Below are 288,358 nucleotides of genomic sequence, written 5' to 3'. Positions count from 1 at the left end.
TATACTCAGAGCATGTAGTCAAAATCTGCATGATTAGGGACTCCAGTTATGAGCAAAACAACGAACAACTTTACAAGTGACACGAACAAGACGTTATTAACTAGACTAAACACTTAGACTAATACAGTTTGCAGACATGCATACAGACAATACAGACATGCATACAGTTTACCAAGGGAAAGAGAGCTGAATCAGAATACAGGAAAGCAAGAAGTTGTAGCACTGTTTGAAATTCAGCACCCTTGAGGGGTAGAAATACTTAATGTTTTGAATACTGAGACTAAGTTTGATACTTGCATGTCTCACCCATTTGAATAAAACTGTCCTGATGCAATTTGTTAAGGCCCCAGTTGATCTTTGCTGATGTTGTGTTGATGTGAAAGAACCAATTGAACTCAGAGAATATTTGGTGAATGGAAAGACAAGGCTGCAGCCTGGCACAAGCTTGGGGGTCCTTGGAAGATTTCTAGCTCAGCATCTTCACGTCAGAATTTCTCAGAAAAAGACTGGGTGATCTTGTGATCAGTGATCTATTAAAGTGTGAAGATGTCACACCCTCTAGAGGTATGTGAGCCAATAAGAAGTTGTTCCTTTGGAGGGAAATTATACGATCCTTTGTGTTCTAGCAGGGCATTTGCATATGTAATTTGATTGGGTGTTTAAGAGAAGATCCTCCAAACTTCTTATAATATTAATGTGTCACAGAGTTAGTTAAATGTAATGTAATTGAACAAATATGGAACGGAAATTGGAGTTCATAGATACCAAACATGCTACACATGTGATTTTAGTTAACCATAGTATGCAATTCTGAAACAATAATCCAAAAGAGTTTGAATTAATATATAGGCCAAACCCTATAAAAGGAAAATCAGGAGATGGGAAAATTGGATACATGTTTATACATTTCTTAAGTGGTAATCAAATCAATCATCTTAAACCAGTCTAAATTGGGTAGTCTCTTTCGGTAATTAAGATGTTTTATAGTTGCTCCCATTGCCTTTTCAAGTTGATGTTTAGCTGGTTTAACTGGTTGGCCAGCTGGTCTCCTAGATTGACCAGCTGACAAGTATCCCTTTAAAAACAGCAAAGCAGACAAGCCTAACCAATTTGGCCAGACTGAAAGACCAACTAATCACCTTAGGCTGGTTTACACTGTCTGCAGTAGGGGTATTAAAACAGATCTTTCAGTATAATAAATGGGTATAAAGTATATTTTTTAAGAAGTAGACACTCTTCTAGCTTTTCTTTCCCACCATGTAGAAGGGCAGTGGAGAGGTCAAATGTCAGACTCCATTGGAAAATACAGGGGTCACGCTCCTTGCCTTAGAAGTGGGTCGATACGTGATCCGTGGGGTGAGAAAGCGAGAAGAGGCTTTTATGATGACAGACGCTGTGGCTCTGCATCACTGCAGGGTGTGAGAGAGAGACTCTGGGTCTAGAGAGGAAGAGGTCAGGTTCATTTGTAAGTTGTCAAACACGCACGCTCAGACAAAGATCAAGAGTGGCTTCAGGGTGTGGGCAGACCTCCTGAGCAAAGCTTCTGTTTGATGTTCACTGACGGGAAGAGGAAAACTGAATCAATGAGAGGAAGAGAGAGAGAAGAAACATATAGACTTTCAGGAAATGGAAATCCTAGCAAAATTAAATGAAAATGAGAGTGTGCTGTTTAAGGCTTCATAATTATTCGGAAACAACACTAAGTCAAGAGTTTGAACAATAACGACCTCTGGCTTAATTTTCAGTCAGGGCATGGCTGGACTGGCCATTGGGCATGCCGGGCATTTTCCCGGTGGGCCGACGTGCTTTTTGGGCCGATACATTTATTTTTTTTAAATTTATTTTAACGGCCCATAAAATTTGTACATCGGCGGCCCATTCGTTTTGTTTTGTTTTGTTTTGCTTAATTGGCGGCGCTAGGTTTGTGCCGGTGTAATGCATTGGTCCAAAAAAGTCAGTGTTAGTTTTTTTTTTTCTGACAGACCAGCCCATGAAACAGCGGCCCATTGGCTCTTTTCTTGATTGACACTGGGCTGGTCCAATCACAACTTTAAACGAGTGAGCGAGCGTGCAGCAGTGTCAGTGTGTATCTGTCAAAATAGTCAGCGAGATGGAGAAGAAACGCAAGGAATGTGCAGAGAAATAGCGTGAAAAAATAGAACCAGGCCCTTAAAGCAGACGCTTATGTGTCAAAATATATGTTTTCTGACCTTCATCAGCTCCTGTGGCAGATGATGATAGTGAGGAGGATCAGGAGAGAGATGAGAAAGTGTAGAGTCCGCGGTAAGCAGAACTACTTTCAAAACACTTCGGCTATGTCATGAGTGTAGGAACCCATAACCCAGTTACAGATTATTTCCACATCTGCATAGTTGACGATTACCGCAATTCACTAGAAATTTAATGAGAGGCGTTTGTAAACCATGTTTTCCGCCAAAATAAAAGCTTGATGCAGTTTGCGTCATGCCCCCGAACCCCCCTAGAAGGATCAAGGTCCACACACCACAGTTTTACCAAAAATCCTGTAAGAAACACTGGTATTGCTATGCCAATGCAGATTATAGCTTGTTTTAGGATTCACCACTGTAAAGTATAGTTCAACTGTATTAATAAATGTAAAATTTGTACTTATTTCATCTGTTAACTCTCACTCGTTCCTACTCACTTGATATGCATATAATTAAGGGCGTGCAAAGATGGGTGGTGTTTATGATCATATAGTGGGCCGGTCTGGGCCAAAATGCCCGGGCCGATTTTTTGTCCCAGTCCAGCCCTGAGTCAGGGGAGAGTGTAATTTTTATCCTGCAATTATTATGATTATTGTCAAACAATGTTTCATCTGTTCACACCTGTTTACAAAGCATATACTGTGACTTGCCACTAAGTTGTATTCTATCCCAGACAGCAACATAGGATACTAAAAGCTTTTGTTGAAAAAGACATTTCGAAAGAAAGAATAATTGAATAAATTAACAAAATGAAAATAGTTTTCCTCACCTCTAGAATTAATCCTGCATAGGTACCTAAAAAGGAAGAGTAAAATGTTGTCATTATTAAAATATGCAAACTATAATCTAAATACAATTTAGGAATACATGTACTTAATATGAAATAGTTAAGTTGAGGTCCATTTGTATAATGCATTTACCTTGTGTCTGCTACAGCAAGTATTACTAGTTATATAGCTGTAGAAATCATTCATAACTGATTACAACATTCAGTATTGTTCACATAACTCGATCCAAAGTTATTTTTTTGTCCCATAGACTGATTAAAACTAAAATGAAAACACTTTATTTTGGCGGTCCCCCAACAGACATTCTACTTGTAAGTACTTATTCTACCAATCCTAACCCCTTTTTGACCAACCTTGACCCTACCCCTAACGTTATGACTTAATGTCAACAGAATATCTAACTGGGACCATCAAAATAAAGTATAACTTTTTTTCTCCATAGACTGGTTAAAAACTAAAATGTGTAGACTAATCTGTTTATAAAACTGTTATTACAAATCTATTTCTTTCATATGTATTTCATACTGGAATTTGTGGTACACAGACTTCACTTGTCTGAAGCTGTTCTGATATGCAAAAATCGTCAATTCAATCAAGATGAACCAAACCACCTTATTTATTTGCACTTGTATGTCAATGTCAAGTCGCATTAATGTCTCGTGAGCCTTACAAATGTGGTATTATTATGCCACATTATGCTATTTTGTATTTCCTCTCACATCCCTTGAGGCATCAAGTTGACATCTTTTGTTTTTGTCAGAGCTAGTTGCTGTGAGCGGCAGACACCTGAGGTCTCCTAAACTCCTCCAGGAAGAATTTCTCTTATAACACTGTCCTTCATTCCAGGCTGATGGGATTTCTGTATTGATTTCTTTAAAAACAATCCAAACCTAGACTTTATATCTTCAACATGGGACAGTGCCCTATCTTCTTCACCTCTGGGCTCACCCTGATAACATTTTCACCTGACGCTCTACCGTTTTAAACCTCTTTTTTTGAGGGAAATTTAACTTCCACGTCATCAGGGTCCTTTATCAGCTAATTCATTGTCATTGGTTGAATCATGGTTTGGATCCCAATCATTGTGGTTCTTTGTTTTAGATCCAGTTTTTCTTCTTCAATTGCATTGTTCAGTTCTATTCCATAATAAAATAATGATCAAGAGTGTCTTACAATAAGTGGTTTACTCATTGTGTTGCTTTGGAATAAAACAAGTTTATTCCTAAAATTTCTTTCTGAAGTGTGTGATGATCTTCAACAGAGTCTCAACCATTCACAAGCTGACACACTCAGAAAAACTGCTTGGCAACTACTTGGGGAAAAAAGCATCAACAGTGAAACTGTGTGTGTGTGTGTGTGTGTGTGTGTGTGTGTGTGTGTGTGTGTGTGTGTGTGTGTGTGTGTGTGTGTGTAGTTTTATATTTAGAGATGATTCCCACGCATTAAACTCCACACATACACAAGTGAAGTGGGATATTTTAAGAATTATACATACCTTTTAACATATCTTATATAGAAATATGACATATTTTTGAGCATCAGACTGCTTCAAACTCATTAGGAATGGTGACCATTACCCATTTTAATGTCTCTGATTACGCATGAAGACAACGGATATCTCTGGACAACTGAAAAAACACATTTTAAATATAATATGTAAGTCTCTAATTCACGCTTTTCACGATGGTGACAGCTGTAATTGTTTTCACTTTTATAATTAACTGTGCAGCTCTTTAAAAGTGATTTTAATATAGAGTAAATTTGGGGTCTTGCTTAACAAAGAATAAAAACAAGTGTTTACATTTTTACAATGAAGACGCTCATCAAAAAGGTTGAGAAGGATTTTAGTTGTTGACATCTAAAGAATTGCTCTGTCATGAGCACATTAATCAGTTAAACTAGATAATATGACATAATCACCACCATGAAAATATCATTTCATTCACTTAATAATGATTAATGAGGCTCAGAGCTGTAAAACTCATATCCCTCTCTCACACACAACACTCTCTTCTATAAGTCTGTAATCATTTTTTCTGGTATATACCAACTGCATATGTCAGCAGTGTTAGTGTTGTTTGCCTATAATTCTCATTTGAATAATTCCATACAGTCCTAAAATACCTTTATTTCTTCTAGAGATATTTTCTGCATCACCATTGTTACAGTGTTGAAGTTATTGTTTGACTTCTTGAGCATCTACACTGACGACTATATTTATATTCTATTGAAAATGCCCTGAGGTTAACCTGTTAATCACAGAATGGGTGTAATCACAAGATACACAATGTATCAGAGTCGTTAGGAAAAAATGACAGGGTTCCACTTAATAAGTCTTTAAAATATGTTCTTGTGTAAACAGTGTAATCATACATATAAATATAGCTGCAAGCAGCAATTAATGGCCCAAGCACAAAAAAAAAGGAATGATTATATAATTTATCATGATTATATCATCTATTATATCAAATAGATATATGTATGCATGGCTTGGAACATCTGAGCAACTGCAGGGATAAATAATTAAAGACAGTTTTAGGTGAATATAGTAATAAGCACAAGTTTTATGTTTTAACTGGGTGTCACTTTTGACCAATAGGTTATGCTATTACCAAATTTATGTTGTGTGATCAGTGTGAGGTGACAATGACACGTCCAAAGTTTGGTGTCAATATGCCAAAGCGTTGCAGAGTAACAGCCTCAGATTCAACTTGGCACCATGCCATCAATTTCGTTGATGCGTTATTCGAGATACGGTTTGGTCTATCAAAATCTTTTAGTAACTTTTTGCCAGCATGATCTGAAAATGTTCTGAGCCCATTTTGATGAAAATTGGACAAACAGTATAGGAGGAGTTTGAAAAAAGTAGGTTTTCAAGTTAATTCAAAATGGCGAACAGCAATTTCGACAAAATATGGCATAATTAGTATCATTGTTCACTTAATAGCATTGTTCAATTCATAATTTGTATCAATGACATGATGTGTTCATGAAATATGCCATTTTACAACAAAATTCAAAATGGCTGATCCCTAAAATGACCAATATGGGAAAATTGGGCATCATGCGACTCGGTATGCTCTTTTTTACTGTTCAGAAGTTATGCAATGCATTTTATATATATTTATATATCCTGAACAGTAGTGCCAAAATGCTGCAAGTAGCCTCAGGTCATATTTCTGATGATGTGCCAAGATTCGTCTCAATACTCTAAAGCATTGTCAAGTCAAGTCAAGTCACCTTTATTTATATAGCGCTTTTTACAATACAGATTGCATCAAAGCAGCTTCACAGTGATAACATGAAAATAATACAACAAAGGTTGTTTCTAAAAGAAAATTGCGTCATCGTCCACCCTAAGTAAGGCAGATGAATAATATTGTTGAATATTAAATGTCCCCAACTAAGCAAGCCAAAAGCCAAGGCAACCGTGGCAAGGAACCAAAACTCCATCAGGAGACAGAATGGAGAAAAAAACCATGGGAGAACCCAGGCTCAGTCGGGGGTCAGTTCTCCTCTGGCCAACGAACGAACAGTGTATGATTATGATTCAGGCAGTATTACAGGTCAGAAGTCAGATTGGTTGTGTCGATGAGGCCTTCACAGAGCTGATGAGGCTGGCACTTCAGGGATGCGTCATGGATGGGTCCAGGTGCAGGTCCACCATCTGATCTGGATATGGCCGGGATCCAGCTGACTTCAGTAAACAGGGAGGGACTGGTTGACACTTCAGGACTGCATTGTCATCGTGTCCGGGCGCAGGTCCTTCATCGGATACGGCCTGGATCCGGCGGACTGCAGTAAACCTCGGATAAACAGAGAGACTAATATTAGCGTAGACGCCATCCTTCTTATGATGTAACAAGTACATCATACTTGTTACATCATAAGGGTTTTGTTTATTTTCTTCTAATAGGGTTGAAAAATAAGCAGATCTAGCAGCTTTTAAGGCCTCTCCGTATGCAATCGAGCTCTCTTTCCATGAAATGTGAAATACCCCTAGTTCTTCTAAGCTATCTAGGATGTTGAGATGATGAAACTGATCAGGAAGATTATTAATAAAGCAATCTTTAGTGGCAGAAGTGATAGGTCTAACATATTTGTAACACGGAGTCGGTCTAACATATTTGTAACACGGAGTCGGCTTTGCAGCTATAAATGAAGTATACATGAGGCTAGATAATGATCTGAGATGTCATCGCTCTGCTGCAGAATTTCAACGGCATCAACATTGATTCTGTGTGATAATATTAGATCTAGAGTATGATTACGACAACGAGTAGGTCCTGACACGTGTTGTCTAACTCCAATGGAGTTAAGAATGTCTTTAAATGCCAATCCTAACGCATCTTTTTCGTTATCTACATGTATATTAAAATCACCAACAATTAGGACTTTATCTGCAGCCAGTATTAACTGATAGAAAGTCAGCAAATTCTTTGATAAATTCTGTATGGTGCCCTGTATACAGTAGCCAACACAAATCTCAAACGTGATTTATCATTTACACTATATATTGCTACATTAAGCACCAACATTTCAAAAGAACACCTCCCCCTTTGCCTTTCAGACGAGGTTCATGTTTATAACAGTAATCTTGGTGGGTGGACTCATTTAAAGTCATGTAATCGTTTGGTTTTAGCCAGGTTTCTGTCAAACACAGCACATCTAGATTATAGTCTGTAATCATATCATTAACAATAAGTGCTTTTGAAGTAAGGGACCTAATATTCAGCAACCCAAGCTTTATCATTTGTATTATATCTGTTTTTTATTTGTTGAACATCAATTACATTTTTACCCTTAGATGGGTTTGGAAGTTTTTTGTATGTCCTGATTCGGGGAACAGACACAGTCTCTATTTTATGATATCTAGGTGAAAGAGGCTCTAGTGATGTGATTTATCTGACCTCAGTGACGTGAGACAGCTAGCAGACGGTCGGATTAGCCAGTCTCTCTGCTTCCTGACCTGAGCCCCAATTCATGTTTGAGCTCTAAGAGTATGTGCCATATTACTAGAGAGAAGAGCAGCACCATCCCAGGAGGGATGAATACCATCTCTTTTCAACAGGTCAGGTCTGCCCCAAAAACTTTTCCAATTGTCTATGAATTCTATATTATTTTTGTGAAGATATTTATTATTGTGAAGATATAGCCTAGCATTCATTTTCATGCGCTCTTCGTCAAATTCGTGTGCGAGTAATTCGAGAACAGTGTGGTTTATCAAAAAGCTTTTATTCACTTTTTGCCAGCACGGTCTGAAGATGACATGAGCCAATTATGTTGAAAATCAGAAGAACTGTCAAAAAACGTCATAGGGTGCAATCGAATTGTCTTGAGCCAAGGAATCCGAGGACAAAATAATTTTATTCTAGCCCTTATGGTTCAAATGTTATTAGCATACACATGAGTGCAAACTGGTTGCGCTAGAGGGATTCAGTTATAGACTCCAAAACTGCTGTGGCTAATATCCAAACTGTTGTCTATCTTTGTGCCAAATTTAATAATTGTCCTGCAAACGGTGCTGCCATAGACTCATGAGCGGAAGAAGAAGAATACTTTTTTAGATATGTACAAATTGATAATGTACAATAAGTAGCTGTAAAAGACACAACATAAAGTGGGTCCATGACCAGATACAATATGAGTTTTTTTTTTTGAATAAAAATCTGTGTGGCAGGATAAGTGATGTTGCCCTCCTATTGGCTCTGGTTAAGTGTGACTTTGACAGACCAACGAGGTGGAAGCGGCCACAATATTTAAGGACCCTTATTTTGACGGGTGTACGGGTCCTCGTGGGTCGGGGTTCTTCCCTTCCTGACATTTTCGTTTACATTATCGTTTCTTTAGAGGTATGTTGATACTCTCTCTGGCTATGTAAAGCTGTGAATAGCTCTAGTAATATGCTTTATTTATGGTTTAGTGAGAGCGGGTCTGGCGGTGCTGGCATTATGGCAAGTTTGTGGCGGAGTTCACTCTCAGGTATGTTGGTATTTGCACTAAATTTTGATTGCTTGCGTTTGAGGTATTTATGATGTCATGTTCAGCAGTAACAGCACGCTACAGGTGTGTGAACCCTGGCTGGTAGACAAAAAGTAACCATACAGCTTTGCGTTTGGTGGTTGTTCTACCTAAATCGTAAGTATGTCTCTCCCTCGTTTACATTTGGGGTTTGGTGCATTTAGTTGACTTGTGCCTTTTTGTTGAAGGTAAATGGGTAATGGAACATCATTATCTCTAAGCCCTAACTGAAGATGTTACGTGTGACACCGCTAAGTGACGCCGCTGCTGTTTTGCTTCAATACTTTGCTCGTATTCGTCTTGTTTGTTTTGCTTTTGGCAATATTGTCTTTTTGTTTGTTTTGCTTTTGGCAATATTTTCTTTGTTTTGGTTGCTTTTCTTCCCGGCAACACTTTATTAATGTGTGTCTCTTCCCTCTTTCTCCAGGAGCCAGTGAGGACTAGGTGTGGAGCAAGGGAGGCTAGCTGCTTCATTCGGTAGTGTGTGCTTCACCGTGTGCTGACAACTCTTCTTTATGGTGTGGGCGCGTGGTTTGATCTGTTGTGATCTGAGGTGGGTTTGGACGACCTCCTGAGTTGCAGGCGGCCTGCCTTGTTCCCACTACGCCTGGCCCTGGAGACTTATTTTTGTCATGTTGGGAAATTCCTGAGAGCGAGAATTTTATTGACTCTGTTGATTTTATAATAAAGTGTATTTTTGTATTGTTCCTCATGTCTCACGTCACCTGTCTTCAAATGGTAAAACTTACGTGTGTCCTTATCGGGAGTTATTTCCCTGGCTCTCCACCAGGGTGGCGTAGTTGGATTAATTTAATAGTGAATCACTTTTTCCTCCATTTGAGTATTGCCACATCTGCATAACCTTCTGTACGTCCCTTGATATAGTCACATGAAAGGTTGATGGTCATTGCATGAAAATCTACATCCAGAACTGGGAAATGTGTGATGTAATAAGTTCCAGAACACATAGATTTAGTTTGAGATTTCAGAGATACAAATATCTTGACATCTTCATGACCCAAAAATAGTCAAGTCAAGTCACATTTATTTATATAGTGCTTTTTACAATACAGATTGTTTCAAAGCAGTTTTACTATGATAGGAAAATAATGCAACAAAGTTTGTTTCCATGAGAAAATAGCTTCAATAAAACCTTGGGAGAAACCAGTCGGGGCTAGTTCTTATCTGGCCAATGAACCAATAACTGGCCAATGAGTGTATGATTATGAATCAGGCAGCATTGCAGGTCAGAAGTCAGATCGGATTGGAACATTCAGAATATTATCCAGTTCCATCTGGTTGAAGATCGGAGTCACGCCAGTATGGAGACGAGTTTGTTGAGGATAATAGCCTAAAACTATTATTAAAACGCTGACCTACTGTTTCATTTCATTTTTGCTAAATCTTCAGCTTAATTAGTCTGTAAGAATTGAACAAGTAAGGTTTATGGATTGCGTTGAGATTTAGAAATGCTAGCTCACCAATGTGTGAACATACTCTGACAGCTCTATCAATAATAATCCCAAATGCTCTGATGGAGAACTGAGATAAAGAACATAATCAAACCAGAATCCCACAGGAAGGTCTAATGCCTGTACTGCTCTACACAAACATGATTTTAAGCAGTTTAGAGCAGAAAATAAACATTCACTATAACATTCAACATTACTGTAACATTTATCAGTGGAACACAATCAGATAAGGACAGCTATTGTAGATGCTTCTCTAATAAATTCACTTCATTTGCAAAAAGAAAGAAATGGCTCACATAAAGCTAACAAAGAAAATGATATGGATATGCAACAACATGAGTGAGTAAATGATGACTTAGTTTTAGTGAAATTATTATTTAATGCTGCTCACAGCTATGAATAAAAGTATGTTTTTCATTATCACCTGCCAACAAGGGTTGAAAGGGGAAACACTGGGCAGTTTATTGCAGGCTTAAAAAGAATGAACACAAAAATAATTTAGTTTCTTGTGCCAAACTGGGACATAAACTGTTACTGGGAATGAGAACAGCCAAACTGGACAGCTTGTGTGCAGGAGAGATAGGAGCCATTCTGAGCCCTGATCCTCACTACCAAGGGCAGTTGGCTTTTTATGTGAGCTCAAGGCCAAAAACCTGCACAAACATCTTCTGCTATTCATACAATCCATGCTGGCAACAGCAAGAAAGCACATTGCTGCCATAAGTACAGCGGCCAGACTAAACACAGGCCAACCAATTATAGCCTAGTCTATGTTTTTTAATAACTAGTTTCCTTACTAAATATCTCCAGTCAGTAGTAAAATTACACTTAATGGAAAATAATTAGATTTGAATAAATAAATAAAAATCACCCAAAAAATGAAATTCTCTCGTCATTTTGTTTCAAATCTGACTTAATTTTTTGTTGTTGTTGCAAAATCTAACCCTGTCACTGTCATAAAATACACGTGAAGGGGAGTGACAAAAAGTTATTTTGACTTGATTCAAAGTTTCAAGCTTGTATTCAAAGTGCCAACCTGAAGTCAGACAACTGCTCTGTGTGACGAACATGTAAGTTTCTGCTGTAGCCACTTATTTTCAGTGAACAACTTAAATGTTGATCCTTATTCACTAAGCTGTCATATTGCGTGTAAATTAGAACCAAGTCACTTTTATTATATTGACAAGAGCAACCAGGGTTTTCTTTGAAAATTCACCTTTTATTGTATTGAAAGTACACTTGTAGTGTATTTCAAATAGTGAAAGTATATATTTAAAATAAAAATAAAAAAATAAAAACTGTACTTGCAGATAATATAATATGAATGAAATATAAGGCCACTTAGGTGTACATGTTCATGACTGTTTCTTAACACACTTAGGTACAGTTTTAAATAGTGCACTTTGTAATAATTTCAAATTAAAAGTTTTATTTTAAAGTGCATTTTAAATCATTATGTTTTAATTATCTTTTATTGTGCTTTAAATAAGTACATATATTTCGATGTGTTGACTAACATACTGAAGCTTATGTAAAACACTGAGTAAAATTTTAACTGTGGTGTGTTATTCAGTGTTACATTTAAAGTTAATATATTTTAAACATACTAAATTGCAACCTCATCATTACAAATGTGTAATTTCTTATGTATTTAAATACTTTGACAAACAAGTTTCAATAGAAATGACATTATATATTTTACTTTACCATAAATGCTTGATAGTGCATTTGGCAGTACATTTTAACCATATTTTCAACAAAAGAAGTATACTGTAAATTAAACTGTATATAACACACTTAAGTATATTCTTTTAAAGTATATTACTTCCGTAATAAGTACCTTTATTCAAAGTATAGTGAAGTGTACATCTTTTTCACAAGGACATTATTTGGACTGGAGAAAAAAAAAATGTATGGTGACCTTTAAAATATATTTTACATTTTTAAGCAACTCTAAATGGAAAATATGTTTCATATCTCCTCAGTACACACAGTCTCATGTTACTCAAGAAAACATATGTCTGGGTTGGTGTTTCCGAAGTGTGCAGTGACTACACTGAGCATTCGGCGCAAACTGTTGGCGCTCGTGATGGGATGACATTGGCCACCATTTGGCTGCGGGTGTATATCACGGCACAGATTGGGGGTTGTGTTGTACGCTGACGTTGGGGTTCTTTTGATCAACCGTGAGGGAAACAGGATGTGACAGGGTGAGGGGGAATGGGAGGCGAGGAATAGGGCCAACAGATCGTCCCTTCTGACAGCGGCTGGCCTTGCCGGAGCAGATGGAGGGAGAGAGAGAGGCACACAGGTGTGACATTGATCTGACGGGACTGGTCCTGCCGGTTTTGATCTGCGAAAGGAAGATGAGCATGTTTGAACTACTGATGAAAGCACCAAGCTGTCCGAGGCTGCTGGGTCACTATTAAAAAAAAAAAAAAAAAAAAGAAGTGAATTCTTGGTGCTGTTGTACATTAACGTATGCTCTTGTGTGCTGTGGCTGTTATCTCAGCCTCAGACAGTCCACTGTCCATTTGCTGATGCATATACAGTAGACACACGAAACACAACATCACTTTCTCGATCTGGCAAGCTCTATTCTGATCGGCTGACTGTATACGACCTCTGGTAGTAAAGGCACCCAGGGTAATGCCACTGTTTTTGTTGAGAATGCAATTCATATTTGTGTTATAATTTACTTCTTGAAGACACAAATAAGCTATACTGTATAGAGTCAAACCAATAATTATTCAAACACCAGACATAATTTTTGATATTTTTTACTAGTGGGTGTAAATAGTATATATTTATACACTATAGTTTGTTTATGTAAGTGAGAATAGCAAAATAAAGTTAACTGTGACATATCATAGCCAAAAATTCTTCATACAGTGGACTACCAGTAAAATTGATAAACATTTGGGACCAAAAATTATTCAGATACTTTGACCTGATCATGTTTTCTTAAGTGTTTTATGTAATTTAATTGCTAATGTGACCTTTTTACACCACAGACTGAACAAAATTAAGCCATGCTTGGTAATTGGTTGACCTAAATTGGTATTATCTAATTGTGTACTTACAAATGAATTAGGTTGAATAGCTGTCAGCTGTTAAATTTGAGACAGTCTAACAGAAAGATGGCCAAAATCAGTGAAATATCAACTGATTTGATAACTCTGAGTTCTTGGCATATTGTATTACCATTTTCCATTTTCTAAACTATAGTGAATAAACTATGATAATGTGAGAAATGTTGAAAGTGTCTGAATAAATTTTGACTGAATGTATGTAAGCATTTTCATTCAAGTGTTTGTATAGGGTATATTTTGATTCCTAGTTTGTAATCTGCACCAGTTGAATATCCTCTCTGAAACATAAAAAATGCCCATTGCACACACACACACACACACACATACACACAAATAATTTATGAAGATACAAGTATAAAAAATAATCCATTATTCATAATTTAAATTCATTATTCAGACCAAATGAGGTAAATGGTTTGCTTTGAGTGGGGAAACGCAGGTCGCAAACTGTGCTCAAGAATTGCTAAGATATGGCAATGAAAAAAATCTGAGATCTCAACATGGACAAAAATATCTTAACTATATATCTTAAATATCTATATTCTTACTGTATGTCATAAATTGTCTCATTGTCTATTTTATTTCTTTAAGATTTTGTTGATTTTATGTGAATACTTATGTACATGTGATTTTTTCGTTATTTATTTTAAATAAATTTGCAAAGATTTCAAACAAACTTCTTTCACATTGTCAGTGTCAATGGGGTATTGTTTGTAGAATTTTGAGGAAAATAATAAATTGAATCCACTTTGGAATAAGGCTGTAACATTACAAAATGTGGAAAAAGTGAAGCAATGCAGCTATGTGCTATGCAGAGAAGACCCAGATTTCCTGAAGTTTCTACATTACCACTGCATTATACACCAAAAGTCACTGTGCTCCAAAGTGATGGGATTTGATCACGTCATGACTCAAGTCGTTAAAATCATTAACAGCATCCGGTCCAAAGTGAAACAGCCCAGGTCATTCAAGGTACTTCTGGAGGAGCTGTCAGCTGAATATGGTGACCTATTGCTTCACACTGAAATTCGATGGCTGAGCAAAGGAAGGATTTTGCAACGTTTTTCATCACTTTTGTGTGAAATCAGTGTTCATGGAATCCAGAGGGGAGGACACCTCCATGCTTCAGAACACTGAGTGGCTACTGGACCTTGCTTTCCTAACTGACATCACTGGGAAACTGAATAATTTTAACTGTGAACTGCAAGGCAAAAGTAAGACAATCAGTGACATGATCAGTGCTGTAAATGCTTTCAAAGCCAAGATCAGCCTTTTCTCCGTGTACTTGCAGAGGAAGAAATTGCATCACTTTCCATCCATGCAGTCGATGTCAAGTCAGACATACTGGCTAAAACCAGCTGTCTCACATCACTGAGGTCAGAGACTCTTTCACCTAGATATCATCATATAGAGACTGAGTCTGTTCCCCGAATTAGGAAATACAAAGTAACTCCCAAACCCATTTAAGGGTAATAATTTAATTGATGTTCAACAAATAAAAAAAAGATATAATACTTATTGTACTACTATAAGCACTTATTGTTAATGATATGATCACAGATTATAACCTAGATGAGCTGTGTTTGACAGAAACCTGGCTAAAACCAAACGATTACATTACTTTAAATGAGTCCACCCCACAAGATTACGGTTATAAACATGAGCCTCATCTGAAAGGTAAAGGGGGAGGTGTTGCTGTAATTTATAGTAATATCTTCAGAATTAAGAAGTCTTGTTTCAAATATAATTCTTTTAAAGTGTTGGTGCTTAATGTAACACTATCTAGTGCAAATGATAAATCACGTTTGAGATTTGTGCTGGCTACTGTCTACAGGCCACCAGGGCACCATACAGACTTTATCAAAGAATTTGCTGACTTTCTATCAGAGTTAGTACTGGCTGCAGATAAAGTACTAATTGTTGGTGATTAAAGATCATGTAGATAATGAAAAAGATGCGTTAGGATTGGCATTTAAAGACATTCTTAACTCTATTGGAGTTAGACAACACGTGTCAGGACCTACTCATTGTCGTAATCATACTCTAGATCTTTATATTATATTTAATATTATCACATGGAATAAATGTTGATGCCATTGAAATTCTGTAGCAGAGCGATGACATCTCAGATCATTATCTAGTCTTGTGTATACTTCATTTAGCCAAGGCTGCAAAGCCGACTCCGTGTTACAAATATGTTAGACCTATCACTTCTGCCACTAAAGATTGCTTTATCAATAATCTTCCTGATCAGTTTCATCATCTCAGCATCCCAGATAGCTTAGAAGAACTCGATATTGCGATAGAAACTTTTAACTTTCTCTTTTCCAGCACCTTAGACACAGTTGCTCCTTTGCGCTTAAAGAAGATTAAAGAAAATAGTCCAACGCCGTGGTACAACAAGCACACTCGGGCCCTTAAGAGAGCAGCCAGAAAAATGGAGCGCAACTGGAAGAAAACAAAACTAGAGATATTTCGCATTTCATGGAAAGAGAGCTCGATTGCATACAGAGAGGCCTTAAAAGCTGCACAAATGCACAAAAAGCAACAAATTAAATCACTCGCGCTAAACGCCTCATTCGCGCCACAGGACTTCCAGACGCGCGTAAACATGTCTTTACATTGACTTCACATGGAAATCACTCGCGCTAGACGCTCTATTCGCGTTTGGTGTGAACGCAGCATAAGTATGCCGTCTACGCTAATATTAGTCTCTCTGTTTATCCTGAGGTTTACCGCAGTCCACCGGATCCAGGCTGTATCCAGATCTGATGAAGAATCTGCGCAGTCAAGAAGTGTCAACTAGGCTCTCCCCTGTGAAGACCTCCTTCCCTTCCCTTTACCTCTGTACAGATAAAACATTGTCGTTTTATCTGTACAGTCACCACGTGGCTACGCTGACGCGATAAATAATTATGTATTATAAATTTTTAAGGCCAGAGAAGTAGTTTGTTGAGGGTTGATTTGTAAAGAATGACTACACGCCTGCACACATATATATTCAAACGCGCATACCTATGAACTGAACACACGCGCATCACGTGTTCATGATGCGCATCGGTGTTTGCGCAGAGGTAACTGATAATCGTTTGCACCTTCTAACCGATTTCCGGGAGTGCGTTCTCGAACCACCAGGCACTGTTTTGTGTGGATGGGCGGCCAGAGAATGTTGAAGGTTTTCTGTTAGAACGGTGTTGTGTTAGCGGCCCCTAAGTTAATAACTAATGATCTTCACAACGGAAGTGAATCAATCAATCAAAACTAACTTTAGCTGGACAATAACTTTATCCTAGAGCTGCTGTAAAGCCAAAACAATCTCTGTTACTGTAATTTCCCATTATCACTGTAAACCTGCTTTGAAACAATTCATATTGTTAAAAGCGCCATATAAATGAAGGTGACTTGACTGGACTTGAAGCGCTGTGAATACTTTCCGGATGCACTGTACAAACATAAAAAATATCATTCAGAGCACTTCTGATCAATAAAATTCTAGTTTTGATTGTGAAATACAATGATTTATCTAGTGGAAACAATTCTGGGTTTTTTTTTTTTGTCACATTTTAAATACATGCTGGAAAGTTTGACATAAAGTTACCAAACAATATTCCACCGATTGTGGGTGTTAGGACAACAGAGATCAACAGGAAATAAATAACATGAAATGGAATAGTGGTCATAGTTAAAGGAACTGAAACAAAAGTGCACAAGAGAGATCGAGAGATTCCTTTCTCAGATCAGCTAAGCTGCCAAAAATCAATACGAGAGTTGAAAGCGATCGGTTCATGTTGGCAAACAGGCTGATGACCTGTCAGAGCCGGAAAAATTTACTTCTAAGACTCTCATTTGCAGGATTAACTATATACACATGCTCTTACAGTTTGTTTTAACTCAACAGAAATGAATGCAACACAATTGACAACTGCTGCCAACTGTATTATGTACTATGTATAATGGTTTAACTTTCAATAAATTAACTAACACTGATTAGGAATGTTGTGAACTATATCCAACATGTCAAATGCCACAGTTTATATGCGTCATTTAACCATGACAGTGATACACATCGCCAAACAGTAATTAGGCTTGGCGCTACACCAAATTATTATAAATGAAAGAAAATGGATTTCACACCTTTCAAACCTTGATTTCCATATCACCACATAATGTATTACTAACTTCAACTTGTGACTACTATGAATATATTTAGCTTTATCCACATACATAGAGTATGCTCACATAAAGTGACATACAGTATAATATATAGCAAATCTAAAAAGCTTGATTGTTTATACCATCACAATTTATAAACTATCCTATGCCCAGCTCAAAACTGCTAAATGTGGACATTTTAGGCATTAAATATGTATTAAAGATAATTTTACTTGAAAGTATATACTTCACAGACTTAAAGGTTTAGTTCATCCAAACATGAAAAAAAGTCTTCAGTTACTCACCATGTCATTCCAAACCGTAAGACTTTTGTTTATCTTCGAAACACAAATGAAGATATTTTAAATGAAATGAAATGCTTTTCCTTTTCCTCACTATCGCTTCATTAGGTCGCCACTGGTGGAGTGATGGTGTGGAACTGACTGTCATAGTTCCAGTGGAGGGACTGAAGACTAAAAAATTACTGTTTAATGATATTTTTTTTAATTCATTTTTATAATGAATTTGTGAAGTCAGAGTATGTTGTACATGTGTGCTGATAAGAAATCTGGGATGAGCTATATTTTGCTTAGAGGAATGTGTGCAATGCAACGTTTACTGAGCAGAGACGTTCCACTGATGATGATACTTCAGTTGACATGTTCTTTACAAGGAAATGAATGTTTCAACTGATGCAAATGTACCACTAATGTATACGCAGAGGGATAGTGGATTGTACCATGTGCAAGCATGAGGTATACATTCCATTTTTAAAGCTCAAGCAACAATGTTTTGCTACCTTACAAGGAAGTTGTAAATCTCTCTGTGGAGTATATACGTTCAATCCATACTGTACCTATGGCGGCAAATCAATGCCAATAATCACCGAGCACACAACTGATGCTAGCGCGCGCGGTGAATGACTTCCGCGAGAGGATAACAGATCTACACGCGATGAAACGGGAACTCGCGAGCTCATTCAAACCCTGCGCGCGCGCATGACATCATCTCAGCACGCAATACAAGCCCTCGCGCGCGCGCATGATCATTCCCCACGCGCTCGCGCTTTATCTGCTCTCGCCTGCTGCTTTTGCTGGCTCAAACACTTTTATTTTTGGCAGTCGAGGGGCGGGACTTACTGTTTTAATAACCTCAAATGTCATTGGTTACTTTTCCCCTTTTCCAGAAGTCAGTTGCGATTGGACGCCTGTCCAATGACTCGTAGCCTAATTCACTTGACTTGAGACATGAGACATCACTTCATTTGTTTTATTTATTGTGGTTTATTAATGTGTAATGTGATTTAATGCATTGTTAATATAGAATAGATTCTTACCAGATACTTTATTAACAGAAAGTCTTATTGCATTGTGTTGTTAAGAGATATTTAGGCTACAGACTAATGACGCATTTCTAACTTTTCGAGTTTTACCTGTATTTGCTGTATATCACCACTACATTATCACTATACACCCATTCACCACTATTTACGTTTACCCAACCAAAATTATATTGGTTCTGAGAACCTCAGAAATGTAAAACGTGTCCATTAAATAGCAAATATAACAAGGGCTTTGGATGAAAGATACATTACTTGTTTATATCAATATTCAAGAGTTGTTGTGTAAGCTTTTTGTTATCATCCTGTGTATTACTATTATGTCAATTCTGAGTGGTTTATTATATTTTCTATTAAATGTAAAATGGATTCTGGCTTCTCAAGTTAAAATACAGTAGGCTACACAGCATAAATGATTACACCCCTCTGAAACCCAACAAATTCAGATTTTTTTCTTTATCTAGGACATATTTTATTTTTTATTTAATTTTTTAAAGATATGTTATGTTCAGATGGGGTGTAATCATTTATACTGTGTACTGTACTTGCCTCGTACTTTCTCTTATTAGGTTATTAGCTTACAAAAAGTTAGATGGATAAGATCACTATATAATATTTTAATATCTAATTTGCTGTGATTAATAATTTGCTGGGTTTAATTTTGTTCCTCTATATTTTGTAGCAAATTCTGAAAAGGCATTTGTAAGCTAATTCATGCTGTGTACTGTATCTTAACTTGAGAAGCCAGAACCCCTTTTGCATTTAATAGAAAACATAATTAACCACTTATATTACCTAAAAATTTATAAAAACAATTGGTCAATTTGCAATGCTAATAACCATGGAAATGCGTCATTAATCTGTAGCCTAAATATCTCTTAACAACACAATGCAATAAGACTTTCTGTTAATAAAGTATCTGGTAAGAATCTATTCTATATTAACAATGCATTAAATCACATTACACATTAATAAACCACAATAAATAAAACAAATGAAGTGATGTCTCATGTCTCAAGTCAAGTGAATTAGGCTACGAATCATTGGACAGGCGTCCAATCGCAACTGACTTCTGGAAAAGGGGAAAAGTAACCAATGACATTTGAGGTTATTAAAACAGTAAGTCCCGCCCCTCGACTGCCAAAAATAAAAGTGTTCGAGCGAGCAAAAGCAGCAGGCGAGAGCAGATAAAGCGCAAGCGCGTGGGGAATGATCATGCGCGGCGCGAGGGCTTGTATTGCGTGCTGAGATGATGTCATGCGCGCGCGCAGAGTTTGAATGAGCTCGCGAGTTCCCGTTTCTTCGCGTGTAGATCTGTTATCCTCTCGCGGAAGTCATTCACCGCGCGCGCTAGCATCAGTTGTGTGCTCGGTGATTATTGGCATTGATTTGCCGCCATATGTACCACCCCAGAGAAACTGAAAGATGACGGGGTGAGAGGAAGGAGAAACATAGAGGCATGGGGTGATGGAGAGAAACACTGAAACGCAGAGACCTGCATGAATACAACATCTACTCAAGTTTCTCTCCTGACATATGAGAATAAAGATTTTTCTTGGCAAGATAACTGGTGTCCGGTCCCGTGAATCAAATAATAACGGGGAAAGGCTTAGGCCACGTCCACACGAAGCCGGTGCGTTCCCGATCCGATTTTTTTTTTTTCTCGTTCTAAAAAAAAATTCCGTAAACACGGCGTCGTCTCAGGAAATATCTGCGTACACACGAAACCACTGAAACCGACTGAAAACGGTGTAGTATATATGCCAGACCAGTATGGGGCGCTGTAATTCTGACACAGAGATACACTATACACGGAGAAGAAGACTTTGAGCATGCGCATAACCTTGCGCGCTGTATACGAACCAAGAAGAAGAGGACGAAGATTATCGCTTGTTGCTCACCACAGTTGCAGTGAAGCAATATATTTTGCTGTAATAAAGTTAGTAGGCTTAGTAGCTTCTGCAGCACGAACACAATCATGTAAGTCCGCCATTATTTTTGTTGCTGTTACTTGTGACACAGACGACACGTGATGTGATGACATCATCGTTTCACAAAATATACGGATTGGCTGTACACACGAAACCGCAAGGGTGTCGTTTTCAGATTTATCCACTTTGGGACCCGGTTTAAAAAAATAGCGGTTTCAGTCTCCCAAAACGCCGGATCCGTGTGGACGAAACGCCAATACGATAAAAAATGTATACGTATACAGCGAAATGCGTCTCCGTGTGGACGGGCCCTTAATTCCAAGTCTACAATTTAGGCTACGTCTACATTGAATCCGGATTCATTTGAAAATGCCGTTTTCGTTTATAAACACTCTCCGTCCACACTAGCATTTTCAGGCGTTTTCGGACGTTTCAGTGTGGATGAGAAACTTTTGAAAAACGCCTGAAAACGCTAAAATTCACCTCACTGCGCATGTGTAAAACCCCACAAAAGATCACTGACATGATTCAGATGGAAAAATAAATAATGAAGTTATCGCGCATTTCTTCTGACAGGATCATTTTATTTAGTAAAATATCTCACCATCCACTGATGCGGTCCAGGTCGCACACAGTCACCTTATGTTTGGCCTAAAACGCAACTGCTCTCATGTATTGCTGGACTTTGCAGGACTGTGATATGAAGAGTGTGAAATGTAGAGTATTTTTAGCAACAGTGTGAAAGTGAACAGCACATAACAGGCACAATACTGGTATAAACATGAATATCTATTGGTACAATATGCGTCACATGACTAAATTTACGTCAAATACCACCGGTTTCACAGTCCACACTACAGCGTGAAAACGCCGTTTTCAAATGTATCCACTTTGCAGTGTGTTTTCAAAAAAGCTTTGTTTTCATTAATAAAAACGCCGTCTCGTGTGGACAGAAGGCCACAACGGAGAGAAAATATACGCTTTCAAATGTTTTCATATATATACTACTGGTCAAAAGTTTTAGATCTGTAAGATTTTTTATGTTTTTAAAAGAAGTCTCTTCTGCTCACCAAGGCTGCATTTATTTGATAAACAATATAAAAAACAGTAATATTGTGAAATATTATGACAATTTAAAATGACTGTTTTCTATTTTAATACATTTTAAAATGTAATTTATCCCTCAGATGAAAGCTGAATTTTCAACATCATTACTCCAGTGTCACATGATCCTTCAGAAATAATTCTACTAGCTGATTTTATGCTCAAAAAACATTCATTATTATTTTCAATGTTGAAAACAGTTGTGTACATTTTTTTTTATTTTTTTTTAAATTCTTTGATGAATAGAAAGTTAAAAAGAACAGCATTTATTTAAAATAGAATATTTGCTAACATTATAAATGTCTTTACTGTAACTTTTGATCAGTTTAACTCATCCTTGATGAATAAAAGTATTGATTTATTTTATTTCTTTCCCCCAAAAATAAAATTTAAATTCGTATTGACCCCAAACTTTTGAAGGGTGTTTAATGTTACAAAAGCTTTCCATTTCAGATGAATGCTGTTCTTTTGAACTTTCTATTCATCATAGCATCATGAAATAAAAATGTAAAAAAAAATGTTTTCAACATTGATAATAATCATAAATGTTTCTTGAGCATCAAATCATCATATTAGAATGATTTCTGAAGGATCATGTGACACTGAAGACTGGAGTAATGATGCTGAAAATTCAGCTTTGATCACAAGAATAAATTACACTTAACTATATATTCACATAGAAAACAGCTGTTTTAAATTGCAACAATATTTCACAATATGACTGTTTTTGTTTGTATTTTTAATCAAATAAATGCAGCCTTAGTGAGCAGAAGATACTTCTTTTAAACACATTAAAAATCTTACCAATTTAAAACTTTTGACCGGTAGTGTGCATATATATATAGATAGTGTGGACATGGCCTTATACAGTACAACACTTAAGTGTAATTATATATCCTGATTATCATGTTTTAATGTTTATGCTGTGAACTTGCCCTATTGTAAATATAATAATGTTAACACGTTTTGTACAAATCAACATGATTGCTTTAGAGCTGAGGATGCATTGCACCCACAATATTTCTTGAACGCAGGTATGACACATCTCACTGCATTAATGTCATACACCGAGAGCTTGGGAGAGATGCCCACGCATGGATGCTGTTATCAGAGAAGGGCAATTGAAATGACAAAGTCTGAAAGTATTGGATTAGGCTGTGTGTCATGATGCAGTCAGCGGTCTCGCAAAACCCCAATGATAAGCGGCGCCACATCAAGAATCTCTCATCTGAGTTGTGGGCTTTTCCAGTTTGACTTGACATATCTGCTGGGCTTCTGTTGCCGTTGTCAGAATAACACACAGAGACATTTAACAAAAAGCTAGAGGAGATACATGCACATTTACAGAATTTACAGGCACACATTTGACTGATTATGCTATTTATTTCACATCACATACAGTATGATATTTCATATTTCTCTACAGTCATAAAGAACAAAAGACATTCACTAATCTATTATGCAGTACACACTGTCTGATTCAAATTGGAATGTTTGAGGTTTGTATTAATAATTATCATTTTAATTAATGAACAATTTTATATGTGCAATTATCACCTTTTATCAACTACAAAATACTCAGGGAGAAAATTGCTAATTCGCTAACTGTGCCCTCTGACAGCGTCGCATAAGCGGCCTACGTTGTTTTAGAATCCAATTCACTATAAATGAATAGTCTGTTTTAAATATAGAAAGTGTTATTAAATACACCTTAAAATGTTGTTATGACCCTCCTATGACTCGTACCCGTCTAGGGCTTTTTAAGAGGGGAACACATGTAACCAGCCGAGACACACATCAACATATAACACTGAATTAGGTGAGAAAACAGGAGAGACCACTGAATAACGTGAATATAAGTTTAATAAAATAATGAATATATATTTATACCATAACAAATCCCAACCACAAAGGAAAAAGGGGAAAACGGATTGTGCCAAACAAACAAAAGTAATATAAGCAAAAAAGTTATCTAACACATTTAACTTCTAATACTAAGATAAAAAGAAAAGATCAAAGAAAAAGTCTTCAACGTCTGGGACGCCTTAACTAAACTACACTAACTAATAAACATAAATACAATGGGTGGCACAAATCCCTACCTAGTGTTTTTATACAGACAAATTTAACTATGTGTGTACAATGTATGTCACGTGACAATCTTACCTATCTCCTTCTCCTTTGTAGACCGCAACACTCACAAATGAGAAAGTTTTGGACGCAGCCAAAACAAGGAATGATGGACACACGTGATCAACGTAACAGAAATATATCACACAAACTGTTTCTCCAACCAAAAACGTCTCAAACAAAAACCAAGTTCTCTCTAGAACAAGCAAAGATCTCTCCCAAAGGTTCTCATTACAAAGGTTCTCTCAATACAAAGTGCTCTAGTCTCACACTGGCAGCAGCATGGTCTTTAAGTATCCGCTTCACCAGGTGTCACTCATCATGCTGATGCAGATCCCGCCTCCCAAGGCGCGGCCACTCATCTCGTTAGTCTGGACTGACAAGCAAGATAGCCAATCAGCAACAACCTAAGAAAGCGAAAGTAAGAGAAACAGACAGGACGGAAAAACATAATACACACAAAACTATAAACGTCCTTACGGACGTAACACCCCCACATTTAAGATTTTAACTCAACGTTTAAATAAAAATAACACCAAAAACTTCATTATACCCACATGTTTGAATTCAAACTCTAGAAAGAGTATCTGCGAAGATATTTTCAGATCCTTTCTTATGGTGAATCTCTAGCTGGAAGTTCTGTATGAACAAAGCCCAACGCATTAGTCGTTGGTTTGCATTGTACATGCGGGACAAAAATATGAGGAGTTGGTGATCCGTAAACACAACAATAGGCAAGTTAGAAGAACCCAGATAAACTTCAAAAAATTGTAACGCCAGTAATAAAGCTAAGGTTTCCTTCTCGATGGTAGAATAGTTTGCTTGGTACTTGTTGAACTTACGCGAAAAGAAACACACAGGATGGTCCACTCCAGTTTCCTGAATTAGAACTGCACCAGCGCCTACTGCGCTCGCATCAACCTCTAACTTGAATGCCCACTCAAATTGAGGAGCGGTCAAAACGGGACTGGTACACATCAATGCTTTCGCATTTTCAAAGGCTACTTGACACTCTTCTGACCACACAAATGTTTTCTTAGGGCTGAGGAGATCCGTAAGAGGGGTTACCACTGTAGCGAAATTCTTGCAAAAACTTCGGTAATACCCAATCATACCCAAGAAACGCCTCAACTCACGCCTTGTAGTGGGCACAGAAAAAATTGGCAATAGCCGCTACTTTCTCTTCCACCGGCTTTCCTACATGTTTTCCCAAATAAATCACAGTTGCTTGACCAAACACACATGGTTAACGATGCACGTTCCAAACGTTCAAACACTGTGCGTAACAAAGACAAATGTTCAGTCCAGTCATTGGAAAAGATCACTAAGTCGTCTAAATATGCTCTACAGTTCGGTACGCCAGCGAGAACAGTTTGTATCAACCGCTGGAACGTGGCAGGTGCGTTTCGTAACCCAAACGCCATAACCTGATACTGTAGAAAAGAATCCGGTGTTACGAAAGCAGATATGTCAGATGCACGTGGGGTTAACGGTACTTGCCAGTACCCTTTCAGTAAGTCAAGTTTACTAACGACCTTTGCTGAACCAACACTATCAATGCAATCCTCCATTCTCGGTAGTGGATAACAGTCAGGTACGGTGACAGCATTAACCTTTCGGTAGTCCGTACAGAAACGAAAGGAACCATCAGGTTTCTTTACCAGAAGACATGGGGAACTCCACAGACTGCAACTATGACGAGCTAAATCATTTCGGTCTTCATTGCGGATCTCTTAATTTCGTTAACACGATATGGATGTTGCTTTATCGGTTTAGCATCTTTAACTTAGATGTCATGTTCTAATACGCTAGTCTGAGATGGAACATCAGAAAATAGAGCTGGAAATGACATTATAAGCACTATCACATCACCTCTTTTCTCATTAGGTACAGAAGGCAAGTGAGAAGACAAATTAGACAGTATAGCAGTGTTGTCCAACCTACTACACTGATGCGGAGTATTTCTCACTATCAATCCATCCTCATCAACATTCGTATCACCTTCTACAACAGACAAAACTTGTGATGTTACTAATACCACTGTATTGTCAGTGTCCTGCTTCACAGGTTCACACTCGTTACGTTCATGATATGCTTTAAGCATGTTAATGTGGCAAACGCGCGTCTTGCGCCGTCTGTCAGGAGTGCAAATTACATAATCCGTATCACTAAGTTTCCTAACAATATTATACGGCCCCGAAAATTTAGCAGATAATGCAGACCCTGGTATCGGCAGTAATACCACCACTTTATCATTAGGCTGAAAAGACCGTGCAACAGCATGTCTATCAAATCGATCCTTCATCTCCGATTGCGCGTTTGTCAAAAACGTACGCGCAAGATCGCATGCACCATGCAATTTTTCCCGGAATCGACTAACGTAATCAAGAACGCTCATTCGTTTCTCTGTTTTATCCTGATCATTTATCTGATCTTTTAGAACTTTTAATGGTCCTCGAAGTGTGTGTCCAAAAACCATCTCGGCTGGGCTAAAACCGAGCGATTCTTGTACACTCTCCCGTACAGCAAACAATACTAAAGGAACTCCTTCATCCCAATCTTTACTTGTGTCCATACAAAATTTTCGAAGCATGGTTTTTAAAGTCTGATGAAACCTTTCAATTACACCTTGGCTCTCAGGGTGATAGGCACTAGAAACTCGATGTGCGATAGACAAAGACTTTAGTGTTTGGGTAAAAACTCGCGACAAAAAATTTGTACCTTGGTCTGTTTGGACAACTTTGGGAAGTCCAAAGGTAGAAAAGAACTTGATCAATGCCTTCAGAACAACAGGAGCCGTAATCTTCCGTAACGGAATAGCTTCGGGAAATCTGGTCGCTCTACACATAATAGTACAGAGATATTGATTACCTGCTTTCGTTTTCGGTAACGGTCCGACACAGTCAATCAGTACCTCCTCAAACGCTTCTCCTATAACCGGAATTGGAGAGAGTGGAGCGGGCAAGATAACCTGATTCGGCTTTCCTGCAATTTGACACGTATGACATGTACGACAAAACTTGGCAACATCACGTTTTAACCCAGGCCAAAAAAAATGCTGCAAAATACGATGGTAAGTTTTTGTTACCCCCAAATGTCCAGAGAGCAGATGTTCATGCGCTAGACAAAAAACATGAGAACGATATTTGAATGGAACTACCACTTGATATACCACGTTCCAATCTAGATCCACCTCAACTCTAGAACACCACTTTCGCATAAGCCAATCATTGTCTCTGAAATATGCAGTATTTCTTTTCTTAGCGGCTTCACCAAACAAAAGTACCACAGCTGACAAACATTTTTTCAAAGAAGAATCCTCGTTTTGTGCTATCACGATCTGAGAACGAGTAACCGGCAGATTTAACGAAATAAAACTTTCCAACACATTGTCTGAATTTTTCACCTTAGGAACGTTTTCAGAAGCTTTCTTCGTTTCCGAAACTTTCTCACGCACCGCTAACACATTTCCCACCAACGAGTCAGCCAAGTCAACATCACCCACTGTTTTAACTGACTGAGCCCGAGTCACTGCACAAGAAGAAAACACTTCAGGGTGCAGACTAACAACATCACTTATCAAACAAACCTGTGGAACATCAGTCACTTCTGGAACTGTCAAAACTTTGCCTCCAGCTAAATCATTTCCTAAGATGAGAGTTATTCATTTAACAGGAAGTGAGTTTCGAATTCCAACTCGTACAACACCTGAAAGCAGAGAACAGCGTAAGTGTACATTATGCAAAGGCACAGACACTACTTGCATTTCTATTCCACGAATCAACACATTTGAGCCACAATATGATTCGTCAGAGAACGGTAACACATCAGACAGCATAATGGACTGCATAGCCCCTGTATCTCGGAGAATGCAGATCTCTCTCCGATCCTCTTCGTTTGCAGATAAGGAAACAAACCCTGGCATAACGAAAGGTTTATAATCTGTGTCACAAACATCAGTACAACATGACAATTCAGACGGTAGTACAGTCTTCACTAATGCCACACTCGTCGGGGTCTTAGACTGCTGTTTACGTTTAAGCACCGGACAATCAACAATCAAATGCCCTGGTTTATGGCAGTAAAAACACTCCCTTAACTCTTTCGATTTCGGCATCCCAGCTTTCTCTCGAAAACCTTGAGTTTGAGATGGACTAGTAGTCACGCTCTTTTCCGTACGAGTCACGAAAAATACCCCCTTATGAGTGAGCATGAACTCATCTGCTAACACAGCAGCTTGCGCTAACGAACTAACCTTCTGCTCATTCAAATAGACAACTACTCTGTCAGATAAGCACGCCTTAAATTCCTCAAGCAGAACTAGTTCTCTTAAAGAATTGAAATCATCCGTCTTAGTTGCACTACACCATTTATCAAAGAGAAGAGCTTTCTTTCGAGAAAATTCCACAAATGTTTGTGAAGAATTGTTCTTATGGCCTCTGAACTTTTGTCGATATGCTTCTGGAACCAACTCGTAAGCACGTAAAATTGCTAATTTTACAGCATCATAATTCAAACTATCCTCTAAGGAAAGAGTAGAGAACACCTCTAACGCTTTACCCATTAAACGACATTGCAGCAACAACGACCTTTGGCCAACGAAAAGACATAGCAATGCGCTCAAAGGCACTAAAGTAGGAATCAACTTCAGCTTCACGAAAATGTGGCACTAATGTAATATTTTTATCCAACATCGAATGACTCGGTTGCTACGGATGAAGCAGGCGCTGGGGCAACAGCAGGAGTAGGCACTACAATGGGAGAACGGTCAACAGTGGCAGTGGAAACAACTCGAGGGAGATCTGGTTGCGCAGCGGAACCCCCCACAATTCGCATTGCGTCAAGCTCCAGCTGTCGCATTTTTACCTGCCTCTCCGCCTCGATCTCAAGCTTACGAATTTGTAACTTCAAATCCATCTCCGCCTGCCGAGCCTGCACCTTCTCCTGCGACTCAAGTTGCAAACAGGCCAAACGGACCTTAACCCTCTGGGGTCTGAGGTGTTTTTGGGGCCCTTGAGATGTTCTGACATGCCTGACATTTGTGCTTTTTTCAGTTGCTTATAAACATATTAATGGCAAAGGTGTAAATTCACTCTATATAGCACAAACAGGACTACCATAATATGTGAGCCACATGTATGTACATGTTTTCATTTCTGAGAGAATAATGTTTATGCATGGTTATTAAAAAAACTAAAAATGAAAGTTTCTGAAATAAGGCCACAAAACACATACTAAATATGTGTCAATAAGACTTTTGACTAATGGATGTCGTCACCTATTTTTTTCTTCAAAATGATGTGAAAATCATCCTGCCTAATCATTCACATAAAACGATACATTGATTTAAGTTTTGTGAAACACTTTTAGTTTGGAAAGCCAATATGCGGATGGGGCGTAAACGCTCCAACAGCATTATGCATATTTAGTAGTTCACACCTGATGAGACAATGCCCCTGCATACTTAATGAACCATTCATTCAGGTGTGTCACCTATAGCTAACATAAATATACAAGCTTCATAAAAATGATCATTCTAGAAGAAAATTTCAGATGGCATTTAGAGGCTTTTGCATCTGAACTCTTCATATACACACACACACACACACACACATATATATATATATATATATATATATATATATATATATATATGCATACACATACATATATATATACACCAAAATTGGTTCACAGTTGGAAGCATCGCAATTTTTTTTATTTTTCCACAAATTGTGCTTGCAAATTGTATAATATCCCAACGCATTCTCATCCTTGGGCGTCATATACTGACGCTTTTGACATTTCGTCTACATCGAACGCACATGGCACCCTTTAGCGTCAATATGACACGCACAGAGCTTTGTTCGGTTATGGGTAGGTTTAGGTCTGGTGTAGGGTTAGGGTTAGACCACTAGGAGGCGCCTTCTGGCCCATTTCTATCTGCGTCTCATATTGACGCTAAAGGGTGCCATGTGTGTTCGATGTCGACGAAATGTCAAAAGCGTCAATATATGACGCCCTAGGATGAGAACGGGCTGAATATCCAAGGTAAACATGTCTAGTAATTGTGCAGTTAATTCTCATTCTGTATTTTCAGTTTTGGAATATTTATCCTCTCCCCAAATTTGTCACTAATAAAACACAATACAAATTATTTAAAGAAAAAAATGATATTTACCTTTTAATAGTTTGTTTACATCTACCTTGTAAATATATATTTTTTTATTAAAAAGGTTACAATTACAACAACAATTCAAGTGTAATCTTTCTTTGTAAAAACTAAAGTATACAAAACGTATTATTTGATGACTTTATTTTTGACAAAACATACTATATTTAACATATGAGCAAAATTGGCAAACAAAAGCTTATTTGATGTGGCAGTCTATTGTACAGTAAAAACTTTATAATCTATTCAAAACTAGTCAATGTCTTTCAAAACTAAAGTATACATTTTATCATACGTATTTCAAAGTAAAGGATTCATTAGTTAGTTGATGACTTTATTTTTGACAAAACACATACAGTATATATTCCTCATCTCAGTATAGCAATAGAGTTTGCTAAAAGCTGTTCATTCAATACAGCAGTATTTGAAAATCGATAATATTTTGTAAAATTACATTTATATATGCATTTATAAACATAAAACAATATACAAAACATAAATAAACATAAATTTTATAAATTAGTATAAATCAAAGATCTATAAACAGTAATAGAATACTGGTATAAGTATAATCAGCAAGGTTAAAGGGCATTAGAGAAATAAAGAAATATAATAATATACATAAATATATATTCTTTATAGAAATTAGTATTTTACTGCACTGTATGCCTAATGCACGTAGTGCTAACAACAAGCACATCTATACATCTTCTCTCGATAGAATCTGGTTTCCAACTCCCCAGAAAGTTTTAGAACAGTCCAAATCACGAACAGAGGCGGGGGAGTTAGGAGAGTCCATTTCCAAAGGGTGGCCTTTTTTACAGCCGCCCCCAAATTCACAACATGAATTTGAACAATTAAAAGGGCCTTACTAAGTGGGGAGGAATTGGTATGTTAATCAGGCAGAGGGGGTAGGCTGATGATTTTGGTCACTGGTCTTAGGTAAGTTTTGTCCTTTACTTTGATCTCAGCTGATCTGACTCGGTTATCCTTTTCTGGATAGACCTGTGTTATCCTTCCTACAGGCCAAAGTGCGCGAGGTAGCTGCTGGTCCACAATCATGACGGTTTCACCTACCCGTAGATTGTCCTTCTCTGACATCCATTTCTGTCTGGTTTGAAGGCTAGGTAGGTAATTACGGATGAATTGCCTCCAATAGTGATCAGCTAGCAGCTGACTATGCCTCCATCTCCGTCTGCTAAGGAGTTCAGAATCCTGGTATGTCACTTGTGGAAGTGAGGCATCTCGCTGCCCCATCAAAAGGATGTTGGGTGTAACGGGATCTGGGTCAGCAATATCTGAGGATGTATAGCCAATTGGTTTGGCGTTCAGTAGACCCTCTATTTCAATGAGAACAGTCCGCAATACTTCTTCAGTGACTGTCTGTGCTCCGAGGACCACTTGCAGGGCTGTTTTCAAAGATCGAATCTCCCGTTCCCAGCATCCACCAAAATGTGGTGCACTGGGTGGATTGAATGTGAATCTAATCTGCTGGCCTGCAAGTTGAACCTGGAGCTCAGGTTGAAGAGCGGCAAAGGCATCACGGAGTTCTTTTTCCCCACCTTTGAAATTCGTTCCTTGATCTGAAAGGATTTCATAAGGTTTCCCTCGCCGAGCAATGAAGCGACGAAGGGCCATCAGGAATGAATCACTGTCCAGACTTGCGAGGAGATCAATATGCACTGCACGGATGGTCATACACTTGAAAATGATCCCCCAACGTTTCTCATTTCTGTGTCCCACCTTTATGAGATAAGGGCCGGAGCAATCTATCCCAGTTGAATAGAAAACTGGCTGGTGAATTTTCAACCTTGCTGATGGGAGGTCAGCCATTCTTGGGGGATGTGGTTTGGCCCGCCATTTTTGGCATTCAGTGCATTGGCGTTGATGATGTCTGACTGCTGCTCGTCCTTTTAATACCCAGTATTTCCTCCTGAGCTCCGCAAATACCCTCTCTGGTCCAGGGTGATGCAAACAATCATCATAATCTTTAATGATCAGCTTGGTGAGTGGGTGATGTGGGTCAAGGACAATAGGATGAATGGTATCTTCTAGTTCACTGATCTGTCGAAGACGACCGCCAACACGTACGAGATGTGTGTCAGAATCTAGATCAGGGGCTAGGCAGAGCAGTCGACTGCTACTTGGCAGAGGTTTCCCAGATTGTAAATGGGACACCTCTTCAGGAAATGAGTCTGCTTGAATCTGACGGAGTACATTGAGTTCAGCTTCTTTATAATCCTCTGCAGTCAAAATAGGGGGAGAGCTCTCATTGGATGGTTGTAGTCTGTGAATGTGTGAAATTGCTGAGGATCTGGCAGTGGCAGAGCAGAGGTTAACAGTCCACAGAAGCTAGACTTTTTTTTAGCTCACTGTCTTGGTTTGTGTGAGCTAATGGTGGCATCTCTGGCCAGCTTCCTGGTGGTTGTCTGAGGAATGCTGGACCTTGGTTCCATATGCTGTCTCTGTTGAGATCAGAGGGAGACTTTCCTCTTGTTATGGCATCTGCAGGGTTGTCACCTGACTGTACATAACGCCAGGTGTCAGATTCAGTTAAGTCCTGTATCTCTGTCACTCTGGTCCCCACAAAAACCTTAAAGCGGCAGGAATCTGATAAAAGCCAGGTCAGTACGGTAGTGGAGTCAGACCACAGAGTGACACTATTGAGTGTTAATGTTAGCTCTGTTTTCAGGACTTTAGCAAGCTGCGCTCCTGTGAGTGCTGCACACAGCTCAAGACGAGGGATGCTCTGTTGTTTCTTGGGAGCAACACGGGATCTAGCTGTTACAAAGGCCACCTCCACTATACCTTGAGGGTTCTCTGTTCTTAAGTAAGCCACAGATCCATAAGCTTTCTCTGAGGCATCGCAAAAGATGTGAAGCTGCCTATTACTAGTGGGGCAGTCTAGTTCCTTGCTGCAATAACATCTAGGCAAAGTGATATGCTGCAGGCCTTCCAACTCACTCTCCCAGTGTTTCCAAGAGTCTATTAGGTCCTCTGGTAGCCGTGGGTCATCCCACTCCCTCTTTTTGTCCCACAACCTCTGTACTAACACCTTAGCTCGAGTGGTGAATGGTACAATGTAGCCAAGTGGATCATACTGGTGAGCAAGAATCTGATAGATGCTTTGCATTGTGGGCACTTGACAGTCAGGTTTGCGTCATTTGTATGAGAGGGTGTCGGATTGACAATTCCAATGCAGGCCTTTTTCCCTCTGGGGATTATGATGCTGTAAAATTAGCAATTTTACGTGCTTACGAGTTGGTTCCAGAAGCATATCGACAAAACCTAGACACTTTTAAACATCAAAATGACATTTATTAATATGTATTCGTGTCAAAATGACATATAAACAGATTTTCCTATTCAATTTTGCATGGAAACGCTTCCAAGACGCTTGCGTGTCGCGTGAAAAATAGGCGTCGGTTCTATTTCTAGCATGCACGCGTTTTCCACGCGGCTCGTGCCGCGCCTGAGACGCGCATCTCACGCAGGCAGTGTGCAAACTCTAAACTGTTAACATGGGAGCCGAAATAAAAACGGACACGCCACGCAGCCGAGACACTTACATCTCGGATCCAGTGTGTCACCGGCCTTATCCAGCTGATGTGGGCGTTTCACAGGTTTGTATGGATCACCTCACATTTGCGTTTGTATAGCGCGGTCTCCGTGGGCGGAGTCAAATTAAAACTTAATTAGCTGAGATGAGAACGACTGACATCTCTCTCTTTACATACATATTACATAAACTGTGAATATATGTTTTTTTATAAAAATTACTTCATTTAAAAGAAGAGAATTCAAGCTTCATGCCTGTGTGTCTGTATGCCTATTTGACTGAGTATTCGCTGAGTTACAGTTCATTTTCGGACGCGTTTCAGAATTGACTTCACTGACGGAGAGTAGGCAGAACTCGCATCATGTTTATTTTTCTTTATTTGGCGAAAAGCACAACACTTTGTTTTTATTATGAGTATACACAAAAAAAAAAAACACTAAACAGGATCGATTGATGTATAACAAGCATATAAGATAAAAATTAATATTAGTATTTCGATTTTTTTTTGCACTCATAAGGAAAAAAAACAAGCCTATCGCGCCGGCGCGATAGCCGACCCCAGGGGGTTAAGTCTCGTTTCCCCTTTTGAGCAAACAGACATAGGGGAGAATGGTTCAAAGGGAGGCAACCCCGCCCTAGCCTCAGCCTCAACCTCCGCCGTAGGCGTTAGCTCCTCCTCACTCACATTCTCGCTCCTACCTGACGTACCCACCTCCACACTGTCCCCAACTATCTTCTCCGGCAACACGAGCACATTCAACGCCACCAAATGATTAAATACCACAGACTTAATCTCTTTCTTAAGTGACTGCCTATTTACTTAAATCTGAAAATGACTTGCTATTGCCAACAAATCATCCTTCCTACAACCATCTAATTCCTCTTGCGAAGGACTATCAAGGAACCTTTCTAATATGAACATCCTATAGCGACCTAGAACAACCGCACACACAACTTCTCAACACACGCAGTGATACCAGTGACGGTGTCATGAACTGGTTACTGTTAATTCAGTTATATCCCGGACGAGCCCCCATTATGTTACGACCCTCCTATGACTCGTACCCGTCTAGGGCTTTTTAAGAGGGGGACACATGTAACCAGCCCAGACACACATCAACATATAACACTGAATTAGGTGAGAAAACACGAGAGACCACTGAATAACGTGAATATAAGTTTCATAAAATAATGAATATATTGTAAAACTTGCTGCTCACTCTTTTATCTTTCTGGTTCAGAGTATTGAATGGCTACAGGATGTCCGGTTAGAACATAACGTCTCACACCAGGGGGTACTTGAAGATGATTTATTGTGCAAAAGTCATGTATGTGGTTCTGTAAACATAAAACAATATACAAAACATAAATAAACATAAATTTTATAAATTAGTATAAATCAAAGATCTATAAACAGTAATAGAATACTGGTATAAGTATAATCAGCAAGGTTAAAGGGCATTAGAGAAATAAAGAAATATAATAATATACATAAATATATATTCTTTATAGAAATTAGTATTTTACTGCACTGTATGCCTAATGCACGTAGTGCTAACAACAAGCACATCTATACATCTTCTCTCGATAGAATCTGGTTTCCAACTCCCCAGAAAGTTTTAGAACAGTCCAAATCACGAACAGAGGCGGGGGAGTTAGGAGAGTCCATTTCCAAAGGGTGGCCTTTTTTACAGCCGCCCCCAAATTCACAACATGAATTTGAACAATTAAAAGGGCCTTACTAAGTGGGGAGGAATTGGTATGTTAATCAGGCAGAGGGGGTAGGCTGATGATTTTGGTCACTGGTCTTAGGTAAGTTTTGTCCTTTACTTTGATCTCAGCTGATCTGACTCGGTTATCCTTTTCTGGATAGACCTGTGTTATCCTTCCTACAGGCCAAAGTGCGCGAGGTAGCTGCTGGTCCACAATCATGACGGTTTCACCTACCCGTAGATTGTCCTTCTCTGACATCCATTTCTGTCTGGTTTGAAGGCTAGGTAGGTAATTACGGATGAATTGCCTCCAATAGTGATCAGCTAGCAGCTGACTATGCCTCCATCTCCGTCTGCTAAGGAGTTCAGAATCCTGGTATGTCACTTGTGGAAGTGAGGCATCTCGCTGCCCCATCAAAAGGATGTTGGGTGTAACGGGATCTGGGTCAGCAATATCTGAGGATGTATAGCCAATTGGTTTGGCGTTCAGTAGACCCTCTATTTCAATGAGAACAGTCCGCAATACTTCTTCAGTGACTGTCTGTGCTCCGAGGACCACTTGCAGGGCTGTTTTCAAAGATCGAATCTCCCGTTCCCAGCATCCACCAAAATGTGGTGCACTGGGTGGATTGAATGTGAATCTAATCTGCTGGCCTGCAAGTTGAACCTGGAGCTCAGGTTGAAGAGCGGCAAAGGCATCACGGAGTTCTTTTTCCCCACCTTTGAAATTCGTTCCTTGATCTGAAAGGATTTCATAAGGTTTCCCTCGCCGAGCAATGAAGCGACGAAGGGCCATCAGGAATGAATCACTGTCCAGACTTGCGAGGAGATCAATATGCACTGCACGGATGGTCATACACTTGAAAATGATCCCCCAACGTTTCTCATTTCTGTGTCCCACCTTTATGAGATAAGGGCCGGAGCAATCTATCCCAGTTGAATAGAAAACTGGCTGGTGAATTTTCAACCTTGCTGATGGGAGGTCAGCCATTCTTGGGGGATGTGGTTTGGCCCGCCATTTTTGGCATTCAGTGCATTGGCGTTGATGATGTCTGACTGCTGCTCGTCCTTTTAATACCCAGTATTTCCTCCTGAGCTCCGCAAATACCCTCTCTGGTCCAGGGTGATGCAAACAATCATCATAATCTTTAATGATCAGCTTGGTGAGTGGGTGATGTGGGTCAAGGACAATAGGATGAATGGTATCTTCTAGTTCACTGATCTGTCGAAGACGACCGCCAACACGTACGAGATGTGTGTCAGAATCTAGATCAGGGGCTAGGCAGAGCAGTCGACTGCTACTTGGCAGAGGTTTCCCAGATTGTAAATGGGACACCTCTTCAGGAAATGAGTCTGCTTGAATCTGACGGAGTACATTGAGTTCAGCTTCTTTATAATCCTCTGCAGTCAAAATAGGGGGAGAGCTCTCATTGGATGGTTGTAGTCTGTGAATGTGTGAAATTGCTGAGGATCTGGCAGTGGCAGAGCAGAGGTTAACAGTCCACAGAAGCTAGACTTTTTTTTAGCTCACTGTCTTGGTTTGTGTGAGCTAATGGTGGCATCTCTGGCCAGCTTCCTGGTGGTTGTCTGAGGAATGCTGGACCTTGGTTCCATATGCTGTCTCTGTTGAGATCAGAGGGAGACTTTCCTCTTGTTATGGCATCTGCAGGGTTGTCACCTGACTGTACATAACGCCAGGTGTCAGATTCAGTTAAGTCCTGTATCTCTGTCACTCTGGTCCCCACAAAAACCTTAAAGCGGCAGGAATCTGATAAAAGCCAGGTCAGTACGGTAGTGGAGTCAGACCACAGAGTGACACTATTGAGTGTTAATGTTAGCTCTGTTTTCAGGACTTTAGCAAGCTGCGCTCCTGTGAGTGCTGCACACAGCTCAAGACGAGGGATGCTCTGTTGTTTCTTGGGAGCAACACGGGATCTAGCTGTTACAAAGGCCACCTCCACTATACCTTGAGGGTTCTCTGTTCTTAAGTAAGCCACAGATCCATAAGCTTTCTCTGAGGCATCGCAAAAGATGTGAAGCTGCCTATTACTAGTGGGGCAGTCTAGTTCCTTGCTGCAATAACATCTAGGCAAAGTGATATGCTGCAGGCCTTCCAACTCACTCTCCCAGTGTTTCCAAGAGTCTATTAGGTCCTCTGGTAGCCGTGGGTCATCCCACTCCCTCTTTTTGTCCCACAACCTCTGTACTAACACCTTAGCTCGAGTGGTGAATGGTACAATGTAGCCAAGTGGATCATACTGGTGAGCAAGAATCTGATAGATGCTTTGCATTGTGGGCACTTGACAGTCAGGTTTGCGTCATTTGTATGAGAGGGTGTCGGATTGACAATTCCAATGCAGGCCAAGTGTTGATTCCTGAGCCTCTTGGTGACCGTCACGGAGCCAGAGGATGCTGCTCTGAGATTGAATATCCTCTGGCAGATGGCTGATAACTGAAGGGTCATTGCTAGCCCACTGTCTTAGCTCAAAGCCACCTGATGCTAGCAGGCTGCAGAGTTTGTCAACCAGATTCTTGGCCATGTCACGGGAAGCAAAGCTCTGAAGACAATTGTCCACATAAAATGACTTCTCCACTGACACCCGTGTGTCCTCTCCAGGTTGGCTGTGATCTATTACATGCTTCTGTAAAGAAAACGAGGCACAACACGGACTGCAAGTAGTCCCGAAAGGCAGTACCTGCCATTCATAGACATCAGGGATTCTGTCTCTTTGCATATCTCTCCAGATGTATCTCAGCAGTGGTTTATCCTTTGGCAAGAGGCGTACCTAATGGAACATGCCACGGATGTCACTACTGATGGCAACAGAGTGCTCCCGGAAACGCAGAAGGACTGCCAGAAGTGACGGACCAAGTGTTGGACCAGGTAGTAGGAGTTCGTTCAGGTTGTGCCCTTGGTATGAGAATGAACAGTTGAAGACCACCCTATTCTTCTCATTATGTTGCACCATGTGGTGCGGGATATACCAGGCTTCCTTCGTGCTGTTCACCTGTTCCTGATTAAGTTTGATATCATACCCAGCTTGCACTAGCTTGGCTAGCTCCTCTTGGTATACTGCAGCCAGATCAGGGTCCCTTTCAAGTCGTTTCTCAATTGCCCTTAACTGGGGTAAAACGGCTTCCTTAGGTGCGCAGAGACGAGGCATGTTCTTGACACGTAGCAGGGGAGTAGCATATCGCTGAACACCAGCAACATCCACTCTCACAGTGTTTTCTTGCAGAAGCTGAATGGATTCTTTGTCTTGGCGTGACCTGGTGATCACCTTTTCACTCTGGTAAGGTAGAACATCCATTTGCCACGGTCTCTCCACGTTTGCGTAAAGGTCATTGACAGGCCGCAGCGAGGTAAAGAAGCATTGATCAGGGGAAAGAAGACTGCTTAATTCTTGAGTTGGACCCTGCAGTGTCCATCCCAGACGGGCCCCAGTCTGACTGGCTGTATAGGTGTGATAAGGTGGGGGCAATCAGAGCCAATGAGAAGCACAGGATGTACCTTGTTCAGCTGTTGTAGTGGTAACCTGGCAAGATGCGTGAACTTTCTTTGCAGTGCACTGACTGGGTGAGTATGTTCTGCCAGGTTGAGTACGTTAGCTGTTAGCTGTTAGCATTACCAATCTTGTAGACTTTACTGGGGTTAGCAGTTGGGGACACAGTAAAAGTTACTGCCGCCCCGTGGATGACCTGGGTATCTTGTCTCACTGTGCGAAGTATAGGATCCTCGGGTTCCCCCACAAGTCCCAATTTCTCTACTGCATCATGCAGAATGATGGTCCGCTCTGATCCATCGTCCAACACTGCATAAGCCTCCATCGCCCTGTTACCATTCCTGATCAGTACCTTTGCCACTTTGAGAAGCACTTTACTGCCAGATGTTGGGCGGTCAACATAGAAAACTGCACTAGAAGGAACTGTATTTTGCTGATATGGCTTGACTTGATCATTGACTTCATGCAGTACCAGAAGGTGCTTCTTGTTACAAGTTGGACAGGGAGTCTTTAGTGTGCAGTTGGCTGCTTGATGTCCACGACCACAACGCCAGCATCGTTTTTTAGTCTTTATCCAGTCTATCTTCATGTCTTTGGTGAGAAGCTTGAAGTTGTCACAGCCATTCAAATAATGCTTGTTATTGTCACAGTACGGACAAAAGGCCTTTACCTTCTCTGCTCTGACTGGAGCTGGTTTAAATGTGGCTGATGTTGTCAGCATGGACGGTGACTTTTCAGTCCCATGGAGAACAGTAGTTGGTCTGCGAGGCTGCTTAGGCTCTCTTCTCACCTCTCTGATGTGTGCTGAGGAGTCCTGCTTTGGGTGACAAGTATACTGGCTATTGTCTTCCTGTACTTGAAGCTCATATTCCAGCCAATCCGCAAAGTCCAGTAGTGTGGGAATAGCAACTTGCAGTGGGTGGGTATATCTTTTGAAACTAGATCTGAGGTCATGTGGCAGTTTACTTTGGAGGCGAGACACATGTGATCCACATTCCAGCTCTACATTTCCGTTGTGGCCCAGCTGTTGCAACATACTGACAAGAGAGCGCACCTGCAGTCCAAACATCCTGAAGGCTTTTATATCTCCACTGCGTATGTTAGATCCATCCATCAGCTCAGAGATTCGTTGGAGGGCTAATTGGTGAGGTTGACCATACATTTTATTCAGAGCTCTCATAGTGTTCGTGAAGGGAAACCTCGAATTGCTGTAAGAGTCCGCCACTAGGAGGGCCTCCTCCAGTTTCAGATGGTCGGTGAGGATTTGAAACTTAAAGTGTTCTGTGGCATCGTCAGGCAGGATGTTCTCCAAAGCAATTCTCAGCCTTGAAAACGCCCTAGGGTCAGGGGACGTAAGGAATGGGATTGTAGGTGCTGGACCTCTGTAGGTTTTCTCATTAGTAGATGAGGGGAAGAGATGCTCTGAACTGTATTCTGCATGGGCTGGCCTCCTCCAGTCCTGTGATGGGACCACATATTCAGGCAGCTGAGGTGGAAGTGAATATGGGGTAGAGTTGGCATACCTGATCTGCTGTGAGTCACTATACTGTGTTGTAAAGGGGATTCTCTTATGTGAGGAGGAAGAAATGTTCATGTTTCTCAGGTCCTCAATCAGCTCTGAGCTTTCTCCTGGCACAGCTGGGCATGGCTGTCTATTAACGACAGGTGGTGGTAACCTGGAACGTGGGGCAGCTACTGGGCGGTATGGCTGTGGAGTCTGAATGTTGAATGCTGGAGAGTGAGAGCGTGGTGATGGCATCGGTGAAGTGACTGACTCAGGTGGAACTCCATGCTCAGATTTCAGGCTTTGAAGCTCATTACAGAGTACCGTGTTCTGTTGACGCATCTCTTGTAATGCTGTGATGATCTCAGGGAGCTGGCTGGCTTGTTGTTGCAAGGCAGCGTTCTCCCGCTTAATCTCTTCAAACATAGCTGTAAGCTCTGGTAGCTGTTTCACTTGCCGTTGCAATGCAGCATTCTCTTCTCTCAGCTTGTCATAAGTGCTGTCCCATCGGTCGTTCAATCTCCATTCTGAACGATCTGATGCTTGGCTGACTGGTGAAGTGGATCTGGAGTAACCTGTAGGACTTGGCGGTTCGTCATCCTGTACAGCCTGGTAGATAGGCGACCGTGGTTGCTGTCAACGAAGCCCAGGTCCACTGAGCTCATAGTCTTCAAAGTAAGCTGGAGGGTTAACTTGTCTCCTTGGTCATACAGCAGGGGCTTCTCTTTCTGGGTGAGACATGACTGTAGCAGTCCACTATCCGGCTCGAAGGACCATGTAAAACTTGCTGCTCACTCTTTTATCTTTCTGGTTCAGAGTATTGAATGGCTACAGGATGTCCGGTTAGAACATAACGTCTCACACCAGGGGGTACTTGAAGATGATTTATTGTGCAAAAGTCATGTATGTGGTTCTGTAAACATAAAACAATATACAAAACATAAATAAACCTATTAGTATAAATCAAAGATCTATAAACAGTAATAGAATACTGGTATAAGTATAATCAGCAAGGTTAAAGGGCATTAGAGGAATAAAGAAATATAATAATATACATAAATATATATTCTTTATAGAAATTAGTATTTTACTGCACTGTATGCCTAATGCATGTAGTGCTAACAGCGAGTGCATCTAACTCGCCAGGTAAACATGCCCGTACATGTTCCCCGAGACCCAGTCTAAGTCCACACAACAGGCAGATGTATAAAACACTTTACAGATAAATAACGCGGGAGGATCACGTGCCATTCAAGCGACAATACAAAGTGCATACATAATAAACAATGCGAACACTCAGAATGCCGCGACCGCGATTCTCGAACTCCCTTACAAACGTATTATGCAATAAAATATACAAATGTACTTACAGTTAGTTGCACGCACACACACAATCCTCAAATCTCGAGATGACAACATTTCTGCCGAATTTAACTCTTATTTATAATAAACAAGCACATCTATACATCTTCTCTCGATAGAATCTGGTTTCCAACTCCCCGGAAAGTTTTAGAACAGTCCAAATCACGAACAGAGGCGGGGGAGTTAGGAGAGTCCATTTCCAAAGGGTGGCCTTTTTTACATATATATTTATACCATAACAAAAACCAAGTTCTCTCTAGAACAAGCAAAGATCTCTCACAAAGGTTCTCATTACAAAGGTTCTCTCAATACAAAGTGCTCTAGTCACACTGGCAGCAGCATGGTCTTTAAGTATCCGCTTCACCAGGTGAAGCCCACTTATGCCCACTTATAATCATATGTTGATGAATTACTGTTGTATTGTATAATTTGCCAATGGGATGAGAGTTCTGTCAATACGTTATATATATATTCAAATACATTGGCTGATATATATATATATATATATATATATATATATATATATATATATATTCAGTGATTAAGTGGTGATAATAAATGAGAAAAAGAAAAAAGAAAAAAAAAAAGAAAAAGAAAAAGAAAAAGAAAAAGAAAAAGAAAAAAGAGGGTCCACTTCAAAGTTGAGATTTATATAATTTATTGTGATACAGTATTACTCTCATTGCATCAACAGAACAGCATAAAGATTACCAGCAACATCTGCTGCTTTAAGAAAAACAACTATTGATTAGTGGTATTAGGAAAATGAACATATGGCCTGAAATTGCAATTAGTATGTTGTGCCTTATGGGTGAGAGTGTGCAGATGTTTTCTAACTAGTTTGATCAGAGCCGTATGCCACTGTGAGCCCCTGTGGGAAGAAAGCTAGGGTAACAGCACTATAGCCAACTTCACAATGCAAAGTATGAATTATATATGAATATATGCAAGAGAAATGTGTCTAATATTCTAGAAAACAATCCAAGAATCCCATATGGAACAATATATTTAGTACACTTATATTTAGTACACTTATATTTCGTACACTAAATATATTTAGTATATTTTAGTACAAATATATTTTAAATATATATATAAATGGCCAAATAAGTATATTGCTAATATAGATTTGTTTTTGTTTTGTTTTTTTATTAAAAAAAAAAGTATATGTAGTTGAGCAATATTTTTAGTCTAATTAAATTTATTTTACCTAACTTTTTTTTATCCAAATTTTAAGTTTAGAAATCTATTTTATTGCTCCTTGCTTCCTTAAATTTGAGCTTGTGAAGCTAGTTGATTGGTCTGTCAATGTAAGGGAGTCAATCCACTTTCAATCCACTGGAGGCAAGCTTATTGAGAACCCAAGTGCAGTTTGTTACAAACAAGATCAGACATGAAACAAAAACATGGCTTGGCATGAAAACTCAAAATGAAGCCATGAACCTGAACATAGACTTACACAACAGTGATCTACAGGAAACAATACTTGACAAAGACACACGCGGCAAACATGAGGGCTTAAATACACACACTAATGACAAGACAAGGGACACCTGTGAACAATGATCAGACCAATGACAAGACACATGGCAGGATCACATGACAAACAGGGAATCACATGACAAGACAGAAACATGACAATGACAAAACCAAAACGTGACAGTCAATGTCACTATAAACTGTAATTTTATGGAGGATGAAGACACTGAAAACAATCATTCTGTGATCCATGGAAACAATAACAGCACTCAGATTTGGAATGACATGACGTTGAGTAAATAATGAATTTTCATTTTTTTTTAGTGAGTTTTTAAAACTATTTTAAGTTTTTATTCAATGCAAATTTTATTCCCCACCACATCAGCATTCAAATCTTATTTGAAGTTCTACACATTCAAACTTGACACATCTCAATTGGCTATGAGACTTTTTTTTTGTCTCAAAGCCGTCTTTCATCAGTGGTTATGCAATTCTTTTCTGTAATATTACTCCACTCTCTCTTAGCTTTGGGTTTGTATTCCAACAAATAGTCACATAATGCAAGGATATTGAAATTATCCACATCTGGGAAAAATAAATAAATAATGACATTTGAGTTTTGTTCTATCCAACTCTTCTTGACAGCATCACAGAAAAAAAAAAAGGGTTTAGCCACAGAGATATATGCAGTCAGTGGAGTTTTGCCATGCATTATAGACAGAAGGTGAAAGAGATAATAGATGGAAAACAATAGAAAAATTCCTTCAAAATCCCTCTGTGGTTCTTGCGACATATTGTCATGCCCTCATCTTGTCTTTCAAGTGGCAAAGTGGGTTTGTTCTGCCCATGAAAGTTGACACAAAATAGCTCTACACAAATAGTTCTGCTTAAACCACATAATTGGTTTAAGCAGGGGGGGGGGGGGTTGAACCTAATAAGACAGACAAGGAAAAAAAGAAAAAGAAAAAGAAAAAAAGTACATTGGAGGGGAAAAAACAAGGTCCCAATTGGGCCATTGGGAAAAAGGTATGACAGCCAATTAACGATGACAGGATGAGACTGTGAGCGCGGCCCCTGTACAGGGCTACAGTCGAGTCAAGGGCCCGGAATCAGACAGAACTGGAAAGGCATCCCTCGCTCGATTTACCTCTTTTCCCCTCAGAAGCTTCATGAAACGGCAGGCGGAGTGAGGGTCTAATCCTGCAGTTGACAAGACCTCAGGGAATCGTCCCGTCTGCGGCAGATTCATTCCCGTGTCACTCTGTCTCCTCTGATCCTCGCAGCGGGAACGGCGTGTTGAGGGAGACAGCTCTTTCTCGACTTCTCTTTCATACGCTTTCATTTCTCACTCCATCTGCCAATCCAGCGGTGTTTCACCGAAGGAAGATGAAGACAATTCCCTTTTGTCCAATGTCACACTATCCTCCCCAGCTGATATCAAAAAAATGCTTGTAAATGTGCTGAAGTTTCTGAAGAAAGCTACTTTTATGACCCGACTCCAGTTTCTGTAAGTGACCTAACGGCAAATGATGAGCCCACACATTTCAAGAGCCAACATGATCTCATTAGTATTCCTAGGTGGGTGTTTTTTCAAGTATGGGCACTTTTGGCTCTGTGGACTGTAGAACATAAATTCACTTAAAACACTTTTCACAATCTCACTAGTTTATTTAATCAGACTAGCAACAATGACAGTGTATATACAGTGCATATAATTCTGTTGTTTTTGTCAGTTTTCTGAACATCACAAGCTGATGTATCTTCAAGTATATCTCAAATTACCATCCTTTTTTGTAAAAGTGGAAATAACAGTGGAGGAGATAAATGGCAGTTTTCTTTTTCCGCTATATTTAATTTCAAAGCAAGCAAGTCAAATAATGTTTTCATGATTGAGTGGTGACACAAAATTAAACATTCTGTTAGTTAGTTAGTTAGTGATGGATGGATGGATGGATGGATGGATGGATGGATGGATGGATGGATGGATTGGATGGATGGATGGATGGATGGATGGATGGATGGATGGATGGTGGAATTGGAAGGGAGGAAGAAGGGAAGGAAGGAAAGAAAGGAAAGAAAGGAAATGCATAAAACCATGCATAACTTGAATACAAGTCAATAAATATGGCAGCCAATATGGCAGCCATTGTAGTGCTATATTCCTCTTGCTTTGACTACTTTAAGGTTAGTCTGTCAGAAACTGTTTGTACAGCACAACAGAGGCTCAACTGGAATGTAGTAAATTTATGTTGTAATGTGCCATTATTAATTAAACAAAATGCTTTACTTTAATAATCTGTTACCTATTTAAGCATCAAGAACGGTAAAACATAAACGCTGTCGGCCAACATCGGTTAACAACATGTAGGCTACAATGTTATCATCTAAACGCATTGTTTCGAATCAATACATGAACATTTCAGAAGTTTTTATTTTTGACAAATAGCATATTAAACTAGAAACAACAAAATGATGAAGATGGTAGAGCTGAGATTCAAACTCAGAATGCTTGAAAGCACCACAACACACATGTTGAAGCGTTGACCACACAGCTATCGCCTGAACGCTGTCTTATGAGCATGAGCTTAACGTCTTATGCCTACGCAAAGCCTCATTGATGTGACATTTTTCTTTTGCAATGTTTATGTTGAAATGTTTTAATTATTTATTAAAGAAAATTATGCTAATCATAACAACCTACTGTAAGCCTATTTAATTGTTAATTAATCCTAAAACACAAATGCTGCTGACTAACATCAGTTAGCAAGTGCTGACAATGTTTTAATTTTACGATCATTTAGTTTAATTTATTTCACTGTTATGTTTCAGTTCATAAATCAGCGGGAACGGCGGCGGTAAAAGTATTATTCTGGTTGAGTACCTACTGTATATTCCTCCTGCTTTGACTACTTTAAGGTTAGTCTGTCAGAAACTGGGTAAATAAGATAGATTATCTGTAGTTATTTTATAATTCATGTGATTCTGTGTTACTCGGCCACTGTGAAATTCCCTTCTAAAGCCTATTGCTGAGTGAAGTGCTGAGTTACATAGCACCAGTGTTTCTTCATTATGATCCTTCAAGAGCTTTTTAAACACATTTGTTGAATGGATATTAATTGTACAGTGGTAATGAATGGAAAGTCGTTCCATTCCGAAATTATCTGAAGGGTTCAACATTCAAAATACTTCCGCAATTCTAACTAACATCACATTTTTTATTTACATTTATAATCTCTGTCATAATTGCTAATTATATTAAGAGAACATTGTATAGTTCAAACAAATGTAATTAATGACTGTGCAATGGTTCACACAAAAATGTAAATTCCGTCATTATACTGTATCAACCCTATACCGTGTTAAACACATAAGACTGTTCCTCTTTTGTTTTAAAAAAAAGTGAATTGCGGTCAATAACCCTGCCCACTCTTTTCCATATTATGAAATTCAATGAGGACTATTCCGGCTGTGAAGCTCAAAAAATGGCTAAACAAGCACTTTAAAAGTATCATAGAAGTAGTCCATGTGACCCATGGGTCATATTCCAAATCTTCTGAAGACATTCGATTGCTTTTGTGAGGAATAGACAGAAATTTAAGCTGTTAAGGTTTTATACAGATAATAGTGTCCAATGGAAATTAATAGCCAGTTGTCATACTTTTAAGTGCACCGTGCTCATGAAGGAGCAGTATCCTATATACAAGGATCAGATTGAATGCAATGATTGGACAAAAAATGTTTTGGTCCTTAGAGTTGCACAGAAGATATATATACATGTTTTAATATTTAGACCACTTCTATTATTGATTTCTATAAGGATGTGGAGAGTTTCAACCAGTATAACAAAACGTGTTTATGAAACAAAATGCTTTAACATGTCACAATGTGTTTTTATTGTACTGACTTGTTTACCCATCAGCCTTACAGAAATGACATTTTATTGCAACATTGGCTCATTGGGAAATCATGTGTCCAAAAATGTACCTATAAAGTTCACTGAAGTTTCTAGTTGAAATGAACAATAAAGGCAGTCAAAAAACAACTACTTTCATTCCTTTTTACACAAATTATGATTACAGGGGTATATTAGTGATTGATAAAGATTTAAAACAATTTACCAATACTGCATGATTTGTAAACTGATGCATTTTTACATTTTCATCACATAACCAGCTCCATTTTATGTCCTTTTTTGAAAAATAATTTTACACCTCTTCCCAACAAGAACAAACATAGAGTAGGAACAATAATAGTGGTGTTTGCCAAAGAAAACTAAGAAAAAAGAAAAACACTAAATATGATTTCATTGAAAGTTTAGTTATTAATATTTAATTCACAAAACTTTCCAATTTAAGACAGTAATTGAGTGTACATCACTCTAAATCAAATCAATCTATCTATCTATCTATCTATCTATCTATCTATCTATCTATCTATCTATCTATCTATCTATCTATCTATCTATCTATCTATCTATCTATCTATCTATCTATCTATCTATCTATCTATCTATCTAATCTATCTTGGTTACTAGTCCCGAAATATGAGTCATGGTTAAATATTTGTAGAAGCAAGTTAAAATGGAATATAATAAACAGAACAATAGTATGTGTTGGTGTAGACGCTAATACAGTTATCGCTGTTGGTGTGAAAAGGCCTTTAACCGTTTAGCGCCACTCACTGGACATTTTAACTCGGATACCTACAACAGCCACCACAATAAAACGTTGCCAGATTCACGTTCATTTGTTTTCGGATAAAACTGAATGTGCTTTTAGCCCCACTCACTGGACATCTCACTTTGAGTGTCCAAAAAAAAAAAAAAAAAAAAAAAAACCAAGAAGAGCCAACATTTGTAGCTCAAGTCAAAAGTGCCCATCCAGATATCTATGATATTCTGGTTTATAGATATGGTTTGGGTACTGTAAGTTTATGGCATTTTTTGCACCCAAAGTCTGATCGCTTAGAAAAGTATGTATAGTATGAAAAATAAGAAAGAAGAAAACACTAAAAATGATTTCATTGAAAGTTTATTTATCAATATTTAATTCACAAAACTTTCCAATTTAAGACAGTAATGGAGTTGTTTCAAGCCGACATAAAAAATCACCGCCAGAGAAAACAAACATTTGTTAAGTTTTCAACTTTTGACTCAAACTCTTACTGTTACTGAAAGCCCTTGTGAGAACTTCCTCATGTAGAACAAATATATCACTGTATATTACACATAGAATGTTGATTTAAAAATATATATATATATCAGTGTGTTCTCTACCTGTATGTAGTTTGTTTGTATGTGGTGTGTGTGATGAAAGAAAGGGAAACACATCAGTTCATTAAATCTTGTTGAACACCCCCATGCTTTTTGTTGAGTTTCTCAGCTATTGCCGTAGGGTAGACCTGAAAGCAATATCACACTATATCATTTCAGCAACAAATTAATTGCGCTTCATATTGAGTCTGGATGTCATTGTTTACTGAAACAGAAAAGGAAGAGCCAAAAGCTGATGTACCAGACAGATGTACTACATAAACTAATTTCACTGCACCTACTCTAGGTGAACACCTGCTCTGGGTGCTAGACTGTGTTCAGCAAAATCACCAACATGCTGACCACAAATAACTTGAAGTTCAGTCATGAAACTGTATGGTGCAAGCTGATAGGTTCTTTATCTTATATGTAATCTGTCAGCAAGATGTCTTGTGTATTTCATGACGTGAGCTGATACACTGAAAAAAAATGGTGTAGAAACTGCATGTACTTATTATAGTAATAACAGTAAATTAAACCAAACCCTAACCCTAACCAAAACTGTAACTGTACAGTAATTACATGTAGTAACATGTAACTAAGTCACCTTAAAATAAAGTGTTACCGAAAATTGTTTCTATACCAATTTTTTTCAGTGTATCAGCTTAATTTCTGAGAGAAAATTGGGTTACCCTTTATTTTAAGGTAATATTAATTTAAAGTAATATCAATTAATTATAGTGCTATAGTAATAACATACTATAGTTATTATACATACTATATATACTATAATAATTATACTATAGTATAACTATAGTAATAACAGTAAATTAAACCAAACCCTAAACCTAACTGTAACTCTACAGTAAGTACATGTAGTTAATTGATATTACCTTAAATTACCTTAAAATAAAGTGTAACCCAATTTTCTCTTAGAAATTAAAGTAAATTGCACAAATAATTACAAAGAAACTGCAAGTAACACATTAAATTAAACATGAAACTTTGAAGTGGAACGACTGAAATAGTATTTTCGGTAACACTTTATAATAACTGCATGCTAACATTTATAATAACACTTTATAATAACATGCATTAGTTAAGCATTAGTAAACAGTTAATTCATCATTTATAAAGCATTAGACATTCATAAGCAGTTGATAAATACAGCTATAAATGATTTATTCTTGATTTATAAGCATATCTATAATGTGTTTAATAATTGCATTTTCATACTTTATTAATGATCAATTTATAATTTCTAAATTAAGTATTGCATTATTTACAAACCAGTTATTTAGGAGTTTTCAGTGGTTCATAAGATCACTTAGAAAGTGTAAGTAAATTATTAATAAACTATTCATATGCACATTCATACATCTTAAATATTTCTATGTTCTGTGTCACTGTGTTGAGCCTTTGAATCTCCTTTGTAAAAGCTTTACAAGGCATAAATAGTCATTACTTTAGATGAGCTCACAAAATAGTTTACTGACCACTACAAATTGCTTTATAACTACCTGAATTAACCATGAATTACACTAGAAATACATTTTAATAAAGCATTTATTAACACACTAAGTTACTGAATAATAAGATGTATGAATGTACATTTAATAAGTTTATGAATCATTTACTTACACTTTCTATGTGATCTTATGAACCACTGACAACTCCTAAATAATTGGTTTGTAAATAATTCAATACTTCATCTAGAAATTATAAATTGATCATTAATAAAGTACAATTATTAAACACGTTATAGATATGCTTATAAATCAAGAATAAAGCATTTATAGCTGTATTTATCAACTGCTTATTAATGTCTATTAATGCTTTATAAATGATGAATTAACTGTTTACTAATGCTTAACTAATGATTAATAGTGTTCAGTTATTATACAGTGTTACCGTATTTTCTTGTGAAATGTATTCTAATAATCTTTGTTTTATGTTCAACTTCGCGAAATATTTTTTGCAGTGTAGGTCTTGACATGTAATCTATCAACCAATAAGCTTGCATGCTTCTTATGTCTCGGGTATACTTCATTTTCCGCATCCCACTCAGTGCCCTGCACAGTTCAGTTCAGTGTGCAAGCTTTTTTAAAGTATAATTCTTTGACCATGAGCGTGGGTAGGCGCATTCTTACGGATCTCCTAAAGGGACATGGTGATAAATGAGATGGGAGCTGAAAAAAATTCATGTTTTGAGTTCCCTCGAGAAACTTTTCTTTCACTGGCAAAATGTTTACATTCCCGCAAGAAACTTTGCAGTCGCTCACAAAACTTTTGAGTAAGTTTCTTCGGGGAGAGCAAAGATTTTGCAAGTGAATAGAAAGATTCTCAGGGAACGCCAAACTTTTGTGAAAGAACGCAAATGCATTGAAATATATTTTGTCCCTTTAGGGGCTCCGTACGTTTAAGTGGACCACTCAAATCACATGCATTGTTACCTATGCACAAGTCAGCACGGACACTGAAACAGGGCTGTACACAGATGGCATGCACTTCAGCAGACCCAACGCTATCTCACACTGAAAAAAATTTGGAGTAGGATTTACTTGAAAAAAGCTAGGCAACTTTTTCCACTCAGAAAATGCTAGTAAATTTACAAAGATTTGCCAAGTAAAAACCTAAACATATTTATCAGTAGCTTTAATTAGAAATCTTTACGTTATTTACTTGGAATATGGAATTAAGTAAACTTTACTTAACCTAGTTAAGTGAAAGTAACAAAGAAAATAAGTAATTTTAACTTGGCTAGTTAAAGGTTGATTAAGATCAATTTAGTTGAAATTTCCTTTGCATTACATTTGACTCAAACAATAATATTGAATTATACCAGTCATATATAGTATGTGCTTTACTTAGATTATCCAAGTAATTTATACTACATCATGTCAGATGTTAAGCTTCATGTGAATGCAAAGACCTCAATACTTGGTAGACAATACACAATGACGGTAACATTTGATGGATCATTTTTGTGTTTGAATGTGTAATTTTGAGCAGAAAATTTACTCGAAATGTCACAAAATGGCAAGTTACTAATCCTGACAACAAAAGCAATGATAAAACAGTGTAAATACAGTTGGAAACCAGTGAAAAATTAACCTCATTAATTATTCAAGGTCCAGTGCATGATGGGAACCCCAGTATCAGAAAAGTTGAGTAATTTTTACTTAATTTTATTGAGTTGATATTTACGCTTTCATTTCTACTCGCTTGAATTAAGTACTGATATGGAATTTACTTCGATTTTTTAATTCTTGCCTGAACTAACTTTTTCATGTAAATTACATTGTTTTTTTTCCAGTAGTATTTACTTCACCAAAAAATCATTTTTTACAGTGCACAACCAATTCTTACAGTCATTACAAGGTGGCTAATTCATACAAATTCGTACAACCTCACTCGTACGAATTCATACGGTTTGTCTAAACCCCTACCCTGGAAATCCAGAGTTCTCGCGAGAGCACAAATTGAATTTGCTCAGCGAGTTACTCTGGCGTCGAGTAATGATGCTCATTAAATATGCCCTTTTATCCGAGCTGCACCAATCACATCGGATTATCTGATATAGGTGGGCCAGAGGCGAGCTAAACAGATGACGACAGCGCTGTGACGTCAAAGTCATTAGTAAACATTGCAAGATGGCTATGTTAATGGCTTTGGCCACTACAATGAACGAGTTAGACTTGGTTTTTATCTAAAAGAGGAACAGAAGACGGCGCTCAAATCCCTCCTTTGCAAGAAGGACATTTTTTGCTGTTTTGCCGACCGGATATGGCAAGAGTCTAATCTACCAGTTAGCTCCGCTGGTAGCTAAGCGTGTGGGGCTTATTGCTGTGATTGGTTGTAGTGTTATCCAATTGCATGCAATGAGATTTTCAAATGCATGCTTGGTGCCGCCCCTCGAGCTGGCCGATTTTCATTAGTCGATGCCAGACCCTTAATCTTTCAGATTTGGGTCTGGATTTCCAGGCTACTAAACCCCAGTGATGGGTAGGTTTAGGGGCGAGGTCAGGGGTAGGTCATTCATACAAATTGGGTTTTTTCAAGCCAACATAAAAATTCAACGCTAGAGAAAACAAACATTTGTTCAGTTTTCAACTTTTGACTCAAACTCTTACTGTTACTGAAAGCCCTTTTGAGAACTTCCTCATGTACAACAAATATATCACTGTATATTACACATAGAATGTTGAATTAAAAATAATCCAGTGTGTTCTCTACCTGTGTGCAGTTTGTCTGTATGTGGTGTGTGTGATAAAAGAAAGGGAAACACATCAGTTCATTAAATCTTGTTGAACTCCCCCATGCTTTTTGTTGAGTTTCTCAGCTGTTGCCGTAGGGTAGACCTGAAAGCAATATCGCACTGTATCATTTCAGCAACAAATGAATTGTGCTCAGCTCTTCATAGTGAGTTCTACGATTTATCTAAACCCAAGTGATGGGTGGGTTTAGGGGCGGGGTTAAGGGTAGGTCATTCGTACGAATTCATACAAATTGGGCAACTCATAAAAAAATACATGTACGATTTAGAAAAAATCATACGAGTGAGGTCATATGAATTCAAATAAATTAGTCACCTCATAGAGTGTGTACAAATTGCTGTGAGATCCGGTTGGCAGACCATATAGATGACGAAAATGACATCACACAGAAAGTCTGCAAAATTACGTCAAACAACACTTCCTATACCATCCGATGTACTTGTAATGTCGTAAGAAGTTTGGCATCTACACTAATATTAGTCTGTCTCATCCTTATCCCGAGGTTACCGTAGTCAGCCGGATCCGGGCCGTATCCAGATCAGATGGTGGGACCGGAGACCGCGTGATCAGAGACCGTGTCTACTAGACAATCCCCTGTGACCTTGGCCTTGTTGACAAGACTGTCACCGACACAGTTCCTCAGCTGAGACCACAAGAACCAGACAGTTCCCCTGCAAAGTCCCTATGGCCAGCTTCGGCTCCACACTGGCGTGATGAATCATAATGACACCGTTTTCGTTCTGTGGCCAGAGGAGACTGAGCCTGTTTTTTTTTTCTCTCCATTCTTCACCTGATGGAGTTTGGGTTCCTTGCCACTGTCGCCTCTGGCTTGCTTATAGTTGAGGACACTTAATATTCAACACTATTATTGATCTGACTGTACTGATGCTGTTGTGTGAGAACTGAACTGAGCTGGACGATGGCAATTTTTTTGGCAGAAATACTTTATAGATTGAATTAACTAATTAAATAATTGATGATCTTTATAATGGATCTGAATCAACACTAAACTGACTTCAGCTGAACAACAGCCGAAATGCAACATTTCCCTGTTATCACTGCTTTGAAACAATCTGTATTGAGCACTTTATAAATCAAGGTGACTTGACTTGGAGTGGAACGTGGGAAGGAGGAAAGGGCTTTATACTTCAAAAAATTCTTCCATCGGTGATTTGCTGTAATACATTAGTTTTCTCTTCCTCCTCAGGACCGCCTGTCTACATCTGTTTATGTATGTCTATATGTACAGGCACAACAGCATATATTACATGCATGTTGCAGCATATCTATTGTGTCTTAGAAGTATTTGTACTTGCTCTGTCACAGCAGTGTAAGCAGATCTACACAGACACTTAGTTGTGATTCTCATATACTATATATATCATTGTTGTATCGATAGCATTTTAGATGTTTCTCCTAACATTTGTTATGAGAAATACAAATAGACACAAATGAGACAAGAGAAATATTTGAGAGACAGAGTCAAAACTGAGAATGTTGTAGAAGAAACAGAGAACATCTCTTTATTGTCTTGCTGCAATCTCTTTCAAGACTTCATTATAGGAATATTTTATTGCTCAGAGGTTGCTCTTTTTAAGCTCATTAGTTGAGATTCTCAAATATCTCTCATTTTAGTATCAACAGTGTCTCAGATGTTTGTCTTAAAATGTATTAGGAGAAATAAAAGTATGCGCAACTGAGACATGAGATAGTTCTGAGAAAAAGGAGTCCAAATGAGAATGGACTGTGAGAAACAGAGAATATCTTCTTCTTTTTCTTCTTCTTCTTCTTCTTCTTCTTCTTCTTATTCTTATTATTATTATATGCCATTTGGGATTTTTCACCTTTAATTTTAGAGGCGACAAACGTGAGCAATCCAGAGCTAAGGAGACAAATCTGAGCACAGTGTTGTTGAGATCTCTTCTAAAAAAGAGACCATTGTGAGAGAGTTAGAGTTTTGTGTGAGAAGGAGGAGACTCAAGCAAAAGTCTCCATTTGATGTTAAAGTAACCTCATTTTTGTCTAGGAGAAACATTTGAGATGTTAAAGAGATCTCATTTTTGATTTTTTCTTTCCTATGGGTTAGTCCACCGAGTCCTTTGATCTGTCAAACGCTTTAACTTGCTAAATATTTATCCCAACAGTTGTCATGACTAAACTACTCTAAGACACCAATATTGAGTATAACATCAAGAACAGCCACCTTAAACATTAGTTTCACGAGTTCGCCCGCCCGTTCTTAATAGTTAATGGGAAATAAATTTGGCTTACTGTCCTCGAAAAAGGCTTGAACCCAAGGCTCGGTTTGAGCTCTGAGCTCAACCCCCTTTAAGGGAACCTAAGGCTGTGTTCACACTGCAGGGCTTAATGCTCAATTCCGATTTTTGGAAAAAATTCGATTTTTTTGCAAGGCCGTTCACATTTCCAATTAAATGCGACCTTTTGTGATCTCCCTGTGTGAACGTGAAATGACCCAGAAGTGACCCGCATGCGCAGAAGAGTACTCAACGGTCAACGACGTCACTTGTTGTTTGCGGAAGTAGCTAAACTTCAACTAACTGTGATTCTCACACACACACACACGAGCGCACGCAGCGACCGTTACACAAGAGCCAGACAGCAGCCGCTGACCTATCTAATATCAGCACAAATAAGTTAACATAACGTTAGTCATATATAATGATGGTGGCCGTGGGCTTTTATTTATTTTTTTAATTAACGGGCTCGTCGAGGTCGACCCGTTCGGCAGATTTACCTCAGCTCGACGAATATGCAGTCCGTTTTCAAACCGACGACTACTTCAACGCAGAATTATGACGTTGTTCGCGTATCAATGATGTGCGGGTCGGATACATGCGACCTGGCCGTTCAGACTGAAGTCGCATTTCAAAAGATCGGATATGTATCGGATTTGGGACCACATACCCAAGTGGCCTGGGTCGCATTTGAAAAGATCGGATCTGTGTCGTTCAGACTGTCATGAAAAGATCAGATACAGGTCGCATAGGGGCAGAAAAATCGGAATTGGGTCGTTTCAGCCTGCAGTGTGAACGTAGCCTAAGGATTAACTAAAATCCTCTAAACTTTTTTAAATACTCAATATTTCAACTAACCACTTGCTAACCACTAATACTAAATACTAACCACTGGCTTGCATGATAATTCCTTTCCGAAATCATATTTTACAGTATAGTTGTAACAGTTATGTCTTCATTTAGTTTGTTTTGTCTTGTTCAGTTCATTTGCCCTCATTGTGTATCTTGATTAGTTTACTATTCGCACCGGTTTCTGTTTTCTTCGATTACGTTCTCTCTCTTTAGTTCCCTTATAAAGTCTCCCTGTTCTGTTCAGTCCACTGTCGGTGATTGTATGTGTTACCCTGTGAGTACTCTTTGTCTTCCTGGAATAAATATCACTTATTTGGATTATCTTCATCTTTGTGCGCTCTCTTGTTATCCGTCTTGTTAGCAGCGTGACAATAGTATATTTTATATCATTTTTAATACATATTGCATATATGCAATAAAATTGCATATTTTAATACGACATGCAAGTCCATTTATGTTTTGAGAAATCATTATCGCTCCATTTTTGATTGATTTCAAACTGACCCAGCTTTCTCCACACCTACGATTCTGACAAATGCTTAGTCAGAGACCTCTCTAGTGTGTGTTATACGTCATCAGTTATAAAGTGGACTCAAAAGTCAAAACCTGATTTTGTCAGAATACATGGTTTTATTTTAATTGACACTAGTGGAGAACAGGCTTTTTACGTAACAGTGTAGCATCTACAGTATCAGCAATGGACTAACTGTCAACACTAAGCACCCAAACCCTCACCCCGTCACAGAAACATCAACACATTCCTAAAAAGTGCAGCAGTCAATCATTGTCAATCAGAGCAATCATTCCCATTTTTCTAATGCACTTAATATTGGTTATTACTCTAGAGGCTGAACATGCTTGTATGGCAGCAGATGAGAATATTAACATCAGCAAGTGTTTATCAAAGAGCATACAATTTTTTGAGAAGCTCAACATGAGATTCATTACCTTCAGAGGGGAGCTTTTGGCATCAGTCCATTCTAATCAGCCTATTAATCAACATCCCCTGTAAACTGCAATCATCAATCATACACATCCAAAACACAAACTCTCTAATACCAGCACGTTCGCCTTGATTCAAAAGCTCTTTATTGTTTCACAGACTCTGATTAAATAAAGGAGAGATGGTTCTTTTGTTGCCTCAGATTTACAGTCTTTACATTACTTTGTCAGCAAGAGTTTAATAGAGAAAGAATTGCCGCCTTTCTTCTGTCTATTATTTTTCTTGTGATCTGATGTTTATTTAATTATTAATGGCCTTTTTTAGGTTCAAAACAGTGGATTATATTCACTGTTTTCATAATACAACATTCTGAGTACCTCAAGTGTCTTCTCAGTGAATATTATGTAATAAGATTAGTTTTAGGTCCTGAAATAAATTTACATTCTTATTTTTATTAAATTATTCTTAGGTTATATTTTTACATTTATTTATTCGATTTTAAAATTATTTTTTCATATTTTTTATATATTACACTAAGCATGTATCTACTATATTTTATACATTATTAAAATGTGCACTGTTTTAATATGTTTACTTAGTTTGTACTTATTCCTCAAGATGTTCCTCATTTGTAAGTTGATTTTAATTAAAGCATATGCTAAATGTATACAGGTCTCTGGAACTTAAATTACTGTCAGCTTGCAAGAGTTCAAGGCAAATATCTTTAAATGGTCATCTTTGTTTTCATCTGTGCACACACTGATGCTTTCTGCTGACTGTAGAGCTACTGGCTAGCGGCTTTTGATGGCACAGGAAATGAAGACGCTTCTGGCTTTTAATTATGTGTGGAGTAATGGGAGAGGGAAAACATCACGCCAGCCCAAATAACCATGAACAAAGACGATGACAAACATACACACAATTTCCATGTTGGAAACAAAAGGGGAGAGGAACAGAAAAACAAACAAATAAAGAATACTCTTAACCCAACCAAATAAGCCCTTCAATTCAAACAGATACTGCCTGAGGTTTGCTGAGTTTAAAAGACGGCATGAAATGGAAGTTGTGATTGTCTTTTCTTCCCTATTGTGACATATGCAAATGAAACAGCTTCTTGATCAAGAACATATGTGACTTGATTTTGTCGATCTGGAATTGATTGGCTCATCGGATCGTTGTTGTTTGTTGCTGCAATCTCATGTGAGTGACAGGTTTATGAAGGGGAGAGGTTATTGTCCTGCCCTTGCGTCGATGAACATGTCATCAGAGAAGATATGCCGTTTCATGAGAAAATAAGAATTGTCTATATTGATGTCATGGTGGCTTTAAGATCTCTTTTGATCTCTGGTTTCCCTGCTGAGTAAATCAGCCAGTTGTGGTTAGCTTTCCCATCCTGGCTAGTCTTAAAATGGATTGTTTTGGTGATTTTAGAGGTCTGAGCACATGTTGGACGAGCTGGGAGACCAGACGTCCAGATTAGACCAGAATCTGCCATTGGGAAAATATAAATAAATATATATTAAATTAACAGTCTAAACCTAAAATTACAGTCAAGTTCAGTTTTTGACCCACATAAATTCTATTTATTTTGTTGTTACATTTACTAACTTAATGTCTTGTGAAGAGTAAATGGATCCTGACATCACAAGAGTAGTCTCTTTACAAGTTCACATTTTTATTTAATCTTTGAAACTTGTAAAGGTAACAACAGGCTCATCGGAAAAATCAAGCAAAAAAAATCAACAACAAAAAATAAATAAAATAAAAATAGGCTCCCTATACATATTACTATGGAAGCATGTTTCCGCCACAGAATAAAAATTAAAAAGGTAATTGCGACTTTTTATCTCACAATTCTGATTTTTTTTTTTCTCACAATAGCGAGTTTACATCTCGCAATTCTGACATCTTGTCTCAGAATTGTATGATATAAAGTCGTAATGAAGTGTTATGAAGTCAGAATTGCATGTTATGAAGTCAGAATTGTGAGATATAAACTCGCAATTGCGAGAAACAAACTCGCAATTCTGACATTTTTCTCAGAATTGCATGTTTATATCTCGCAATTCTGACTTTATAACACGCAATTGGGAGATATAAAGTCAGAATTGCATGATATAAAGTTCCAATTGTGGGTAATAAAGTCAGAATTGCGGGATATGAACTCGCAAATCTGAGGAAAAAAGTCAGTCTTTTCCTTAGAATTGGACTTTATAACTCGCAATTGATCACAAAGATCTAAACTCGCAATTGCGTGTTATAACGTCTTATTACACGGCTCTGTGGAATACTTGATTCTGATTGGTCAATCGTGCCATCCAGTGGTAGGTTATTCCCAGATAACAACCGCTGAAAGTTTATATCTCGCAATTACGAGTTTATGACTGTATGCCGTATCTCTTAAATGTCCATCTAGTTTGAACTTTACTAGCTTTGCGTTTAAAGACCTAATAAAATATTTCTAATATTTCACTCAGATCAATGTCTAATTATTTACTTAATTAATTATTTACTTGCTGATGGAAGGAGGATCCTTGTCACCCTGTTGGGGTTTATTTTGAGAGAACAACCGGCTGGATGTACATTATCCCTTACATAATTGTGAGATATAAACTCGCAATTGCGTGTTATAAAGTCATAATTGCGAGATATAAACTTGCAAAAAAGTCAGAATTGCGAGTTTATTTCTTGCAATTGTGAGTTTATATCTCGCAATTACAAGTTTATATCTCGCAATTGTGAGTTTATATCTCGCAATTATGACTTTATGACACGCAATTGTGAGTTTATATCTCGCAATTCTGACTTTATAACATGCAATTGTGACTTTATATCTTGCAATTCTGAGAAATAAACCAGACATGTCACTTTCCAAACTGCTGCAATACAGGTGCTGGTCATATAATTAGAATATCATCAAAAAGTTGATTTATTTCAGTAATTCCGTTAAAAAAGTGAAACTTGTATATTATATAGACTCATTACATGCAAAGTGAGATATCTCAAGCCTTTATTTGTTATAATTTTGATGATTATGGCTTACAGCTTGTGAAAACCACAAAATCAAAATCTCAGAAAATTTGAATATTACATGAAATCACACAGTAATTACACAGTAATCCCATGGTCATTGAACCATGTTTTGGTTATTTTGGCAGTGTGGGCAGGTGCAAATCCTGCTGGAAAATGAAGGAAGCATGAAGTGCTCTGGAAATGTCCTGGTAGACGGCTGCGTTGACTCTGGATTTAATAAAGCACAGTGGACCAAAGTCCTCTTTTCTGATGAGAGCAAATTTTGCATCTCATTTGGAAACCAAGGTCCCAGAGTCTGGAGGAAGAATGGAGAGGCACACAATCCAAGATGCTTGAAGTCCAGTGTGAAGTTTCCACAGTCTGTGTTGGTTTGGGGAGCCATGTCATCGGCTGGTGTTGGTCCACTGTGCTGTCCACTCAACGCAGCCGTCTACCAGGACATTTCCAGAGCACTTCATGCTTCCTTCAGCAGACAAGCTTTATGGAGATGCTGACTTCATTTTCCAGCAGGATTTGCACCTGCCCACACTGCCAAAATAACCAAAACCTGGTTCAATGACCATGGTATCACTGTGTAATTACTGTGTGATTTCATGTAATATTCTAACTTTCTGAGATTTTGATTTTGTGGTTTTCACAAGCTGTAAGCCATAATCATCAAAATTATAACAAATAAAGGCTTGAAATATCTCACTTTGCATGTAATGAGTCTATATAATATACAAGTTTCACTTTTTGAATGGAATAACTGAAATAAATCAACTTTTTGATGATATTCGAATTATATGACCAGCACCTGTACTTCATACTACATTACAATGTGTCGTGAAACTTGAAAGAAACCATTTAGCAGAAATATCGCCATAGGCACATTTACCCAATCAGCCTGCATTGATTGCAAGGTAAACAGACTGGTAGGGGTTAGAGTGTGCTCAAGAAAGACTACAAATTAAAGGGTTAGGTTAGTTAATATGTAGTTGACATTATAAAAAAAAACAAAAAAACAAAACAAAAAAACAACATGCAATTGGGTTGTTGAGGTAAGCAGTCGCTTGTACTTTATGTACTGTGATTGACAGGACTAGATGAACAAACTCCTCTACAACTTTGTTTAGAAAGTTTCAGAGTTGAAAATACATGCTCCCAATGAGGCATGTCTCTGACTTGTGTTTCAGATGACCAGAGAATAACAATCTTCTGAAAAACTTTATATGTTCAACATATCCTTCATTTTGATACGCTGGATGAGTAAGAATACAATCTCCTAGAGTACCATTAACAATCTTGGACATCTTAATTTCAACACTTTCATGTTTATCTGTGATGTTACAAGTAACATCAGCTCATAACAAAATGCAGTATCGGAGTTCAACAAGCTGTCAGAGAAGTGCTACATGATATTTAATTTGGGCTCACATTATTGATGTTCAGTGTTTAATCTACTGTGAGAAAGTACATTTGTAAGTGGTCACAAATTCAATACAAGTCTGATGTGATATAGTATAGCTTCGCTCTAGGGATACATCAGTGTTCAGGGAAGTGGCCAAGAGTTCCCCTGAGATCCCACTAAAATGGCTCTCCCCACAGCACACTTGGGGATTTTGTGAAACATTGTAATACTTTGTGAACAGTAGCACCACTGTGGAAACCAGTCATCAGATAAAGTCAATATAAGTCGGTGTTAACTGTCAAACATGGTATAGATATGTGGCTTTATCCATCAGTTAGTGTGGTAAACGCACATTAAAACAGACATAGATCCCGTCTTTTGTAAAGTGTGTTGTTTAAGCTCAAATGGTAAAGCATGGGGCTAACAGTGCCAGGATTAGAGGTTTAATACCCAGGAAATGATTGATAAAATGTATGACTTGAATGCAAACGTCCACCCAATGTAATGGAATTGAAACTCATCTTCGTCTAGCATGTTTGCACATAACTTGGATTATAGTTGGGCCTGCTGTTTTGCATCTGCTCCAAAAGAAAAGGTGATGTGCAATGTGTAGAATCCTTCAACTATTCAATTATGCATTGTGTCATGTATATTTAGACACCGAGATGAAGACTGTACTCAACTACTGGATGCAAAAAATAGCTGTGGCTTGATTTGAATTGTAAACATACTCGTAACATACTTTGGGCCCTATTTTAATGATCTAAGCGCATGGTCTAAAGCTCACGGTTCAAGTGCACTCAGGGCGTTTCCGAATCCACTTTTGATAGTTTAACGACAGGAAAAATGGTCAGCTCTTCCGGCGCATGGTCTGAAAGAGTTGTCCCTATTCTCTTAATGAGTCTTTTTAAAAGCCAGTTGCGCTTGCGCCATGGCGGATTCGCTATTTACATGGCGGAATTCGAAAGCGAAAAAACTGAACTCTTCTCTAGCAAGGAAACGGATCTACTCGTAAGCGAGGTTGAAGCGCGCAAGCAGACCATTTAATGCGCTAACAAAAAACATATTGCACCATTGACTTTAGACCAGGTTTCAGTTGGTCAATGGCAGAGTCTATTTCAGTTGCTTCAAAATAGCAACGCGTCAACAATGCACCTGAACACAGGCCAGCATGCCCATGGGTGAACAAATGGGCACAAATGCATGTGTTATTTGAAACAACGTGGCGCAGGATGTGAAAATGAAAACTGCGTCGGGCTGAAACTAGCAAAAAACACTGGCGCTGTATTGCGCAGAGTGAATGATAGGGCCAGTAGTGTTGAAAAAATGAACTTTTCTAATAATATTTAGGGCTATTTTTATTTTTTTCCGCTTATTTATAGAAGATTTAAAGGAAGTTTCTTATTTTTGTTTTAGATGGTCAACTTTGTCTAAGTTGTTTGTCTTTGTTTGGAACATACAGTAAGAGTAGAGGTATAGATTTCACATGGATAGCATAGCTCAGATAATTTGTTCTTTGCATAATTTGATGTGAAATATTTGAGGACGTACTGAGATCTCTGACTCTTCTGAGGGAAAAACATCTGGGGAGACCTTAAGGGGGTCTTCAAATATCTTTTCAACACACATATCATTGCGGTCTTGGTAAAACAATTGAGATATCATCTCATGCGTGATGTTATTGCATTGTTCCTCTGTTTGTCGCCTGTCTTGAAATCAACTGTGAGCCAAATCTCCTGTGTGCTAGCTTCATATGAAATGAGTTCCTGCCTATGCATTTCAAATCAGTTACTTATGAAGTTCAATTCAAGGATGCTGTCACGCATGCTAAAACTACTGTTTCTATAAGCAGTGTGTTTTGTTGTGCATTGTTGGGAAAGTTCAGTAGATCTTCCATATTAAAAAAGAAGACAGCCAAAACACAGTTCATCTGTCAACATCCCTCCACCTTGAAGGAGAAACAATCTTAGGGTGTTAAATTTAGCATCTGCACCTTGTGCCCTGGATCTTTTCAAGATGCTCTGCTCTTAGCACAGTGAAAGCAAAAAAAAATAAAAAAATAAACTTGAGCTTAAAAGCATCTGTCACAATAAAGGTCATCGCATACAGGTGCTAACAAGATTAAAAATGTACAGCCAGCCGCTGTGGTTCTTTTCATCCTCTAAAGAAGGACCGTTTCAGACTTGCCTTTGACTCTTGCCGCCCCCTGACCTCACAAGCCCATCGGTGTGCATTGCGGAGTCTTCCTGTGGCCTTTCTATTACGCCTGCAGAGCTAGGACTTTCAGCATGGGCTGTAATTGGATCTTTTCCTCAGTGTATGTCTCTTTCTGTCTGTCGTCATACAGGGATAACTGACACAAGGTGAGTAAAACCACCATAATCAGCTTACCTTCAATGCTGGGAACAATTCATTATACACACTGATGACTTCATTCTCAAAGAACACAGCTAGTGCCTGCTGTTTGAATGTGAACAGATATGTGTGTGTGTGTGTGTCTCTCTGTCTGAGAAAAGTAGCTTTCAACTCTGTAATCTCTTTTATTCTGAACCACGGGGGAGGGTGGTGTAACAAAAAATATTACATATCGCAGTATGAGTAATTTTATATTAAGGTAAGGTAGGCCTACATACTGTATAATGAAATACATCAAATATATATCCTTGTGAAAAAAAGAATATACTAAAATATACTTGAAATACATTTTCTTTTATGCTAAGTATATAACAAATGCATTTACATATTTATGTAAATTAATATAAATACTCTACAATTGTACTTTTAGAGTTGATTGATTGATTGACACAAACCAAAAAAATATGTTTATACATAATTTAACAAATTATTGTTTACCTGGCATCATTCTAAAAAGAAAATGCTTTATATGATGTTACACGAGTTTAAAACAAAATACTAGAAACATCTAAGAGAAGAAAGTGTTTAGTTACTAAATTCTGATTGAATGAGACTCATTTAATGCCATAGCCAATACAAACACATCTGTCAAGGCACATCAATTGCAAACAACTCAAAGCAGAGTTTAAAAACACCCGCAAATAATAAGTTCTTCATTTTCTTCTGTTGATTGGAACACATCACATTCTATATGCATTACTCCATGTTTCTTCAACCCTCTGACAGGTAAATAATGTAAAACTGTCCAATCCACTGACAGCCCTGCAAATAGCAAAACATATTTCAAATTCTCTCAAGCACCGTATATACACTGTCATGCCACCTAGCTTTATATCATGGCATTGTTGAATTCTTCATTCTGAATGGTTGACAATGATTATTTTCCTGTAACTGCATGACTATATAGACTGCAATACAGTGCAGAATCACTTTGCTAATTTTCAGAATTTTAACAATAAGTTCAGATCTCTGAACAGTTAGTTTTTTGTTCACACCAGATTTGAATTTTGTATTCATGTAAGAAAAAAGAAAAAAAAAAAGAAAACGTTTTGGCACATGCATGTGTGCAAATGAGTAAGTTTGATTGTCTTCAGTTTGCACAAACTAATACACATGGTTGATTCTGTATACGTAATACTGTATACAAATGTGCATATTTTTTTCTGTGTGAAACATTGACTTTTTCCAGTAAACCTACTGTTGAAATCTGTATCAAAAAATCTCAATGTTATACACAAAATCAGCTAGACAAAATAGTCAACAAAAAATAAAACAACATTTAAACATTTAAATGTTTAACATTTAAAGCATTCAGACCATTTTTACCCGTATGGCTCACATAACAACAAATACATTCCTTTCTGTAGCATTGGTCAATTTACTAACACAATAATTATGTTTTAAAGCATGAATTAAATGTTTTGGGTGAGTTAAACTGCATTTTGCAGATAAACAGTCTCATAAAACAGTTGTGAGAATGTTAAGACCAAAGCAAAACTGATTTGAGGAAAAACTCTAATGTAAAAATGATTATCTAACCCTGATAGATTTTTTGGTTACACTTTAATTTAAGGTGTCCATGTTACAGTGTAATTATAGATTTAAGTACCGAGGTAATAATAATGAACTACATGTACTTAGGTTAGGATTAGTTAGTTGTATTTAATTATGCACAATTTATAGTAATTACAATAGTAACACAAGAATAATTACATCATCTTTCAAGAGCAGGAAAAGGAAGATCAATCTGAAAGTTTTTCAGTGTTATGCTCCAACTAACGACAGTGTAGAAGAGGACAAAGACCAGTAGACTGCAGAAGATCGGGACATTCCCAGACAGAGAAATTATTTTCCTTATGTGCAATTTCAACAACAAGATTGGATAGATAACGCGATACGAGCAAGTCATGGGGACTCATGGACTGGAAACGATGAGTGAGAATGGAGAGAGATTTGCAGATGTGTGCACTTAACAACCTGGTCATTGGAGGTATTGTCTTTCCCTAAAAATGGATCCACAAGAGCACTTGGGTATATCCAAACAGCATGATGGAGAATCACATAGATCACGTCTGTATTAGCAATAAGTTTAGCAAATCCTCACCAGATGTCAGAGTTAGAAGAGGAGCAGACGTGGCGTCCGACCATTAGTGGAGATGCTGTATGCCTTATATGAGAGGATCTGGGAAGAAGAGAAGGTTCTGACAGACTGGAAGGAGGGATACCTCGTAAAATTCCCCACGAAAGGTGACATCAGCAATTGCGCCAACTATGGAGGCATCACACTCCTGTCTGTACCAGGGAAGGTCAATTATCAATTGGATCCTCCTGGAGAGAATGAAGGACATTGTCGGACCCACAGCTTCGAGATCAACAAGCAGGTTTCTAGCAGAATAGATCATGCAGAGATCAGATCGCAATGCTCCGCATCATAGTCGAACAGTCGCTGGAGTGGGATTCCTCATTGTATATCAACTTTGTCAACTATGAGAAGATGCTTGACAGCTTGGATCAAGAGACCCTTTGGAAGCTCCTTCCATCTTTTGGCTCTCCTCCACTATGGCATCCCAGTCAAGAATGTTAACCTGATTAGAAAATATTATGATGGAATGGCTTGTAGAGTCATCCATGGAGGGCAGCTCACCAATAACTTCCAGGTAAAAACAGGAGTTAGACAAGGATGCTTGATGACACCCTTCCTGTTTCTTTTTGCCATTGACTGGATTATGAAGGAATCCACTAGAGAGCCAAGGAACGGAATCCAGAGGACCTCGTGGATCCAGCTCGAGGACCTGGACTTTGCTGACGACCATGTACTTCTCTTCCATGATAAATAGCAGATGCAAGAGAAGACTGATGTAGTGACAACTATTTCATCTCAGATTGGCCTCAGTGTTAACAGAGATAAGACCAAGATCCTCAAGATAAAACCCACAAGCAAGGATCCAGTCATGCTGAATGGAAGTCCCCTGGAAGAACTCCAGTCCTTTACCTGGGCAGCATCATTGACAGAACAGATGCAGATGTCAAGGCAAGGATTGGCAAAGCAAGAGCGGCCTTCATACACCTCAAGAACATCCTTGACAACAAAGATCAGCCTATTCAACACTAACGTGAAGTGACTTTAAAGCTGACATCATTAAAGCTGATTGGCTATGCCTAGAAACAGTTGGAAAGAATGGCCAAGGACAGAGGGCTATGGAGATCTGCGGTTTGCGGCCCATACCCTGGTGAGGGTGACTGGCATAAGTAAGTACAATAGTAACTACATGTAACAAGGATACTGTAAAATAAAGTGTTACAAGTGTTCTTTTTTTGTGTGTGTGTGTGTGTGTGTGTGTTATATATATATATGCAATTTGAATGAGAAACACTGTTCTACATCTTTTATCTTAGAAAAAAAATCAGATTCAAAGTTTGGCTAATCAAGTCAAGTCATCTTCATTTATATAGTGCTTTTAACAATGCAGATTGTTCCAAAGCGGCTTTACAGAGATACAAGGATAGTTTAAAGTAACAGAGATTGTTTTGGCTTAATATCAGTTCTTGAATAAAGTTTTTTCCCAGCTAAAGTTAATTTGATTGATTCACTTCGGTCGCAACGATCATTAGTTATTAACTTAAGGGGCCGCTAACACGACACCGTTTTAACAGGAAACTCTACACAGACATTAAACGCAAAACCTTTGAGAACGCTGATGGCGTGCACATGCGTATTACGAGTTCAGTCTATTGGTATGCGCGTTTGAATATATGTGCACAGGTTTGTAATTCCCAACAAACCAAGCCTTAAAAAACTACTTGTCTGGTCTTAACATTTTGATACAGAATTGTGTCACTTTGGGGTAGATACGCGAACCGAATTTTCCCGACAACGCTTTATCTGTAGAGTGTTAAATTGATCCTCCATAAGGAGAAACTAGTTGGCACTTTAGCACCCCGCTATGACATCGGGTCCAGGCGCAGGTCCTTCATCAGATCTGGATACAGCCTGGATCTGGCAGGCTGCGGGAAAACCTCGGGATAAACAAAAAAACACTAAAATTAGCGTAGATGCCATTCTTCTTACGATGTAACGAGTACATCAGGATTTATGGGAAGTGTTCCCGGTTCCGGCTGACCTGATCTATGCAGCCTAACATTGAATTATAGAAGTCTATAATGTGTTATGTGTATGCTAGGTCAAAGAGATGTGTTTTTAGTCTAGCTTTGAACTGACAGAGTGTGTGCTAGGAAATCACAAATGTAAAAATGATTTATATCAATACAACTGTCCTTCAGTAGTGGTGTCATGGTAAATATAATTTCATATCTTGTGTGATTTCCAATAGAGTCAAATAATTTTGTCAAATTGTTTAAAATAGAGTGCTAAAAGTGCCCATAGTTCAAGAAACACTATTAAAAAATATTTGACTAAATTATGCAAATACAGAGTCATGGTTGGTGTAGCAGTTAATTGTATTTCATTTCTCTGCCATTGACAGGTGTGGTGAAAAGTTAATTGTCAACTGTGGTATAAATGCAATAATTGACACCAGACCACTAAATCATTGAAATCTGTCATGGATAAAAATGGCAAAAGTAACAGCTCAGTAATAGGTGTACTTTAATTTTTGCAGTCTACCATTAATTATTCCTTAGTTTTATTAATCTCTGAAGTAATGAGTCTTTTCTATTAATTTGGCATGGGCCACAACTTTTTCAGAATGCCCTGGCAAACATCCAAACATCTCTTGGATTCTTAAAAACTCTTTCGTTTTACATGTGGAACTAAGTGTCTGCCATCTGGTGACCTAACTGCTACCAGTTCTCTCCCGTTGAGGCAGTGCGTGCGTGAACGCTTCGCCGGGCATTTGCTGAAAAAACACCAGCCAAAGAATAATTGAATATAGTACAGTCAATTTCTCTCTCCTTCTTGTTACACATTCAATGTGTTCCAGCTCCAGTTGTGCAAATATTGCAAACATATTATGGCCTTATACTATCTTGACAGTTCACCTCCTCCCCAAGCGCTCACTGCAGGGCATTTTATTATCTTAATGGATACAGACAGCAGTGGGCCGGAACCAATGCTGTAAACCAATTGCGATAGGAATCCGCAGGGATACGAATTCACGTCTCCTCGTCTGTGACGTGTGTGTGTAGTGAGTTTTTGGCTTTCGTTTGTTAAAATGAATGAGCTAAATACTGTTGTCTTGGGTGAAGACTGTTTTAAGGCATCAGGAAAACATAACAGTGAAACAGCATGGTTAGGTTTCAGGTAAAAGGGATGAGGCGAACCACGTGCAACACAGAACACAACACACGCGGACAGACGAGCACACGGCCCAAGCAAACTCAAAACCGTATGCTCACAGAATGAGACCAGAGCACACTGAGAATGAGCGAATGCTCGCCCAACGCACACAACGGAAGACAAACACACCGAGCATGAATGTCTGAACGCCCGGCCCAGAACCGAAACCACTGAAGTACTGAACTAGACTGAAGTGCCAGTGTCAAACACCACATTCTGCACACAAAACAACATGGTCAGAAGAGCGCACAGACCAAGCAAACACAGAACCGCACACAATGATAGGGCTGAGGGCTCTGTCACCAATCTAAGAATAACAAACCTAAGAGACAGAACCCTGACACAACAGGTAAAACTAAATAAGATACTTCACCAAAATAGTAAAAAAATCTTTGAGCATGGGGGAACTCATTTATTTGCAAGACATTTGCCAAAATCATATATAAACAACTTTTAAAAGATATTTTGAGGTTATAGATAGATGAGCAATGTTTACTCAGTTGACACATACTTCATGCAATGACATTTTTTGTATTTGAAAAAAGGTAGATACTATATGAGTGTAAATAGTGGTAGATACTGCTGTACTAAGTATACATAGAAACAAACTGCCTCTTGTTCACAAAATAGAATATTGTAAATATAATTAATATACTAAGTACTAAAGGTAAAGTTAATGAAAATAGCCTGTTCCAACAAGGTTGACTATTTGCACTCTTGACATATCTAGATTTGACACTGCTAATATACTTAAAGCCTATATGCTATTGTTTAAATTGAATTTGTGTAAGCGAGTCCACTGGAGGCAAGCTTGCAGAACCCAAGCTTGTCTAACTCCTTTTTTTTATTTTTTTTGCAATAATCAAAAGTGAGCAAAACATAACAAAAAGACTAAGCATAACTTGACAACATAACACTCACTAAAATAAATTTACAGTGAACAATACAAGACAAGATACTGTGGAAACATGAGGTCAATAAATACACAGAGACTATGACTTGACAAGAACAGGATAAAACAATGAACCAATTAGAACTTAGGACACATGGCAAGGGGATCACATGGCAGGATCACATGACAAAGGGGAGCACATGACAAAACCAGGAACATGACAATGAGCATGAATTACAAAATAAAGTACATGAACATAAACAAAATCCAAAACAAACTGTGACAAGTTGTCAATGTATTAAAGTTTAAATATAGTAATTAAATAACACATAATGTTTCGTAAAATATATTTTATTGGTATTGACTTCTGAAATCCTGGTATCATGCCTGTATTTGTGTTTTAGTTCATAATTAGTGCAACTGTAATGAGGTGAAGACCTAATTGAGATATGTCAATGTTTATTAGCTCATCAAAATTCTTTTTTTTTTTTTTTTTTTGCATGAATTGGAAATCCTATGAGAAATATGTCTTGGTTTTTGTTATTTCACATTATACATACGTAATGGAACCTTTGTGCAGTTATTTAGTATGAATGTGAATGATACTAAGGGGAAACACGTTAACTGGACATTGATATTCCTGATCAGTTAGTAAGGTGTCCACAGAGAGGTTGATGCATCAAGAAATAAATGCTATTCAGAGTATCAAACGCTTGACAACGTGTCAGTAAGTCAAAGGAAGTGGGTCTTCTGAAGACAGGAAGTCTCATAGGAGCGCTGCATCCCTGGTGAGGTGTCAGCATCATCTCTCCCACTGCTAGAGTTGAAGAATAAAAGCTTGTGCAGTAAAGCATTTGTCAGATGATCCACACACTCTTGTGATTTCCTCATGGAGTTCTGGGGTGGTTCTATATATTTGATACAATGACTGAAATATAATGCATAAATCTTGATAAATAGTTGATTAAAAGGAAAAGTGGATGATAACATTACTGAACACGACAAACAACACTGCAGATGTAAACTTGTAACCTGCAATTGTTTGTTGACGCAAGTGTTTTTTGCTAGTTTCAGTCCGACGCAGTTATCATTTTCACGTCCTGCGCCACGTCGTTTAAATAGCAAATGCATTTGCGCCCATCAAGGTGTGTTCAGGCGCATTGTTGGCGCGTTGCTATTTTGAGGCAACAGAAATAGACTGCGCCATTGACCAACTGAAACCTGGTCTAAAGTCAGCTGGTCAGTATTTTTATTTTTTTATTTAAAGAGCGCATTAGTAATGTAGGCCTATAGGTGGGTGCACAACGCGTGTACACTCTGCTTATTACACACACAGGGACGTGCAGGAGTACACAAACTACCCAAATATTAAAAATAAAAGGATTACAATGTAAAAGATTAATATTGTGTACATAAAGATATGGTGAAATCCGGCTTGTCCCATAGATGGTGTGCTTGCGTGTTTTAACCTCATACACGAGCAGATCCGTTTCCTCGCTAGAGAAGCGTTCAGTCTTTCCACTTTCAAATTCCGCCATGTAAATAGCGAATCCGCCATGGCGCAAGCACAACTGGCTTTTAAAGGGAATGGGAGATGAGACTCTGATTGGTTAATTGCACGTTACGCCCAAAACACCCATTACTCTTTAAGAGAATGGGGACAACCCTTTTAGACCATGCGCCGGGAGCGCCGACCATTTTTCCTGTCATTAAACTAGCATAAGTGGACTATACACTTAGATCCTTAAAATAGGGCGCTACATGTTATTGTCTAGCTCTATTTCAACACATAATTATTTTAAGTCGTAACAAATACAAATTTGTACGATCTCATTCATACGTCTCTGTACGTTACGCCCCACTGACAATTACTAAAGGTGGACCATCATTACATTTACATCATTACTTTCCATACAAATCACATTGTATGAATTCATACAAAATCGCCACCTCATAAAAGGAGATCGGGTTGCCATATTGTGGATTAAATGAACTGTGATTGTTTAGATGTCTGTTAGATGGTTTCTTGTCCTAGACGGTCAGAATAAGCTTCAATAGGTATGTTCACAATCTGATTTTAGATCTAATAGTCATATTTTGATGCCATTGGTGTGATGCAGTGGTTTGCAACAACAACCAGAATGTTAACTCAGACACTATTAGACATAATGAATGTATCTGGGATTTAACACTCTTCTGGGGAATATCACACTGACTTACATTACATAAAGTTCAGACTGTCAGCACTGAACTCGAGCTCTATTAACGCTGTGTAAGCTGTGAATGTAAGAGGGATATTGTGTAGAATCATATCTGACATGGTGCAGTTGTATGAGAAGTCTAAAAGAGGACTAGCTTCACATTTTCAGGGGCACTTTACAGTCGTACTGAATTTCCAGCCATTTCTCCAGTTAAATTGTGGCTGTAGGCTACGCTCAGCCAGGGATCTTCATTCTGCTCGGTAGATGAAAGGCTAATTTCTCAGCGGGTTTCCTTATTGCCTCATCCTCGTTTATTAAAGTTACTCTAATTTCATTTATTAGGCAGAAAGCAATCACATGCGTCCAACTACGTGTATCTATTCTTTTCTCTCGCCTCAACTAGGAGCATTTGCACACACACACACACACACACACACACACACACACACACACACACACAAAAAAACTTTTTCGTAACACTTTATTTTGATGGTCCACTGTAGACATTATACCAACTATACATAATGTTGCAACTACGGGTCAACTAACCCTCATTAAAATATTAGTAGACTGTCGGCTTAATATCTGTTAACACTTTATTTTGATTCTTCTATTACTGACTACAAGTAACTTTGCAACTACATGTCAACTTATTCTAACCCAAAGCTAAACACCTAACCATAACTTAACAGTCTACTAATACTCTAATGAGAGAAAAAAGAAGAAAAAAAAGACTCTAAAAAAAGATAACTTTTTTTTTTATTTAGTCAATATTTCTTCCTGTCATAGTCAATCATGTTGGTAATACCGACATACTGTATCAATTTTGACTACCACTTCTTAAATGTTGTGGACTGACACACTGTTTAAATTCTGTTTAAAAACTGTTTACATTCTGTATAAAAACTAATTTTGATTAAAAACACAAAGTACAAATTTACACAAAGTAAAACCATTGTGTAAATTACCATATGCAACCATTTATTTGAATTAATTTTACTTAAAGTTTACTTAAAAATTAATAACTATGAATTGACTTGATTTTACAAAGAGATTTATTCAGAAATTCATACTGCTGTTTCATGTATGAGACTCACTGCATATGTGGAACCGACTACTTCTGATTATATTAACATGTATTCACTCGGAAGGCGCTTTAAGCGATTTACAACACATTCAAAGTATACATTTTATCATAATGTGTGCTTGGGATTGAAACCCTTGACCTTCTCCTTGCTAAAGCAAAGCGTTACCACTTGAGCTTGAAGAAAAATAGAACAATATGTTGGGAATATGATTGCCTTTAAATGAATACAAATACATAAATACCCCAAATGCCCTTGACCGCGCACCATTAAATAAAACATTTGGCCAACAGAATATGGACAAAGCCCTAGAGACATCGTGGGCAACTGCATAAGGAGGAACGCATTATGTATATAGATTGCCTCTAAGTTCTTGGCAGCATTTCTTAGGATTTACAGAAGTGTGCATTTGTCAAAAGGGATCAAGTCTGTATATGCCCAACCTTCCTGAAACCCCCTAAATCATTGTGGTATAATATGGTGGTCTAAAGAGAGATCAGAATCATGTAACTGCCATCTGCTGTATGTATACAGATGCAAGCGTTCACAGTGAGACGTCCAGACAGACCATGCACTTAAGAAGTGGTATTACAGCTCACTGCAGAGAGGACAATAAGGGACCCATCCATCAAACATAGGACAGCGAGAGAGAGAGAGCATAGCTCTGTTCTAAAAAAAACTAGCAAGCTGTCTACTCTCACCAAGACCATCTTATTTGATTTAAAAAAAAAAAAAAACATTAAAAACATAAATATTGTGAAATATTATTACAATTTAAAATTTTCTATTTTATTGTATTTTAAAATATTAGTTATTCCTGTGATGACACAATCTTTCAGAAATCATTTTAATTTGCTGATTTGGTGCTCAAATATTAGAGGGTGAAACAATGCTGCTTTTTGCTGCTTTTTATATTTTTGTGGTAATTTATGTGAATTTTTTATTCGGTATTCTTTGATGAACAGAAACTTCAAATAGAAAAAAAAATGCATTTATAAGAAAATGAAGGTGTCCCTGTTGATAAAAAAGTTAATTGCTTAAAAAAATCGTACTGACCCCAAACTTTTGAATAGTAGTATACCATGGTTTTCCACAAAAATATTAAACAGCAAAAAATGTTTTCAATATTGATTTAAAAAAATAAGATTTCATAAGAAATGTTTCTTGAGCAGCAAATCAGCATATTAGAATGATTTCTGAGGGATCTTATGACACTGAGGACTGGATTAATGATGCTGAAAGTTTGACTTTTCCACCAGGAATAAATTTCCATTTATATACACAATATATCAAATTCGAAAACAGTTATTTCACAATAATAATGTTTTGACTGTTTTCTTTTTATTCAAACAAATGCAACATTTTTGAGCATAGGAGACTTTTTTGGGTCATCACCAGACCTCTGGGTTTCCTTCAAACTTTTTATCTTTTTTTTGTATATATTGAGGCAACCCTAATATAATGTGTGTAACATAGTTCGGAAATGGACAATGTTTGCATTCTTCTTAGTCAAGATTTTCAGAAATGTGTTTAAAAAATGTGAAACATTTAATTGTAAACCTAGCACATGCTGTCTTTGTAGCTCACTTAGTTTTGGAACATACACAAACTGGTTGTGGCTTTACATGTCAGACTGTCACTTCCTGATTAAGTGGGTAGTTTGTGGCAGGATAAACTGAAATGTGGAACAGACTTTATGCCAAAAGTCATAAGACTGTCTATGCACGAGTAATAGCCTTTGCAATTAATATACAATTTAATTTACATTAAGGTAAAGGGTTTATATGTCCTTGAGTGCCTTGAAAGGGTGGCCTGAGAATGCAAAATTTGAAGTAGGTTACAAAGTGCAAGTTAAAAAAAAAGTTGCTTGTCAACGATTTATAATGCATTTGTAAATGACTTATTAGTCATTAACAAACACCTTTATAAACCCTTTACAAAGGGAACCTTAATGTAAAATGTTACCCAAATATATAACATTTAAAACAAAATCCAGCCTCTTAATTTCCCTGATGGCCGATCTTTCAATCTCTCTTCCTCTGTCTTTCTTTCTTACTGTTTTTTGTTGGCGGGGATATCACATGCTAGATGATATACAAATAAGTGACGGGATTAGCAGGCGCAGATGTCTTTCGCAGATGTCATTGGCGCCACTTCTGCCTGCTCTCCTGCCTCGATGTGGCACAGACGCAGATTGAGCATCTGATTGGCAGCTAAGTATGCTCTGAAGAGACAGGGGAAATACCCCAAATCACCACTGTAGCGGGACAAGCTCACATCATCTCGACCAGAACCTCTAAACATGTTGACCTGTTTTTCTGAACAAAGAGACACCATTTCTGGCCCATTGACTTGCTCCTCTTCCTAATGACTACAGTTTGTGTTGAAAAATTCCTTCCTGAATAAACACTGTAAAAAAAAATAATAATAATAACTCTGATCAATTTACAGTAAAAAAAAAACAAAACAAAAAAACGGAAGCTGTGGTTGCCAGAAATTTACCGTAAAAAATACAGTAGCAACATTTTAGGTTATACAGAGTTAAAGGAACCGTATGTAAGATTGTGGCCAAAACTGGTACTGCAATCACTTTCAAATTACTGTAGAGCCATGTATCCCCTCCCCCTCCCCCCTGACTCGAGGTTGCCAGATACTGTAGGCTGCAGGATCCAGCAGGAACGTAGGTTGCTATGTAGCTGTGGTAACTAGAGCAGAGCTGGCAACCCGGATGCTGAAACACTACTGACTTCGTGATTGGTAGATAGGTGGAGGGTGGAGCATCAGGCCAAAACACAAGATGACAACATCAACATCAGTTGAGGGCTGCAACTTCACTTTTAAATGACAATAAAAGTGAAGTTGCAGCCCCGACTACTGTTGTCAGTGATATAAGTATTTGAAATGAACATGATTTCTTAATGTCTAGTGACATATCAGGGCCATTTTATGATTCAATGAAATACATTTCTTACATACGGTTCCTTTAACTTAAATTTACAGTAAAAACCTATATGTCATTATCTGATATGATGTTAATTTACCAACCTATTAAAGTATTAATATCTGTTTTGTACCATTGTAATATACTGACTTCCACCAATCACAGTGGTTATGAGAGTCACATGATGAATCAAAGCTCATCACAAGTGACCACAAGAGAGTTAATATTAATATATAGAAGCTGCACAGTGTCATTCAACACTAAACACCATCAATTTTAAAAATGCAATAAACATTAATTGAACAACATTAAATGTAACATAAAACCCTAATGTACATAACTAAAAAAAATAAAATAAAAATAAAATAAAAAAAAACTATGAAGAAACATAGTTATTTCAACAAAAATATATCAAATGTGAAGTGTCATGCCGGAAATTGTGGGAATGTCAATTTACAGTTTTTCACTTGGTTCTTTTTCACTTCCAAAAACTGCAAATTTAAGGGTAAATTTTACTGTAAAATTACATTAAATGTACGTATAGATCTATCACAGTTATTCACCATGTACGGAAACTTTGTTTAACAGGTTAATAAATGTACAATTTTTCACCGTAGCATTTTTACAGTCTTTTACGTTTAAAATCACGATATTTTTTTTACAGTGAATGCAGTCAGAGACCAAGAAATATAGCAACTTTATTTCAGCAAACAAGTATTAAACGTCCAGCATCCACTCAATCACACATGGAGTAGAAATAGTGTTAAGGGAACGTTCCATTTTATTTCTTGTTTACAAACACTTTTGAATGTTTGCTTAACATTCTGAAAAAGAAAATACAGTAGCAAGTAATAATGTTTAAGCTCTTTGGTCATTTTTTTACTGAAACATTTTAAGTTTTGTTTTTTCCGAATGTTTTACTTCATTGGAATGGTACGAAACTTGGTAAAGGTTTTGGCACTTGCTATGTGAACACACACAAAACAAATCATGGATATGATTCGAAAAGGTTAAATGGTCCAATGGTCAAAATTTTAAATTCTCTTTTTGTGCATTTTTCATAACAATACTCGTAAAATTGTTACTTTTTTTTAAGTTCACTTTTTTAAACTTTTTTCACTTCAGCAAAAAATCTGCCAAGTATCGTCTTTGAAAAGAGATCAAACTTAAGCCTGTGCTTTAAAGCATTCAAGAGTTACGACAGTTTAATTTGAAATTTTTATTTTCAGGTCTATGCTCAAAAAGTGCATCAATGGATTATAAATACAGCGTAAATATAATTTAATATAAAAAAAATCCCCTGAAAATACAAAATATTAAATAAAAAACATTAGCAAAATATGGTACATTCATTTAATTGACAAAAAAAATGAACAGGACTGCTATGCCATGTCTAAGGTTTTTTATTCCAAACTAATCCTAAGTATAAGCAATATTAATAGTGATGCTAATCTTAGCTGACAGTTCAAGTTCAAATAATTAACAATAAAAATCCCCCAAAAAGTTGAAAATTGTAATCTGTTCCAAAACTATTTCTTAAAAAGTTTCTCATATGCTAATATTTGAGTGGTTAGATTAGCATATTAAGTGTACATAAACCATAGTTCGAAAGAATTTATTTCAGGGATTAATTGAGTCAGCAGGAGGGAAAGATGTAATGAACACTTAATCAAGCTCAAAACTGCTGAGCACAAAGGACAGAACGTCCTTATCTGTCAAGCAGATCAATAGTGGTGCAATGAAGAGCTGTGTATTCTGAAGAAACAAGAGGAATGTTGGTCAATTTTGACTTTGCTATTTAGCCACTTTTATATCAGTACATATCAAATAAATCAGCTCTCATTACTGTGTGTCAGTTATTGTATACAGCTGACAAAAATTTCCAAACTGCACTCTGGGACAGAGAGGCATAATGTCCTGTCCAGAATAAATGTCTGTCTGTCTTTCTATGAGTGTTAGAACAGCTGCACGCTCCATTCTCTCTCTGATTGACAGTGATGGAAGGGAGAGGCAGGGAGGGTGTTAGTGAGGGATGAGAGAGAAGAAAAAGCAAGTGAAGAAGAGTTCTGGAGTTGCACAGGAATGATAGATTTTACTTTGTAGTGCTGACAAGACTGTACAAGCTTCAGTGGCTAGATCACTAACAGGCAGGGCAGCGCAGAGCCACAAACATTTTGGATAGCAACAAAAAAAAAAAAAAAAAAAGAAAGAAAAAGAAAAAAAAGAAAGAAAGTCAGAATTAGTGATGATTTTGTATCAAACTTTATAAACCCTAAAATAAAAAAAATAGGGCTGTCCCAATTAAAATGATGTCTGTGTTTAATAAATAAATAAAGATTAATTGATTGATTGATTCATTCATTAATTGATTGATTCAGTGATTCATTGGTTGGTTGATTAATTGATTGATTGATTTGCCGTTCTTTTTTGTACTGCTGTTAACACATTTATCTAATTTGACATGATAACTGCTTAATTCTGCTCTGTGTGAATTCCATAAACTTACTAGAACGTACAGAGCTGATTGAAACATATCTGGGTGGGCTTTCCCGAAGCAAGTAGAACATCAGTCAGATGTACAGTAAGTGATACTTTATCTCTATGATACGTTCCCTAAATCATTGTTATCTAAATAGCATGTAATAGAGTTTCTAAATTAATGAAAGCCTCTGAGCATTTCAAAGCCCATTACATGCAACTTAAATAGATATTTTCTGGGGTCGTTAATAGTTTATTAAGGGCACCTTGGTACTTTGTGAAACCACATGATAGGTCTGGATGATGAGATAACTTCAACTCGGCCTAAATGTAACTAGAATATAACAGTAGCTATATGATAAAATTCTTAGTAACAATTCTGATTTTATAAAATAAAATAAAAATCAGTTAAAAAGATAAAAAATATTTTTTTTTGGTTTCACTTTATTCTGGTCCCTTTAACACATTTAAAGGGTGATTACATCACCCCTTTTAAATCCAAACAATATTTCGAAATGAGGTTAGTCTGAGAGATTGAGGTGTTTGCATAAAGATTTTCAGTCCGATTGAGCCATAAATCCGATTATGAACTAATTATTTGGGTGCATGTAAACGTAGCTATTGTTTATTTTAAAGTTTATTCCAATGCAGTGTCTTGCTCCTAGACTTCAATTCTAGGTTTACCACTATATACAATTTTTTTCATTGTTGTCGTTTTTACAATTTGGAGGACACGACATAATTATTTTTGGAAGTAATAAATCACGTCACAGATAATGTCCAAGCTTAACCAGAAACATTCCTTTAAATTTGGAAAACTATCTGCTTTACTTAAAGTTGTACTACAATACAGCTTCAGCAAATCACTCACCACCTGAGAAGAAAAAGACCAAAAAAGACCCTAGTCACCCAAGGTTTGTAATGCAGTTTTGGTATTTTATGCACCAGCTTCCCAAAATCAATTCAAGAGGAGGTCATGAGCTTTCTAATAACAGTTGGGAGGAAGTCATTTTCCCAGATGTCATCAGATAATCACTTCATAGTCATAGATCATTGGTGAAATTAAGGTCATCTGGAAGATTTGCACTTTGATGGACTGGGGTCTCGGGTAGGAGTCATGACATTAGACTTTTGTGGTTGTCCAGGAACATGGCCCAGCTAATTCCTGAACAGAAGGTGACAGGCGGCTGGAGTAATTTATCTCATTCTCTTTTGTTGTCTCTGAATAAAAAGCAATGTCAACTCAGCAGTGGTGGACAGTAGAATCAATACTTTTGAGGGGCTCACAAAAGCTGTTTGTTTTGTTTTGTTTATTCCCAATTCAAACAACTAAAATCAAAAACAATTACTCTCACTTGGATTGAACAACAATGCAAGTGAAGTGTAACTTCGGGTTAAAAGTTTGCAGAAGTCTTTTATCAACCTGGAAGTGTTACAACAGAAGAATCATAGTTAATCATACAAAGTGTTTTTGAATGATCTGTCAATAAATGCATACTGTACATTTCCAAACATTCAAAAATAAAAAATAAAAATTGTAAGTGTTATACAAATACCTATGTAGAGTATAACAATGAGATCAGGCTTGTTGGTTAAAGCTCTTGCAGCTGGTGTTGTACTTTGATTCTGCTTGTAGGGCAATACAATTACCGTTTTACACATCTCCACTTATACATAAAGGAGGTTGTAATCACTGCAAACCCATGAACAACCTGCTCGTAATTTCCCAGCCAGAGCAGAAACACATCGAGGGACCATTTCAGATCCCGATGAAATATATTCATTACCATGCAAATTGGTTTGTGAATCGTTGACTAAAAGCATTCGCCATACTTCATTTGAAAGTACGTAAATGCAATTAATGGGACCATATTCAGAAGAAAGTGGATTTGCCTGCAGATAATTGTTATTGTTTGGATCCCATTAAAAGTTTTTTTTTTTTTTCCCGCTCTTTAATTCCTAAAGAAATCTTTTTTTTCTTTTTTTTTGCAAAGGAAGCCATTCCGTCACGTCATTGTTGACACAGACTTCATTATACGATGATAATCCGCTTTTCATGTGGAGTGAATAATGGAATATTAACAAAAGCGTAAAAGTGATTTCTGAGAAGCCTGTTCATTTTCTGGCCGCTGTAAAATCAATGCAAACATCTGAAACAAATGCTACTGAAGACATTTGCACGCATGTATACCTAGCAGCTTGTGAAATGAAACACAATATGAGAAAGAATTGATTGGTATCAGAAAAGTGATGCTTGGTTGCGCCTTTGCATGCTGGTTATGGCAAAACCTAATTTTGTTCTGCTTTTTGCAGGATGTTTCTAGCAATAATTTAGGCTTTCGGAATGGAGCCATTGCTGAAATTACTGTTTTGAATTCCACCCAAGTAAACAAGTCAATAATTATCGCACTTCCGAGTCATATAAAGGCAGGATTCAATAGTAAATGGATGTTATTGTAAATCCATGAAACTAATGATAAACTTGCTTGTTAGTTCAGTGTAAGAATGTTTCAATTGTAGTACCAATTACTATTATTTTCCCACTTTTAATGGGTGAAGAGGTGCTAACGCACTACAAACTGCTTACCCTAAGTCATGTTTGTTAGATTCTGTGGCATTGACAGACCTACACAGCCTATTTCTCTTAGGTGAGCAAGAATCATTTCAGCCCAAATCTCAGAGAACATGCTCTCATGTTGATAATGTGCTTCCATTAGATCTGGAAATAACAAAGCTACTTCAGAGCACAGGCAGAGATCTCTTATTTCCACAACTCACACCATGGCCCTTGGAGAAAGTCACGTGTGTAGGATAATAAATTTCTTTAGGGGGAAGCTACCACAACCACTATCAAATAATGTAAAGAAAATGACATGTTTTCTTATTCTGTGAATGAGAACAAACAAACGTGGATTGACTGTTGATTCCTCTCAGATCTGACATGATCAGACTAATTGGGAGTCAGTCTTCCACATCAAAACTGTTGGGTTAGGATAACCTCTTCGTGTAGTGGGGTTAACCCTTATTTTACACTTCATGAAAGCCTCTACTGCAATTCTACATGTACATCTTTAAAGCAGTGATGAATATATGTCTCAATAGATTTACACTGAAACTACACTGTAAAACACAATTCCATTAATTTACAGTAAAAAAACAGAAGCTGTGATTATAAGAAATTTACCACGATAAATATGGGAGCAACAGTTTAGGTTTTACAGACTTAACTTAAATTTAAGTTAAAAAATATATATATATATATATATATAATATAATGTTAATTTACCAACCTATTAAAGTACCCATTTCTGTTTTGTACCATTGTAATACACTGATGACCACCAATCACAGTGGTTATGAGAGTCACATGATGAATCAAAGCTCATCACAAAGCTCATCACTTCCACTCATTGTGGAAGTAGCTTTTCCACAAGAGAGTTAATATTAATAAATAGAAGCTGCATAGTGTCATTCACACAAACACTAAACACCATTTTAAAAATGCAATAAACATTAATTTAACAACATTAAATGTAACATAAAACCCTAATGTACATAACTGATTAGAAAAAAGAAAAAAAAACTAAGAAATACTATGAAGAAACATACAAAAATACATCAAATGTGAAGTTTCACGCAGGGAATTGTGGGAATGTCAATTTACGGTTTTCAATGTAAATTTTACAATGACTTTGAAAAACTATGTTTCTACAAGTATTTTAATGTAAAATTACATTAAGTGTAGTGTTAGATCTATCACAGTTATTTACTGTATATAGTACAGAAACTTTCTGTTTACCAATTAACCTTAGCATTCTTACAGTCTATTACAGTTAAAATCAATCATTTTGAAAGAGTGAAAGAGTATTTCATCTGGATTTGATCAGATCATAAAAAGATTAATCAAGAATAGAAATTTGTGATGTAAACAAAAGCCACTAATTATTTTAGTAAATTAAGTTGAAAACATACCTCCTTGTCTTGTCTTGTTATTTATATAGCACTGCTAAAACAACCGAGATTGACCAAAGTGCTTTACATAAAAGGAAATAAAAAAAGATAAAACATACATATTAACAAATCAACCATCACAGACAGCACATATATCACATAGAGATTACATGTTATAAGCTGCCAATGCTAAATGAGCTTTCAGCAAGTTCCTGAATACAGGGTAAGGATTTAGCAGACCCTTGTCATTATTTATTTATTTATTTATTATTATTATCATTTTTTTTTTTTTTTTCTTTAGTTTGAGGTGAGCAGAATTATGTGACTATAAGAAATTGCTTGAAACATTATTCCCCCAACCCATTAACTCAACTTTTCAACTGAAATGTAACACTTTCTATGAAGCCCATGCTTATAATGAATTATAGCCCCATTTAAAAAAAAATATTTATAAAGACTCATCAAGACCTATACTGCATTATAAGAACAGTTATATTTATATTATTTATATAATTACTTATAAGGCATGCATTTGAGTTCACAATTTTTTTTCTTCTCTGTGTAACACAAAAAGTAATATTAGCCATAAAAGTATCACTGTCTCTGTGGAGCCTTTGTCATTTTTTACTTTTATGAAATTTTCTGCTAAACGTCTCATTTTATGTTCTAGTTAACAAAGAAAATCATAGGTTTGGAATAATATGAAAGTGATTAAATAATAAGATAATTTCTTTCTTTTGTGTGTGTGTGTGTGTGTGTGTGTGTGTGTGTGCACTGTGCATGACAATATGTCTAAAATTCCTTACTGCGGTCTCAGCTTTGCTCACAGCAAGCTTTGTGATTTGGAAAATTACAGAAAATAAAAGAGAAAAGACATACGAGGAAAAGCTCCATGCTGGAGTTCAAAGACAAATCTCAATTCTGATACAGGGGAAGTAGAGTGTGGAAAGATCAAAAGAAGAGTGATGTGAAAGGTCAGCGCTCAGTCGATCACAAGCGACTACATAAAGAGGCGTTCCTGTTAAGTAGTGCACTGCACAACCACAGAGAGCCAGAGCTGTGCAGACACCTGAAAGGGACATAGTGGAATGGACACACACTTTGAAGACACTGGGGAAGGGTGAAACACCTCAAAGCACTTGCATAGTGCCTTTGCCTAATGGGAAATAAGCAATGGATCTATGCCAATATAATTGTAAATTCAGCTAATGCCTCCACTAGGAAATTATTCTTATGCAGCATCTCTTTGAGAGAGTTTCAGTGGGTACTCTTAGCATTATTTATATGTTCATGTTCTGTTGATACTGATTTTATGTTGTGTTTAGAGATCCCAATGTTGCATGTATAGAATTGTTAATGCTAATTTTGTGAACAGCTGTACCAATGAGGATCGAACAGTTTTTTTTATTTTTATTTTTATATGCGAATTGTATCTAATAAAAGTTTGTTATTTCTTATTTTATTATTCTGTGGAATGTTCATAATAGAACTATGATGTTCTATTATGACACACACACACACACACACACACACACACTAATGCCTCTATGAGCATAGAAGTACTAGAACAGGTATAAAGCTTTCAGAGAGTTTCAGCACCACATACAGTGGACAGCTCCCACTATTGCGATTCCTATTAGAACATGGTCATATTAAGAATATATGTCTGCCTTATCTGACACCTGCACAATATTTCAGTTGGTGTGACACTATTAAAATACCTAATTTTGATGTTTCGTCAGTTTCCCAGAAAGGATTAATAAAGTGCCATCCTATCCTATTCTAGGACAATGGTTCCCAACCCATTTCCAACTTAATAATTTTAAGTCATATGAACAAAACTGGTAACACTTTACAATAAGGTCTCGTTTGTTAATAGTTAATGTATAAACTAACATGAACTAACCATGAGCAACCCATATGTTACAATATTTATTAATCTTTGTTAAAGTTAGTTAATAAAAATACAGATGTTCATTGTTTGTTCATGTTAGTTCACAGTGCATTAACTAATGTTAACAAATACAACTTATTTTAATAATGTATAAGTAAATGTTGAAATTAATATTAACTAAGATAATAAATGCTGTAGAAGTATTGTTCATTCTTAGTTCATGTTAACCAAGTTAGTTAATGCTAACTAATGAACCTTATTGTAAAGTGTTACCACAAAACTAATTTGTATGGTTTAAATCAGGCAGAAATACCTCTTTAAGGTTACCACTTTTATAGTGTATATCTGTGATTTAAGATACAGTCAGTGCATTGCATGCTTGTTATTTTCACTTCAAATGTAACTAAACACTCTATAGTGATTTGTTTGGTACCCTAAAATGAGCTTCATGTGATAATGTCTAAATTAACAGGTTTTATTCAAGTCAAATTTAGCATCTACATTAGCGCTTTTTAAGACCTTTACTGTGATAACAGGAAAAGAATGCAACAAAACAGGAAAGTAATGCAAAAAAAAAAAAAAAAAAAAAAAAATCATCCTGATATAGAATAAGATAGTTTTGGATAGGATAGTATTTAGATAAGAAATATAAGGTAATTTATGGGTGTCATAATAATTAGAACAGGTGTTAGATCAGGTAAACATATAGCTCGATCTTGTAAAAATAACACATTTTCTTCTTTACAACATTGCAAGAGACTGAGATTCCTAACATGATCACTTTCTAATGACAATATTTTGAGTGGGAGCTGTCCGTATCATGTGGTGCTGAAATGCTCCTTTGAACTGTCCTCTGCTTTGAGTTTCTGCTCTAAGCTTAGCTGTTTTTTCAGAAATGTTGTAACAGTTGTATTTAAACACACGCACACACACACACACACACAACCTGTTAGCCGCACGTCACGAATAAATGCAGCATATGAGACAGGTGGATATAATATAACAAATAATAGATAAAAGAAAAGAAAAAAGTGTAAAATGATCTGGATGCCAAATTAAAAACAGCACATATAAGTCTAGACTTCAACTTGACGCGACGCTTTAAAAGTAGAAGGTTCAGTAATCAAGGAAGCTGTCTGCACTGCACGCTTAAACCGGTTCCTTAATTTAACAGGAGAGTGCTAGTTTTTTTTCGCGTCGTCGCTCGCATGCAGTGCAAGTAAAAGTTGAGGCGGCACGAAGTTTCAGTTCATGTATCGGTCTGCGCAGCTTCAGAGCTCTCTAGATCTTTCCATTTCATCTGCTCACAGCTCTTTATGTTCCTCGTCGTCTTTCGATCGAGACTTCGATTCCCTCTTAAGAGAATATTTGGCAAATCCAGACGGTTTGCGATGGGATCTTTTTTTCTGGGAGTCTGAGAGGAATCAAGCACGTCCTCACAGACCAACTGAGCAGTTCTTTCGCTAGTTTTCTCACGGCGTTGCGACATACATCATTTAATCATTGTCGTGTATATTTTTCGTTTCTCTACACGGAGGTTTGACGTGGCGTCGACAGTTTTAATATTTATGAGAAAATCTGAATTCACACGCCTGATTTGGATTATCCGTTTCCCAGGATACCGAACACTGAATCGATCGCGCGTCAACTAGAGACTTCATTTTCCGATTTTCCTGGACTTAAAGACTGCCGAAGGTGCTTTTGGAAATGAGCGGTCCGTTTTCAAAATGTCTTTTTTAAGAATCACTCGTGGAGAGAGACGTTTCCTCAGAGGACGGGAGGGTTTGTAACGCTGAATTTGTCGCCGATTTCACGACACGCGTTTTCCATGGCTCCTGCGGTCAGATCGATTAAGCGTAAGGATGCGATTAACTGGCCGAGGATGTCGACAACTTTCTGGGCTGTGCTGCTGTTGACGGCGCTTCTGATCGTGTACTGCGGTGAGTCTGCGGTGTGTGCGATGCGTCTTCGATACGTGTGTGAGGATGTGTAACACTTTATTGATGTGACCTTAAGGATAATGTAGTGTATGCCGTGTCACTCACAAATACACACATACAAACAAAGTCATGGAGGCTCATGGAAACGGAAATGTCAAAGCATGTCCCAGGCATGACCATAATATACATTTTTAACTTGCACTCAAGGAAAGGGACGATGTATTAGCATCTATCTTCTGGATCTTATAGGATTGTTAAGTATATTCCTTAATAATAATAATTATAATTATATATATATATATATATATATATATATATATATATATATATATATATATATATATGAAATCCCTTCTTCTAATTGCAAATATACAGGAAAATTAATGCACAAGCAGTCAACTCTGCATGACTCAAACACACATGCAAAGGCAATTTATACAATCCCTCTAAACATGACTGATAATTTGAAACCTCAGAGATAATTCAGCTCTGGCCATGGTGTTAATACACTAAAATACATTTTAAGCTGAAACTCAAAAGGAAAGTTGTGTGAAACAATAATTAGATTGTTAGATTGTCACGGCAATTCGTACGTATTTTACGAGGTGGATTTCGTACGATTTTTGCCAGATCGTACATATTTTATGAGTTGCCCAATTCGTATGAATGACCTACCCCTGACCCCGCCCCTAAACCTACCCATCACTGGGGTTTAGACAAATCGTATGAATTCGTACGAATTATAGCCATCTTTTACTCATTCGTACGAATTGGTCGTGAGAAAGCATTGGATTATCACAAATGTTACAGACCTCATTGCAATACAAGAAAATGCCTTTCCTCTCAAACAACTATCCAATTAAAGCTCAGTTGATTCATTATTTTAGCTAATAGTTTGAATGAAACTTTCACTGACTCTATTAGCACTGTAGTCCACATGACTCCACTAGAAAACACACACAGGTAAAGTGAATTCAATGCACGAATATAGACTCACACACCTGAATCTATGTCTAGAAATGTCAAATTATTTTCATGTCCCAGGCCTGTCTGGGTGGCAGTACATCTGAGAGGATGTTTAGCTTGTGCCACTTTACCTCCAGTATACCTTTCCATATCTAAAGAAATATGGAAATGTATGTAAATATGTGCATAGATGTTTCTGGATTCACTCAATTGATCTTCCTGCGATGCCATGATTTATTCTCCACTTGTCTACAATCAATGTTCTGGATGTTTGTTGTGGGTTAGCAGTCGATTTTTTTATTTCTTTTTTATTTGGGGGTGCCTGTTTTCTCTTTGTCTCTCTCTGTGCAAATCCGCTTGTGCATCTCTGCCCCGACCCTCTTGTTGTCTATGATATTAATCTTCATCTAGATGGGCTGCCCACCGAACGACATCTACGTCTGAGTCGCTGTCAAGACCTCAGACTGGCACCTCGCAGCTCGCAGAGGAGATTGATAACATAAACACAGGGACACAAAACCAAGTTCTGATGGTTGATTTGTTTATTTATAGCTAGACACAAACAACAGAAATTAGGTCTGCATTCCCACTAGTGAGTCATGCAGTCGCTTGCCTCTTTATATTAGCATCTCACAACAAAACAAGTCAAAGTATTCCCCTACAAATGTCATGGTTGCATAGGAGATTGGCTTTGTTTCGGAGAGCAACGGAGATAGGGAAACAGCAGAATGGTTCTCGTGCTGTACCGCAGTTGTACAAATTAATATCAAGCGATATGATATGATGACAAGGACTGTTTGTAATGACTGTTTAATGAATGATATGGCTTTGTTCTGTCCGCTGGCTCCCTCCTCTGGATGCTATACTCGACACATGTTTATTCTTTGCTAGAGATGCACAGATGCATTGTTCAAACTTGCGTTTCACTTGCCGTAGAAACACAGAATAACGGCTGTATTTTGAGACCTTTAGAATAACAAGTGTTGAATATTACAGTTTTTTTTCAACTGCTTACACACAAGATCCTTACTTGTCACACAATTTCTGAAACCTGACACTCAAACACTAGAACCACACACCAAATCTGCAAAAACCATACGCTAATTCTCGTCCTTCGACACTTTTGCAAACCACAACACACAATTCTCTATGTAACACACAAAAATCTGACTTGATTTCCTTTTTCAAACACAACCTATCAAAATGCCACACTAATTCATCAGTGCCTCACACTAACTCCTCACATGTGCAAACACGTATTGCTTTACTAAACACCAACCAATCATGGCTTTAGAATAGGCCTGTAAATAGACCAAAGATCAAGTTATATGTTTTTCGGACTATGTAATACAGTATCCACAACCACAAATTCTTACAGTAAAAAAAAAAGATATATATAGTTTGGTTTCAATCTTGCTTTTGTGTTTACCGCAAATTTTTCAACATCTCTCTGCCAATTACTTTCAGTCTTGTACAGAAATGTGCATAGGAGCTCATGAAAGAAAAGCTTTAGGTTTTGAATAACTGTGTGTATGTGATACATCCAAAAAATATAATATTATGGCAAAGGTGTTTGCTTTTGAGATGTGTTTGTGATATTTTGAATGCAGTGCTTCATTTTGCTAGATATGTGAAGCATTTTGCATTTTTATGTGTGTAATTCTTGGATTTGTGTGTAAAGTAAAAAAAAAAGAAAAAAAAAAGAGGCAAAGTTTTGATAATGTGTGCAAGCAGTTGAAAAAACCTGTAATGAATATAAAATATATGATTTTATTTATTAACCAATGGTACTTGCTAATGCAAATATCACTATTCCTTACACATACTAATATTGCTCACAATATTAACCTTTTTGTGCGTAACTCGTTCCGTACTCTTTATACCGTGAAGATCAGTGATGCAAATTGTTGCGAGTTGTTTACTTTACTAAGCAGTCAGACTCATGATTTTCACTGAAACCACTGGCAGAAAACATCTCACAGGCTTAACCTGAGACATAACTAGAGATCAAGATATCATTGAGACTTGTGGGTCGACTCTTTTGACTTGGTCTAGTAAGCAACATCTTTGCAGGAACCTAAAACCACTCTAGCAACCACATAGCAACACTGTAAAAACCACCCAACCTCATAGCAGAGTAGACTTCTGCATGGGCAAACATTCATTTTTTTCTGTACATATACAAATGTAGTAATATATTTAGTGTTGTTGTATTTTTTCCCTTTTAAATAACTATTAAACTGTATTATTTAATGTTTATAGTATTAATAATCCTCATATTTTATAAATACATGATATTGACATTCATACTTTATATACATATAAAATAATTAACATTGTGGAATATATTATCCACTAGTCCATTAGTCCATTATCCATTAGTCAAGTCAAGTCACCTTTATTTATAGTGCTTTTTACAATACAGATTGTTCCAAAGCTACTTTACAGTGATAACAGGAAAATAATGCATCAAAGTTTGCTTCTGCTGTACAATCTGCTGTACAATCTCTGTTACCTTAAATTATCTGTTTGTTACTGTAAAGCCGCTTTGAAACTATCTACATTGTTAAAAGCGCTATATAAATGAAGATGACTTGACTTGACTACAGCAGATCTAGAAGAAATTAGTGTCATATTCCAGCTTAAGTAAGTTCAGTGATGGTTAATTTATTTTGTAAAAAAAAGTTATTAATGTATATATATATATATATATATATATATATATATACATTAATAACTGCAAATTTCTGCAAATGTTCAGACAGCCTCACCATCATTAAAGTCAGATGGTGCAGAAAGCATATGGTGCTCTATGAGTGTGTGTGTGTGTGTGTGTGTGTGTGTGTGTGTGTGTGTGTGTGTGTGTGTGTGTGTACATGTGTGTGTGCTGATATTCACTGGCTGTGTTACTGTAAACAGATACAGAGATCAAGAGAGAAAAATACTAATAGAAAGTAGAAAGTAAGCTAAAACAGGGAAACAGTAAAACACACACCAAAAGGAAGCAGACAAAGAAAACGAATAGCGCACAATGGTGTCCTCCTCCATCACACATCCCACAGGGTCAATTACGTGCCCTGATGAATCATACCTGCTACAGGCCCGACCCGCATTGCCATGGCCCCGCCCACCGAAGGCATCCCACAATGCACTGCAGCGCATTCACACATCCCCCTCGAAAACAGCCCATGCAGTCTTACACGTTGCTCAAACATTCACAAATGCACACATGCACACTTTTCTCAGTGGTTATCATCAAGACCATTTAAGGGCATAAACAGAAGCCGTTTTGGTAATTATAAACAGCTTTTGGATGTTGTTGTACGTTTTGGTTACCAAAGCAAAAATAACCAAAAAGAGAGAGTGAGAAAAATAAATGGTGTATTTATATGGAACAATAAGCATGCAGTCATTATAATACCCTTGTCTATTTTAAAGCTAGCCGAAGGCCATTTCCACCGCACGAGCAATTCAACCACTGTCTGCATCAAAGGGTGAAGATGTGGGCTTGTGGAACTTGTCAAGTTTTTTTATCTGGCCTAGTGAACACATCATGGAACTCTTTCGAAAATGGAGGCATCTTTATGGATGAATATTTAATCAGCTCCGAGGACCTACACGGTTTTTGTGCAGGAAAATATATATTTGCAAAGTTGAAATGTGTGTAGCACATTGTTGAAAGGCTGGATGTATATCATACTAGAGCTGTTTCCTACTACTGAATATGGTTTCCATCATTTATGAAATTAATGGATTTGTTTTTTACATGTACTGTGTAAAAAAAAAGGGATATTATCAGGATTCGAATTATGATTTCATCTTTGTGGGGGTCTCTAAAAAAGAAAGAAAAAAAAGTAGCCTATGAGCAGGCGCGGTGTAGCTTACTAATGTAAATAAATACAAATGTTTAATAAAAGAGCGTTGCTAACACAATTCAATTGAAATAGTACATTTGGTTTAATTTGTCGTTTAATGAGGTCTAATATATGTTGTTAGTGGTGAGAATTTTCACGTGAATAAATAAACAGATCCGACAATTTTAAGCGTGTAGGTCCAGTGGCAGAACTTTTGCCAAGCGTGTTAGAGGTTCTGGGTTCTAATCCGCACTCGCATAGGGTTTTTTTTCTCATCAAAACCGATTATGTTTATCAGTGGTTGTATATCAGGCAAGGACACTTTTGTGTGCATTTTGTTTTGTAACTTCACTGGAACGAATAGAGAGTCTCCACAACGGATTGAAGCGCAGACTGTGCACGAGCCACAAGAGAACACAGTATCCGCGCCACTGATCGCAGCGCCAACGAGCACTTTGATCACTTTATTTAAAAAACAACACATTTCAGCGCTTGATCGCCTCTTATTTAACAAACGAACTAAATGAATGCTCTGCTAGTTAACTCAAGATGCTTTATTTATTTGTATTGGCATATTAGTGCCGCAAGATGTTTCAAAAGTGGTGGGGACAATATCGACCTTAGCAAAAAGTGGTGGGGACATGTCCACCCCCGTCCCACCCAAAAATTACGCCTATGTTAAAATAACACTTGCCTGATGGGTTATGCTACTGCTAGATCGGACGTTGACGTCACTTCTGTGAGTTGAAAAAAGTCAGTAAAAGTCCTTGCAGAAAGCGAAGCATAAGGATGTAGTGTGATGACGATCCGAGATCCCGCGAGATCCATGTGTTTGGCATCTTGTCCTATCTTTTAAGTCACGCTACAGTAGTCTGAAGGAAATAGTGTTTTATTTGTAATTTAAAATAATGATGATGATTTGTGCTGATGATTTTTAGAGACCCCCACAGGTGTATGATTTTACTTCTTTTATGGGAGCTCATCCTCTCTCTATGGGAGCTCAGCTCCCACTGGCTCCCACGTAATTCGAACCATGGATATTATACAACAGTTAGTTACAGTCTGCTAATTTGATGGGATAACAGAACTGGAATGTTTCACTGTTGGTATCAGGGTTCACTTCCAATTCATGGTACTTAACATTACTTTCTCTACAAATGTTATTAAATGTGTAATTATCTCAACACAAAAAAACAAAAAGAAAACATGGGCCTGCCATGTTGCTGTGTTCATGGACTTTTATTTTGATATTCTTTTGTCTTGCTTTCCCTGTGTTCAGTACCGGTATGTTTAGTTCCTGTTTTCTTGGTTGCCATAGTTATTCATTGTTTCATTGAGTCTCACCTGTCCCTCATTACCACTGTGTATTTATACCCTCAGGAGCTGTTTACACGACACCGTTTTCAACTAAAAACGTAAAACTTTTTATGCTTTTTGGCCGTTCATTTACACAACAACAACGTTTTGGGTGCCTGAAAACGCAAATTTTCAATGTAAACAACAAAAACGTGAACCTCTGAAGACGATGACGTCATGCACATGCGTATTACATGTTCAGTCTGTAGTGTTTCATCGCCATCTAATGGCCTGGCAGCAGAATACAGCGTTTTTAGTAGTTTTCGCGGATCCGTGTGAATGGGGATCGTTTTGACAATGGTGTCGTCTGTACGCGGAAGACTCAATTGAAAACTTCTCCATTTTAAGCGTATCGTTGTCGTGTAAACGTACCCTTAGTTCGCTTCTGTTATTTGTCTTGTGTTAACATTGCTACCTGGATGTTCTCTCTGTTGTTTTTTGGATTATCTCTGTTTGTGTCTTTATTTCTATTAAATACTACTTCATTTATATTCAAGCCTGATCGTTCTGAAGAAAACAGCCAGCAGGTGTGACAACTGCATTGTATACTAAATGTCAAAATGGCATCTGCATACAAATGCTAGACCTTTTGTTTTATGAACCATGATTTGTGAAGGGAGTCCTCATACAATTGCACAGACAGTTTAGTGCAGTGCAGTGAAAATTGTGCTTTGTAATTTTTGGGCTGGTCTGAAAGCGACTTGATTTGCTTTCTAATGTGAGATAAATGCGGTTAAATTGAGCTGTAACACTTTACAATAAGGTTCATTGGTTACCATTAGTTATACCTTAGTTAAAATGAACTGAGAATGAACAATATTTTTACAGCATTTATTAATCTTAGATAATATTAATTTCAACATTTACTTATAAGTTAATAAAATCAAAGGTTATATTTGTTAACATTAGTTAATGCACTGTGAACTAACATGAACAAACAATGAACAGCTGTATTTTTATTAACTAACATTAACAAAGATTAATAAATACTGTAACAAATGTATTGCTCATTGTTAGTCCATGTTAGTTAATACATTATGTTATGTATTGCTCATTGTTAGGTCATGCTAGTTAATACATTAACAAATGTTAACTAATAAATGTATTGCTCATTGTTAGTTAATGTTAGTTAATACATTAACTAATGTTAACTAATGAGACCTCATTGTAAAGTGTTACCAATTGAGCTTATGTGTCAAGAAATAATCAGTTTAGCATCTAGTCTGAATGTGTAGTGCACGTAGTTCTACAGTTTAGCATGTAGAACTTCCCTTGTGTTCATGTGAGCATTTTTTGCTCAATGTTGATCCGTGAGAAATCCAAAAAAAAAACATGCTTAGTGTTTATTAATGTGAACCCGATCTGCAGACATCTCCTCCAGGCTCTCATAAATTTGATCACTAATTGCTGTTTAAATGTGCGTGTTAGACCATAAATTAATTTAAGTTTGGTATCAGTTTTAATGGGTGCACTAGAATGCATAAAACATAAATCTTGACATTTAACACAAGGGTCTTCTTCATTTAAGGGGACGTGCACGCTGCTAACAATCTGGCTTCATTCTTGGTTGATGTAACGATGAGGGTGTGAATTTTAATGATCAGCTGGAACCTCAAACACACACGCATTGCTGGAGGGGCGGAGAAAGACAGGGAAGACTAACATACTTGCGGCGGGCTGTTAAAATGACTCCACTTCTTTATAGGGAACCAATCACTTGAAAGAAAATGCCACCCTGGCGTTTTGAATTCCTGGAGGGCTCCATCAACACGGGGTCGCTCACGGGCTGTGACAGGAAATGTCTGGGGTGGAAACACTCTTGAGAAGTGAATGAAGGATAAAAAAGAAGGAAGAGAGAGAAGCAGACAATGAGACTGAGAAAGATGGATAAAAATGTGCCGCCCCGCTATAAACAGACTTGGGAATAACATGCAAAGGAATTGGAACTTTCCCCAAATGGCGCAAACTCTGGTGTCCCATTACTTTTGCAAAGCTTTAGAGGCATTCCTATCCAAACATTTAAATCATACAATGTCATAATTTTGACAATTTACAATGAACATGTTATTAAATATTGACTCAACCCTTTTTTTTAATTAGTAACACAACAACTCCTATTTCCACATGATTTTGGAAATTGATTGCTTAATTTGAAACCTTCCAGGAAGATTAGGAAATAACCTCATTATATTTTCTCAGTTTTCACAAAATTGTGTGTTGTGCTGACTGCGTTCATAAGTTCAACCACTCAGCTCTTTTGCCAAAATTATTATTATTTACAGTTTTTCTCAATTGTTTACACACAAATACTGGTACTTGAGACACAATGACCACAACATGTAACTCATTCACCAACCCCCTGAACCAATTCTGCTAAACTACAAGCACAATTCCTGCTTTACACTCAAATTACAGTTCTAAAACACACCTTTTTCAAAACACTACACACAATTCTCTGCTTTTGGCACAATTTTCATGCAGAAAAGCAATCAGAGCTTTAGCATAAAAGGGCAACAGGTGAGCTCTTCAATGGAGCAATGGATGCCAACATTGGATTTTTTTTTTTTTACTGTAACTGTATACATTCAATTCTTATGTTGTTTTGTATGTAGACCACTGTATGTACAACTTTGTGTTGGTTGGGATGTACACTGTGTACATTGTTTTTGTGGGAAAAATAAAATATATTTGTTACCATGTATTTGTGTGTTCTGAGTATAAAAACAATATTCTCAAATATTTTACAGCACACTTATGTATGTACTGTCTGTAGCAAGTGAACACTGAACAAAAAAAAAAGGCCTAAGTCATTATGATGAATGGAGAAGTGTTTTCCATTCATCATAGTGTTTTACATTGAGCACATCAGTGTTCAACTGGTTCTTATAAATGTCTATTCATATGATGGTTTGTGTGTGTCATTTGAAAACAAAATACCATTTTGAGAAGAAATAACATTGTTTTGAATGTAAAGTTTCATTTTGCAGGAGAATTGAGGGGTTTTGCCCATTGTGTGTGTGTTTTTGGATTTGTGTGTAGAGTTCTGAGAATATGAGGCATGCTTTCAGAAAATGTGTGTAAACAATCGAGAAAAACTGTAGTACCTAAATGGTACATATTAGAACTCTTTTGAAGGGTACTGTCCCAGTGGCAGCTTTTGTACCTTTTTTTCTGAGTGTAAGTCTACAAACAGAATAGCAGTCCATAGATATCTTTCGAGAACTATATGTTTTGAACAATGTGTTTTCTATTTTTTGGTGTATTGTTTACTGACTGCTTGATAGTGTATATCATTTTGATCACTTTGTTTATGATTTGAGAGCAGTGTTTGATTTTGAACACAGGTAAAACTGTTTTGAGGCGAAAGTTTCATTTTGCAAGAGGAGTCAGAGGTTTTGTGAATAGTGCTTGAAGATGAGGTTTTGTGTTTAATGTTTTCAGAAAAAGGAGCAAGGTTTCAGAAATTGTGTTTTAGCAATTGAGAAAAACTGTAATATTATATATTATAGTTAATTAACAACTACTAACATTTGGTCCCATAACAAGAACCAAATATGAATATTTAAAATACATTCAACCCACTTTTTTTTAATGTTGTTTAATTATTTAGTATTTAATTTAAATTAATTTAATTTATTTTTATAATTACAGTTTTTCTCGATTGTTTACACACATTTTCTGAAAGCATGCCTCATATTCTCAGAACTCTAAACACATATCCAAAAAAACACACACAATGGGCAAAACCCCTCAATTCTCCTGCAAAATGAAACTTTACATTCAAAACAATGTTATTTCTTCTCAAAATGGTATTTTGTTTTCAAATGACACACACAAACCATCATATGAATAGACATTTATAAGAACCAGTTGAACACTGATGTGCTCAATGTAAAACACTATGATGAATGCAAAACACTTCTTCTCCATTCATCATAATGACTTAGGCCTTTTTTTTTTGTCAAGTGTTACACTTGCTACAGACAGTACATACATAAGTGTGTTGTAAAATATTTGAGAATATTGTTTTTATACTCAGAACACACAAATACACGGTAACAAATATATTTTATTTTTCCCACAAAAACAATGTACACAGTGTACATCCCAACCAACACAAAGTTGTACATACAGTGGTCTACATACAAAACAACAGAAGAATTGACTGTATACAGTTACAGTAAAAAAAAAAAAAAATCCAATGTTGGCATCCATTGCTCCATTGAAGCACCTGTTGCTCTTTTATGCTAAAGCTCTGATTGCTAATTGTAAAACTGTGTGACGGGTGTTTGCCCATGTGATGAGTCCGTGTGCATATTTGAATGGCAGTGTGTTCCTTGTGAAAACAAGAGATTTTCTGCATGAAAATTGTGCCAAAAGCAGAGAATTGTGTGTAGTGTTTTGAAAAAAGTGTGTTTTAGAACTGCAATTTGAGTGTAAAGCAGGAATTGTGCTTGTAGTTTAGCAGAATTGGTTCAGGGGGTTGGTGAATGAGTTACATGTTGTGGTCATTGTGTCTCAAGTACCAGAAAATGTGTGTAAACAATTGAGAAAAACTGTAACTGTTACTACTATTGCTAGAAAATAAAAAAATAAAATAAAAATAAAAAAATGAAATAAAACAGTTCATATAATGTTTAGCTTGATGATGCACACAAACAACATCCTGATAACACTGACCATTTGTTGAAAAAAAAAAACTGCCTAAAGGTCCGTTCACATAAAGGACGATAACTATAACAATAACGATAAAGATATAGTTCTAAAAATCATTGTAAATATAGTTCACACCACAAGTGTAAGAGTGTAATAATAATAATAATAATAATTCAAATCACTTACAGAATTAGTTTTTTTTTTTTTCAGCTTATGAACGATTAAACATTGACAGCCAATCAGAACATAAAAGACATAAAACACAGCGTGTACTTCGAATAAACAGAACGACACCGTCTGCTGCTGTGAACGCTAATATAGTGATCATTCTCTGTGTGAATGGGCCTTTACACAGTCAGAAAAGATTCCCACAAACAACATTTGTCTTTATAAAAAGACAGCTGCATTTATCCTGAAGTCGTAGAGGTAGTTACTCGTCTGAAGAAAAGATCGGGGTCGCTCAACATATGCATGTTAGAGAAGAGGTAGTTGTGTGGAAGTCAGCTGTATTCAATCATGCAGATGTGTCTTTTGCCAAACACTTAACAGGATGCCAGACTGTAATGCATGGTTGAGCCTGACAAGACAGCTCAGAAACATGATTCAAAAGCTTTTCCTGCCTTGATGGATCACGGAATGCAACTGTGTATAAATGGGAGAGCAAGTGTTTCAACAGTTCTGATATTCAGTAAAAATAAAATCTTTGAAAATCAGAAACACATGCACTTCACAGTAGTTGGAGATGACAAATGGCAATAATATTGCATTTTTGTCTAATGATATACTGACACCTGTGACCTCATTTTACAATTCTATATTATTGTGCATAAATGGCCTATGTTTATGCTAATGAAGGATTAGTTGGCAGAAAGATATGATGATGATACTAAAAGACACTAATGTTTAACAGTATTAATATAGTACTGATCAGATCAAGTACATTGTATTTGTATAGTGCTTGTATAGCAGCTTTAAAAAAAATCCCTTAATGAGCTCAAACCAATATTTTTCTCTTATTCTAATTTTAAAATTTGATCTGATTGATTGCAAGCAGCAGTTGTGTGTGGATTTCTAAAACCGTGCATTAGTGTGCAGCGCGTCTCAATGGAGAATTGTGTTCATTGATCATTACTTGATGTATTCACTGATTACTAATTGGCAGCATCTGTTTACATACTGCAAACAACTTGATTATGCATTCAAAGCCTATCTTTGTCAGAGTTACAGCTTGTGTTTGTTGCTTTCATGTTACCTTTTTTTTTAAAATCCTTTATCACATTAACTTCATAACAACAGCCTGATGTACAGTATACTGTCTGAGAACCGACTGCAGCTGTTCAGCAGCTCATCTAGCAAGCACTGACTCAAGTAATCCTGCCACTGTGTCTACACAAACACTTCTTTACACAAACACACACACACACACACACACACACACACACACACACACACACACACACACACACACACACACACACACTAGGCTAAGCTAAAGATGCCCGACTATACATTGTCCCACCTAAACCGATACCAATACCAAAACAAACAACAAAAAAAACATGGTAATGAAATATTGTAATGATTATGGTGGTCTAGCAATCATATGAGTAACACTTTTGTTTCACCAATTCTCACTATTAACTAGTTGCTTATTGGCATGCATATTACTAGGATAATTTGATAGGATAAATGCTAATTCTGCATGACCATATTCTACATCCCTTAATGCTACCCAATACCTACATTTAACAAGTATAGGTAACCTAATACTGTTACTAGTGTTATACGTATTAATATTATGGACACATAAGTTTAGGGTTCGATTCTCACTATTACCTCACTAAACTCCTTATTACTGCTTATTATTACGCGGCTCTGTGGAATACTTGATTCTGATTGGTCAATCGTGCCATCCAGCGGTAAGTTATTCTCAGATAACAACCGCTGAAAACAGATAATGCAGGCTCATCCGGGTCATTGAAGTCAGCAGCGCTATACATTGTTAGGAACGTGGATTTTCTTTGTGGATTTTTTGCGTTTGGTGAGCTAATGAAATATTAAAACTCAGGCGAATCAATATTTTGTGTACAGTTATTTAATTATGCCATCCAGTTTCGTGGACTTGCTCTCTCTTGTTTCATACAAACGCAGCTGCTGCCATTTTGTGACTATTGTTTTGTACACTGTTGGATTATGAGATACAAAAAGGTACGATTTTAAAACAGTTTAATCTGAAATCAATATATCTTATCCCCATAATTATTTATGTGGCGAAATGCTGTGTAATAAGTGATATGAATGACTGTATACCGTATTTATTAAATGTCCGTTTAGTTTGAACTTGCTGCGCTAGCAACTGCTCTCTCCACGGAAGCTTTGAGTTTAAAAACCCAATAAAATATTTCAACTCAGATCAATATTTCGTGTCTAATTATTTACTTATGTAGCAAGTAGCCGTGTAGTAAGCGGGATAATGTACATCCAGCCGGGGGTTCTCTCAAAATAACCCTCATCAAGTCCTCATCATCCTGTTGGGGGTTATGGATGTACATTATCCCTTAATAGTTAGTAAGATAGTTGGGTTACACTTTATTTTAAGGTGTCATTGTTACAGTGTAATTATATATTTAAGTACTGAGTAATATTAAGCAATTACATGTACTTACTATAGGATTAGGATAGGATTAGGATTTGGTTGAGGGTTAGTTGCATGTAATTATGCATAATAACATATGTAACAAGGACACTGTAAAATAAAGTGTTACCTTTATTTTACAGTGTCCTTGTTACATATGTTACATGTACTTACCATAGTAATAACAGTAAATTATGCATAATTACATGCAACTAACCCTTAACCAAATCCTAATCCTACTCTAACCCTATAGTAAGTACATGTATGTACTTGCTTAATATTACTCAGTACTTAAATATATAATTACACTGTAATAATGAAACCTTAAAATAAAGTGTAACCCACTTTATTTGAAAGTGTCGCTGTTACAGTGTAATTACACAATTTGTACTAGTTATGTTAATTAGTAACATGTACTTACAATAGGGTTAGGGTTTTGGTTTAGGGTTAGCTGCTTGTAATTATGCATAAGTTACTGTTATTACTATTAAGAACATGAAAGATGTAAGGACAGTGTAAAATAAAGCATTACCCAATAATAATAATAATATGTAACACTGTACAATAAAATTCAATCTGTGAACTAACATTTTACAGCAATATAATTTATTGTTAGTTTATAAATATATTGCTAATAATTTTATTTGTATATTTATGAATACATTGTTTATTGCTTGACTTTAACTGGCTCATCATGATGTTTCAGTCCTAGGCCTTTTTTACTGTAATCACAGTATGTAACTAATTGGCTATTGTATCTTGTGTTGGTAAAAATGACTCCATTAAGGCCCTGTCCCAAAAGGCACACTCGATATGAATTTGTGGTCTTGTGGCCTTCACTTGTGCACGTCTGTGAAGTCCTTAAGATCATGTGGTGTCCAATTTGTCATTTCAGGCTTCAGTAGTGTACCCAAGATTGCCTCCATTGTAGCCACCATGCACCCTTAATGAACCCTTTTCCCGAAACTTTCACTGGAGACATCACAGCAGACTAATAACCAGTCTAGCAGTCGATGTGGAAAAAAGTGTAGACTCAGAGAAGGACTGAGAAGGAGAAGGAGTCTGATACTCACAGTGGTTTTCAAATTGAGTTTGACTGTAACATGTTTCTGAGCTAATAACATCTTCAATAAGCACATGGACACATAGCACAAACAGTTATTTGGCAAAATGTTTTCAATTAGATTTGACTTCGGTATCACTTTATTTTGATGGTCCCTTTAACACATTCTTTTGAAGTAACGTTGCAACTACATATCAACTAACTCTCATTAGAGTATTAGTAGACTGTCTGCTTAAGGGGATAGTTCACCCAAAAATTAAAATTATCCCATGATTTACTCACCCTCAAGTCATCCTAGGTGTTTATTGTGTGGTGGATATTTGTTGAATAAAATAGTAAACTGTATATCAAACTAATATTAACTCTAACATCTAACCTTACTTCCCTTTTTAGGGCTAACAAAACTAACACTTTGAAACACAATGTACTAAAATGTTCTGTCCTGTGTTTTTGAATGTTGTGTTGTGTTGCCATATCCCTTTGACTTTGGTTGTGTGAGTGTAAAAATAACAAATATGGGAAATGAAACTAGACAGATGACTAGGTTAGAACCTTTTGATTAACAATGAAGTAATCATTAAAACAAAGTTTGCTTTACCTAGTAACAGAAGGGTTTGCATATGAAGAACCGATCAAATTCACATCATTTTGCCATACCTCCCTATTCTATAAAAACTGTTGTATTCGTGTTAGCTGGTGGGATTCTCAGTGGAATTTGTCTGAGATCCTCCGGCCTTGTTTCTTCTTTGGGGAGATTCTCTGAGAACTGCTCAAGAGATCCTCTGGTTGTGATTAAAGCATTTAGAGGACATTTGCTGAAGTCTGTTTGTCGATTATTCCTGCGCAGGAAGTAAGCTAGTTAGGGGAACAGGTATTAGCACCCAGCCGACGTCGATGTGTAGACGCGCTAGGGTATAGGATTAGACTCAGCCGACGTCAATTTGAAGACGCGCTAGAGTATAGGATTAGCACCCAGCCGACGTCGATGTGTAGACGCGCTAGGGTATAGGGTTAGACTCGGCCGACGTCGACTGTAGACGGGCTAGAGTATAAATATTAGACGTAGTTAGGTTTAGGGAAAAATCAACGACAATTGTAACAAACTTGGCTTGCAACTTGAGTAAACTAGTAGTCACTTAAAAGTTCAGGGCACTCACAAGGCATGAATGAATAAGGGAAAAAACTGTATCAATACTTGAAATCAGACAAAGATAGGCATAAGCAGGTTAACCAACAAAGTATATTGATAACTCAATAGTCAAATCAGAAAAATTAACACTTATCCGAGAGTCCTTGATCAAATAGTCCATACTTGAGAAGTATTGTACTTATGCATGAATGCTTAGTCCTTGAGCCCAAAAAATTAATCAAAATGTACAGGAAAAATGGTAATAATCCACCTAACTTGATGGAATAGCAAAAATACCAAAAACCCCAAGTCTTCTCTTGAGCCTCGATGAGTAATTAATCCATAAACGACTTCAAAGGAGAAGGCTAAAAAAACACCAATCTGTTTGGTTCAAACAGGATCACCTAGCATGCATGCTGTCTTGCCAAAACCTGGCTTGGCCTTTTCTACTAAAGAAGGCCTTCCTCTTGTGCTCTCCTGTCAAAATAAAAGTCAATTTTGTCAACTACAGGATGTTTCTGCACCAAACATAAAAGTCCCACATACAAAAGACAGAGAACTTCAACTAGGGCCTGAAACCAATTGAATCATACATATACTTATTTTACAGTATTTTATCCTCCTTCACATTTGTAAAATAAAGTATGTGTATTTCTCTTAGCCCTAATATAGAAGTGTCACAATATGACATTCTTCTTTCAGACGAATACAATCGGAGTTGTATTAAAAAATGTCCTGACTCTTCCAAGCTTTATAATGGCAGTCCATAAAAGTGCATCTATCCATCTTAAAAGTGCTCCACACGGGCTCCGGGGGGTTAATAAAGGCCTTCTGAAGCGAAGCAATGCATATTTAAATTTTATAATGTAAAATAACTAGCTTCCGGCCAAACGAACAAAAGGATTTAACTTAAGTATAAGCGCAACTTCTGTATGTTCGTTTGGCCGGATGATGGATAGATGCACTTTTATGATGGATAGATGCACTTTTATGGACTTCAAATCAGAAACGGCCATTCACTGCCATTATAAAGCTTGGAAGAGCCAGGACAATTTTTAATATTACTCTGATTGTATTCGTCTGAAAGAAGAATGTCATATACACCTAGGATGACTTGAGGGTGAGTAAATCATGGGCTAATTTTCATTTTTGGGTGAATTATCCCTTTAATGCTAACTCTTTATGTTGATGCTCCTCCAACAGACACTCTACTGACTATAAGTAACTTTACAACTACATGTAAACTTATTCTAACCCTAACCCTACCAGTCTACTGATACTCTACTAATACTATAATGAGAGTTAGTAGACATGTAGGTGCAACGTTACTTAAAGTCAACAGAATGAGTTAAAGGGACAATCAAAATAAAGTGAAACCTTGACTTCTTCTAGAATTATATGGCACAAGTAGTTGCCTGGATCACATTTGGTCACTTTGATAAAGCTTACTAGGGTTTGTAACTCTTCTGTATATCTTGATACAGATCAGACGCAAGGTCTAAAGGAGAGTGATGGAAGTGTGTGTGATGCTGATGCAATATGCTCACACTAGACTGTGATGCCATCAGCCAGACCACGTCAGACTACAATCACCAACATAGATACGAGATAGACCTGATAAGACCAAGAGATGTATTGACGACAGAATGAAGAGAGGAGAGAGAGCGTACAAATGCTATTTGAAGAGCTCATTGTTAGAGCAGCAGCCAGAGTTGCTCACTTGTGCTCACTCACTGGCACATGACTTTATTGCTATCCATATCTGTGGTAAAATAAAGATGAAAAAAATAAATAAAATCTGTCATACACAGAGATTCAATTAAACTAAATAACACTGCAGAATTGGGACTGGACATACATATTTTAAGACGAACAGACTGCAGTTCAACTATAAAGTTATTTGTATTGTTGTCATTTTAATTAAAATAGCAACAAATCCTGTAAAAAATGTGCATCGAAAATGACTGAAAGTGGACTGATTAAATGCTGGCATGAATGTTCCAACATGAATTGCATGCGTTTTTGTCTGTTCAGACCATTGCATAAAAAAACAGCAGACGTGCTGAATATAGTCTCAGTCTCAGACGTCAGGCCCACGGACTGCCCACACTCTGTTCTTTGAACATCTGATGCTTATGGGCACATTAAACTGGAAACACTCTAAATGGCTGGTTTCTGTAGGTTTTCCAGGAGCATAGTTTCTCTTCTTGACTAAGTGGGTGTTCCAGTCCAACGTACAGCGGTAAACAGTCCAGACCTTATACGGTCAGTCAAAGATCTGGTTATGCGAGACTAAGCTTGAATGAAAATAAAAATGAATTCTTCAACAGTTGGTGGTACTTATAGAAAAGCAGAAATACCCGTTACCCTGGTACACAAAGCAACTTTTCCTTTGAAACCCGATCTCCTGAGAAAACATTGGTGATTATGCAACGAAATGAAAATTAAGTGCTGATTCAGGTGCCGAAAGCGTATGATATTTAGAAGGAAAAAAAAGAAAACATTTAGTATTTCCATCTCTAATATTTGCGGCGAGAGAGGTTTGTTTGCGCAAGCAAACTCTTGCGTGCTTAATGTACGACTCCTATATGTCATTGTAATCATCTTTACCTTTATTACAATCGTCATCCATCACAACTTTACTGTCGCGACACTGGTTTGCTGCTTAACCGAGAGATGTAGTTTGCGTGTCATATGCTCATGCAGCAGTTCGGCCAAAAACCTGATTCTTATTTTCGCTGTATTGATTGAAAAACTATGGAAGCTTGTTTCCTAACAGAATAACATTTTTGTAAAGATAATTGCGACTTTTTATCTCACAATTGCGAGTTTACATCTTGCAATTCTGACTTTATTTCTCAAAATTGTGAGATATAAAGTCAGAATTGCGAGACAGGAATTCACATTTGCGTGTTATAAAGTCAGAATTGCGAGATATAAACTCTCAATTGTAACTTTTTTTCTCGCAATTGCGAGTTTATATCTCGCAATTCTGATATTTTTTTTTTTGTTTAGAATTGTGAGATATAAAGTTGCAATTGTGAGTTATAAAGTCCAAAAAGACTGACTTTTTTCCTCAAAATTGCGAGTTTATATCTCACCATTCTGACTTTATAACACGCAATTGTGACTTTATATCACGCAATTCTGAAGTCAAAGTCAATTCGCAATTCAAAGTCAGAATTGCGAGATGTAAACTCGCAATTGTGAGATAAAAACTTGCAGTTACCTTTTTTATTTTTTATTCTGTGGCGGAAACAAACTTCCATACCAACGCACTACAGAGGTCGAACCTTTTTAAGGTTTTTAGCTTTCAAACGGCATTTGTAGATAAACTGAAAATTGACACAAATTGCCACTGCTCTAGTCTACATCACACTCCTGGGTTCCTTTATGCATTTATGCACATGTGCACTCAAAAACGGCACTGATTGTTGACGCGCTAATATATATATATATATGAATGTGCATATATTTAAATGGGATGAAAGACATTGAATGTAATGAATTTTAGCTTGCTTATTGTGCCCAAGAGCATGATCTGTTTAAGTCCACATTTCATTTGAAAAAAAAAATGTTTTTTTTTTGTGTTTTTTTAAATGCTTGAGAGCTGTAGTTCCAACCATGCAAGTTTGCTGCCCTTGTCTTCATCTTACTTGACCCCGCTGTCAAAAGTAGTATCCATTTTTTGCTGCAATAGATAGTCTAGATTTCAGATCCATCTTACGCAAACTGCTTTCCATTATGATGTGTGATTTTGTTATTTTATTTTTGTACACTTTGCAAATCTATTTCAAATTCTATTTATTTCTCAGTGTGTAAGGCTAGATTTAAAGAGAACACAATTCTGTTTTCTTAAATATGGGATGACTCCATATTATACAGGGCTGGCAACCCCTGGCAGCAGTGGAAATGAACCCTAGAGATATTTGTTCAACTGAAGCTGTGTAATTCCACCATACATTCATGCTCACGAAACATGACTTTGTTAAGCCTCATTTCTAGCTTCCCGAGGCTAAGACTGACTCTTTCCAACCTCCTCCGAGCGCTGACGCGTAAAAGATCCTATTGTAGCACTGACATGCATGTGAATTATACGAGGGGCACTTGGGGGTTGTGATATTCATTACATTACAACAACTGTGATCTTGTTGTACATGTTATACGACACTAGCAGGAAAATTAATGCGCTCTATAATACATTATGTTTCAAAGACTCGCCATTGTGCTACAACTTTCAAAAGTCCCAAAACTTAAAATGGTTGTAAAAAGTGGTAAATGTTTTAAAATCCATTCACCAAGTGAAACCGTCAGTCCAGCTGTTTACCTCTTCTCAACAATTCACACAAATTGAGCTATAATTCATGCCTGCAAGACAGCTGAATTTACTTTGCAATAAACCACCTCATATTGATTTTATCTCATACACTTCTTATATAACTCTTGGTTATGCTATACAAAACTAATCTTCTTGCCACTTTAAACAATGTGCATATTTTCCTTCATAGAAGTGATTCCAATTGCTTGACCACCAAGTGAACATTGATATCTACTGTTATCTTAATTTAAATATGCATGTGGTGCGACCATGATTTGTCAGTTCAGAAGCAATCTAATATCTCAACTAGCCCGCTTCCAGAGTTTGTGCATTCACTGGCAGCATTCAAAGGCTAACCGAGCACAAAGATTGCATAAATTTAATTACTTAATTTGTCAATGTCAGTAGTCAGACACTGGTTGGATTTCATAGAGCTCTAGCACAGGACTGGGGGCCATGCTTTACTCGTGACTGCTTATTTAAATTATCTTCAACCTTTGAATATTTCAATCGTACATATTTTACGAGTTGCCCAATTCGTATGAATTCGTACGAATGACCTACCCCTGACGCCGCCCCTAAACCTACCAATCTCTGGGGTTTAGGAATTTGTACAAATTAGTCACCTTTTACTCACTCGTATGAATTTGTCAGAATTGGTCGTGAGATAGCGTTATATTATATTATAACATTTTTTAGGAGAGATAGTAAAATGATATCCACTTGATAATCCAACAAATAATACAGAAAGGGATACAAAACAAATACAAAAATATCTCCAAAAATGCTCATTTTTGACCATACATTTTTGACCATACTTGTCAGAAGTTGACTTTTTTTAAAACAATTCAAAACTTTTAAAGCTTTTTGGTAACTATTGTATATTTATCAAGCACGCAGCTTTTATGAGCTCACATTAATTAAGAGACATAGAATACGGTATTTGTACTTAAAAATATATAGGGCCATTTAAAATGAATTAGTAAAGGCAAAAAGGTCTCTAAGATAACTATATTCATATAAATTTTAAAGGAGCATTGCGTAGGTTCTGAAATTTCTAACAGTTACTGACACCAGTGGCCGTTAGAGGAACTGCAGCCAGTCTCATGCTCGTTCTCGGTGCGCACACGCTTGTACGACCACATCAACCACGGTTGCCGCAGCAACCACTGACTCATCGAGATTCACCAGCATAATGTTTGAGGTAAGAAAACACCAATTGAAAACACTACCGATTGCCGCTGCTTACTAATAATGGCTGCCGTGCCGTACGGATGTAAGCCCAAGTAGACGAGAACGTACATGACGTCACATTTTGTGAATTTTCGCGCTGATTCGGGCCCGACTCCTCCACACACAATTGAGCCTACAGGCTGATAGAGGCAACCGTGGTGGACAGTCAAGGTGTCATTCTTTTTATTACATCATGGTTGGCTCATACATGTACAAATGAAAACTCTATCTTAAAGATTTTTTTAAGTAAAAACCTACACAGAGCCCCTTTAACTTCTTGTTGTTAATTAAAGTCCATGGACATGTTAAACAATTAACTACCCAACACTGTTCAGTTTGACCTGGCATTCATTCATATTAATGGGGCTGTTTTGATGTCTGTCATAATTGTCACAAGTCGGTCGGCGATAAAAATATGGCTGTTATTACTTACTAATCCCTCCCACACAGAAGACAGATGTCAAAGTGGTAATTTACAAATTCATCGGCGCTGTTCTTGAAATCGTATGAGCTGAACGGTATGTGATCGTGGCCCAGTGTGATAAGTTAAGTCATGTCGGCAGAATCTAGAAAAATAATGACTGTGCAAAGAAAATGGGAAATAGAATTTCAAGGGTTGATAACTGTCACTGAATGATTTTAGTATGTAATGACTATAATAAGATGAGGCATGCCAACCACACATTTGCAAACAAGGCCATTAGCAGGAGAACAAATGCTGCTATGCTTGAAGGAAGCAGAGATAAGAGTGTTGTCCACTCTTGACCTACAACACAATATAATTTGTCATGCAGCGTCATGCAATAAAAAACCTTATTCAGACTTAAACTAGAAGACAAGGCAAACCCTCGCTTTTGCAGTGCAGGGGTGCATGCCAATATTCATGCGTGTTGTGAATCGAATGCATTATCTGATGCAGAAGAAATGAAATAAACAATTTGGCCAGGAGCTCAGCGGGGGCATGAAGATGGTGTCCACTGGGAGAAGTGGCCCTAATCATTGTAAAGCATTTCCTCTCACACACAATGCTGGGCCGGTAATCTAATGCACGCATTATTCAGCCTGCATCTATTAAAAGAAAGCTGCGTGAGATTTATCGCCCAGGTTTAACTGTATGGTAAAATAGCGCATTAGGCAGATGATATCACGGTGTATGAAATGATTATGCATGCTTGCAGAAAAGTGGAAGAGGCCAGCTTAATTAAATGCAAGGTCTTGGTTATACATCACTGGCTTTCTGCTCAGCCCTTTTAACCAAAATGGCTGTTATTTTTAAAAGCAAAGAGCTGAGATGAAGCTTTTTCCACTTTGCCTGTTCTACATACCCTTCTGTTTTGTTAAAGGGGGTGGAGGACAGGGGGTGTGGTGCATGGGCCAAAATTTAGCTTCTATTTTCTGCTCTACTGCTCACACGCATGCCAAAGCAAGGCAATTATATTTCAGTCAGTTTAAGTCTAAGTTTTGCAGATCTGTCAATCTGTCTAAACAGACAAATGGGAATTGTAATTGCGTCACCTTGGGAAAATACGTCCTTTGCGTTTAACTCAAAAATGGAACATATTTAGTAAGTGGCTTGACAGTTAAAAAGCTATTTTATTTTCTTAGGTCTGAATAAATTGTTCATCCAACAAATGGAAATTTTGTTGTCATTTACTCATGTTATTCCAAACGTGTATGACTTTCTCACCTCAACACATCAGAAGACATTATAGGCACAGGCAGAATATCCAGGCTGCACTTTCCTATAAAAAGAAATGGAATGGGAACAAGAAAAAAAAAGAAGAAAAAAAATGTAAATGAATCACATAAGTCTAAAGTAACATAAAAGTAATCCATACTTTTACTACTAAAAGTAATTCATAAAAGTAGCCTAGTCTTCTTAACTCTTTCCAATGTTTTTTTTAAGTTGCCAGTCACCGCCAGCATTTTTGATCATTTTCTTAAAATTTGCATGCCCCTCCCGAATATTTGTTGTATGAATATCTGAACATGCAATATATCAAAAGAAAGAACAAGGCAGAGGTGTAGAGACCCTCTACAAACAACGACAGACGTTTATTCTTTTTTATCAACTTTTGAATGTGGGTACGTTTCATAAAAATCAAGCATCGCGTTAGTTCAGGCAGGCCACGTCAGTTAAACTTGCATCAGCTGACAGTCTGGGACATAATCTGTAATCTAATCTGATATCTGTTTCACGATTGTCTCCAGCATACAGTAATCTCATTGTAATCATCCTTCCTCGTGTATTTTGGCTTGTTACAGCTGATGTAAAATTTGTGAAATTATGTATGCATGATTACTGGATCTGTTCTGTTACCCCAAGGGGTTTTGACTTGCTGCTCTCCTTGCTCTGTCCAGGAATGGCTGCATGGAGAATGCCCAGAACACAACAATACCGCCAACACTAACTGTATAATAAATATACATTTGATGATAGTGGCCCTGACTGAAAAAGCAATGTTTTTAGTTAAAAGCTGATAAAAATGGTTTTGTGAAAGACTACATCCAGATCGGATTCAGAACGATGACCAAAACACAGATGGAGCAGATCGAGTCCATCAACACCCCCAAATCTTCACAGTCCTATAGCTCTTCCTAGGTAGACATTTCATTCAGTAACATTAGGCAGTTTTTATTTATATGCTGTTTAAAGGGATAGTTCACCCAAAAATGAAAATTAGCCCATGATTCAAGTAACCTTAAGTGTATATGACAGTCTTCTTTCAGACGAATACATTTGGAGTTATATAAAAAATGTCCTGGCTCTTCCAAGCTTTATAATGACAGTGAATGGCTGTTTCTGTTTTGAAGTCCATAAAAGTGCATCTATTCATCATAAAAGTACATCTATCCATCATAAAAGTGCTCCACACGGCTCTGGGGGGTTAATAAAGGCCTTCTGAAATGAAGTGATGCGTTTGTGTAAGAAAAATATCCATATTTAAAACTTTGTAAAGTAAAATAACTAGCTTCCAACAGACAATCGTTTACTGCGAAAGAGTAACACTTGACCTTGACGCACAACGTAATGACGAACGTGGAAGCGCAGAGGAAAGAGCAATGTTTTGCTCCAGTCACGAATTTGAAGTCTAAAACGAGATTTTTTAAAGAGAAATGTCAGAGGAGCTTGAGTTTGTTGCCCAGCCCTGTTTGTTTGAACCGTGAGAGGCGTCAAAGCTTACGCTACTCCCACATTCTACGTCATACATCATCAAGTGTTACTCTTTTGGCGTAAGTCAACTTGTGTAGGCCGTCTGTCGGAAACTAGTTATTTTAGTTGATAAAGTTTTAAATATGGATATTTTTCTTACACAAACGCATCACTTCAGAAGGCCTTTATTAACCCCCCAGAGCCGTGTGGAGCACTTTTATGATGGATATATGCACTTTTATGATGGATAGATGCACTTTTATGATGGATAGATGCACTTTATGAACTTCAAAACAGAAACAGCAATTCACTGCCATTATAAAGCTTGGAAGAGCCAGGACATTTTTTAATACAACTCCGATTGTATTAGTCTGAAAGAAGAATGTCATATACACCTAGGATGGCTTGAGGGTGAGTAAATCATAGGGTAATTAAAAAATGTTGGTGAACTATCCCTTTGATGTTGATAATCAAGTTATTTTACATATGCATCTGCTTACATATGATATTTCTTATTTCTGCTTCTTCTTCATATGTTTTTTGATCAGGAGATTCAGTACTCTTTAAGAAGATGCGTAATAGCACCCCATACTGTATATCAGTGAAACACAGAGAAAGAGTTAAGCCTTACAATAGCTTTGTGTGAGGGACAGACCATACTTTACACTACTCACTGATTACCATACTAGTTCTGTCTCAGATTGTTTTGTATAATGACAAGTTACTGTAAGTAAACTGAAAGGGTATACATAAAACAAAGGGGCCAGTTTCATTTTCACCTAAAAACTAAAACTTTTGGTCATTCATTTACATGACCGTGGCGTTTTGGGGGCATGAAAACGCAAACTTTTGAAAACGGTGTCGTCATACGCATGCCATATTACGTGTTCAGTGTATAGTAGTGTTTCTTTACATCGCCAACTACTGGTCTGGCATGAATAATACAACGTTTTTAGTAACTTCCTTGGATCCGTGCTGTCGTCTCAACACGAAAATCGCAAAAAAAGAAAAAAAAATGTGTACATCGTTGTCATGTAAAAATGACACAATAACAAAAACCCAATGAATCAAGACAGAACCCAAACAATATGACACTGATTATTTTTCTTTTCTTTTTCTTTTTTTGGTAAATTATAATAAATCACTTACACTGGAGATTTTAATCTGAAATCAATGCTTTCTTTGATTTTCTCAAAAAACGTATCCGGCCTGTTTTACAAAAACATCCTATCTAAGAATCCTATTATATCTGTTTAGTAACCATGGTAATTTCACATGGGAAATTTGAACCTTTTTAAATCTTAACGAGCTAGGGATTGTGATAACAGTTTAAGCTTCAGATACTGAAAATTGCATTTTTCGATTTGTGCCTCTATATATTATATTTTAGGGTATTTATTTTTTTATTCACTTTTGAATAAACTCAAGCCTGGGTTTGACAGAAGAGGTGAAGGCCTGTGTACATTCAATCTGGATTTGTACTGCAAGTATCTTTGCTAGTCACTTCATTTCAGCCTGCAGTCATAGAAGCACGCAGTGCAGCTAGTCTATTGTGTCCCACTCTCTCTTAGCCTGGCATAATTGAGTTAAATTTTGAGGCATGCCAAAGTGGAGTCTTGCAGCCTCTGAATAATGTAACAAAACTGCTCCTTTGACATGTAGCAGAAATCTGGCAGTGCTCAAACAAATACAGAAACTGCACCCCCACCCCCCTTACTTCTTATGTAATCTCAAAAGCATAAAGATGGTGAGTTTGCATGCTTTTCTAATCCCATTAAACTCACAGTAAACTTGAGAACACAGGAGACCTGACCCTTTCAAAAACTTCCATTCAAGGATGCAATAGATAGGTTTTTCCAGGCAATTTGCATTCTGGGATTACCTGCCTGCCTGATCTTCACTGGCAGCCTCAAACCCAATTTGAGCAGAACAAAGACGGCAAACTTAAGGCTGTGTAAATGCACTTTGCTAGCATGGGATTTATATTTTAAATCAATATAAGTCTTTTAATGCAGATATGTCAGGGTATTATTCTATAGAATGTATAATGAAGTGCCATTTTGTGGCCTTGCAACAGAAAGTCCTGAATCTAAGCAAATTTATGGTATTCCAGACTAATGTGCAGAGATAGTTACCAAGAAATAAGCCCAATGGAAGATGTAGGAGCGTTTGGGAAATCTAGGAAAGTCATTATTCGTAGAAATGGGTCATGGTGGATCAGGGTTGGTTGGTAAGATGGTATACTGTATACATGTGGAAATAAGTCAGATGATAAAGGTTTTTTCTTTGATATTTATATTTCAGTAGATATAGATGCATGACTAATGTTGGTTAGGATTGTTGTTGGTTAGGATGTTACTTAAAAATGACAGCATCATAGAAACACATGCAAATGCAAGTGCATAGAGGACTTTTAGAGGCCCAAAGCTTAAAAAATAAGATTATTATGCAAAATCACTTAGCTGTTTATGGTTGCCACATGAATATAGAATTCAAATGATGTGTGGTCACTGTCACGGTCACCAGACTAGTCACCACACCTGCACCTCCTTCACAATCACCTGCACCTGTCAGCGATCTCCCTCATTAACTTCACCCTAAAACCACTCACCTTGTGTTCCCTCTTCGTCCAGTCACGTTTATCCCGAGTGTGTGGAATGTTTGGACCCATACCTCCCGTGTATTTACCTGTGTGATCTCCTGTGTCCTCTCCAGCGATTCCTCCAGTGTTCATCCCCAGCATGTCTCTCCAGCGATCCTCTCCAGCGTCTGTGTCCTGTGCTTTCCTCTACCTTTGTGTTTGCCATTTACCTGTTTGTCTGCCCACTGCTGCTAAATAAACTCTTTCACCTGCTCTTCTGTCTCCGGGTCCCTGTTCCGTAACAGTCACAACTGTCCATATATAGGTGGAATTCTGCTCATCTAATCAGAATTAAGTCAGAACTATTCATATGTTAAATGAGTGCAACAGTGAACAGTGAAATGTTTTTCATTCATTTCTCCCACAGTGAATTTTTTTTTTTTAAATGTTTTTGTTAAAGTATTATAAGGTATGAACCAAGCCAGCCAGCTACGGGGTGAATCATACAATTACAAACTTTGATTTGGAGCAAAAAAGATTTGAAAATTGGAGAGAAAAAAAAGTTAAAAGAATGAGAACATAATGGCTTTAGTGATGGAAAGACCTACATAGAGCATTGCAAACAGCATCATCAAATTAAAAATGATGGAGAAATATAAAACTACTCATTTAAAAACGTTGAATATATAAAAACTTTGATTATATTTGAATTATATATAATATTATTATTATTATTATAGGCATATTTTGCTTCTTTCAACTCTCTGATTAGTGGAATTATCATTGGTAATGTAGATTTCATCACAATTTCCATTGTTAACACGATTATTTTAAAACTAAGTTGTAATAATGATGGATAACAGCTTCAACAGAAGCAAATAGTGTCAGTTAACAACCTTATAGCTCACAGTAGCCCTGTCTTTAAAGTGTTAAGTTATTGTTAAAAATCAATTTCCCTGTGGAAATAATTTAATGGAGTTTTTACGACTGTTGCACTCTCTAACAGTTTTACTGCTATGATTATTTTGTATTGGTACATAATGGCGTATCACTACTTTATGAATATTAATGTTTTTTGGGTTTGTGTCAATTAAGTTAAAATATAAAAATGGAATCACTAAAGCCAAGACATTACAGCCACTTCTTTAATTGTAACAGTGTGAGAATCCACAGCATGGACTAATTCTACTACAGGAGCCTTTAGTCAATGGTATTAACAAAGGGATTCTATTGAGAAAGTGGCAGTGACAGTTAGGCAGGCGGCTCTATTTGGCACCACATACTCACACTCCTCACAGTTTCAGTCTTTTCATAATGATTTATCAGCCACCACAAACCTTCCCCATTTCAACGTAGCAAACAAGCCCAGGTCTAATATGCTTAGTTCAGTAGCTTAAACGGTCACGATAATTGCCATCACAGAAATCACCTGCTGTCGAAAGACTGGAATACTGAGTGCAGTAGAATGGAAAATGGCCGCCAAGGCCCAATTATTATCTTCCCTTTCATTTACAGACCCAGCGGCAGACTTCTGTCTCCACTGAGATGGTTTCCTACTTTGGCGGTGTCACTTGTGCCTCTATTTTATGGCTTGCCTTGAGAACAGACTTGTGTGCTTTGCATATTGATGAAAATGAGACAGGTTTGGTTGAGTCAGAGGAGAGAATGTGCACATTTGATCCTTCAGACAATAAGTCCTTTTTTGTGTAGTTCCTCCGACTTCATTTTGCACGTTACAATGTTAATTGTTACAGAAACTGTTGCTATTCTGCATTTTCTTTGAGTGGATTTGTTACATTTTCCTCAGCAAGTGAGTCTCAAAATCAGTCAAAAACATTTCCAGGTCACATTTCACACCAAAATGAAAAAAAAAAAAAAATATATATATATATATAAGATTTGATCATTACATAATATGAATAATTATAATTGTATATATCATTAAATGTATTATATTGATATGTATATCAAAGTTATATAATTATATATTGTGCATGAAGAATTAAGCACATTTATCCTTGATTCCCATTACTATTATAACATTTTTTGTGATTGTCATTATTCTCAGTGATTCTGGTTAAACTATCGTTACTGTAATGCTCTGATTTTAACAGTATTACAGTAAAAATAAAACAGACGCTAGTATCACTATAGGCATATTGGTAACACTTTATTTTAAGGTGACATAGTTACACGTTAATACATGCACTTACTATAGTAGTGACAGTACATTATGCATAATTACAAATAACTAACCCTAAGCAAAACCCTAACCCTTACTGTAACTCTATAGTAAGTGCATGAAGTTAATTAATATTACTCAGTACTTATTTGAATTAGCATAAATTAAAGGCAGTACAAATATAACATCATATATTGTTAATACGGTAACACTTTACAATAATGTTCATTAGTTAAGATTAGTTACTGTAACTACCTTAGTTAACATGAACTAAGAATGAACAATACTTCTACAGCATTTATTAATCTTAGTTAATATTAATTTCAACATTTATTCATACATTATTAAAATGTTGCCCTGAAGTCTGAAAGTCTGTTACTGTTAATACTTTACCGTTTACAGAACATAAAATGTTGCCCCAAAGTCTGAAAACACTGCTTGTTTTTCATTGTTCTGTTTTTGTTTTCAGTACAATTGATTTTTCAACTGTAATAAATGTACTTGTAAAAGTAGTCACAATGACAAAAACAACAACAACAAAATCATAATGCTCCATTTTCTCCATTTGCTTTATGTAAAATAATGTTGTTTCTTTCATTTCAATGATTTCTTTCTTATTTTCCTTTGATGGATATCATTAGGACTAAAAATGACCTAGACCTGTTTTTGAATTTGTTTTGTTTATTGGTTCTATTACTGCTAGGTTTCTTGCTAGAAATGACACTAATGAATATACCTTTTACCACTGACAACAATAATATCATTATAGTCATGTTACTCGTTCAGCAAATGTCTGCACTTCGGCCACAAGCCATGCTGGAATGGACTTGGGACATTAGAGTTTTTCTCTTGACAAGATTTGATATTTCCAGCCCAGCACCTTTTGGCTCCACAGACCTTTGATGTGGCAGACTGCAGAGTCCCTATAGATGCCTCTGCCTAGGTCCCTTCACTGGGGCATCTCTGATCCTCCAGCTTTGGTTGCCACCTCCCTGGCTGTGATAAAGGCTTGGCTTGAATCTCCCAGGATGCACCTGGCCTTGTGTTGATAATGGCCCAAGCAGGATTTCCCAGCATGCAGCATGATCACAGCCTGAAAAGGGGGCGGGTAAAAAAAAAAGCTGAGTAAACACATCTGGTCTGTCTGGCCAGGACGCAGCCTTGATGTGTCCCATCAACTTTGTCCCATGCTTTAAAGGATGGGTCTCGGCTAACCCCCCTGTGTTTGGCTCCAAAATTAGATGGGGATGATTGATTACATGCTCTTTTGAGTCCAACCAGGAGGAGAGGGGCAAGACTTATCGAATCCTTCAAGCCCATCCTTCGAACTGTCACGGATGTTTCATCAAAGTCATTTGCCGAGCCCCTTGATCTGTTTCATCAACTTAGCTCTCCAATGCCGCTGTAGAAACGATATTGCAGGAGTTACCTCTCATCGATTCTCTTTCAATCTCCTCTACCTGTTTTAATCCTCCGATTGCGCTGTAGCTTTAAAGACCTCTGTAGATCTGGCAGCGAGAATGCTTTAGAGATTTTAGATGGGCCGTGTTGGCTTTCACCCTAACCAACGTTTAACATGTTTACTGTGTTTAAAAGAAAGAGAAATACATTATTTTACATGTGAATTTTCTTTGGGAAGTAACAACAAACCATCATTGAGTACACAGGACACTGCTTTTCGAGAGTGGAGAAGACCAGATCACTCTGTGTTCACATGGACCCTAATAATCAGCTTGTAATCGGACTAGTAGCAAAGTCAGAATAAAAAAGTCCCATCTAACCATATCAATCAGAATGAATTGGCCGATTGAAATTTAATTTGGATTCAAAGGGGTGGTTTAAATCTTTTCTAATCTGTTCGATGGGACATGCAAACATTTGATTGGATTGAAAACCGAAACTGGAAAGTTATGCAATGTGCAATGACGTAGAGATGGCATAATGACGTATTACGCATAGAACAAGCTCTCGTTATTGTTTGTAGTGTCATAAATGACTGTCGTGTGATTCTAAATTTTTCTTTCCACTCATCGTCTGTGAAAGGGATAGTTCACCCAAAAATGTATATTATGTCATTAATTTCTCACCTTCATGTCGTTCCAAACCGTGAGACTTTCGTTTATCTTCAGAACACAAATGAAGATCTTTTTTCTGAAGATGATAGCTGACAACGTCCAACCAGTCCTCGCATCGGACTTTCATCCACAGGGAAGGGGTGTTTTACTGCTTGATAAATATAAGCAGCATGGCACAAAGCTTCATATGATGTTTTATTTACAAAGTTCAGGAGGAACACGTTCAAATAGCCTATCCAATCAGTACAAGAGAAGGGCTATATATATATATACACCTATGTTTCTCCATAGTTTTCTTCATCCCTCCACCACCCCGTCTCCTCACACTCACCTGGTTTCTTTCCAAACCAGAGATACGGGAGGAGTACTTTGGGTTCGGGCCAAATTCCGAGCTCGGAGCCCTCCCCTCAGACAGCACAACAAATACGCATACTTTTCTTTATCTGACTATTTGTAAGTGTTAACTTGTGAATGGCTAATCATCTCCTATTTAGGACCGGACATAGATAAATAAGTCAGATTTTTTTTAAACAAAGAAAATAATAACAGTAGGAGGATGGTTAGTATGTGCAAACAGTCATGTTCTGTTCAAACAGTGACAAACTCTGTATGTCCATGCAGCGTACGCTTGTCAAAAGATCAATTTCGATTTGAAGCTTGTGACAACAAATAAACGTGCACATCTACCTATCTCTTCATTTGGCATTCAAGTAAACACTTAGGATTCATCAATCATAATTATTTAATTCAGAATTAAACAAAAGGTGTCCATGTAAACACAGCTAATGAAATATGTAGATAATGCATTGTTGCATCTAAAAGCTGCCTCTTAAATTGCCACAAACTGTGAAATTACACAAATAATTAGCCAAATGCATTTTTACAATATTTATAAATGGCAATAGCCAACAAACAAGATTATTCATGTTAACTAAATGTTTTTAAACAGGCACAATTAATTGAATCCATCTCCAAGCACTTTGTGTACAGCAGTGTTTTGAAATTATAAACATGCTCAGTCATGTGTCATTATTTCAATTAGCCGTTTTTTTTTTCCAATCCAAGTGAGAACTTTGCCAGTCGTATTATAGAGAAGTTGGTCTTCAACATGGAATAAAAATGCATTGATTGAAAGTGAACAGTCTTTTTTTTTTTCCAATGTCAAAAAAAACTCCCATAGACTTCCAGTAAAGCATGGCAATATGCAGCACTCTTATCAAATACGTCTTGAAAATAAAACTTCTCCAAAATGAGTAACATTACTGCAAATTTAGTGTAAATAAAGCTAGTCAATCAATCGGAGTTCTTACCAGAAAAAAAACAAGGAATTTTAGCCTATACTGCTTTAAAAGTGTGGCGTAAAATGGACACAAATCCATTCTATGAAAACTTGTACATTGTCCAGAACTGATTCTCAGCTGGTTTTACTAAATTCATGACTCATCTACTATTTTGCCCTGGGAAAATGTGGCCAAAGAGATCATTATTGTATTCCATGCTGGGAGTCCCATTGCCCAGGCATAAAATGCACTTCACAGCATTAGGAAGGTGTAGACTGCAGATATAGTACACAACTTTGACTGTGCAGTGCTTCCCAGACAACAGGAACACCCATCATGTCCTTGACCCACTAAGAAATGATTATTAGAAAAGCATTACAGGCATCGAGGAGTAAATGTTTAGACTTTCACTGCTTCTGCAAGAAAACTATTACAGTTAAAGGACAATTTTGGATCATTTCCTATTCTTAAAATGTGTAAGATTCATACTGTAAACTTGTGTTGTAAATCCAGGGATAATCTACTTGCCAGAGGCACTTGAATGAATTTAGATTCTCTAAAGGACAAACAAGATCTGATATTTTTCCTCCTGGACACTTCAAAGAAAAATACAGCAAATGTCCTGACGCATTTGGCCATGAGTAATAACAGTTTGGTCTCATTATTTTCCTTGTTCGCGAATTAGGATCCGCAAACAAGCTCAGCTGTGGGCAGCATTGATGCAAAATTCCCTCTTGGAATGTATTTGTGTGTGTGAATGAATTTCGCTCACCGGGGCCCATTGGGGTTCACGTCTGCGAGAGGATGTCTTATCAGAGGCACTCCAGCGAGGGCCTGACAACTTAAACTGAGGGCCACATGTTTATTGAGTAATTGAAACTGAGCAATGCGGGTATGAATTCAGCCTGCCCGTCAATCAGTTGGCTCAGGGGATGGAGTCGCTGACAGCCTGTGGCCTGACTAATGTCATACCGAAAATTACAAAATCAACAGCATGTTATCCACCGCATATAAACAGCATGCCGTGCACTTCTTTCCAATAAAGCAGCCAGCATTCTTTTATTATTCTGTTTGACTCCATTATCATCCCACCAACATTCTCCAAAGGTTCAAGGGCAGTTTTACCTAATTTGAACTTTTCAGTCTTGTTGCTTGAAAGTTTCATTTGACACTTTAGCACATATTTCTAGGTATTTTCAGGCAAATTTGGAATCTGTACCTTAACCGAAAGCTCTAGATCCCACAAGGCAAGAAATCTAGTGATTGACGTTAAAAGCACGTTCAGTCTTATCCGAAACAGATGACACAAATTTTGCTGTGTTTTGGTTACACTGGTTGTTGTACATATTGTGGCAGTTTGGGAATTAGGGTTAGGTTTAGCTAAAAGGTAATTGCTCTATTGCCAAACTCTACCCTAAACCTGTCCAAACGTGTTAACACAAACCTTTTCATAGTTCCTAGAACTATTGGCAGAAGTATGTTCGCACTGCAGGAACTAGGAATGATTTCAGTTCTAGGAGCTCCTTTTGGAGGAACTAATTTAGGTCCTACTTCAGAGTAGGGTCTAAACCAGCACTACAGGAACTACCAGTGATGTTAGTGTATGCTGATTGGCCGAACGCACGCGAAACACCAGCACCCGGCATTTTTAAAAAAGCTGTGTAAACACACAGATTATATCCTATATATTTACTCCAGAAACTAACTCTACGAACATGGAAAACAGTGATAGATGAGCCTCTTAACCTTTAGGCTAAGGAGAAAATCCAACGCGACTTTGAGGGGGCCAAGCCAAACATGATTATGTATTTCTGCTCAGCTAGCAAAACTAGACATTAATCACACGGCATACGCTAATACCTTTTCATATACTGTCTACTTTCTATGTATAACAGTTCTATCTAATAACGTATTACACAGGACTGTTAGACAGATCGTAAACTAATGAACACGGAGAATGCAAACACTGTGAGCTCAGGCTCTGACTGTCGTTCTCAGCACCGCCAAAATAAAGGTCTGTCGCTCCGTCAAATTAAATGTCATAACAACAAGCGTGGCTTACGCCACTTCAGAGTTCCTACTGGCGTTGTGAACGCAACCAGGAAAATGTTTCTAAGGGAACCATTAGTTCCTGGTGCAAACTCCATGGTTGCTAGTTCCTAGAACTAAGTTCCTATAACTACCCAGTGCAAAAGCCCCTATAGTTTCAGGTAGTTCAACCCAGAGTACTCCCGAACCCAGAGTCCTCCACCCATTCCAGGTTGGGAAAGGAATATTTAGAAGTGAGGAGATGTGGTGGTGGAAGGATGCTGGAAAATTATCATGGGGCAGAGGTAAGTCTGCTGTATATACAGTATACCTCTTATCTTGTTACTTGAGTTGATTAACTGAATGTGCTCCTAATGTATTGATTAGGTTAATTATCTGAAAGTGCTCCTCCTGAACTTAAAACATAAAACATAATTTCATTCCTTCTGTTCAGTCCGTTGAGGTCAGACATCCCTTAGTAAAAACATGACCATACTGGAGAGCTGCTTTATTGTAGAACATATAGTTGTAATTCTAATAGAAAGTGACACTATCACTGTTTTTTCATGTTTAATACTGTAATGCTGCTGCTTCAAAGTAACATATAGTATAATGTACTATATGAATAAACATGAAGTGACTTGACTGGAGCGCTGAACTGCAGAGCTGGTGCAAACATATCCACTTCACTATGATCAGATGCTTTCGCTAGTTTCTCAACGCTGTCATTTTTGTTTTGTGTTTATTTTGTACATATTTACATATTCGCTCTCATCAGTGTGAGCAGCTTTTTAATCCCTTTGGATAATTATTGCAGTGATTATTATGTTTCTAGCATGTTATATGAATTGGCACCTCTGAAAGTCTTTGAAAGTCTTTGGGATGTGCTGGAGTAGACTTTACAGAGTAGATTTTACAACACACTTGCATTATCAATACAAGATCTTGACCAAAAATGAATGCATGTTTTAATGGAAATAACATCACAACATTTTTGGACAATATCTTGTATTTCACAATTTGAGGCTGCTGAATTTTGACATTGTCATCCTGGAATATGGCCATGATGTATCTTCACGCATGGTTGTTTATGAAATGAAAAGCTACACGCTCCATCAATTAGGGTTAGAAAAACTGTTGCCAAACATATAGCATGCTAGAAACATAATAATCAATGCTGTAATGACCAAATCATAGACTCTTAAGCATTGGCCTATTTAAATCCAAACAGCAATTATTTATTTTTTTATTTTTTGGCCAGGCAGTGTATTATATTACTGTAAAAAAACATTATGTAAAAAGTGCCATACATATAAATTTGAATTGACTATTATTATTTTGATTTTTTTTTTTTTTTCAAGTGTTCAAGTATTTCATTTCATTATTTCAGTTTTCCTGTGTGTGATTTGTGTTTGGCTTTCAAAAGCGTGACTTGAAATGGACATGACTTAACTTTCTGCAGCTCAGGAGTGATTACTGGCAAGATATTTATAGTGAAAAAAACAAAAAAAAAACAACCTTTAGGTTGACCTGAGGACCCATGAGCAAAAAATGGTAGATTTTAAATCACATACTAGCATATCCTGCACCAGTCAAGCACCTGACAATGAGATTAATTGGAATGCTAACATATCTCTCTCCTGGTATTATCCTCTTTGGATTTATCTCACACTACCATTAATTAAACATTTATTTGGTCTTATTTTTGTCCTCTTGCTGTATGTGTTGCTATATTTATAACTTTCTTGAGGTAAACAATCTGTCCCATCTATAGAGGAGATAAGGGTATGTTACCATGCACATCAATGCATTTTCTTGTTTTTCTATATTCTGATATTCTGATTTAGTCTGCATGGTGATATTGTAGCTCTTTGTCCTCAATAAATGCACCCTCATTGCTCTGTCCTTTTATTCTGTGCAGTGTTAACAGTATAGAGTATAGATTTCCTCTTATTTGCCTGCCTCAGTGTTTTTGTCCAGGGTTGTTGACATGCACTGGAATTCAGTTTTGAGAGTCCTGGATTGGCCTTTGAATGCATGATAACACAACCTGAGACATATGGGACATAGATGCACCAACTATTTAAACAATATATATTTAAACACTTGCGGGATAATTTACAAGCATAATTTAATAATTGTATTATATATGGATTATATAGCCTAATACAATTAATGCAACATACTTCAATATAATTATAGTCATGTTAGGATGAAATATAACTTCTTAACACGATTATAAGGCCGTACAGAGTAAGTGCTTTTTGCGTGAGTTGTTCCTATATATATATTTTTTTTCATAAAATTAAAATAAAAATGGCCGTGTGTGTGTGTGGGTGGTTGGTTGGTTCAGATACTCTCTATGTGGGTATAAAATGTCTCTACAAGGATGGCAATACTAAAATCCAAAAGATTCCAAGAATTTCTTGGACATTTTTTGCTTCCCATGATTAAAACAGTTTAAATCATACTAAGTGTATTTATTATTATTATTATTATTATTATTCTTTTATTTTAATTTTTTTATAATATAAAAATTCATAACGTTTTCTGCGATGGTTATGTTTAGAGTTAGGGTATATATATATATTTTATCATGGGCAATTAAACTTTGAAATGAAAAATGTGTAAACGTCTGAGAAATTCACAGGTCTGTAATTGTAATTTGAATCCATCTACCGTGGGTTAAAATATTAAAACCAAAAAATACACCGGGACTCTGCTTGTAAGAGAACAGATCAAGCAGAAACTTTTTTTCTTTAATTAGACAAACAGAGCTCACTGCATTGCTAATGAATGTTGCTTTGGTTTGGGTTAAAAAAGGACAAGCAGTAAGTGAAGATATGGAATAAAATTCCCAGACTGTAGAAATGCAAATCTATGAGTATTTGCACTTGTATTATTAGATGCATTGAGTTAACAGCTTCAAAGTTGAAGAATGATGCAACAACAAGGCCACACAAAGAAAGAAAAACTAATTTCTGTCGCAACAACTGAATAATAACCTTGAATAATAAATTTAGATACTGGGACAATCTACATCTGATTTACAGATGAGCAGGAATTGTTAAAATATGTGACAGAAAATGACAACTCTTGTTTTGTTACAGGTTTATTTTTTATAATTTTGTCTTATAATGAATTTATTAGTTTTAATTTTGTCTGTGTTGGTATATTATAATGGCGCTAACATGTTTTCCAGAAGTTTTCTCTCTCCACCATATATCTCATTATTTATTTTCTCATAACTATCGCAGTTTTTAATTCATGGCCTTCTGTCATGCTTTTCTTTTCTCTCTAATTTAGAAGAAAAGATAAACAGCCCTTCTCTAACTAACTTTTTATTGCTGAAAGCAAATAGACATACAAAAACAATCTTTATAACATTGTAGCAGAACTGAATTTCAGTTCATTTTAAGAACACAAATGTAATTTCGGTATGTTTTGATAACGATGATGTAGTCAAAAGTTGATCATGATGGCACTTCTATATGTTTCTTATTAAAATAATTCAATATAATTAAGTTTTCTAGTGTTTTGGATTGTGTTGTACAGTATATCACCTTCGTGTTTGATGAAGAGTGTGTCTTTCATCAGAGGTTGATTGAACAACGTCAGTCTTCTTTGTCTATTTTTAAGCCAGGCAATTCGGTCTTTACACAGAAGTTATTTGAGCAGTTAATGAGCTGTCGACAGACTGAGCGTTTAAGAGGCTAATGAATATTCATCAGGCAGTGTGCAGAAGCGTGGAACACAAACACTGATTCACTCATGTATGACAGCATGAAAACTGGTGACAAATGGGATGAGAACAGGTGAGATCTTTGTCTCACCTGTGAAATGGAAATGATGGATGTGACCAGAGGTTTGTTCTATTGGGAGTCATGCGCCTCGCACAACTCTTAACCTGCTAAACAGTTTAGCAACTGCAAGTATTTTAGTCAGATTTAGAAGATTTTTTATATATTATTATTATTATTATTATTATTATTATCATTGCTGCTTTTCCCCCTTTTTTTCCTCATAATTAAGCAACAAGCCAATTGTATGTACAGTATTAAAGTGTGTTAGGTGTTGAATCAAGCTATTAAAATTTGAGCTTGAATATTATATGAAAATGTGTTGTTTTCATATTTACAATAGTGTATTTGTGTATTAAGGATGTATATGCTTAATTTGTTTGAGTAAAAAGCACTGGTATGACATCTACTTAACCCATTAGAACCGGAGCTGCTTAAAGCTGATTAAAAAGCTAAAATCTGAGTTGAAAACATAGCTGACCTGAATAAATGTGAGGAAATAAATTTGCAGGAAGCAGTTCTATTGAGGGAGAATACAATTTCTTGACTGAACATGTTTATGTTTCTGGCTTATCCTATAAAATAACATGCACAGAAATGCTTGTAAAGCAGCAAGCCGTTTTCATTCAAATCAGTGCTGTTCCCTTGTTTCCATAGTTGAGCTCAGTTTGGGAATTGAGTGGCTTTATAGACTATCCTGTTTTCTTGGTGGTGTGTTCACACACACACACACACACTCACACACACACACACACACACACACACACACACACACACAGAGTGATTACCTTCCCCTTGGAATGGATTGTTGAAAAATAGTGCTGAAGTTGTTAGGGAGCTCTGATCGGTTGGTCGTTGATCAGAATTGGCTGATAATCATCTCCTAGACTCTGTCATTTTTCAGCTTAGATGATAACATAAACCTATTTCAAGACTTCAGCATTACTCATGTCATCAATGGTGTGATCATTTCAATATTGTCAAGACACAATGAAAAAAATGTGTGCTTTAAAGTAAAGATAACATGGGGGAACATTTGCCAAACAAACCTGATAAAGAAGATAGAGAAGACACCAAGAAAAATTTGTAACACTTTGCAATATAAGGTTCATTTATTAAACAATAGTTAATGTATTAACTGTTTTTGTTCATCTTTGTTAACGTTAGTTGATAATAATAAAGCTATTCATTGTTTGTTCATAGTTCACAGTGCATTAACTAATGTTAACACGATTTTAATAAAGTATTAGTAAATGTTGAAATGAACATTACCAAAGATTAACAAATGCTGTATAAGTGCAGTTCATTATTAGTTAAAGGAGAACTCCGGTCAATTTTAACATTGAGCTCATTTTTTTGTAAATTTGGAGTGCTGTCAATACAGAGAACAACGACAAAAATCGGTGTTGCCTACACCGTGTTATCCTCTTTTTAAAATTTGCACCCTGTTGACTTCAATGGGGCAAGTTTTAAACCTGCTTTTAGCCTCTTAAAGGTCCCGTTCTTTGTGATCCCATGTTTCAAACTTTAGTTAGTGTGTAATGTTGTTGTTAGAGTATAAATAATATCTGTAAAATTATAAAGCTCAAAGTTCAATGCCAAACGAGATATTTTATTTAACAGAAGTAGCCTACATCGAACGGCCCGTTTGGACTACATCCCTCTACTTCCTTCTTTAATGATGTCAGTAGAACAGTTTTTTTGACTAACCTCCACCCACAGGAATGCTCCCTCAACTCTACCGAAATTCGTTTATGTACTTGCGCACTTCTTATAACTTACTGTGTTTACTCAGCTCTTACGGTGATTTTCTGAAGTAAAACTGACGCTTCATCTTTTGTGTGATGTACAATAAACTTTATTAAACTCATCAGTATATGTTTGATCATCATTCAACAGCAGACTTGTAAGCTATTAATATAATAAATAATGGATACATACAAGCAGATGACAAATACGTTATAATAACCGTAATTAAACTACTAAACTATACCTGTTCCATCTCTATACAGCACTCTGACTCTGTAGGCATTATTGTCCGACTCGAAATGAACACCGTTACTGAGAGTTTCTGATATTATCATCATTCCGTGAGATGAAATTGTCCTGAGAGACTGAGCGCGAGCTCATGAAGCCCCGCCCCCTGGGTCGTCCAGCAGTAGCTTATTTGCATTTAAAGGGCACACACTAAAACAGCGCGTTTTTCTGAGCCCCAAAAAATGACAATTTAAACATGCTGTAAAAAATGATCTGTTGGGTATTTTGAGCTGAAACTTCACATACACACTCTGGGGACATCAGAGACTTATTTTACATCTTGTGAAAAGGGGCATAATATGGGACCTTTAACATCCTTGATGTGTCATTACAAGTGCCCAGCCATGTTAGATGATTCCTTCAGAGTGAACACGGGTGAATCTGACTGCAGTAGATGTGAAAGATATGAATAAAAGTGATGATAATTCAACCAGCGCACATACCTGTATTTACATCCTGTTTTTGGTCGAAAGTCCGAAAGAGATTGTCGAAGATTGTCGAGTTCACGCGCGTGATCATAGGTAACTAAACCTATGCGCGTGAACTCGACAATCAACTACTGTGGACTTCAACTGAAAACAGGATGTAAATACAGGTGTGTGCTGGCTGAATTAACATCACTTTTATTCATATCTTTCACATCTACTGCAGTCAGATTCACCCGTGTTCACTCTGAAGGAATCATCTAACATGGCTGGGCACTTGTAATGACACATCAAGGATGTTAAGAGGCTAAAAGCAGTTTTAAAACTTGCCCCATTGAAGTCAACAGTGTGCAAATTTTAAAAAGAGGATAACACGGTGTAGGCAACACCGATTTTTGTCGTTGTTCTCTGTATTGACAGCACTCCAAATTTACCAAAAAATGAGCTCAATGTTAAAATTGACCGGAGTTCTCCTTTAATGTTAAGTAATGTAGTTAATTAATGTTTACTAACAAACCTTATTGTAAAGTGTTACCGAAAAATTGGTATTGGAAGATACCAAAGTAAATAGTTTTTGCAGTTGTTCTCACATTTCGAGAATGATACGTACGTTGTTTGAGACAAGCCATTTTGATTTATGTCGTTGGTTAATATACTTCAGTGACAAGCACTACAAGTTCAACGATAAGCACTAATAGAACTAATAAAACTGGGCCCTTCCTACATTTTTTATTTACTTTTATTTTACTTAAATATTAAGTAAATAATAGGGGTGTAACAATATATCGTGTCACAATATATCACAATACAAAAATACAACAATATGTATCGTGGATAGTGACAATATGTGTATGGAATAATTACATTAATTACATTAAATTACATATTTTTATTCTGGTGTCATCCTTGTCATGTGCATTGGGTTATCAGCCCCAAGCCACCTTGTTAACCTTTTACCATATGTCTTGGAGTATCACAATAATATCATATCATGAGTTCAGTATCTTGATATGTATCGAATCGTGACATGAGGGTATTGTTACACCTCTAGTAAATACTAAATATGTACATGCAATGGAGGCCAGCTAGTGATTTTGTCAAGTAAGACTTGCTCCTGAATTAACATATTTTGTTGATCCTGGAACATCATTTCTGTCCAGAAATGTAGTTCTAATTCTATACATACCATTAAACCTAACCCTAACCTTAAGTTATCCCTAAAATAAGAGGGAAATGATAGGCGAATAACACTGATGTAGAAGCATCTAAACCTGGTTGTAAGCATAAACTTGACATAAACTGTAAACTTGTTCCTCAAATCTGATTGGTTGATTGGAATATTGTTCCAGGATCAACAAAGACATTGATTTAGAAACATGGTGTACTCAAGAGCAACTGATGTTGGAGGCTGCAGTCTTTAGAGTCCTTGTGAGCGCGCCCGCCTCCCATGCTGGAAACGCTGGTTTAAATCCTGCTTGGAGCAGTGCGAGTAGAACTGGAGGGGTTACATACACATTTAATGAATAATGCAAAAAATAATTACAATAATACAATTCATACCCAATTCAACTGTCACTATATGTTGCTTCTAGGCAACAAACATGTTTTGCAATTGCTTATAACATACTGTCGAAATAAATTATGCAGTGCAATGCAGCGCCAGGCGCGACGCAAGTGTTTTTTTGCTAGTTTCAGCCTGATGCAATTATCATTTTCACATCCTGCGCCATTTTGTTTAAACAGCAAATACATTTGCGCCCATCTGTGCGCCCATGGGTGTGCTGGTCTGAAAAGAGGTGTGTTCAGGCGCGTTGCTATTTTGAGGCAATTGAAATAGACCAACTGAAACCTGGTCTAAAGTCAATGGTGCAGTATTTTTTTGTTATTTAAAAGGGCCCATTAGTAATATGCGCCTATAGGCGGGTTCACAACACGCATTCACTCTGCTTATTACAAACTCGCGCAGCAGCACACAAACATGCCAAATATTAAAAATAAAAGGATTACAATGTAAAAGATTATTATTGTGTACATAAAGATATGGTGAAATCCGGCTTGTCCCGTAAGATGGTCTGCTTGTGTGCTTTAACCTCGCACATGAGCAGATCTGTTTCCTCGCTAGAGAAGCGTTCAGTTTTTCCGCTTGCAAATTCTGCCATGTAAATAGCGAATCCGCCATGGCGCGAGCGCAACTTGCTTTTAAAGGGAATTGGAGATGAGACTCTAATTGGTTTATTGCACATTACGCCCAAAACACACCCATTACTCATTAAGAGAATAGGGACAACCCTTTTAAACCATGCGCCGGGTGTGCCGACCATTTTTCCCATCATTAAACTAGCAAAAGTGGATTCGGACACGACCTACAAGTGCAATTGTGCTGTGCACTTTAGACCATGCGCTTAGATCGTTAAAATAGGGCCCTATAGACGCTTTAAAATGTATGTTGCAAGTTTACTCACTAAAAAATTAAATGGGTGAAAAATCAATAAAACACATTTTTTCTGAGGGCAGTTCTACAGAGAAACACACAGTGCACCATGCCAGAAAGAGATTTTTAAAAGTGCCAGCATTGTGAGTAAACAGCCTCTTAAATTCAGCTCTCATCTTTGTGGACATCTCAGACCCTTTGACCACTATCAAGTAGTTCCCAAAGGCACGCTTGTGCTGAAACAGCAGGAGCGTGTCAATATAAGTGACAGGTGCTCTTTGAGTAACGCGACCAAGGACTGTTCATTGGCAATGTGTATGTCATCATCATCCTTAAGGTGATGCACCTGCTCTGCTTGCCTCGTGCAGCCATTCGTGGACAGATCTCCTTTAATTGCCATCCAGCTGATTGATGGATCACAATGGGAGAGTGTGTTACAGGCGCTGCAGAGAAATTAAAAACGGACGCCCCCATTGTAAACACTGGCGAAAGCTGATAATTGGCTTCAAATTAGCTGCACAGACAGCAGTATTGACAACACTGAGATTTTGATGCATCAGTGTTGTGAAAAAAATATGCAGAATGCAACTCTACCAACTTGCTAATGTTGTTTTTGTTTTTTTCTTACTTCTCACTCTATATAGTTTAGGTTTCCCATTTATGTAGTAAATCACGACCATAAAGTTGAGTTCATGCTGAGTTCCACTTCGTTCCCTAAAAGTATGCTATTTTTTGTGAAGAAAAAGTAGGCCTTTGTATTTTTGAGTGTAGAGAAGAGTATAGGCAAGTTTTGGTGTAAACTACCATGTCCTAATTGTGTCTTGCATAATGGACCAGGGCTGTGTTTCCCAAAAGCAATGTAAGCCTAAGTTGATCGTAGAACAATTGCCACCAATGGTCTCTACGATTAACTTGGGCTTATGATGCTTTTGGGAAACACTGACCAGGCTGTCGCAATGATACGTTCCTGAACTGGCCTGTCAATCATCTCATCACAGTTAATGTCTTCATATACACACTCCACATTTCGAATAATTTAATTTACAATACAATTCTTCAATTTTTGTGGACTGTTTCCCAAGCCAGGATATAGATGTTCATTATTTAAATGCATTGTTGCATCATGCCGTCAGAACCAAACTTGCTGATTTATATTTTTACTTTTGGGGACTACGGTCATATATTTATGTGAAATTATTATTGCAGTTTGTAATTGCAGTAATATAACAATGTACTGCTACATTCTGTCTTATTGTTGAGAAAAATCATGCATGCACAGATGGAGACAAATTTTAGAACACATTTTTTTCTCCTAATTTTTTGCATCTGCAGTATTCAAAAGGCATTAATATTGTTAAGTGTTTCTTTGTCTTTGAGAAATTGTGAAAGCAATGAGAAAGATCTGTTTAGACTGCAAACAATTGACTTGTGAGTGGTCCAAGACTCTTGATAATTTATGAGTGTTTTTTATGTACGCCTTAATAGTGATTATTTGTTATTTGGGAAGTGTTGATACTTTTGCGTGTCTAGACCAAAAGACCATCCCAAAAGACCAAAAAGTTTTATTAGTATATTGTATTTAAGCCTTTCTTTATTTTCATATTTGTACTGTATTTTCTTTGCATTAATTGCTTTTTGTGATGTGTGTGATTGTATTGTGTATATTGTGAGCCTTTTAACCTAAGACAAATTTCTATCACTGGTTGATAGATAATAAAGTTTTTTTAATTTGAATTTGAATTGAACATATATATATATATACATTCAAACACCACTGAAAGGCTTCCAGAGTCAGCTAAAAATCCAAATCAGGGACTTTCTTGCTGTGAGGTGTGTGTGAGTAATTATAGATATCATATATATATAATCATTTTCTTTAGCTGTGATGAATGGGGACATGCTTATTGCAAATTATTCGGTTGTGGGAAAAATGCCTTGAAAGATCATTTGTAGCCTATTGCACACTAAATACACTGAAAAAAAATATTGATTTTAGCTACATTTAAACAAATGCATTAAGTTGAACTAAAATTGATTAAGTTCAACTTAATGCATTTGTTTAAATGTAGCTAAAATCAATTGTGTGCAACCACTTACGATAAAAAAAATTGATTACATTCAACGAATAATTTTTTTTCAGTGTAGAGCCAAAATGTGTATATATAAACACTGTGGTATCAAAAGTTCACACATGTTCTAATTTGTTACACTGTTTATTTAAATTTTAGTTATGTTATTATATTTTCTTCTATTATTTTGATGTTTTTTATTATTATTCTATGTATTCCAAGCTTTGGCAATATTGTTTTGTTTACAGTCATGTGATTAAAGCAATTTTGAATATATATATATATATATATATATATATATATATATATATATATATATATATATATATATATATATATATAATTTTTTTTTTTTTTTTTTTTTTTTTTTTTAACATGAATTTTTGGCAACATTAAAATTGCCAATTATTCAGATGAAAAAAAATATATATTTAAGAAATATTGTCTTAAATTGGGATTACATAATAAAAAATAGCCAAATGTGGGTGCCAGTTATACTAAACATAATTCTTTTTTTTTACAATGGCAACAATGCGAGGTGTATCCTGCTAAATATTATTAGTAAGTCATGGGGACCCACAGTACACGAACGGGACATTTTTCCGAAATTGACCCACGTACCGATGCCCTCAAAAGACTCTATAAGCCATGAAACTTCAAGTTTGATGTCATGGTGTCTTTAAACAGTGCGGTGCACAACATTTCTGAAAGCTTAACACACAAAGGACACAATCAGAAAGAATGAACTTAAGACTTAAACTCTGACGTCAAGACTACAGGAACATGCGCTGTGACGCATCCACCGGCGAGCGCTTCTCAAACGCGAGTGTGTGTGTGTGTGTGTGTGTGTGTGTGTGTGTGAGTGAGGAGGCGATGTATGCGTCACAGCGGAGAGAAAGTGCGCTCGTTAAGAGAAGAATCAAACCCCAGTAACTGCACAGACGGAAGAGGAGGTACACACTCGGCATATCACCAAACACTACACATGCGTCGCCTTAGGGACATTTTTAAACGATCGTTCGAATGAATGCCGGAATTAAAAAAGCTGACTTGCATCTCATGATACACAGACAAGGACCAGTCGACAAGAGAAGAGAAGAGTGACAGTTCTAGCGATCAGCGCAGTTCTCCAAGTGCGTAAAACAGAGATGTTGGAGAGGACGGACGCGCATTACTCGACTTAGATTCACGCAACAGCTACAGATGAACTGGGAAATTCTAAATTTTTGCAATGGGCGGTGAAAGCTCCAAAATATAAAATATATTATTTTCCTAAAGTTGGCATCTATTGAAAAAAAGAACGGATTCCTTTTTTTCTGACTCTGTGAGAGAAAAGCGCGGCAAAGGTGTCGGTTGTTGTATGGCAATAGAATGGAGATGTGGTGTGGATGCTGAAGGCTGTCAGGATGCTGATGCTGAGAGTTGCGTGGGCTCTAGCGGGAGCGGCGATCTGCTGTTTTCTCATCATTCTCATCCACTCTCGCTTCATACGAGACGGTAAATGTGTGTTCATTATTAATATGCCGCATGTTTTATTAATGGTAAACCCGCACCTGTAGGGTCACTTTAGCCTGGTTGCCTGGCGATTTGTAAGAGGAATATTGCAGGATTAATGTATGTGTTGTTGTGACCGTGCGCAGTCATATCCATATGGATATAGTGGATGCGTTTACTGAAGAAAAAAAAAAAAGAAAGAAAGAAAAAACACAGCAAAAAATATTGCGTTCTGTTTTGGACCCATAGGCTAATATTTGTCAGATGATATTAATGCAAAACGGACTTTTCTCTTATTTGATTGATGGTTTTTTTTATTATTTTTTATTTTATTTTTTTTATGATCTCATCGTCAAAAGTAGTAGAATGTGATAAGGATCGCATCAGATGGTGCTGTTTTATGAGTTAAGCCATGTATAGTTATGTTTTTCAATAGATGGCACTACAGTCTATCTTAAGGGTAAAGCTGAGGTCAAAAAGTGAATATTTTCTCCCAGATATATCTTCTGCGGATCTAAATTAAACTTGTGGCTTGTATATAAAGTTCATTATAAAGTATCATAATGCCAGAAAGTAATGCTTCATATTGTGTCACAAATAAGTAACAATGCAGTACTGTATGTATTTGTGGTTACCTCTAAAGAGTATTTAAACCCACGATAGCACATGAAATTGGGTGTTAACTATATGTTTTAATGAATTAAAAAAAAATTCAGATAATCTAAAATTATACTTCATGTGGTAACATTTCAGTTCACATCAAAAAATATTATGTAACATGATTTAATTGGCCTGTTTACATTAGGTTGCACCAACAAAAGTATTTTTTAACATTCAGACGGAATGAAATAGCTTCTTAATATAATATAATATAATATAATATAATATAATATAATATACGCAATTTCTCCCTTTTGATATGCCTTATAATATATGAATATGTAAATAATATTGTAAAGTAGGCCAAAATATATTAGAAATTATATATAAAGTATTAAAGTATTATAATGGTTACAATTACTCACAAGAACTGATTATAAGATGAAATATAAGACATTTTGAAAGCATCAATGATTTAATAGTTCTTTTATATAAAGAGGCTTAAAGTAAAGTGTTAAACTGAAGAATTTTCTCTGTGTAGCCTACTAGATCTAGGTTTAACAACATGTCATTTATTACCCTTGCATTATTGACATTTTTGATGGCCCAATACAAAGCAGAGCAGTTTAAAATAAAACTGCTTCATACTGCATGCAGTTGAAGGGGTAACGTGTCAACATGAATGCTGAAAGGTGAGAAATGGGAGCCACACAGACAAGTCAGCTAGATACTGCTGCTTCACCTTTTCCACCCTGACACAATAGATATAGGATGTCCTTTTCAAGAGACATCTATCCTGGCTTCTGCATGTGCCTTAAGGGAAGACAAGAGCGGTTTGTTTATAGATGAGACAGAAGTTCAGCTGGTTTCTCTGCTTAGCTGTGGGGATTGGAGCGTGTTTTCAACCTGTCCTTGTATTCCTGATGTAAATATAAAGATCAGTCTGAGAGGAAAGACGCATTTTGGTGAAGCAAAAGTTAACCGTCCTTATAATAATAATAACAAAAGAGACAAAAAAAATACTTTACAAAAAAAAGCGAACAAAAATAATTGAATTATTGAAAACTTTACATGAGATTTTTGGTTTATATACACACATGCACACACCAAATAAGCTGCCTTAATGCTATGCTTGTATACTTTGAAGGGTACGTGCCGATCGAATTTTGCTGAAACCGCTTGTGACCTCAACTCAATTCAAGAACAGTGTGTTATGACCTTGCAGTGAACGGTGTACTATTGTGCATGAAAACACACATGTGTTTGGCATATATGAAGAAAACAAACTCTGCCATTTTATGGTATTGCTGCTGTTTTGTGAAATAAGAACCTGCATATTCTTAAAGGAATAGTTCTGTCGCATTCCGGAACCAATGGCAAATGACTCTGTTGAAGTAAAGAGTAAAGGAGACACAGAGGTAAAGTGCATTTGCTTCGGCTGCAAGGTTGTTGCTCAGACTATAAGGCGAAGTAATTTATACTAAGAGGCACTGAATAAACTCCGCTGACCACAGAAATAATGCAGATGAGCTCAGGGAGTCATTTATTGGACAGTCCTTTGAAATAAAGTTGAAGTGGTCCTCAAAGGCACTATTTTTTTTGTTGAGAAAATCCTTGAAATGCGCACCAACAGCATCAGTATCGATGTTGCATTGTGTATCACAGTGGTGGACAGAAATTTGTGGTATGTCTTATGAGACTGAGAAAATATACAATTGTTCTCGGTTTGGTAATTCACTCAGACTCATCTAGTTAATTAACTATACTTTTATAGTCAGTAGTATACATTTTATGCAATATCATTACTGTAATCGTGCTGGTGCTCTCTGCAGTACTTGATTCTGATTGGTCAGCCACAACATTGAGCAGTCAGATGTTTTCATATGAAACAAACTTTGGTAGCACAACACTTTATTTTACAGTCATCTTCCATATATACACACTATGTACTTATTATAGTAAATACAATAACTGGGTAATAACTAGGTACTAAACCTGAACCTAAACCTAACCTAAGCTTTATTACCCAGTACTTTCTTAGGTACTGTAAGTACATGCAAGTGCACGTAATGTAAAACAAAGTGCAACCAAATGGTTGCATGTTTAAAATGTATTTAACTACAAATTTCAGCTACAAAGATAGCAATGCCGTCCACTCCTTTTGAGCCCCAACTTTTAAAATACTCACTCAAGATCTTCACTTCAAGGTATATTGTAAATTCAAAAACTGAACAGTTAAATATTTCAAATCCAGAACTGAAATCCTGGATAACATTTTGCTTATCAAACAAAGCCTGGCAGCAAGATCCCCAAAAGCAACAATTCAGGAGGATTGGTGATCTGAAATCCCCAGTGCCGTTTGTTTTCTGTGACGATGCACTGATTACATAATTGTAGTGAACATAATGGTGAATAGTAGTGTAATTAGCAAGTGTTGGATGTCTGGCTGGCAGATGGCAGGCTTATTCATCTAGCGGCCTTTTTCAAAGGTGCTTAAACTGATAGTGTGGAAAGATTTGGCAATTTTGCCCTGGAGTGGCACGTCAGTCTGAAGTGGCACTTCAGTACTCAACACTTAACATGCTGGAAAATACCCTGCAGTGAGAACTTATGAATAGAGTCATCGTCATTGTGGGGTGAAAATCCTCTCTTTTGTCAAACCCCAAACAAGCTGAGAGGCAGGATCTCTTTCTCAAGGACTGCCAGAACATAGCTAAGAAGTGGTGCCATAGAAATGTGTCAAACACGAGAGATTTAACACATTTATTAAGGGGACAACCTGGTAGATTCAATGGCCTATGACTATAATTAAGGAAAATGCAGCCTTTCACAAATGTTCCTTTTAAGCACTTGCAATATACCTTAATTCAATACAAATCTGCATTAGTAGGCTTGCCAACAAGCGCTGTCTTCAATGTCAGAATTATAAAGGGATAGTTCAACCAAAAATGAAACTTAGCCCATGATTTAAGTCATCCTAGGTGTATATGACATTCTTCTTTCAGACGAATACAATCTGAGTTATATTAAAATGTCCTGGCTCTTCCAAGCTTTATAATGGCAGTGAATGGCTGTTTCTTTTTTGAAGTCCATAAAAGTGCATCTATTTATCATAAAAGTGCTCCACATGGCTCTGGGGGGTTAATAAAGGCATTCTAAGGTGAAGTGAAGTGATGCGTTTGTGAATGATAAATATCCATATTTAAAACTTCATAAAGTAAAATAACTAGCTTCCTGCCAAATGAACAGATGGTTCCACTCTGACCTGTGGAGTACTTTTATGATGAATAGATGCACTTTTATGGACAGAAACAGCCATTCACTGTCATTATAAAGCTTGGAAGAGCCAGGACATTTTAATATAACTCAGATTGTATTCGTCTGAAAGAAGAATGTCATATACACCTAGGACGACTTTAGTATGAGAAATGTTTTATTTTTGGGTGAACTATCTCTTTAAGAAGTTAGTGCACTTAAATGCAACCAATTAATTACAGTTAAGTCTGTACAGTACTGTTGATAAAAAAAACTACAAATATATAAACATTAAAAATAATATTCATTTTGTCAGTGTATGAGGTAATAAGCATGTGACAAAACTACATTTCCCATAATTCTCTGTGCCAGAACCTTCATCACTTTCCACTTTTGTTGCCATTGGCTTGGCTTGCTTAGTTGGGTACATTAAATGTAATATTTAATTTAATATTCAACAATAATATTGATCTGCCTGCATTGACACTATTATATAAGAACTGAACTGAGCTGGACAATGACATCACTGTTTTCTCCAGAGCGTCTATATATATATATATATATATATATATATATATATATATATATATATATATATTAAACAATAATGAAACATCACTGAATTTACTTAAGCTTGACTGTGATGCTATTTTCTTCTGGAAACAATTTTTTTTTGCATTATTTTTGTCCATGTATTGATGCTAAAGGGTTCCCTATGTGTTAAAAAGTGACGCCAAGGGGTCCTGACCAAGCGTCCATATGTGACGAGTTGGGAGTGAGAATGTGTTGCAAAATCTGATCGGTCAGCCAGGAAACAAAGCATGTTTGTTTAAAAAATGGAAATGTTTAAAAGTTTCAATACTGCAGCAATGAACTCTTCAGAGGAGCAACTGAACACTGGATTTAAATGTTTGTGAAGTGGCATAGAAACTTCAAGATATATCAAACGTTTTGTTTGAGGCACTTGGATGAATTTTAAAGAGATGCGTTCACATGTTTACCGACAGGATATGTGAAAAGTATTATTTTCTGAGCTTGGGCAACCCTTTAATTTCCCAAGTGAGTCCCATGTCATCTTACATCTGGAAGATCAGGTGAAGTACTTTAATGAGAACGGAATATCTGTGGCATATGCAGGTAAACATTAAAATAATAAAATAGTCTGTAATAGCATCAAAATGATGTTGAACAAAACTGTGACTAGTCACTTTACATGTCAGTCAGACCTCCTCTTCCTGATTAAGTGGGCGGTCCTTGACCAAATGCAGTGGCTATAGAGCCCTGACCTTCTGGTGCTAAGAAAAGGTCTGGCTACACAAGACTAAGATCCCTCAAAGTAAGACTGACCTCAGTTGGAACTGTAATAGCATTTATTGACAGAGTAGATTTCTGATTGTATCCCAGCCAACAAACGCACAAAATCCCTAATCAACACTAGTAATTGAGCATGATCTTGCAAATCAGTCTATTCATTTACATGAATTATTAGTATTCTCCTTTCATCCATCTAACATACGCATAGCTTTTTGATTTATGACCTCAGCTCGCTCATGGAGAATTTGTGGCAGAATTATCTCACTCAATCCACTACTGCTACTGATTCCTATTACGGCATTGGCATAAAGCTGGCCAGCTTCCCATAGCTAAATGTAAACTTTAACTATTAGTGGAATATGAAAAGCTGACTCAAGATAAGAAGCTGAACGACTTCAATACATTGCTTGCTGTCGCCTTTGTTGCCTTTGGGTTTTGGCTTGCTTAGTTGGGGACACTTAATATTCAACAATATTATTGAAACCAGCCAATCAAGGAAATTGAACTCTGCAGGGCATCGGCCCTGTACTAGTGGATACACATTACTGAACACACCTACTTCTACACAACCTACTGTATATCTTACAAAGAACATTCATTTGCATTATGACAAAATTACGCAAGTTGCTAGTGACCCTTGGGCAAACTTTTTGGAAAATGGATGGATGGATAACTGCAAGCTGGGTGACACGCGGCGGCTCAGTGGATAGAAGTCTTGCCTCACAGCAAAAAGGTCCAAGGTTTGAGTCCTGGATGAAAAGTTCCTAGTTTGAGTCAGGAGGCCTTTTTATGTTGGATTGGCAGGCTTTTTTTGGAGACATTAAATAATGCAAATAATATTTTCCATGTGGATAATGCAAGTTCTGACAAGTGTCTATTAGCTTTTAAAGTTGGGCTTGTAAAGCAGGATCCACTCTTCCTGTTTTAGCAAGATATCTCTTTAAAAATACATTACTAAGAGGTTCCTCCAGTTCATTCTACATGTTAGGCTATCCGGTTTGCTTGTTGAAGCCATTATTTCCCTTGAGACTCCAAAATCTATGAGTTCATGCCCCAACTGTCGAGTTAACATATTTGTTACACATAAAGTTGCTTGTGCAAGCAGTATCTGATGAGGCACTTCCTACTGAGTCACTGATTGATGGATGGATAAGTTTCAGTTTGATATATGTACTAATTGGTGTACATTGAAAATATCACTTTTCTTTTCATGCTATGTTCATTTTATGTTAGATAACAGTTTATATACTTTAGTTTTCAAAATGGAAATACAGGATTTGGGCCTCTAATGCTTAAAACAAATAAGCATGGGAAGCCAATGTGTGCACTATTCAGGAAAAAGCACAGATGCATTCAGTTGTCATCATGTTTCATCAAAATTTGCCATATATATGTAAGTGCCATGAAGGTTTTTTATTATTATTATTTTCTCAGTTTTTTTCCCCCTCTCAGTATAATAATAGAGGCATTATTCATTGTAACTTTGACTGTCTTAGTCATTGTCGTTGTGGGCAGTTTGTGTCGAAAAGCAATCATGGAATTATTACTATCACCCGACTCGTAGCAAAACAACATCCACTTTGTCTTCCATCGCATCATGATTGGTATTCTTATTTTCAATTGAAAATGGAATTAAAGGCATTGCCGTTTAATGAATACCTTATAATGCTGGGTGTCACATTCCTTTAGCCTTGCATCCTTGAATAAATTGCATGCAACTAACAACACCATGGCAAAATAGTTTTGTGTGAGCCATTAATAAAAAGAAGGACAAGCAATAATGCTTTCTCTGGAGAATGTATTCATTTGCACTTATATTTCTTTGCAAATAATGATGGTTTTGGATGCTGTTGTCCTACAAATCTTAGTCATAGAGGACGGCAGTAAACCTTCATTGCATGATCAAACACTCGAATGAGACATAATCAGTATCCTTCTAGCAAATATGAGCAAACTTAAATGAGATTATGTTGGTGTTTTACTGTGCAAGAGATAATCATGTTCCTTGTCATTTGCTCACTAGAGAACTATCTTGGTCCTCACTCGACTATAGTTCGAGTTCCAGTTCAGTTTCTCAATTCAGATTGGATTTAAATTGAGGTAGCAAACAGAAATTAGAATTTAAATTTGAATTTAAGCATAATTAACTGAAAAAAGTTAACTTTTTCTTTTTTTTTTAACAAAAGGGTACTAATTAAATAATACATATAAATTAATAAAAAAAATATATAATATTTGTTTTGATTGGCTTTAGGAAGTTGGAAGTGTTTAGGAAGTCAACCAAAGCATGGCTTACAGTTGTCTCCGCACATTAAACTAAGCTAAAATTACACATTTGAGCTTTAATTAAGAGGTCTGTAATGCATAATAATTATATAAGCTAAGACATTTTAGAAACTACTTTAGTAGTGCCAAGTCACTGGTAGGATACCACAAAGAAAGCTAGCTTACAGGTAAATGCCTTTTTATTGCAAATTCATCCTTCAATATAATTCAAGCTCATCAACAGATGATAAACATAAAACTGCCCTTTACCTAAATCTCATTCAGAAAATAAGTGGGTGAAGCCTCCATAAAACTAGCTTGCCGCTGGCAAGCATTCAGTGATTTGACACCAGTATACTTCCTCACTGGAATAGCTAGATCTGGAGGAAGAGGAGGACAGACTTTCCTATGGCACAAGGCCAATTAATCTTTCTCACAAACAGCTTTTGTTTATAGGAGCACTTCATAACTCCCTTTGTAATCAGTTACATATCATTTTATGTTACTGTTTATGACTGTCAAAGGCTTGATATAAATGAACTAGGATTTATGACAGATCTGAGAATGTTTCTCAAAGGTCAGGGGCCACTTAGAGACATGGAGAGCTGTTAAACAATGTAGCAGTGCTATTACATTGTTAGTGCAACTTTAGAATGGAATATTAGTATAATGCATACAGCACAGTAAAGGGCATATCGTTTTTAATATAAATATACTTGTATTTTATACTTGTATCGTACTTGTAACTTGTATTTTATCCAGTTTTTTATGGTAGTTTGTGGTGAATTAACTGTGTGGTTGATAGTTGTTGGGGTTTTTTTTTCACACTTGAAATGGAAGGTGAAGTCAAGCATGTTTCATTTTGGGATACTTCTGTGCAGTATGCATATATATATATATATATATATATATATATATATATATATATATATATATATATATATATATATATATATATAATACTTAAAAATATAGTTCATATAGTTATCATATTGTAATATGATAATGTGTGATTCTGAAAATACAGTACCATATGCATTTAGAAAGAGGTGATAAATGTAGCTGGCCAGGAGTTTGGCTTTTTATGGCCCACCTGCTGTTTCAGATATTTTTTTGTAAAATATTAAGTGTTCATTTATTTTGCATGGGCCCACATTAGAAAGTTCCTAAAATAACATTATATTTAATTTTATTCAGTCCCTTAGTCCACTTATTCACAGTGCATAGATTTTTAATGATAATGAAATGATTTTTCGCACACTATCACAACTGGGATATGAATCACAGAAATATGTTATATCACAGGCAGAAAGAGAAAAGAGGAAAGATGTAATAATGTTATTTATTCAGCAAATGAATTTGCCGGGTTTGCAAAAAATGTGCCTGCTGAACAGACAATAAATTATACCTTTGGTGGCTTCATAAGCCCAAGGATAATATTACGACCAATGAGATGTGAGAAAATGCTAGAGTTACGCAGCCGAATCGCTCATGTTTGCATTAGAATGGGCGCTGGGGAGGAGAGATACATGGAGGTCCTGTCAGAAAACTGTGATTTAAACATACATTACACACACACACACACACACACACACACACACACACACGCACGCACGCACCTGTATCTCAGCATTCCTATGTATCAGTGTTACATCTTACATTCAAAGATGGATAGATACTGCAGTGATGCCCAGAGGAAAATTCCGGAAATGTATCTGTACTAGGCTGACACACACATTTATTTCGCTCAAACATATGCACATTTGTACGAACTATGACACAGGTCTGTCAAGCAATGTGAGATACTCTATCACCCCATATTTAAAGATTACATTAGTAAATGCAATGAGTTACTGACAATATTTTGTCAACATTTTTTTACATTGTATGGATAAAAAAAAAAAAAAAAGGCATTCTGACATTTTTATGCCAATGAAAATTCACCCCAAACTCTCATCTTCATAATTCAAAAATCTCATTACTGTCACTGTCAAAAACAATGATGTATTATTTAAACATTGAAGTATATATAAACACAATGGCTGCATTTGTTTAAATTATAGATTTAAATTGTGTCCGGACAGTAACAAAATACATTAGTGAGAATCTCATTATTGGAATCATTATTGGGGATAATGAGAATCTCATTATCCAGACACATATGGATAATAATAGGGGCTTTTATATCGGATAGTTCTAGGAACTTAGTTCTAGGAACTATCCACCAGGGTGGTTCCCCAAGAACTAATGGTCCCCTGGAACGTTTTCTGGTTGCGATATGCGATAAAGATATGGAGGAATCTGGCTTGTCCCGTAGATGGTCTGCTTGTGTGCTTTAACCTCGCGTACGAGCAGATTCGTTTCCTCGTTAGAAAAGCGTTCAGTTTTTCCGCTTGCAAATTCCGCCATGTAAATAGCGAATCCGCCATGGCGCGAGTGCAACTGGCTTTTAAAGGGAATGGGAGATGAGACTCTGATTGGTTTATTGCACGTTACGCCCAAAACACACCCATTACTCATTAAGAGAATAGGGACAACCCTTTTAGACCATGTGCCGGGAGCGCCTACCATTTTTCCTGTCGTTAAAATAGCAAAAGTGTATTCGGACACGCCATAAGTGCACTTGCGCTGTGCGCTTTAGACCATGCGCTTAGATCGTTAAAATAGGGCCCATAGTGTGCAACGTGACACAATCACAACCAATCAGAATATGTATTTGAAGTTTAATGTAGTTATGAAATCAAATCACGAATTTGGTGGAAAATGTGCTTAATTTTTGTGAAAATAATGTTATGATATATATAAAAAAAAAAATTCTAAACAAATAAACTTTTATTTCATTTAGGGGTGAAATAAGAACCGGACATGTTCTTTGTAAGAGAAAAAGCACAAGCTTGTAGTGGGCACATTAACTGTGGTGACTAATTGATGAAACAAAAAGCCATCACTGTGTGCTGCAGCGTGTGAAACTGAGGGCTGCGACTGGTGACGAGCTGTCCAGATCCTAATGAAATAATTGGCACTATTGGATACACATGGCTTGAATACATTGAGAAGCTTCACTCTCTCATCAGTACTATAACTGCTGGCTGAACAGACAAACTGATGCAAAAATGAACAACACTAAGTATGTGTGCAGTGGAGCTCTGGTGCTAGAAGCGTAACAAGAACATTTTGATATGTCTTCAGCTGTTGCATTTTATAGAAAATAAACTCCCTTCCTTCAGTGGATATAGATATATGCATCATTGGAGAATCCTGTCTTTTTTTCTTCTTTTTTTCTGAATCAACAAAATATAATTTCCACCATCTCAAAATGTCATTTTAAACACATTTAAAATAAAATGGAAGCCTTTTCTTTGTCTAAGGAAAATGTAATATCTAGCATTTTATGTATCATAAATACACAATTGAATATTATTCTTACACATTAACCTTGCATTTTCATTGTTTTCTTTCCTTTATTGGTGGCACTTTATTGAGGCAAAATTGTGCTATAAATATTTTCCACATAATAATCTTTTTTTTGTGTGTGTGTGTGTGTATTATTATTTTATTTTTTGGTTTTAATCAATTCATGCGACATTAAACGTTGTCTATCCTTCAAAAAAACAAACATAATTTGAATAATTTTGTTTTTAAAAAAGCTGCTGTTTCTTTTTGGGAAGTTGCCATGGAGACAGTAACCCATGAAAAGGTAATTGAAGGAAAGCATGGGTCGTGCTCTACCCTGTGTGAAAAGGGCAACAGAGAGAGAGAGAGAGAGAGAGAGAGAGAGAGAGAGAGAGAGAGAGAGAGAGAGAGAGAGAGAGAGAGAGAGAGAGAGAGGCGGATACAGTGACACAGAGAGAGAGAGATTTAAGACTAGACAAAGGAAAAGGAAAAAAGGGAAGTTGAGGTTTTCTCATGGGTTTCTCCGTCACTCTCAGAGGGTATGTTGGGTAGTTTCATGTGAAAACAGTCTTTAATTACTGACCGAACAGTGTCATTACTAACAGCGGGGGACCAGTAGCCAGTTATTTGTGGATATGAGTTTCGAAATAATTAACTGTCTTCCTGTTTACTAAGGGCCAATGCTAGTCAAACAGACAAGCTTCTGGGAGCACGGCACAATGGAGAGACTGCTAATTATGGAGCAGACATGATCTTGGTGTTGCAGACCAGACTTGGTGTTGTGAATTTTAGTAAACCTGTCAAAGCGTATTTTGTGAGATGTCCCTATATATGAGCAATATCACACGAGTAGAAGTGTGATATGGCTAGGCCCTTTCTCGATACCAAATACGGCATATTTTTCATATATAAAAAACAATAATATTTAAATTAACAATAATTGCCATTATAAAAGTAGCAATTCAGTCAAGAGTAGAAAGGAATCACTCTTGTTTGTACAGGGTTTAAGTTAAATAAAAAAATATTAAGTTATGAAACTTGACTCTGCCTGTAGCCAAATTGATTTGCTAGATTAATAAGACCAAAGAATGCCCAATGATTGCTATTCTTGGCGGGCACATGAGCACTGAAATGCCAACACTATCTCACAAGCAATTTGTACAAAATCGGATGAGTGAGTATGAGTACAAGTACGATTTGTCTAAACCGCAGTGATGGGTAGGTTTAGGGGCAGGGTCAGGGGTAGGTCATTCGTATGAATTCATAAGAATTTGGCAACTCGTAAAATACCTCGAGTGAGGTATCATAAAATACGCATGAATTGTCGTGAGATCGGGTTGGAAATGCCGCTGACGGCCTGGAGCTCACATCTCCGAAAACGTTTAAACAAATGTTCAAATATGTCTATACTGTATATAAATTGCATATTTGAGGTCTAAACAACTACATTCTTGTCTAAAAAAATACTTAAAACCACATTCCGTGACACAACAAGAATAGTATTTGTAAAATGATAGTGGGTTTGCTTCTCCACCATTGACGTTTGCTGTGAGAAACATCCAGTATATAGATTCAGCAGAAACAAACCGAGTGACACAAATTATGAAATGGTTTCCATGTGATATTAGTAAAATATCGCATGGCTGGAAAAAGCTCTCAGCCAATCATATATAATCATATGACGGGCCAAAATAATGAGAAAATAATTTTAGGACTAATAATTATTGGTGGTGTTCGCTAAGGCTTAGTCATAGATGTGTTCTCTTGGATTTTTTGGAGTACTGCAGTTGTAATTTGCTTATATTAAGACAAACTGATAAGATGATAGAGTGATAGAGTCAGGGAAACGTGGAGAGAAAGTGTTAATGCTAAAAATTCCATATAGGCAGGAAGAGAGAGATAGATGAGAAGGACTGATAGGCTGAGCTTCATTGATTACTTTATAAATACAGACATGTTTCCGTCGTTTGTCTCATTGTAACATCTGTGTTATATATGGCACCATATTGATAGCTGATCGAGTCATTTAAAATTCCTGTCGTGTTAAAAAAAAAAAAAAAAAAAAAAAACTCCTGCACATTAAATATGGACACTCAATTTCAGTTTTATTATTGTTGTTGTTGTAGATGGGTGTTTCTTTGACATTGCAGATATTTTTGTCCCAGTGCCACACTTTAGAAAAAAAAAAAGAAAAAAAATTTGAAGTAATGATTTGTAACAGTACCGATGTCAAGTCAAGTCACCTTTATTTATATAGCGCTTTATAAAATACAGATTGTTTCAAAGCAGCTTTACAGTGATAAACTGGAAAAAATGTATATGAAAATATGCATCTGTTGTTCAGCTGAAGTCAGTTCAGTGTTGATACAGTTTCATTATAAAGATCATCAAATATTAAATGAGGTCAAAAAAAAAAAATGATCAGTTCAGTTATCATACAACAGCATCAGTACAGTCAGTTCAATAATATTGTTGAATATTAAGTGTCCCCAATGAACAATACTTTTACAGAATTTATTAATATGTAATTTCTTAACAGTTATTAATGTATTATAAATAAATATGTTTAATATTTATTAATAAACATTAACATAGATTTAAAATGTTGTAAATAATAACCATATTGCAAATATGAACCATATTCCAGTGTCACCAACCCAGTTGCACACATTCAAAACATTAATTTATTATAAACATGAACATGATGAATTAACAATGAAAAATAAATGAACAAGAACCTAGACTAATAAATGCCTGAAAAAAAATGTTCATTTGTTAGCTCATGATACATAACAAATTAACTAATGTTAACTCATTATTGCAAAGAAAGCTGAGCCTTATAAAGTGCTAACGGTGTACTTGTTTACCAAAGGGACAGCAGTGTCAGTTAAGAGCATGTTTGAGATGCTCTCAATGCTAAGACAGCTGCCTTGCCGCATCACTGCCCGGTCAGTCAGTGACAGACAGTGTTTTTGCATACAGGTACATCCTAAGGACTTACAAGACACTGTAACATCATGTCTGATCACCTAGAACAAATTCAAGCTTTAGTTAATAACTACAGGATCCTACAGTACATTTCCATTATGTCCCCTTGCCCAAAAGAGCCCATAGGTGAATGAAGTCAAGTCAGGTGACCTTCATTTATATGGTGCTTTTTCCAATACAGATTGTTTCAAAGCAGCTTTACAGAGATAATAGGAAATTAATGTAACAAAGATTGTTTTGGCAGTACAGCAGCTCTAGAAGAAAGTCATTGTCCATCTTAAGTAAGTTTTTGATTGATTAATTTCCGTTTGTAAAAATCATTAGTTATTAACTATGGGGTAATACGTAAAAAAAATAAAATAATTAACTACGTATTACATGACACCATTTTTTCAGCTGAAAACAGAAAACTTTGAATATGTGCTGGCCATTAATTTACACGACAGCTGTGGTGGCCTGAGAGGTCAAACTTTAAAACAGGTTTTGAAAACGAGTTTTGAAAATGATACCGTTATCATCTCCGTGTAAACTTCAAAAACATGAATCTGTGAAAACGATGACGGCATGCGTATTATTTGTGGAGGTTTTTGGTCCAAAAATTTGAATATCAGGTTTTTTTTTTTTTCAGAATTAAGTAGAAGGAAATTACTAGTGATCAATTTTTTTATATCAGCTATGCATTCAGTTAATTTTGTGAATTGGTAAGTTTTGTTGGGCGTGAAGAAATATAGAGCTGAGTATCATCAGCTTAACAGTGAAAGCTAATGCCATGCTTCCCAATGATATCTTCCAAAGGTAGCAAGTACAGGGTAAAAAGCAACGGCCTTAATACTGAGCCTTGAGGTACTCCATACTGAACTTGTGATCGATATGACATCTCTTCGTTTACTGCTGCAAACTGATAATGGTCAGATAAGTATGATTAGAACCATGCCATTGCAATTCCACTAATGCTAACATATTTTTGAGTCTATTCAAAAGAATGTTGTGGTCAATAGTATCAAATGCAGCAATAACACTAATAGAGAGATACAACCACGATCGGATGATAAGAGCAAATCATTTGTAACTTTAATGAGTGCAGTCTCAGTACTATGATGTGGTCTAAATCCTGAACACAGCTGTGACTGAGAACAGTTTTGAAAACTAACCTAATTCACACTATCTATTTCTATATACATTGTTTTTCTCACCTGCAGTATCAGCACAGACAACTACACAGCAATCAGTCTCTAAATGTTAGTCTCAGTCACTCTTGACTCATATACCGAAGATAACAGGTGATAAAGTGTTGATGTAGTGTTTCAAAGTCTATTTTCCGCATTTTGGTGAGAGAATAGACCGGGGGGTGGGGGGTGGATAACAACTCACAAGCTATCAAACTCCACAAAGCCTAAGTGAAGTAGAGAAAGTTAAAGCGCTGGTATTGTACTCATCTGAAGGAGAAAAACAATGTCAAGCGGTATGTGTTTTTGAGGAGTATGACAGGCCTGTTCTAACCTTGGAGTACAAAAGAGTTTCATTGAAATCACAAGCAATGTGCTTTAAGTTTGATAGGATTTACCTATTGATCTTATGTTGTTATGTTTCAATTTAATTATATTTACATAATTGCCTTCTTGTAAAAGCCAACTTCATTATTTGCAGGTTGTGAATCAATGATCTTTATACAGGAGTAAAGAGCTTTGCATCATAATGTCTGATTATTAAAACTGTTTTATGCTTTGGTTATTTTAGCAAACTTGATTTTTATATTTTCTTAAGAAATTGTGAGTGGTGCTGCATGGGCACAATGCTAGGGTGTTGTGAGTGGTTGCCAGTGAACTGAGGTGCTTTGAGTGCATTTCTATGTGGATGAGATGGAGTTCTGGGTGTTTGCTAAGTGGTTCCTTTCTGGCCCAAGTCAAAAGAGTCTCCCCCAAGTAATAGCACACTTCTCCTCAATATGCTGTGTGAGTTGACGCATCATTCATCTATGTATCACAAACAGTGTGGGACAAGTTACACACCAAAATTTAATGCCATGGGGGATTCACTAAACAGCTGTGCCACTTCTGTGCACATTTTTTTCTTATTCATTTTAGCAGCCGCAGTGCAGAAATTTCCAGTGCTGAAACTGCCCTGCGTCTTCAATGAAGTAACTTTTTTTACACAAACGCACCTTCTTTCTATAAATTAGGTTTGTTATAGATTGCATTTCTGTCACAAAAATTGCCAGCTGCAATTTACATCAATCTGCATCATGCCAAATAAAACCAAACAGTAAATAAACCTAGCATTGGCTATATATAAAAGAGATGTTTGAGTGCACATTCTAGCAATCATGTCAATGTTAATTGTAGACAGGGAAAGACATCACAAGTGATTTCATTTGAGAGAAAGAATTTTTCAAACAAGAATTTTTTCAGTTAAATACCATGGTATAATGTATCAGCATTAGTCCGGGTCAGATGTTAAGATGCTGCTGTTTTCTTTCATAGGGACATTATATAAGTGTACATGCCTAGTTGAATTACTCATTTCAGACATAAATACATTAACTGACACAGTTAATCACAACTAGGAAAGGTCTAGCATGCTTTTGAGGAACTTGTTTCAAAGTAGACAACCCAGTCCACCTGAGGTCTGGAACATTGTGTGTAGCTTGTTTTCGTGATTCTGGCAGCTTGTATTATACCTTTTAATTATGTCCCATGCACAACCATAAATCTACATCAACAGAGCCACTTCATCAACTCAATGAATATTCATGATGAGAGCTAAATATTCATGAGCAAATGGCTGTCTGAACCTGTGCATAGCCATAATTATGAAATACAATCACAAGCCAAAGTAATACAGATATATGGTGGCTAATGAATTACATGACTCCACCCCATTGCTGTCTTACTTTTCTCAGAAATGCAATCAGTATAGAATGTGCTGTCTTTCAATAATGTGGTTGTATTTCATGGGTGCTTTCATGCAAAACTACTTAATATACAATAGCTTCTATTTAGTATAGTTATCCATGCAGTTTTGACTGAATATTTGAGGCGGTTTTCCTATTGCCACTGTTCACTGTTCACTATATGTGTTATAGATCAATGTCAATACTCCAAGTTACCTAAACACTCACCATTTAACAACCTCATAAGGTGGCAGTGGGTTGTAGATATTCATCAGATCCCTGACTTTGCTATTCCCTTGGTGGACATAAGTCCTGTGTAGAACAGTCACTTCAAACTAAAGATCCACCATAGAACCATAGAACAACAAAAATTTGCCTTTAATACAGCTTCCAACCTTATTAGAATAGATTAATACAACATTTTAATAGTCTCCAGTTGAATGCCGTCTATCAGAACATCTGCCAGTTGCTTCAAAGACGTTGAATCTGCTTCCTACTCTTCTCTCCGAAACAATAATATTCATGTGGGCAACCTGGGCAGTTGATGAAGTTCATCTTGATGCTCCATCTGTCCAGGTTTTATGATCACAACACCATCTTTTTCACATTTTAGCAGTGGTGTCTGAGATTAATTTTTTTAGCAAATGCAGCTTTCATTGATGTTGGCTTTGTGAAGTTCTCTGTGATCAGTTTTTGTGGAAATATGGTCTAAAGGGGAATATTGAGGCTTGTTGTCACTTTGCTGCAGTGCTGCTTGCAAGATACAGCTTTCAGACTGGAGAGAAGGCCGGCACCGTTTTCCTTGACCTCACAGCCGGCTGTAACACTCGGCTACAGCACCAGCCCTTCCCCACATACCTTGGCGTGAAGCTTGACAGAACACTGTCATTTAGACAACACCTGGACACTGTCAAGGCAAAGACAACCTCCCGAGCCTCGCTGATAAGGCGCCTAGCCAGCACCACATGGGGAGCCTCCACAGAGACACTTCTCATCTCCACCGAGGCCCTGGTGTTCTTAAGTGCTGAAAACTGTGCTCCAGCCTGGTGCCGTAGCCCCCATGCCTACGAGCCACTCCAACCAACCAACTGCCCGTCCTTGGAGGAATTGCCCCTGCAGAGGTCAGGCGAGAATGGGAATGCTGGCTCTCGCTCGAGAGGCGCAGGCGAGTGGATCCCACCCTCTCCACAAAATCGCCACAGAGACACCACAGCGCATGCGCCTCAAGTCCCGGCGACCTTTTGCCACACATGGCCAAGAACTGCTCCTCACTAGACCAGCCGACATCTGCAAAACTGCCTGGGTCAAGGCGAAATGGAGGGACCAGTGGAAGTCAGCGGAACCATCTCGGCTACACCTCTACGTTGAAGACCCCACGGACGTTCCTGGCCAGCACCTGTCCAGAAAGCAGTGGACAATCCTCAACCGCCTGAGGACAGATGTGGGACGCTTCGGGGCAGCAATGATGAAGTGGGACATCACGGATTGTCCTCAATTTTCCTCAAATGAGGAGACCCACTACAAACTGTGGAACACTTTTTAACTAGCTGCCCCATATATCGGCCCCCGAACGGCAAATGTGGTTTAATTGACCTTGATCATAGGACGCTGGACTGGCTCACCTCGGTCTAAGGACATACGCCAGAGAGAGTGTTAGGTGTGTACTTGTAACCAGTTTTTAAATGATAAAGCCTTGATGAAATAAAGGCTTTTTCACTTTTTTCAACACTATTCGAGTGCCTTGGAATATCTTTATTTTTTGAGCCAGAGAGAGTGTCCTTCTTAGTGTCCGATGGTCCCTATCATTCACTTTTGGTTTTTGCCCTCTGTTCTTCTTTGCTTATGCTGAGTCTTGCTTCTGTACACAGTCATAATCATGAAGACTGTTGTTCTTAAAACACGGAACAATTAGGTGGTTAATGTTACAGATGCTCTTTTTTAAATGGGCTCCGATGATTTGCCCTTCTTGGACGTCTGACAAGTCGCTTATTTCCCACACTGCTTGTACTAAACACTACTGACTTAAACTGCACTGATATACAAACAAGAGACTATAAACAACAAAAATATAATTACAATGTTTGTTTTTTCACTGTAGCCTACACAAATTATATTACAGCTATAATAATAGGTGTTCACACTTATTCTGTCCATAATATTTACAGTATAGAAAATACTGCTGTTTCCAGTTTTACCATAACTGCTTGTCAGTACATTCGGCAGTACACTTTAACCATATTTCCAAAACAAAAGAAGAAATTCTGAAATTATATTTACTGAAGTCAAAAAAATGTGTAAAGTGGGTCAAAAAAGCACTCTTAAGTTTAACTAATTGCATGTAATAAATGTATTTACTATAATACATTTTATTTAATTCTAAATAATATGCAATTAAGAGTCCACTTAATTATGTCTTATTTTTAAAAGTATGCTAAAGTGTTGGGTATATATGAACATAAAGCTAATCAGCTTTTCAAAATCAGCAGCTGCTGAAATATGAGAAATAGGTCTTTGGTGGCTGGCTTACGTAGTAATTACACCATAAAAGAGAATTTTGAAATAGCTTCCTTCTCACTGTTTTGAACAAGTGCTGGGAGGCCATTTTTGTTTGTTTGAGCTCTGAATAAACAGATTGGGGGAACAAAAATGGGACAGCACAGATGGGAAGAGTTTGCAGATATTTCTGAAGTATGAGATGACTTGTGTCTTCAGCTCAGTGTGCGGTTCATTGTTATTTCAGTCAGAATCGTTGATGAGGGCTGCTTTGAGAAACTGATTGCTGTAGCCAAGAAGATCTGGGGTCAGTTAAGGAAATGTGGTGATTGTATAAAATAGAACACATGCTTTTTTATTAAAGGTACACTGTGTAGGAATTTCTCCCATCTAGCGGTGAAATTGTATTTTGCATTCAATCAAATAGTGCTCTCTAGCACCTCGCTTTTTTAAATGGGTGTTGCAACTATGGTAGCCGTTATGTACCAAGAAGCTATGACAACATGTTTTCCGATAGCACTTCATCGAGTTTAACTATACTTGTTCTACTGGTATGCTGCCTATATAATGAATTACACAGCCAAGCAATGAAAAAAAGCTTGTAATTTAGACCGTAACATTGAAGTACCGTGCAGTTCAGCCTTTCAAATTTGCCGGGACAGTGACAAGCGCCTCTCACGGATCTCCTTGTCCGTTTCAGCTGGTTTCAGTCACGTGACGCTGGCACTGAACGAAAGCGCGTTGTGGAAACATGTTGAGGTAGGCTAGTGCTTTTTGTCCCTCTCTGCTATTATAGTTTTTATAATATATAATTCTTCGCTTACGAGGATAAGTCAGATCATTGGCAGAGGTAATTTTACACCAATGAGGACATATTTATGAATAAAGACATTGATTTTAGCTAATAAAATACTTAAAAAACTAGCTAAAAAAACTACACAGTGAACCTTTAATGGAATAGTTCACCCTGAAATTAAAATTTGTTCACACACATACACACACACACACTCACAATATTTTCTTTTGCATTGAATTATTTTAATCATAAGTTTCCCTTCATGGAAAGTTAATGCATGGTAGGATCAGCTTTGATAACAGTTACATCTGTTAGTACTTTTATCTGCCAAATGTAAATGCAAATCTTTAGCCATTCTTTCTGGCAAAATCACTCAAGCTGCATCAAGTTGGACGGGAACCATATTTTGAACGGCTTTTTTAAGTCATTCTGCAGATGCTCAATTGGATTAAGGTCTGGGCTGTAACTCGACCACTCCAGGAAATGTACTTTGTTGGTTTCATAAGCCACTGTATTGAGGGTTTTGCGGTATATCCCAGGTCACTGTTGGAGATAAATTGTCATTCAGTTGACTTCCAATTCCCAGTGCTCTTGTGAATTCCGGCATATTTTCCTCAAGGATTTTTCTGTTCTCGTCCGTTTGTTCCTATGTTAGATTTGTGCCAAACACAGAGCTTACAAATGATACCCATTTGTTTTTATTGCACTGAGAGCTTTCCTCCATACAAGTCAGATAAATGTAGCCTATATGTACAGTATGAGCAACCTTTTTTTTCTCCAAGCACTGTTTCTCCAGGTCACATATGTGTATATTTAGGTAAAGGATTTTATATTGTAGCATAGTAATTAAAAGACTGGGAAATCCACTACAAAACCCAGAAGGACTGATCCATTGAATATCACCGGTTTGTGCCTTTGGGCAAGATACTTAACCTCGGGTTACTTAAGGGGGACTGAACCTGCATTTTTTTAACTGCAAGTCACTTATTAACATGATAATTAATGATAAATCGGTATTTGGCCCTATAATAAATGTTGGAGATGCCAGCAGATTTTTTTTTTTTTTTTTTTTCACTTTGACCTTTGTCACTTTGAGTGTATTTGTGTGAATGGCAAAAACAAAACAAAATCATGGTGGTGCAGTTTGCACTAAATGACAAACAAATATTTAGCTGTTCATCAGCTATGACGATTCTGATTTCTCCAGGGTGAGGTGTGTACATTTGAACAAACCATTTGGGATAATGCTGCCCCCTACTGCGGTCTTAAGGGCTGAGATGGGAAGCTCTGTATAACATACAAGCAAGGGGGTAATCCAGCATCCGGAAAGCATACCTTCTATGGGGGCATCCATTGGCTAACAAGCCACCACCTGCTGTTAGCATTCCATCGACTCCCATTCATTTTGGCGTCACTTTGACAGCAAATAACTTTATATCTGAGGCGTTTAAAGACTCTATTTGTCCATTGTTTATTTCTAAAGAAACACGACAATGTATACAAGGCTATATTACCTTGTATCTTACGTTATGGCCCTGTAGAAGCCGTTTTTGTAAAAGTAGGCAAACGATTGCGTCATAACCACGCGACTCTGTCGCACAGTAGAGAAATTACCATATAGACAGGAGGAGAAGCTCGCAGGCAATCGGGGGGACGTGGAGGCAAAATGACAAAATAATTAATCAGAATACTTACCAAAAGTTGCTCCTGCTCCTAGCTCATGGACAGCTCCTACTCACACTCTCCGTCTCTGCAAGATTCGGAAGGGAATGATTCAGATTTCTTTGGCACAGCTACTAGAAGACTTACAACTGTCAGACAGGTTGCTCACATCACATCTACGTCGTCAAGCTCAGTTTGAGGCTGCGCAGTACGCTCAGCCATCAGGAAGAGAGTGCTTCTAATTGACTTCACTGGTCTCCGTCGAAGTCTATGGGGTCGCTGTGTCCATTTCTTTTACTGTCTATGCATACAAGTAAGGATAATGGAGTTCAAGTAAGGATTTAAAGGAAAAGTTCACTTAAAAATGAAAATTATTTCACCATTTAATCACCATCAAGTTGTTTCAAACCAGTATGAATTTCTTTCTACTGCTGAATACAAAGGAAGATATTTTGAAGAATGTCGGTAACCAAACAGTTGATGGACCCCATTGACTTCCATAGTATTTTATTTATTATTGTTTTTCCTACTATGGAAGTTAATGGGGTGCATCAACTGTTTGGTTACCAACATTCTTCAAAATATCTTCAAAATATCAAATGATGACAGAATTTTCATTTTTAAGTGAACTATTCCTTTAAGGGGCAATGATATGATGTCAGTTGTGTACACAATTAGCAATTTTATGACATTTTATGGCAACGTTTAGTCAGATTTAAAAACATCCTGTAAGGATCAGAACTCAAAACTTCCCTGTAGTCCAAAAACAGCTTTTATTGAAACCAAGCTCTGAAAAAGACTCGGTTTGGAATGTGCCCATTTATGACGTCATATATAGGCCTATTTGAAAGAACTCCTCTGCAGAAGAAAATGACCACCTACTTCTAAATAATTGGCACAACATATAAATAACCATGTTAATTCTAATACCTGATCTGTGATCAGTGATTTCTGATAATGATTCATGTACAGTCAGACGTTCTTTGTCTCAAAATAATTTATTGCTGTTTATGTGTCAGTAAATCAAGCCAGTGACTAAACGATCAACTTCACATTGTTTCTCTTAGTAGCATGAAATAAAATGTTGTTCAAATTGTGATTAAATTATATACAGAAAGCGATCAAAGAACACTCCCTTAATAATTGCTGGAGCGATTATATCAGTGACTCTCGCCAAAACTCCCATTATAAACAGTTGTAATGCTGTTTACATAATGTTTGAACTGTTAGTTATGATGAGAGCATTCGTGAGAGTGTAGAAATCGAGATGCAATGACGAGATCACTGCAATCATGCACTCAACAGAAATGTCTGTCATCAGCTACAATGCTCACCATTGCAACTTCATTATGCCACAGGAACTGAAAATTAACTGCCATGTTTTGTAGTCTTAAAACTTAAACAGGCATTGTAGATCATTGTCTTTTGTCTTGCTTAGTTTCACAAAATGTACTATACAGCTTTATAGCTCAGTGCTTCTCACCCAACAACCCCCCAAAATTCCCACACACTCCTTAGTCGAACATACCAGTCACATTAGGATCATGAGGGATTTAAACACAGCAAGAGTTGGTTCGATGAGAATGAAGAGGTAGTGAGATAGAGGGAAGTCTAGAGAGGACCTGGAGGAAGTGGCGGATGAGAGGATGTGTGGTGTCTTTATCCTGCATCAGACCCCGCCAGCTGAGATTAAAGACAGACCATCTCAAGGCGGCATTCACGCTCTGAAGGCGAAATGTCCTCCTCACTGCATGCTGATGAAGCACAATGAATGGCCTCATGGACCCCGAACCTGCTCACAGATTATAGCCCCTGTGATCCCACACTATCTCATGCAAAACCCTCACAAGTCCCTGAGGGTTGAGGCCGGGTTTTGTGATTGTTAAGGCATGAAAGCACAGCAAAAAGCACCATAAAACATTCTATATGATTTGATCCATTTATGGCAGTTTATTTAATGTCAATATGCTTCAGTAAAAAATCAAGCACATTCAAACAAGAGCGATAAGTATTGTATTAAAAAAAAATTGGTGTGTGATTAAAGAGACAAATACCTAAAATTAGATCATTTTCAATTCAATAACATTAAATAGGAAAGGTGATCATATAAGATTTTATATATACAGATTTTTTTTTTTCATGGGAACTCATGTTGTAGCTAGCGAATGATTTAAGGATTCTCAATGTTGAATGAGAACTGAACTGATCTGGATGATGACGATGTTTTTTAACTGCTTTATAGATTAAATGAACTAATTTAATAATTGATGATCTTTACAAAGGAACTGAATCAACACTGAACTGACTTCAGCTGAACACTAGGTTGCTGCTGGTAGAGGTGTTAGTGAGGCCAACTGGGGGCACTCACCCTGTAGTCTGTGTTTGTTTAACGCCCCAGTATAGTGATGTGGACACTATACTGTCAAAAACCATCGTCCTTCGGATGAGACGTTTAACTGAGGTCCTGACTCTGTGGTCATTAAAAATCCCATGGCACTTCTCGTAAAGAGTAGGGGTGTAGCCATGGTGTACTGGCCAAATTCCCTCCATTGCCCTTTATCAATCATGGCAATAATCCCTAACCACTCTCTCTCTCCTCTCCACCTATAGCTGGTATGTGGTGAGCGCACTGGCGCCGTTGTTCTGTGGCTGCCATCGTAGCATCCAAGTGGATGCTGCACAATGATGGTGGTTGAAGACCCCCTGATATGATTGTAAAGCACTTTGGGTGTACAGTAGTACACAGTTAAGTGCTATATGAATGTCTCAATTAATTTATTTTCAAAGCCCCATATAAATAAAGGTGATTTGACTAGAAAATCTTATAATTGTGTGGTTTCAAGGGATATTTGTCCTTTCAAGAGTTTTTTACTTCACAGGATGATGATGTGAAGCAGACATTTTCTATTTCTTGTGCTTTGGTATAATAACACTTGTTGGATTTGTACTGGTCAGACGAAGTCTGAACATTGACAATTACGCAACTAAGATTATTCAATACTCTGACTCTGCTCTTCCCTGGCTTCCTCAGTCAAACTCTAAGCCTGATAGAAGACAGTTAATAGAGTTTGCGGTACCTGAAGGGTTTTACTGGTTTTGGACACCAGACAAAATGGATATCTATTGACAGGAGCCAGCAGCATCCAGGGTCGGATTTGATATTTATGATGCAGAGATCCATCCAAAATAACACTAGGGTGTTCTAACTTATTTTTAATGCATTGCTTTGAAGTTGCAAAGATTTGAATTAAGATGTTGTGGTCTCTAGATCTGGTTTGAACCCCTTCTTCAATGTAAGCCTATTTTTTTATTCTGTATGTTTGTTTGTTTATTTATTATTTATTTATTGTCATAATCTTGGCTTATTTTATTTTTTTATAAAAGCAATTGCAATCAAGCATGTCCTAGGTTTCAGATGTCTTTAGCACATATATAGGCATTAGCAATAATGAATCACTGATCATTAATGCAGACAATACTTATTTCACATACCAAACACATTGTCTCTTTTCCCCCGTCGATAGAATGCAGAAGTTTGAATGGCATTTGTTATTGATATACTGCATGCTTTCTGCAGCAGATGCAACATTTCATACAGCAAGAGCCCCAGCAGAGAAACTGAATCTGACAAGCAATTGGCAGCAGTCGAGTGTTGCTGAAATGAGGTGATGTGCTGTGCTGGGACGCTGTGCTGGAGCTCACCACTGATTACACTTGTTAAGGGCATCATTTAAAACTACCCTGCTGGCTAGAAGTAAGACAAGACCATCAAAGAGTTACACGTAGAGTTTGTGAAGGCTATTTGGAACTCCAGCTTGCTTAATTGAGTGGCTTTACATTGATTTTAGTTCACATGAAGGTTCCGAACGATCGCAGTCACTAAAACATTGAGGAAGTTGGAACTCAAGCACCAGTATTAACTTTATTTCGATGGTCCACTTAGACATTCTATTAACTATAAGTAACTTTGCAACTAGATGTCAACTAACTCTCATTAGAGTATTAGTTGACTGTCTGCTTAATGCTAACACTTTATTTTGATGGTCCCACTAGAGATGCGCGGTTGGTGGTTACAGCCACGGACTCCGCGGATAAACCGTGGATAAACCGCGGATCGGGCGGATGACATGATGAAAAATAATATTTTAATTAAATTCGGGCGGGTGGCGGGCGGTTGAACCAATCAAATGAAAAATATATGCAGCGCCTTGCATCGCCCAATCAGCGGATGGCGGGCGGGTGCGGTTTTGAAAAATGGTCAAAAACGTTGGTGCGGATGGATGGTGGACGGATGATGAGTTTTGTGATGCGGTTGCGGATGAAATAATAGCCCATCCGCGCATAGACATTCTACTGACTATAATTAAAATTGCAACTACATGTCAGCTAACAGCTAACCCTAACCTAGTCTACTAATATTCTAATGAGAATTAGCAGACATGTAGTTGCAAAGTTACTTATAGCTAGTAGAATGTCTCCATCGAAACCATCGAAATATCTATACGAAATATCTATACGAACACGAAATACCATAATTTAACTATAGGTGTTGTTAGAGGTGATGTTATAGTCAAATCAGTAGGCTACATGTTGTTGGAGGTGATGTCATAATTAATCAATAGTTTTGTTGGAAATGAATGCATAATCAAGTAGTAGTGTCATTGGAGATTGGCATAAGGTGGTGTAGATTATACCAAAATCAATCAATATTGTCGTTTGAGAAGATGTGTTATGAAATGTATAAATTTTATACGCAAATCGACACGAGTTCAAATCTGCCTTTTGCCGAACTTGCTTTACTCCCTTTTTCCCATCACATATCACATCGGAAAGGCATTTATTTTCAATAAAAATGAGGACAATATTCGAAAAGTGGAAATAAATTTTGGTTTAATAATAAGGTGTTTATCGGTTAGGGTTATGGGTGGGTGTAGAGAGGGCTTTATTGTCCCAATGAGGCGGCATCTATTTAATATTTTTAAAATATATATAAAAATGTACACTCTATGTTATTATTGCATACCATTTAATGTACAACAAACACTATTTATAGATATACATATAATCCAACTACTATTAAAAAAAAAAAAAATTACTATTTTTTTTTTTTTTTACTGTGTAAATAGAATCTTTCATTATTTTCACTTAGTGTAAATATAATCTATTACTATTCAATTTTGTGTAAATAGCAGCTATCTATTAGAAATGTGTAATATTTTCATATGTAAGAAAATATGCTATTTTCACTTAGTGTAAATATTATTATACTATTGCTATTTAGCTGCTGACTTTTTTTCTCTCTTTTTTAGAAGAAAAGTAATGACACTTTAGACTACAGTATATTTACAAGGTAAGGAATATAAAAATTGAGGCCTGGTTCTTTGCTAGCTAAAGAAAGAAGGCCTGGCAGATATCCATTTGTTGATTTTGATATGGACCCAAATTAGGGTAGCTTTTTAATATCATCTGGGACTAACAACCATATTTTCAGAGAATCCCTGCTGTGTGAATGGAATTGTACTGGATAACTAGTTATTTGTCACAAAATACAGTGTGAGAGAGCCACTCTGCATTGCGCATTTGCATGTCTAACATGTGTTGCAGGTTAAGCAGACATTTGGGTTGGCTCAGTCCACCCCTGCTCATACCTAGATTTGTCCCAGTAAGAATTTAAAGACATACCTACCAGCCGTGAGATTTTAAAATGTTGCATCCTTGCATTTCCTACATTTCTCCCTGGTCCCTTTCTAGTAAATTGATGAATAACTTGTTTTGTTTTGTTTTTTTTGTTTTTTTTTCTGAATGACTCAGCAATTATAGAGGCATCCGCATAAGTGACTTCCAGCAATCCAGCATTTCACTTCTTTTTTTTAAACACTAAAGCACTCAAGTTATAAATAGAGCTAAGATTCAGAAAATGCCTGCCATTAACACAAGCTTTTTAGATGTTTCAGTATTTTAAGGACTGAAGGAACTATGTAAATGCATTGACACTGACACCTGTATTGTCACTTATCACTAGAGCCTTAAGACTTTGCAAAATCGAAGAGGGAACGAGACGTTGCGTCGAGATGACGCTGTGGGACATCATGGACGTCATAAAGCGCACCCAGACCAAACATTGTCAACTTCTGATAGTTTGAAGCAAGTCGATCACAGGCACGGCGGAAGTATGGCAGGGCGACGCAACATCTTGTTCCCTCTTCAGGGAACCGAGGTTACAGTCTTAACCGAGGTGTTTCCTTTCAAAGAAACTCGCGTTACGTCGAGATGATGCTGTGGGAACGTCTATACCAACGCCACCATAGTGACCAGTGCCTGTCTTGTGTGAAATCAGGCGAGCACAACAAGGACAGAATCACCTGGGACCCAGGAGTGAAGCCCAAAACTAGGTTGTAAACCAGATGAGTGTGTGCGGAAAGGAACAGCCCGCTGCATCACACACCTCTTGTAGGGATAGCCCTAATACAAGGCTACAAAGCTGCCATACTCCTCTTGCTCCAATGCACCACGGAGGCAACCGGTTTGTTTCCTGTGCAGGGAGCTCTAGAGTGATTGTGGCCTCAACAACCTCAGTTGAGAGACCTGAGTCTATGAGTAGGGCCCCCTCAGAGGCCAAACCCACACTTCCATAACACTTTGAAAAGTGAGAATAATGCCTTGTAATAACTATAATAACTTAATAATAACTTGCATGTATAACAGAGTTTTATTTTATTTTTATTTTATTTTTTATTGCTAACTCTATTGATTGCTCAAAACAAGTCAATTTGCCATCAAAACAGAAATCTGTGTGCACCAAACTTAATCTTTTATTGCTTTGACACAAAATGCATTTAGTTTTTCTCAATCGATTTGACATTTATCCAAACTCAGATCTTCTCTCAGAACAATTAATACATTGATCTGAGCACAGATTGTGTCCTAAACAGATTGCAAGTTTTCATTCATTTTATACAAATTTCAAATCATATGCATAATTTTCTCAAAACATTGTGAACAAAATTCGCTAAAATGTTTACAACAGTTCACACAGCCAACCAAATTGTTTTATATATCAGGAAAAAAAAAAAAAAAAAAAATTTGGCAGCTCTTTTTATAGATTTTTTCCCCTCTCATTATATGATAAGAATAATCGATTATGCAATTCTTTGGCCAGATGTAATTCTAATGCAATTCTAATGCAATTCTTTGGCCAGATGTAAATTAGAGGCATGATCAATAAAGTTCAGTGATTGCAGTATTGTACAACAGTAAAAAATTGCTGCATGTTTGTGCTTACATAACAAAAATCGTCATTAAAAAAAAAAAAAACTTTACAATTAATTACATAAAAATGAATAGCATTGAGAGTAGCATTTGAAAGGGATCTTGTTACTTCACTGTAAACCTGTTCCCTGTAAAAGCAGGAACGAGATGCTGTGCTGACAGTGCTATGGGAAAACGTCTCGGTTACGTATGGTAACCCTCGTTCCCTGAGTAGGGAACGGAGACGTCTCGTCGGAGGAGTTTCCAATGAATTGGGATCACGCTAGGGAGACCAATTGCCTTCGAGTGAAATAAAACGAGCCAATGAACATTGGCATGCAACATTTGCATTCCGCAGCCCGCCTACGAGAGCGGGTATAAAGGCGGAAGCAAGCGCATACACAAACGCTTTTCGCTGAGGAGCCGAACGGTGTCCAGTCCTCCGCGAAGGTACAGCAGCATGGCGACGGGACGAGACGTCTCCGTTCCCTACTCAGGGAACGAGGGTTACCATACGTAACCGAGACGTTCCCTTTCGTTCGGGAACTCCTACGTCTCGTCGGAGGAGTTTCCAACGAATTGGGATCCCTAATAAAATGCCATGATGCTGGCCCCTTCCAGCGCCCTGCCTAAGCTTCAGCAGCAGTTACTTGAAACTTATCTCTTATGTGCGGAAGCTTAGTTGGGAAGAGTCACACTGCTGTTCCGCAAGACCCGCTCAGTGGACATTGGATAACACTGGGAAAGCGTGCCCAAGATGTAGAAGGGAACGCTGCGGAGCCCAAGCCTGCCCGAAGGGAGGCACTAGGAAAACACATGTGCACTAGCCCGTAGGGTAGTGAACACATGGCAGTCTCTGAGGTAGTCCCAGCCCGGAGGGTGGGAGCGTACTCAGCAGAGACGACAGATAGAATCTGTCAAGGGGAAGACACTGGCTAACCCGGAGGGTAACCTAACGTGGAAAACACCTATGAGGTCGCCGTAGGGACCACTACATAGGACCCAGCCTAAACTCAGCTCAACATAGAGGAAAGGCCTGGCGACCGGCGATCCGCCTCGCCTGTCGCCGGAGGGGGTGATGGAGGAACTCACGAGGTTAGCCGTTTGTTGGGTAACCAACGGAGCAGAATAACTCACGTATCTGGCCCATGGGGCGAGAATGGCGTAGCAAGCCGACACTAACCTAATTCCTCACGCTACTGGCCGAAGCGAGTACACGGGAGGAAACAGGTTCTACACGATGGCTATAAAACCTAGCGAACGTGTTAGGTGTCGCCCAGCCCGCAGCTCTACAAATATCTGTCAGCGAGGCGCCTTGAGCCAAAGCCCAGGAGGAGGCAACACTCCTAGTAGAGTGTGCCCTCAACCTAGGTGGACAAGGCACGTCCTGGGACTCATAAGCCCGGACGATAGCATCCACTAGCCAGTGGGCTAACCTCTGCTTGGAGACAGCCTTCCCCTTCTGCTGGCCTCCGTAACAGACCAAGAGCTGGTCTGAGGTCCTAAGCTTTGCGTCCTGTCAATGTAACAGCGCAGAGCGCGAACAGAACAGAGCAAAGCCAGGGCTGGGTCTGCCTCCTCCGGGGGCAGCGCTTGCAGGTTCACTACCTGATCTCTAAACGGAGTGGTAGGAACCTTGGGCACATATCTGGGCCGGGGTCTCAGAACAACGTGAGAGAAATCCGGCGCGAACTCTAGGCACGATTCGTCGACCGAAAATGCCTGCAGGTCCCCTACCCTCTTGATGGACGCCAAAGCAAGCAGGAGAGCTGTCTTCATTGACAGGATATTTAAATCGACTGCATGCAAGGGCTCAAAAGGTGGATTCTGGAGTGCTCTGAGCACTAAAGTCAGATCCCAAGAGGGTACGGGGTGCTGATTACGAGGAGGATTCAATCTCCTAGCACCCCTGAGGAACCTGAGGACCAGGTCATGCTTTCCCAAGGACTTACCTTCTACTGCATCGTGATGTATTGCGGCAACATACACTTTGAGGGTGGAGGGAGACAGCCTTCGCTCCAACTCATCTTGCAGGAAGGAAAGCACGACATGATTGGGCAAGTTCGGGGGTCTTCCCGGCGGGAAGAGCACCAATCGACGAATAGGTTCCACTTCAACGCATAGAGGCGCCTTGTAGAGGGGGCTCTAGCGGAAGTGATAGTGTCTACCACAGCCTGTAGTAGGCCACCTAGAACCTCCGCGTCCCGTCCAGGGATCAGACATGAAGTTTCCAGAGGTCTGGATGCGGGTGCCATAGAGTGCCCCGTCTCTGAGAGAGAAGGTCTTTCCTCAGAGGAATGGGCCAAGGAGGGGCTGTCGCGAGGAGCATGAGTTCTGCAAACCAAGTCCGGTTGGGCCAATACGGCGCAACTAGCAGGACCTGTTCCTCGTCCTCCCTGACATTGCACAGTGTCTGTGCGAGAAGGCTCACTGGGGGAAACGCATATTTGCGCAGACCCTGGGGCCAGCTGTGCGCCAGTGCATCCGTGCCGAGTGTTCCTTCGGTCAGGGAATAAAACAACTGGCAATGGGTCGTATCCGGAGAGGCAAACAGATCTATCTGAGCGGCTCCGAAGATCCCCCATATCAGCTGGACCACCTGGGGATGGAGTCGCCATTCTCCCGGAAGTGGCGGTTGTCGTGAGAGCTCGTCGGCCGCACGATTGAGCGCACCAGGGATATGAATGGCTCGAAGCGACCTCAGATGCTTCTGACTCCAAAGGAGAAGATGGCGGGCGAGTCGCGACATACGACGGGAGCGTAGACCACCTTGATGGTTGATGTACGCAACGGTCGCAGTGCTGTCCGTATGGACCAGTACGTGCTTGTGCTTGAGAAGATCGACATCTGTCCTCCCCTGGGGCCCCGAATGAAATGCTTGGTCCCTCATGAGAAGGACCAAAATCCCATTCAAAGCCTCGACGGCACACGGCACGCTGAGCGGCTCAAGCCTTTACGAGAAAGGGGAGACGAACAACGTGCCGACGTGGTCATGCACTCATGAGAGAACATGAACCACCCATGAACGCAGTCTCAACACACTGATTAGGCATGTGAAACAGCGATCATGGCCGTCAACCAGGCATGCAAGACAGTGAACGTGGCCATCGCCTCGATGACACACGGCACGCTGAGCGTTCAAGCCCTCAGGCAGGACAAACAACGTGCCGACGTGGTCATGCTCTCATGTAGAGAGCACAAACCACCCACGAACACAGTCTCAGCATGTTTGCGATGCGCTAGAGGAGTGAGTGGTTCGTGCTCACTGTAACCCTCAGATCACCAATGTTATTCGCCAAAGTAGCCCTCTTCTGGAGCACCAGAAGAGAAACTAGATCGGGAAATAAGCAAAGGGACTCACCTCATAGAGGCACGCGAGTCTTGATCTTCGCACATTTTGAGCGCCGAATGACGTGCGCTGAGCGGCTCGAGCCTTTAAAAAGGGGAGACGAACAACGTGCCGACGTGGTCATGCACTCCTGAGAGAACATGAACCACCCACGAACGTAGTCTCACACACTGATTAGGCATGTGAAACAATGAACGTGGCCGTCAAATGAGGACAGGAAACGATCGCATCCAGAAACACACGAGTGAAACGTCATCCTGAAAAGGACGCGATCTTCACTCGTGTTGCTCTTTCAGGAAGAAAGTACTCTCTTTATTGTGCTGAAGCACACAGGGACCCAACGCGGCAACACAGCGGGGAAACTACAAGTCCGCTGTGCGCACTCAACCGTTTACCAGCTGTGAAAACAGCTTTTGAATTAACAGTGTGTAGACGCAGCCGGCAGACAGGAAATCGTGCGGTCGCTGAAACGCCGTCTCACCAACACAGAGAGATCCCTTCCCGAAACAGCAGACTCGTAGAGCGTAAGATAGATACAATCTTAAAGCTCATTCACTCAGAGAGGACACAACCGGTCAGCTCCGAAGCTAAAAGCGTTTGTGTATGCGCTTGCTTCCGCCTTTATACCCGCTCTCGTAGGCGGGCTGTGGAATGCAAATGTTGCATGCCGATGTTCATTGGCTCGTTTTATTTCACTCGAAGGCAATTGGTCTCCCTAGCGTGATCCCAATTCGTTGGAAACTCCTCCTACGAGACGTAGGAGTTCCCGAACGAAAGGGAACAACATCTTTGTTTGACCTGTTGTCAACACGTGTGGCAAACATGCCAAGAACTTGGCTTAAATAACCTCTGATGATGATGTCATCAGAATGCGCACGACAGAGACTATAAATAGATGTGTGACAGATGCACTTTCAGGTCACTTTGTTTGAAGAACATCCTGAACTTGCCCCTAGTACGGCAAAGAAGCACAGCATCTCGTTCCCGCTTTTTCAGGGAACAGGGTTAAAGTCAAGAAACCCAAGACATTCCCTTTCAAAAGCTACTCTCAATGCTGCACTGACAGCGCTATGGGAACGAGAATACCAGCGTCGCCTCACTGGAAGGTTCTGGACCCCTCAAGGTTGTGTAGTGTGTCTTGTGAAGCAATGTCTTCTTGATGGGGGAATGTTAAATGTCCTGGGAAACGGCAAGGAAGCAACTGAACATTTAACATTTAGCTGGAAACCGCTGGCCCCCGAAACACAGTTGGTGGGGATGAAACAGCTGCACACGCCCTTCTTTTTCTTTTCTGAGATCAGAGATCTCAGGTCCAGGTTATTTTTTTATGGTGGAGCACGGTCCCCAGTCTTTGCAAGGGGGAGCACGACTCGCCATGCTCTATTTCTGAACTTCCCGTTTCTGAGGACCTGGAGAGCCACACATGTCTATCCGTAGTGCCCATAGCACCCATGGAACAGCCAATAGCACGAGCTGTTTGCTTGGTTGCACGCAAAGACAGGCCTGTGGCTCGGCGCAGCTCAGCAAACAGCTCCTCACTGACGTTTCCCCCACTCATGCCCAGTTCTTTAAGCAGGTCAGCCTAGTACGCCTGCAACACCGCCACGCACCAGCCAGACCTGCCACCTGAAATATCAACTTTTTCTACTAATCCGAACCCTACCACGAACCTAACAGTCTATACTCAACTAATATTCTAATGAGAGTCATTGACATGTAGGTGCAACATTACTTATTGTCAACTGAAAGTCTTAAAGGGACCATCAAAATAAATTGAAACTTGAATAAATTGTTAATTGTTTTGAGAGCAGTGACCTGAGTTTAGAGAAATGTTTCATATTGACTGAGAAAAAACGTAAATACCACATCTTCCAAAAATCCCTGAACTCTTTTGTCATTCATACTCCACTACCTGTAAAACACTATTTGCAGTCCATTTTTCAAATGCTAATATACTGCTTTCAAAACTGTTCAAACAAATCAAAATAGAATAATTGCAAATGTTGTGCATTTCTACAGAAAATATAGGCTGTAAACAATCATTGCAGAACATTTACAGTAAAATGAAATAATATTAAAGTCAATAAAGTTAAAAGGTGTTATTAATTTTGTTTTAAAGACATTGGTTTATGTAAAAAATAATTTACTGTAAATTTCATAGATAAAAGTTCATCATTATATATATATATATATGTGAACATTATGATTGTCTGTTGTTAGGTTAGTGTGTTATGGGTGACAGTGTATGCTGAGTGGAAAATTTTGCCAGTGTTATAATTTCATATAACATTTATTTGGTTCCCATGAGGAAAACAGCTTATAAATCATTATAAATCATAAGTGATGTTTTTTGAAAATGTGAAAATGCAGAAAGTTTTCTGTGATGGGTAGGTTTAGGAGTAGGGATAGTGTTAGGGGATAGAATATACAGTTTATACAGTGTAAAAATCATTATGCATGTCCCCATAAAACATGAAAAACCAACATATGTGTGTGTGTTTGTGTAGATCAGCACCATCTATTGTATATTCATGCTGAACCCAGAATCATAGATTAAGGAAATGCTTTATATTTTTCCCTGAGATTTACTGAATAGGGCATTAGAGCTACTGATTTTTCTCACCAAAAGAAAGTTTTTTTTTTTTTTTTTCGGTTTTTTTTTTTTTTCATTTCTACCTTTTCTCTGCCTCTTAGAAGCCTTGAATGGTTATCAGGCTCATTCCTTCAAAAGGAAATGCAGAACAATGAATGCTTGCAGAGTCAGGAGCTTCAAAATATTTAACAGTCCACATTTTATTCTTATCATTAGTGCATCTGGTTTTTAGAAATAATATTATCTATCCTGTAATTGGGGAAGCCATGGTTCTGAACACCTAATAAGTGTCTTTAATCTGTAGCATTGACATTAATCAGGATGAATACCTTTTAAATCTGATATTTGCACCAGTAAAAGGTCCTTAACATTAATAATTGCATCTTTCCACAGTTATTGCTTGGTTGATCCTAGCATAAGATAACTCAAGAAGCATCATAACTACATTTCAATGATAGGAATTGCAGCTAATAAAAGCTGCAGTATGTTTCCATATTACTCAAACTCTTTCACAAAAGATAGAGAAACATTTTAGCCCTTTAAAGATACATGGAAGAGCAGCTCTAAAAGAATGATAATGTTCAAGTAATATATTAATTCAATACTAGCAGAGCACAGAATTACAAAATGTAGTTTAAACTAGGACAAAAAGCAGAAGAATGTTATTCAATGCATGAATTGCTGACAAAAAGGAAATTTTCAAAAGGGCTTCATCTCATCTCTTCGTGTCTTACTATGCTTATTGCAATGTAGGGGAAGGTTTCTTTTGCAGTTCCTGTTGGGGATTTTCAGATCTGGCAGACAAATGCAATCTCTGCAGAAATGACTGTTAAAGAGATAGATGGATTTCCCGCTGCTACGCACATATGACATATCATTATCCGACATCATCCAGAAGCTTGGAGGAGGGGAATATAAATGAAATGAGAGTTGATACAAAGAGAAATAAAGAAATAGCTTTTATCATAGAGTAAGATACAATCTAGAAAGGAGAGACCGTTGTCTTTTTAACATAGGTCACGTTTATTCTAGATATTTTTGTTTCAAAGTGTTTTTTCATGCTTTTTTTATGGTTTGAGGGGAATGGAAATCAGCAGAAGGAAGGAAACTTACACAACGACAAATTTGTGTTTCACACAGCTCACTTGCTTCCAGAAGTGTCTGCAATTAACAGAGGAAATAAATAAATAACATTGATGTTTGTTCAAAGTTCAAGTTTCAGGCTTCTAATTTGCTCTATTTTTTATTTATTTCCATGGGCCCTATCATGGTGCAATGTGGCGCCAGGCACGACACAAGTGTTTTTTTGCTAGTTTCAGCCCCGATGCAGTTTTCATTTTCACGTCCTGCACCACGTTGTTTTAAAAGCAAATGCATTTGCACCCATTTTACTATTTTGAGGCAACTGAAATAGACTGCGCCATTGACCAACTGAAACCTGGTCTAAAGTCAATGGTATTTTTTTGTTTACTTTTTTTGAGTGCGTTAGTAATATGCGCCTATAGGTGGGTCCACAACGCGTACACTTCTTCCCGTAGATGGTCTGCTTGCGCGCTTTAACCTTGCGCACGAGCAGATCCATTTCCTCTCTGGAGAAGCGTTCCATTTTTCCGCTTTTCGGCCATGTAAATCTGCTATGGTGCGAGTGCAACTGGCTTTTAAAGGGAATGGGAGATGAGACACTCTGACTTTTTTTTTTTTGCATGTTACGCCCAAAACACACTCATTACTCATTAAGAGAAGAGGGCCAACCCTTTTAGACCTTGCGCCGGGAGCGCCAACCATTTTTCCCGTCATTAAACTAGCAAAAGTGGATTCGGACACAACCTAAGTGCACTTGCACCCTGAGCTTTAGACCATGCGCTTAGATGGTTAAAATAGGGCCCTATGTGTACTTGAATTTTAAAGCAATAATCTGAAAGAACAAAATGGGGGGAATTATTATTAAAGAATATGTGAAAACCACCTATCAGAATATATTACTTTGTGAACAGATACAGCAGCCAAATTATGAAATATCAGGAAGTTGTTTTTCTTATCACCTGCAGAGCTTAAGAAGTCTCATCTAGACAGCAAACACACTGACCAATGGATTTTTACATAGTCCAACTCACACACTCTGCAATCTTTAGGCTAAAGGTTGAATAAATTCCATGAAAACACAAACATCTTGTTAAGCTTGATGTTGTTTAACCTTTGACCACACACACATACACACAGAGACACACATTTGGTGCGGCAGTACAGCTGTGTATCTTAAGATCCTCCATTAGCCTGAATGCGACCTGTGCGTTAAGTTAATTAACCCTGTTTTACCTCAGCACGCTGACTCTGGGTCAGTTTAAATCACAGCTCTGACTCACTGCCAATCAGAACTCTCAGGTCTGGAGCAGGAAGCAGATTCCCTGTAGACCAGCTTCACATATAGACAGGTTAATCTGAGGGCTTGACAGAGGGCCAGAAGGGGCCCTAACTGAAGCTTAGAAATGCTTTAACGTTGTGTTTTTGATTTAGTCTATATTATTTTACTTGAATTATTGGCAATAAATGCATTTTTTTCATGACATAATTGAATCCATCTATCCATCCATCCATCCATCCATCCATCCATAATATGTAATTGCTGAAGCTGCTTCACACTGCAATACAATTTTCATCTCCAGCACACACTGACAAAGAAAGGGAAGGTCAATTAAAATGATCGATTGTTGCTTTTTACTTCACTCTACTCTTTCTCTTGTTTTTACTGAGAAAAAGTAAAAACTGTCGTAAAAAAGTAAACAATCTCAACAATTTCTCATTTTAACATTTTAATATGAAATCAAACATTTCTCATCAAATTCAATTTTCTTGAGCTATATGCTGCCCACATTACATTACTCTTATTGCATGTCTACAATTGTCTCATTTGACTGTATTTTTTTTAGGAATTTTAAGATAATTATCTATAAAAGTTGATACCTAAGCATAACTGAGAACCCCATTGTAACTAGAAAAATCTGTAAAAATAGGGCTCGACTGTCGGCACTATATGTCGGACATATAACGCTGTTGCACTTCGGGTGACCCGAGTTCGAATCCCGGCTTGTGGACCGATCCCGTCCCCCCTTGCTTCCTGTCCTCTTTATACTATCCTATCACAATAAAGGCAAAAATCACCAAAAATAAATCTTTAAAATAGGGCACAATGTACTTTATTAATTTGATGGAATTTTCCGTATTTATACTTTACAGGTGTTTTACCTGTATTTTGAATTTTGAACTTAATTGCGTTGGTTTAAGGTTAATGGAAATGTCTGTAAAATTACTGGATAATGTCCGGGTAATAAGGTACCAGTACTTTTTCTTTTTTTTACTTCTTTTTTTTTTTTTTACAGTGTATGAAAAAGCAACCTGAATAAGTCTGAAAACTGCTATGGTGATTTTTCGCAACGTTCCCCTCTGAACCCCTCTTCTATCTCTGGTTATGTCCTGCAGGTCAACTGGCAGCAGGCACCTGTGAGATTGTTACTCTAGACAGAGACAGCAGTCAGCCACGCAGAACTATTGCCAGACAGACGGCCCGCTGCGCATGTAAGAAAGGACAGATTGCTGGGACAACGAGAGCCAGGCCGGCCTGTGTAGACGGTAAGATCATATTTGGGATCTATTATTCAAAGCACTGTACTACACTTAAAACTATTACATATCAGTCTTTTTGTTTTTTATCAAACCTCTAAAAAAAAAAAAAAAAAAAAAATAACCATGATGTGTAGGCTATAATTGCTGTCAGATAGTCTCTGTATTATAATCATATACAATATAAGATCAGATGATTATGTAATAAATGTTTCTAATACGTTTCTTGTAAAAGACCAAGAGCATAAAAGCAAAGCCATCCCACTGCAGATGAAACAGCCTCAGATATAAAGGCATTGGACAAAATCACCTTAGGCATCAAAGAATCAGATGAAATGGCATCAGACAAAACTTAAGAAACGTGTCATTCATTATCCATTCAGTTTGTTTCACTGCCTGCAGCCTGAAATTCTGGGATAAGCTCCAGCCTTCCTGTGACCCTACATAGGACAAGCGGTTTGGAAAAATAAGTTTCCTTTAAAATTATCATTCTACAGAGTTTACAAGAAAAAGGCTCTGCAAAATACGGTACGCTGCTATAAACACCACTGGTGCCTCAAGCAGTGTATTTAATTATTACCAAAGGATAGAATGATTTTAGAGGTGGGAGTGTTTTATTATTATTATTATTATTTGTGATATTACTATTTGCGATAATATCAATTCAATTCAATTCAATTAGGCTAATTCAAGTGTTTTCATGCAAAGAATAAAATTGTCATTACACTGATTGTTGTTTGATTTTTAATTATATTATTATACAATATTATTAATTTAATTAAAAAGCGCTTTTAAAGGCCAGTGAAAGCATAGGCTACTGTCAGTTAAGTCCTAATCGGACGCTAATATTGTTTCCTTGTATGGTATTTTAAACATTTATAGGGGTGAGTCGGTGATTTTAATGCCGTCCGAATCCATAATATCAGTGTTTTTTCTCACCCAACCCGCGTAAAAATCCCTGGCCAAATTAGTAGCTACTGTTTTTTGACAAACAGGTCGTGTGGTAATTTAATTGCCATCTGAATCCACATCTCTGAGTTTACAAGAAGAGATTCAAAATCCACTGTTTAAAGCCTTTTTGATCACTGCCGAGCACCGAGATGTAGGCCTACACTTTTATTACTGAAATGCTGGAAAGTATTTCCAAGAACAATATTTCATCGCAGCTCCACCTCAGCGAACAAAAATGCGAAAGAGAAGAAAGCACGTACAAATTTGAAATGGTTATTATGGCAGCAATATATGATACAATTTAAAAATATGTAGGCTAGGCTATTATAGGCTATTATAGTTTGGATTATTTCTGAAGTGCTTCTTTTATAAAGAACACCGCTTTCTCACATAAACAGCCCCTGCACGAGAGAATAATTGATTCTCGAGCCATCGATATCAACCAATTCAGCACCATCGCCACGGACAGCACCCGGTAACGTCGCACGTAAGAAGGTATATCTTAAGCAGCTTCCTAAGGTATGGTTCGGGGAACACACTTAGGAACATAAACAACTTTGGTAAGATATATCTTTCGAGTCTTCTTAGCGCGCTAAGAGTGAGCGTTATCGGGGGACCGGGCCCAGATGTTTGGTTTTTGATAAATAAATAAATAAATAAAAACAAATCCCATAGAATACACCCAGAAGACACCCTACAGCATGCATGTGCCTTACAAGTTCGATATTGTTCCAGATATAAGTGCACAAAAGCAGGACACAGTCCACCAGAGGGGAAGAGAAAGAGAGAGGTAAAAAAAGAGAGAGGTAGAAAAGAGACAAATGAAATTTCAATCAGTTTAATCTGCTGGAGTCCTCAAGGTCTCAGCACAATTGTCAAATGTGATGAGACATGCTGTGTCCTTCAGTCTGTGGAGGTCACCCACAGGATAATCCACAGAGCACAGACCCAAAATGCTTTACTCCTATTGAGGACCATTTTCTAAGGTCTATTCATGAATGTCAGTATTTGGCACCAACTTTCTGTGCAAAGGGAACCCTGTCCAATTCACACACTCCAAAAAATAATGTATTGGCTCAACAACAACAACAACAAAAATACGCAACAGTGTGCATACTTTTTTTGTGTGTGTTATGACAGTGAGTGAATTTGAATTTGAGTGAATTTACGTTCAAACAACAAGCTAAATTGAGTTAGAGGAACTTAATAATTTGTAGCATAAACAAAGTTGATTACTCAAAAAAATTAAGTCGCTCCAACTACCAGAGTTGTAGCCCTGGAACCAATTAATCTTATCTATTTAAGTTCATATCAACAGATATCATAGCACATGCTAACACAACTTATTTAACATGTATATTTAATGAACAAGTAAGATATTACTACCACAACCAAATAAAGAAAAAACGGTAACACTTTATAATAACGTTCAGTTGTAAGTCATTTATAAGTGGTTAGTTAATGATGAAGTAATCGTTTACAAAACATTCATAAATGATTAGCAAGTGATATACTAACATTTTATGTATGTTTTGTAAATTCTGTTACAAGTCATTTACAAGTGATTAGTAAATGATTAACTAATTATTTACGAAACATGACTATGCGTTCATAAATGATTAATAAATTATGTTTTGTTTTTTGTTTTTTGTATGTATGTAGCAATTAGAGGGTGCAGAAAGTGTTGTAAATGCCTTGTATACACATACAGATCATTTTTAACAGGTAAGTAACAGTGTTCAACACAATGATGTCTAAACGCATGAATAAATCATTTACAACACTTTCTGCATCCCCTAATCTAAAGTGTAAACTATTCATCACTTGTAAATATGTTACACATCATTTGTAGATTAACACTTCAAGAATCAATAAGGCATAAGATCAACGAATCTTATCTATGAATGATGTGTAACACATTTACAAGTGATGAATAGTTTACACTTTAGATTAGGGGATGCAGAAAGTGTTGTAAATGATTTATTCATGCTATAACAGGTGTTGAACACTGTAGTGTGTACTGCAGTGTAAGTGCTGACTGGTGAGGGTATAGACAGCTGTTTTCTCTGAAACACATGGAGTCTTTAACCACTGTGCACCTGATGTGAGCAAAACATACAAAAAATTGTAACAATTTTTTAAACATTTATGAAATGTATAGTCATGTTTTGTAAACATGGTAAGGTAAACCCAGACAAAATGTCCCCACAAGGATGGCAATATTAGAAATGTGTGGTCCTTATGAGGAAAACAGCTTATAAACGTATTTAAAAATATATATCTGTATTTAATTGATTTAACTAGCCATCTCTCCCCTGTTTGTTGTTTTGTGCTGAACTGTGAGCAGTCCAAAAAAAGTAACGTCAGATTACATGTCAATTTTTTTGTAATCGACTCAGTGGTTATACAGTTAGAGGACACTGTCGTCATTGTTGACTTTCGTGTTGCATTAATGTGGACACCGTTATCAGTAATTTCACGCCTTCTGCTTCGTCTTCATGTGGAACAATGTGTCATTCTGGAAATATTGACCTGTATTAATATGGAGAGAAAAGGAAAAAGAAAAACACTTTTGTTACCCTGAGCAGTGTGAAATGACATCACTCATTCAACTCTTGTAGTGTCATATATTTGTGCAGATCAAAGCTCTAACAAGAATTGTGATAGTGTGCAGGATTCTGGGAATTAGGGTTGTATGTTGGAATGGAGACATGAAGTCATTTGCTTCTGAAATCACAATAGCACGAATAAAAGCTAATGCTACGTTATACATGATCCCTGTGTGCTTTCAGCAGACTGAGCACATTAAACCTGAAACACTGAAAGCATTACATGCAATTGGAAAGCTGATGACAGAATTAACCAGAAACATCAGATGTATGGAGGTGAACAGAAGTACATTCTGGGATTGTCTTGCTGTTGAAAAATATGTCACATGCTGCAAATAACACAAAGCTTACTGAACAGCAGAAAGCACAAACAATGAGCCTTGCTGTAAACCTTATTAGACATAAGACATTATAAATGAAATAAAGTCCAATTCAACATCTTTGAACGTAAACAATAGATTCCTGAATATTTGTACCTACAAAGTGCAAACCTCAAGAGTTCACTTTTCAGAAATTGCTCATAGCTACATTAATTTTGTGCATCTCAAAAAAGTAGAACAGCATACAAATACTTACAAGTACTCAAGTCTTGTACTACTTTACTACAAGTACTGGTAACACTTTATTTTGATGGTCCCCCAGCAGACATTACTAAATGGAAGTTACTTTGTAAGTGCATGTCAACTTATTCTATAACCCAAGCCCCTTATTCTACTCACCCTAACCTAACAGTCTACTACTCAACTAATACACTCTAATGAGAGTTTGTTGACATGTACGTGTAACATAACTTATAGTCAACAGAATGTCTGACGGGGACCATCAAAATAAAGTGTAACCTAAGTACTTGTACTACAAGTTCAAGCCCCTTACATTGAGATCTCACTGAGGTAATACTACTCTCTGCCATATTATACAGTTAGTATAGTTATCTCCAGTACTTAATTTAGTTATCTCCAGTGCTTAATTTGTAAATGAACAATTGCATAGCACCTCATTAAATATATACTTGTATACTCTCTCACCGACAAAGTTGTTGTCTCTTCCATTACATAGATTTCTGACTGCTCAAACATTCGTTGCTTGTGTCTCCCGCTATCCTGATTAGTGTTAGCGGAATGTCCAGGAATGAAGTTTCATCTTCTCTGGATCTCTTTCAATCAGAAACACCATCAGCTTTACTCAGAAAAATAAATGAAAAAAATGTGCTTGACTGTCTTTTTGACATTTTGGCGATTTTAACATATTTTTAATAGAACTTTCTGCTCCTCATTCCTCAAAACAATAAGCAGTAAGTCCCAACCAATGAAAGTGATTTTGAACTTAAGTACGAGATTAAGATTGGTCAATAATATATATTTGTTGAGGGCCAATAGCAAAACATAACCTACAAATAGATTGGCATAAACCCACACTCGCTCTGTCTCACTATGTAGGCATGTATGCAGTGTCACCATGTAATGCACTTGTTAATGCCGAAACATTTAAAAACAAATACTGAAATGCAAAAATCCAAATTCTGACATTTTCCGGTTAAATTCATTTTGTAGATCCATTTTATTCGTTGGTAGATATCTCTCTCCATTAGGAAATAGCAGACATTTTTTTCTGATATTAAAAATCTGTCATGTTCTCCTCTAATAGCCAAAATGCAGAGGTCAGAGAATTGCAAGAGACGAAGGCGAAGTGATGCTTGAAAACCACGCAGATTTATTGAAAAAGCGTTATTTCATCATTGTAAAAGCTGATTTCATCAGCAAAGCCATATCACCCTGTAGCCCAAGACTAGTTGCCCACTGAAGCTAAGCAGGGTTGATACCTGGATATATTTACAGGTAAAATTATGTGTTTCGTATCAAATCAATATGGGATGCAATTTGACCTGTATTTTACATAGGCCCACACATAGTTGAATAAACACATATAGATTTTGCAGTGTGAAGAATACTAATAGCTAATATAAAGAAGTCAATTTCACAATAAGTAGTAGAGAAGCTAATTTCCCAGACAGCAACATAGTGTCGGCCCAGATCCGGGTGAAATCTCGTACATGTGGATTCCATGCGTACCAGATGTGGGCCGGATCCGGGCCGACACTATGTTGCTGTCTGGGTTGCGCGTGCTTGCATTTTAGCGATTGCATTTTAGTTTCCATAGCGACGGAGTCTCGAGCACATGCACTGTAAACCTTCTTGTTGAGCTCACATCCGCCCTTTTAACGCAAGAGGGAAAAAGGTATTAATGGGTCTGTCCAGTAACTAATGATGAAACTAAGGTGAACTGCACACTTTGCAGAGAAGCATTTCAGTAGCTCAGAATGTCTGACGTAAAGGAGCATGATTTATGCATGGAATATTATATTAATAGATTTAGAAGAACACAGACACATCCGTGCTTCTAAAGCCTATTTTCTTTTTCGTTTCTTTTTTTTGGATAATCTATTCATATAATATTCCATACATTATTAGAGCTTTGTAGACAGATAATTGTTGTTTTTAGACATTAGACAGATAAATTAATAGATTATAGCCTAATTAATGATTTTATTCATTTGTAATTTTTATCATATATATATATATATATATATATATATATATATATATATATATATATATTACAAATTAATAAAAACATTAATTAGGCTATAATCTCTCTCTCTCTCTCTCTCTCTCTCTCTCTCTCTCTCTCTCTCTATATATATATATATATATATAAATACATAATAAATAATCCTGTCATATACAGTTTAGGACATTTAAAAATATTTTGACAAAAATGGGACACATAATTACAAATTTAAGTAAATTACTTGAATTTCTTTCTTTTTTTTATCCCATCCAGATATAGGATATAGGATATCACATACTTGATCTCATGTTTTCTCATGGTTTATTGTAGAGCTGTCAATTTGTCATTTTATTAAAATAATCAGATCCTGACTCTTTATTTGTGTCCTTGTTTTTTTTTTTTTTTTGGTTTGTAAATGGGTGGCGGAAAGGTGGCAGAACTTTGACTATTCGACTGAAAATATAGAGCATAGCATAGAGCCCTTGGATATTGTGAAAGCACCGCATTGACTGCAATCTATAACAGAAAAAATGGAAATGAACTGTCAAACCTCAGTCACTAAGCATCCAAACTCTGCAAGCTCTTCTTCATCTGTAGAGTGAATATGTTAATGTAGTGTTGTTAATGTTAATTGTAGTGTTTTTATTTATTTATTTTTATTCTATTAAGGACTACTTATCAGTAAGTAATGTTTTTTTGGATGGCTTTTTAGAAATGATGCACCGAACAGTGAACAGCTCTCCAAAACAGACGCGCGGCACAAACATTAGCATAGAAATTACAAGATTAGCATGGAAGCATTCATTTTAAAAGACTCTTGCCACCAACTACCATTCACTTACACTTTTGTTACAAGTAATTTTTATTAGCATGAATATATGCAGTTTCAGCAGTCAGATTGTGTTGAGTGATGAATGCGAATTGATGAGCATTTGTATGAAAAAGGCTCACAACTAAGACGAGACTGAGGTGAGTAGTTGAATAATGTAAATGTTTTACATTGTAATGGTCCTGTGTGAAATTTTCTAAAGACTCATGAAAGTATTCTAAATGATAATAAGCATCACTTAAAAGACATGGTGTGGTAGCTACTTTCTATTATCAGCACACTATTATCTCGTTATTATACCAGTCTGGTCCTGTCCAACCTTTAATGTTAAAGGTTTATTGCTGAATTAAGGTATTCATGTATATTTTACACTCTCTTTGTATTTTTTTGATTTGTGCAAATAAATTCACCCTGTGTTGTAGAGAAATTATAGTAGAGTGAGCTGGAGCTGTGGGTTTGTGTGCTGTTTCTAGCAAATGAGAGTGAAAAAGGAAGGTACTTGTAGATGTATGGCAGCACTGGCCAAATGATTTCCTCTTTAATAAATGCCATACCCACACAGTAGGTACAATCTAAACCCCTCGTCTTCACGCTATAGCAAACCAGGTCATTCTCATGATAAAGTGCTGCCAGGTGTACGGAGGGTACCAAGCTGTTGATTACATCAATTGTTATTGATGTTCCATTAAGTACCATTTCTTTTGTTTCTCTCTTGTAATCAATCATTAACTGCCGTTTTTCCACTTACCGTAGTTTTAGCGTACTTAGTTAAGCATGGTGCTTGGACTTATAGAGCTTACCTGTATACTTTGATGACTGAAGCAAAAAACAAAAAGGCAGTGAAAGAATTCTTAGGAAACTGAGAGAGAGAGAGAGAGAGAGAGAGAGAGAGAGAGAGAGATTGCTATATATATTGCTATATATTGCTCTAGAGCAGCTGTAGTGACAATGTCTCGTAAGCATTCCTGGTGTATTGTTGTTGAACGTAAGGGTTGAACATAAGAGTCTTCATTTTCTCCCATCATCCAAGCCACTGAGAACGCAGTTTATTTTCGAAGGTAATGCGCTGCACAATATATATAAATTCATTATTGTCTGCGCAAATCATTTCACTCCAGAATGGTTTGTGAACGAGGGTCAATACAAAGGGACAATACAAAACACAGGCTTTGCAAAAAAGTTGTTACTCAAGGATGGATCAATACCAACTGTTCGTGTTACAGCTTATAGTCTCTGAATCGATACTGGTCACGGGAGCAATGAAAGGGAGATCAAGCACTTTATTACAGTTCATAGGAGGTGTTTTATGGATATAAAGTTTACCAGTTTATTAAGCACCCCTGGAAAAGGCATAAAGTCTGTATATATGTGTTCGCTGTTAGTTGTAACGAGTGCTTTTGTCTAATTCAAGAGAGAGAGAGAGAGAGAGAGAGAGTTTATGGATAAGACTTTATTGTGCACTTCTTGTACTGTGATTTATTCAGCTCTTACAGTGATTTTCTGGAGCGAAAACGGACGCTTCATCTTTTGTGTGATGTACAATAAACTTCATAAAACTCATCAGTAAAGTTTTGGCCACCATTCAGACGAGGTCTACTACAACAGGCTTGTAGTGGATAAAAACAAGGTGACAACAGTTATAACTGTAATTAAACTAAACTATACCTGTTCTATCTCCATGCAGCATATATTTTCTGGCTCTGTGGCATCATTGTCCGACTCCGGCTCGAACTGAACACCGCTAGTACAGTTTCTGAATTTTTATTGTGTGAGATTGTCCTGTTTTGTTGCTACCGGACCATGAGCTCTTCTTGAAAGGGGACCGGGAGCAGTAGCTCATTTGCATTTAAAGGGACACACACAAAAACGGCACGTTTTTTCTCACCCCCCAAAAGTAGCAAATTTAATATGCTTTAAAAAATGCTATAAAAAACACTCATACTAAGACATCAGACTTATTTTACATCTTACATCAAAGTAGCATAATAGGTGCCCTTAAAATTATCTTTTGGGGGTAATTCCTCACTTGATTTATTAATCACCACACAGTAATTTCACATTTGATTTATTAATCACCACATTGTGTATTAATTATTTGAATCGCTTGACAGCCTACAGTAGTACAACAATTTTGAAGACTCTTCATGATCTTTATGACATTTTTCCAATCAAGTATAATTAATATAGTTCATGTCTAGCTCAAGTCTATAGCCCACACCCAAAACGAGATAGATCCATTTAATTTATTTCATGGAACTGTAGAATGCTTGATTCTAATTGGTTAAGATAGTAAGTTATGAAATAATTTGATGTCGACTGGCATGAATTAATTACAATTCTATTCTATAGCATCTCATCAAAAAGAACAAATAGGCTAAATATTAAATGACAATTTATATAATATTCATATATTTTCTCTCTCTCTCTCTCTCTCTCTCTCTCTCTCTCTCTCTCTCACACACACGCACAAATGCACGCACACACGCACACATGCACACACACACACAACTGTGGTATAAGCAGAATAATTGATTCGCTTTGGCGTAAGCCCCGTCCGTACTGCATAATCCGAGGGTAGCGGATCTGCATTTCCTGCCTGAAGACGAAGGCAGGGGCGCAGCCGACCCCACCGGGAGGTATGAACAGGACCATCCTGGGGGTGTTGGGGAGGGTGGAGGTAATTGTTTGCGTCAGCGTCTGCGAACTCAAACATGTGTAAGTACCGATCTTTTATACAGCAAGTATTAGGACATGATTGGATAGATGTGAAGGTAATAAGTGACGTAGTAATTGAGTCTTCCTGGCAGAACTTATGCTACAGCTTTCATTTCTTAAGACCTTTCATTTTAAAAGTCCATAAAACTCCCTATGGATGTCAAAGTTAAATGTTGGGAGTCTTGAATATATATATATATATATATATTTATACTACAGGGCCGTTGAATGCTTGAATCTGATTGGTTGAGAACGTTCTAAGGTGTGCATTATTTTCAGGGAAACGCACGGCTAAAGTAGTTCCAGGCAGGTCTTGACCGCATTACAGTTCCATATCACTTCGCCTAGTTAACGGTAATAACGGAAAATAGGATACAATTCATAACAAGAAAAAGCATTTAGCCCCATGCGCTTGATCTGCAATTTTCAATGTCTAGCTTCACAATCAATGGAAACATGCAGTTTAATTTTAATAAATAAAGTATATAGTCCTGTCTATATTATAATCAATAGAAAATTAAACTGAATATAGGCTAAATAAATGGATAGTCCTGCAGTACGGATTTTTATTGCAGATAATAATAAATAAATTATTATTTATAGGCCCACTTGTTAAAAGGGCTTTGTGTTTCATTTATTTGGCTATAGTCTACTATCATCTGTCAATGAAAAAAAAAAAAAAAAAAAAAGAATGAACGAATTAATTAAAACGAATTAAATTAATAAATAAATAGGCTAATAATACTGACGCACATGCTTTTCTGTCTCATTATTGCAACATCTCTCTCTAATAACTGCATTAATAACTGCATAAAGCCGGGGACACACTTTAAGGCCGGTTATGAATGCAATTTGATACTTATGACTGATAATGCCCAAACGCGCGTTCAGCGCGTTCAGTCTGTGTTCAAAGTCGGTGTTTAAAATCTGCTGCAGTCGATGAAAACAGTCAGAGAATGTGTCAGCTAGTCGTGTGTCCCAGCATTAGTCTGCTATCAGTGGCTCAAACCTCCGTTACTAACTCTAAACTGACGTCTTGGAATTAGCAACGGAGGCATGGGTTAGATGCGTAAGAAATTAGTCCTACATACAAGAGCGTTTTAATGACAAAAACTTTACAAACGTCTTGAAATACATAATCTGAACAATGTTTCGAGGTGTGGTAACTGTAGTATAAGCGGAATAATTGACTTCAGGCCGTTGAATTATTAGAAAAATAATGCACACCCGAGGTGAACGGCCACTCCGCTTCGCGTCGTGACCGCATTACCACCTCGGGTGTGCATTATTTTTCTAATAATTCAACGGCCTGTCGTCAATTATTCCTTACATATATATATATATATATATATATATATATATATATATATATATATATATTCAATTCAGTTTATGGTGGCCAAAATTTCATTGTAAGTGCAAAGAGCAGAGGAGATTGGAAAATAAACTTCTTTGAAAAGATGGATTTAACTCAGCGATCTGGATATAAACAAGCATCATTAATATTGAAGTTTGTCAGACACAGACTGTTGAATGATGAAGCTGAAAAATGGAGTGTTTTCAAAATGGGAGCATGTGTCATAAATCTAATAGAGAAATAGATGAGGAGAGTCAGAACTCGAAAGTGTTTGTTCTTCTGCTATTCTCTGACAAAAAGAGTCAAGATAATCTCAAGTCTGGATCCGCTTGTGCACTCCTGCATGTTTACAACGTATAAAGACATGAAACAATATAGTATGATTTCATAATTTATTTATCAGTTTAATCTTCAATTTTGTCATCATTTATCTAGCCTCATATCGTTCCAAAACCCCTGACATTCATTGTTCTGTGGATCACAATGGGACCTGATTGACAAAGCTTTTTTTCCACATAAAAAACAAAAGAATACAGTGACCAGTCGCTGACAGGCTCCAAAAGTTACAACAAAATATTATGAATGGAGTCCAATCGACTGAGGTATGTTGAAAACTTGGACTACTTTTTCGCAAATAAATCAATTGAGATAATGGCAATTGCGATTGAAACTGCAACTTCCAATTTGACCCAATGTGTCTTTGAGCAACCATCAAATCCACTTAGGAATCCACTTAAAAAAAAAATAAAAAAAAATTACCTTGTGTCCAATGTTTGCCTTAAAATCGTCCGTACATTTTGTACATTACCTCTGGCAGTTCTGCTCTCCAGAGGCTCCATTTAGAGTCTCTATTGTATCAAATCTGTCTGTTTTTGAATTCATTCTAAGTACTGAATTACAGAGGTCTTCATCTTCTCATAGAGCTCTAGAGTACTTCCACTGCACTTTCCTCCTTTATGATATGTAAAGTGATTATGACAGTCCACTGGCCCACAGGGCCTTGTTCTACCTGCAATGTAAACCTAAACGCTTGGTTGATAGTCCTCCTGACATGCTTCTGTTGATATTTGTGCATGTGAAGAGTGAGTCTCTAATTAGACTGGAGTGTTCCTGTCTCTGGCAGACCTTTACAGTAAAGGTCCATGGGTTGTTTGGAATTCATCTGGTCCTAAAGAGAGCAAAAGGTACTGGATCTATGGCAAAATGGACTTCTCATTGCACTTGGTGCTGTAAAAGCAGCAACAGTCTTTTTCTTCTATCTGACAGCCTGATTGTCTTTTACCTGTGCACTTTTCTTTGATGTAATTGCAATTTTCTGTAACTCCAGCTTTCTCATGTGTTATTTACTACTGAGTGTGGATTTGAAAGCATTGCTTGCGCACGATGCAATCATCTGAAGCCCATTCGGCCCGAAAGAGAGTCTTACATCATGTCTTTAAAAATATACAGAAGTATACATTCCCACATGTCGTTAAAGGGGAATTGTTATCCATTTGGTGTCTCATGATCCCTTGTGAAAAAGAAGTATATGTTATATACACTATAACATACTTATTGCAGATAATATAAAGTTGTGAACTGAATGTATGTTTTTTGGCACTTAATTGCATATGCTAAATTACAATATAGGCCTACTATAGTTTAAATATATAATAGATGAATTTAGGGGCTGTTTACACAACACCGTTTTCAAATAAAAACGGGATCTGTTTATGCGTTTTGGCCGTTCATTTACACGACTACTAAGTTTTGGCGGCCTGAAAACACAAGCTTTTAAAAATCGTTTTTTGAAAACGATAGCATTGTCGTTTTCATGTAAAACAACAAAAACGCTAATTTGTGGTTTCAAAGAGGATGTTTTTGAAAACGGTCTCCGTGTAAACAAGAAAAATGTGAATCTCTGAAGACGATGACGTCATGCACATGCGTATTACATGTTCAGTCTATAGTGTTTCATCGCCATCTAATGGCTTGGCAGCAGAATACAGCGTTTTTAGTCGTTTTCGCGGATCCGTGTGAATGTGGATCGTTTTAACAGTAATGTCGTCTGTACGTGGAAGAATCAAAGGAAAAACTTCTCTGTTTTAAGCATATCTTTGTCGTGTAAACGTACCCTGAGTCATTTTCATGGATCCTTGTGAACAGGGATCTTGTTGTTACAGATGACGTTGTCGTCTGAACGCAAAAGAAGCAAAGGAAAAAAAAAAAATTGTACATCGTTGTCGTGTAAACATACCCTTAGTAGGACTTAAAAATACAGCGGGGGAAATAAGTATTGAACACGTCATCATTTTTCTCAGTAAATATATTTCCAAAAGTGCTATTGACATGAAATTTTCACCAGATGTTGGTAACAACCCAAGTAAGCCATACATACAAAGAAACAAACAAAAATAAGTTCAGAAATTAAGTTATGTGTAAGAATGTGAAATGACACAGGGAAAAAGTATTGAACACATGAAGAAAGGGAGGCGCAAAAAGGCATGGAAAGCCAAGACAACTGCTGAAAACTTACAGTAATTAAAAAGCAATCCAGCTCCCTGTCAGTGGAAATTAATAACAGCTGGTTCAGTCCCAAATTATGGCCTACAAGAAGAGTTGTCCAAGAACCAAGGATCACTTGTGGAGAGCTTCAAAAAGACCTGCTGATAGCAGGTACTGTTGTCTCAAAGAAAACAGTAAGTAATGCACTCCACCGCCATGGCCTGTATGCACGCTCACCACGCAAGACTCCATTACTGAAAAAAAGCATGTTGAAGCTCATTTAAAGTTTGCTGCACAACATTTGGAAAAGCCAGTGAAATACTGGGAGAATATAGTGTGGTCACATGAGAGCAAAATTGAACTGTTTGGATGCCATAATACACACCATATTTGGAGGAGAAATGGCAGTGCACATTACCCTAAAAACACCATACAACTTGGTGTTGGCTCTTAGACAGCTCTTCTGATTATTCTCTTCACTCCTCTATCAGAAATCTTGCGAGGAGCACTGGTCGAGGCAAATTTATGGTGAAATTATTGTCTTTCCACTTCCGTATTATGGCCCCAAAAGTGCTCACTGGACCATTCAGAAGCTTAGAATGGCGCCTATAATCAATGCCATCATTATGTTTTGCAACAATTAGGTTGCGAAGGTCTTGAGACAGCACTTTGCTTTTACCCATCATGAGATGTGTCTTGTGTGACACCTTGACAATGAGACCTTTTTGTAGGCCATCATTTGGGACTGAACCAGCTGTTATTAATTTCCACTGACAGGGGGCTGGATTGCTTTTTAATTACTGTAAGTTTTCAGCAGTTGTCTTGGCTTTCCATGCCTTTTTGCGCCTCCCTTTCTTCATGTGTTCAATACTTTTTCCCTGTGTCATTTCACATTATTACACATAACTTAATTTCTGAACTTATTTTTGTTTGTTTCTTTGTATGTATGGCTTACTTGGGTTGTTACCAACATCTGGTGAACATTTCATGTCAATAGCACTTTTGGAAATATATTTACTGAGAAAAATTAAGTGTATACGTGTTCAATACTTATTTCCCCCGCTGTACATGTCAGGTGTATGTTCTGTTTGGTTTGCCATGTTGTGTCTGGTTCTCGTTTGTATCTATCGAGGTTTGATATATATAATATTTTGTTTGTTCATTACTGATTCATATTATGGCAAAGTATGTTAATGACTGTGTTAAGAAACATTCATTAAAGTGTACTCTCTATAAGAGGACTTTTATTTAATTAATCTTATATTACCTGCAAGTGATTTAAATATCTACGTTTAAGATTTGAAGTACACTACATTCAGTTCAATTAAGAACATTTCTTTTTCACAAGAGATGGGAGTTTACTGTTGGCAGCTGCGTTGTGACTGTTCTGATATGACTATTAAGTCATGCATTATTGGTGAGTGTTAGTACACTTGCAAAGGATGTTTTGGGTGGTGGATGAAGAGGCCATGATCCCGACAATGCTAGCCTTTGATGCACTGGCAAGGTAGTATTAAACATTTCATATCTCATATGTCACCAGCACTGGGCAGGCTTAACTGGCAGGGATGTGCAAAGGAAAAATAAGGTTATGAGCGGAGATGCTCAGTAGGCTACTGTAATGTCCTGACCATTATGCACTGAGACGTATGCTTGAATGTGACAAGAAAAAAAGTTGCAGAGAGCTGCTACTAAACACATTTCACACAGAGCTTTTTTAAAAGTCTAATTTAAATTAAGTGTATGTGTGTAAAAGTTCAGGTCATTCAAACCTTGTTTGTTTTTTGTGGATATCACAATAACATGTCTATGATTTAAAAAAAAACAGTATTCTAACAGTTTGGAAATGAGTCAAAGATGGAACTCTTTAACTTTCTATTAATGTTTAGTTCTTTCTATTAATGTTATTAGATCAATAAAGTCAAGACATAATGTGTTTTTCTTCAGTCATTTGTGTTTATATTGTATTTTCTTTCTTTATGTTGTGGGTTACTCTTTATGTTGTATATTTAAGACTTTTGAACTTTTTGATCTGCTTAAAGTCTGGTCAGGTTTGCTTATTATGACAATGGACCATTCACTATGGGCAGGAAGAGACTGTCTGATATAATCCTGTCATATACAGTTTAGGACATTTAAAAATATTTTGACAAAAATGGGATATATTATATTACAAAAATATAACTTATATTATATATATATATATATATATATATATATATATATATATATATATATATATATATATACAGTGAGGAAAATAAGTATTTGAACACCCTGCTATTTTGCAAGTTCTCCCACTTAGAAATCATGGAGGGGTCTGAAATTGTCATCGTAGGTGCATGTCCACTGTGAGAGACATAATCTAAAAAAAAAAATTCCAGAAATCACAATGTATGATTTTTTAACTATTTATTTGTATGATACAGCTGCAAATAAGTATTTGAACACCTGAGAAAATCAATGTTAATATTTGGTACAGTAGCCTTTGTTTGCAATTACAGAGGTCAAACGTTTCCTGTAGTTTTTCACCAGGTTTGCACACACTGCAGGAGGGATTTTGGCCCACTCCTCCACACAGATCTTCTCTAGATCAGTCAGGTTTCTGGGCTGTCGCTGAGAAACACGGAGTTTGAGCTCCCTCCAAAGATTCTCTATTGGGTTTAGGTCTGGAGACTGGCTAGGCCACGCCAGAACCTTGATATGCTTCTTAAAGAGCCACTCCTTGGTTATCCTGGCTGTGTGCTTCGGGTCACTGTCATGTTGGAAGACCCAGCCTCGACACATCTTCAATGCTCTAACTGAGGGAAGGAGGTTGTTCCCCAAAATCTCGCAATACATGGCCCCGGTCATCCTCTCCTTAATACAGTGCAGTCGCCCTGTCCCATGTGCAGAAAAACACCCCCAAAGCATGATGCTACCACCCCCATGCTTCACAGTAGGGATGGTGTTCTTGGGATGGTACTCATCATTCTTCTTCCTCCAAACACGTTTAGTGGAATTATGACCAAAAAGTTCTATTTTGGTTTCATCTGACCACATGACTTTCTCCCATGACTCCTCTGGATCATCCAAATGGTCATTGGCAAACTTAAGACGGGCCTTGACGTGCTGGTTTAAGCAGGGGAACCTTCCATGCCATGCATGATTTCAAACCATGACGTCTTAGTGTATTACCAACAGTAACCTTGGAAACGGTGGTCCCAGCTCTTTTCAGGTCATTGACCAGCTCCTCCCGTGTAGTTCTGGGCTGATTTCTCACCTTTCTTAGGATCATTGAGACCCCACGAGGTGAAATCTTGCATGGAGCCCCAGTCCGAGGGAGATTGACAGTCATGTTTAGCTTCTTCCATTTTCTAATGATTGCTCCAACAGTGGACCTTTTTTCACCAAGCTGCTTGGCAATTTCCCCGTAGTCCTTTCCAGCCTTGTGGAGGTGTACAATTTTGTCTCTAGTGTCTTTGGACAGCTCTTTGGTCTTGGCCATGTTAGTAGTTGGATTCTTACTGATTGTATGGGGTGGACAGGTGTCTTTATGCAGCTAACAACCTCAAACAGGTGCATCTAATTTAGGATAATAAATGGAGTGGAGGTGGACATTTTAAAGGCAGACTAACAGGTCTTTGAGGGTCAGAATTATAGCTGATAGACAGGTGTTCAAATACTTATTTGCAGCTGTATCATACAAATAAATAATTAAAAAATCATATATTGTGATTTCTGGATTTTTTTTTTTTAGATTATGTCTCTCACAGTGGGCATGTACCTATGATGACAATTTCAGACCCCTCCATGATTTCCAAGTGGGAGAACTTGCAAAATAGCAGGGTGTTCAAATACTTATTTTCCTCACTGTATATATATATATATATATATATATATAATTATAAATATTTTATATAGAAATAACAAATATTTTCTTAAATATATACATGCATGTGTGTGTATTTATATATACACGATAATTATACACAGTACACACACATATATTTTGAAAACACAAACTTTTATTTTGGATGTGATTAATCGTTGCCCAACACTAATAACATACAACTAACCATAATCATGCATTTTTCAATAAAAGCACAGATGAATTAGCCATTTTGGTAACACTTTATTTCAATAGTCCACTTTAGACATTCTACTAACTATAAGTAACTTTGCAGCTACATGTCATCTAACTGTCATTAGAGTATTAGTAACTTGTTTTAACAACTTGTTTCATGGGCATAAAGAATACATCAAATTGGACATGGAATTGCACCATTTTTACAGGGTTTTACCATTTTTTCAATGCTTTACATTGTCATGGACTGTGTGTGTGCCATCTGAAAGTGATACTTAGAGAAAGGGGACAAATATCAGTTAATCCAGATTTCTATTCTAAATGTAGGAAGTACATGCAATGTAAGTGCAGAGAAAACATCCAAGGCATATAATCAGTTATCATGCACTTCATGCACCAGAGTAACAAATATCGCTATACTGTCATTCCTTCATCTAATACCTGAGAATCACATACATTGTTTGAATTACCTGGCCAATTCTTTAAAAGCACATTCTGCCGTGTAGCATTGTTGGGCTATATCAACAACAAGGTGACAAGCATATGAGAAGAGCAAAAGAAACAAATCTATGTTCCAGAAGGAGACACAAATGAATACAAATGACATTTCTCGCTGCAAGCAGGAGGCATAAATCAGGTTTGGATTAATATTGAAGGCAGACTCCCATTTTTTTACATTAAGTTATATGCTCAAAGTGAGGACCATTATAATAACAAACTCAGTGCTTAGTGTGCTAACTTAATAGTGTGCTCCGTCAGTGTCAGGTTTGAGGTGAACTTGAGGAGGAGGACAGGGTTGAGGAAGAGATGATGAACGCCCTTGTAATCCACCTCTAAAGTCCACCCGTATATGGAGCACTTAGCCTGAATACATCCACTTAGGAAGTTTCTATCTAAATAAATGAACCCCAGCATAGCTAAGGTTTATTCGACCGCAGAACAAGGTTCCATAGACGCATAGTCAGTCAAAGCTTTGTAGGTTTTTAATTGCGGCAATCTTTGTGAGTTTGCTGCTTTTTCTGCTTCAGTGATGGAGAATCGCACACTGTCACAACACAATGTCACATCGAGGTAAACCACACGCTGACCGAGCATCAAGTAATTAGCCCCAGTTTAATACCTCTCTGCCTCTACGCAGCCAAGATATTCCCTGCTCCTAAAAATAAATGATGAGATGTCCCTCTGCCGGAGATCAAGAACCCCTGGTGCCATGGTGTGACGTGCTGCCGAAGGCTCCAGCTGTCTGGAGCCAGTGTACATCCCCAGTCATCTGTAACAATTATTACAATCATTAATATTAATGAGCTTGCTTTCATGGTCGCAGGATAATAACAATGTGCAACGTGGTCACAGCAGTGAAAGTCACTTTTTACACTATTCTTTGTAAAGGCGGCCCATTTTACAGGTCATTTTCTCTAGCTAAATAATGCATTATGGGGAAAAAAGACTATAAGTACACTGTAATTAAAGAATTTATAAAGCAATTAATTATGAAATTATTGCACATTTGCATGTAGAAATTCAAGTTATTATTTAAAGTAATGTTGGGCAGTGGCCCCGGGTGGTGTGTCGAGGATTCGTCCTGAAGAAATCAATGCAAAATGCAAGTAATAAAATGAGTGCTGGGCAACGATTAATCGCATCCAAAATAAAAGTTTGTGTTTACATAGTATATGTGTGTGTACTGTATGATTATTTTGTATATATAAATACACACATATGCATGTATATATTTAAGAAATATTTTCTTAAATATATGCATGCATGTGTGTGTATTTATATATACAAAATAATCATACATAGTACACACACATATATTATGTAAACACAATTATTTTGGATGCGATTAATCATTGCCCATCACTAAATAAACTGCAACTAACCATAATCATGCATAATTTCAGTAAGCACAGATGAATAAGCCATTTTAAGCAGATGTAAGCATGGACAAGTTGCATGACATGTCCTTATCCCATGAAAAATAGAAGAAAAAAAATGACCAGGCTGTTTACACAGGTTACATTTGATAATGTGTTGGTTTAATGTATAATATGAAGCAATCTTGAAGCAAAAACAGTTTAGTACCACTGCTGACATAAACAGCTGAATATGTGTATTATACAAATGGGTGTTTGATTAATTGTGTCTATGAATATAATGTAAACTGCTCATCTTTTTTTTTTTTTTTTTTTTTTAAAGCAAATACATCGGCAATGCTTCTTAATATCCTGCAGAGCAAACTAAAACTATTTAATATTACACAGAAAGGTGTTTAAGAAGGCAGAGCGAATTTGATAGAGGCATAAAGGCAGGAGCTGAGGGAGTGCACCTCTATAGACACATTGTGAAAATGGCCTCTGTGGCCCACTGGGGTTATTCTATTATCCTCTGTAATGTATGGGAAGCATGAAACTGTGACTGTTGCATGTGTTTGGTTCGCAGTCATTTGAGTGGAAGAGCTCATGTCAGCTCTGCAGAAAGTACGGTTCTGTTGCCGAGGCAACCCTGAGCTACAGTAGGTCTGGTGATTGGACTTTGGGGAGAGCAGCCAGTTGTCACTGCAGCTTTAGTGAAGACATGTTTTAGTGATTTCCACACTAATGATCTTTTTCACTTCAGATTGTATAAGTAACAATAAAAAGGTCAGGAGTTCCGAATAAACCACTTATTTTTGCACAACAGATGCCATACTAATGCCACACAATATTTGTGTCAGCAGAAGCATTTGGAGGTAACTAAAGGTAGTGATGCTAAACATTCTTCAATTTTTACAATTGTTTGGAAGCTCAGGGAGAGTAATGAGCCATTTAGCAGTAGCACTAGCAGCGTAGCTTGACAACATGTTGTATAACATTAAGTTTCAAAGTTATCATATTTGTCTCATTGTATTGCGCTAACAGTTGTATTAAGATTATCTATCTATCTATCTATCTATCTATCTATCTATCTATCTATCTATCTATCTATCTATCTATCTATCTATTTATCTATCTATCCATCTATCTATCTATCTATCTATTTATTTATTTTAGGTAAATGCTATGGAAGCTTTTTTCTGCCACAGAATAAAAAAAACTATGACAATTTTGTGACAATTCTGACTTTTTTTTCTCAGAAAAAAGTCTGAATTGCATGAAAAAAGTCAAAAATCAGACTTTTTTTCTCACAATTTCGAGTTATAAAATCAGACTTGCGGGATATAAACTCGCAATTGCGAGAGATAAAGTCAGAATTGCGAGATATAAACTCTAAACGCAATTCAGACTTTTTTCTCGCAATTTGAACTTCTTTTCACAGAATTCCGAAATAAAAAGTTATTAAAAGTTTTTATTCAGTGGTGGAAACAAGCTTCCATAATTTTCTGTGTAAGCAGTGATAGATTTTATTTCAACTTATTCATAATAAGTCCAATGATAGATGATATTTGCACAGAATGTAAACAGAGGTAATATGCTATTTGTACTAATTTTTGGGTTAATGAAAAAAAAGTGCCATTGGCAAACAAAGTAATGTTATTTGATATAATTTTTATAATGTTCAAAAATATATTTCCCCCTCAAACAACTTTAATATAGTTCATATTTTTGTTTGTAACTTGTAGTGTATCTAACTGCCTCTCCATAAGGGTTTTGTCACTGCAGTGTAGACATGCAGTTCACTGGGTTATGGTGCCCCCATTGGTGCTTGTATGTATTGCACATTTAATACATAATACCACAGTGCAAAATTTACATGAGAGGATGCTGCAGCAACTGATTACAAACTACTTTAAATTATGAGTAGCTTGTAGCTTGGCAGGCTACATATTTTAAATAGCTACACGAACACTTAGATGTCAACCCCTGCACATTCAGTTATTTTGGCCTTTGCTTTTCAGTGAGAGTGCTATGACCTTGACTTGTGAGATTGAAAGCTTGTGAGATTTGAAAAGCACCTTCAGTCCTGAATCTCTGAGTTTGCTTTAGTGCATGTGTTTTAGGGGGTTGGGGATGGACGATGTAGAAAATCAAAAAGATAAACATGCAGGTAGTTGACCTAGGGAGCTACTGCTGTGTAAGCGGCTGAGTTGCCTTTAAATTTGTCCAGGGACATTGTAGCGATAGGTATAATACACCTGCCAGTCCCGGTAAGGGTTGGGCCTCTGACAGGAACATTCTGTTCTCCATTTAAACACAAAGTGCCATCAGAGTGGAACAGAGCCGAAAAATGCTTCCATTCTCCTCGGAGTATTTCAGAAGACCTCTCCAGAGAGAAAGAGATAGCTCTGGCATATGGAGAGCGCATTACAATGCTCAGAGAGAGAGCGTGACAGAACACAGAAAAAGAAAAACACTTCTAACTTCCATCTCTCTGAGCGGGATCTCAGTGGAAGGCAAATTGATTGTCTCATCTGGTTGGAAAAAGTAGATCTCTGGAAAACTTGTCCTTAAGACTCCATTGACAAATTAGATATTGATTAGTTGTTTACAGTTTAGAGAGCAATGCCAAGATGGTGCATGACAGAGCTCATGGTGGTCCACCCAATAACAGATAACCATGCCCCAAACTCACACCATTGGTTGAGCCAATTGCTGTTTTGGTCTAGTCAAGATGCCCAACCAAAAAGAGCAGAAGTGTTGAGAGTGCCACAGAGCCAGAAGCTGTGCCCTAAAATGTGCTATATCAATGGTAGAAAGGTGCATTTTTCAAACAGTTTTTTTTTTTTTTTTTTTTTTTTACAAAAAAAAAAAAAAAAAAAAAAATCTGTTCAACACTAGCTTTCTATGACCAGTAATAGCACAAACTGATTCCCTTAAAATTTTAGTTACAATTTTGAACCGTTTTATTATCGCCTGACATTAGCTAGCTTGCTTAACACTAAGTGCCAGGATTCATTGCCACTACAGATAATTATGAAATGTCATTATGCGTGTGGGGCATATCCAATTATGGTAATTAACTTTTGATGGTGGGCTATGATCCTGACATGCCAAGTGATGTATTAATTTACGGGTTGTGGTGTTTGAAGTTGGCACCAGCTAGCATTAGCATCCGTAGCTTTAAAAAACACATATGACCATAAATCTAACAACATTTAGTGAGGCTTATGCAAGAACAAGAACCAATTATTTGCATATATAAAATATTTGGTAACACTTTATTTTAATTGTTCCTCCAACATTCTACTGACTCTAAGTAACTTTGCAACTACATGTCAACTTATTCTAACCCTTACCCTACCAGTCTATTATTACTCTACTAACACTCTAATGAGAGTTAGTAGACATGTACTGTAGGTGCAACGTTACTTATAGTCAACAGAATGTATTAAAGGGACCATCAAAATAAAGTGAAACCAAATATTTTTGTTATTATGAAAAAAGCAAAATTTTATACTTCATAAAAAAATTATATTATATAGTTTTTGCAGTACTGAACAAACGTTGATGGTATGCTGAGGTCCCAACCAGTGGTGTGTTTCCCACAAGCATTTTTAGCCAAATATGGTCACAAGTTTCATGGTCCATTTTTAGCGTTATTAGCATAGTTCAGTGAGTCTGTGTTTCCCGAAACCATGGTTCCAATGAACATTCGCAAACAGCAAATCGCAAAGTTGTGTGGTAGGAAGGAACGTCTAGGTTACGTATGTAACCCTCGTTCCCTGAGGAGGGAATGGAGACGTTACGTCAGTGACGAAATGGGGTTTTCGCTTAGAAGCCTATCACCTTAGAGTTCTACAAAACAAGCCAATGGCATGAAAAATGCCATGGGTCTGCAGAATTTGCATGGCGCATCTCCGCCCCACCGCGTGGGTATAAAGGAGGGGCGCTGGCAATCTCGCATTATGTTTCCTCGCTGAGGAACCGAGACTTAACTACAGGCCGTTTCAGCGGTACAGTGGTTGTGGCATTGGGACGTAACCAAGAACATTCCCCTTCGTTCAGTCACTACGAGTTACGTTAGTGAATGACGAAATGGATCAATCACGCCACATCGGCTGTGCCCTGCGCAAGACTGAGCTCCTTGTTGTGAGACTAGCACGGACGAAGGGCTAGGCTTAACGCAGGAATACCAAGGTACACTGGGTAATGTATCCCAGGAGGAATATGTAAAAACTCAGAGGTATCCAGCCCACAGGGTGGAATGTTTCAACCTCGAGAGAGGGAAAACACGAGCTCGAAGGAGACTTACCGTGGAAATACACATGTGGTGGTTACCCAACGGGGGAACCATGCACATGGAACACCTAGCCAATCACGAGGGCTGAGCAACAGGGCAGCACTCTGGTGGCGGCATCATCAGTTTCAGAGGAACTCAGGGTCTTGGAAGGAAGAACTCATCTGAGTGAAATAGCGCACACATCCAGTCCGTGGAGTGGAATGGCGCAGCAAGCAATGACACAGAGGGGGTCCTATTACTGAGTACATGAGAGGACACTGGCTCCACTTGGAAATTATAGAATCTCGCAAATGTGTTAGGTGTCGCCCAGCCTGCAGCTCTGCAGATGTCTGTCAGCGAGGTGCCATGCACTATAGAGCCCAAGAGGAAGCCACACTCCTACTGGAGTGGGCCTTCACACCAAGGGGGCATGGTCGAGAAGCAACCCGAGTGGCGTAGCTGCGGCTACGGATGCCATACCCCAGGAGCCTCTGAAATAACTTCAGTGGAACCGCACTCTTGCCCTCGAACTGTCTCAGGCAAGTCAGCAGTGACTGCGCATTCGCTCGTAAGCTGCGCGCACATGGTGACCGAGCCGATTTCCATAACGAGAAAAGAGATCCTCTGCAGGGTGGAGAGTTTGCTCTTTTCCCAGTTGACCCGAAGGCCCAGTCGGGCGAGGTGCCGGAGCACCAGGTCCCTGTGATCGCAACCTGGTCTCGAGAGTGAGCTAGGATCAGTCAGTGGTCGAGATAGTTCAGGATGCGAACCCCGTGTTGCCGAATTGGCACAAGGGCTGCCTAGACGACTTACGTGAAGGCGTGAGGAGAAGGGGCTAACCCGAATGGGGGAACCGCGTACTGACTCGTATGAATTTGTACAATTTGTCTAAACCCCAGTGACGGTAGGTTTAGGGGTGGGGTCAGGGGTAGGTCATTCGTACGATTTCATACGAATTGGGCAACTCGTAAAATATGTACGATTTAGCAAAAATCATACGAATTCGTACGAGTGAGGTTGTATGAATTCGAAATTACAAATTAGCGACAGTACGGTTTTGGGAAGCAGTCGTGATTAGCTAGTTGATTTCTTAAACAAAGAATCGTACAATAGTTAAGCAGCGGGTTACGTCGCTGTACGGGAAACGCACCCCAGGATGGTTTGATGGTATTAGACCGATTCTGGGCATTTTTAAAACTCGGAGACCGAGCCTGACAAGAAGACCAGTTAAACAAGACCAGTAAACCACCTTAGGCTGTATGGGCTGATCTTCTCTGCAGGGAAACATCCTCCATACCCAATGAGGAGATAAAAGGAAGCCATGGGAATAGGGTCAGATTTAAGGAGTAGATTCTGATCTGGAAGCTCAGCACATTTTCAAGAAGAAGGATTGTGGCCTGATGCTGAAATGCAGGCGTATCACAGAACCCAGATCCGACAGAGAGGCTTAGCGAAGCATTACTCTAAATACATAAATAATACTCTCTTCCCCTACAGCCGCATGCCACGCTCATTTATTGTCTCAATAAAGCTTGTCTGTGAGTCTGAGCCCAGGTTATCAGTTACAGAACATCTTAACTGGGTCAAGACCACAGGGGCCTATGAGACCGGTTCGGTCCATTCTCAGTCTTCAGAACATCAAGGGCAGCTGGGACAGAGGCAGAGCATGATGCCTAATAGAGATCTTTAGAGGACTATGTGCTGTTTTATGCAAGTTGAGCAGCAATAGCAGGAATATTCCAAGACACCTAACGGATTATTATTTTAATGAAAAAAGTTAAAAAACCATGTCATTTGTTTAAAGTGCTTTTTCTTTTTTGTATTGTTCTTATTGAAAATTAAACCTGTTTTGTTCAGTTTGACTAAAAGCAAATAACATTTTAACAAATAACAAATTAAAATAAACATTTTTGTTTAAACATTTCAGTTGACACATTAATGTTAATGTGCAGAACACATACTGACTGCAGAAGTTATTGTGTTTTTTTGTGTGTTTTTTTTGTTAGTACATATCTAAAAAGATATGATGCAGATTTTTAAAAGTAATTTGATTTTAGGTTAAAAACTATAAGAAATATTATATTGACCTGCATTAAGTAACATTTTGGCTTATGTCTAAAGAAAATATATTCATCAAGTACATTTTTTATTATAAATAACCGTTTTTTATTTTGAATTACTGTGTTTGTCTTTGGAAATAAATATTTTTTTTTTCATTAATGTTAAATCAAAATGTAGAGTTTGAACCTAACCATAAATATAATTTGAGAAAGCGTGATAGTTTATTACTGTAAATTAGTATGTAAATTAGTTACATAAAAACAACGTAGATTGGTCTAATTAACAGTCTTAAACATAATGGCTATAATGGTTATAAAAATGTAACATTTCAACATGGACTTTTTTTTTTTTTTTCTGTCCTGTGGTAAAAAAGGAAATACTCTGATTGCTACTGGTTATTTTCAAATTCTTGTTTGTAATATTTTATTTTAACCACAAACATTTGTGAGATTTTTTTTTTTCTATAAAAATGAATACTATATGCTAGTAAACGAGGGAAAACATCCATTATCATTTAAATAATGTTGATAACAAGAGTTGGGTTAGTTAGTTTCTTTAAGAATAGGCAGCAGTATTTGGGAGTTTGCTATGGTTTTGTCACAGTTGAGTGTTAAAGGACATAGAGAGATAATGTGTAACTTACTGATCTAAATGTTTTTGCAAAGGTAAATTTAAATCATACAACTGATCTCTCAGCGCCTTCATTCAAAACATATCCGTAAGTAATAAATCAGAGAAAATGTGTACTTCAGATCTGCACTCTGCAGTACAAGATATGTGTGAATGTGTGCTGTTTACACCTCAGTAATGTGTGAATTGAGCTGTGAAATGTACACTGACATGGGGTCAAGGGGTAGATTTAGAAATTCTCTCCCCATGGGGCAAGAAAAGAGAACACAGGAAGTCAAAAATGTACACTAGAAAAATACTCCTTTTTTTTTTTATTGTCACATTATGTGAAATCATATACCTGTTTATATGTTTACTGTGTATTTTGAATGCCGTTTTTAAAATGTGTAAAATTACTGTGTAAAAAAAAAATGACTCGGATCAGGGCAAAAAAGTAAATTAAAAAGTTAAAAAAAAATTATAACCTCATGAATAGGATGTAATATTAAAGTTTTCTGTCTACATACGTGAATGAATGGGTGCATATGTCGTTTTTCTCACTTTAATAACACAAAAACTGTGTATGCCACAGGGAACTTCAGCAAACTAGACATTATTACTTTCCTTTAATAATAACAGACTCCTTTAAAACAATTTAAGTGCTACCAAGCCCATAACAGGGATCATATAGCTCCGCTGACATTACCGCAGGGTGTTGAATTACTACATGTAAATTGATCCAGGATATAGCTGTAAAGTAGTCAGCATCTTAAGGCAGATAAGCATTAGACTGCACTGCAGAAAAAGAAAAAGAAAAAAAGAAACGTCACCAAGAATCATTTAATTATTTATTTATTTATTTATCGCCAAACTTTCTTAAAACAAGATAAATTAAAAACTGAAGGAAAAAAAATCCTCAAATAAATATATCTTGTTTTAAATTCACTATAGAATATATATATATATGTATATATATATATATATATATATATATATATATATATATATATATATATAAATATATATATATATATATATAGTATAGTATAGTACCTTTATTTATATAGTGCTTTTTACAATACAGATTGTTTCAAAGCAGCTTTACAGTGATAACAGGAAAATAATGCAACAGCATTTGTATCTGCTGTACAGAAGATCTAGAAGAAAATAATGTCATAGTCCAGCTTCAGTAAGTTCAGTGATGGTTCATTTTTGTTGTAAAAAAGTTTAGTTTATTAAAGGGCCCCTATTATGAATTTTTGAAAATGACCTTTCATGTAGTGTGTAACATAGCTCTAAGTGAATGAAAACATCCTACAAAGTTTTAAATCTGAAAGTGCACCCTATATAAAGTTATTGTCTTTCAAAAGTAAGAGTCGACTCTGAGTCAATGAAATTAATTGTTTTTCAAACGAGTCATAAGCCGTTTCGTTGTGACGTCAAGACGAAACATTAGCATATTGCCCGCCCACTTATTGCGCACGCAGACACCAGGGAAAACTTGAATCTCAAAACTGCAGCTGATCCCTGTGGATACTGGATAGCATCATGTTGAGGAGAAGCTGTGCTCTACAATGTGAAGGTAAAGCCAGTTTTTTTTCACTGCCCAAGGACGAGCATGTGAAGAATCAGTGGTTAAAATTCATCTTTACCATGATGTCACAGCAGTATAATCCTAAACTTTTGCTGTGTTCCCATTATTTCACTGACGACTGCTTCTCAAATATCGGAGTTCAATGCAGGATTTGCAAACCGCTTGCTCTTGAAAGATGGTGTTCAAAAAACTTAGTTTTGAGTTTTATATTGTGTAGGTCTCCTGCTAACTGGCTAACTCACTTTATCATTGTCATTGTCTGTCATTCTCACTACTTTGAGGAAAGATTAAGCATGGAGCAAGATTTGTTTTACCAACGTTTATGTTACATCAGTCATTCACATCAGTCATTCACGTTAGAGCTCGGCTAATGTATACATTGCATACATGCACTCTTATTGATACAGTTTCCACGTGTTCACCGCAATATATTACAAAAATACTCTGTAAATAAATAAGTACAAGTAAAATAATCAGTTTGTTGATGGACATGCACTTGTTAATGCTGATGGTGAGGAATTACAGTTGCAACATCTCATAATGTACCTCAAATGAGTAGTGTATCACTGAGAAACGTCCTGCTCGAGTCATCCCTGCAATGGAGGTTCGGGTTGAATAACTAGTTCTTCCAGTGTTTCATCATCGGACTCACACTCGCATTGATATGGTAAAATCGACGTCATTGTTCGTTACTGTCTTTAGTTTACGGTGTAGGAAGCCTCAGGACAGTTGACGTTGTTATGGCAATGGGCGTTTTTGTTTTCGATTTGCGCGCTGTACGTGGTAAACCAATCACAACAGACTGAGCTGTCTGGCCAATCAGAGCAGAGTAGCTCACGGAAAGGCGGGATTTAGAGAGATTGATTCATCTGACGAGTCGTTTGAGAATCATTGAAAATGTGGAAAATGTGCAAATGTATATTATGAGGAAATTAAACAGTTTTTTTTTTTTTTACCTTTGATGCATGTAAACCCTATTAAACGCCTATTAAACGTGTGCACGAGAGAGCATGCACGAGCCTAGTTCTCCTCGTGCAGGCTCTGTTTACAAGTTGCTGTCGGCATGGCTCATACAAGCCTACTTTCCAAGCTAACTCAAAAACATTCATGCAAGACAAAATGTCAAATGCCCTTCCGTGTTTTATTTACTTATTATACTGATCGATTGAGTGAGGACTCAAGACATGATCTGCAATGGAGAAGTAGCTTGTTGCATTTGTGTAATAAATACTATGGTGAACACATTGGAATTATCAAAAATGAACACACAAGGTTTTAGAACATTTCAGCGTGATACCTTTTACCATTTGGTCATAAGGCTGCTTTAGACAATTTGAGATGTTTACAGTGTCTGCGCGGTGCGTGACTTGTGCCAGGGCTAGCATCGCTAATCATAGCTTACATTAACTTTTACTAGCAGTGATTTTATTTGGATTTCTCCAAATAGCATGCCAAACTTTACCTGTCGAGTAGAAACTTCGCGACTGAGGCATCAGTGGGAAGCCCAACCTGTGCTTTTAGCGCACGCCAGCATGTGAAATATTCTCCCAAAAACACTCTGGTCTTGTTTCTTTCTTCAGAGGCCTTTCTCTTCTTGTCATACAATTCGTAGACACTTTTTCTCTTGCGACCCTCAGACATTTTGAAAAAACCCGGTGAGAACGGCGAGCTTCAATGAATGGCTGAAACCGTAGCTCACCACACATACACCTGAAAGTGCGCATGCGCAGAAAGCGAAAACTACCTAGGGACGAGCACGTACGACGGCCTTACGTAAACATATCACCAGAATGATTGACAATTAGGAGGACCAATAGTCTTGATGATCCACCCGGAAAAAGAAAATCCTCCACAATACCTTTAAATAAGATCTCAGCAGTAGCAAATGAAAATAATCGAATCAATTCCCAACTAACAAAAAAATTATTGTCCGAGAAGCCGTTTCACTTGGCTAGTACATCACAATAGGGAAGAAAGACTATCGCAATTAAAGATATTAAGATATATTTGGAAAACAAGCCAAAAATATGAATTAAGGACATAACTTTTCACAGTGTGGCCTCACACTGGAGTCACTTTCCTTGCAGATACTATGGTTCGCACGGACAGACTTTTAAATGATTTCATTCCGCGTGGTCCGTGTAGGGGTTGACATTTCCACTGTTGGCTCGGAGCTACTCCTGCTGCAAGGGGGAAATGTCAGCACGCATCTGTGAGTCCATGATATCACTCAGGGTGAGGTTTGCAGATGCCGGGCTGCATGCACCGGTCCGCACGGGCCCACGGCGGAACCAAACAGACAGACAGTCTCGGCAAACAGCGTCGTGCCAAATGCGCCTGCCAATTAGGGCTCAGCCTGGCATTTACCAAACAGCAGTGAGAATAAATACACTGTGCCCTCCAATCAGAACAAGGGTCTGTAAAAAATAACCAATTTTATCCCACAAAAAAATTACTGTGGGTATGAAGAGAGATTATACAAGATATGCTGCATCTCCATTTGAGGTTTCAAATATATATATATATATTTATTTATTTTTGCAATTTATACAGAATAATATTTTGCATTGGATAGGAAGGATGGTATAGTTCACCTGCCAGACAATAAAATGAGTGAATAAATCTAATGTAGGGACCTGAGCAATAACTAGAGATCAGAATATCCAACCCAATCTCACGGCAATTCGTACGTAATTTACGAGGTGGCTAATTCATATGAATTCATACGACCTCGCTTGTACGAATTCGTAAGATTTTTGCTAAATCGTACATATTTTACGAGTTGCCCAATTCATATGAATTCGTACGAATGACCTACCGCTGACCCCACCCCTAAACCTACCAATCACTGTGGTTTAGACAAATTGTACGAATTCGTATGAATTGCTCGTGAGATAGTGTTGGAATATCAGAGACTTGCTGGTGGGCTCTTTTACTTGAGTCAGTGTGCAACCACCTGCAACAGCTAAATAACAGCATAGCAATCCAAAAAAAAAAAAAAAAAAAGCAAGCAAGACACTCAATTTTATTTCTTAGGATTTTCTTAGATTCACATTAGTTCACAACTACATTAGTGAACTAACAATGAAAAATACTTCTAAAGCATTTACTAATACTAATAACTTTTACTTAAAAATGACTAAAATCAAAAGTTGTATCTGTTTTATTAATGGATGTCAGCTAAATTTAAATAACAATAAACAGTTGAATTTTTATTAACCAATGTTTACAAAGATTAATAATTACTGTAACAAATGTATTGCTCATTGTTTATTCACGTTAATTAATGCATTAACTAATGGGACCTTATTGGTGTGCATTCACAAAAGCAATGTCATGCATGTGTTGGAGTTTAATATTTTGTAAATAAAATGGTAAATTATGCTTTTTATTGCACAAACAAAGCACTCATGTCGCTTCAGAAAATTGAGGTTAAACCACTTGAGTCACATGGATTTTTTTGATGTCGGAAACGCTTTACAATAAGGTTTCATTAGTTAAAGTTTCAGTAGCCTATGTAAGATTGACAGCTAGTGGTTTGAAATGGGTACTGCAGTTCAAAATATTGGACTTGACGCTCACGCGGGTTTCCAGATTGAGGACAAGCAACAGGAGTGAGCGCAACTGACAATTAACACAATTGACAGTCCTTACTAGTTACTTAGGAGATACGCACGTTGAGTTGATTTGTCCGTATTCTAATATGCTCACGTTCCCAGAGATTTTTAGATGGCTGCCGAGGCTTTTTTTGTTGGGTAGAATCTGCAATCTGACCTAGTTTGTTTGCTGGCTTCCATGGCTCCAATATGCTGTGTTTTCCACCAACTGGCAACCTGGGGTGTCAAAATACTATTGGGTAAATTGTAGTGGGCGATATCATACTGACCGAAACAAAAACAGACATTTCTACATGGAACACATTTCACATTTCAAAGTAAAATATTTCACATTTCAAAGTAAAATAACTGGCTGAAGCATTGTTTTTCAGAGAAACAAGTATGTGAACAGCATTTGCTTCATGTTTCCTAAATCTCTGCAAACATATTATGGTATTATTATGCTTTAGTACAGTCAAAAAAAGTTACATACAGCACCTTTAACATTAGTTAACTACATTAGTTAACACAAACTAATAATGAACTACACTTCTACAGCATTTATTAATCTTTGTTCATGTTCATTTCAACATTTACTAATACATTATTAAAATCAAATTTGTATTTGTTAATATTAGTTAATGCACAGTGAACTAACATGAACAGCTGTATTTTTATTAGCTAACGTTAGCAAAAATTAACAAATACAGTAACAAATGTATTGCTCGTGGTTAATTCATGTTAGTTACTATAGTAACTAATGCTAACAAATGAAACCTTATTGCAAAGTGTTACCATGATGTCTTTACTACCTTTATGGGGCTTGAGTTGTGTAGCTGTCAATGGAGCGACAGAAAGCTCTCAGATTTAATCAAAAATATCTTCTTTTGTGTTCCGAAGATGAACAGATGTTTTGGATTTGGAACGACATGAGGGTGAGTAACTAATGAGAGAATTTTTGGGTGAACTAACCCTTTAAAATCAACATGAATCAGTATTTATAATCCATTTTTATAATATTTGTATAACCCAAAATGTAGGGAAGGAGTTTTGTATATGGATTGTGAAAAGTAGTTTCAAGATGACAGATTTTTAAAGGCGTAGAAAAATAAATGGCATGATGGAATTGGTGTCCAAAAGATCCAGGTTTGCCTGGTTAGCTCATGGTAGTTGTCACGATGTCAAGAAGAAGAAATGAAAGTTCCAATGCAAACTTTTACTCACAATATAATTCAAACAGGTACATAGAAGACAGGCAGAAGATACACACACTTAATACAACAGAGATCAGACCATGAACAAGGTAACACACAGGGTTTAAATACAAAGGGAAACAGATCAGGAAAACGAGACACAGCTGACAAGACTAACGAGGAAACAGGTGTGACAGATGAACTAATGAGGGTTACTGTGGAAACAAAGGAGTGGCGGGAAAACAGAACAAAGGAAGACATGTGACTAATGAAAACAAGACTCAGACAGAACACAACTGTGACAGTAGTAGATACCATTACTATACCATCTGGACATAAGCTTTCATAATCAGCAATTATATTCTTCCCCCCAATGTATGAAATGTACAGTCTTCGCTTATGCCGGCTCATGGGTGTTCAGTTCTGCTGCTAAATTGTTTTAAGCCAGTCACCTGGGCTTAAATGTCATATGACTAATGACTCTAGAGCCATGGGAAAATGGAGAAAGATGCTCTTAACAGCCAAATCTTGTAGTACAACATCTTCTAGCAGAGGCTATCTGTGCTATGCTAACCAGTAAAAGTTGACCCCAAGGTTTGGACAAGGAAAAGAGAGATTAAGAGAAAAAGAAAGAAAAAGCAATGACCCACAAAGAGTGAAGTGAAGAGTGAACTGAATGGCATGCCATGTTGGAACACCTGTGCAAAAATAAAGACACACTAAATTTGCTTAAAAGGTCTTTGAGCTGTCATTACTGCGCAGCGGTGCTGCTGCGAATCTTAATGAGTGAAAGAGGACAGAATGGGCACCTGGCCAGGGACATGGAGAACATGCGCATGCCTGTCACCAGAGCAAGGCCGAGGGACCCGAGATTGGACCAGACCACTGGAGCATGGAGGCACTGTGTCTTTGAATAAAACTACAAACCTGATACAGGGGCTAACGCACTGTTATTAATTATTAACCAGAAATTAAGTTATGAATTAGAAAAGTGTCATTCCTAAAAGAAATGTCATAAATACAGCTCCATTTTATGAATTAATTTAGCATAAATTACATTTGAAAAGCCCTATATTGTCTATGGAAATCTATCACTGCATTTGCACTCTGTACTGATGGATATGATGTGACAGTTTTCATAAATATCCTTGCAAAGTTCCCAGAGGAAAACATTGCTTGTTTATAGCTCAGTTATTTTATAGCTTGGAGTTTTCATTTAAGTAGCAACATTTTCTCAAATGTTTCTCCTGATATTAGAGTTCATAGTAAGATCTTTGACTTTTGATTGTTATCCTGGCAAAATTAAAAATACGTGAAGTTGTGCACGTGCAAGACGAGCATTTGTGGTTAAAAAGTATATACTGTATATTATTTTATTTTTTTAGAAAATGATCGATTGTTTGGCTAGACCCTTATTCCTTGGCTGGGATCATGTAGAGCCCTTAGAAGCTGCATTGAAACTGCAATTTTGACTTTCAAACCGTTGGTTCTCGTTGAAGGCCACTATATGGAGAAAAATCCTGGAATGTTTTCCTCAAAAACCTTAATTTCTTTTCGACTGAAGAAAGAAAGACATGAACATCTTAGATGACATGGGTGAGTAAATTATCAGGAAATTTTAATTCTGAAGTTAGAATCCTTTAATCCTTTAAGCAGAAGTCTCTGAATATCTTCATTAATTCTCATTGCTCAGTCAGAACAATTGAGCTATTAAAGAAATGCCATGTTTGACTGTTTTTTCCTATGCATTAAAGCTTCATGCCATGAATCAAATTCCTAAACATCAGTCCTTTCAGATGGCAGCTATTCCAAGCTCATCCATTTACAAACTAATTGCTGACTAATTATTTTTACTGACTATTCTTAGATCAGATGGCTATACCTATATTGCACACATTTTAAAATGCAAAGATCTAGCTGAGCTCTTGCCCTCTTGTATATCTACTCTCTCCTGCCAGACCTTGCTTCTCTACAGCATTAGATAAGATTTATTACCCAGGGTTCCTGGCTGTTGACGTGAGTGTGATAAAGCATTTCAACAAGATGAGTGTCCCAGTGTGGGTGTAATGATGTTATACCTTCTCTTATCGCCTCCAGATGAACTGTGCGTCTAGCCCCATCCCAGAGGCAGATTACATCCAGGTTGTTTTTATTTTATAACGTCGAGTTGTCCTTGAATCCTTCTACTCACACCTGGAGAGTGGTTACACACCGACGGAAACTGTCTGGAAGTTCGAACGGCCCCTTGTGGAAGTTGTGACCCTGCTTGAAATTGATTAAAATGTTGCAATAGCTCAAATTAACTGGCAACAGTAGCATGTCAGTGATGTATGACATCAGATTATGAGCACTGTGATTACATGCACTGTAAAATGCGATGTTTCTTAAATGCGGTGCGGTCTGGGTGAGTTTGAGCAGGCATTTCCTTTCCTTTTATGTTCAGTTGGATTAACAATTGGTGCTAACAGGCAATCTCAATCAAATCGCCAGGCACCAAACTCCCTAGGAGGGCATATTACTGTATTAAATTGATCGTACTGTTCTCCGTTATTAATTTCCTCCCAAGTAATGTTGTAATTATGGCACTGACATCTAAGAACAGAGATTATGTTGCCTGCTGCTTTTTGTTTTGTTTTGTATTAAATAGTACACATTATGCAGCAAAATACTTTTTTTTTTAATAGTAGTATGTTACATTGCATGTTAATTTCAGTAAGTGGTGTTCGGTTTTCATCTAAGAAAATTTAAACAGTTATTTTGTATTTAAATTCAATGTTAGTCAAAGTTCTAGCTATGTTCGAGATGGACTATTAGCTAATAAAAAACTGCACAGAATACACTACATACTGCCTCTTGTTTAAATAATAGTAAGCGAAAGAGTGTGCATTATGCAACAATAACATTTTAATAAGCAGTATGCTTGTTTTTGTTTGTTTTTGGCACATGACCTATATTACACGTGAGTGGCATGCAGTTATTATCTCTTGTTGTTAGGGGTGTAACGATACCCTCATGTCACAATTCGAGACATATCACGATACTGAACTCACGATACAATATTATTACGATACTCCAAGACATAAAATGTTAACAAAAAATTAACTGTTGATTAAAATGCTAAATTTCATATTACATTGTGGGTGTAAATTAATAGGCTTGGGCGTGGTGCTGGAAACCCAATGCACAGAACAATAGTGACACCAGAATAAAAATATTCATGATTCTGAATCTGAAAATACAGAATTATTTTAGACGAATATGCTTGCAGTCTGTCACTGACTACATATATTTAAAATAATGTAGGCCACTTTTTACTGGTAACATCAGACATTTGGCATTATCAGGACCTAAAAATATTCCCCCATTGCATTAGTATACATTATATTGAACATTACAGTAGTTTAATGTAGTACTGACAGTAAAACTCTGTAAACTTGAATTTTTTCACGCACAGTAATTTTCATTTTGGGTGAACTATACACAATACATATTGTCACTATCCATGATACATATTGTTGCATTTTTGTATTGCGATATATTGTGTTTAAAGAAATATATATATATATATATATATATATATATATATATATATATATATATATAACCCGATAACCCGATATATATAGGGTTAGTTTGCTTGTAATTATGCATAATTTACTGTTAGTCTAACTATGTTGTGTTACAATAAAGTGTTACATAAAACACTTTTAAGTGCACTATATAACACTATAAAGTGTTAAAATGTCAGCCCCTCTAAAGACATCAAACCCAAACACTCAAAATGGCTGTCAGGCAAAGAGCACCTTAAATTCTTCTGATTGGCACACTGGACAAGGAGGTTTGAGCGCATTGCATTGTGGGATAAAGGCCAAGCTCAAAAATCTCAAGGCCCCATTTATTGTAATTGTATGGAAAAGAGTGACCTGTGCATTAATCAAAGTTTCTTCTTTTGTGATCCATGAAAATTCTGAAAAAGGAAGTCAGGCTTTAAATGGCATCATGCTTAATTTCTGAATCATAGTATGTGTTTTTGCCATGACTCATGCAAATTGCTTTTGTTTGCTGTTTTGGTTTCTTGTTAGTCTAATGTACTGTGTACATGTGTAAAATCATAATTCGGCTATTCATAGCAAGATTTGAGCATCACTGAAGCAAACGTTTTAAGCTGCTCAGCTGTCTTGATTACTGTCGCATTGAATTCCTCCATTAAACCTACAATTAGGCCTGATTGTGCCACCTTTTGTCTCCCCGTGGCATCTGAAATTTGCAAAAGAGTCTTCAGTGGCAAAAATGCAAATCAGCAGGTAATTATCCTGTGCTCTGATTACTCTAGTTCTCTTTTTGCCTCTAAATATTGCTCTCAGAAATGCATTATGGCAAGAGCCATATAAGAATAAATATTGTAAAACAAAATAGAACAATAGGAGTTTATGCAGCCTTGACAGATGTGATTTTTTCTTTCAGGAAATGGATCAGACATTTTGTGTTGTATGAAGATAACTGATGTTGATATCTGTAGTGGAGGGCAATTACATTTGTGTATGCACATAGTGTAATGTTATGATGTACTGCCAATCAAATGGAACAGAGGACAACAACTTGACTGAATGAATTATCTTCCATCTTTAACGTTGCAGAAAGAAAAAAAGAAAGATGTTTAGTATTATACAAGGGAAGAAATGAGCATATGTTCAAGCCCAGCTATTTTGAAGGAAGATCAAGATTTCCACATGTACACTAATACTTTTGCTAATACTCAAAATAAAGATAACATTTCTGAAATTGCAGTATAATTATTATAACTAATATATTATTTATTATTTCAGGATCTAAAAGATATCAGACATGACATTTCATATCCAACTATTTCATAAACATACTGTTTATTAATATATTTCCTGAAACTGTAACCTTACATGTTTTGCTTTGAAGCTAAATTAAATTATGTTTGGCCATTGTTATAGTTATGTTATGTAAACCTATTTGCATACATAACATACATTTTGAAGGGCATGTCAAGTTTGAAATATACATTTCTAAAGCAATGTCTGTATGATTGTATTGTCTAAATAAATAAATAAATAAGAGACAGTTCTGTATTGTCCTGTGAAACAGGAATGACTGTATCTCCCAAGGGACTAATGCTAATGCAGGTGTGTTATAGTGACCTACTTTTATATAAAAGTGATCATCCATGATGAACCTCAAATACATCTACTTGAGCAATCTGTGATGAACCTTTCTTTAAACTGATGACCATCCTTTTGAATTCAACTAATTTTCCCTTCTCATGCTCATGTAGCATAAGATGCTTCCATAGGGTGATGTCTCATTTTATTTCATCCACAACACTAGTTTAGTGTGTTACAGTAACCTCTTTTATACTTGACTAGCAGGGACAGCTCGGATGGGTTGAAAAGTGAAATCTTCTGACACAAGCTTGAAGCTAAATAACTAAAAGTTAATCAAAAGTGACGCATTCAGTCTGAAAGGTTCAGGTATTTTACTATATATTTGGTGTTGTGTGACTACCAACTGCTGTCAATGTGATTTATATTGGATATATGAAGTCAGTTAGCCCTTGGATTGACTTGACATGGATATGCTCCACTTTACTGTTATCATGCATAAAGTGCTTTTTCCAACCTAACAAACAGTATTTTGTTTTCTTGAAACTTGTGCTTGTGTTGTCTTTATTTCAAATAAATTACAGTGGGTTTCATATTTTGTCATCTAATACAAAGACGTTGATACATTGTCCAGAAGCTTTTGGGGGGGTGTATTATTGTTGTGTTTGTGCTTGACTTCCTGATCATATCATCTTAACCTTTTCTCTGGTCTTGATCCACAGCTCGTATTGTGAAGACCAGGCAGTGGTGTGACATGGTGCCCTGTCTAGAGGATGAAGGCTGTGACCTGTTAGTAAATAAATCAGGCTGGACTTGTACACAGCCCAGCGGCAGAGTGAAAACTACAACGGTGAGACTTACATATTCTCATAACCACTGCTCTTAAAGTGACATGAAACTATGTTCGCAACTCTCAATTCCATAATGTCACATACAGTATTTTAGAGTGAAATGGGATGTTCAGTGAGAGAGAGAGAGAAAAAATGGAGCAAGGCTTGATGTTATCCATTGGGATTTGATTAGGATGTGAAAAATGAGCTTTCATTCCAGAGTGGAAGTCAGCAGAAAAGAATAGTGTCTTGAGAGGCAGTGCATATTATATTTTAATGAAAGATTATAAATCCATTATGCATGTCTTAATAAAGACTAAATTATAATATTTATTTTTTACTTTATAATGTGTGCAGATGAATTACACATAATAGCACCATCTGCGTAGAAAAATGTATAGGGTCAGTTCTGATTTCATGTGAATGGGAGGTGTACTCAGAGAATTAGAGCATTCAACTACCAAACATTAAAAAATAGACCAAAAATTCATAAGCATTTGATTTTTTTATTTTTTATGATTTTATATAATCTTTTAAGTCACACGTTATTTTACAGTTCTGTATTCGCTTTAGTTATTAAAGGTACAGTTGGCAATTTCTCTGTAATATAACAGTACAATACTGGCAGCAGAGTTGCCAGCAATCTACTGTACTTCTAGGGTATCAATACTGTAAAATTAATTTACAGCCATTTATGGTAATGCATGCAGTATATTTCTGTGATTATTTCAATTTACAAACACTCATTTTGGCACACAACTCTAGGTCAAAAAGGAAACTTTAAAATAGGTTAGAAATTAAAATCACACAGGAAATTCCTACAGCAAAAACACAGGCAACAGTAATAGGCTAATAAAAAGGTGAACAGTATGTTACTGTTAGAATTTGGCCGTTTTTTACAGCATTTTTTTTTTTTTAGGTGATAACCCTTGTTTTTCTAGTGATATTGCTCTGACCTTCTCTCTTTTGTAATGTCTCTCAGCCATCTCTTTTTCTAAAGTCTTTCTTCAAAACTCCCTCTTGCTCACTCTTTTCTCCTCCCCCATCATACGCCCCCTACTGCTGATTGGCTACCACAAGTGTGCTATGGTGATCAGTCTGATCCACTTTCAACAGCATTTTTTTTTTTTTTTTTTTTCAGATAAATACATTAACATAGTGTAGTGTTTTGTTCTTCCCTCAGGTCTTTGCAGTCTTTCATTAAAAATGAGTGACTCTGAAACAACTTTACTTTTTTGAACACTTTCCCTCAAACCATTTGTCACATTGAACACTTTTAACCATCCAATTAATTCCCAACTCACAAAATCAAGGCTACCTAACATCTTATTTTTTAATAAACTGAATATTGTGTACAAGGGTCTAATGAAAAGAAAGGAGAAATTGTTTGTTCAGTTGGGCATAGGAATCATGTCATCATTGTGTGGTGAAATCCAAAATAAAGAGATGCGTGAATCAGAATGACTGATGAAATAGACTGTAATAAACACAAAGAGCGAGAACACTACACATTCACATCTACTTTAAAGCAGAACACTGAACTGAGGAAACAGAGGCCTTGAATACAGTGGGACAGGTAAGAAACAAGGAACAGGTATGCAAAAATCTAAAACCATGGTAACAAATAAAAAGACAGTAACAATGTAAACCATGACCTAGAAACTAAACAGAACATGACCATGAAACCTAACATGAACTGACCGTGACACATAGTAGATTTGAACTTTTAACATTTCAAATGTTTATTTTTATTTTATATCAAATCATTTGAGTGAATTATTCAATGACTCACCTATAACACACTCACTTGTCCCCAACTGATGGCATAGTGATGTAACCTGCAGGAAGGGTAATTGAACAAATCACTGAACGAATATAAACAAAATTTGAATGAAATTTAGTGAACAGTTTCAGAAGATTTACTGGTATGAATCAAAATCCCCAGCACTAGTCGCATTAAAAAAGTAAAATGAGCAGCAAATGTTGGTTCATGTTGACTTTAACTGTATCACTTGGATCTATATAGAGCTCTTCAGACTCTATCATAAGACATGTAGATCCGTTCTAAGCTGACTGCTGTCAACAAGAAGAACTCTGGGATGTTTACTAATGGTAATTAGATCACGCTTAGGGCTAATTATGTGAACAGATGGGTGATCACGGCAGGTATGTAGACGAGACGTAGAAGAAATAGGAGGAAATGAAAATGTGGTCGCACAACAACTCAGCTCCTCAGCAGCTCTTCAGCTTCAGGTCAAGAAGCAAACAGACTGGCTAAACCGACCGTCTGCTAGCTGTCTCACGTCACTGAGGTCAGATAAAGCACATCACATAGAGACTCTTTCACCTACATATCATCATATAGAGATTGTCTCTGTTCAAATTAGGACATACAAAAAACTCCTAAACCCATTTAAGGTTAAACATTTTATTGATGTTCAACAAATTAAAAACAGATATAATACGGATGAACAAATGATAAAGCTTGGGTTGCTGAATATTCGATCCCTTACTTCAAAATAACTTATTGTTAATTATAAAACGGTTAGTTCCAATCCTTGATTCTGATTGGTCAATAGCTGTGATTTATTCACGATAAAACACGGCTATGACCGCTTCACCCAACGGTTCTATTTATCACTGCGCCCTTAGCAACAAATTAGCAACCATACATATCAACATAAACATTAAAAAAAAACGTAAGAATTAAAAAGGCTAAAATGTTTAAAGTAAATTTCGATTTACTAGGTGGCATGACTATGGATGAGTGGTTTGAGGAACAATTTGGAGAGACTTCTACAAATATGAACCGTCATGCTGAAGTGCTGAAATGTAAAATTGATACATTTGAGAAGACTCGTAATGAAAAAAATACCGTGCAGCAAACCCAATGGGCAGTGAAATGCTTCGGTGACTGGTGTAGTGAAAAGGGTTGCAGCATTGATTTTAAACAAATCACCAAGACGGAACTCAACCCACTTCTCTGTGACTTCTATGGAACTGTCAGAAGCTCCAAAGGCGAAAAATATGGGATCAGTAGCTACTGTATGTAGCGTTACGTGCGGCTCTGAACAGATTCCTGAATGATCCACCTTTGAGTTTGTCCTGGTGTCTGATGAGAGACAGCGAATTCACCTCATCCAATAATGTTTTCGTTGGAGTCGTAAAGACAACGAGAAGAGAGGGTCGTGATAAAACGGAGCATCACACACCGATTTCTACTAAAGATTTCAGCACCATAAAACTGTCCGATGCGCTTAATCCCAACACACCTGAAGGACTCGTAAACAAAGTCTGGTTTGACGTGCAGTTACACTTGATTACAGATTATAACCTAGATGTGCTGTGTTTGACAGAAACCTGGCTAAAACCAGACAATTACATGACTTTAAATGAGTCCACCCCCCAAGATTACTGTTATAAACATGAGCCTCATCTGAAAGGCAAAGGGGGAGGTGTTGCTGTAATTTATAGTAATATCTTAAGAATAACTGAGAAGTCTTGTTTGGTACTTGTTTGGTGTTGGTGCCTAATGTAACACTATCTAGTGTAAATGATAAATCCCGTTTGAGATTTGTGCTGGCTACTGTCTACAGGCCACCAGGGCACCATACAGACTTTATCAAAGAATTTGCTGATTTTCTGTCAGAGTTTAGTACTGGCTGCAGATAAAGTCCTAATTGCTGGTGATTTTAATATACATGTTTATAACGAAAAAGATATATTGGGATTGGCATTTAAAGATATTCTGAACTGGAGTTAGACTGTCATGTAAATTGTAAATTGTCATGTTTTCCTTGGTAACGTTGCAGGACATACGAGGTAAAAAATTGTGACTATATGGAAAAGGGAATGATCAGGTTATATGGTACAATTCCGGTAATACCATGGAAATAAACAAGGCTTCATTTTACAGTACAGTTACACTTTACTTACCGAATAAATTGTCATGTTTTCCTTGGTAACGTTGCAGGACATACGAGGTAAAAAAGTGTGACTATATGGAAAAGGGAATGATCAGGTTATATGGTACAATTCCGGTAATACCATGGAAATAAACAAGGCTTAATTTTACAGTACAGTTGCACTTTACTTACTGAGTAAATTGTAAAAACATCTGCAAGAACATACCCAGTATTTAAGATGTGCCATGACATTAGGGAAAACTGTTCCTGCGGGGTAGTTACCAGGTAAGTGTAAGGTACATTATTTGATAAACCCTCTATAAATGGGTGTAGCAATGAACAACAACTATGTAAGACAAGGTAATTTATTGGAAACTACCATCTTAATTTCAAGATAGTAATAAATAAACATGGACAGTATCGGTATCGGACTCGTTCTGCAAAAAGTGGTATCGGGACATCCCTACCGGTAACAAGTACACAGTACTTTGTTGAGTTGATATTTAACAGTGGTGTTTTTTTTCCCCTGGTAGTTTCTCTGTAATTGCATACTAATCACCTTAAGTTACACACTAAAATACTATAATTTACCATATGCTTACCAGGTAAATACTTAGTAATTAGTTTGTAGTTTCTCTGCATTTACATACTTGTTACCTGTGGTAATTACCAATAACCAACTATAACTTACCATATATTTACCCGGTAAATACCTAGTAATTAGTTTGTAGTTTCTCTGCATTTACATACTTGCTACCTGTGGTAATTACCAATAACCAACTATAACTTGCCATATATTTACCAGGTAAATACCTAGTAATTAGGGAAGTAAAAGGAAGGGTTACCGAAAACAAAACTATATATTTTTTTTTGCATTTCATAGAAAGAGAACTCGATTGCATACAAGAGGCCTTAAAAGCTGCTAGATCTGCTTATTTGTCAACCCTATTAGAAGAAAATAAACAAAACCCTAGGTATGTATTTGAAACAGTGGCTAAATTAACGAAAAATAAATCTTCAACCCCAGACATTTCCAAGCAGCACAGCAGTAATGACTTTATGAACTTCTTTAATAACAAGATTTATAATATCAGGGAGAAAATTATAACTATGTAACCATCTACTACAGTAGATTGTTCTCCTTGAGGAAAAATTTGATTCATTCATTGCTAAAGGAGAGGAAGAATTTTCTAAACTCGTTAAATCATCTAAATCGACAACATGTATGTTAGACCCTATACCGACTATTAAGCTATTAAAAGAGATGCTTCCAGAGGTCATAGATCCTCTTCTTAATATCATTAATTCATCTTTGTCATTAGGGTATGTACCAAAAACTTTTAAGCTGGCTATGATTAAACCACTTGTTAAAAAAACGCAACTTGATCCTACAGAATTAGTCAATTACAGGCAGATCTCGAATCTACCTTCTCTGTCACAGATACTAGAAAAAAACAGTATCCTCACAACTATGTTCCTTTTTTAGAAAGAAATGGTATCTGTGAGGATTTCCAGTCAGGATTTAGACCGTACCATAGTACTGAGACAGCTCTCATTAGTGTCACAAATGATTTGCTCTTATCATCCAATCGTGGTTGTATCTCTCTATTAGTGTTACTCGATCTTAGTGCTGCATTTGATACTATTGACCACAACATTCTTTTAAATAGACTCGAAAATTATGTTGGCATTAGTGGAATTGCATTAGCATGGTTTAAATCATACTTATCTGACCGTTATCAGTTTGTGGCAGTAAATGAATAGATGTCTTATCGATCAAAAGTTCTCAGTACTAGGACAGTTGCTGTTCACTCTGTACATGCTACCCATTGGAGATATCATTAGGAAGCATGGCATTAGTTTTCACTGTTATGCTGATGATACTCAGCTCTATATTTCTTCACACCCTGACGAAACTTACCAATTCACAAAATTAACGGAATGCATAGCTGATATAAAAAATTGGATGGTAAATGGTAACACTTGATGGCTGCTCTGTCAAGTCTTCGTCGTCAGTTAGGAACCTGGGTGTGCTCTTTGATACTAATCTTTCATTTGAAAGTCATGTGTCTAGTATCTGTAAAACCGCATTTTTCCATCTTAAAAATATATCTAAATTACGTCATATGCTCTCATTGACAAATGCGGAACAATTAGTTAATGCGTTCATGACATCAAGGCTAGATTATTGTAATGCTATTATGGGTGGTTGCCCTGCATGCTTAATAAGCAAACTACAGCTGGTCAAAACGCAGCAGCTAGAGTTCTTACCAGAACCAGTAAGTGTGACCATATTAGCCCCGTTCTGTCAACACTGCACATTTGGTTTCCTATTAAACATCGTACAAATTGAAACATTTGGCTGATTACTTACAAAGCCTTCCCTTTCCTTTACCTCTGTACAGATAAAACGTTGTCGGGATAATTCCGGTTCACGTGGCTACGTGGAAGCGATAAAAATTCTGTATTATAAATTGTAAGGCCATACAAGTAGTTTGTTGAGGGTTGGTTTGTAAAGAAGGACTACACGCCTGCGCACATATATATTCAAACGTGCATACCTATAGACTAAACGCATAATACGCATGTGCACGCCATCAGCGTTCTCACAGGTTCACGTTTTTAAAGTTTACGCAGAGAGAACTTAAGATTTTTCTCTTAAAACGGTGTCGTGTTAGCGGCCCCTAAGTTAATTCATAACTAATGATCGTTGTGACGGAAGTGAATCAATCAAAACTAACTTTAGCTGGAGAATAACTTTATTCTAGAGCTGCTATAAAGCCAAAACAATCTATACTTTAATTTCCTATCATCACTGCAAAGCTGCTTTGAAACAATCTATATTGTTAAAAGCACTATATAAATGAAGGTGACTTGACTTGACTTGACTCCTGTCTGCTGTCATCAGCTATTAAAGTCTTCCATATGTGTGGATTTGTTATATTATTTGTATCTTTTTCCCTCTGATTGTAATTTTTGACTAAATGTATTAAAGGTTTCACTTGATTATTAGGTAACACTTTCTATGAAGCCTGTATTTATAATACATTATATTGGTATTCTTAATGCATTATAATACATGCATAATGCTTTATAAACAACTTTATTATGTATTGTACCATCTGATAAATAATAGTTACATAACAATAGTTACAATGCATTATAATACTTAACTATTTGTGGTTATAACTTTTAAGAGTACAATTGTCACGGACAGAAGAGAGAGACAACAGGGAATGCAGATAAGTGGATGTTTATTAGAATCTTGCAGATGAGAGATGTCACACAAGCTTGCAGAGGAACAGTTGAACTGAGTTGAATGTAACGAGGAATACTGGAGGATACTTGCTGTACAGACGAAGGGTGGACACAGGAAGAACTGACCGGACACAGATGACCAATGGTGGTAGAAGAAGCAGGAAGATACGACGTTCAGGTATTCAGATGAGTCAAAGTATTGTACAAAGAGTTGAGTCAGTGTTTCTCTGACGAGACCAGACAGAGAGTGAAGGGAAGTGTGGGCTTATGAAGTGTTGGTGAAGAGTGGGTGTAGGTGTGGTGACTTCAGTAATCTGGTGATAACGAGCGGATGGGCGGAGTCGGGTGATTGGACTCTGATGTTACTGGTGACTCCGTGACAGTACCCCCCCCTCCACGGGTGGCTCCTGACGCCCGCGCTACCCGTCGACGGGGCCGGCCTCGACCTCTCGGCGCAGGGCGGTTGGGATGGGAGTTGTGGAACTGGGTGAGGAGGGATGGGTCCAGGATGTCGTCCCTAGGGACCCAAGAGCGTTCTTCGGGACCATATCCCTCCCAGTCTACTAGATTCTCCAGGAGGCGGCCCCGCCGGCGGGAATCCAGGATGTCCTGCACACGGTAAATTGATTCTTCCTCTGCGACTTCGGGAGGAGGAGGTACGTCAACACCATTAGGTCCTGGGGAAGGAGAAACAAGAGGGTCAGTGAAGGGCTTTAACAGTGAGACATGAAATGATGGTGCGATCCGGTAGTGTGAGGGAAGGTGAAGACGGTAGGTGACTTCGTTGACCTGCCTCTCGATGGTGAAGGGACCTATATAGCGGGGAATCAGCTTACGACAGGGCTGGCGAAGACGGATGTCTCTGGTGGAGAGCCAGACCTTTTGACCCGGTTGGTACTGGGGTGTAGTTCCTCTCCTGGTATCGGCCTGGCTCTGGTGTCTTCGCACCGCTCGCTGGAGATGGACGTGTGCTGAGTCCCATACCCTCTCACTCGCTTCGAACCAGGTGTTAACAGCTGGGACCTCTGACGGCTCTCCTGACCAGGGGAAGAGAGGAGGCTGGTACCCGAGTATGCACTGAAACGGTGTTAAACCGGTGGTGTCTTGGCGTAGAGAGTTCTGTGCATACTCGGCCCATGGGAGGAAGCGGTTCCAGCTGCCTTGGTTCTGGTGGCAGTAGGTTCGCAGGTATCTCCCGATCTCCTGAATCTTGCGCTCAGTCTGGCCGTTGGATTGAGGATGGTACCCCGAAGATAGGCTGACTGAGACTCCGAGTAATCTGAAGAAAGCATGCCAAACTCGGGAGATGAATTGGGGACCTCTATCTGATACAATGTCTTCTGGTAGACCAAAGTGACGGAATACATGGTGGAATAGTAGGTTGGCAGTTTCAAAGGCAGTGGGAAGACCTTTTAATGGGATGAGTTTGCATGCCTTGGAGAAACGGTCGACCACGACTAGGATACCAGTATGTGAATCTGAAGGTGGAAGATCAGTCATAAAGTCTACACCCAGATGGGACCATGGACGACGCGGTATGGGCAGTGGTTTCAGCTTTCCTTCGGGGAGTCGTCGTGGAGTATTGGAGATGGCACAGACTGAGCATCCACGAACGTACCGAGAGACATCCTGCGCGATGGTGGGCCACCAGAACCGGTTACGAAGGAGCGAGAGGGTTCGCTGGCTGCCTGGATGTCCAGAGCCCGGAGACGTGTGAACTGAGTCCATGAGGGACAGGCGTAGTGATGATGGAACATATAGCCTTCCCTCAGGACCTCCCGGCGGAGCTGGCTCGGAACGGGTGGCTTCCCGGATACGATCCTCCATTGACCATTCGATGGGACTAACGATAATGGCTGGAGGGAGTATAGTTTCTGGAGGTGACACTTCGGGCTCAGGTGCATGTAGACGGGAGAGGGCGTCTGCTTTAAGGTTCTTGCCTCCAGGTCGATATGTAACACGGAAGTTGAAACGGGTGAAGAAGAGTGCCCATCGGGCTTGGCGAGGATTTAGACGTTTGGCTTCTTGAAGATATTCGAGGTTACGGTGATCTGTAATAACTTCGACTTGATGGTGTGCTCCCTCCAGCCAGTGTCTCCATTCTTCGAAAGCCATCTTGATAGCCAGAAGTTCCCGATTACCGATGTCGTAATTGCGCTCCGCCGGGGACAGTTTCTTGGAATAGAAGGCACATGGATGGAGTACTGGAGGCTTCCCCTGCTGCTGTGATAGAATGGCTCCCACCCCGGTCGATGAGGCGTCCACTTCGACCACGAAGGGGAGGTCCGGATTGGGATGGACCAGGATGGGAGCAGAACAGAAGGCGTTCTTCAGCTGTTGGAAGGCATGCGTAGCGGCTGGGTTCCAGGACAGAGACTTGGGCCGGCCCTTGAGGAGAGAGGTGAGTGGTGAACTGATGATACTGTATTGATGAATAAATCGACGGTAGAAGTTTGCAAATCCTAGGAATCTCTGGAGGTCCTTGACGGTGGTGGGTTGTGACCAGTTCATAATGGTGTCCACCTTCCTCTGGTCCATTTGGATCCCTTTTGGGCTGATGACATAACCGAGGAAGTGAACAGTGGTACGGTGAAACTCACACTTTTCCAACTTCAGGAACAACTGATGATCTCTGAGTTTTTGGAGCACTTGACAGACGTGGTGATGGTGTTCAGTCAAGCTCTTGGAGAAGATTAAGATGTCATCAATATAGACGATCACAAATTGATGCAGAAACTCACGGAACACCTCGTTCATGAAGGCTTGAAAGACAGATGGAGAGTTGGATAGCCCATAGGGCATAACGAGATATTCATAGTGCCCTGATGGAGTAATGAAAGCAGTTTTCCACTCGTCGCCTCTTCGGATGCGTACAAGATTGTAGGCACTTCTGAGGTCCAGTTTGGTGAATATTTTAGCTCCACGTAGCTGTTCCAGAGCGGCTGGGACCAGAGGAAGGGGATAGCGGAATTTTACTGTTTGTTCGTTGAGTGCGCGGTAGTCAATGCACGGCCGCAAGCCTCCGTCCTTCTTTCCCACAAAGAAAAAGCTGGATGCAGCAGGGGAAGTGGAAGGTCGAATGAACCGTTGTTGTAAGGCTTCTTTGATGTACTCATCCATGGCCTTCTGCTCCGGGATGGACAGTGGATAGATCCGGCCCTTGGGTGGTGTGGCTCCAGGCAGCAGGTCAATGGCGCAGTCCCATGGCCGATGAGGTGGTAGCTGTGTCGCTTGTTGTTTGCTGAACACATCCTGGAACGCCCGGTACTCAAGGGGAATCTCTGTTAGATGGTTGGATTCTGGACTTTCGATTGACGTGGAGTTAAGGTGAAGTTTAGAGGAAGAGTGGAAGTCAGCGGGAGAAGATTTCTGACAACAGATCTTGATAACAGGTAGTAGACAAGATGAAGAACAGGATTCACCCCATTACATAATTTCTCCAGTGGTCCAGTTGACTTGTGGTGAGTGTACTGACATCCACGGGCGTCCCAGGATGATGTCCGCAGTGGACCCTTCCAGCACCAGAAATGAAATCTCCTCCTGATGAAGACATCCAATGTGAAGTGAGACTATGGGGGATTGATGACAGACTTGACCACGGCCCAGCGGTTTACCCAAGATTGTGTGGATCTCTAACTTCTTCGTGATCCTTCTCCTCGGGAGACTGAGCTTCTTGAGGAGTTCGTGGGAGATGAAGTTCCCCGAGGAGCCGGTGTCAATGAGAGCATACGCTAAAACAGAGTGGGAACGGGTCACTATCATGACCGGAGTACGTGATAATGGAGATATCATTGGAGGAATCTGGATTGTACTCACCGCTGGGCGTGGTGGTCACACTGGGCACTGCAGAATGAGATGTCCTTCGGAACCGTTGTGAATGCGTCGTTGACGTTCTGCTGCAGTGAGATGGTATGAGTCGATTTGCATAGGCTCAGGTGCTGGAAGGGTTATAGATGGTGTGGGAGGCAGAGGGTGCACAGCGGGTTGGTCCAGAACACAGGCGGTGAGACGTTGAGAGATGCGAATGGTACGCTGAATGAAGTTTTCTAAGCCGATGACATCATCGTAAATGGCTACTTGATGGCGGATGGTAGGATTCAATCCTTGACGAAAGCAGGTGATAAGCGCAGTTTCATTCCATCCACTGTTGGCCGCTAGTGTGCGGAAACGTAAAGCATACTCACTCACGGACAAGTTTCCCTGACGCAGGCGGTACAACTGATCATGGATGGAGAGAGCGGAGGTGTTGAGGCCGAAAACTTCTTTGAAGTGGGCGGCGAAATCCACCCATGAGTGAGTGAGGGTGCCATTCGCTTCCCAGATTGACTGAGCCCATTGGAGGGCCGGACCAGAGAGGAGGGAGATCAAATAGGCGATCTTAGAGCGATCAGTAGGGAAGGCGTGCACTTGCATCTCAAAGTAGAGTGAACATTGTAGTAAAAACCCGCTGCAACCCTCCGCCTCACCGGTGTACGTTGCAGGTCGGGCCATGGGACTGTGAGAGGCAGGCAGTGAAGGAGAGTGAAGACGAGGTGGAAGTGCTTGTGCTTGCTCGGGGAGAGAGACCCGTGAAGGGTCCTCTTCTGATCCTACGGATCTTTGCATACAGTCGGTCTGGTCTTCTGTCACGGACAGAAGAGAGAGACAACAGGGAATGCAGATAAGTGGATGTTTATTAGAATCTTGCAGATGAGAGATGTCACACAAGCTTGCAGAGGAACAGTTGAACTGAGTTGAATGTAACGAGGAATACTGGAGGATACTTGCTGTACAGACGAAGGGTGGACACAGGAAGAACTGACCGGACACAGATGACCAATGGTGGTAGAAGAAGCAGGAAGATACGACGTTCAGGTATTCAGATGAGTCAAAGTATTGTACAAAGAGTTGAGTCAGTGTTTCTCTGACGAGACCAGACAGAGAGTGAAGGGAAGTGTGGGCTTATGAAGTGTTGGTGAAGAGTGGGTGCAGGTGTGGTGACTTCAGTAATCTGGTGATAACGAGCGGATGGGCGGAGTCGGGTGATTGGACTCTGATGGTGTGGCAGGTGTTACTGGTGACTCCGTGACAACAATGGATTATAACACCAGATGAAGCCTGCATTGATAATGCATCATAAGGGAATTCTTAATGCATTATAATGCATGCATAATGCCTTATAAACAACCTTATAATGTGTTTTATCATCTAATGAATAATGGTAACAACAATAATAATACCTACCTACTTATTAGATTTGGTAAAGCATTGTAATTTTACAGTTTTTATGAATAAAACATGATTTGCATTGTGAATGTATCGTTCTTTTGTACTTTTCCACAAAACTTTGATTTTACCTTAAGGGAAATGTCTTATAACCACTTCATGATATATTATGGCTATTTAAAAGTAGCTTTTGTTACTTTACTTAAAGCAAACAAAGACCACTTATAAATATTAAGACCACATCATAAATCTTTTTAGATGTTTAAAAGAAGACTTTGTTTTTATCACTTTACTTTAAGCAGTAAAAGGTAGTATGCAGATGTGCAGGTCTTAAGTAAACAATGTCAAGATATGAGACTTGGGAAAGTAAAAGATATGAAACTAATGGATATATATAATCCATTATAACTGTGTGGATACAATTATGTTCATTGTGTATTATAAATCATCATACTGTACTCTTAATAGTTATAACCACAAAATAGGGAAGCATTGTGTGTGTTTGTCAGGTCTCATCTATGTGTGCCTTGTATGGAATGTCATTGGATTTACCTTGTGGATTATTAAAGGCTGTCTTCTTCCTGCGTTTTGTCTGTCACCTCACAACCCGTGACAGAAGAACCAACCCAAAAGTAAAAATAGATGCAGCGATTCATTGCGTTTTTGTTCTCCAGTTTGTGTTTTATGTATTATTATTTTTATTTTTTTTAAGTTTATCATGGACTTCCCTGCTGTAAAGCTACTATGCCTTGAGCAGGGAGAACGCTCCCTTGAGAAACACCTGGAGGAATTATTGGATTTGGACCATCAGACCACCTTCCTGCACGTTTCATTTCATTTCATTTCATTTTCATTATATTGTCCACAATGTGGAAATTTGCCTTCGGTCTCATAAAAACAACAATCGGTATTCTGTGGATCATCCTTCACCGTTGATGATGTCACTTGCCCCACTCCAAACCCAGTGCCCAGCCAGAACCCATCGGTTAAGTTAAAGCAGTTTGAGTTCTCCACCACCATGAGTTCTCCACCACGAGGTGCGAGCCAACACCATCGGGGGCCCCGGTGTGAGCCTAACATCGACGTCGTGGAGCCTGAGATGCGCAAGTCTGACAAGGTGCACATGCCGGCTGCGCCATCCACCACCGAGGGAGCCATCATGGAATCGGAGGGCAAGGAAAAGAGCCCTGCCTATCCTCCCGCCACTGAGACTCTGGCAGCACCAAGTTCGGACCTTCAGTTAAGACAATCTTTATATGTCCCGTCAGTCCCACCCAGCCTCCCACTCCCACTCCCACTCCCACCACATCTCACAACCACTATAGAGCCTTTCTCATTGGACTATTTTGCACTTTCCAGTCTCGTCCTCAGCCACTCCTGCCACCCTCTTGTGACCATCTCCCATCATTTCCTCTGTGTCCACTCCGTCATCACGGGAGGTCGTCGCTGCGGCTCAGTGGTGGCCTTCAACGTCGCTCCATCACCTCAGTCGCTGCGGCTCAGTGGTGGCCGTCAACGTCGCTCCATCACCTCAGCCCTTCGACTATGTGGTGGCCTCCTACTCCACCGTCATTGCCTCTGTCCGTGGTGGCAGCAGTTCTGGCTGTGGCCTGGGCACCATCCATCATGCTCCTGCTCAAGGCTCCTCCCTGGCTCTCACCACCTTCAGCATCGTCCTGGACCCTTCAGCCGTCCTCCTCCGGAACCTCCTCCTGTATCCTCTGCCTGTTTTCGTCAACCCTTCGCCAGCCCCTTTACCATCCCTTCGCCATTTTCTCATCCTCATTACCTTCTATAAATGGTGCGAGGAAGCATCTTCCAAGAGGTGGTGTTCTGTCACACTATCAGGACTATGTTTGTGTTTTGCAACATTCCCGCCTTTGCTGTCATAGTAATTAATTTGATTGCGTCATTGTATTCAGGTGTTTGTGTCTCATTATCTGCCCAGTAAGTTCAGTTCAGTTTGCAACCCTCTACAATGCAAGTAAATCACTCACACTTGCGATTAAATCTTAACTCTGGCGACTAAATAATGTCTATCATTAGCCATTGGCTAATACATTCTTGTTGTCATGTTGTCATGACAGAAGTAATTTTATAAAGACGCTCTTAAAAACCAAACCACATTGCTAATTTAAAACAATAATAATAATCTAATGCAAAACATGGCATGGAGGTTACGTATCATATGAATCAAAGTTTTTTTCAAACAAATTTTGAGAAAAGCAGGGTGATGTTAACCCTGACACAACTGACACATCATGCATTAAGTGTTTTAATTTGATCTCAGGTTGTTTAGAGCAAGTGTCCGGCCATTATGGAGCTATGTTGAACAAAGTCTACTAAAATGATTTGTAAAATGATATGCAAGTTTACATTGTAAAGTACTGTTATATGTAAAATGCATGGCTAATTTTATTTTATTTTATTTTTTTGTGAATCAGAGATTTTAAGATATTATTGACAAATCATCTCAGATTGGGGCATTGTAAGAATATGCTGTATTAGTTATGTTGGGTAGATATTAGACAGTGTATGGAGGTTTTTGAAAGTGACCTTGTATTATGTTGTGAGGGTACTGCCAGGCATCACTCATCCACTGGGAACGAGAAAGAAAGTGAGTCTGAAGGAATGTATTTCGGTACAGTCTTGTAAACGCATTTTTGCATTCAAAAACGGAGAGCAAGAACTGAACAGAACACTGGGGTCTTAAGGTACATTTCTCATAGATGAACTATTGTTAAATTTGGCACAGTTTCTTGAAAATGTGGTACTCATTGGGCAAGATGCTGAAAAATAGACAGTCTGCATTTGTACACAGAACAAAAGAAAGGCCTTTGCGTAAATGGACAGATATGTTTCGATCACGTAACATGTTGGAGATGTGGTCTGGCGAGTGGCACATGCTTAAACTGCTGTGGCAGTCATGTTTTGCATTTTGTTTTTTTGTTTTTAATTGACCATTTTAATTGACCAGCCATTGTCAAGAGACAAAGGAACTCATCAAATAATTTCCAGTATGCTCGGCTAAAATTAGTTTCTGCTATTCAATAAGAGAATGATAACTAATCAACCCAAGAGTCCCTGTAGGCCCATCCTGTTAGAATAAACTGTCATTACCGCTATCATGTTTGTGATTTGCTCATTCTTTTCTTTCCCTCCTGAGTGATTCATATGATTGTCATCACCTCCATTTCAACAACAACAAATTAAACAAGCAGTAGACGTCTCTTGTGCATTGCCGGTCATCTCTGGCGGGCGGCTCATGTCATTATACAGGCACTGATGAAGCTTTACCTTATCTGATGACATCTCACACTGTTTAGTTAGAGGAACAATTGAAATTAGTCAAAGGGTGAACAGAAGTATTATATAATGATGAAGGACTAAAAAAAGACAATGTGAGACAATGACCCCACATTAGCATGAAGTTCGTTTAATGTTTTCAAGTCATTTCCAGTATTTTTTTTAATCCGAGCAACATATGCAGCTCTTTGAAATGGGAGGAAATATGTGAAAAGAATAAGATGGGTCTGGATGGTTGACTAGTTGTACAACATCTGACTAGCTGGCTGGTGAGATTCTAAAAGGGGATGAAATTAGCTGTTAGCTGTCCACCATACCAGGGTTGCAAGCATATCAGGGTTCAACATTAAGCATTTCCTCTGAAGTGTGGAAGGTCTTCTGGATTCTGTTAATTGAACTCATTACGTTCCCTCTTTTGTAAGGTTACACCACACTACTCCTTAATTCTCTGATTATACCATCAGAACGAGAGGGCTCTTAATCAACTATTCTATTAGCTATTAGGTTGATTGTGTAGTATTTAACCATGGAAAAGGGTCCTTGAATCTGTATTATCGGTGGAGTTTGAGACGAGAGAGAACTACTGATTGCAGTAATCAGCAGTCTTTCACATGCAAACAGAGAAAACGCTTGCTCATCACTGATGCCTGGCTTTGAAAATGTAGGGGCGTCCCATGGTTTGAAGTGCTGCCGTTTGGTGAGATTTGTTGGTAAATGGGGAGTGAAAGGAATAATTCAACCAAAAATGAAATTCTGTCATGTACTCTCCCACGTCTTTCAAAACCCTGTATGTCATCATATAGGACATGCAAGAACCAATGACAATTGATTTAAGAGCTTTGGTGGAGAAGATGTTGCTAGACTACATTCATGACACTTCATAATTCATATTCTTTCCATTAACCATTACGTTGAAGTGTGTTTGAAGCGAAAAAGGAAAGTGAATAGACTGAGGGTTCTAAAAAATACGGGGAGGTCACGGATGCCACATGCCAAGGCATTGCTGCTGTGGGTGTTGGGGTCTGCATAATTGATCCCCATGCTCCAGCGTGGCACCACAGCACATATCCCTGCCTGAGCTTGGACAACATCACCATGGAGATGACAGCTGCTCCTCCAAGCAAGCATTTGGCCTCTGCAAACCATTAGCGCCCACTGCCAGCTCCTGTCTGAAGGAGCCAAGTCAGCACTGGAGAACAAGAACCTCCATTTTGAATCCTTCCTAGAGAGATAAACATTGACCGCCGTTTACTCATGACTGGGGCATGTTTCAACACCATGCAGTATTTATGAACGCCAAAAAAAAAACAAAAAAAAAAAAAGTCAAATTACTTAATTGAACGGTTGGTTTTTGCAGAGCTGGTGCCACTCTTCTGTATCGTCACTGCTCAAGCTGGTTATTTCACCCAGACAATCCAGGCAGCCATTACAAGGTTTCTTTGTTACTTTGCCAGCCTCCCATTTCCAGCTGCCAAAAGAGTCTGTTCCAAGTATCAGCCCGAGTAATTTGTTAAGAGACATGCTACTATTGAGTATCTCTTATTTTAAGCCTTCACCACACAAAACATCATATTTATACAGAATTAAGGTAACCTCTTATTTAAAAATAAATAAATAATAATAATAAGTTAAAGTTTATTGTTATTATTACTTATTATTTTATTTTTTTAATGGAGCTGGTGTCCTCATGGGGCCCGACATGTAGATTTCACATGACCAGTGTGTATATATATATCGAGAGGAAAGGTTTTATTTTTGTTCAGATGTTTTTAGATAAATAAATAAAAACACGTTTACACATTGTATCATGTTAAACAACTGTTGTCATATTGTAAGAGCTTTAAAACTTATATGGTGAGAATAGCTCAGACACAGTATGTTTATGTGAGATGTTTGAGACTTTTGGCTTATTGTTTGAGTATCCGTTTGAAATTTTTGAGATCTCTTCTGAAACAAAAAAGCAGAGACAATGTGGCATTAAAAGGGTTTTAATGAAAAGGGTAATAATGATTAAGACAATGTTATTATACAGTAATATATATATATACTTATGAAGTGAGATATTATGAAATATTACTTTAAGACCATTTCCATTTGATATAATTGCTTTTAAAAATAAACAATGAGATATGTGTGATGATATTTACTTTCCTATAGGTTCACACAGTGGGTAGAACATAAGAACATTACAAAATATTTTGAATTTTGAATATTTTAAATTTGACAGTATACCTTTTTTTGGTACCAAAATGCTACTATTAATTGTTTCCACCAGGTTTTTTTTTTTTTTTTTTAGGTTTTTTAAAGTTCCACAAAGTTCCACAACCTTGTTTGCTGTTAGGAAAAACCGGCCAACAATTTTACAGTTACATTAGCCAACATATGCAGCAGCTTCTGAAAACAGACTGTGAGACATGCAAGTTAAAAACTGTCATGTACAGTAAGTTCCTCAATAGGGAACCAGTCCGTATATAATTATTAATTAAACTACATTACACAATCCCTAGTTATTTTATGTGATTAATTTCTTCATATGGAGCTGTTACTGCAATTCCCAAGCTGTTTATTGGGAAAATGCAACATGAAAAGCATGATTAAGATAAATCCAGTTATAGCTTGCATGAATTTCCTTCAAGGGGCAAAGCTGTATATTCTGCCAGAGGGAGTTTAGCAAGCTCAAACCCTTCACACTACACCGACATTATAACTTCTGAAGGATACTGCTGGGTTCAGCAAATATGTATCACTTTCCAATCATCTAAACTTTCTGTCTAGATAATATTTAGCCATTTTTGTGTTTGCTGATTTTAACCTCCCCAAAACTTGGATGGTATGAAGAGTTTTGCTAATTCAGAGATGGTAAATGTCATTTAAGGTCCAGATGCAGCTCAGAGCTTGTTAACCACATGTAAATAAATAGGGCTGGGTAAAAAATATTGAATATTTAAATAATTTGGTAACATTTTAAAATAAGGTTTCATTTGTTAACATTAGTTAATGTATTAACTAACATAACATAACATAACCATGAGCAATACATGTGTTACTGTATTTATTAATCGTTGTTAACATTAGTTCGTAAAAATGCAGCTGTTCATTGTTTGTTCATGTTAGTTCACAGGGCATTAACTATTGTTAACAAATACAATGTTTGATTTTCAATCAGACCAACGATACTGTAGTTAGAGACAATTTCATGTTTTGTTCAATTATAGCGCCACCAAGTGACATGACACTGCATAGAGAATGATCTGCTGTTTGCATTTCCATTCATCTTAATAGCAGCTGTCCAGTATATTAAATATACAATATATAAAATATATACACTGAAAATGGTGTAGGATTAGTGTATTTACTTTAAAACAATTTTAGAAATTGTTAGACAATTTCACAAATTATTACAAAGAAATGGCAAGTAACAGCTTTTATTTAAATGTGACATTTTGAAGTAGAAAGGCTGAAGTAGCTGAAAACAACAAATAAGCTTTTGGCCAGTATCTAATAGTATGGTAACTGGACTATACTGTTCAAGTTTTTGAAAACGACACCATTATCGTCTCCTTGTAAACTACAAAAACGCAAATTTGCAAAAACGGTGACGTAATGCACATGAGTATTACGTGTTCAGTCGTAGGCATGTTGTTTTTTTTGTTTTTCTTTACAAAGTCACATCGCCAACTACTGGCCTGGCATGAATAATACAGCTTTTTTAACTGTTTTCGCAGATCCGTGTGAATGGGAAACGTTTGGTCATCTGTACGCGAAAAACACAAAGGAAAAACTTTCGTTTTAAGTACATTGTTGTCGTGCAAACATACCCTAAGTCAAAAGCATACTGTATGGACAAACAAAATATTGCCTAAAGTTCTTAAAGTGGGCATTCCTGCTCTAGCAATCCTCTAGAGCAGGGGTTTTCAAACTGTGGGTCGCGACCCATTTGTGGTTCGCAGATTGAGAAGAGGTGGGTCGCGCAGTCACTATTGGCTGCAGCTAAATTTACATTTCATGAATGACACACACATACAAACAGGTTGCGCGATGTACCTACATTAAATAGAAATCGCTATATTGCTTAGTGCGATTTTCAAATTTAATTAGATAAATATGTCAACACTGTGTTTCATGAAGCACGCGCGTGCGACTTGTTGTGATAACAATTTTCAGCTTCTCAAAGCAGCTCGGTTCATTAAGCGGTTTGGTGCACATTATTACCAAGAAGAAACTCGTTTACTCCAGTCACTGCTCTGCATTCTACATGAGATCGCATTACACCGGAAAATTCAAATGTCACAAAAGGCTGATTCAGGTCTGGGCTGCGTTTCCCAAAAGCATCATATGCCATTGCCACCAATGGATAGATTATTCTTGTCTAGGTGGGTCCTGGAATGGAAAAGTTTGGGAACCCCTGCTCTAGAGGAAGGATGGGCAAATTCAGTCCTGGAGGGCCACTTTCCAGCAAAGTTTAGATCAAACATACCTAAACCAGCTAATCAATGTCTTTAGGATTACTAGGCTACAGTCAGGTGAGTTTAATAAGGGTTGGAGATAAACTCTGCAGGACCCTCCAAGACTGAGTTTGCCCATCCCTGCTCTAAAGTCTTGTCATAGGCTTTAAAACATAGTCACTAGTTAATCTTTGTTAACAGCTGCGCATGGTCATTCAAATGTAAGCCAATTGCTAAAACTTTGCTAGAGCATAATGGGATTCTAAAACAGGAGTTAGCGGCTTCATTTCATGCAGTTTATTAACAATAGCATGCTCTTGTCTTTAGCCTCCACACTCTTGGGTCACTTTATCACTTTCCTGAGTTCATTTTCATCCTGATTATCCCTGTTATTCCATATTCAGACTCAGTAATGTTTCATCCAGCACCTGCTAAATCCATGAATATCTGCTCCCCATGGAAGAGTCAAGAGTTCATTATTGTAAATTAAGCAGCAGCCCATGTTGGCAGGATTTGGTGCCTTTTTCCAGCCTGGCAGTAGACCATTTAGCAGATGGCGCTGCGATTTCTGAGCATTTTCTTTGGCAGGTGATGAGGAATGCAACAGTTTTCAAATATTAGCTTGATTAAAACATAATTGTAATATCTTTGACTTTCGTCACAGATTAAAATGAATTGAACTTGCACCCAGAGGTCTATAGCCACTAGTCTAGTCTAAAATGTTTAAGTTTTACCTCCCTCTTGGAAAAAATACCTGCTGGTTTAAGTGTCTCTGTCTTATTAATCTTGACTCCCTGTGTTTCTGGTTGATCTAGGTGTCCTAACAGTGGGAGAGGTTCCTGTAGTGCTACGAGACGAGGCCTCTTGCAGCTTCGCCCACCTGCTGTAGATACTTGCTATGTCTCATCGGCTTAACACCTGCCTCTGCCTACCTGTCTGAGTCTCTGCTTTGTAAATGGGCAGCACCCCCTTGTGCCACGGAGAACACACTGTACGTTCACAAAGCGCCTCACAGACATTAGGAGCCTTGAGGACTTTAATAGCGCAGCATGGGACAATGAGGCGCATATCCTGTCTGAGACTGAATCAGACACAGGCTTTATGGGACTCCACCAGCGGTTCCGACCCAATCCGAGACTGTGAACTGCTCTGTGAAACGGCTTTCTGCTGGAGTACGTTTTTGGCGCTCATTTTTTACAGACCAAAGAGGAAAAATTATACACAACAAACAAAAAAAACATTGACTATGTGAGCGCGGACTGAGGGAAAGACTCAAAAGGAACAATTTTGGCAAAGAAAAAATAAATATATATAAACCTAAATGTAGAGAGAGAGAGAGATAGATATAGATATAGAAAGACTTTGCTATGACGCAGTGGTCTACAAAGGGAAACACTGATGTGGAACATTGAAACGATTGGGTCGAACATTCCCATTTATCACAATCTGAGGAGAACCTTTAATACTTTACAGACATTTCCTTGAACTGAACCAAGCACTGTATTCCAAGGACAACAAGGATATAGATACTGTACACATAAATACATCAAGAAATTTAATTAGCATTTTTCAGTAGCAACATTTTGGACAGTTTGCATTAAACATAGAAGGTTAAATGGAAGAGTACCCCATTGCTTATCGTCAGAAAATATTAAAAAAGAACATAAAAATGGTCATTTCTGATTACCAGGATTGAGATGTCATTATATGTATTTTGAAAAGGTCTACGAGTTATATATTTAACAGTTTTATATGTTGTACCTTTGTAGAGAATCTTATTTAACATGAATAACGTTGTGGAAATGACAGATGTAGAATGTGGGTAATGCTCTGCTCCATAACACAGTTCAGTCTTATAAAGTTCAAACTCAAGTAGCAATTTTCCTTTCACAGATTCGAAAACAGGACTACGAGAACATAAAGTAAAAGGAAGAAAACGGACAAAATGCAAAGGAAAGAATTGATTAATTGCAGAAAAGCAAACATGGAATCTACTTTTAGCTTTTGTATTGTAAAGGGTCGGAGAAAAGCTCTTGTATTCGGCTTTTCTGAGATTGATTTTTGTGCTTGTGTTTGTTTGCACAGTGCTCACCTCCAAGTCTTGACACCTCCAGAGACAGTTCAGAAAGTCTTAGATTCATTTACATTAAATACTTTTTTATTATGAACTATTTTAAGAATAAATTAAAAAAGTGAAAATATCAAGTTGCTAAAACAAAATTGTAATATCATGATGTTTTTGGTAGTTTCTTTCTCCTTTTAAAATGAACTATACCAGGTTTGACAGAGACATGTACATTTGGAGGCACGTATGATGAATCGATTTATATTTGGGAGGAAATGAGACTGAGGGGTGAATTCACTAAAAAGCGCATAATCTTTATTTAAGCACTTTTTTATTTATTTTTTATTCACTTAGCACCTGCAATCCAGTTTAACCAGAAGCTTAATGCAATGAAATAGTGATAATAATAATAATTTCATTTTCATTCTTTTCAACACAAAAACACTTTTTTCTATGCAAATTCGACTTCTTTTAGATTCCACCTCATTCAGAAAAAAAAAAAACAACGTTATTTTGATAGCATAAATAGCATTTAGTTACACAGTGATTTTTTATTTTTATTTTATTTGTTTTTATTAAATGTTTGTGTAAATTTTGTGTTGATCATGGCAGCAGTAATATATGGAGAAGAGTGTTATAACCAAGCATATATCAAGAAACGCTGTGTAGACAAGCACACTTTATGCTTTTAATAGAGACAAGTTAGGCACCTGGATTGAAGAGGTGGAGTGGTTCTGTAGAGTCCCAGAATTGTATACTAGATAGTGGTAGTCATCTGCAACTTCCACAACCTAGAACTATGGAGGATCAAATTACTGAAAATTAAATAAATAATGAATTCAATAAAACAACAATTAAATGTACCAGTTTATTCTGAAATAATTAAATAATTAATTGAATTAATAATAAATCAATAAATAAATGTATCTATTTATTTAGCAAAATTCCATAAAACACAACATTTATTGTTTGATATATTTCACAATATCCTCTTTCACATAATTTTACTGTTTAAAAAAATTTCCATAATGTGCTTTTTCAAAAAGCAGTTTTCATTATAATATGCTGAAAGTACGAATGACGCCTATTTGACAAATCATGTATTTCCAAACCACGATTTTCCCAAAGATTTTTTACATTATAATAGAGGACATTTCACAAATGCAAGTCAACAGGCAGTGCACGGTACAAGTGCACTTATGGCGTGTCCAAATCCACTTTTGCTAGTTTAACGATGGGGAAAATGGTCGGCGCTCCCGGCGCATGGTCTAAAAGGGTTGTCCCTATTCTCTTAATGAGTAATGGGTGTGTTTTGGGCGTAACGTGCAATAAACCAATCAGAGTCTCATCTCCAATTCCCTTTAAAAGCAAGTTGCGCTCGCGCCATGGCGGATTCGCTATTTACATGGCGGAATTTGCAAGCTGAAAAAAAAAACTGAACGTTTCTCTAGCGAGGAAACGGAACCGTCTACGGGACAAAGTGTACGCGCGTTGTGGACCCGCCTATAGGCGCACATTACTAACGCGCTCTGCAAATAACAAAAAAAAATAATAATACTTAACCATTCACTTTAGACCAGGTTTCAGTTGGTCAATGGCACAGTCTATTTCAGTTGCCTTAAAATAGCAACACGCCAACAATGCGCCTGAACACGCCTCGTTTTCAGACCAGCACGCCCATGGATGCACAAATGGGCGCAAATGCATTTGCTATTTAAACAATGTAGCGCAGGACGTGAAATTATAACTGCGTAGGGCTGAAACTAGCAAAAAACACTTGCATAGTGCCAGGTTTATGATAGGGCCCTTCGTGTGGTTAGACATTAGTCACGGAACGCCAAGTTCACAGTTTTCTCATGTACTATGCACCTGCAAGCATGACGAATAACTGAGACAATATCTGATGTCCTGCGTGAATGTCTCGGGCTACAGCAAGGACATTGACAGAAAAGCGCTAGTCAAAGTATATGTTATGTAATATACTACTAAATGTCTTACCTTAGTCCAGTGAGCTCCATCGTGCTTATGGACACACCAAGCAAATTGGCAATTTTATTTAGCTCTAAATCCCGCATTCACATATCTCCGAATTGAATCTACTGAAACATCTAGACATGGACTTCCAAGCACGTTGTCTCGTAATCTCGTTCTTGCATACTCATCTACAAGAACTCTGTGTTCAATCGCTTGTAAAGTGTTCCATGTGTAGTCATCACTTTCAAGATCCTCTGACGCACTTGTCACCACTAGCAGATCATTTATGTCATCTAATCCAGATAACAGAGCATCACCAAACAAAACATTCCCTTCTTGATCAAGGGAACTTGATCAAGTCCTACAGCCATGTTCGTTTCCAATCTTTCAATTCACCTCACCACTCGCCAGACCTAAGTAATTCATCTGAAAGGATTAGTCAATTAGCGCCAAGCACGCCCACTGGTTGTTGATTGGCATTTGTGAAATGTCCTCTATTCTTATGAAAAAAATCTTTGGGAAAATCGTGCTTTGGAGATACATGATTCATCAAATAGGCGTCATTCGTAAATTCAGCATATTATTATAAAAAACATATTATTATTTATTTAATATAATTTTATTAAATAAATCATTGATTTATTTATTTATTTATTTAATTAATTAATGATTGATTTAATTAATGATTAATTGAATAAATTATTTGATTATTTCAGAATAAACTGAATAAATTGTATTGTTGTTTTATTGAATTAATTATTTATTGAATTATTTAATTTTGAGTAATTTGGTCCTCCATATAGAACTGGCCTGCAAGATGGGAATTGCCATGCAAATTGAATTTTTGGGGCACACATTGGGGCGCGTTGCGGTGTAATGTTTTGCATAATTCCCTTGCTAAAACAACAGACAGAGTGTGCAAATAAGCAACGCTATTTGAAGGCACAAATTCATTCTTAGTGAATTCCCCCTTGAATGTTTCATGAACACATAATATTTAAATTAGATTTTTTATTGATTTTATATTTAGCTTGTAAAGGGAATGAAAAAAAAAAATGAAAAAAAAAACAGTTAAGCCCTGGAAATTGACACATGATTTACACTGCATATGTTGCTCTAAACAGCAATAACAAAAAGTACCATGGTATTACCATGTTCCTTTGATTTATACCATGGCATATGTAAGACTAAGAGCATCACTTAATAAATATCAATCAATTATTAATTAATTATTAATGAAAAATATTTAACTTAAAATAATTAAATTAAATTAAATGTTTTTAAAATCATACATTTATATTTTTCCATTTAACTACATTTTCAAATTGAATTGTAAAACTATCTTATTAGTTCAAAGTAGTTTTATTCAAATTTATTTACAAATGTTGTTTTGTTTTTTTTACATTTAAAGTTTCATAATGATTGATTTTTTATTTTATTTTTTATTGTTACATTTTCAACTACATTGACAAACATAACATTTCTATTAATTTAAATTTCTATTAAGTCAAGTCAACTTTTATCTTACAGCATTTATTAATCTAGGCTAATATTAACTTTGATGTTGGCTTAAGAAATCCTGAATAGAAAGTTTGAAGTTTTACAAATATACTATTATATACCAATATATAAATATACAGATATACCATTGTTCATTGTTAATTCTTGTTTAGCTAATGTTCATTTCTAAAACTTGAAATGTTAAAAAGATATTAGGATGTGTAGAAATTAATATTAACCTAAATAATAAATGCTGTAAAAGTATTGGTGATTGTTAGTTTATGAGACCTAATGCATTAACTAATGTTAATCATTTGAGTTTTATTTCTTTCAGTGGCACTCCGATTCCTTAATAGGTAGCACATGTAAATACCGTAATATCAAATTAACATGGTATTAACATACAGTATCTTGACTTTGCCATGGTACCACCACAGTACTTATGGTAGGAGAGATTTTTAAATGAATGGACATGCCATTATATCTGAGACACCCATGCATAAACTCTTAACATTCACTTCTGCTGGCTAATACAACAGAAACAAGAGACAGCTGCATTCATATATACAATATTTGTTTTCATTTAAGACATTTCATTGAATGACACATTCAATGTAACAGATTCTACAATCAGTTCAGTTCGGTACATTAGGTTGTTCAAAGTTCTCACAAATACATGAAATACAAACATATCCTGTAAAAGATCTCTGATTATGAAATACAAGCGGATTTGTCCCTCCTGCTGTCAGTGATGATCAAACCAATAACTTTTATTTTAATAATCTGGTGATTTTGGTGTGTCAACAATGAAATAATATCATCGGTGCTTGAGTGTATGGAGGACTTGACTGATGTTTTTTACAGCAATATTTGCTGGGCCATTCCTATTATGCAGTATATTTTAATGTCCCCATCATATGTCTTATTATCATTATATCATCTTAATATATTGGTTAAAATATTAAATGTACAATCATTTAAAGATCAATCATTTTGATAGAAATCATATTTTCAGATTTTTTGTTCTTAAAAAAAAAAAATCCAAATAGCACAGTTAATGTCATGAGGTTGTGTAGCATAAGCCAAAGAAGATGTGTGATGCAGAACAACAGAAAAAAAAGGATATTTTAATGAACACAAAGTGATTCAAAGTTCACAACACAACTACCATTAACAACGATGAACTAAGAACTGAGAAAACTGAGGGCTTGTATATATATACTGGGATGACAATCAACAGAACAAGAAACAGGTGCGTAATTAATTAGAAACTATGTTAACAAACAATTAATGAAAATTCAGACAGATAGAAACCATGACAAAGAAAGCAAAACTAAACGAAGAATATGACAATGAAACAGAGCATGACATGATCATGACATTTCAGTGAACATTTATTTATTTTATAATTAAATACAATTTATTATTTTCCTAATAAATTGCAAGTGACAATTTATTAAAGGAAAATATTCCAAGTGTTTATTTATTTCCTCATTGAAAAGCTATGAATGTTTTCTTGGAAATATAGTTTTTATCTGCTATTATTATATAGGTTTTTCCTGTGTGCTCTTTTTCAAAATCCCTTTCACCAACAAAAACAGGTCTACTGTTTTTAATTACATTTACAATTATTAATTACATTATTCTCCAGGAGAAGATAGCAGCACAAACAACAGTATAGAGCTGTACATCTAATTTATCATGGGTTCCCTCTGGATTGTTCTTTGGATTTATAGAATGGTGATTTATGGTTTATGATTTAAAAAGAAATTGTTCACATTTAGTTTTTCAACATATACAACGGTGGACCTGAATTTAACAAGTTAAAGGGTTAGTTCACCCTAAAATGAAAATTATGTCATCATTTACCCACCTTCATGTCGATCCAAACACGCAAGACATTCTTTCATCTTCGGAACACAAATGAAGATCTTTTTAATGAAATCTGAGAGCTTTCTGTCCCTCCATTGACAGTCTACGCAACTACCACTTTCAAGCCCCAGAAAGGTAGTAAAGACATCATTAAAGTAATCCATGTGACCCCAGTGGTTTAACTTCAATTTTATGTTTGCGGAAAAAAAAAAGAAGAAAAAAAAAGTACCACTTTATTTACAAAATACTACTATATAACGTGCGTTCACGAGAGCACCAGGGGCCCGTACCATGATGGTAGTTGAACAAACTCAGGGTTACAGGATTAGTTTCGAGTTGACAAAACCAAACCAATCCAATCAGGCTTTGTTGGTGCCATTACACTGATCATCAACTTTCTCTGTCAACTCAGGCTTTTATCCTGAGTTTAGGAGTTTAGGTGTGACATCAGTAGTGAACAGCCAATCACATGCTGTGGAACAGTGAAACTGCAATTCACTTCTTGCGAGAAAAGCAGCGTGATTCACTTCTCTCCTTTTCAGAATTAAGAGATTGAAAACTATTAAGAATTTAAACTTGAAATAGAAGAAAAGAGCTATCTATGAAAGAGGACAACTAAAAGAAAAAAAAATCTTGCTTTATCAGTTCAAGTAAAAGTTGTGAAGCTAGTTTATATAGGTATAGAGAGAATTGAACATTTAAGCTCACATGTAGTCATTTGTATTGCTTTATCTATTGATTCTAAAACGTATTACCTTTATATATTTACTGTATATTCATTTAAACTAAGTGCTTAATAATAAGTGATAAATTAAAATTGTACATGTGTAATGGATGAAGGGTATAATCGGGAGTGCGTTCTCGAGCCACCAGGTACTGTTTTGTGCGAATGGGCGGCCGGAGCGTGTTGAGGGTTTTCTGTTAGAACGGTGTCGTGTTAGCGGCCCCTAAGTTAATAACTAATGATCTTTGCAACGGAAGTGAATCAATCAATCAAAATTAACTTTAGCTGGACAATAACTTTATCCTAGAGCTGCTGTAAAGCCAAAACAATCTCTGTTACTGTAATTTCCTATTATCACTGTAAAGCTGCTTTGAAACTATTCATATTGTTAAAAGCGCTGTATAAATGAAGGTGTCTTGACTTGACTATAATAATTTATCAAAATCATACAAAATTATTATTATAAATAAACATTGCTAAAAGCCAGACGTTTTTGTCTTCAAAAATCATTTGCTATGTAGTGACCTTTAATTTGAAGTAGAAACAGAGGGAGTGTCTTTATTTCGTCAGAGATGTTACTTTGCTCACAGATGATTTACAGCAATTTCGGTTTGAGATCTCTTAGACAGTCAAGTCAGCTTTATTTATATGGCACTTTTTACAATACAGATTGTTTCAAAGCAGCTTTACAGTGATAACAGGAAAATAATGCAACAGGGTATGTTTCTGCTGTACAGCAGATCTACAGTAGAAAAAAATAAAAATAAATAGCGACAGTACATAACCTGTCCTTTTATGGTGCCTAAAACCAATCATTGGCACAAATTAAACTGAAACATACCTGGCTAGCCACCTAAACCGGCTTTATTGTACAGGCCCCAGGAAGCATGCATGTTATGCTGACACGAGAGATTCATATTTTGTAAATAAAGTGGTAAATTATTTTTTTTTTTTTTTTTTTTTTTTTCGCAAACACCAATCTTTCTGGGGCTTGAAAGTGGCAGTTGTGTAGGCTGTCAATGGAGGAACAGAAAGCTCTCAGATTTCATTAAAAAAGAACTTTCATTAAAAAGTCCTGACCCTCATTGTTGTCCCTTTGATGTCCTCCATAACCCTTCCCACAATTCAATTCACTTCAGACGTGCCCCTTGCACTTTCCTGCTTCTTGCCAAACTGGATATTAATAAACTTATGTTGACCCCTCCAGCCCCCAAAAAGGCAACATGCTCCACGGGGAGGCAAAGTAGGTCATATGTTAATTATGTTGTGTGGGTAGGTGTGAGCGTTCTGCACACTTCTAATAATGTTCTTTACTATATTTTGTAAGATCAGACAGATTAAAAAAACATTGTTTTTTTTTTTTCATTAATTTGGCCAAATGACAAGTAGACAAATATATATCAATTCTTTATAAACAATCTATCCATTGTCACCCTTAGACAGTGTTTGCTTAACCTTTATAAAGTGCAACAGTTTGATTTTGGAAGCGCAATACGTTTCTAACATTACACTTTCTTTCTTTCTTTTTTTTTTAAATAAGTGGAATTTTCAGTGTTAACAAACTACACACACTAATATATATATATATATATATATATATATATATATATATATATATATATATAACTATATATATATAACAACATAGAATGGTGCATAAGTATGCAAATTGGGACAGTGAATAATCTACATAGCCTCTTATCTTTATCTCTCTTTTTTTACATCAAACCAAAGTTTGTAGTGTTGAATAATCTGAGCTGGTTTGCTTATAAGTCTTTACAAAGCCATTTTTTTTTAAAATCCTTGGAGAAAATAAGGACCCTGTTTTCATGTATACCTTGGTCACTGTAAAAAGAAATCCTGTAGGAAACCGCACCGAGAAATAGACGTCTCTCGGCCAGTCCCGTTAACAGTGCAAGTAAATCTCTCTTGTGACAGACCAGCCACTACCACGACCAAATATTATTTACTTTGATTGATAACATTATCTGCAGAGTAAAATTATGTATTGTGAGTCTCTGTTTACAATATAAATCTAATTAAGCGCTCCCACTTCGCTGCACATGAGAGATCAATACGTAATATGGCTGTCGCAGCTGCTTCCTATAGTGCATGCCTTCCATCACTAATATTTTCAACCAATAAAACTGTCTAGCTTCCCTTTTTTTCCCCTACAATAGGCATCCCACATTAAATTAAAACAAATAATGCACCTGAATGCAATTGTGTTTTTCCTTTCTCTACCAACTTTACAGTTTTTGGTCATTCAAAATTAAAATTTTCATAACACTCATTGTTGATATAGTAACTCACTCAAATTTGTGTGATAAAGAGACTCAAGCCAAATGCGGAGACAAAAGAAATCAAATTATGATTGATAAAGTCAAGCCCACCTAACATTATTTCTATCAAAACTTTATATCAGTAACAGTACAGTTAAACAAAGTTAGCATGAATAAACAATGGACAACAGCATTTATTAAACATAAATCAAGTAAAGTCAAATCACATTATACAAGAAAATAGTATTAACAGAAAAACATACCTGATATAACAAATAAAAACAGCCTCTATAAGTGAATTGCCATTTTTCTCTTTCTAAAATAAATATGATTTACACTTGTCACAATGTGCTTTATTTTCATTTAGGCCAAAGATAAAAATATACCTCAAAAAGGGTAAAATGACAAAAAATAATCACAGAGATAGGTAAAATAACATTATAAACATAAATTGGAGTGAAAATATAGACATAAAAGCAATAATTACAATAAAGTTTAAATAAGGTTAACAGGAGCCAGAAATAACTCACCTTTTCAATGCATTAACAATGCAAAAAGGGAAGAGGAGGAGACAGAACAGGAAATGATGTTGGTTCATGACATCACATCCATTAAAGGAGAAAACACTCACATTTCAGTCAGGCAGCCACATCAGGTATATGCAAAATAACAATTCTGTGTGAATTATAATAAACAATAGGCCTAAATATTTAACAGTATACTTTCTGTACCTGTTACACTTGGAATCATTAGCACGGACGACTGCAGGATTACAACTGAGGGTACGTATACAGAGAGGAAGACACACACTCACTCACACACACACACACACACACACACACAAAAAAACATTCTATGCCAGCATATGCTCATGTTAAACATTATAGATAGAAGAGAGAGAAGTTTTAATTTTCTTAATTATGTCTAACATTCATGTAAATTTCACACACTATATAAAAACAATCAGCCAGATCAACAGCCAATGTTATGACACAGACACACAGCAACCCATTTTATTTCCACAATGTGACAGATTTCTGAAAATGATATTCAGCAACACAAAATCTGTTACAGATTGGAGTCAGACTTAAATGTGAATTTGTATTGTGAAGGACTCCTTTCATCCTGAAAGACAGTTGGCATCCGCTTAGGAGGGGGCTTTTAGTCTGGAGCGTGGTCAACAGAATCTTGATGTTATTCTAATGGCAGTCATTTGCTGCCATTGCAGCCAACTTTATTGCATTGACACACCAGCATGCATAACCTGCATTACAATTTCTGCAAGATTTTACATAATATAAGCATTGCCTTTTTGCCTTTGGCTTGCTTAGTTGGGGACATTTAATATTCAACAATATTATTGATCTGCCTTGACACTATACTATTATATGAGAACTGAACTGAGCTGGACGATGACATCTCGGTTTTCTACAGAGTGGCTAGATATATAAATAGATATATAAATAAACTAAATTAATAACTTTTTTACAACCGAAATGAACCATCACTGAACTTACTTAAGCTGGACTATGATGCTATTTTCTTCTGGAAACAAACTTTGTTGAATTATTTTCCTGTTATCACTGTAAAGCTGCTTTGAAAAATTCTGTATTGTAAAAAGCGCTATATAAATAAAGGTGACTTGACCTACAAGATTAGCATAACTCTCTAAATAGCTAATTGGTTATTGGTTAACAACATTAACCAATAGCCTGTGTAGCCTAGGTGACATCAGGGCTGCGTTCAGCCCCGACAAAACGTTGCACAACGTTTTTTAAACAGAAACGGTGATGCGTTGAACACACTGTTCTGATGACGCAAGAGTTGCAACTATGGCAGCTTAGAAGGCCATTCTTTGTGTTCTTTGTGAAGAATTTTCGGAGCCTGATGAAGTCGGTATAAATATGAGTTTAATATTACAAAATATGCCCGATGTTACAGTAACTGCACTTGCCACCCAGAACAAAAGAGAACATCCCAATCGAGTGAAGGATTGCTGAAACTGAAATGGAAACACACATCTTACCCAATTCAGACTAAAACACATCTATTTAGCCTCACATACTGACTTTATTTGTAGTTCATACTGTTTTAATACCCTGTATTTTCTTTCTCATTTTTAGGAAAAGCACCATTGTTTATTTCTATACCAAATGTCATACACTTGCAATGAAGCTAAAAATATAAACAACTACATCATTATGTTGATATCCTATATTTTTTACAATAAAACTTACGAAAAACATGTCGTCTAATATCCTCAGTTGTTGCGAATACCGAGCTGCATCGAACACATTTGTAAATTACTTTCCTTGAACCCATTGTGCGAGTTCACTTTAATACTGCGTGCTTTATATACATGTTGTTGCTGATTGGACTGCAGTTCTGACACACCCACCAAACAAGAGAAAACGTATCTCAAACCCCGTTGCACACCGGTGCACGCCATTTCCAGGAAACATGACGTTCAACCCGGAAACCGTAGCAAAACGTTGCGCACCGTTTTAAACTTGAACGTGCCCCAGCTTAAAAGGAAAGTAGTTTCAGATTGATGTCATTACATTTCAGTAAAAGTTTGACAATACACATTTTTAAACTTGGAATAACATGCATTGATGTATTGTGCACAATCAAATCATGAACAATGAGTAAATAGTGTAAATTTGGATTTCATGATGACTTGAACATAAAAATAAATAAAAAAACGTTCAAAACAGCAGAAACGTTATTGCATCTGTATTAAATGACCCAGTAAATACTAGGACATTTTGGAAATGGCTTCCAGGAGACCTTATCTAGGGCTCGGAATAAAGGAATACTCCTCTGAGTGTGGTTTCACATCTGCTCATGGCTGTGTTCGACTCTGGCGAGAAGGGACAGGCTGCCGACATGTAGCCAGGACAACAGGGACAAAGTGGTGTAGATGGCTTTGGCATGTATCTGCCTGGGGCTTTTATTCACTGCAGAACATACTGGCAACAAAATGTGTACAAATTCAGACAATAGTGGCTCCAGTATTGGGCAAACTATACAGAAAATGTTGGTAGCCAAGCTAACTTGGTACTTTACCATAAATATGAATCATTACAAATAGCCATGAGATATGCGAGCCAACAAAACAACAGCAAATGGTGCGTGCTGTCAAAGAAAAAGCATCTCTGTACAAGACTTATTTACACAACATTCATTAATGCAACTTCCTTTTCTTTTGGGATACCTTGATACAGTGATGGTAAGAGGAAATACCAATACCATGGAATCTGTCATCATTCACTCACTTTGATGTAATTCTAAATCCTTTTCATTTTACTTCTGTGGAACACAAAAGGAAGTAAAATGAACAGGTGGTGGCATGAAGGCAGATGAGGATGAGGATTCAGTTCCAACACAAAGTTGTAATGACAATGATACAACGAATAAACAAACAGGCAAGTGCACACACACACTAAAGCAACGTAGACCAAACAGGGAATGAAAATCACTCAGAACTTGTTAGTAAATTTCACAAACAATTACAAGGAAACAGTATGTAACACATTAAATTAAACATGAAACATTTTCTTGTAAAACATAATCCAATAAACTTTATTTCATTTACTTATATATATATATATATATTTTTTTTTTAAATGTAGTCCAGCTACTGCCCAACACTGTTTCCTTTCCATCACCACAGCAATTTTCTCCCTCTTCTATTTCAATTCCCTCTTTCCCATTCTCTCAGAGACGTTTGGATGTAATAAAGCCTTAATGTTGTAGTTTTGGCTGGAGCAAAAGACACACCAGCAGCTGGAGAGCTGGTCAATCTGACCGCTAAACGAGAGCAATGACCACCCAGTGCGAGTACCTTTAAAACTCATTTACATCATGTCAGCTTGCATTACTGCAGGGCATGATGAGAGTGGACTGAATCAGGTCTGAATGCACGCGAGACAGTGGCCATGCACGCCCATACTGACCTGAATCAACGCTCACCAGACCCTCTCTCCCAACACTGGATTTTAATCAAAACTGCCCTTAAGCCCACATTTATGTGCTCTTAAAACCACATGATTAAAAGTGTTAAGTGATGAGATTTGAATAAATCTAAAGCGGTTTTGCATTCCATTTTGCATTGCAAGGAGACTAAAAAAAGAGGAAGGGTAAATGTTATGGAGTCTTTCAAAAACATGCCTCAGTCATGCCTCAGCCTGTTTTTAGGACAATTAAGATGTTTTCCATTGTAATATTATTTTCCCATAAACTCTCATTACTGTGACATGTCTGGGCTTTTACTTTTGTTTCTGCTGCAATTCATATCATCCATCATGATTCTTTTTAGATTCTCATTAATACATTTTTATTGTAACTGTAAAAAAGTAATGTAAATGTATATGTGTAAATTAAATGAAAATGTGCTTTCAGTGCCAAAACTGCAGGTTTTATAATGCTTGAAAAAAACTAACCTAATAACATTGAACCCCTTGATAGTGTAAACTACTGTTATTGATGTGGTGATCAGACTTGCCATTATAATTAATTCAATTCAATCCAATTAACATATATTTGTATAGCGCTTTTCACAATACATGTCGCTTCAAAGCATCTTTACAGAAAATGCATGAGTCCGTATTACAATTTAGAGTGATCTGTTATCAGAGGTAAGTTAATACATTTTGTTAATACAAGTTGTCTAATATATGTATTTCAGAAATGTACATGTACAAAATCACAGTTAGCTAAAAATGTGTTAATTTAAACAATGTAATAATTTAAGGCAGAAACAATGAGCTCATTGAAGTAATGAATACTTGTTTGTTAACAAATGATTATGACATTTAGAAAAATGTTTAATTATATTAAGACAAGTATTTTTTATTTTATTTATTTTTTTAAGTAAATATGATTGAGATTCAAATTCATCCATCTTACTGTTGCTGGATTGAGTTATAATATTCTGACGTGATGTGCATGTCAGACTCAGAGTACAGTACAATGCGTTTAAACAGAACATTTCTTGGGTTGTGAAAATTAGACATAATTAGTGACATACTACATTTTTGTTCCTCACAGCCATGTTTTTTGTTTGTGTCTGACTAATTATGATGATTCATATCGGTAAACCTTACAGCTTTCTGAGATCCTATTGATATTCCTTTCTCACATATACTCTCATTGTGACACAGTTTGAGTGTCCCTATGAACCGTTGTAATAAAAACCAGTTGTGTTGCTACTAGGGTAACATCCTGCAAGAAGCAGCAAAAACATTGTCTAATGAATTTTTAATGACTATCGGAGCTATAGGGGCAATGGAGAGCCCTCCTAGCGCGATACACCCATCAGTGTGATTTGTGGACTGGGCTCAGGGAGTCTACGCGGCTGCTGAACCACAGGAGTTAAGTGCCCACAACGGGGGTGCGTCTTTGCTTCGCATCAGGGTCCAAATGATGTTTGAAATGTTTTAATCAAATCCTATCTTTTCATTAGTCTAACAATGTGTGTCTCGCAGCAAGCGAGAGCATCTTACAGGCCCCGAGGGGCACAGGATTTGTATTGAATACGGAGTCATTGCTTGGCCTCATGAAGTGCGAGAGCACAGTGCTGGCTATTCTATACATTTAAATGATCTGATAAGAGCGTTTGTGCTGATTTGGCCTTATTCATAATAACCTTGCTGTGCTGTTTAAACTCATCCGGGTTTATTCAACTATAAGGGCACCTTTGGCCCTGTAAACTTTATAAAATAAACTCTATTAAAACACTTTTCACACTTTCACTAGTTTATTTGTCTGCAAACACTGTTTGGATATAGATGCATATTGTTCAATTATTTCTGAAAGTATGAACATTTCCATGACAGTGTCATTTCCACTACATCTCAAATTATTTATTGTGCAAAGCATTACAGAATGTGGTGGAAATGACAGTGATACAAATTTAATTTTAAACCTTTTTTTCTTGCTAAAGATCCTTTTCAGAGCTAGAATTTGATATCATAAATCCACACAATTAAATTTTCACACTCTTTTTTGAAAAAGCAGTCACTGCCGGGTACTAGGCTACATGATTGGTTATATATGGTGAATGTCTCACATTTTAGAGATTTATGTTAATTAAAAACAAAGAAATCAAATTTAGAAGAGACAATATTTTCTGCAGTCAGTAAAGCTAGCCAACATGTGTTCTTGGTTTTAGTTAAACGGAACAAAACAGGTTTAAACCAAAAAACACAATTTTGAATTAGAACAATATAACAATGCACTCTAAATAAATGATATGGTTGTTTAACTTTTCAGTCCTTTATTTGGCATATTCAAGCAATAATGAGCATTATGTGTTGAAATGATCTCTCCCTCTGGTGCTCTTCGATCATTTCTGACTGGAAAATTTTCTGTTCAGAATTTTTAAAAATCACAGCTTCATCGGAATGGTACGAAACTTGGTGACTTTTATGGCATTTGGAATGTGAAAAAAAAAATAAAAATGAGGGCATGATTTGAGCAGGCTAAGTGGTCAAAAAATAAATAATAGTCACACTTGTGCTCTTCGGTCAAAAATGACCGACCATAGGAAATGAATGGGAAATCGACAAAAACAAATTGGCCACGATGCAAAAAAAAAAAAAAAAGTGCTCAGCAATGAAGGGGTGAAACTCTAAAACATCAATAGTGCAAAACAGACCCACCCACTCACACACATACACAATTATAAACACAAATTAACTGGTAGGGCTATTACCATACAGCATAATTGAGTCGGTAGACTGAAATAAGAGGTTGAAATGAGATCAGATCCAGATGGATTAAGCTGTGATAAAGCATTCCTGATTATTTTTCTACATTTTTTGATTGAATTTTAATGTTACGTGTAACAAAATGCTTTCTCTGTATTCAGGTTTGACTGTAGTAATAATAATGCAAAAATGTAAACACTTCACAAGGTTTTCTTTTTATAAACCTTGACAAAAAGTATTATTTGAGCATTTCTAAAAGATACATTCAAATCCACATCATTTTGTCCAAAAACTACTAGATAATTCACAAGCCTCTCCATAGAGAGCTATACAGGCATCTAGTGGTAACACCATGAAATTACATGTTTTATTGTATTTTCTCTCAACAGATGGCGCTAATCTGACTTCAAAAATTGGATTTAAAAGGCCTAGGGCCCTATCTTACACCCGGCGCAATGCAGCGCCAAGCGTGGCGCAAGTGTTTTTTGCTTGTTTCAGTCCGACGCAGTTATCATTTTCATGTCCTGCGCCACGTTGTTTAAATAGCAAATGCATTTGTGCCCATTTGTGCGCCCATGGCTGTGCTGGTCTGAAAACGAGGTGTGTTCTGGCGCATTGTTGGCGCATTGCTATTTTGAGGCAACAGAAATAGACTGCGCCATTGACCAACTGAAACCTGGTCTAAAGTCAATGGCGCAATATTTTCTTTGTTATTTAATGAGCACGTTAGTAATGTGCGCCTATAGGCGGGTCCACAACGCGCGTACACTCTGCTTATTAAACACACAGGGACGGACAGCAGCACACAAACATGCCAAATATGTAAAATAAAAGGATTACAATGTAAAAGATTATTATTGTGTACATAAAGATATGGTGGAATCCGGCTTGTCCCGTGGATGGTCTGCATGCGCACTTTTACCTCGCGCTCAAGCAGTTCCGTTTGTGCTCTGGAGACGGGTTCGGTCTTTCCACTATCAAATTCCGTCATGTAAATAACGAATCTGCCATAGCGTGAGCACAACTGGCATTTAAAGGGAATGGGAGATGAGACTGTGATTGGTTTAACACACGTAAATCCCAAAACACATCCATTACTCATTATGATTAGGGACAACCCTTTTAGACCATGCGCCTGGCACGCCGACCATTTTTCCCGTTGTTAAACTAGCAAAAGTGGATTCGGACACGCCTTAAGTGAACTTGCGCCGTGCGCTTTAGACCATGCACTTAGATCATTAAAATAGGGCCCAAAGTCTCTATATTAATCTGAAATACAGCATTAATTGAAAAAATATTTCTAAAAAATTTGAAAAAAAGTTTTTTATTATTTTCAATGGCAAAAATGAACCATAATTATTGCATAAATATTAATAAGTACCATCAAATCCTCTCAAAAAAAAAAAAAAAAAAAAAAAAATATATATATATATATATATATATATATATATATATATATATTATAAATATATATATATTATTATATATTATTATATATATTATTGAACAAATATACATTTCATTGGTTTTACTAGGGTGGAGGAAATTTCATTTTCAGGTGTCCGGTCACTACTGACCACGAAGATAACAAGTGCTACACACAAATGAGGAGCACCAGAGGGTTTAAAGCAATGAATGGTCTTTTACATTAAAAATGTAGTATATGTCTAGCAAACATGACAGAATCCTCAAATAGGTGATTAGAGCAGTGCAATACTGATATATCAGGGTTTTAATTTGCATGTTAGTGACAGAACTCCACTAGCGAGACGTGAGGTCGTCTCTGAAAGAAGTCATTTGCCAAGAACTCTGAGATTGTTTAGAGTGTCAGGGGAACGTCTTTTATTGAGCTTGTCTTCAGGTCTAAAGCTGCTGTGAAGTCTTCTCTCTAACCTATCATTCTTAAAGGCCATTAAAGTGCTAATACACTTCCCCGTAACTTCAATTGACCGGATGGTCAAATTCTCCAAAAGAGAGCTAAATTAATACATTTTCAGCTTCCCGCAAAGCCATCGGGGAGTTCTCCTGATTAGGGCATGGCAATTGAAATCCTCTACTATGCGGAATAGGCAATTCTTGGTCTGGAATGGGGTTTGAGTAACCTGCCCTTTAGGTAGAGCACCTGCTTCATTAATCATGTGCCAGTGATAGTACCGGTTCTCCTGTGACAAACGGAGCAGAGCCCAGTGAATCCCATGAGCGTCCATACGACCCAGAGCTTCCTACCTTGTATCTTTCCACCTCTAGGGCCTCTATTTCTGGGAATCCATGGAGAGGTTGCATACAGAACTGGAAATGCAATCTTGAAAGCAATCTGACCTAAGAATCCTCCTTAAATCATATTTCAGGATAAGAATTGTGAGAAATTAAATGATACTGCTTCCAATTCCACTTAATGATTCCCATACCTTTGTGGTTCTGTTAACTGTTATTTTAGTAATTTCAAGGAAAAATGGACAAGGTTTGTAAAATAAATCTTATTGTAGCCTATTCACTGATTTATTTTCTGATCCAAAATCAACTAAAAGGATTAGCTTGTCCCCAACAGCAATTGTTTTCATGTCCTTTTAAATCCTCTATGACTTTCTCTTCCATGGAACATAAAAGGAGAAATAATACTATTTTTTCATGCAGTTACAATGAATGACTATAAGTAACTTTGCAACAACATGTCAACTAACTCTCATTAGAGTATTAGTAGACTGTCTACCTAATATCTGCTAACTCTTTATTTTGATGTTCCCCAACAGACATTCTACTGACTTCAAGTAACTTTGCAACTACATGTCAACTTATTCTAACCCTAACCCTACCAGTCTATTCATACTCTACTAACACTATAATGAGAGTTAATAGACATGCAGTTGCAACGTTACTTAAAGTCAACAGAATGTGTTAAAGGGACCACCAAAATAAAGTGAAACCCATAGGGAGAGCCAGTTCCTGAAATCATCCTCAAGGAAGTGACATCGTTTTCCCTTTCATGCACTGTTAATGCTGGGCAGCAAAATTTCAGTTGAATGTTATCTTTGTCCCATATAGCCATTAATATTTGAGTTTCACAGTTGTTTCATCTATGGTAGCTCTCTTAGTTGTTGCTGCTTCTTCTTCTCGTGTACAAGATTATTGTCCGTCTCAAATGCATCTTTTCATGAATGGATAGCTAAGTGACCAGGTGTAAATACCCCCAAACAGACTGTACTAATCTGTAGTTGGATGGTGATGGAGCCAATTGTCTTTTGAGGTTGAGAAGTTTTCACAGACTTATTTAAAGAGGTGAGAAACTGTGGAGAGATAAGGGATCGTAATATTTCCCACAGTGCCTCACACCTTGCTAATGGAAGCACACTGAAACGATTTTCAGTAACAGGTTACCACATCAAGAGAAGCTCCCAGCAGGACGAGCACCTGTCGAGGTGAAGATGTGTGCAGACCTCACAAATGCAACCTGGGCATTGGCATGACACATGAAGAATTGCTCTCTGACCTAGACAAAGAGCTGCACTTCAAAGAGATTAGTCGTATGCCAATAAAATTTCCCCTTAAAACATATTTACCCAATGTTTATATGAGGAACTTTATGAATAGGCACACATATAGGGTCTAAAAAAAACGATCATCAGTAAAATTGGGTACTTAACCATGGGTGGCACAAAGGGTGGACTCATGGGGCTTCAGCCCTAAATGTTTTTTTATTCATTGCCTTGTCATTCTCACTAAATGTTTTCAGTTAATTTTCCCACTTTTTATTACAATATAAATAATTTAGAGCTGCAGTCTCATGAAGCAACTACAGAATGTGTTAACTTTTAGGTCAGAGTTCTCCGTCCAGATATAATAAACAGAATTTTTCACAGACAAGCGGAATTTATATACATTATTCCTGGATGACCTAATATTTCCAGTTAACTTGAGTTGCTGATGTCTACTTATGTTTGTTATGCTCAGATTCTTAGACATTTATACATGAGGTTTATTTCTTAGTGTTTCTTGTGATGTCTAGTGTTTCTTGTAATGTATTTAATAGTATCCACCTTATTTTCATGTAAGAGCGAACACGGCCATTTGCAAACTGAAAGTGTCTGGCTACCATACACTTCTAGTTATTTTTAGCTGTACAAAACGTCTCAGGTTACGACTGTAACCCTAGTTCCCTGAGAAGGGAACGAGACGCTGCGTCGATGATGCTTTGGGAACGCCCCTACATGATTGCGTCTGAAGTACTTGTGTCAACTAGTCCAATGGCGAGAGTGAATGTCACGGGCAGGTGACATCATGACCAGGAAAGGATAAAAGCACATCCGGTCTGACCGGCGTCAGCTTCGACTTAGACAAAGCAAGTCGATCACAGGAATGGAGGGAGTATGGCAAAGTGACGCACCTTTTGAGGGAACTTGCGCGGCGTCGATGACGCTTTGGGAACAAGAATGCCCGAAAGCCATACGAACAAGAGCCTGTCTGTGTGAATACTGAGGGCACAACTAAGACAAGAGCACCTGTGAACCTGGGACAGTACGGCGCTACTAGTAGACTTATTCCGTCCTGGCGGACCTTCTCCAGAACTCCTGGGACCAGATTAATCGGGGAATAATGTACAGACGTAGCCTCAGCCATGTCTATACCACAACGTCCAGCCCCAAGGAAGCTGGGTGTGTGAGTGAGAACCAAAGTGGACAGTGCGTTGTATCCTGAGACTATACCTCCCATATATATTTCACCACCTAGGGGTGAAGTTTCCATTCCCCAGGCCTCAGCCCTTGCCTCAACAGGATGTCTGCTCCTTCTGAATAAACTGCTCTCAGGGACCACAAGCAAGGACTACAAACTCTTCCCTAGGGACCACAAGAGAATCTGGTGTGCCAGTTTGCATAGTGGACGTGATCGCAGACCCCCCTGGTGATTTATATAAGAGACCACCGATGTGTTGTTTGATCGGACAATGATGGCCCCTCAGGTCTGGGAGGAAGTGTCTCAATGCATTGAAGACTGCCATCATCTTCAGGCAGTTTATGTGCCATGAAAGATGATGACTCCTCCACAGACCCTGAGCTGAGCGCTATTACCCTTCCATAACCGCTCCCCAGCCAGTGAGGAAGCATGTATTGAGAGCAAAACTCAATGGCAAAGAGCTCCTAACACTGGACCCTGGGATAGGAACCAAGGTTTCCTCCAAATAACCAAGGCGCAGGGACACCACCGCGTGATCTTGATCCACTGTAAAAATGAATACGCTATATCTAATCAATAAAATTGTGGCAACAGATTACAAGCAATATTATTAATTAAATTTAACAAATTAGAATTGAGTAATAATTAATCAAATTAATTCCTTAAAAGTTAACCATTTAAAATGAGTAAAATTTACAACTTTTTTTTTTTTTATATATTCATTAAGTGTATATTCATTTGTATGTGTGAATATACACATATTCATATGTGTATATTCATTTTTACAGTGTAAGTGGGTTTCCCCTCGGCGGAAATTGAACCACCACTGCAAGGGTCTCGTGTAAAGCAGGCCAAAGGGTATCACATTGGACGCTGATGCCATGAGGCCCAACAGTCTCTGAAACTGTTTCACAGTGAATGACTGGCCTAGCTTAAACTCTTTTGTGGCTGTGAGGATAGCAGCTGAATAAGCGGGCGATAGAACGGCTCGCATCATGACTGAATCCCAAACCACGGGAAAGTGGAAAGTGGTTCTCTTTAGCGGGGCCAGAGCTGCATCTACGCATTTGGTGAACGTGTGGAAGCACCCGATATTGGTATTCTTTACCCCCACAAGAAAACCTCAGGAACTTCCTGTGCTGAGGGAGCATGGAGACATGGAAGTATATGTCCTTTAGATCTATCGTAACAAACCAGTCCTCCGATCTGATTTGAGTCACGATCTGTTTGATTGTCAGCATTTTGAACTTGAGAGATCTAGTATAGGACGCAACCCTCCATCCTTTTTCAGAACAATGAAGTAACGGCTGTAAAAACCTGATTCTCTGTCGGGTGAATACACCTGCTTTATAGCTCCCTTCTCTAATAGAGTTTTCACTTCTTTCTCCATTACTAGAGCCTGCTCGGGATGCACTAACGTGAGCAACACCCCGTTGTAACGTGGCAGACGAAAACCAAACTGGATTCTGTAGCCTATCTCTATGATCTGCAGGACCCACTGAGATATCTTTGGCAGATTATTCCATTCTGTCTGATAGTCTACTAAGGGTCCCAGCCTCTTGAGACTGGCCTCTGGTGTAATTGGAACAGCCACTTCGGTGACCTGAAGCATACTGGCAGGAAACAACCGAACTGACTGTTTTTGAACCCCACTCAGAGGGTGCGAGTTTGACGCAGCATTGTGGTGACACTGAGCCGTGTGCTCGCTGGAGACCGCTGCGCCCTGAGGCACCAAGGGGTGGCGGGATTGGCAGAACGACCCCCTGAGGGCACTGAGCTGAGGCTAATACTGAAGAGCCATTTAGAGGTCGGGGCTGCCCTTTAGAGGTCTGACACCAGTGGCGTCAGGACCTTTCTTTGGCCGAAGCCTTTTTTGCAGGAACAACGGTCCTCAGATCCATTTTCTGCTTCAAAAGCTTCGTTTGAGAATGCCATGCCCCAATCTTTCTCAGGGGGAGCACAGGAAACGACACTCTAACCTGTACAAGGAGTTTGTTAACCCTCTGGGGACCAAGGTGTTTTTGGAGCCCTTGAGATGTTCTGACATGCCTTGAAATTTGTGCTTTTTTCAGTTATTTATAAACATGTTAATGGCAAAGGTGTAAAATCACTCTATATAGCACAAACAGGGCTACCAAAATATGCGGGCAACGTGTATGTAGATGTTTGTATTTTTAAGAGAATAATGTTTATGCGTGGTTATTGGAAAAAATAAAAATGAAAGTGGCTGAATTAAGACCACAAAACACATATTAAATATGTGTCCACAAGACTTTTGTCTAATTGATGTTGTACCTTTGAGTACTGGCTTCAAAATTATGTGAAAATAGTCTTGCTTTATCGTTCACAAAAAAAAATACATTGATTTAAATGGTGTAAAACAGGTTTTGCTTGGAAAGCCAATATGCGAGGGGGGCGTGAAGGAGTAGTTTACACCTGGGTTGTCCCACCCACTCTGCATAATGACTCTGCATAATTAGCCATTCATTCAGGTGTGACACTGACTGAGCCACAATGCAAGGACAATGCCTATATAGAAGAATACTTATATTGACCATTTAAGATTTCGCTTACATCTATCTTGTAAATATGTTTAGCTATTTTATTAAAAATGTTACAATTACAACAATAATTACAATTTCAACAATATTTCAAGTGTACTCTTTCTTTGTAAAAAAAAAAAAAAGAAAGAAAAAAAAGATTATAGGCCTACATTTTATCATATGTATTCATTAGTTTGAATATAGCCAACATTGGAACATCTAACATCTTAGTCTATGACTTTATTTTTGACAAAAATAGTGTGACTAACGCCTGACTAACGTTGTTTTATTGAAATATCAGGGCATATAAATGTTAATTTACGTTGCTTATACAAATACATTTTATTTCAACATATTCCAGTCGATTTTTACTCATCTCAGTAGGCTATGGCAAAGCAGTTTATTCTTTCACACACAGACACGCGATTCATATTTAGGCTAAACACTCTTTACAAATATGTACCCTTCATTCATCTCACAGAAACGCGAGTCATATTATAGAAATGCGATTCATCTTTTTGCGGTTTACAGGCCTACACTAACGTTATAACGTTATTCCACACTTGAGAAAAGAAAACAGCCTACCTCACTCCTCAGCGCGATCTGCTGCTCATATCAGGAGATATTTCGCCTCATCAGCACTGTGGAAACTTTTCTCCATAAAGGCTATAATGTCTCACTCGCGACCATGCTCGCGACGCGCTTTGTTTACAGCTGATGTGGGGGCGTTTCACAGACTGAAATGGTTCTCAGAATTTGCATTTGAATAGCGCGCGCTCTCCGGGGAGTGGTCAAATTACTGTGAATCATCTCGTAATGAGGTCGACTGGAGTCGCTCTCTTTGTATACAGATTACAGAAACTAAGAATATTTGTTTTTTATATAAATGACTTCAATTAAAAGCTGCGATCTCAAGCTTTATGCCCGTGGGTCTGTTTGCCTGTTTGACTGAATTTTCGCGGAGTTATAGATCATTTTCGAACGCGTTTCAAACGGGAGTTTACTGACAGAGAGAAGGCAGAAATCGCATCATCTTATTTTTTCTTTATTTGTCAAAAAGCAAAACACTTTATTTTTATTGTGAGTATACAGAAAAAAAATAGAAACTGAACAGGATCGATTGATGTATTACACGAAAATGAAAGATCAAAATTAACAGAGCATTTAGTGTTTATTTTCATTGCTAAAAAAAAAAAACGAGCAAAACGCGCGGGCGCGTTTTTGGTCCCCAGAGGGTTAATGGCTGGGGCTGCTCCACCTAGCAGCCCCCCATTTACGCCTTATCCACCAGTGCCATAGTATTTCTAAACGGCCTGGAGGGTAATGCCGAGCCTTAAGGGGAGCCCTAAGCCGTGACAGGACTGATAGCTCGCAAGCGTCTGTTCTGCCTTTGGCATCGGCCCATACCCAAGCTCTTTCAGCCCCCTTTAATAAAATATATATTTTGAGAACTGAAAAAAAAAAACAAGCTGAAAGGGTTTGATCCGTGATCTCGAATTTTATTAGTGGAGATCGGGAAAGACGGGAAAGCCCTGACATGGCAGTTATAAACTCCAAAAACTCCTTGTACACAGGAGATGGCGAAATCTTCAATTTCCCTTAACTCGATGCTCGGAACATCCATCTCCTCGGAGGTAGACAGCTGCAGCACTGATTATACCATTTAATTCCTCAAAATTAAATGTAGCCAACTTATTTAATTCCTCAAAATTAAATGCTGCCAACTTGTTTAATTCCTCAAAATTAAACACAGTAAAAGATCAACCAGACAAGTCAACACGGTCTGGATGAAAGGCTGAACTTATACATGAATCTGAAAGTCAGATAAGCATTCATCATTTAATTCCACAAAATTAAATGCAGCCAATTTATTTAATTCCTCAAAAGTAAACAGTAAAAGATCAACCAGACAAGTCAACTCGGTCTGGAGGAAAGGCTGAACTTATACATGAATCTAACTACTGAAAGTCAGATAAGCATTCATCATTTAATTCCTAAATTAAATGCAGCCAACTTATTTAATTCCTCAAAATTAAACATAGTAAAAGATCAACCAGACAAGTCAACATAGTCTGGAAGAAAGGCTGAATTATATTAAAATAGTTTCAACATAAAATAAAATAATCATAAATTCATAGCTTGCAATACTCCTAATCTTTGCATTGCCTCAGCCACTCGATTCTTATTGCATAGTTTTATTTTTTATTGAGAAAAAGAAGCCGCGGTGTGGGCTTCCGATCCCAGAGAGAGCTCTGGATACACTGGGTGAAGGCAGAGAAAAGGCGGCGCCCAAGTGCTTCAGACGCAATCATGCAGGGGCGTTCCCAAAGCGTCATTGACGCAGCGCGAGTTCCCTCGAAAGGGAACAGCTCGTTATTCGGCTTGATGGCGCAAACTGGTATTTCTTATCCTTTTCTTTATGTATTGTCGTAATTATAAATGCACTGGTTTGTATTGGTCAAATATTTTTCCCGCTTAATACACTTTGTTACTCTTCTAGTTATTTACCTATGCCAGCTAATGATAATGATCTTGCAAATTCACAAAAAAAAATAGCTTCTGCTTTGCAAAATATGGTGGAGTACATGTGTGTTCATTTAGATGTAGTAGAAGTTTGGTAAACTGAAAGCAGTATTACTATAGCTTTCAGTACTGGTAATAAATTGAAATTACACTAATGATTTCAATTGTTAGGTCTTTCTTGAAAAGTTTAAAATTGTTAAAAACATATATTTATTCAAACCCGCGAAAACGCAGACGTCGCGCACATGCACATTACGTGTTCAGTCCAAAGGTATGCGTGTTTGAATATATATGTGCACAGGCGTGTAGTTCTTCTTTACAAATCAACCCTCAATAAACTTGTCTGGCCTTAAAAAATTATAATACAGAATTTTTTTGTCGCATCTGTGTAGCCACGCAAACCGGACTGCGAAGCCACGCGAAAATTTATAAAGACTCAATAAGACCTATACTGTATTATATGAACAGTTATAGTTACATTTATATAATTTTTTTATAATTCCTTATAAGTCATGCTTTTTCAATGTGCATGCTCACAATCCATTATACACTGATTTATAAATTATCAAATATAAACTTGTTTGCTGTACCAATTAATAATCAAATATGTCTTTAATGGCTAATGTTTGCATTAGAGGTCATGAATGGTAATTTTGATTTGTTAAAATCTATATCTCCTCAGCCATATGCATGTTATTGCTTATTACAGTTTACAATTATACTTTAAATATTGTTGCAGTGTTTTGCTAGTATGTAACATTAAAAAAACTGTGTTAACTGTTCGCATTAATGATATCTGGGTTTTGTTTTTTGTTTTTCATTATTTTATTACAGGAATTATTGTTCATTAGTTACATTTACAAGTAAACAACTTAAAATGCTTCCAGTGTTTTTACTTTACTGAAAGACATCAATGATCCATTTATAGAGGTTAGTAACTGTATTATCTCTCACAAAAAGTGTTTATAAGAACACAACACTGCTATTAATAACAATATATTCAGTTATTTGACAAATAAATCTGAATTACTAAAAAGTTGTAACTATAATATATTAACTTAGCAATGCAGGTTGCACATTTAACCATAAGACTGACTAATTCATACTTATAAATCAGTGTATAATGGATTATGAGCATACACATTCAAAAAGCAAATGCATGACTTATAAGGAATTATAAAAAAAAAAATATAAATGTAACTATAACTGTTTTATAATGCAGTATGGGTCTTTATAAATGTATTTATAAAATAGTAATACTTATAAAAGAGTATAAATGGAGCTATAATTCATCTTAAGCATGGTCTTCATAGAAAGTGTTACCATTTAGGTCCCATAGACATTGAGGTTTATCTAAGGAGGCAGTAGGTTAAATTGTCATGATGAAATCTTGTGACCCCACAAATTTCAAGATTGCATTCATTTTTCCACAAACCCCACTGCATTAAATTACTAATCTAATTAAATCCTTCCTTTGGAATGAATACAACACATCCGGCTCTTCCTGATCTGTTGGCGAGGTCATCGCTCTCAAGCCTTCTCTTTCATTGGCTTCTATGTGTAATCCCCCATAATCCCAGAAAACAATGGGTCTGCTCTGAGCATAGCGTGATTTTATCTGGAGCTCAGGGGGATCAAGGATGTGCTGAGATGTCAATGCAATGAGGATGGTGTCCATTAATTTTCAGCTCTATCTCTGATGTGCTAATGGTAATGCTGGCACTCTACATTACATGCTGTCTAGAATGTATCATGGGACAGAATTCAGTCTGTGTTTTAATACATAAGGTATGCCTTAGAATGTTTTGCCATTAGGGTGTTAGGGGCAGGGCTGAATCATGGATCTGCAAGTGCACATCTTTGGAGGCCATCCCAACAAGTGTTCAAGTCCCAGCTTGTGGTCCTTTCCTGATGCAATTATGTGGTGATTATGATCGATGGATCGCAATGTTTCCATTCATTCCTAATCCTCTGTCATGTTTCACACAAAACAAGACTCTAGAGTAGATGCTAATGGATAGTATGGCAATGTATCGCCTTTGGCTTTTGGCTTGCTTAGTTGGGGACATTTAATATTCAACAATATTATTGATCTGCCTGCATTGACATCATTATATGAGAACTGAACTGAGCTGGACGATGACATTACGGTTTTCACCAGAGCGGCTATAAATATAAATGAACTAAATTAATAACTTTTTTACAACTGAACTTACTTAAGCTGGACTGTGACGCTATTTTCTCCTAGAAACAAACTTTGTTGCATTATTTTCCTGTTATCTCTGTGAAGCTGCTTTGAAACAATCTGTATTGTAAAAAGCGCTATGTAAATAAAGGTGACTTGACTTGACAACGTCACTTAATATGATTGCGTTCATGCACCGTTTTGCTTATTACAACAGCATTACAAACGCATTCTAAACAATTGACACCTGCATATGTTCAGCACCGCAGGACTACATTCTTGACAAACCTGTCCTGAATGAGCAGAACCAGAACTGGACAACTAGTTGTCAGTCACGCCATAAAATGTAAGAGCTACAATGAAATGAAAGTTCTGCCAAGAAGACTCAATTGTTATGTCACTTATTACCTTCTCATCTATCCAATCATGTTCTAATACTTGTAGTATAAAAGATCAGTACTTACCCATGTCTAATCATGTTCTAATACTTGTAGTATAAAAGATCAGTACTTACACATGTCTAAGTTTACAGATGCTGACACTTTCATTCACCTCCATCCTCCCCACCACCATCAGGATGGTCCCTTCCAATGCCTCACAGGGGGTCGGCTGCACCCCTGCCTTCGTCTTCAGGCAGGAAATGCAGAGTCCGTACCCTTGGGTTGCGAGCTACAGATGGGGCCTATGACAAATAACTTTATGTCATAATATTGCTTGCTGGGCTGTTAATAAATGTATAATTGTTACGGTATTTATTCTCCCGAGTCTTTCTGGTAGAACTATAATCATGAGGGGTTTTGTTTACTCACGGAGACAGAGAATTGTTGGACCCACAGGTTCTGCCATGGGTTAGAGCTGCAAGATATTGGAAAAATCTGACATTGCAATATTTAGTTTTTCTGTAATATATATATATATATTTCCACCACCTCTCCAGACTAGTTCTATCACTCTATTTTTTTTGTGTTGGTCTTTTCCCCAGTCTCCAGCCATCTGTGCCACCCAGTCATCTCTGTCTCCCATCAGTCCCTCTGTACCACCTCTGCCTCCTCTCAGTAGCGTGGCAAAACCTCGGACCTGTCGGGATCCATCTTCTTCCGCCCTCGACCTCAGTGTGGACAATCGGCCATTTGACCTCGCGGGACTCCCTCGACACGTCGGCTCCACCTGGGTAAGACATCGTGTCGCCTCCGCTGCGGACTGTCCAATGCTCTCTGGTCCGCCACCCCTTCAGCTGCGGCTTGCTCAGCCCTACCTCAGGCTCCACCTCCGCCCTCGGTCGCTCCAACTCAGCCTCAAACCTCTGGACCCCCAGCTCACTCTCGGGAGGTCGTCGCTGCAGCTCTGTCGCGGCTTACCTCGGCTCATCGGCTGCACGGTATGCTCCATCCTCGCCGTCATTGTCTCCTCCGAGGAGGGTTTCAGAGGGGTCAGTCGGTTGTTTCCTGCCAGTCATCTGTTTTAGGGTACCGGATTGGCTACTCAAGTTATGCTAGAGACCAGTCTCGAGAGGCTTGTTCCTTTAGTAGTCTCAGCCGAATTCATAAGACAGATCTGGACTGTAATTATCTTGAGGAAGGCTTCGGCGAAGAGTGCCAGACCTCTGAGGGCTGTCCCCTGACTTTATGGTGCCAATTTACCTTCGGTCCCCTCAGGGGGCCATTCTCCTAACCCCGCCACCTCATGTGCTTTGGGGCCCAGTGGTGTCCACCCAGATACATAGCGGTGCTGGGATGCTCACCCCCTCTGAGGAGGGTCTCAGAGCAATACGTTTGGTTGTTACCTGCTGGTTAGCCGCTTCAGGGCACTGAATTGGTCACTTGAGTAATACCAGAAACCAGTCTCGAGTGGCCCAGATACGTGGCAACGCTGGGATGCTCAAGCCCTCTGAGGAGGGTCTGAGAGCAATCAGTTCAGTTCCCTGCCGGTTCGCCGCTTCAGGAAACCGAATTGGTCGCTCAAGTAATACCAGAGACCAGAGTGGAAACTACTGCCAAATATATCTCAATGGGTCTTGCACACAGGGGGGTCCTGTCCACAGTGGTAGGCACAGAGCAGGCTCTGGTTATGGAACAGGAGGTAATAGCTTTGCTAGGGAAGGGGGCCATAGAATGTGTTCCTCCCCCCGACAGGGAGTCCAAATTTACAGCCGGTATGTTATCATTCCTAAGAAGACTGAGGGGTTGCGTCCATTTCTAGATCTGTGCGCTGAGGCGAATCGTGACATACACAGATTCGAGGACTGGTTTGTCACTATAGATCTTTAGGATGCATACTTCCATATTCCATCCTTCCTCAAGTTCATCAGGTTGCTTTTGGGGGCAAAGCATACCAGTATCGGGTTCTTCCTTTCGGCCTAGTCTTGTCACCCCGTATTCTTATTACATTGACATTTGGTAGTTTTTGACTCAATGTGGAGCAGATGGTGGTTCGTTCATATGTAAATTGTGCAAGCTTATTTCGTCCATTAGATCTGAAATAGCCAATACATTTACCCACCCATAGACCCTCCCCTGGAAGGACCAAAGTGAACAAAAGAGACAGGAATGTGTCTCTCTCATCTGCTTGTGATCCAATCGAGCAAAAGGCATTTTAATACTAATTGTAAACAGGGCCTCAGTTCATGTGAGGTGGGGTTAAACATCATCTATGAATTTATAAATTATATATACTGTATCATCAATTCCACTTGTACAGATGCATGCAAAAATGTGCAATCAGTGCAATGTGCAATCAGTTTTGCTTTTGTTTAATTAAACACACGTAAAGAGACATTTTAGCCTGCAAAAAAGTACCTTGACTATGCTTCAGTTTTATAACGCCTTTGGAGTATGAACAGGTTTGCTTCTGTATTAAAGAGAATCACCCCAGTGCCACTGTGATATTCGTTCTTTGAAAAATAATATCATCAAAGCGTTAATGGTAGTGATCAGTTTCTGCTCATTTAACAGTGGGTCTTTTTCAGAAACAGACCCATGATTCCAACTGTTACTGTTTGTTCTACTGTTTATACTTGGCTGGTCTAATGGAGCATGTCTGGATAACACCCCAGCAGGGACACCTTTTTCAGCCGTAGGGTGTTGAGGCAGCTAATTGGTCAAAGCATAAAATACCTCTTGAATCAAATCCAAAGACTGCTGATGACATGCGCCGGGTTGTTGAGTATGCAAACCATACGAAGGTTGAACAAAGAAGATGAATGTAGGATCCCCTGTATGCACTGCTAATGGTCAAATGGAAACTGAATGATGCCTTTAAATGATGCTTTTACTATAGTTTCTGTAGTCTCATCTTCAGGCAGCATGCCAATCTTACCATTCATGGACAGTGTGATGCTTTTTGCACACAAAAAATGGAAAAAATCTCCAAAAATAGAAAACTCCAATTTGATTGGCTGATGATGTGATGAACACTCGTAATTTCTAAGAATATGTGTTCTAAAGTTTGTATCCGTCCACTGGGAAACATTGTGTTTACCAGGCTGAGTAAACAAGGCAGACAAACCTACAATGTTCAGTAAGTTGTGACAACATCAAAGTATTTTTAAAAATGCTTTTTGAGACTTTTCACGAACAAAGCAGAAATTCACTAGTATATTCCTCTTTACTCTTATAGTTACAGTATGTGATTTTTTCTACAACAGTTCAAGTGACCATGACCAAGGACAAAGCATATATATATATATATATATATATATATATATATATATATATATATATATATATATATATATATATATGAAAATTTCAGATGGCACTTAGAGGCTTTTGCATCTAAACTCTTCATATATATATATATATATATATATATATATATGTGTGTGTGTGTGTGTGTGTGTGTGTATATGTGTATATATATATATATATATATATATATATATATATATGTATATGTATATGTATATGTATATATTGTATCTTGTATTTCAAGATGTTTGTCAGGTTTTTGTCCTTGAAACACTCTTGTGTGTGGGACTATTCTTATGCATCTAATCCCAAGTCTAATTCCAAAACGTCATTTTAGAATGGAGGCTTCAGCCACTGACAGCAGTCTAATGAAGATATTAATGCAGTTATTGGAGAGAGAGAGAGAGAGAGAGAGAGAGAGAGAGAGAGAGAGAGAGAGAGAGAGAGAGATAAAGCATGTGTGAATTACCTCAGTCTGTGCGTCTCTCAACAGTGTTCATGTAAAGTTCATATTATTTGTGTGCTATACTCCAAGTCAAGAAAAAGAACAAATCTAGTTGTATATATTGACCTATTTAGTTGCTGTCTTCAACTGTTATGTCTACACTTAATTTACTCACATCAGGGAATCTTTTTTTTTGTTTGACTTTTTTCTTAATAATTCCATAATGCTTTCTATCCATTGATCATGATGCTAACTCGGTTCTGCCTGACATTTTCCACTGACTTCCTTGTTTGTGCATAACCTGTGTGTGACCTTCTTCTTGGTTTGTCCCAACCAAACTCACCATGGCATGACAGATGACTGACAGCGTTAACAAAAACGTGTGTGGACCCGTACTGGCCACGCTACAGACGAACGCATGATAAATTACCCTCATCAGTTTGTTTTGCCAGCTGCCACATGCGGGTCACCACCTAATCTGTAGCTGACATTTTGTCCTGTACTGTATATGCAAATACCTTCCAATCACTTTGCACCCCACCCCTCGCAATGTGATTAAAACTAATTAATTGCAAGTTAAATTCAACACAATCGGCTTCCAGGCACCTAGGGTTAAAAGGACAATATGAGAACATAAACAGTTACAGCAGACCATACAGCATTTACTGTTTTCTAAAACTAACATCCTTCATCTTTCTTCATTAATACTGTTAAAAAAAAATCAAGGGCAGTAAAATGAATAATAGAATGCAAACAGACTGAAAAGTTGATTTACATACCGATAACAGGTTTGTGAGAAAGTGAACCTCACTTCTTATTTCTTATAAGATAATACCCTGAATGTTGGTATGGTCCAATTTGGCTTAATGTTTTGGCCTATTTAAGAGGGCCTCATTCTGCATTAGGGAGAGTGAGGGTGAGTACTAGCTTGCTGTGAGACTATGTACAAAGTGTTTGCTATACTATTGTTGGAAGCTAAAAGCATTGTGCTATTTTGATTTATTTTTGATTATTTTGTTTTCTTGACTTCTGAGTTAAAATATAAATAAACTTTATTTTATTTTTGGAACAATTGAGATCTGGTAGCCGTCTTTTCCACCTCCACCATCTAAAGCCGATGAGCCTACACATCCCAGTACTTGGGGTGACACTCGATACCTCACATTTGGTGGCAGCGGTGGGATGGTACGCTGACCGACACTGGCTAATAGAGGAGGAAAACAGCGTCAGTCCCGGAGGAGAATGGCATATCGGCGGATAGCCAAAGGTGACCCGAAGGAGGTTGAGAAGGAGACAGATGAACTCCCAGATGGCGATGCTGGGGCCCAAGCATTGGGCGGAGACCAGTCAGAGGGGACTGACCTAGCAACCCTGCGTCATCTCCTTGAGAAGACTCTGCAGACACATGAGAGGGAGGCGTATAAGCAGGAGCAGCGCTGGAGGAGTGTGCAGATGCAGCTGAACCAGTTAAGGGATGATGTGGAGGCAGAGAGGAGGCATCCGCCTACAGCTCCACCAGGGCCTCAACCAGAAGTGCCAGTTCAGCCGGCAGCACAGGCACCAGTGGCGCCGGTGGCACCAGCACCAGCACCAGCAGATCCAGTTCCAGCTCCGATTCAAGCTCCAGTGGCGCCGGTGGCACCAGCAGTACCTGCAGCTCCAGCGGCCTGGGCCAGATCGGCCATTCCAAGGTTTGAGGAAGGGGACGACATCGAACAGTACCTCACCACGTTCGAGCGGCTGGCCACAGCTTACCGCTGGCCTAGAGTGGACTGGGCAGTGTTTCTGGTGCCATACCTCACTGGGAAGGCCCGCAGCGCCTATGTGGCCATGGGTATGGACCGGTCGATGGAGTACGACAGTGTGAAGGAGGCAATACTGCACAAGTATGAAATCAACGAGGAGGTGTACCGGAGGAGGTTCCGTGAACCGGATATCAGGCCAGGAGAGACCCCCCGTGAGCTGTACACCCGCCTCAGGGATTTATTTCAGAAGTGGATTAGGCTGGCAAATAAGTCGGTTGAAGAGATTGCCGAGATGCTCATAATGGAACAGTACCTCCGCACTCTGACACCGGACATTCGAGTCTGGGTGAAGGAGCACAATCCCCAGAATGGTCAGAGGGCGGCGGAGCTGGTGGAGAACTTCATGGCGGCCCGACGGGGCCACAAACACTTCCGTCTGGAGTCACAGCCAAGACCAGCAGCCCGTGGTAGGTCTGAGGGCTTTGGTCAGGGGAGTGGTGCAAAGGCTAGTGAGCCCAGTAGAATGCCTGCCCGTAACTATTTTGTCCCAACCAAGCCCAAGCCAAGAACCGAAGATCCGGTGGTATGCTATTTTTGTGGTCAGGAAGGACATATAAAGCCTGAATGCCCGAACAGGAAGCCCAAGCACTCCAGCCATAGCTGTATTCCCCGTCCAGAAGAGGGCGATATAGGTTTTAAGGGAAGTCTACAGACAATGCCGGTCCTAGTTAATGGGAAAGATGCTACTGCCCTGCTAGACACAGGAAGCACCCAAACATTGTGCAGCCCCACCTAGTGGAGAAGAGGGACTTTGTGCAGGGTAGGAAGCTGAAGGTTCTGTGTGTCAATGGGGATGAACATGAGTATCCGACAGCCGAAGTATACCTATATATTAGAGGCCAGACATACCAGATGATGGTTGGTGTGGTGGAGAGGCTGAGCCATCCTGTTGTAATAGGCCAGGACATTATTGTGCTACCAGAATTAGTGCAGTCCAGCAGGCCAGTGAATATGGTCATTACTCGATCCCAGAGCCAAGCGCAGGACCCTGAGAAAGAGGAGACAGAGCCAAATAGCCTGTCAGAGTTGCCTTTTTCAGAGGAGGAGAATACCCCTCCAGCCAAAACAAGGTGCCAAAAGACCAGAAGACAGCGGAGGCAGGCTAGGCTAGTGGGCGCCATGGAGAGAAATGAAGAGCTACAACTTATCCAGCCAGTGGATGACTGGGGTGAGGTCCCAGATAATTTTGAGCAGCTGCAGAGAGAGGACCCCACTTTGCAGAAAGCGTATGACAGGGTCACACAAGTAGATGGTATGTCCACTGAGATGCCTACTTCACTGTCTGTAGAAGGCTATGTAGTGAAGGAGGGATTGCTTTACCATGAGCCAGGAGAGGGCAGGGCAGAGCAGCTGGTGGTTCCTAGGCAGTTGAGGGAAAGGGTGTTAGCCATGGGGCATACCATCCCTTGGGCAGGTCACTTGAGCAACACCAAAAGCTATGAGCGTATTGCAGCCAGGTTCTATTGGCCAGGGCTTTATAGTGAGGTGCAGCAATACTGTAAATCCTGTCCCGAGTGCCAGTTCACCAGCAAGAGGAAAACTAGCCCTTACCCCCTTCAGCCACTGCCGATCATAGAAGTTCCCTTCTCTCGCATAGCCATGGACATTGTAAGGCCCCTGGAAAGAACCCAAACAGGGTTCAAATACATTTTAGTCATTTGTGACTATGCCACCCGCTACCCTGAGGCGTTCCTTTGCGCAAGGTTACGACTGGTCCAACTGCGCAGGCCCTGTTGCAGCTATTTTCTAGGGTAGGCATTCCCCAGGAAGTTCTAACCGATCAGGGCACCGCCTTCCTGTCAAAGACATTAAAACAGGTGTATAGCTTGCTAGGCATCAAAGGCATCCGGACCACCCAATACCACCCTCAGACAGACGGGCTGGTTGAACGCTATAACCAGACTTTAAAGGGCATGTTGAGGAAGTTTGTAGTGGCCAATGGTAAAGACTGGGACCGCTGGTTGCCTTACTTGCTCTCTGCCTACCGGGAGGTCCCCCAGGCCTCCACCGGCTTCTCGCCGTTTGAACTTCTGTATGGGAGACAGGTGAGGGGGCCTTTGGATGTCCTGAGAGAGGCCTGGGAGGGACCTCAGACCCCCAAGTCCCACAGCGTCCTCATGCATATCCTCAAAATGAGGGACAAGATGGAGGAAATGACCGAGCTGGTGCGGGCTAACCTGGAGCAGGCCCAAACGCACCAGAAGGCCTGGTATGACAAGGCTGTCAGGCAGAGGCACCTCAACCCAGGGCAGAAAGTTTTGCTTCTTCTGCCCACCTCGGAAAACAAACTGCTTGCTAGGTGGCAGGGTCCGTACGAGGTGGTGCGAAAAATGGGTCCGGCCACCTATGAAATTGACCTTCCTGGGAGAAGAAAACCCATACAGACCTTTCATGTCAACCTCCTGAAAGAATGGCATGAGAGAGCCGTACAGCCAGGATTACAACTCCGGGTGCAGGCGGTGATGGAGGAAGAGGAGAGTCCCGAGCAATTCTTCCCCACCAGTCAGCCAGCATCTACCTTGGAGGTATCCCACTTGACCTCCCACCAGCAGAGGGAGCTAGAAGGAATCATCCCTCCTGACCTATTTCAGGAAAAGCCGGGATTTACTTCTGTGGTGGAACACTCCATTCCACTCAAAGACACTACCCCAATACGCCAAAGGATGTACCGGGTTCCTGAGCGTCTTCTGCCGTCTCTCAAAGCCGAGGTGGAGGAGATGCTGGCCTTGGGGGTGATTGAGCGCTCTTCCAGTGAGTGGAGTAATCCTGTGGTGCTAGTGCCCAAAAAAGATGGCACTATGCGCTTTTGTATTGACTTTCGGCGGGTGAATGCCCAGTCCCACTTTGACGCTTACCCCATGCCTAGGCTCGTAGGACTTGATCGAGCGCCTCGGCAAAGCATCCTTCATCACTACCTTGGATTTATGCAAGGGATACTGGCAGGTGCCTTTGGCCAGGACAGACAGGCCGTACACTGCATTCCGGACCCCGCAGGGTCTGTTCCAGTTTGTGGTAATGCCATTTGGCCTGCAGGGGGTGCCAGCCACTTTTCAAAGACTTATGGATATCGTGTTGGCAGGTACAGACTCTTTTGCTGCTGCATACCTGGATGACATAGTGGTGTACAGCGCCACCTGGGGGGAGCATCAGCGTCATCTAGGTGAGATATTGCAGCGCATTCAGCGAGCGGGCCTGACCATCCACCCAAAAAAGTGTACCATAGCCCAAGAGGAGGTCAAATACCTTGGCCATGTTCTGGGTCGTGGTGTGATCCGGCCGCAAAAGGACAAAGTCGAGGCAGTACAGGACTGTCCCAGGCCCCAGACAAAGAAGGAGGTTAGGTCATTTCTGGGGCTGGTGGGCTGGTATCGCCGATTTGTGCCGGACTTTGCCCGACGAGCAGCTCCCTTGTCGGACTTGACTCGGAAGTCAAGCTCCACCCAGCTTCAATGGGGGGAGGAGCAAGACAAAGCCTTTTTGGATTTAAAAGAGACCCTCTGCAAAGATCCAGTTCTCCAGAGCCCTGACTTTGGAAAGCACTTCACTGTCCAGACGGTGTTGGTCTTGGGGCGGTGCTGCTCCAAGGAGAGGGTGACGACAAGAAACCTGTGGCTTATATTAGCCGGAAACTGTTTCCGAGAGAGTCCAGATATGCGGCCATAGAACTTGAGTGCCTGGCCGTGAAGTGGGCGCTTGACACTTTGAAATATTACCTGCTTGGTCGAGATTTCACCCTAGAGACTGACCACCGCGCCTTGCAATGGCTAGGGCGCATGAAGGACTCCAATGCTAGAGTCACCCGATGGTTTTTAGCACTGCAGCCCTACAGGTTCACGGTGCAGTACAGAGCGGGCAAGCAGAATACTGTTGCAGACTTTCTGTCTCGCCACCCTGTTGGCGAGACTCCAAAGGGGGAGGCAAATGTGAGAAAGTGAACCTCACTTCTCACTGTTACACACTCCCGCACTGACTGTGAATGGCGTTACACGCGAGAGCGGGAGAGACTCTGGACATTTGCACACACACACGCACACATATACACCCGCACGCTCCTTTATAAAAATGATGGCTTGCTTAGGTTTATTGTGTTATTTTGTGAAGGTGTATGGATGGCTAATGAACACAGGGGGGGTTGTGTTTAAATAGAAGGCTGGCGCGGGGCTATGCGCCATTAACGCATTTGCGTTGATTTGTTTGTAGCACGGTTAGTCCGCGATTTCATTCACAACACTCAAAACTAATTTGTCACTGCTTATAACTTCCTACTTTACCACCTCCATGACATGTAGTGCGGTACCCACTAGTTCATGTCCCATTTACTCCCTGTTTCTGTCTAAAATCCTAGTTAATTCATACATATTACGACTTACGCATTTCCTGCATCCCGGTCCGGTTCGACTGCTCCTATGCGGATGCGCGCGCCGCTGTAGGGGTAGTATTTATCCCTGTCACAGGGCAGAGGGTGCAGAGCATTGTTCACAGGGGTGTTTGTTTGTAATAATGTTTTGTATGTATATGTGTGGTGTGAATAGGTGGTGTAAATGTTGTATAAAATGGTAGTGATATGATGATAATATTTTGTTTTCATGTAATGTTTATTTTCTACTTAGCTTATAGCTTATTTATGGCCTTAGGCTAAAGATAATACCCTGAATGTTGGTATGGTCCAATTTGGCTTAATGTTTTGGCCTATTTAAGAGGGCCTCATTCTGCATTAGGGAGAGTGAGGGTGAGTACTAGCTTGCTGTGAGGCTATGTACAAAGTGTTTGCTATACTATTGTTGGAAGCTAAAAGCATTGTGCTATTTTGATTTATTTTTGATTATTTTGTTTTCTTGACTTCTGAGTTAAAATATAAATAAACTTTATTTTATTTTTGGAACAACTGAGATCTGGTAGCTGTCTTTTCCACCTCCACCATCTAAAGCCGGTGAGCCTACACATCCCAGTACTTGGGGTGACACTCGGTACCTCACAAGGTTACTGAAAGACCTGTGACTGTTTATGTATTTTTTTTGTGTATGGATTCAATGACTATGTTGCTGAGCTGAAGGACACAAGGAACAAAACTGTGGGAATATTAAATTAGGGTATACAGCAGAAAAGACTGATACACTGTCTGATTTACAGCTGACAAATAAATAGCAGTGATAATCTGTTATTCAACGATCTATTTTCCGTTTGCTCCTGAAATCCTGCTAGACTAGTTCACACTGCAGTGCAATAGTCTGTAAAGTATGAAGTTGAATGAAAATCCTCATAATGTGTTGTTAAATCATTTGGCCATGTTGCAGTCTCCTTACCATTTGCATGCTAAAAGTAATATTAAACTTCACTAATTGTTGTTGTTTTGCATCTATCTTTCTCAGCATCACTCAGGCAGTGTCCTGCATTAGCTACTACAGATACTCATATAGCCCATATTTTCAAATACACATTAATGTTGTTAAATAGCGAGAACATATAAACATATTGAATTTGATTTTCTAACCCCTTCATTTTACAATTATTTTCATCACAGGTGACTTGAAAACAGCAATTGAAAATGAAATGTTCATGTGGTGTTGACCAACTTCTAAATTAAAAGTCCATCTTCTGGATCTACCTGATCTACCTACAGATACAATGTTGTTGCAACAGGTACATATAATGGCTTCACTGCACTCTCCCAGTCCAAACCTAGCCACATCATTTTCTAAACCTTGCATTCCCTATAGAAGATGGTTGATAAGTTTTTGAAGCCTGTTTTTGAAGAGATTTTTTTTTTTTATGGGTCTCTGCCTGTGAGAGCATATGATAACACATATTTTTCCATGTTGGAATGAGCAGTGAAATCAGAGGGCATAGGATACCATGCACAGCACATGTATGCATTATTCATGCGGCTGCATTGAGCTGTAATCTCTGCTCTATGAACTAATGAAAGGCACTGCACTCTTCATCCTATGACCTGCAGAGTGCAGAGAAATATGCCCAGACTGATGAAACAATTCTTGCACATTAGTGATATAACAAAAGCAGATGCATGAGCTCTAAGAAACCCATATAACTTTAATTAATGTCATGAGGAAGAAGGGAGACAAGATGACAAGAAGACAAGTTACAGAAATCCTGGTGTAACTCTAAAGCCCCCTCCCATGTGTAACAAATCTTAGAATCCAAGGAGACTTGAAACAGGAAATCTCACAAAATAGCCCTTTAATAGGGAACTAGCTAGATGTCAACCAATCTTGCTTCAAGAAAGGGCATTCTACTGAGACTGCACTACTGTCGGTCACAGAAGCCCTACGGATCGCAAAAGCTGCTTCCAAATCTTCAGTCCTCATTCTCCTGGATCTGTCTGCTGCCTTCGACACTGTGAATCATCAGATCCTTCTGTCCAGCCTCTCATCACTGGGCATCACAGGAACTTCACTCCACTGGTTTGAGTCCTATCTCACAGGTAGGTCCTTCAGGGTCGCATGGAGAGGCGAGGTATCCAGAACTCATCGACTGACCATAGGTGTTCCCCAGGGTTCAGTTCTTGGTCCCCTCCTCTTCTCCATCTACACCACATCACTGGGACACATCATACAAGCACACGGTTTCTCCTACCACTGCTATGCTGATGACACACAGCTCTTCCTCTCATTTCAACCAGATGATCCCACAGTGGCTGCACGGGTCTCAAGCTGTCTGGCGGACATCTCGGCATGGATGAAGGAACATCACCTGCAGCTCAACCTGGCAAAGACTGAGCTTCTCGTCCTCCCTGCCAATCCATCTCTACAGCACGACTTCACTATCCAGCTAGATTCATCATCAATCACCCCATCAAGGTCGGTCAGAAATCTTGGAGTAACGTTTGATGACCAGCTGACCTTCACAGATCACATTTCAAAGACAGCTCGATCATGCAGGTTTGCACTGTACAACATCAGGAAGATCAGGCCTTTCCTAACTGAGCATGCAACACAACTTCTCGTCCAGGCCCTGGTCATCTCTAGGCTTGACTACTGCAATGCTCTTCTGGCTGGACTTCCATCATGTGCAACCAAACCTCTACAGATGATCCAGAACGCTGCAGCTCGTCTCGTCTTCAACGAGCCCAAGAGGGCCCACGTCACTCCTCTGTTCATCTCTCTGCACTGGCTACCACTCGCTGCTCGCATCAAGTTCAAAGCATTGACGCTTGCTTACAGATCTATCACAGGCTCAGCTCCCTCCTACTTTCACTCACTACTACGAGCCTATATCCCTACCAGAAGCCTACAATCGGTCAACGAGCGACGTCTCATGGTTCCATCACAGAGAGCCACAAAATCACTTTCCAGAACATTCTCATTCACAGTTCCATGCTGGTGGAACGCTCTCCCCACCCTCATCCGGAATGCAGAATCCCTGACAACCTTCAAAAGACAGCTGAAAACCCATCTCTTCCATGAGCACTTAACCGCATAAAAAAAATATATAATAATAAAAAAAAAAACCTCCCCTTTCCCTCTAAAACCTCACTTATCGGGCTTATGCTACTCTGAATAATGCCTGAACTTCGTATCTTGAGCACTTTTTGCGTTGTTTTTGTTTTTGCCTCTTCATGATGACTCGCTTAATCTAGTCCTAGTTTGTAAGTCGCTTTGGATAAAAGCGTCTGCTAAATGACTAAATGTAAAAAATGTAAATGTAACTCGAATACTCAGGAAGGTAGCAGGTAGAATAAACATTGGCAAACTAACATTGACTATGACCAAACTTGAACTTAACCAAGCATCAATTTATACCGCAGGGAAAGTAGCTAATTAAATGACAACAGGTGAACGAAATGACAAAAAAAAATTAAAATTAAAATAAAATGAACTGAGAAATTAGGTCAAGACAGACAAACTAAGAACAAAGAAAACTGATGACAACAAACTGAAAGTCCATCAACATTTAGTACTCTCCCCTCCCGGAAGGTGCGTCCTCGCGCCGTAACTGAACAGGAAAGAGACACCAAGGTGGAGCCGACGGTGGGAAGAACCAGGGTGGAGCCTTGACTGAAGGGCTAGGTGGAACCCGGGGACTAACTGACAGAAGCGGAACCAGGGTGCATGGGCTATCCGGTGGAGCAGAGAGGCCAAATAACCAGGGTTACATCCACGGCCTGATAGCCCAAGGTGGAGCTGCTCTCTTGTGGGACTGAGGCAGAAACGGGGGCACGGCAGACCCAGGCGACGGAGGGAGTGTGTACAACAGAGAAGCTGGAGGGAAGGAGAAGCCCGGAGGAGCCAAAGGGGTGGAAGGTCGAGGTGTAGCCAAGACCCGGAAGTTCGTGGAGGAGTCAGTGCGACGATTGACTAAGGCTGATCCGGAGTCCAAAGGCGTCCTAGGGCTAATGGACCACGTTTGAGTCGAGGGAGCGCAGAGCCGTGGTGAAGCCAACAGGCTAACAAGCCGAGATGGAGACTTGGGCCTTAAGGCCTGATGTAAAGCCGGGGACTCAACCTCAAAACAAACTAATGGACGGGCAGCCCGAGGCGGAGCCGAAGAGCAGGGCAACACCAGTGGCACCGACGGATCCAGGGGACTGGACAAAACCAGCAAGGAAAGATGGGACCAGCAAAATAAGGGTGGTACATCGGAGGAGGAAGATTTATGGATTTATTATCGAGAAGGGACTGTAGCCAGAGAGCAAGATAAGTCCTTCTTTAAACTCTTTATTTGGTCGGTCATTCAGTCACGAGTCTTAGAATCCAAAGAGACTTGAAACAGGAAATATCACAAAATAGTTATTTAATATGAAACTCAAATACTCAGGAAGGTAGCAGGTAACATAAACACAACTAACATTGATGATAACCAAACTTGAACTGAACCAAACGAACTAAGAATTTAGGTCAAGACAGACAAACTAAGAACAAAGAAAACTGATGTCAACAAACTGAAACATCAAACCTCTGGTTCCCAGACCCCATTTTGAAAACCCCTGCTTAATACAAACACGATTGTGGCGATCGGGTTCAGAAACAGGGACACCAAATAAATAAACCAACTACGCCACCCTGGGGGCTTATTACCAGGGAATCGCCCTAGACAAACTAGGAGCACACAAGGCTCACAGGCTCGTATTGGTTGGAGTCAGGCATGAGACATGGGCGAGGTATACAAACAATAAATCACTTTTATTGATTAAAAAACAAAAAGGATATTCAAAATTGGACACTCCTGGCGTCAGAAATTGGGGACGGCAGCCAAATCATTCAACCCAAGGGGCCTCCCTATTCTCCTAAAAAAAAGAAACAAAGAAAACCACAAACATGCGTGCACTCACACCGCACTCAGTCAAACTCCTCCATGTGGCACAGCAATCACTCCAAAATACCACCACCAAGATGAGGAGGGCTGCCACCCTTAGTTTCCTTGCCGCCCAGGCCTACAATAAAGAACACACACTATGAGTCTTACACCACAAATAAAAACAAAACAAAAAGAAAAACAAGGAACTACACAAAAACAATTGTTCGACCCAAATGCACAGTGTTCATCTCAAAACAGTATGATAAACATTCTCATCACATGTAGAAGAATACATTCCAGATGATCACCTCACAACATTAATTAATACTACACATTCACCACTTAAATTCAGGGTACTCTTATGAGAACAGTTGGATAACCGGATATCCTAGACAGCATCAGGAAAATACAGACCAGGTGTTTGTTTAAATCGTACCGGGGCCACGAAGACCGCACTTGAGCAAAAAAAAAAAAAAAAAAAAAAGAGGAATTAAGAAACAAAACAAACAGCATTCACATGATAAGTAAATAGACAAAAAGTTTGAAAACTTAAATCAAAACAAAAATGAACAGTGATGACTAAGAGTAATGAGCATCAAAAGCCACTTTAAATACAGCTCATTACATTCTGGGTAACCAATATCAAATCCCGGGCAATGAAAACATCCCCACCAGTTCTCATAGAATGGAAAACCAGTTGACGTTAATGGTGTTGTTGAGGTCAGAGATGTCGTAGTGACGCTAGTCATTAAGGCTACATAGCAGAAGCAGCACACAGAATTGTACACTCGCAGTCGTATATCCGTGAAATCAAGTCAAACAGCAGCACGTAGTAAGTTTGTGGTCGCTCAGCAGCTTATGTTGAACTGGACCTCTGATTCAAGCGTCCAGTGAACGACAATGATGACGAAACAATCCACCATAACCTTGAACAGGCATATGAAACACACCAGGATTAAAACACAAGAGGAAACTCACCAAGCGGACTTGAGGTCGGACTGAGGCATTAAATATAAAAGGTTGAAAACATACCTGAAACAGCACGTCATTAAAGAACCGCGAAACTCATCCGCTTAACTGGAAGCTCACACAACAATGAGCGCCACTGACTGTACGCCGATTAATTCCCCTGTCCACTCTCCAGCTCTTGCACACCGCGCCGGAACGACAACAATGACATGACATCACGTGTAATGCCCTCACAGGTAACGTGCACCAACCACATTTATAGTCTAACTAGAGCTAAATCACCATCCAGCCGAGCGTTAATAGGCGGAGCGAATGCCTACTGCTACATTATGTACATTACACCAAGGACTCCATATATTCTATATGAACAGGCCCTCTACATAAAACTCTTTTGTTGAACATAAAAAGCAGAGATGTGGGCTTCATACTAGTTTGCTGTGCGGTCACAACCTCATCCCACCTCTACTTTCATTTCTTCTTTGGGTATTTCATTCATCAGGGCAGTGGGGCAAGACAGACATGGATGGCAGGCCAGTGTCAGCAGACACTAGTTACATGAGCTCTGACCCTGTGCTTGAAATCCAGTATTTGGTCTGGCAGCCTGTTCAGCACAGGTGAGAGATGTTGGAAATGTTGATAGCGCTGGCCTAAAATTCCTTTCTAGTCTAATAGTCAGAAGACAGAAGACAGTCTCAAATATAACTTACTATAATCAAATAATACAAATAAAAATATATATTAACTGAAAACTCTCAGTGTTGAAGTATGTTTTCCTTAATTGGAATAAACCCGAAATATATATGTATGTGTATGTGTATATTTATATATATATATATATATACACTCACCTAAAGGATTATTAGGAACACCATACTAATACTGTGTTTGACCCCCTTTCGCCTTCAGAACTTCCTTAATTCTACGTGGCATTGATTCAACAAGGTGCTGAAAGCATTCTTTAGAAATGTTGGCCCATATTGATAGGATAGCATCTTGCAGTTGATGGAGATTTGTGGGATGCACATCCAGGGCACGAAGCTCCTATTCCACCACATCCCAAAGATGCTCTATTGGGTTGAGATCTGGTGACTGTGGGGGCCATTTTAGTACAGTGAACTCATTGTCATGTTCAAGAAACCAATTTGAAATTATTCGAGCTTTGTGACATGGTGCATTATCCTGCTGGAAGTAGCCATCAGAGGATGGGTACATGGTGGTCATAAAGGGATGGACATGGTCAGAAACAATGCTCAGGTAGGCCGTGGCATTTAAACGATGCCCAATTGGCACTAAGGGGCCTAAAGTGTGCCAAGAAAACATCCCCCACACCATTACACCACCACCACCAGCCTGCACAGTGGTAACAATGCATGATGGATCCATGTTCTCATTCTGTTTACGCCAAATTCTGACTCTACCATCTGAATGTCTCAACAGAAATCGAGACTCATCAGACCAGGCAACATTTTTCCAGTCTTCAACTGTCCAATTTTGGTGAGCTCGTGCAAATTGTAGCCTCTTTTTCCTATTTGTAGTGGAGATGAGTGGTACCCGGTGGGGTCTTCTGCTGTTGTAGGCCATCCGCCTCAAGGTTGTGCGTGTTGTGGCTTCACAAATGCTTTGCTGCATACCTCGGTTGTAACGAGTGGTTATTTCAGTCAAAGTTGCTCTTCTATCAGCTTGAATCAGTCGGCCCATTCTCCTCTGACCTCTAGCATCAACAAGGCATTTTCGCCCACAGGCATTTTCGCCTACTGGATGTTTTTCCCTTTTCACACCATTCTTTGTAAACCCTAGAAATGGTTGTGCGTGAAAATCCCAGTAACTGAGCAGATTGTGAAATACTCAGACCGGCCCGTCTGGCACCAACAACCATGCCACGCTCAAAATTGCTTAAATCACCTTTCTTTCCCATTCTGACATTCAGTTTGGAGTTCAGGAGATTGTGGAATTCAACCAAGCCATGTAATAAATAACAATAAGCGTCATTAATAATAAAAATCATAATAATAAGAATAACCACCTTCTGAGCTGGCGTAGGATTTGAGCGTGCCGTACGCCAACGTCCATATTGATAAATCTCAAAGTCACCGTGGTTTTGGGTGTACGCCAGGTGTACGCTGGAAATTTGGTTTACGCACTTTTGATAAATGAGGGCCACTATCATTACGCTTAATCTTCACAACTCCTCACCCAGGAAGACTCTGTGATGTCTGCCTGCCCCACCTTGAATTATCACCCTTCTGCTTCACTCATACACTTCAAAGACACTTGGGACATTGATTGGTCTCAATGAAAGAACAGTACAGGATGCAAGAAACAGACATGCAGTCTCATAAAAATGGAATTCTTTCCACTAATTCATTGACAAATTTGCCTAATGAATGAACATGCATTTCCTCAGTACATTTTGTGTATTATTACTGTTTTCCCCTCCTTGAACGGTCACCTTATCGTGGTGGAGGGGTTTGAGTACCCGAATGATGCTAGGAGCTATGTTGTCCAGGGCTATAAACCCCTGGTAGGGTCTCCCAAGGCAAACAGGTCCTAGGTGACGGGTCAGACTAAGAGCGGTTCAGAACCCCATTATGAAAAACGCAAAATCAAGGACCGAGACGTCGCTTGACATGGCGCAGCCGGGGCCCCAAGCTGGAGCAAGGCCCGGGGTTAGGGCTTGCATGCGAGCGCCTGGTGGCCGGGTATCCCCCCAAGGGGCCTGGCCGGGCTCAGCCCGAACGAGTGACGTGGGGCCGCCCTCCCATGGGCTCACCACCTGCAGGAGGAATCGTAAGGGGGCGGTGCATAGTGGATCGGGCGGCAGTCGAAGTCTCCCGGCTGGCCTGGGAATGCCTCGGTATTCCCCCGGAAGAGCTGGAGGAAGTGTCTAGGGAGAGGGAAGTCTGGGCATCTCTGCTTAGACTGCTGCCCCCGCGAGTCAACTAACTCCTCAAATTCACCATCGCTTCTTCATCCAGCACGGCATCCTCTCGGACAGCACGCCAAATACGCATACTACTTTACTCTGATCTGATTATTTGTAAGTGTGAACTCTTGAAAGGAGCTTTGTAGTAAGGATTGTTCTTCCAGTAAGTTAAATTACTCTTTTCATAGCTTCATTCCTCTGTTCTGTTCTGTTTTTTCAGTCACTTTCACTTCCTATTGTACCCATGTATGCGTGATTGTGTGTATGTGTCTTAGATTTTCTATGTGTTCGTGATTTAATTAAATACAATTTTTGTACACATTCATGCGAGTTGATTCTGGTTTGCTTATAAATCAATGTCAATTTTTTTTATTACGATCATGCTGAAAAGGAGTTATTTTTCTGTGGTCACGGAAATATTCTTTCTGAAGAGTTGATAGACGATTAATACTGAGTGTTCGCTGGACGAACTGATACATTTTTCACTAGTTCACGTTTGCAAATAATCAGATAGAGTAAAGCAGTATGCGTATTTGGCATGCTATCCGAAGGGAAGGGCTCCGAGCTTGGAATTTTGCTCAAACCCAGAGTACTCCCCCCGTATTTCTGGTTAGGAAAGTAACCAGGTGAGTGAGGAGACGGGGTGGTGGAGCGAAGCTGAAAACTGTCAAGGAACATGGGGTGGGTCAAGGGGTGTATATATAGGCCTCCACTCATGCTGATTGGGTAGAAATGTTGATTACTGATTGTTGACTGCTGGTTGGAATGACGTGATGATTGGATAGATCATTTGAACGCGTTCCTCCCGAACTTTGTAAAAAAAAAAAGAAGAAAAACATAATTTCATGAGTTCAAACTTACAAATAATCAGATAAAGTAGTATGCTTATTTGGCGTGCTATATAAAGTACAGTACAGTTTTTTTTTTTAAAAACTATATAGTATCTCAGGGATACTAAAATAACACTGCAGCACACAAGTCATATCGATCACTTTTTGTGATTTATTTAAGGCTTGATTACCCTAGTCCTGATTTCCTTTGAATGTATGAAAAAGAGTGGCCAGATCATTCACCTAAGGTAAAAATTCTCATTTTTTGTTCCAGGGGACAAAGAATGTTATATGGGTCAGGAATGACAGGAGTAAATGACACAAGTTTAATTTTTGAATAAACCATTCAAGACCTCACTTTAGGTTTCTCTAAGCGGCAGGATAAAACTCAGAACAAACTGCATGAATTTCCGATCGTGTCCTCTGACAGAGACAAACCGGCTCGGATCACCCTGACCTGCTGGAGTCTCTCCCTGCATTTCCTCTGTTGCTCCCAGTAGCAGCTGTGCTCCAATTACAAACTCATGACACCGCCTGGCCCATATTAGCATGTAATTAGGACCCCCCCATCCTCTCCTGATTTAAACAGGGCTCAACATCACCACTGACCACACCACGACCCTAATTGCCTCCTAATGTTTCCTGCAGCAAAGTGCATTCAGGAAACTATCAAGAGCAATGCTACCTGGTGGGTCTTCCACAAAAGGATGGAACAATTTTAAAATTAGGTGGGCAGCGGTCTTGACTCTTTTCTACCAATGTGCTTGAATGGTGTATTTCTGGTGAGATTTCAAAGTATGCATCAGTGTATGATTTGGGGGCTAATATTATTGATTGATTTATTGATTTATTTAATGTTTTATTTGTATAGGGACAGATACAATAAACATATATAAACTGTGACAACAGCCATGCGTGTATCATAGTGCTTGTAGCTAAAGCTAATTTGCAACACTTGTCCCTAGAAGGGCTTTTATAAATTACAGTTACAACAGCAAACAAAACCGAGAAAAAAAAAGAAATGAAACTAAACATGAGTACAAGTTTGTTGCTGAATTAACCAAGACTTATTGGCTTTTTTTATATATTAAAACTTGCAGTAGATTTTAAATAATCAGGTAATGAATTCCAGAATTTTACACCTTTCACTGACAGGACAGTCTGAGCAAAAGATGTTTTACAAAATAGCATTTTACAATTTCCACTAGAAGCAGCTCTAGTGATGCTCTAGCCGCTCTAGCTCTCAATATTAAACAATAATATTGATCTGCCTGCATTGACACCATTATATGAGAACTGAACTGAGCTGGACGATGATATCACAGTTTTCTCCAAAGCGGCTATATGTATAAATTAACTAAATTAATTAATTTTTTACAACAAAAATGAAACATCACTGAACTTACTTAAGCTGGACTGTGATGCTATTTTCTTCTGGAAACAAACTTTGTTGCATTATTTTCCTGTTATCTCTGTAAAGCTGCTTTGAAACAATCTGTATCGTAAAAAGTGCTATATAAATAATGTGACTTGACTTGACTTGACTAGTGCATAAGGCATAAGGTGCAAGATCATTTAATCATTTAAAGACAAACTTTACAAAGTGGAGAAAGACCAAATGAGCAAAGCTTAATATATTGTATTTAGTTAAGATCTGACAATGATGGTATCTTGTTTGCTTTCTATCTAAGATTTTCAAGGCTCTGAGAATATAAAACTGAGAATATAAAATCATGCCAAGGTATTTTTCCTCTGATACTTGCTCAATAACCTCATCTTTAATTCTAATGTTTAAGGATTCTGCTATAGCATTTTTTATTTTATTTTTTGAAAAACATTTAGACTTTGTCTTTTTAGTATTTAAGATTAAACAAGAGGCGGTGGTGGAGACACAAGCACCTGAGATGCGTTTTTTTTTGCGTTAAATTGATTCTTCTGAATTATTTTTAGAACATGTGTCAAGCATGAGATGCTACAAAAGACTTAACACAAAGGTCAAAAATGTCCATATTCTACAGCATGCTTATATAGAAAAACAATGGAAAAGTATGGCAGTAACACCAAAACGCGTTCTTTGTGAACCGGCCCAGAAGGTCTGCAAAATTTGTTGCTGGTCATCGGTTGAAAAGGTGGTACCATCCCAAGTAGAGTATGAAAATGCGGTCCTAGTTAATCTGTGTAGCATAATGGCTGTTAAACAATATTAAACAATGTTTTACATGTTGCACTTTTTACTCAAATTTCTACCTCTAAATCATTTCACAAATGTAAAACCAATGCACTGTTAATATCTTTGAACTTTATTTTTTTATCTAACACTGAATTTTTTTGTATATGTTGAAATGTATGTATATACCTCTTCAAATATTTGAGATGTTTACTGCCATTTTTAATAAGTTACAAGGAATAAGTCAGAACAATTCTATTGGTTTAAGGCAGAAAAAGCAGTTAGCACAATTAAAAGTTTTACATCATGGTGTTTGTGATCATATTTCAAAATCATTTGTAAAAATAATCAAAATCAAAATAGTTTTTGCCATATCAACTAGCCCTATGTCCCAAAACTGTCATACTGCAAATAATTAATTCAAAAATATATATACTTTGCATAGGAAAATGCAACGTGAATATTTGTACAGCATTTCATCTCTTTTAGCAAATTACATATAATGTAACTTGTCTAGAGGTGATGGATTGTATGTGAATGAGAATGCAGCCTTAGATTTCAACTGTTTGAGCACCACAAACTGTTATACCTGAGCTCTCTTCTGTGCCACACGCACATGAAAATTATTCAACTTAATCACAAGAATGATGAAAACGTGGTCTTTGAAAAATCCAACATTGCTCAGGTTGTGATATCATTTTCAACGCATCTCAAAAGTGCTGTCTAAGATATTTCTTCTTGTCCTCCTCTTTTATCTTAGGATGTTGACAGGAAATGGATTGCTGTGCTTTTATACTCCAGTAAACACACTCAGCTTGTGAATGTATAGATGGGTGTGATGTAGGGTGCCTTTTAACCCAGAAAAGAGGCAGAGACAGGCCCGGGGGATGAGTCCAACGCTCATGCAACACATCTATCATGAAGGGCAATGGAAAAGCGTGGAATGGTGGGCCGCCTGTCCTCCCCTTGGGACATCTGCAGTAAGAGAGATGAAAAGACACACTGGTTGTCAGAACGTACTTGGCACACGTGGAGACATTGTGAGTGCCACATATTTGACCTCCCATATTTTGAGCAGCTGAGAGATTAGTATCTTATATCTGAGTGAACTTTCTCATAGGATGGGTGCAAAGCATTATAATGTCAGAAATGGTCCCCTACCATAACCAATGAAAAATTTAAAATATAACATACACTCCACAGTACATCATTGGAAATTAAATAATAGTGAGAACTGGACCCTAAACTAAAGTCTGACCCAAATATATTTTATGTCGAATAGTTCCATTAATTTAGTAGTAAAAATGAGCAAAATGCAATCTTTATGATCCTTCTTTTTAATGAAAAATATTTTGTTGACTCAACATGGCAAAATCTGTAAACTTATATGAGCTGAAGTTTATATATTAACTAACTATTAACCACTACTTTTGCCATGATAAACTCCTAATTACTACTTATTAATAGTTAGTAAGGTGGTTGATAAGTTTAGGTATGGGTAGGATTAAGGCAAGACACTACAGGTGAATAGGGTAAAATTTTTAACTAGCAGATATCACCATGAAACTTTCCCAGTTGATTCCCTACATTAAGATGAGAAAAAAATGTATTACAAGTTTTCTGTAATTTAATGTTTAAATATGCAAATTAGGCAATATCTAATTAAATATGCGCTAATTTGTATATATTTAAAAAAATGAAATCTGAGTATTGGATAAAGCCAGATTAAAAAAAAAATTCATTGTGTTCACATATTAGATGGGGAAAAAATTACAGAGGGATTTATGGATATCTACTTTTGTTATCCTGTAAATCAGAATATACTGTCAATAGCCTTAAAAAAATGATTTTCGCCATGTTTTTTGTAATAAAATGTTATATAAATCAGGCTAGGAATAATATATTTACAAATCCCTCTGTAAATGTCTTCATAATATAACTAGGTACAAGACTGGAAAGTTTGGTGTATATAGGTGCTACTGAAGTGTAGATTTCGGACTTGGAGTATGAGAGAAAGGTCATTTTGAGAAAACGGGCTTTAAAGATTTATCATCAGCCAATGAGATTGCGCATTCAGCCATTTTACTTTCGCGATTGGTTGCTGATAAAAAGGAAATTACCATATTTGGATCCAACAACATTGTACAGTGAAGAGAGAGCTTTCCAGCCGTGCCTGTTATGACAGAGAGCAGACAGAGATCGCGGATCGGCGGGATGATTTACAACGACAACTTTTGTTGAATTTAAGCGAAATCTACAGACGCAAACAGACAAAGTGTAATAAAATAAAGACCTAAATGTGTATTTCGGACTTTTTTTCACCACAGTCTGAAAGAAGACATGTTATTGAAGACAAATATCCCAAAATCTCAAAATTGACCAGTAAAAAAAACAATGTTTTTGCCTGCTGTGTCTCGCCTTAAGTGATGTAAAATATGACCATGGAGAATAAGGCATTAGTATGTGCTTTATGGCTTGGTTTCACAGACAGGGTTTAGATTAGGCCTTAGTTATCTGTATCTGGAGGTGATAGTGTGGACAAAGTGTGGTATGTTAACACGCTCCCTATAACAGTTTGTGAGGAGCATTGGGACAGAGTATAAAAGTGGGCTTTATCGCAGCTAACAACCCACTCTGTAAGGGTTGGCAAGGAAATTGGTAAGGAATGGGCAACCATCAGCCGACAAGAGCTACTTGGTAGACAGTAAAAAGAGAGTGCTATGGCACTCCGCTCTCAGTAGCCACTCTGGTTCACACTATAGTCAGACTAGGAAACTGACTATGAGACCCTAAGAGACTCTTTTTGGGTAGAAAGCTTCCCTAGTGGTTCGGCAGCGAAGTTATTCGGCCTCAGAAGCGGTTGGGCGGTTATGCCCTATCAAGATGCTCTCACCAAGTCTCTTGAAGAACATTGCTATGTCCTTAGATAATGCAGTTGAGAGAACACGGTTCTCTCCTGAGGCTTCTCCTGGTCCAGAGGACATGAAGCTCAATGCTATGCTCCCTTAAAACAATGGTCGAGGGTCCGGATAGTAGTCGGAGCAATAGCCTTGTGGACTACGTGCTGCAAATGCCGCAGCTGGGCACGCAGTGACCCGAGTTCGAGTCTTGGCTTGAGGTTCAGACTTGGACATTAACCAACATTAACCACTACTGAGAGAGGTGAATAAATGGTGAATTTGGTCAGCTGGGAAAGTGGGACAGATCACAAATAATTATATTAAATAAGATTAAAATGCTTTAAATAAAAGCACTTTTTCTGCATACGCAATTTACAAAAAAAGAAAGAAAATAACATTTATGAATATATATTTCACAAGAATCTACGTTTACGTTTACACAGCGTTACGTTTCCAAAATGTATCCCCCCCCCCATTTTTTTTCCCCCTCAAAAATAAAGACATGTATATTTGTAAGTAGATTATTCTAAAAGGAACATAAATATATATTTTCTGTTCTGATTGCAGGTCCAGTCCATTCTGCTGCAAGTCTCCTTTCCGGATATGATTGCCTAGCATAGTGCTGTCAAAAATAGAGATGTTATTAAGATCAGTGTTTTGTATGTATCTCTGACCATGTGGCACTCTCAGGACAGAGCATTAATAACAAATTTGATTTAATGAAACCTTCATTTTGCACTTGGTTTCACTTAAGCATGTCCCAGCAGTGCATGTAGTCATTAGTCAAATGCATTACCGATCTAATTGGCCTGATTGTTATCTTTACATCTACAAGCCCACAGTAAGGATGGCTGGTGTCTGACTGAAGAACTTTTGGTAACACTTTATAATAACTGCATGCTTTGAATCATTAGTTAAGCATTAGTAAACAGTTAATTCATTGTTTATAAAGCATTAATAGATATTATTAAGCAGTTGATAAATACAGCTACAAATGCTTTATTCTTAATTTATAAGCATATCTATAATGTGTTTAATAATTGTATTTTCATACTTTATTAATGATCAATTCATCATTTCTAAATAATGTATTACATTATTTACAAACAAGTTATTTAGGAGTTGTCAGTGGTTCATAAGATCATTTAGAAAGTGTAAGTAAATAATTAATACACTATTTATATTTATCTGTTATTTAGACATATAGTAATAGTTACTCAGTGTGTTAATAAATGCTTTATTAACATGTATTTCTACTGTAATTCATGATTAATTCAAGTTGTTATAAAACATGTAGTGGTCAGTTAATTGTTTTTGTGAGCTCATCTAAAGTGAGGACTATTTATGCCCTGTAAAGCTTTTACAAATGAGATTAAAAGGCTCAGTTATCTTCTAAACAGAAAAATGAAACAAACACAACACAGAGTGATATAGAACATAGAAATATTTATTTCAATATGCAAATGAAATTAACTGTTCACCTATAGACTTGATATAAAATAAAAAATAAACATCGTCAATGTCATAGAAAATAAAAATTCCAGAAAACATAACTGTGCAATAAAATAAAACTAAGCCTCTGCAATCTGGTAATTCTGGTAAATTACCAATCTGGTAATTCAAATTTCTGTAAACTGTTAACATTGCTGAATAAAAATTTACCAGTGCCAACACTGGATTACAGGAGTGCCAAAATACAACAAATAAACATTTTATAAAACAATAGTAATATAATAAAATATGTCACAGTGTTAAAACTACACTAACTTTAAAACATTAGAGAACATCAGTGCAGAAGATAACTGAGCCATAAAATATCTTCTGTAAAAGCTTTACGAGGCATAAATAGTCCTCACTTTAGGTAAGCTCACAAAAATAGTTAACTGACAACTAAATGTTTTATAATTACCTGAATTAATCATGAATTGTAGCATTTATTAACACACTGAGTAACTATTACTATATATCTAAATAATAAGATGTATAAATGCACATTTAAATAGTTTATTAATCATTTATTTACACTTTCTAAATGATCTTATGAACCACTGACAAAATAACTGGTAAATAAATTGTAAATAATGTAATACTTAATTTAGAAACGCTAAATTGATCATTAATAAAGTATGGAAATACAACTATTAAACACGTTATATATATGTTTATAAATCAAGAATAAAGCATTTATAGCTTTATTTATGAACTGCTTATTAATGTGTATTATTACTTTATAAATGATGAATTAACTATTTACTAATGCTTAACTAATGATTCATAGCATGCAGTTATTATAAAGTGTTACCATTCTTTTTTTACTAGTAGTGTTTTAATGTTTTTTTTAAGAATGTTTATTATTACTATTATTATTATTATTTTAAATAAGCATAATTAACTCAAATACTTACAAAATGATTTATTAGTTATTGTATTGTTACATGTAACTATTATATTTTACTAAATAATAACTATTACATATAAAACATTTGTCTTATTTTTCAAAAATAAATTGTATAGATTTTCTTGGCATGCTAAATGCCTTAGTTGCTGTACTGTGGTTTGTATGGTGTTAAATTATTTTGTGAATTCTCTAAACGTACTTCACAGTAAAATAATTGTATTTATAAGTTTAATAATCCGAACCATTTCCTTTCTCTGATGACCTTATTTCATCTTTGCAACAATGCAGTGATTGTTTCATTTTTTTATGTCAAATTTCCATGCAAAACAAATGATCGCGCACTGTGAAGCATGCTGAACACACAGCATACCATTTGTGCTGTGTGTGTTCAGCGAAGCCACTATTACACACTTTTGTCACCTAATTATTCCTCAGGAGAGACAATTAGCCACCGCGTGGCAGTGCACGTTGTGTAACTTGAAACAACCTTGAAACACATCCTCACACACACAAACAGAGTGTCAGTCAGCCGAATGTCTGGACAGAGTCTGATAAACAAAAACAAAAAAAGACTTAACAAACATGAATGATTTTATTTAGATGCTTTGTTTAATCAGATAATTGTTGTTAATAATAAAAATGCAAAAACCATGATTTGCTTTTCTCCTTTTTTAATTTCCATATCAAAGACAGAATATCCTAAACAATTTTCACTTTATATTTGTACAAGGTTATCCAGAATTACTGAACATAAATATTAAAGAGGTCAGGCTAAATGATTAAACTCTCAATAACATGGTCTGCATGGATCATATTTAATTTAAATTATATTTTCTTTTTATATATATATTATATTTCCCCACAAAATCTTCTTACTTCACTGCAACTGTACTCATGGAAAAGGTATATTTGCTGATATGCATACTATTTAATTTTTCAAAAAAAATTTTTTTAAGTACATATTAAAAATAATATTAATATTTCAATGGTGTCATTAAAAAGTATTCATACATCTGTTCTACTTCCTTTAATAAAAATAATAAAAAAATACAGTAATGGAAATCTAATGAAATAAGAAAAACAAAGTAAAACTGGATACATTACAGTAATGAGAAATATGTGGTGTGTATTATGTATTGGGTGTGTGTAATTTGTGTAATAAAACATGCCTCAATGTAAAAAAAAAAAAAAAAAAAAAAAAAAAACAACCT

General features: G+C 37.9%; 1 protein-coding gene across 2 annotated transcripts; it reads left to right on the top strand.

Annotated features, from left to right (window-relative positions):
- Positions 1 to 86,401: 86,401 nt before the first annotated feature.
- Positions 86,402 to 232,395, top strand: tafa5a (TAFA chemokine like family member 5a). Of its 2 annotated transcripts, none has more exons than XM_084111352.1 (4): positions 86,402 to 86,642; positions 171,732 to 171,881; positions 210,494 to 210,621; positions 231,536 to 231,674. In XM_084111352.1, exons 1-4 carry the CDS (start codon positions 86,531 to 86,533, stop codon positions 231,542 to 231,544), a joined length of 399 nt encoding a protein of 132 aa, XP_083967478.1. In that variant the 5' UTR covers positions 86,402 to 86,530; the 3' UTR covers positions 231,545 to 231,674. The 2 variants fall into 2 exon arrangements, with proteins under 2 accessions (XP_083967478.1, XP_083967479.1); XM_084111353.1 differs by lacking the exon at positions 86,402 to 86,642 and adding an exon at positions 132,852 to 133,411 and having other exon boundaries at positions 231,536 to 232,395.
- The last annotated feature ends 55,963 nt before the right edge of the window (positions 232,396 to 288,358 follow it).

Source organism: Abramis brama (genome assembly GCF_963993115.1).
Source record: "Abramis brama genome assembly, chromosome: 4".
Lineage (NCBI taxonomy): Eukaryota > Metazoa > Chordata > Actinopteri > Cypriniformes > Leuciscidae > Abramis > Abramis brama.
The sequence above is the reverse complement of the archived record's forward strand: the minus strand, read 5'-3'. Positions and strand labels throughout refer to the sequence as shown.

Bases quoted from the DNA above. Each gene is read 5' to 3' on its own strand.
- tafa5a (XM_084111352.1), top strand. From the start codon at position 86,531: ATGGCTCCTGCGGTCAGATCGATTAAGCGTAAGGATGCGATTAACTGG. The intron at 86,643-171,731 runs GTGAGTCTGCGG...TATGTCCTGCAG, and splicing joins GCTTCTGATCGTGTACTGCG to GTCAACTGGCAGCAGGCACC. The intron at 171,882-210,493 runs GTAAGATCATAT...CTTGATCCACAG, and splicing joins CAGGCCGGCCTGTGTAGACG to CTCGTATTGTGAAGACCAGG.